The sequence below is a fragment of the Mytilus trossulus genome, chromosome 3 (genome assembly GCF_036588685.1).
Source record: "Mytilus trossulus isolate FHL-02 chromosome 3, PNRI_Mtr1.1.1.hap1, whole genome shotgun sequence".
NCBI lineage: Eukaryota > Metazoa > Mollusca > Bivalvia > Mytilida > Mytilidae > Mytilus > Mytilus trossulus.
In genome coordinates, this window is record NC_086375.1 from 64,520,342 (window position 1) to 64,776,144 (window position 255,803).

General features: G+C 31.7%; 8 protein-coding genes across 13 annotated transcripts; 4 read left to right on the forward strand and 4 right to left on the reverse strand.

Moving 5' to 3' along the window:
• Positions 1-8,809: 8,809 nt before the first annotated feature.
• On the reverse strand, positions 8,810-42,398 carry LOC134712112 (uncharacterized). The gene is made up of 2 exons (XM_063573281.1): positions 42,259-42,398; positions 8,810-13,273 (listed from the first exon to the last, which is right to left on the reverse strand). Exon 2 carries the CDS (start codon positions 13,269-13,271, stop codon positions 12,231-12,233), a length of 1,041 nt encoding a protein of 346 aa, XP_063429351.1. The 5' UTR covers positions 13,272-13,273; positions 42,259-42,398; the 3' UTR covers positions 8,810-12,230.
• LOC134712111 (uncharacterized) lies at positions 42,337-76,452 on the forward strand. Of its 3 annotated transcripts, none has more exons than XM_063573279.1 (14): positions 42,337-42,446; positions 53,849-55,647; positions 56,405-56,535; positions 57,880-57,963; positions 58,469-58,536; positions 59,183-59,251; positions 60,870-60,998; positions 68,940-69,049; positions 69,688-69,811; positions 70,547-70,633; positions 71,216-71,318; positions 72,207-72,319; positions 73,721-73,869; positions 75,655-76,452. In XM_063573279.1, exons 2-14 carry the CDS (start codon positions 53,852-53,854, stop codon positions 75,887-75,889), a joined length of 3,198 nt encoding a protein of 1,065 aa, XP_063429349.1. In that variant the 5' UTR covers positions 42,337-42,446; positions 53,849-53,851; the 3' UTR covers positions 75,890-76,452. The 3 variants fall into 3 exon arrangements, with proteins under 3 accessions (XP_063429349.1, XP_063429347.1, XP_063429348.1); XM_063573277.1 differs by lacking the exon at positions 42,337-42,446 and adding an exon at positions 42,564-42,681; XM_063573278.1 differs by lacking the exon at positions 42,337-42,446 and adding an exon at positions 42,686-42,771.
• Positions 76,453-80,362: 3,910 nt separating this feature from the next.
• On the reverse strand, positions 80,363-96,277 carry LOC134712113 (TAF6-like RNA polymerase II p300/CBP-associated factor-associated factor 65 kDa subunit 6L). Of its 2 annotated transcripts, none has more exons than XM_063573283.1 (12): positions 96,243-96,277; positions 90,912-91,117; positions 90,421-90,507; positions 89,871-90,030; positions 89,101-89,160; positions 88,472-88,566; positions 87,860-87,937; positions 87,280-87,381; positions 86,169-86,293; positions 85,596-85,728; positions 84,765-84,893; positions 80,363-81,800 (listed from the first exon to the last, which is right to left on the reverse strand). In XM_063573283.1, the coding sequence occupies exons 2-12, from the start codon at positions 91,077-91,079 to the stop codon at positions 80,391-80,393; spliced, it is 2,547 nt and encodes an 848-aa protein (XP_063429353.1). In that variant the 5' UTR covers positions 91,080-91,117; positions 96,243-96,277; the 3' UTR covers positions 80,363-80,390. The 2 variants fall into 2 exon arrangements, with proteins under 2 accessions (XP_063429353.1, XP_063429352.1); XM_063573282.1 differs by having other exon boundaries at positions 96,110-96,263.
• A 270-nt stretch (positions 96,278-96,547) lies between these two features.
• LOC134712114 (pyruvate carboxylase, mitochondrial-like) lies at positions 96,548-126,989 on the forward strand. Of its 3 annotated transcripts, none has more exons than XM_063573285.1 (22): positions 96,548-96,639; positions 100,087-100,323; positions 101,136-101,320; positions 101,713-101,878; positions 102,221-102,366; positions 102,700-102,817; positions 106,125-106,395; positions 106,814-106,976; positions 108,440-108,622; positions 109,702-109,936; positions 111,297-111,317; positions 116,168-116,392; positions 116,787-116,943; positions 117,251-117,357; positions 117,699-117,832; positions 118,149-118,398; positions 118,719-118,847; positions 121,028-121,143; positions 121,550-121,729; positions 122,224-122,472; positions 122,831-122,971; positions 123,738-126,989. In XM_063573285.1, the coding sequence occupies exons 2-22, from the start codon at positions 100,143-100,145 to the stop codon at positions 123,996-123,998; spliced, it is 3,618 nt and encodes a 1,205-aa protein (XP_063429355.1). In that variant the 5' UTR covers positions 96,548-96,639; positions 100,087-100,142; the 3' UTR covers positions 123,999-126,989. The 3 variants fall into 3 exon arrangements, with proteins under 3 accessions (XP_063429355.1, XP_063429354.1, XP_063429356.1); XM_063573284.1 differs by lacking the exon at positions 96,548-96,639 and adding an exon at positions 96,774-96,837; XM_063573286.1 differs by lacking the exons at positions 96,548-96,639; positions 111,297-111,317 and adding an exon at positions 96,774-96,837.
• A 9,274-nt stretch (positions 126,990-136,263) lies between these two features.
• Positions 136,264-140,854, reverse strand: LOC134710949 (protein unc-93 homolog A-like). Its single transcript, XM_063571372.1, has 4 exons — positions 139,657-140,854; positions 138,786-138,921; positions 137,735-137,866; positions 136,264-136,502 (listed from the first exon to the last, which is right to left on the reverse strand). The coding sequence occupies exons 1-4, from the start codon at positions 140,575-140,577 to the stop codon at positions 136,264-136,266; spliced, it is 1,428 nt and encodes a 475-aa protein (XP_063427442.1). The 5' UTR covers positions 140,578-140,854.
• Positions 140,855-143,440: 2,586 nt separating this feature from the next.
• Positions 143,441-157,819, forward strand: LOC134712115 (rRNA-processing protein FCF1 homolog). The gene is made up of 8 exons (XM_063573287.1): positions 143,441-143,564; positions 144,745-144,812; positions 145,472-145,540; positions 146,384-146,532; positions 147,196-147,268; positions 153,713-153,800; positions 155,230-155,324; positions 157,746-157,819. The coding sequence occupies exons 1-8, from the start codon at positions 143,562-143,564 to the stop codon at positions 157,792-157,794; spliced, it is 594 nt and encodes a 197-aa protein (XP_063429357.1). The 5' UTR covers positions 143,441-143,561; the 3' UTR covers positions 157,795-157,819.
• Positions 157,820-180,380: 22,561 nt separating this feature from the next.
• LOC134712116 (arginase-1-like) lies at positions 180,381-188,588 on the forward strand. Its single transcript, XM_063573288.1, has 7 exons — positions 180,381-180,557; positions 184,061-184,243; positions 184,763-185,028; positions 185,665-185,721; positions 186,458-186,562; positions 187,159-187,295; positions 187,880-188,588. Exons 1-7 carry the CDS (start codon positions 180,495-180,497, stop codon positions 188,041-188,043), a joined length of 975 nt encoding a protein of 324 aa, XP_063429358.1. The 5' UTR covers positions 180,381-180,494; the 3' UTR covers positions 188,044-188,588.
• Positions 188,589-201,957: 13,369 nt separating this feature from the next.
• LOC134712118 (nuclear pore complex protein Nup133-like) lies at positions 201,958-249,869 on the reverse strand. The gene is made up of 34 exons (XM_063573289.1): positions 249,638-249,869; positions 248,137-248,258; positions 247,299-247,402; positions 246,009-246,233; positions 245,508-245,573; positions 245,112-245,222; positions 243,373-243,486; positions 242,934-242,993; positions 239,897-239,958; positions 239,209-239,276; positions 238,808-238,887; positions 238,446-238,548; positions 237,276-237,329; positions 236,576-236,657; positions 235,413-235,455; positions 234,860-234,964; positions 234,233-234,377; positions 233,492-233,601; positions 231,744-231,850; positions 231,215-231,317; positions 227,527-227,646; positions 227,014-227,151; positions 225,739-225,946; positions 225,207-225,340; positions 224,761-224,800; positions 222,497-222,621; positions 221,532-221,591; positions 220,911-220,992; positions 220,294-220,355; positions 219,951-220,007; positions 219,048-219,128; positions 213,496-213,563; positions 203,850-203,935; positions 201,958-202,314 (listed from the first exon to the last, which is right to left on the reverse strand). Exons 1-34 carry the CDS (start codon positions 249,772-249,774, stop codon positions 202,181-202,183), a joined length of 3,396 nt encoding a protein of 1,131 aa, XP_063429359.1. The 5' UTR covers positions 249,775-249,869; the 3' UTR covers positions 201,958-202,180.
• Positions 249,870-255,803: the final 5,934 nt, after the last annotated feature.

Here is a 255,803-nt window from a genome sequence, read left to right on the forward strand (position 1 = left end):
TTTGCGAATTTTACTTTTAAAAAAGTTTTTCCTCATTTTTGGATATACATCAATTTTCATAAATAAAACCAGATGGTCTCGAAGTAAAGGTCTTTGGTACTGACGTTTACCATTCTTTTATTTGTCTTTTTTAATATAATTACTGTTAAATCTGCTTTTTTTGATATCCATTGAGGTAGCTTGGTACTTGTACATCCCATCATGGTGTTATTGTTCTAGGATAATTCTCCTATACTTGTCTTTCATTTTGGCTATTGTTCTTTGTCTATATGCCTTTTGGTGTTTCTTTGATACATGTGCCGTGGCTCTGTATTTATACATCCCGTTATCGTGCTATTGTAATTCATTTTTGTATTATTTTCTTTCAATTTTACTAATGTGTTATGTCTATATAGCTTTTATGTTTCTTTGATACATATTAGTATATCTCGCGGTTCTGTACTTTTGTATCCCGTCATTGTGTTATTGCAATAACACAATAATTTGTGCATTCTTGTCTTTATTTTTTTTACTAAAATGTTTGGTCTATATGCCAATTTGTCCTTCTTTGTTAAATATTTGTATGCTTTTATAATGTGTAAAATTATAACACAATGTTGAATGTTGTGCTCCTATTTTTGACATTTTATCTATTATGTCTGTTTGTTTTGTACACACATCATTGTCAATATAATGTAATTTGATGCGACTGTCATACAAGTGAGAGGTTTAGCTAGCTTTAAAATCAGGTTCAATCAACAAGTTTCTACATAAGAAAATGTCTGTAGCAAGTCAGGAATGTGGCAGTTGTTATACATTCGTTTGATGTGTTTGAGTTTTTTATTTTGCGTTTTGATTATGGACTTTCCTTTTAGAATTTTCCTCGCAGTTTAGTATTTTTGTGATTTTACTTTTCAATATGGGTTTGAATAGTCTATGTTTAGCAATGTCCATGATTATTGCAACTAATCTATTCAAATCAGAATTAACGGAAGTATTTTGAGCCTCTTGAATTAGAAATAAAATTCATGAAACGGAATGGAGTATAACTTATGTCTGATATGGTGAATTCCTGAATTTTTTGAAAAGACGATGATTACAAACTTTCAATTTTCACGATGTAAACAGCTGATCATAACTACGTTATACAAACCGATACAAACACATAAAAACAAGAAAATGAAATGTAAACAAAACAACAGACACGGGACACGGTTTCATCTCCCCCGCTTCATTTCAAGACTTATATCTCGAATTTGACATAAGCGGTAAATCTCACTACCAGAATCTATGACAATAAATAAACTCATCATAGATATCAGGACTAAATTTAGTATATACGCCAGACGCAAACGAGACAAATTTTATTTTGAAATAATCAATTTCCCCAAATTTAGTACCAATATATCAACGTCACCTGGATATGGAAAAAACATTTTGAAACTCATTCGGTATTCAAAAGCTTGCAACAAACTTTGTAAAACGTTACCAAATTAATAGTTGATGAATCAGGGGTATATTGAAGAACTCCTCGTCATTTTTGCAAACAAAAGTGCATCGGAAAATACCAAGACTTTATTGATAAATATTCCATATCAACTTCACAAATAATACACCATGGGCTTGACGTATATATTCTAGGTACTGCTGTTGTTTATAATCTTATTAACGTGTTATATTATTTTTGTTTTTGTCTTTGTAAATTATTACTTTAACTGTTATAATATGTTGGTAATATCCATGTTGCTGGGTACTTATACATCCCGTCATTTTGTTATTGTTTTATGGGAAATTTTTGTATTCTTGTCTTTCTTATTTGCAAATGCGTTTTGTCTGTATGCCTTTTTGTTTTTCTTTGTTGACATATTGGTTTGTTATAGCGATTAAGATTCAAACACAATGTTGACTGCTGTACCAAATTTTTGACACATTTACCTATCATGTCTGTTTGTTTTACTCACATATTGTTATCAATACATTGTAACTCTATGCGACTATAATATAAGTGAACGACTTAGATAGCTTTCAAACTAGATTTAATCCATCATTTCCTACATATGATAATATATGTACCAAAGTCAAGAATATGACAGTTGTTATCCATTCTTTTTTGCGTTTGATTTTTTCCATTTGATTATGAACTTTCAGTTTTGAATTTTCCTCGGAGCTCGGTATTTTTGTTAGTTTACGTTTTAGCATTCATGAATGCTCACAGTTACGAAAATCCAACTAGACTGCAGTACACAACTAATACTTCAAAGATCATATTCTCAAAATGGTGGCCGTTGTGATCGACAACATATTCGAAGAGTTTGATGGATTGATATTTCTGCAGACAGTCGGTATACCAATGGATCCTAATGCGCATTCCTACTGAATGACTTGTGTTTGTGCGAAGGATTCATACAAAACAAACAGATTAAAACAAAGAAGCAGTTAAATTACATTAAAACTGCTTATACAGAGCTATGAGGAAGAACAGGTGCAATCGATGAGACAAAAGTTTGGCGGTCACCATCATAAATTAGTTGACAGATTACATACACAAATAGTCGTCCTTTTTTGTAATTTTACCAATTCTATCATAATTACTAAGTGTGGTCTCGTTAAGCGATCGATGCAAGCATTAACAGGACACGGTTCCTCTATCGACGCATCCGGTCGCGACTTTAATCTGAAGATCATGCGTTTATCTGATTTTTTTTTGTTATCTATATTTTTCTTTTTATATACTTGATCATTGAACATCGGATAACTACGGTTGCCTTTATTTTATAGTATTTAATGTAGGTTCATGGTATACCGCCTTCTTGGATTGTACAATCACAGTACAAAATCGGTCTAGTTATTTAATTAAATCTGCAAATTTGGAGACAGATTTGCAATTTAAAGGTTAAACTGTTTTTTCTATATAAAGAAAACTTGTTAATTAATTGTATTATACAAAATATTTTAAAGTCATAAGAAACCTCAAATCAAAAAAAATTAATGCATATGTTTTTTATAACTCAATGGATAGTTTTCATTATAAAACTTATGTACATATACTTTTTTCTGAAGAAAATTCTTTAATTTATTCATATTTAGAAGAAGTTTACTTTATTTTAATTGCTTGCTTCCAGCAACCAATTCCCCCGACATATTTTCCGTATGCAAAGTGACCTCAGTGTAACCCATCTCGTAAAACTCCGGTGATCACAATACGCATGGATGTCCTTAAAATAAACTATTATCTGAATACACATGTTAAACACGTGCTCTCTTTCCATGCTTTTTTGTTTATTTTTTGTCGATTGTTGACAAACAGGTGACCATCGTTAAACTTCGGCTTCAAAACACGAACTTTAATTACCTGCCATATTTTCACAACAACACTGACCGATTGAAAAAAAAATTGACGATTATACGAAATTTACACGAAAAAAATGATAAATTCGTGCACAGAAGACTAAGTTTATGATGTATGTATGCATTGGTTCAAAAATTGGAAGAACATAATTTTTCACCGGTCACTCGTTTCTTATGACTTTAACAAATATATTTTTTTTGGGTTTTAAATCATTTCTTTCAAATGAGCCATATAAGGGGAGATAACTCTTTTAGTACAAAATTTATACTGGACTAATAGGGAATTTTTTTATTTTTACTTTTAGCAAGAAAACAAGTTCGGTGACACCATGTTTTTTTTTTATTTTCTTAAAACATATTATGAAACCTATCTTCTCACAATTTATTTAAAAATTCTATCTCATAATTTGTTTTTAATGTGCACTAATGTGTTTTTTCATGAACAAACTAACCAAATTTATACAATTTTCCTCGACTCATAGCTTGAAAAATAGCACGGTGACCCATACTTTTTATTACATTTTGGAAAAAAGATTAGTAAAATCTCCATTTTGGCAAATTATAAGAAAATTCTGTTTAAAAAAATATATATTTAAGCTGTTGATATGAAATCATGTTAATACCGACTGATGAACTGCAGAGCAGATTTCATACATCAACACGAAACAAAGAACATGAAGTTCTAGTGCAAAGTACAGAATAGCTTCTCGACCCAAAACACACATTATGTTCTCAGCTGTAACTCAAAATTTTGACCATGCTGATTGCATTTATCCCTTTGAAGTAAGAGTAAGTAAACCTAATGCACAGGTTCTATATATGTGCTACCCTGACTTCATTTTATGTTGTATCTGCGCATGATATTGAGTCTGTACATATCGAGTTGAAACGATACTTATTATAATAATGTTCTAATATATGCGATTTTTTAACCGACAACTGTCTTTGTCATAAACAAAAGTTGTCTTAATTTGATATTCGGTAAAGTTTCAGGTTCAAAAATAGGTTCAAAAATAGACCTGGCCGATAGTTTATAATTTATAGGACACCAAAGATCACCACCAATTTTCGATTGGTTTCTTTGGATTTCTATTTTGTGTTTTGTGTGCTTTTATATTGCTTTCGGTTGTATTTTTTTGCCATTTCATTGTGGGTTTGTTTTCTACTATGAGTTTGAATTATTGGTATTTCAGCTTTTAACACTGTTATAATCGTGGTACCTCTGTATTTTATATTTAGCCAATGAAAAAAAGTCACATGGTTTACAACCAAAGTTGTCCGAATATACTATAAATCTTTAAATACTTCTATTAATACACTATCTAAAGAACTGGTGCACTGAGGCTAACATGAAAGGAATAACTAACAATAAAAACTGAACATTTTTACTAGGCCTTGAAGTCATAAAACTTTGCCCAGTGCTCGGAGCACAAACATCATGCTTGAATAATGAAATCCAGCATTTTGATTTGTTGATTTTGGAGCATGAGTACAAAAAACTGACTCAAAAGTATTATGACTTTCAGGCCTGGTTATTCTCTAATTGTTTGAAAGATTCCAAAGCCACATCATTTCATATGGACTACTAAACCTTCAATTTAATTTAAACAAGTTAAGTATTTTTCGGAGTATATTTTACCGTTCCGATGTCAGAATGTACGTGAAATATATGCATGTTTCGAATGAATTACCTTTATGAACAGTTAAGAAACAAAAAAATGACTGTATCTATGATATTTCATGTAGGCACAGAAATGCTGACTACTGTGGTCGCAAAACCATCAGGAACGAAGAGTCCATATGGCTTTAAAAACAAACCTAAAGGAGTGCAAATAAGTACACAAATACTAGTAATCATAAGGTATAACTTTATTCAACGATGAAACATGAAGCTACATATGGCAAAATAATTGTTTTACAATTCGCCAAACAAAATATAAAAGTAGCACTCTATATCATGAAAACTATTTCACATTGTTGAGATTGTTTACTCCCTATTAGGCATGCATGCAAACCAAAAAATAAAGACACAACCGTATCAATGTTGTATGATGTGCAAATGCACGACACTCATTAACAAATTGCAAACTTTTCTGGTATTCATAATACAAAAAGTTTACAAGATGTAGAATGCTTGATAAAACTTCACACAAATAACAAAATACACACATGGTGGTACCTGCCTTATATATATCGTTCGAAAACAAAGATATTATTCAATTGCTTTACTTGAATAGACAATGACCCTATCACAAAACTTTCTGATTATACAGTACTTATTTAGAACAATTTCCATCATGTCAATTATTAAAATCTTGCAAATCTAGATGTAGATATCTATCACTTTGGCACAAGTTTATATAAAATCAAATAAACAACAATATGTTAACGATCTTTATATACAATATTTTATAAGATGGAAATTTAATATTTTCATTATATAAAAATCTTTTAAATTCTTATTTGCTATATGTAGTAACGTCTTTTTAATAACATGAAATCTGATATCTTGGTATGAATTTTATTTAAAAGTGCCAGTTTATATAAATTGCACTGTTTTGAATTTTTACTTTTAGGGAGAATTGAAAGATAAATTTTCATGATATTTTCATCAATCAGGTAAATACAAAACAAAACAAAATTTTAAACTTCTTCCAGACAAGTCATATAATATTAGGTATAAATTCTTTTAGAATTTTTCAATCTTATCTATAATAAAAACAGCTTTTTTTCCAGATGGGGCCACCATATGTAGAGGACTAGAGTAATTGCGGTACTTCTAGTAATGTACAGTTTCATATTGCGATCAGAATATAAATAATTTGAACTAAATTCAGGTATCAAATTATCCATTTAAAAAATAAAATAGCAAAACAAACGAACTCCTAGGAGAAATCCAAAACGGATAGTCCATAATTAAATGGCATTAAATCTATTGAGCATGTCAGAAATATACAATATTTCAAATTATAAGATTCACCAAGTTATGAACTAATTATATACTACTGTAGTTATTATTAGGTTATCATCATTCACAAAAGAAATTTCATATTTGTTTTGCATATACAATGTAATTTCCATGGAATAAAAGGTTAACATATTGTTGTCTTATAAATCTTTCTGTATTAAAAATAGATTCAGTTCATGACTGGAATTCATGTTGCACGCATTTCTTCATTAAGACATTTTGATAATGTAATAAAAAAAAAATATCTTTCATTAAACAGTACAACCTTAATATTAGTACCTTATCAGTACTTTTAATTTTCATTAGGTAAATAATTTAATACAATTTGCAATGTTATAACAAAACAAAATGCAGGGTGGGATTATGTTAATCACTTTGATTCGTTGTTTTGGCAAATGTATCCATTTCAAATCAAACAATAGACATGGGAAGGTTACAGAAGTGAATTGAAATGTTCAAATATTTCACAATGTTTGATTTCAAAGTTTATTACAGATTAAAAAATATTGGAATTCTATAAAAGCGATTTAAAATTTACAAAATGGTCAATACATATAGTTCAGTATTTAGAAACTTATATGCAATTTTGAACCCTTATTTATCATTATATTTGTTTTTCTTAAGAAAGCCGAAAATTAAAATAGTATTTTGCATCTTCAGAATGCTGAACTCTGAATTTCAAGCGGTAGCAGATTACTTTTTAGAATATCAGAAATGGGTAACATTGGAATAAGAAATAAAGAGTTTTTCTAGTTATTAAGTCTCACGTTTTCTTCAAAAGATTATGACTCCCACTTCAATAATATTTAAATCATTTAAATATATTTTACAACGTTTTTGATAAATTAATTTCCTTATTTTCATCCGTGAACTATATATTCTTTCCAACTTGAAATAATTTACTGTTATAGACATTATTGATTTATAGATAGGCTGTATACAGGTTTTACAACTTATTTTTTAATGTTTAAATCATTTTAGTACATCTGCACTTTGAAACATTTTTCTTGAATTGCCATATGTCACTATAACTTGTTTATGCATTTGTTATTCAAATATAACTAACAATTACAAATATATTATAAAATATCTTAATCTAAAATGTCTGCAACATGCTTTTTTATATGGAAAAGTTTTATGACATGTTACCTCAGATGAAGCAATATAACAAATCATCAAGACTCATAATGATTGACATATGTATACACATCTTCACATTTACTCATTATAACACAAATATTTAACTTGTAACTTTTTTTTATACAAGTCTAAATGCATAGAAATATTTTTGCTCTGGATTATATCATAAATTTATTATCAATAATGTTTCTTCTAGATCACCAAAGAAATCAAATAATAATTTCGATTATCATTGACCATGCCATGAGTCTAAATAAAGTTGTCATTCAAGTAACGCAATGGATTAAGATTATCTTTTCATGTAAAGTAGATTTTGCATAGTTATGAAAGCTTCATTCATGTTTGGAATCTTTAAACATGCTTTAAGCTATAAAAACAAAATATATATGCATGATTTTTACAACAATCTGAAGGCATTTGGTACTTTCTTATGCCGTCGGAAGATACTGTTCAAATATTCAAAGAAAACTGCATTTGCTATAGTGTTGCTTTGCAACTAAGCTACATATTTACATATTACAAAAGATAAGCACATGAAACAACAAAATCACAATCAAAGACATAACTATTATTAAGAGGCTCTAGTCCCCTTGTTATAACACACATTATTATGTTTTGTCATTAAAAATAAGAAGGATTCAACCATCTTACCAAAATTAAGTCTTCCAGTCAATAATTAACCGAGATGTCTTCAAATCGTGAGCAAATGAAAGACGTTTTATTTTAATTAATAATTAGTGAAAAGTGTTAATATTTGTCTTTTTCATTTTTAGCCATGGCGTTGTCAGTTTGTTTTAGATTTACGAGTTTGACTGTCCCTTTGGTGTCTTTCGTCCCTCTTTTAATAGTGATCTAAAGAATTCATGTCACAGAAAGACCAAGACATTACTAAAGAGTCTTTTGAAACACAATATATCAAATGATGTTAACCTATATTGGATGCAAATATTCTTGAAAATCAATATGCGATTTATTTTTTTTAAATATATTACCATTTGATTTAGTTTGGTACTAGTATTCATATTAGGTCCAAACTAAAATTTGTTAATAATTTTTAAATTTTGTTGTAAGCACTGGGATCTATAATTTGATTTGATGATTTCGCCAAATATTGAAACATACTGAGGATTTGATAGGCTGATTATCTACTACATGTGTTTTTTCATTTAGATTTTCATCTTATTGCTGATTGCTGTAATATCTATAATAATAACAACTTTCATTTGATCTGGATAAACTTAGTTTTGGTAGAGTAGTTATAATCAACAATCATTTCAATGTTTCACCGGGTTAAATAACTTCTAATTACATAAAGATAATTTGTGCAGCTAAAAAAGTATCGCTGACAATGTTAGAAGTTTTATAAAATAAATAAAAACTTCATGCAACATAATATGGCACATTATATCATATATGGAAAATAACTGTAAAGCACCTTTAGCAGCAAAAAAAAAGTAATGTATATCATATTATTTCTAATGGAACTAAATAGCAAATTTCTTGGAAATATATTTAATTATGATAATTATTTGAGTAACATTGTTTTACAATGCTCAAACATTAGTAGTAGGTGGAGGGGACAGCGGTCACCATCACAGAACTGTTGGTAACCCTTCTTTTATCACGGTTCTTTCTAGATACAGTAAATATTCAGAGTTACACCCCTTTGACTGTATATCGATTTTTTTTCAGAAAAAAAATCAAAATAGCACCATAATCTAGGATTATCAACAAATAAAGAAGTTGCATCTAAATAATACGTTTCTTCTTAGCAAATTAATATAAGCGTATCAAACTTTTAATTCCAGTGGAACATAAAACAGAATACATTATAAAAAGATATTCATGCATTTAATGCATTTGATAGACAAAGACAGAGGACAAAACCTGCATTTGATACAATTGAAAAAAATCACAAAATACAAGCATTATTGCACAAATCGAAATTTTTGTAACAATATATGTTTCAATTCAAATATCTAAATACTTTCTATAATATTGCATTACACAACCAAACAAAACAAAACATTCTATAGTCAAATTGATAGTTTACACCGAGAAAATGTATCATGAATACAAATATCTATTTATATTTAGTAGTATGACAATACATGTACAAAGAAAACATTTTACATTTAATTTTGTAAATGGGCGAATTGCTGAACTTTAAAATTGCATTTATATGTGAGCATTGGCACTTTAATTTCAATAAGATATGATGTCCGCCATAATTTAAAAAAAAATAGTAATTAAGAATATTCGAAATTAATTTAAAAGCTTTGACAAATTAAAGCCAGGTTTGACCTACAGAAACATAACAATATGTTTTTATATATATGTATATATATATATGTAGTTCTACAACTGAAAAATATGCAAAGCCATTCGAAAATATGACTATATTTACACATTTACAATTGGTTAACATAGTAATGAACAGTTTCAACAAATCTAAACATCTTTATAATATACTTTAAACAACATCAACATGAATGCCATTTGAGCAAGTCATTAATATATATAGTTTGACTGGTCCGATCAATCCGCTTCTCATATGTTTAAAACACATGTGATTAACATTAACACTGATAATATCGTCAGAAAGTGATACAACTGAATGATGGAACAATAGGGGTGTGATTCAGTGTTAAATGCACTCAGAACCTCATATCAATATGCACTGACTTCCAGTTGATAAGAGATCTCTCCTAAACTCATCATATTGAATGCTAGTTATTGTAAAATGCACTTGATGTGAATTGAGGAACAAAAAAAATCTACTCCGGGGTATATGAACAATACATACTATTTGGTAAGTCATCCATTACGACTGATCAATTATCGAATGAAAATGGTGGGTGTTTGTACTATTTATTTTTCTATTTCTAAAACTATCCTTCCATTCTGAATGGATAACTAAAAGGCAAAACTCTAAACTGTGTGGAAAACTTGGACGTCCCTTTTTATTCCCAGACTAACTTTTGAAGCGAGAACATATTTATGACTGTCAAAACAAAAAGATAAAATATTTTAAGTGATCTTTGGATTTGAAATAAAAACTCTTTGGGAGCCATGCACTACTCAATTAGAAAATGTACACATAAAATATGTGACTTTGAAATGAATAGTGTCGACTTTGCATTACAGCAACTTTTTGCATTTTCAACATGATCAGCTTTCTCGTTGTTTGTAGATACAAAGAGTACCATAAATTTGTGAACTCAGAAATATAATCAAAGATACCAAAGGTTGAATCAAAATCCAAATTTCAGTCAATATATGTTTGTTAGACATTACATTTGTCCCTTATCGATAGTATGGGTCCCATATCCAGCAGGCTAAGGTTTTGATTAAAAGTATCTGTCCATGCAGTTGGGCTTGCATCAACTTGAAACTTAGTTCATTGTGAACTTTTAGAACTGTTAACTAAACTAATGTTTTGAACTAGATATCACAAATTATTTGATCAGTTTAGAGTTTTGGTTTAAGATACTAGTAGTTGATTTCCATTAAACCTACCGAAAGTTGGTGTCATAAGTGTGTCGAGAACATATTAAATGCGAATCATTTTATAGTGCGCTCATGGAGTTTGATAAAAAGAAAAAAAGCCTCTGTAAGAGAAAAGTATATTCTGAAGAGTTTCAATTATATAAAATGTAAGTTTTGGCTTAAGAAAGTTAAGCATGAAGCTGTTAAATAATTATGATAACTTTGAAAAATATTATGCCAAGTAAATGTATTGTCCCAGATTTTGTAGCTTACTTGTCATCGTGTGTCAGATAGACAGTTGATCTTGTATATATGTATATCTAATTTATGAATTTTAAATATCAGTAAAAACTACTGCTGTCTGCAATTGATTTCAAATAAAATATACAGGTATCTAAAAGAAATCGGTTCAGACGGTATATTTTTCAACTTGGTTGTAAATATGTTTGGTCCAAAAGCTGTAGAATCACTCATTGGCGCTTTGGCTTCATGTTTTGAACACAATTTAATTTTTAGAAGTGAGAGAATTTGAAAAATCCCAAACAAATGATGTAAAAAAAACTGATTGAATAACAAGGATAGGCAATTGTTCATTGAATACAATCGAAGTCATACCTTAACCGTTACTTTGCTATATTTTAGTTCGTTCATAACAGCAAAATATGATACACATATAGTTTTATAAAACCCTTAAGCCTCAGGTGTCTTACATAAAAAAAAAACCTCATCAAAGATACCAAGTTCATAAAGTCAAATGACCATTTAAGATTCTTATTATTCACACCAATCACAACTGCTGATTCCAGATTATCGAAATAACCAAGTCATATATGGAAATTTAAAATTAAAAGTTCTCATTTCTTGAATTGATTTTAAGAGGATGCAAGTAAAAAGTCTAAAATAATATTTATATCACTGAAGTTATCAGAAAAAAAGGTGAGCAAAAACGTTCCAACTATATAAAAATTCTTTATGAATATTATCCCTTATAATCAAAATGCACACATACAAAATGTATACTGGCCCAACTAGGAAGAAATACGAATGTATCACATTTTGCTGCTCTTTGAATAAATCTTTGATTTACGGGTCTTTACCCAAAAACCAAATAGGCATTAAATGCTGCTTTTCCTTATCAGTGAGATTGTCTGCATACAATATAAGTAGTTAACATGAATATAAAACCAACCGGATTTCTCGTGCAGGAAGACCAACTGTTACCAATCAGTCCATTCTTGCTGCCAATGGACGGAAAGTTTCCGTTTATTTTAACGCTAATACAACAAGACGACACTGATCTACATCGTCATAGTGATGTAGTTTGACTGTCACCGTTTGATAAATTAGGGTTTTGATGCATTAATGTTTCGATCTTCCCTTCTAAAAATTGAACTCTTTCTTTTAAGTAATGGTTCTCATATTCTAGTTCCAGAGCCCTCTTATAAAAACTACGCTCTTTCTCCTTTTTTGCTTCTCGTGATCGTCGTGCAGAGTCGTTGTTTTTCTTTCTTTTCTCCCAGTATCCATTGTCTTTGTATTCCGATGGTATGTTTGCCTTTTTTCTCTTTGAGATGATTTTTCTTGGTTTATAACCGGCAACTGTTACACCACTATTTACCATTTCGTCAATATTTATATCCAAAGGAACAGTAGGTGGTGAATTACCTGGCGGCCAGTCTTCAAGTCGACTGCCACTCCCACTTCCGCTTGCTTTAGAATCGCTGTCCGATTCTCCGAAATCAAACGGCGGCAGTTTGCTTTTCAAAGGCTCTTCAGGCCGATTAGGAATACCAAGTTGTGTGAGTTTAGATTCATGTTGTTTGAAAGACTTTTGGGAATATGTTTCATCTGATGAACTAGTGACACTTTTACTCAAATTTTCATAGAGTTCTGTGGTTGAATTGAACGAACAAGGCTTCCACTTTCGATCGCAAATTTCTGCTTTTAAAGCAACGTTAAAATCCGGGTATTTTTCATTAGAGTAGTTGCCATATTTTTGTCTGAACTGATCATGCAGTGGCTTTAAGCTATCAAGATCATACGATGGTCCGAATATGTTATGCATTCGTCCATTTGGCACTTGAGCGTGAAAGGTTCCATTATTTTGTGGCAAATATGGGTAGCTGCTATGAGTTGAAAAGTCTGGCACTTGATTCTGAATAGACCAAGGCTCAATGGAAGGTGTCGATTGAAAATGATCCGATCTCTCTGCTTTAACAAAGGCAGATCCATTAGATGTAGTAGCACCGTCTGGCCAATTACATAAGAGATCATTATCACTATCCATTAACAATGCACCTGCCATCAATTTAGAAAAACTTTGCTCTTCTGCATTTGACGATGACATGCCTGAAAGAAAGAAAAAATGATGTAAATTAAGTAATAACAATAATATCACAACTACAGACTTGTACATTGCAAACTACCTACTTCCATGAATAAAAGGAGATATATGGTTAACGTCAATGCTTCAGCAATATAATGACACACATTTCGATAACACAGAAATAGATCAAGATAATATGTATTTACAATACAAATTATGGAAAATTTGTAGGTTCATTTGGTCAGTTTCTTCTGCGAAGAGTAATGGTAACTAAAATTAATTTACATTTGATTATCTTAACCGTTTTGTTTAAGGTCTTTATTGATAAACGAATGATACCAAAATAAGTCACGTGTTTCTGGAGTAACCTTCATTTTGGGTATGGTTGAGACGACCAAAACTGAGAGGCAATATAAAATGTTATTAAACATTAACAATAAAGGTTTATTATCAAGAATTCTCCCATCTGTGTGTTGTTAATAGACGATTGTAATCATTTTAATTTGAATATGTTACGTTTCAACTTTTCCCCCTTTTTTTGCAAGCCGTTATATCAATTTTCGACTATTAATATTTTATTCATGATATTTTCTGCAGTCCGATGTTGTGTAAATATCTAATATCTTGTCTGAAATGAAATAAGCATTATACATTGCTTTTGATACTGGCTTCTCAACACAATGACGTAAAAAAGTTGAACGTTTCCTTGTGATTTATCAATGAATGTATTGATAGTTATTCTAGAAGATGCCAGGAAAGAGGTCAAGCAAAATTATGGGAAACGACTACTTAGGAATAAATATTGATATTCTGCGATGCAATTCTCAGTTCTAGAGGAATGGTCAGCGTAATAAAGACAGTTTTATAGGGATGTGTTTGGCACAGTCTATTATAAGTACTTTGCAAACAAGGAAAGTAATTAGAATTGATTGTTCTATATATGAATATCGATCTAGCACAGGTCGATACGAGAATTTAGTTCGTTACAAGGCTGTCACGGTTTCATTTTCTTCAAATATCTGCATCTTAACGCAGATAGTGCATCTCATCAATGTATTGGATTAATAGTTGTCGCGCTGTTGTAAGGATTTCTGTAGAGTGTATAGTGGTTTTAGGAGAGTTTCATCTTCTAGTTTGATATGAGGATAACATATAAGGAATTACGCTTAACAGAGCGGAATATTTTCTACAATGACTGATTCGAAAGTTTTAAAAAAAATTAGTTTACTTTGAAAGAATCAGCCTCATGAAAATGAATTAACCTAAAAATATGACACGAATAAAATTGAGATATTAAAACTAAAATTTAAAAAAATCCTGGTCTTCATTCAAACATTTTCAAATAATCTTTAATAATACATTAACTTCTTGTCTAATTAGAATAGAAAATAGTAGCTGTTGTACCAACTAAGGACTTGAGTACGTTGAATATTCAATATGCATATGTTTTATATCATGACGAAAAATCAATCTTCTACGAGCTGCATTTTGTTAGATTATACTGGTACTATGCACTTGATTGATTATCTCCTAGATATGTACATCTCCCATTCTGCAATAAGACTAGATAGTTCGTTGTCTTATTTCGTTTGTGTGTAAGAACACAGAATATTTGTTCTCCATGTCTACATCAGAAAACAATCAAGTCATATGTTCTTGTCATTTAAATATTTTCTATTTCTTGACAGTTGTAGAATTATTAAATATCTTACTTTAAATAAGACCTAGAAAAAAAACCCAACATATTTGATTTTCATGATCACCTGAACAAAGCAATTGTCAAGTTTACCAATTTCTCAATGCTGAGATACTGTAATCCTATATAAATACACAAACTAAGAAAGAGAGAAAAAACTATAGGGGAATCCCATGAAATCCAAAACGAGTGAAGCAAGTATATCGATATGATAATCGTATCTTAATACACTGTCTACGTCACCCGCCATGCAAATCCAGATCCAGTCAGGGATATGAAACAACCGTCTAATTTACAGTAATATACCACAGGAAAAGAGTATTGTACTAATGTAAAAAAAACATTTATTACAAAAGAAGAAATGAACAGCAATGATGAGAAGCAATAGGCTCTTACTATAATAAGTACATCATGTGCAATTATCATTTAAGAACAACCAGTGAAATCAGAATTTATATGGCTGAAATCGTTAATCAATGAAAAGTAAAAACTATAGAATCGACTCTCAAAACTAGGCAAAGTCAAATATGAATTACGCTTAAACAGATGGCATGACAAATATGGAAATACCAATTGGACAACAAGCAAATAAATATGTAGAAAATGCTTTAGAACGGATCATTTTATATGGATACTATTTGGTCCTAGACGGAAACGATTAAAGAGGTTATTACATGGCTTTATATTGAATACTCTAACCTAAAGAAGTAGTAGATCTTTCTATGCAGTATACTACTACGAAGACTGGTTATTGTATCACTCTAGATTTTAGGTACAATAATGAATACCGAATGAAGAATAGTCGCTCTATACAGATTCCACAATGTCCAATATAAGATGAAATAATTCTGAAAGTTTCCATGGATACGCAATTGTAAGAAAATTTCCAAAGAAGATCAGGATTATTGAAAATTCAGCATAAGCTTAAATTCAAAATAGACAATATGAAAATAATATTCAATAACTTGTATTTAAAGATATTAACAGACGTTTACTAAAACAGACAAATGATCATGGAATGAGCAGGAAAATAAAAAATATTTCTTGATATTTTTTACAATTATATCGTGTACAATCTTGGAAATGTTCTTCTTTTCCTTATTTATAAACTTGGCGAGAGGTTTCACTATCTATTTATATATTTAGTATTAATTCAATCAAACATATGTATAGCTGGCATGGTCGAACAATAAGATGTCTGATCATTCACCTTTTATAGGAGCATAACTCTACAAATACTTGTAACAAATCACATATGTTGACTTTATGCAGGCCTGTGAGAGGAAGTTCAAATAACCATGACTGAAATAGAGCACATGCTGTGGTTTTTTCATATTTCTACCATGGAAAAAGAATTGTTGATTAGTTTACAAATAACCATTTTTATTCCTTTTCTGCTGCACTAACTAGGCCTGCTAAAGAGTATAAATGTTTCATATTCCTTAAATAGATTTTAAGTCGAATTTAATTGAAATAATCCTAAAATAATTTGTTCAAACATCAAAAATTTCAAATTTCAAACATTTAAATCAATGACAATAGCATCTGATAGTTACAATGCAAAGGAATTACCAAGAGTGTCCGTCATGGTTTTAACATCAGGTACTGAAATTACTAATACAATTATGCAGTAAGCTTATAATATGCGGTCCAAATAAGAATGGAAACAGAGAAAATTTGAAATTTCGATTAGATTCTTCTTTGGAATGAGAAATTAAAAACTACAGATTCGTCCTTGAAATAAGAAATTAAAAACTACAAGTTGGCAGTATTAAAATTACGAAAAGAATATAGAAAGTATTGGAAGTAACGAAAGCATAAAGAGTTTAAACATTTTATTTAGCAACGCGAACCCTAAAAAAGAGGACTGAAACCCATCGTGTTACTTTTGTTACGTTAAAGATCACAAAAGAGCCTTAGATAATAGTTATCAAAGGTACCAGGATTATAATTTAGTACGCCAGACGCGCTTTTCGTCTACATAAGACTCATCAGTGACGCTCATATCAAGATAGTAATAATGCCAAACAAGTACAAATTGGAGAGCATTGAGAATCCAAAATTCCAGTAAGAAAATCCTTAGTTTTTCGAAAAATTCTTAAGTTTTGTAAACAGGAAATTTATAAAAATGACCACATAATTGATATTCATGTCAACACCGAAGTGCTGACTACTGGGTTGGTGATACCCTCCGGCATATAATCGAGATAAGGAATACAAATACAATACGAATCTTGCAAGAAGCGGGCGATAAAACAATATCATACAACAACGTGCAATACATCTCAGGAATTAGAACGTTGTTTTCCATTCGTTCCGTTTGTTAGTATAGTCTAACGTTTGATTTTGTCACGTTTAATGGACTTCTCCTTTTTCAATTATTTAAATAAAAGATTTCGGTATTTTTTTGTTGATAAATTTGTCTCAGAGACATAGACAGCATTCACAAAAAGGAAAATCCGTAATAATAACGGTGCTTAATTCTGAAGATATTGTTCTGTAATCAGCACAAAACTTTGTAATTTTCAGTGATGATTCAAATCCGGTATCTATTCTTAACACTGATTAGAGTAGCTTCCTTCATCGGAAAAACGAAAGCTTGTAGTTAATACATAAAATGTGATATATGCGTCTTATGTGTGTAGAAAACACAGGGTGGGCAATCCCTACCACAGAACAAAGTAAAAGTTTTCCTGACTTCCGGAACGGTTCTCTTCTTCAGAAAACCCTCATAAAATGATAATTTTGATATATTAATTTGATCAGGAAATGAACTTTCTTACCCACTGATATGTAATGATTTTTTTTTATTATTATGTTCAGAAGATGTTTGGACTAGTGCAATTATCTAGTAAATATTATTTAGATTCCGTGACCATGTACGTCAGCACTATACTAATATTACCAGTGGAAACTCTGGTATTAAGCTGCTTAACTATTTAACAGACAATCATTTATCAACAATCATTTTTTTTTAAATAGTGAAAATCTAGATACCAAGAAGGTTGTTAAATTGTTTTTGATCTGCGTCTGAGCCATTCTTGACTAACTTTCTCTAACTTAATTGAAATAAAATGTTTTCCCAGATATTTTTTTAGGTTTAGCTTTGCCATTTATCAAACATGTCCATGATTGCCTATCTGCTGATATACGGTTTGTCCTTGTATGGTTGCCATTCTTGCTTCTGAATATCCGCATGCACATGTTGGTATAGGATGTAAACCTGTTAGTCCCATTCTGATTCGATGTCGTTCGATTGCTATGTATTGACTTATTTGTCTATTTTAGCCTCGGTACTTTAATGGACATCGATAATTTATCTTAACATTCGTCCTTGTGTAAAAGTTATTTAAATATTTTAATGAAACATTTACCCAAAATTAGATTTTTATTGGTTAGTTTGAAAAAAATTGTCTAATAATTAAATTCATTTATAGAACCCAGCCTATGATTCAATGACACTATCGCGTAAATATATCACTTGTTTTAATAGTAGAGGTGATTTTTTGGGTTTTTGTTTTCTTGCTCAACGTCCAGTTGAAAAAGTTCATGCATATTATGAAATGTTTTTTGTCTTTTCAATTGTAAAGTAAATGGTCGATTTATTCATGACAAGGGATCCTATCTTGAATAGAAATTAATTTCAATTGTTTATAATTTTCATGTATTGTCAACATGAATACTCGGAAATAATTTAATTTTGGATGTAACGCGTCTTCTGATTGGCTGACGTTATTTTGTTATGAGTCCATAGACATAATTAAGTCATGTGACCGTGACGTCATCAACGTTTTTTCATGGTTTTCTACGGTTTTAAATGGAATTTAGATTTAAATTATAAGAAATGACTGTAATATTTTTTCTGTCTATGAAGAAATAACATAAAAAATGTGGTGCACACTATTAAATAACCCGCTACGCGCGTTATTCAGTGTGCACCAAATTTTTTATGTTATTTCTTCATAGACAGAAAAAATATTACAGCCATTTCTTAAATAAATTCCGTTTTTTGTTCCTCCTCCTCACTCTGTATTTCCTATCACTTTACAAAGTTTTTAATCTTTCAAATTCAAATTGAGTCTAAAATTTCAGTTAAAATCAAGCAATATGAACACAGCCTTCTAATACTGAACATAAAAATCATAGTTAATATGACACATTTCGATAGTTTTACATCTGTTTCCTATGTCATTAAAAGTTTATTGCAGCCTTATAAAATACAAAATTAAGATCTGTTTATGTTATTTACACATAAACTTTGATATTGAGATTATTTCCATAATTAAGGTTTTAATTAAAGACAAATGACACACAAGCACTATACAAAAATCTATCCAACTTCAACACTCCAATTCGCATCAAACTAGTATTTTGAAGAAACAAAACTAATGGAATAATGGCAAGTACACATCGTGAATGCGTCTCGACGCAACAGTCGTCAGTGATATTTACAGTGACTTTAATCAAAACGTATATCGCATGCAAGTGATGAATAACGATGCATGTTACACAGTACCAAAAGCATTGAAAACCGCCATTAAAATGTGTAACGGAGATATAGTAAATACGTCAAAGAGACGGCTCCTATTTAGTGAAAAGCAGAATCACAAAAATACTGAACTACGAAAACTTAAAACGAAAAGTGCCTAATTAGGAACCACACAAAATTCTAAAACGTCAAGCTACTAAATCGTCTAGAATTTAAGAAGTTATCAAAATCTGTCATCAACACAAGATATTTTATATGTACTAGTATTCTTAAAACCAAACACCAACACAAACAAAATCAAACAAAACAAAACAATGTATTAAGATGCATAATTTAACAAGTACTGACAGATGTGGTATCTAACTTGCAGTGCAGCACGGTTAAAGTAAGTCAGTATAAGACCTCAGACACCTTTTATTTTTTTTAATCAAACGTTAAAAGGTAAATACAAGAAAACACTTGAGTTTTAAGTACCGTTATGATATATATAATTAAAACAAAATTTCAAACAAAGCAATCGTAAACACGTCGTACAAAAGAGTGCTAAAATATTCCTGAAACATACCAGTATATAAGAAAGGAAAAGTCGTAACGCATATGGAAAAAAAACCTTGATGGCCTTGCCTATAGTAAATTTATATGGAGTTTTCGTCAAATAGATTAAGTCATAGAAATGTCGCTTTTATTTAAGCTTATCTTTACGTTTGAGCTTACATTTTAGTTTAAGTGATTCTTTTGTAAGTTTAATATGGGTATAAAAGCAATTTGTGTGAAGCGCAGGAAGCCATTAATGCTATTAATGTGCGCAAGATCAACACCGTTGCAGTCCTATAAAATTACAAAAGACGCATTTCGTTCGTTTTGTTTAAAATATTTCTATGCATTGTTGAAATGTTGTCATGGAAAGCATGTACAGTCACGAATTTTATTGAAAATAAAACATCCCTTTTTTACACCACGTGAATATTGTCTTACAATCAAATTGATGTAATCATCCGAAACATCAACTGGTCCGAGACCACAATTGTCGTCCCTTAATGAATGTAGTCCCTAGTGTGGACAGTGCGTCACTTGCCATTAACGGCCTAATCTAGATATAAATAAATGATCGAAAAACAAATATGTAACACATAAACAAACGACAACCACTGGATTATAGGCTCCTAACTAGGGACATGCACATACATACCGAATGTGGCGGGCTCAAACTTGTAGCGGGGTCTTAACCCTCCCCTAACCTGGGACAGTGATGTAACAGTACAACATAAGAACAAACTATAAAAATCAGTTGAAAAAGACTACACTCATGAGATGGATAAAATACAAATACTACAAATACAAGTGGACGTGGCCGGGTACTTGAACATCCCAACAACAAAAAGACAACAATTACATATTTGAGAGGACTACCAGTTACTGACAGCTATGTGTGCATATATAAAATCTGCTTATGAGCGTATATGCAAACATAATTATGAATAAGGATGAGCAGAACAACTTAAACTTGAAATAATTCCGACTCTAAACAGATGTATGTGCTCATAAAACTAGTTACGTATCAATCTATATTGATTTCATTTATACAGTTCCCTATATTACATTTTATTCAAACTATGTTAAGCAGTAAGCAAAATTAAACTAGATAATGAATATCCATCAAAATGTTCTCCACTCAGCGGAAAAACCATAGAATTGATTTACGGAATTCCCTTTATTATGGACTAACACACAAAGTAACAATGTATATAAGTAAAATGTGCCACCAAGTCAATTTGCATCTCTGTATTCGTGCATTCATGATTAATGAGTTAAAAAATGGAAGGTACGATAAGAATGTAGGAAAAAGGAAAACCAAAAAAGAATACTAGAAACTGCATTATAACTTCATCCTATTGTCACAGTATTAGTCATATGGTATAAGTTTGATCCAAACCGACACTTCAATAGTAACCGATATCTTAGTAAAAACCAATATTAGATTATATCGAATCCTTACAATTTTTTTTTTATTACAATAAGCCAAAATTGAATATTTCAACAATATAGAGAAGTTGTAGAAGTCTGTTGTTTCGGACAGGGATGAAATAGGATAAGTTTAATGTCCTATTCATAATGACCTCTCTGTGATCATGCTTCTTCTGTAGTATTCATTTGTCACAAGGAGATGTTGGTATATATCATCTTTGTGTTAGTGTGAGTAAAACTTTAAACAACTATGTAATGAGAAATCATTCCAAAAGTGACCATTTTGAAAACATTATATAAATATGATTGAGTATATCCAATTTCAACGAAATCAATTATCAGACAAAGTAAAAAATGGGGAAAAATCGCTCTATTTCTAATAATGAAGTAGAGGTTGAAAGTGCTAATACCATGTAGTTTGACGTATCACATGAAGTGATAAATTTCAGAATATATAACCAGTTCAAATGCAATCTATGTATGAACACGCATCTAACACAAGCATATACAACTAAACATGCAAGATCCAAACAAACAAAAATATCGAGAGGCGCGTCACATACATTGTCACACATCAAAAGAAGCATCTACAACCGTACACCTAAGCTTCAAACTAAAGAGACACATATAACATACATATACAAACATCAAAAGAAGCACCTATGTATACAACATAACATGTAAGCTCCAAACTAAAGAGACACATATAACATACATAGACAAACATCAAAAGAAGCATCTACAACCATACATGTAAGCTCCAAACTTAAGAGACACATATAACATACATAGACTAACATCAAAAGAAGCATCTACAACCATACATGTAAGCTACAAACTAAAGAGACACATATAACATACATAGACTAACATAAAAATAAGCATCTACAACCATACATGAAAGCTCCAAACTAAAGAGACACATATAACAAACATAGACTAACATCAAAAGAAGCATCTACAACCAAACATGTAAGCTTCAAACTAAAGAGACACATATAACATACATAGACAAACATCAAAAGAAGCATCTACAACCATACATGTAAGCTCCAAACTTAAGAGACACATATAACATACATAGACTAACATCAAAAGAAGCATCTACAACCATACATGGAAGCTCCAAAGTAAAGAGACACATATAACATACATAGACTAACATCTAACAAGCATCAACAAACATACATGTAACATGGAGCTTACATGTATGGTTGTAGTTCATTATCACTGAACTAATATATATTTGTTTAGGGGCCAGCTGAAGGACGCCTCCGGGTGCTGGAATTTCTCGCTACATTGAAGACCTGTTGGTGACCTTCTGCTGTTGTTTTTTTATTTGGTCGGGTTGTTGTCTCTTTGACACATTCCCCATTTCCATTCTCAATTTTATGTAAGCTCCAAACTAAAGAGACACATATAACATCCACAGACAAACATCAAAGGGAAGCATAAATAATCATACATGTAATTTTCAAACTATAGAGATACATGTAACTATGAGCGATATTTAATAATGTAAGACCTTTGACTCTACTTAAAGGTGTTTTGACAACTATTAACAAGTTATTAATCTTAAAAGAAGCTATTGGTATTACTTTTCATATCCCAACTTATATCATGATCTTTGAATAGAATTATTTGTATTGGAAATGGCAGAGACAAACTTTGATTCCTAAGGAGTAGAGTTTAAAACTAAGCAACATTGATGAAAATAAATAACGTTGTCATGTGAATCTAGAAAGAATTTGGTAGATATAACATGATTTAATTACATTAAATAATTTATTAAACACATATTCGGTATTCTTATTGGTATACAATACCAATATACACAATACCAGTCGCCTTGTCTTTGTTCTTGTAAAAAAGCAGAATGAATATAAGTCCATCTTTAAGAAAAGAATTCTTATTACTCTTTCAAATTACTGCTCATGATTTTATATTCAACAATCCTGTTTTCAGATGTCATTGACATCTTTTGTATCCGAATGGACTTGATTTGAAGAATAATTCAAAGAAAACTGAGGAAAAAAATCTTGATAAAAATGACCCAGATATCAGAAGATATGACTAGGAAATCGCAAGACGATGTATGCATATTAGTGGGTAATCATAAGCTCTGGAACGGTCAGAACTTCTTATTCACTGGTGGCATCAATAAAACTAAAATACGATGTGTAAAAATCGCGAAAAGATGACAATGTTAACAATTAAAAATCCTTTGTTCAAGAACTTCCATATAAGCAGCTATCTTCTATCAATAAAATGAAAATGAAATGTCAACCTGCCCTAAATATAGTATCGACTTGGTTGTTCAATTTAAACATTCTGATAATCAATGAAATTTATAGAGCATGTTTAAACCTAAATACATTCTTAACTAGGTTAAATACTCTATATATAGATGCTGCTGATGGAAAGATCTTTCATAGAAATGGATAGATTTCATAGAGGAAACATTTATATCCTAAGCTTCAGTCAATGTCAGTGGATGACTGACATCGGGCCGATGTCAGTCAAAATATTAATCATACCTATAACTTTAACTGTGCTACCCTTTCTTAATATTCAATTAGATATGCACAATCTACGGGGCGCCGAATGGGACTCTTGTGGTTTTGTACAAAATTCAATTCTGTCATAACAAAATCATTTTTGTCTTACAAAACTATGTGCTACAGACTTGTTTTGTGAGAACTTCAATTTTGTGATGACAAAATTCATTTGTGTAGACAAAATTCATTTTTGTCATGACAAAATTCATTTTTGTAGACAAAATTCATATTTGTCATGACAAAAGTCAATTTTGTCTTAAAGGTATGCAAATATAAACATATTTGCATATAAAATTGACTTTTGTTACCTGATATGGAAATTAAATCACAAAAGTCAATTGTGTACGGTAAGATTCAATTTTGTGAGACAAAATTGACTTTTGTGAAACAAAATTAACTTTTGTGAGACAAAATTGACTTTTGTGAGACAAAATTGACTTTTGTGAGACAAAATTGACTTTTGTGAGACAAAATTGACTTTTGTGAGACAAAATTGACTTTTGTGAGACAAAATTTACTTTTGTGAGACAAAATTCAATTTTGTCATTTTTGTTGAGACAAAATTCAATTTTGTCATTTTTGTTGAGACAAAAGTCAATTTTGTTAATTTTGTTGAGACAAAAGTCAATTTTGTAAATTTTGTTGAGACAAAAGTCAATTTTGTTGAGACAAAAGTCAATTTTGTCAATTTTGTTGAGACAAAAGTCAATTTTGTCAATTTTGTTGAGACAAAAGTCAATTTTGTCAATTTTGTTGAGACAAAAGTCAATTTTGTCAATTTTGTTGAGACAAAAGTCAATTTTGTGACGACAAAATTCATTTTTGTGATGACAAAATTCTATTTTGTAACAACAAAATTGACTTTTATGAGACAAAATTGACTTTCGTGAGACAAAATTGACTTTCGTGAGACAAAAATCAATTTTGTTGAGACAAAATTCAATTTTGTTAATTTTGTTGAGACAAAATTCAATTTTGTTAATTTTGTTGAGACAAAATTCAATTTTGTTAATTTTGTTGAGACAAAATTCAATTTTGTTAATTTTGTTGAGACAAAATTCAATTTTGTCAATTTTGTTGAGACAAAATTCAATTTTGTCAATTTTGTTGAGACAAAATTCAATTTTGTCAATTTTGTTGAGACAAAATTCAATTTTGTTAATTTTGTTGAGACAAAATTCAATTTTGTCAATTTTGTTGAGACAAAAGTCAATTTTGTCAATTTTGTTGAGACAAAAGTCAATTTTGTCAATTTTGTTGAGACAAAAGTCAATTTTGTCAATTTTGTTGAGACAAAAGTCAATTTTGTGTAACAAAACTCAATTTTGTGTAACAAAAGTCAGTTTTGTGTAACAAAAGTAAGTTTTGTGTAACAAAAGTCAATTTTGTGTAACAAAAGTCGATTTTGTATGCAAATTAGTTCACAGAAACCAAACTAAACTAATTTAAATACAAAATTGACTTTTGTGGCTCAATTTTCAAATTAGGTAACAAAAGTCAAGTCTGTGTAACAAAAATGAATTTTGTCATGACAAAAGTGACTTTTGTCCGCTGATAGATAATTTTGTATGACAAAATTTCAAATTTGTAGTATGATACAAATTTTGTTAAACTGAACTCATTTTTGTTGAACAAAAGTCACTTTTGTCCGTACAAAATTGAATTTTGAGTACAAAACCACAAGAGTCCCATTCGGCGCCCCGTACAATCAACATACTCACAAAACTTTGAATCATTTAATGAGAGGACATCTTCTATTAAGGTAACAGAACGCGAAAATAAAGGAATTCGAGGCTTTTTCCATTATTTTTTTTAAAGTCTCTGAATTAACATCACAAAGACAAACATCATCTTTATCTCGGTTTGCCAGTTTATTAGGAAAGAGAAAATTTATGACTTTGTTTTCCAATTCTTTAAATCTTAAGCAGACCTATAGCATCATCATTTTCAATTAGTGTATACTCTTAGTTAATACGATAAAATGCCTGTACCAAGTCAGGAATGTGTGACAGTTGTTGTCCATCCATTCGATTAATGTGTTTGAGCTTTTGATTTTGGCATTTTACGTAAGGGACTTCGGTTTTGAGTTTTCCTTTGAGTTTAGTATTTTTGTGATTTTACTTTTTTCATATGCAATTTTATACTCGGTTTTGTTACAATAACACTGTTAAAACACTGTCGAATGATCTTTTTACAAGGACATATATTTAATTTGTGTGTAGTATTATTATATACCATGTGATCAAGTGGCTATTGTTGTCCTTGTAGTGTATATAAATATATTTCATTCTACGTTATTATCCTTAATTAAACCACAGAGTATGTAAAATGTCAAAACCAAAAGCTCAAACACATCAAACGAATGGATGGACAACAACTGTCACATATTCCTGACTTGGTACAGGCATTTTCTTATGTACAAATTGTTGGATTAAACATGGGTTTAAAGCTAGATAAACCTCTCACTTGTATGACAGTAGCATAGAACTCCATTAAATTGAAAACGAAGTGTGAACAAAACAAATAAACATAATAGGCAACAATGTCATAATATAGGTAAAGCAGTCAACGTGGTGTTATTATTTTAATCATTTTAAAAGGAAATGAATATGTAAAGAAATATTTACCATGGTACAATAACACAATAACGGGATGTAAAGGTACAGATAACAAAGAAACATATAGACAAAGCATATTAGCAAAAATAAAAGACAAGAACGCAAAAAATATAGGACAATAGCATATTACACATGGAACTAACTCATATCCATATACTTAAGACACAAGCATAAAATAAAACAACAAACAAAAACCGAAAACCGAAAACAAACAACAAACAAACTCGGAACGTCAATAGGAAATCAATTTCTATTTAATATTGAAAGCTTTTAATTCAAAACCCGGTTCAACTGAATTTAATCAGTCCTCGGTTAATCATGGTGTTTATGTTACTTTATTCTTAGTTTTCTGTTTATCTGAACCGCGCAAAGAAGACACCTCAACTTTCGCTATATTCTTGTGTTTGATTTGTTGTTTTTGTTTTTTTATGTTTTAACGCCACTTTTAAGAACCACATTTTGAATATCTCGTGGCGGCCAGTTTTTATTGGTAGAGGAAGCCGGAGTGCCCGGAGAAAACCCCCGACCTTCGATAGGAAAACTGACAATCCTAGTCAATTAAGATTGAAGTCGAGAGCAGCGGCACGAGCGAGTCAGTTCGAACATCAGTGTTGACTGGCTAGTTATTACAGTAGTTACTACTTAGACCAATCGGCCAACTAGGCCCCCTACTAGTATTTAAAGTCGGTACATTGCAATATTTGCAACCTTATGAAAGTTATATAAAAAACTGTTTAAAAAGGAAGTAGGATTTATTATAGAGATATTTGAATATAAAGACCAATCTGAGAATTACAATAAACTTGAGGACAAGGTGGTGAGAATTCGTATGAGCAAGGCTGTCAACGGGCTATTTTCGGATTAAGTCAAAATTGCTATTTCTTCCATTGTGATTTTTACACGTGTTAACTTGTTATCATGATCTGTTTTCACGCCATATGGCGTTTATCAGATTTATGAAGAGTTTTATTTCCCTGAAATGGGTTCGATGAAAAGATTTTAAGCTGTTTAAATTGTCATTCTGCCATATTCACAGAATAATATATCATTCTTTTAATTTATAAGTAATTGATATGCAACAAAATAAAATAAGAAATATAACTAATTTTCGAAAGTCAGATTCTATTCATACAATTTAAAAAAATCTCTGTCCATACGTTAACATGTAAAGATTCAAAAAAATATTTCGTGAAAATAACATGAGGAGCTGTGGCAATATTGTCAATGAAATAACTCTCCAACTAAGTCCAAGACAAGAAGATGTAAGCAACTATAGATCGTCAATAAGCCAAAGCTATATCGTATAAAAGGCCTAAACATGACAAAATGTACACCATTTCAAAAGAGAAATCCATTTATGTACAAAATAAATAACAGAAAAAGTTATATTCAAACACATCAAGCTATTTAACATATTTCTATATGTAAATGGCACCTGTTGTATCAGTACATTTTTGTGCTATTTTAATAAGAAACTTTTATATTTTACTTCATTTCCTCATGAAATTAATATATTAATAACAAAAAGAGATTTAACTATAATATTGCAAATTTCAAGCTTCCATGTAAACTATTGAATCGGTGTATATTTCTATCTGAAATGAATGTTCCGAGAACACAACCCATAATCCGACAACTTTCAACAGAATTGTAAACTCGACTTCAAATAGGATAATGGCTTTGATTGAAAATGCTCATGTTATTCAATTTTATCTTTAATACCAAATTTAGCCTCAATTGAAGTTTTAAGTCATTTTCAAATGATTTTCATTTAGTTTCAAGTTAAGAAACAGTTGAATATACAATGCTTAGAAAAGGGGAGACAGAGGGGCCGGGCATTATGTCACAAATGTTTGGGCCATAACGAGGAGTTGGGGCACCATGAATAATACAAAATAGTGTTATTACAGTCTAAAGTTACGCACATGAAGTTGATGGGCTGTTACTAAGTATTAGTCTGACAGATTTTTTGCTAAAATTAAACCTAGTGTGTGATAATTTTGGGGAAATTAGCCAATTAACTTTCCAAAGGTTATATAAGGGTGTTTGAAACATGAAAATGGCCAGAAAATTCATATGTATGATTTTGGTAAAGGTTGTTTAGTAACTATAGTAAAAATTAATGACTGGATTAACATAGAAACTGTCCAAAATATGAATGCAACGAAGTCCTTATAGCATGGTGAATGTATCAAACAGACCAATCTTTAAATATAGAAGGGACGAAAGATATCGAACTACGTGCTTTTATTTGCCGTTGTGAAATATGTCTTGTAATTTCCACAGTTGTAACAATAGAGAAATAATGTACAAAAGATTACAAAACATATACCGTATCTCGACAAACTTAATGTATTTTTTTACATAAATCAGGTCGTTGGGTTTCTCTATTGAATTGTTTTGTGAATTGTCCATGCTTGTTTGTTTAATAATAGTATTTGGAATTCCCTTTTTTTATACGATCATTTGAAATTTAAAAAGGTACTCCCGTGAATGCAGAATTCCGTATGGTATCTTCAAAATACAAAATGTATATATGTATACATGTGTTCATAAGAAGCTTGTTTGGCATTTGCAAAAAAACACATGTTATCCGTTTCTATTAATCTTTGAAAAGAATTTATTGTCGAATTTTGCTAATATGTGTTATAAGTCTGTTTCTTTACTCTAAAATATTATAAGGGCATCGTGAAAAGCTCCTTTATCGTTACATCTACTGAAAAAAATTCTAAGCGTGTTTATGAAATCTTACACTATAACAACTATGTATTATCAAAAACCTTTATTATTACTGAACTAGTACATAGGCAAGCTGTACCACGCCTTCGGGTGCGACATTTTCTCTATGTAATGATACATCCATTGGTGGACGTCGGCTGTTTTCTACTCTTTGGTCGGGTTGTTGTCACATTCCCCATTTCCATTCTCAATTTTATTTATATCAATAATTGTCCATTGTATTTGTGGTTGTTTCCAAAACTTCGTCTTGATGTCAATCTTTCTATTTACAAATCATTATTTTAACTTGAAATAAATAGCATGGCAATATGCTGCAAACGTGTCTAGGTTTTTTATGTTATATAACGATGACATTAAATATTTAAGGCGAATCCTTTACTTGTTTCGTAAATACTTTTGCAATTCAAATTCTTCGGTTTAAAGGAAACTGAAAGTGCAATTTTTACAGGGAAATGTAGCAGTATTAATGCTGGAAATAGGTAAGTATTTTATACATACTCAGTGATAATATAAAGAGAGAGATATAAAAATTGAAGCTTATTTTTAGTTAAACAGTTTATATTTATAGATGCGGACCCAGGATTATATCAAGTTTTTGACACTGGTGTTTGTTTTAATTGAAGCTGCTTAAAAAACTTCGACCAAAGATATGACAACAACGACAACAATCCCTATCATAATGATCATAATGCCATCATCTTCTTATTACTATTATCTTCAAAAAATACATTACCATCTACAAAAAAAATAATTCAAGTAAAAATGTCATGATTTTTTCATTAATTCATCAAGAGTTTAAGTAAGAAAGAAAGATTCCAATAGACTATTTAATAAATTTTACACTTACCGAAACATCTTTTGTTTCCACAAATATTACTATATAAAGAATATGGTTTCCAGGATAATTTTTTTTCAAAAAAATTGCAAGTAAGTAAAAGTTTTTGATTAACAACACCATGTGCTCTCCTGAGTTATTAAAAGACAGTATTTAATATAAAGATATGTATGTAAAAATTCGCGAAAAAAAATCATAAACAAGTGACTTTAAAGGTTTTCTATAAACGTTTGAAGCAACAGATTGTCAAGTTTTGATATGTTCTGTTCCATAAATAAAAATATGTTAAACATTGGAAATTTATCGGGAAAATCAAATTCAGTAATCATATAAATACTCAATAATTACAAGAAGATGTGGTATGATTGCCAATAAGACAACTCTTCACAAGAGACAAAATGACACAGAAATTAACAACCAAATGTCACTTTACGGCCTTCAACAATGAGTAAAGCATATATGCACAGTCAGTTATAATCGCTTTAATATATATGATACCTCCTGCAGATCATAATTTTTCGACTGCTGTTGCATGCAAATACCAGTTGTTCATCATGGTAGTACAACAGATATTATACGGTGCAAACATTTTTCGTAAATATTAATGTTGTTTCCAATGCGTTCAAGATAAAAAAAAATGTCAGGCAATTTTCGTTTTTAGTTTTCCTCAAAAGCCATAATATTATAATGTCAAAAAACTAACACATAGGTCCGACAATTTTCAAAAAAAGATGGCATTACGGAAATTAAGATTGAAAATGCATTTATCAGTTGGTTTGACATACGTTTGTGTGCAGTGCATGGTGCTAAGTATTGCTAAAACTTTAAAACAGGGATAGAAAAATAATGCACTGGTAGAGAGTTTACACAAATTTCATTTTACATAAGGGGTGTGTAATGGAAAAAGACCGGGTTTATAAGATGGTATTCTATAAAGAGGAAACTAGTTTAATTAGGAAATGTCCTTCAAATCTAATTTATGATTCTACTGTTGTTCAATCAACCAACTATTCAACAGAGTTCAACTGAACTTGAATAGGCGTATTCAACTAAACCACACCGTACGCAAAAGTGAGAACAATCCACACCTTATTGTTGGCTATAGAAGACCCCGACATGAACAGTGTATTTAACCATTCAAAAGAGAAAACAAAACAATTGACAAATTACAAATATGGAGGACATGAAAAACCAACGTCAACTACTGGCGATTAAGGTCTCAAGCTTTTATTAATGACTTGAATAAATGTTTAATGCATTCAAATATACTTTAAACACAAGTGGTCCTTTTCATTAAACACTTTCTTGAGTTGTTTGCCAACCAATGTATATCTAAGTAACAATACCAGTTGTATATTTGATGTTTGGTAGATCTTCCGTTGATTTTTAAAGAGATTCTAAGTATATTTCTTAAAAATTGGTCACACTTGTCACATTTGTTCAGAACCCCCTTGAATAATCAGATATTTTTGTAATGGTAACAGCCATATTTGATGTCGGTTTTGTCATCAACCCCATAGTTCAAGATGACAATCATAAATGTATGATATCATAAAATTTGTTAACGTAAATATTACATGTAGATGTACAAGAAATTAATATATATCATATCTTAAAAGTCTCTCATTAATCTTTCTAGATTTGTGCATAAATTGCTTATGGCTTTATTGTTTTTTTTTGTATTCTAATATGTGAATCTTGTTACATGTTTGAATGTGATGACACGGAAATTAAATTTAAATCTGAATCCGTTTTTTTCAGTAAAAAAAAATGATTGCTTAGTATCAATTTTTAATTTTGTTTTTGGTAAGGTTGCTGCCATGTTTGATGATGGTTGGAAAGAAAATATGAAATTATGATATATCCAAAGTACAATTGCAATTTCCTTCACATGACTTACAGAATTGTTTGTAAAATTTGAGAAAAAAATATAATAAACGGTAGCATCCCTTTATGAATGCTGTTTGAGGCATAATATCTGATAAAAAATTAACAATAACAATATAACAAGGTCTAATGATCAACTTTAAGTACAAGTCCCATCAAACAATATATTGTATGTGCCTCTTTTCTCGTTTTTTTTATATAGATAGCTAGGACCGTTGGTTTGCCTGTTTGAATTGTTTTACACTAGTCAATTTGGAAAACCTTTATAGCTTTTTGTTCAGTGTGAGCCAAGGCTCCGTGTTGAAGGCCGTACTTTGAATTATGATTGTTTACTACTAACAGTTAACCATTGTGACATTGAAGGAGAGTTGTCTCGTATAGGCACTCAATCCACATCTTCATATTTCTATATAGGTTGAAAGCTTGTTTTACATTGTTGACTATCATCTTTCTCGCAAAATTGTGACCGTTATGTGTCTTTGGTACTGTTTTGTTATTGTGTAAGAGACTATTGCAAACTTAGTTGTACTATCAAACCTATTAAAAGGTCAATGTAAACGTTATAATGTGTATTTACTCTATGTCCATGTTTGCCAATGTCACAGGCAACAACACATGGAAGCTTTTAACTACCTTGACTGGCTTTACAGCCCTTTCACGGTCAGGGTAATAGACAGGTTAAATATCTTAATTATGGCACCCTAACGGAGTTTGGGTGACATATTGTTATTCTTCGTTTCTTTTTTTCTTATTTTTTTCTTATTTTTTTTAATATTATTTTTCTTCCACTTTTTTGTCCAGGCAATTTCTCGTAACTGTATGGACCAATGCTAATGGAACTTAACAATAATGTTAACCACCATGTGCAGATTTGCAAATAAGGGTTGGCACCACCAAGATGGCTGCCGTTACCATGGAAACTGGTAAAATGCGAAAAATTTCAAAATTTTCAAAATGCTCCAATCTTTCTAAAACTTTACAAAAATGTTAATAGGCATGTGTAAATCTGGTCTTTGACTTTGGAATTTTTAAAATGGCTGCTGTTATCCTGGCAATAGGGGAAGGGTGCCATCCGTTATTACTAGCAATTACAAATCTAGTTATATATACGATTGTGTTGCGTACCGGACATTTTTTATATTAAAAAAATGGATGATGTTCATGGGCAAACATTCTTGTTTTCAGTAACATTGGTGACACTGATTGATGGAGAATAAGTTAAGCCACATTTCAGTACAGTTTTGTCAGGAAAGTGATCATTCTATATCAGTGTTAGAACGCAAAATTTGGAAAAGAAATTATGTTGTATTCTTTCTAGAAGAACGACAGTCATATAAATCGCAATCCTATATTTTCCCTCTACAACTGAGTCGGTGCCGCTGCTAGACCACTAGTCTCCAAAGGTGGTGGTATGGTTTAAATAATAAATATATGAACTGTAAATTCAAATGCATAACTTCTATTTGAATAATGAGCATGTTTTATGTTTTGTGCTTAATATTTTTCGTATTTTTTTTTATTTTTGAGTATAATTGTGGTAAGTCAAACAATCATATTAACCTCAAATCTTTTGCTATCCATGTTACAATGTTTCACTACAATTTTGTCTCCCCTAACCTTTGGTCTCGACTAATCCTAGTGAAGGTTATTACAGAAGCAGGTGCGCGCGTCGTTCGCACTTTAATATATATCTTTGATTTATAAAGAACGATATTTGAGACGTATCTGCACACGAGCACATGAAGCCACCAGTTAGAGTAAATCATTAACATATAATTCAGTCAAACAACAAGCAATAGACTTACGCTTATATTTTACAGACCGTTAATGTGCCTAATCACACAACGTTCTATTGGCAAAGGAATATAAAACATAGAAATTGTCCTGCAACAGATCTTCGAATGCTTCTCCGGCGAAATTTACAGCCATACTTCGTTGAAATGTCACAAATTAAAGGACAATTTTCATCAGAACCTTTATTTTTATTTTGAAATGTGTGGTTGGTTAACTTTTTCGTTTCAATCCAAATTCTCGTAAAGCTTATATATATAGAGTATGATGGCTTCTAGATCTTTAATAGTAGCAACAGGTTTCGAACACTTGTTGTTCAGCTATTAATTATGTGTAAATTTATGGTTGAAATATTTCCTGAATGTGTGACTTGGCGTATCGGTAAACCACCAGATCACAGCCAAATAAAATCCATGATTATAATTATTTCCCTTTGTACATGTAGTCTTTAAAAAGTACATGTAGTCGTAGGTGTATCCATCGATTCGCTATTTAGCATAACATTTTTATACTAGTTTTTTTATGTACAATATCGCATATAGTTTAACAGTTTAGGGATTTCAGAAATATTTTGAAATTTATATATAACAACACACCATTTCAATAAGGACGATGCGGCATTTCCTATCATTATTTTGTGTATATGTTTTGTGTTATGTCAAATGTTGATATGAATCAAACAAAAGAAATGCACAGAAGAAAGAGTTCTGGTCCCCATTACCAGTGTTTGAAAAGCACTTTAAGATATCAGGAATGTGACAGGAATAATTTAACAGCTTTAAAAAAATGTTATCACATCTGAAATGTGAATATAAATTGGTATAGTTTCGAATTATGAGCAATCTTTGTCCTTATGTCCAAAACACAGGACTTTTCTCAGACCCCCTTTACATACCTTAAATATAGGGGGAACTGAGACAGGTGCCTGTGGTCCCAAAATCATACATGTAGTTTTTTCTGTTCATTCATGTGTATTTCTATTGAGGATGTTAGAGTTAGTATCACATATTTGATAGTCTTTGTTGAACTTAAATGTCTAGACTCGGATCTGTTTAGAGATTGTTGTATACGGTCATAAGGTGAGGGTTCTTAGTCATAGTTGAAGACCGCTTTATCACCTATACACTTCTTTTAGGGCTAAATAAATTGTGTTGTTTGATTGCTGCCTATTATGTGTACCTTACTGTTCATTCATATACCAGTAATTCATTGGATACAAATATCAACGAATGCATGAAAGCACCTCTCGTTTGATCTAAAAGACATTTAATGTCTTCCTTGTATATCCTTTTTTAATTGTTAAAGGTCGTATATGTTCAAGCACATTTATGCAGCTGCTGTCATCTCATTGCAACTTAATAAAAAAAAATCTTCGTATGGAAATTACAAATTTCAAATACAATTTTTATCAAAATGCAGATAAGAAATAAATAAATTTATGAGCATTTACGTTGTCCCTAATATATAAGTGTACACATTTATACAACACTCCCTATCAATCAAAAATATATATCATTATATATATATAAATAACTGAATTCAATCCAGTAAATAAGTAATTAGAATAAAAATTCAACATACACTTATTATGTAAAGTATGCGAATTTTCGCGCAAATTTTACTGGGTCGAAAATTTTGGAACGTCTTTAGAAATCCGTTTTATTTGTTCGTTTACATTGATATAACTTATAAGAAAGGGACATTATCAATTTCTCCTACACACAAGTTTCACGCACGAACCAAAATCTTAATTTTGTTAAAACCCACTAGGTTTTGAATAGTAAACGGAGACTTGATCATTCCATTGGCTATTTCTTATAAAGTGTTTTACATTTTGTTATTTTGTCAACCCTAGACCAATTATAGCTTACTACAGCGAAATGAAAATGTTTTGAATTTATCTCAATTTGAAAGAAAAGTTAATTTTGATTTTGTTTAAAATGATCTTTCCTATAATTATTTTTTTGTGTGTGTGGGGGTACTCAAACAATGATGCAGAAATATACAAAAAAGGACAACTTGCAATAAACTTTAAGACATTTTTACTTGGTTAAAAGTTAAAAAAAAATGTTAGAAACTTAAAATTCCACCCATGAAGTTGTGATATTGTGAATGTTAGTAAAAATCAAACAACTTCTTAAACATGGACCTAGAGTAGTGTAAAATAAATTCAAAGTTAATCGGCCCTACAGTTTTATTCCTCTTATTTTATTTTACACCCAAAATTTTTACTTATATTTCATTTAAAGAAAACGTTTAAAAATATTTCCATCCTACACAGAAAAGTGTGGATTTAATAAATTTGGGTTTGAGATCCCATATTTTAACAAAATTATTTTTAAGTGTCCATTTAGCTTTTTCGCTAAATTAATGGGACAAAAGTCTCTTGTTGAACATATATATTTTGTTTGCCAAGCCTCTTTTCAGTGTAAAAGACGAAAAGAAATAGACATGGGAGACATTTATTTTCTACTTTTTGTGTTCTGGTTACATTTCCTGTCTATTTAGAAGTTGTTTGTGGGGATCTACATGGTCTAGAAATACGTCAGTCGTTCTATAACCAGTTTCAGAACATATCGTAATGTTCCCAAGTTGTACAGGAACTTCCAGTGAATAAATAGTAGAATAGGAATACAATAAAAGTATGAACTTAGGTTATTGTCAAAATAGTTTCCTAGAATAACTTTTTGTTTAAAAGCTCTAATATACTTCTTAGAAGTGGGACGGTTTGACAGCGGAATAAACACCCAATATGGACGATTGATGGAGCATGCACGAAAAATATAAACGTTTATTTTTTCAAATCTTGCGATACGTATTTCAGGGTTTAACTACATCTGAATATTCTTATAAATCAAAGTAAATCAATATTTTGTGATATACAAGATTTGATGATCTTTGATTGTACAGGAATAAAAAAAAAAGCAAATTGGTTCTTACTGTATTTATTTCCTATCACTAAATTATTTCTATATGCATAGCCATCTGGTCAATAGAGTTTTCAACATAGTTAATCGTATACTAAGTTGTAATTGATTTTTGTACACAGTCCTATCTCTACTCCTCCCCCTTTTCAGTCTCCCCGTAGCAAAAGCGCAAGGCAGATTAACTCATGCTATATATATAAAGGAAAAGTGTGAGAGTTTTCCTTAACCTCTGTCGCGTTTACTATGCGTCTAAATATATGCATTAATGGGAAACGTAGACGGGGAGTGCTTCATGAAAATGCTATTATCCTCTCATGAATTGTTTTCATGGCTGTTTTCTTCCTCGCATTAAACTTTACGAGGTTCAATGTTAGTCTTCTTCTGTAGTCATAATCAATATCTACTCTTATTTTGTTCTTCTGTTTTCTAAAGGACAATCTTACTGACTTTTGATTTAATGCAATCAACAATATTCCATTTAATTCTTGCGACAATTTCAAAATGCATGATATGGCAGGCAGTATCGTGTGCTCTTGGTTTAATATTTTATATATTTTGCATGATTTTGTATCATTGTTATCTTTTTATATCACAATCTAACATAACTGCATAGACGACATATGGGATTTGTAGTTGTTTAGGAAAATAACGGACGGACAGAAGTGAAATCCAAACTATATCTTTCTTCAAAAAAATATCACCATCCATGTATATACGAGGATTTCTCTAACATAATAAATATATTTATATTAATTAAAGTTAATAGGTAGATAAACAATCTTTAAGATGATCTAAGATGTTTTCAGACAAACAAAATTATTTAGAAACACGTGCAAAAATCGCATTTATTTGGCTGACCTGATATTCTTGGAACATAAAGGGTATCTGTAACTCGAAAACACTTCAAGTTTGTACTAAATACATAAACTGGACCAAAACCTAATTTCGTAGAACGATAATATAAACCTATTTGCAAAAGAATACCTTACCATAAAATTTGCTTTACATGCTATAAATCAGTACGTATTGTATTGATATCTATATTCGTGTATAATACACACGTATGTCAATGACATAAATGTTTTGTAAAACAAAAAGTTTAATCTTAAAACAAAGAAATATGTGCATTGTATCTGCACAATATTAAGTGTATACAACAGCTGATTGAAATTGTTTTTGGTTGTCACACATGCTATATTTAGGTGAAATTCTTAACAATACATTTAAAGTTGCATTGCAAAGACTTGGTCAGTTTATGTTATTTTTGTATTTGTCATGATGCATTATAAAAATAAGAAAAAAAATAGATGTGGGAGTCAACTCTCCACCGGAGACCAAATGACATAGAAGTAAACAATAACCGTCCCCGTTAGGTCTAACACAATGATCACTTGAAACCAATATCGCGGTAAGCTATAAAAGCCACACAAATGTAAAACAATTTAAATGAGAAAAATAACGACCTGATTTGTGTATAATACAAAACAATAAAAGAAAAACAAATCAAAACAAATGTGTTACACAGCAACAAACTTACTAAAACTACTATTTGACATGCTCCTCAACCTTGGACAGGATTTCACTATTCACTATTCATAATAACCGGTGATTCAGCTGATTTTATCATAATGGTTTTTTTCGAAGATGATTTTAAGCAAGTCTACATTTTGTTACATGAAAACTTATCTGAAATTAAAAAAATAACGACAAAAAATGGCTGCGATTTATAAATACTGTCAACCATTTCCTTGAAAGAGATATTTATAAAATTCTACAGAATAAGAACAATTATTTCTGAACAAAGTTTGGCAATTTAAAATGACTGAGAATTATATCCAAAATATCAGTGATTTAAAAAAAAAAAAAAAAACAGTACGTAATTAAAAAATTCCACACCATGTAATGACATAAACAAATAAAGGTTTGTCACTTTCAAATAAATAAAAAAAAAACGCGTCCCATTTTTCATTAATTTTCTGATTTATTACATGTTTTACCTCTAGAGGTTCTGGATATTAAAATATGACTTTAAATTATAATTTTGATATTCATGAAAAAATGTTAAGAATAATTTATATATTATGTATTTGGGATATAATTTTATATTATTGTCATTGAACATCGTGATCGTAATTCAATATGCTGACATTCTTACATATATTCACAGTTCTACTTAAATATTGTGGAACAAATCGAAAACGTTTATATGGGTTTTTTTTGTTTTTTTTCCTTTAAATCTGTCTATCATCATAATCCTGTCTTCCAAGGTTTTTTCAAAACTTTGGGACAAAACGTTTCATTAAAATTGAGAATAAGAATTGTTATTTTAATTTGTGTTCTTCAATCAATTATCAAATATGAGCATGAAGTTTTTTTTTTGCAAATACGTTTTTATTGCACTGCAATTGAAAAATTTATCAGAAGACAATTACATATTTGAATTATGGTTTGTTATTTTCTTTTTAATTTCTGTCCTTCATTTTGCCAACATAAACTATCAGAAAACAATAATATATATTTGAATTATAGTTTGATAATTTCTTATTTTAATTTCTGTCCTACATTTTGCCAACCTAAACTTGCTTGTCGTCCTAGTATCGATTATATATAGATGTGCATTACATCAATATGTTATACTTGTAGGATAATTCGTTATAAGTCACTGAACTTCTTAAACTTATCATAAAAAGTACAAAATCACATTTAAAATAACAATGCATTTCATAATATATCTATATATCAATGATCAGCATTAAAATATATTCAGCTGCTTTTGTTTAAACTTGTACAGGAAATTCATCTCGGTTTTATTCGGTGAATAGATCATGTATAAAGATATAAAAGATCGTAAGTAAAAGAAGAGCATAAAACAACTAAATGGTAGATGGAACGAAATCCGGTCCCTGGATTGGCATAGAATGCTCTTGCAATAGTCCGCAATACTACTCCGGCTAAAGTGTCGCCTTGTCTTTCAGGGACGGAGTGAGAGTTTTTGTTAAGGTGGAAATCCCTGCTTTTGTAAATTTATTATTATTTTAGAATCATTAGGTATTGCTGGACACTTTTTCATATTGGCCTTTATTCTAAATTATTTACTTTTGTTTTATTGTTACACAACATTTCTGCTGAATATGTTTAATCTTCATATAAACCTAAAATACATCATGTATTTCTTTATATATTAATGTGCATAGCTTTTATATAATATAACTATTTAATTATTCAGACAATAGTCCAGAATCGTTTCCTAAAATGTAAACAAATGTGTACATAGAAAATCTCCGTTTGATTGAAAATTGAAAACTGTCTTCCCATGCATGATATCTCGGGACATTTTATACAGACGTAATAATACAACCAATACGATTTCATATATATGCAGTGGCTGATAAAACTCGTAATATCTAACTAACATATCATATTTTTCAACTAAATTATATCTCAATATAATAATTAATTCATTTTGAACGGAAAACTCTTTCTGTACGAGCCATCAATTAACAACACCCACCCATGTACACCCTTGGTAACACGCTAAAAAGAATGCGCCACAACAAATTCCCACAATGCAAATACTACTGCACAACACTTGTACAAATATCAACTGTAAACAAATACACAAACTCTATAAATAAAAAAATCGTTTCGTGTTTACAATCCTTTTCTAAAAACCCAATACACAAATGTCCTTGTACATTTACTCCAATTGACCATAATTGATATATTTTTAACGTTCTATACGTTTTTAATAAATAGATAATGTGTAAATGAATAAAATTTTCACAATGTAGGTAAATAATCTTCCCTGTCTGCGTTTACCATATGAACACTATACATGTATGTATATATGCACATTTGTGCAGTGAAGGTAAACTTTAACCTAGAAAATTGTGCAGCGTCACATGAATAATGTTAGTGACATGCATTGGTGTAGTCTAACATGCAGACATAAGATATCATAGGGCAGACGTTTGAGGCTCAATTGGAGGTGTCTCTTTGGACCTTTTCGCACTAGCGAATATATGATATATCGATAAGCGATGAATAGTCATTTTTAAATATCATCCATATTTATTGAGACAGCTCTATCATTTCTGAAATATGTCTTTGATATCTCTTAAAGGAAAAAATATATACGTGTGTAACAAATGGGGGTCGGGCAAACATTCTATTATATTTCGAAGATTCTATTATGCATTAGAGTTCATACTTCACACGTTTAAGTTATTGATATTTATTAGCTAATTCATCTGAGAGATCAAGAAGGTGTGAACTTAAATATCTACTTTTAAGATCTCAATCTTGCTTCAGATGGAGAATCTGACATAATGAGAAAACTTGAGTTACTACGAAACTTTTGAATGAATCCTGTGTGGATGTAAATATAGTTTTAGATTTTTAGGATTGCACCTAATCCAAGCAAACAAGAAAATACCTCACCATACAATTGCAAGTTTCAGTTTGATATAAATCAGAATATATTGGATTTATTTCAATTGTAAACGTTGTTTAGATTCTAGTCCTCTGGTCTCTTGGGCCAGTGGTGGAAAGTTGTCTCATTGGCCATCATACCACATCTCCCAAGACCTTCTTTTTATAAGAACAGAAACTGTCACAGACGAGTTTAGGTGTCTCAGAATGTCATGACAAAAAGAGACCAATTGGTGAATTATCATATAGCAACTTTTCTGTATAACTAGCATATAATAATAAAGACAGGGGTAGCCAGTCAGGAAAATTTAAGAAAATGGCGTCTTCGAATTTAAGGCTGGTTAAATTCAATCTTTTCTATGACTATATTTAAGTGGGGATGGCAAATATGTGAAGAATTGGTACATTTTGATATTAATTTCACTAAAGGGAGAACATGGCATATAGTAAATTGTCTATATTTGTGATGAGGGTTGGTTTTAATTCAAGTTGCACACAGGCTACTTTCTGTTTTAATATTTCATCTTATGTGGTTTTATCCATATATTTTCTTTACCAATTCATATATACTCCACTCACACATTCATTACACTTATGGTTCGACTGTTAATTACTTTTTTTTATTTATACATTGTAAATCTTTGAAAAAAAACTAACAGTAAGTGAATTTTCATCAGTGAATAACAATGTGATAAATATTGAAATTTGACAGTAATGTTTTAATCTTTTTATAAATAAAACAAAAAAGAACAATTGATTTATATTCCGTAAATTAAATTTTCAGAAAAAAGTTTTCCGTAAAATCCAAAAATTTATATTAATTATTTTGCCTTAAAAAAGATTTGCACATGAGTTCAACGTCCAATAGATCACTCAACGTGTTCTCCTGTAATATCATCATATTTCATTCATATATTATCTAGAAATATCCGATTATATCTTCTCTTTACTTTTTTCTGCTACAATTTTCTATCTGGCTTCACTTAAAAAATAATTTTATATCTCATATAATATTTTAAAAAATATGAATAGAAATATTGTACATTTTGTGCAAATATGGAATAAATCAAACCTGTTTTCACCAGGCCCTAGTCGTTGATTATCATGGTACGATACATCATCATACCACATTCCGTAAAATGGACATCCCACCCGTCATTTGGGTAGCCAGTGTCCCGATTCCGTGACCTTTCTGGCTTGTTGCAAATGGCCAGTCGACAGCAAATAATTATCTCCCTTCGTAACGTAATAAAATAGATTGTATGTAATGTTTGAATTAAAATCCATAAGTTTCCTTTAATAAGTAGATTAGATAAATTCCATTTTATATAGCTTTCTTCTATTTTTTTTGTTTTGAATCTGCAAATTGATATTTATATTATAGACAAAACATGAAGCTGATAACTCTTTTTCGTTGGAGATAAATTTTGAAGCGTCGAAAATGGCTGACGATGGAACCGGCAAAATCGAAAGCGCAGAACAAAGAACTGTTACTGTAAATACAACATACCAACTAGAAAGCTTTTTAGAAGCATTAGGTTTTATATGGAGTTATATGAGACAGTTTGTTTTTATATGATCACAGGTGCCTGAACAACGGATTTTATCTGCGCATACAAAATAATTTTGTCTCAAAACAAAAGTAAAATTTTGATATTTGGGTTCTTTAACTGAAAGATCATCATAGAAGATACCCAAAATAGTTGTTGTGTACAACTATGAGTACAGACAATTTAGCACACATTACTATTCATTAGATATTTAAAAGTTAAATGCATTTTCAAGCTTTAGAAAGATAAAATCGTTTTTGAAATATGATGTATCAGGTCTGTTTGTCCCAATACACTTTGCTAGCCACACTTTCAAGCATTACAAATTTTGCAGACAAGGATCTTGCTGTTATAATGACGATTTTAATTGCCAAGGAATATTTTAAATCATTAAATCTTGCCTGTGGATGGATTTCATACTGACATCAAATCGCTATCAAAATCTGTGTAAGGGAGACAACATGTGATTTACAAGTCGCACGGGTAAAACACAAATGGTGACTGACAAGCAAAATCAAGATTTTTGAAATGACGACTATTTCTGTCGATCAATTGAAATCGATATCACAGCGTCGTTCAAAATCCATGACCATGGATTTAACATTCAAAACTACTCAAACCAGAAACTGAACGTCTGTATGAGTTACATTTTATGATGTTTTGTTTTTTGTAAGAGTCAATTGTACTTTTCAGTAGGTTACATGTAGGGGTGGCAATTTTGTGCAGTGAAGTTTAACTTCAGTTGCAGATCCAGAACTTTCATAAATAAAAGGGGGGGGGCTCCAGTCATGCTTCAGTGATTCCCTATATAATCTACCGAATTTTTTTCCGCAAAAGGGGGACAAGGGCCCTCCCTGGATCTGCCTCTGAACTTTTACCTAGAAATTTTGTAGCTTTACATGAATAATTTACATTTGTAAGTGACATGCCACACATAACCAGCTTGTGTCTAAGTTGTGATTGGCAGTGGAATTTTTTCATGACCAATTCATGGTTATAAGGAAGATATCGTTTATAAAAAAAAAGTTGATAGAAATCACCTTTTTATAGGTTTATTAATATGTGATTGTCAGATATGTTAATTCATAGGCTGACAATCTTTCACCATCAAGTCAATTTACAACTGACATGATGTCCTGGACATTCAATAATGTTTTTCAAAATAGTGACAAGTGGGGAAGGACATAATTCTTTTTAATTAGAATTTTCTATTAAAATATGCTCTTTGTACAATATCATATGAAAAAACTGCAATTATTGCATCTATAAAACAAATTCCTAAGTGATAGCAACTCTCTAACCTAAACATGATTACACTCATGTTTTTCTCAGTGGTTTACAAGCTGGGACAATGCTGGTGTGGAAATCAACATTATTTTGAATCAGTAGTCCACAACTCCCACAATACTGTACAATACTCTTTGATGTTTGATACATATAATTACTAATGTGTTAAAACTATGACAATGTCATTTTATAAATTACATTGTTTAAAGCATCACTGTAGATAGAACAGTTGATTAGATACTAGCAGTACTTCTAATACTAGCTACATGTATATGGTTTCAGTTTGATATGCTAATTGTAATTAGATGAAGACATTTCTTTGCAAAAAAAAATAAAAAATCAAAATATTATTAAGAATCTGTGCACTGTACATGTGAGACAAATGAAGCTGTGTGATATGGGACTAGTAGTTTCACTTCAGCTAAAGGTTTTCTTGCATGTGACTTCATATTCAAGGGGGACAGTATAAATTGATAAACCAAATCCATTACATAATGCAATCCTGATCATTCTAAAGCTCATATATAAACCTTTGGCCTTGTCTGCTCTATGGTCGGGTTGTTGTCGCTTTGACACTTTCCACATTTTCATTCTCAATTTTAAATATATGTTAAATATTATTGTGCAGTGTTTAAAGTGATGAAGGGGGAATTCCATGAGCTGAAAGTCACAAATGATGACCAAATTATATCATGGAACAAGTGCCATATTTAATTTGGCTTCTTGGTCCATGTACCATAATATAGTATATTACAGTTTTGCATTGCATTTAAAAAATCCATTGCACAAACATGACAAATATTGTAAGATTAGAAACCAATGCTCGCTGTTGGAAGTTCAGATTCAACTCTTTCTGTGATTGTCATGAGAAGATATTTTAGGGGTTTGTATTGTTAACCTCATAAAATCAAATAGTGGACATATTTCATTTCAACCTGAGAATGAGTGGCTCTTTTTCTTCTATCAATGTCTATCTTTTGTTAGATGTTGTACTTTCAATGCTTTTTATAAACAAAGAGATAAATTTCAAATGTTTGGTATAAAATGTTATATCATTCATCTTCAAAAAAGAATTACAGATGATAATGGGAAATATCAAAGAATCATGATATAGATTAAAAGGACAGAAGAAAACACAACACATCTTTGATTAAAATTGAAACTGTAAAGGATTAAAAGTCATATTGACCTTTAAAATTCTCTATTCTCAAAACAAATACACCACTGAAACATCTCAGTCTGAATAGAGCCCGTATTTCAATGTTAAGTGGACTCCAATATACTTTTTAGCTCACCTGGCCCAAATATGACCAAAATGGTCAGTTGACCCCTTAAGGAGTTATTGCCCATATAGTCAATTTTTAACAATTTCACTAATACAATGTATGGTAAATTTTTACATCTAAAGGGCAAGGTTTATTATATATAGAGAAAATTGTAAGTACGAAGAATGATCAGTAAACTTAAGTAAGATCTACAAACACATCACCGTCAGCAAAACACAATTTTGTCATGAATCCATCTGTGTCCTTTTTTTAATATGCAAATAGACCAAGGTGAACGACACATAGATATATTCTACTCAGACTTTCAACATTTTATCAACTGTATGTGAACCATTTTTAAAGGTAAAAATGTATATAATAATTAAAAACCAATTGTTCAGAGAACAATTGAATTGAAGGTGTTTCCACCCAAAACAATGTATATTAATATGAAAGTTGTAAAATTAACTTTAAAATGTCATTTCAATCGTCAAATGATATCTTATTGTACGCTGATTACAAAAATATATGGTTTCTATACAAATATTTTTTAAATAGGGAAGATATAATTTGTTACTTCCGGTTTGAAAAATGTTACTCCCAATCATATTTGAATATTTATTTGACACTGATTCCAAAAATATCTGGTTCTATATACTCAACATGCAGACATCTTATACGTTCAGGTATTTCACATCCAAACTCAACATGCAGACATCTTATACGTTCAGGTATTTCACATCCAAAATTTTATGGAAATATTCTTAATAAAGCACAAAAATGTCAGAATTGTCCTCAGAAACTAACAAAACCTTTAAATAGACTTATTAAAAGGGGATATAGTTACGATACTGTTGTCAGGTCATTAAAGATTGCATATTTTGGCTTTAACATTGATTCACTGATAGGGTCTTTGCATCGGAACTAAACACATTTATTTCTAAAAAAAACAGTTGTTGGCATGACACGGGTTATGTTCTTCTCATATATTTTATGATAGTAAGATACTAAACCCCTAACAGGAGGGATTGTACCTGATATTCATATGATGAAGACATAATCTTTCAATCAGTTTAATTGAGGTCTGTAGCTGGCATGTCAGTTAACTGCTAGTAGTCTGTTGTTATTTATGTATTATTGTCATTTTATTTATTTTCTTTTGTTAAATCTTTTGACATCGGACTCAGACTTCTCTTGAACTGAATTTTAATGTGCATATTGTTATTCTTTTACTTTTCTACATTGGCTAGAGGTATAGGGGGAGGGTTGAGATCTCGTAAACATGTTTAACCCTGCAGCAATTTTGCGCCTGTCCCAAGTCAGGAGCCTCTGGCCTTTTTTAGTCTTGTATGATTTTAAATTTTAGTTTCTTGTGTATAATTCGGAGTTTAGTATGACGTCCATTATCACTGTACTATTATGCATATTTTAGGGGCCAGCTGAAGGACACCTACGGGTGCGGGAATTCTCGCTACATTGAAGACCCATTGGTTGCCTTCGGCTGTTGTTAGGGCCTCGCCTAAGGCGGGTCGCCCTATAGTGATCAGTCTGTCTGTCCGTCCGTCTGTCTGTCTGTCTGTCCGCCCGTAACACTTTAGTGTCCGCTCTATATCTTGATAACCGTTATGATTTCAAAGTTTATACTTGACATCCATATTAACCAACACCAGAGGGTGTGTCATGATGTATGTACAACTTCCTAGGTCAAAGGTCAAGGTCAAAAACTTTAGTTTCAGTTGACAACCCTGTGTCCTTTGGTGAAGACCGTGTCCGCTCTATATCTTGATAACCGTTATGGTTTCAAAGTTTATACTTGACATCCATTTTAAGCAACACCAGAGGGTGTGTCATGATGTATGTACAACTTCCTAGGTCAAAGGTCAAGGTCAAAAACTTTGGTTTCAGTTGACAACCCTGTGTCCTTTGGTGAAGATTGTGTCTGCTCCATATCTAGATAACCGTTATGATTTTATACTTAATACCTAACATGATTATTAACCAAAACCAGAGGGTGTGTCATGATGTATGTACAACTTCCTAGGTCAAAGGTCAAGGTAAAAAACTATGGTTTCAGTTGACAACCCTGTGTCCTGTGGTGAAGATCGTGTCCGCTCCATATCTAGATAACTGTTATGATTTCAAAGTTTATACTTGACATCCATTTTAACCACCACCAGAGGGCTTGTCATGATGTATGTACAACTTCCTAGGTCTAAGGTCAAGGTCAAAAACTTTGGTTTCAGTTGACAACCCCGTGTCCTTTTGTGAAGATTGTGTCCGCTCTATATCTTGAGAACTGTTATGATTTTAAATATTATACTTGACATCCATTTTAACCAACGCCAGAGGGTGTGTCATGATGTATGTACCACTTCCTAGGTCAAAGGTCTGTCTGTCTGTTGGTCTGTCCATCACTAACAAATTTGATCCACACTATATTTTGAGAGGACAGCTGTTATTATTTCATACTTTACAGTGATATGCAGTGAAGTTTAGCATTTGATAGTTCATTGATAACATTCTGGCGTATCATAAACAAACAACTTGTAACGTCTCATTTCATTGGCCGAAAGATTTAAATACAACAGCAATGTAGTCAGTCTAGTCAGTGTGCACGTGAATTGACACAGGTGACCGACAATGGAATTTACTATGTTACTACGAACGTAAAAACAATGATTTGTATAGTTTACAAACCTTTGGCCAAAAGATTTAAATAAATGTTTTGCTAACTTCAAATAGTGGGGTCGAAAAAGTATACTGATATTCTAAGTTCTTTATGCATGCAGCAACTCAATTATCTTGTACCCGGCATGATGAGAAATATAAGGATTAAATAAAATACATGTGCCGCTTTTATACGGATGAATAAATGAACCACTTTTAATTTCTTTCATACCTACGACAGGTTATAATCCTTACAATGTTGTAGTCACTTATAAAGTATTTCATAATACTGATCCTGCTTTACAATAATTAATGATGGGTTGCACTGACATTCCTCCTTTATTATTTTAATGCTAAAACATACACACAGTAGCTACCATAAAAGGAGGAAGTTGTTCCCCAAAGATAGAAACAAAATAACTAATCGTATCATTTGTGCACCTGAATGAATTCAGTGAAGATTATTTCTTTCGCATGTTTGGAACTAAATAAATATTAATACTTGTGAGAAATGTCTTAGTTTATAAGGAACAACTCCCGTTTGAATTGTTTTTACATTGTCATTTCGGGGCCTTTTATAGCTGACTATGCGGTATGGGCTTTGCTCATTATTGAAAGCTGTACGGTGACCTTTAGTGGTTAATTTCTGTGTCATTGTGGTCTCTTGTGGAGAGTTGTGGCATTGGCAATCATACCACATCTTCTTTATTACATATAAATGTACTGTTTTCGATTATGAATGGGTGAATATTTATTTTTTAAATTTAAACTGTAACAATAGAGTTGTTTAACATTGTTGAGCAATCCGCTAAAGTATATGTAGTATGTATTCGTATTTGAAATAAAATACAAAATGAAACGTGTATGATAAACTGATAAAAAAAATATGAAGAAATTAAGGATGACTAAATGTATGTACAAGATGAAACTCACCTTTTTATAAATACATTTAAATGATTTAATGAATACAGATATTGTTTGTTTCTACTAGTACTTACATAGATGTAGGAAGATGTGGTGTGAGTGCCAATAAGACAACTCTCCATCCAAATAACAATTTATAAAAGTAAACCATTATAGGTCAATGTAAGGCCTTCAATACGGAGCCTTGGCTCACACTGAACAACAAGCTATAAAGGGCCCCAAAATTACTAGTGTAAAACCATTCAAACGGGAAAACCAACGGTTTTTTCTTAACAAAGCGTGTTACATGTTATGAATTTACTTACAATTTCGGAATTTTTTTTTTTCCTTCAAGTTAATGGAATCAGAAAAAAATCAATATTCTATGAAGAATATCTAAAACTTGGCAAACAATATGAAAAGTGTTTGTAGTAAAGTATACAGTTTCATTTTTCAAGTACAACGTTAATTCATCGAGTCCATTGAGTAAAAGAGAAGGCAGGATAAGCAACTTGGGTGTGTCAATGAAAAAAATTATGTGAATTGAGTTTTTTTTTATCCTACATTAAACTTTTGATGTCGTCCCTTGATTTAGAGGAGATATTTAAATTGAATATTTTAACGTTAAGATTTTAAAGTTTAAACTTTACTACCAATTAATTGCAGAAAATTATAACACAAATGAATTTCACATGCACATTAAGCTAGAATTGTGATTTAATAGAATCATGTATGCGAATACGACGATGGAAGCTTTAGACGACCTTGACCTGTGTCACCAGCTACGTGAATATTAATCAGTCCATTCAACGTTAAAGTACATGTGTTCTATTTTTGCAGGTGTGAGGTCGAAGGTTTGAATTGACCAATGAAAACGATCGTTCCTTAGAGAGTTAATCTAATAAAGTTTGTTTGTCTGATTATGTCGCACGACCTATCGCGAAGCTTGGCCGCAGTTGGGTATATACCTGACAAACATTTTCAACTTAACATATATATTAACCAACACCAGAGAATGTGTCATAATGTATTCATCCTAGGTCAAAGGTCAGTCCGTCGGTCTGTCCATCCGTTCGTTGTTCGTTACAAATTGTGTCGGCTCTACCTCTCGAGAACCCTAAATATTTCATACTTTATACTTGGTGGGTCATAATATATTGAAGGCATAATTCTAAAAATATGTGACAAATATCAATTGGGCAGCACCTTTAAACATTTTGTTCAAATATCAATCCATATATCCAGAAGTCACCTTAGAGTAGTCAACAATGAGTTCACATCATGCAGTCAAATCACTATTATACTATGAAAGTAAGTTGAGAATATTTATCAGTTTTAACTTAAAATCTTAGATTAAAATCACACGTGAGACTATGTAATAACTTCAAATAATGCTTCATATCAGATTATCCATACAACTTATTTCCCCCACGTTATTAACAGCGGGGCCCACAGAGATGGCTCCCATCTCAATGACATCTAGTTTGCTCTATGGTCGGGTGGTTGTTGCTTTCACATAATCACCATTTCCTTTCTCAATTTTATTTTATATTAATAAATTACCAAAAAATAGCTACTTCCGGTTTACACAGGGTCCTTTCTGGTTGTTTTTTTCAAGGTTAAAGGGTTTGATACCTTTTACCAAAAGTTTTATGGCATTATCATGTATATGTTCCGGACCATATGAGTATTTGGACCATACGCGTATGGTCATGACCATATGCGTATACTCATATGGTCCGACCATATGAGTATTATACTCGTTTGGTTATTAATGGGCCGGACCATATGAGTATTTAGACCATATAGGTATTTTTTCAAATATAAAATAGAAATAAAACAATCAACTTTATCTTAAAAACAAATGTGTTTACAAAAAAAATGTATTAGTTTTACATTTCAAAAGCTACATAAACATTAAATATTGATGCCACAGTCAGTTCATCTCAGTTTTCATCGCTAATTGTATTCGTGTATACTTTTGTATATTTCGAATGACCTTCACACGGTACCATACATGTAGCTTTTCTGCGATTGCGTGTTTTGGCTGCAAGCAGTGATATCGATTGGGACAGTTCAGATGTGTCTACGGGGTTTTTAAGAAACTCTAGATCTCCAATATCGTAAAATAAATATTACAGATCAAATTAGATAAAAGCAGTGGCTATTTCATAGCTCTTAAATGCTATTTTACCGGTCTTATGATAAAGATTAAAATAGAAATATAGAAATAAAGAATAGAAGAAAATAATGAAACATACACTTTTAAAAATGTCTTACAAAATGTCATGATCTTTAAATAAATATCATGATCCTTGTCGGTGATGTAACCTACTTTAAACAATAAAATTCCTTTTAAAATATGTTCATTTGATTTTGACATCTTCTTATAATTGTACTTACAAATAGTAAGTAATATTAACTGTGAAACTGTGGTTTTTTTTTTTAATAAGTTGTTTTAATATATAATAACATGACATTTTAGTGATGTTACAACCAGAAGGGTCACACCAAATGAAGAGTTTGAAAGTATACCTGTTGATTACCCCGACCATACGCGTACGGTCCGACCATACCCGTATGGTCGGACCATATGAGTATATACCCATATGGTCATGACCATACGCCTATGGTCCAGATACTCATATGGTCCGGAACATATACATATGAGGTAAAAGCAAAGGTCAAAATCTAGAACATCAAATTAAGCTATGACCTTGAGATTAATTTCAAGGTCATAAACCAAGGACCTCTAATTAAAAGACCATAGGTCTAAATTATATTTGGTTAATGAGTTATATTACCATACGCTTATTTTCAAATACAAAAAGGGAGAAAACTCCTTTTTACTTTCAAAGTACCCTTGCGATTAAAATTTATGTATTATGACATGTCACAACTAACAATTTAGTAAAAATAATTTGTGGATATCTTATACAGTTTTTGGAAATGAGTGAAAATAAGCCAAATTTAAAATTAAGACTATGACCTTGACCTTTGACCTTGACCTAGTTTTCATTTTTTTGGACCAAGGACCTCAAATCAAAACATCCTAGGTCTCTATCACTTATGGTTTTCAAAGATAGAAATGCATATCACTTATATCAAATGCATAAGGGGAAATAACTCTCATATGGAACTTTCATATTGCTTCAGTTGAAATAGGACAAATCATGCGAAGGATATAACGAGCAATTTAATAAAATAAATTTGTCGTAATCTTTTACGGTTGGGAAGGAGTAGTTGACACAAGGAAAACATTGTTTGGGGAGATAACTCCTACAAAGAAAAGTATTCGGTTACGCAGGGTAAATTTGAAAACCGCATAAACTGTTCAATATTATATACTAAATATCTAAGCGACATATTGCGAAACAAATATTTATCGCAAGAACAAAATTAGGCGGAAAAAAAAAAAATAATCAGAAGAAAAACAATAGGTCTTTCCACAGAAAAGTGGAAAGATCTAATTTTATGCAAAATAATTTGAAGTACTGTTTTTGTTTTCGAGCCTTCGACTTAAGTCGAAAAAGCTAGACATAGGGATCCTACATTCCGTCAGTGTCGTCGGCAGCGTCCACAAATTTTCACTCTGGTTAAAGTTTTTGAAATTTTAATAACTTTCTTAAAATATACTGGATTTCTACCAAACTTGGACAAAAGTTTGTTTATGTTCATAAGACAGTATCCAGGAGTAAATTTTGTAAAAATAAAATTCCATTTTTTCCGTATTTACTTATAAGTGGACTTAGTTTTTCTGCCAGGAACCATTACATTCACTCTGTGGTTAAAGTTTTTAAGATTTTAACCACTTTCTTACACTATCCTGGAATTGTATGAAACTGGGCCAGAAGCTTGTTTGTGATCAGAAGATAGTATCCAGAAGTAAATTTTGTAAAAATAAAATTCCATATTTCCGTATTTTACTTATAAATGGATTTTTTTTCTGACAGGAAACATAACATTCACTCTGTGGTTAAAGTTTTTTAAATTTTAATAACTTTCTTAAACTATCCTGGAATTGTACCAAACTTTGCTAGAAGCTTGTTTATGATCAGAAGATAGTATCCAGAAGTAAATTTTGTAAAAAAAAATATCTATTTTTCCCGTAATTTCTTATAAATGGACTTAGTTTTTCTTCCAGTTAACATTACAAACAGTCTGCAGTTAAAGTTTTTTAAACATTTTTAAGATTCTAAAACTAGCCTTGATTTTTACCAAGCTTGGATAGAAGCTTCTGACAATCAAAAGATAGTATCAAGAGGGATAATTTTATTGATTTTTTTCATCATTTTTGTTGAGTGTGTGATTAACAGCAAAAGTAGACGAGACAGTGGGTTCTGCGGAACCCTTACACATTTTTTTGTTTATAAAATACAGTTTCTGGTGTGTGTAACAATTTAAATAAAAGTTTTCTGAAGGTATTTGATAGAACCTCATTCATGAGGGCTTGACAAATTGTCACTATTGTTCAATCAGCTTTTCTGGTGTTCAAGGTTTGATGTAGGCTGCTGCTTGAACAATGTAAATAACATACATGGACTATTTACCATGCTATTGTGACTGTGTCATCCTGATTCCAATCTTAATTGATGAAGAAAAAGTTCTTTGCAACAATTTTCAGTGAAAAAGTTGAGTGTTAAGATCTATAAAACATAAAAAATATTTTCAGAATATCACTTTATTTTGAAACAATGAAACAAAATAAAATACACTAACACAAAACCATTAAATAGGGTGCTAACTTGTTGGGTGCAATTTGCCAAACATGAATGAAAGTAAACCTGTTTTGGGGCAAACAGACCATTTCATAATACACTTTCTACCATATAGCTAATGAGCTAAAAATACATTTAGTTCAATAATGATAAAGGATGCTTTGCCAAAATAAAGCTAAAGCAACTTATCACTAATATATATATATGCATGTACTTTGGGAAGTTAAAGTTAGACTTGTATACATTTTTGAAGTTTTTCTTATCTTTTTAAGGATATGAATACATCAGATAGTGTTGAAAAAGTTGAACAAAAAGTGATGGAACAAGATATCCAGAAGGAAAAAGAAACATCTGTACCAAGTTTGCCTGATGAAATAGAATCTGAAAAGTGTTCAGAAAAAATATCAAAGTCTGAATCAAAAATAGAGGAAGAGCCGACACCTGTTGACATTAGTACTGATAAAACAAAAAGTATAAAGGCTGATGAAATAAAGAACAATGATTGTTCTGAAAAGGAATGTGAACAAGTAATAAAAGAGCAATCAAAATCTCAATTAGGCTTATCTGAAAATACTCAAAAAAGTGAATCCCCTGATCCTATTGCTTTACAAAAAACTCCTCATATAGATCATGGTATGGATATTGAGACTGCAAGTTTGAGTACTGCTGATAAAAGCAATATGAACCCAGTCACAGACAGTGATAAAATATCTTTGGCTGATAAAGTTACTATTGATACTGGTTCAAATCATGATGAATCGGAAAATACTGATAGTAGAGTAAGTAGTGTTACTGTAAAAAAGGACAACCAAGAAAAGATAAACATTCCTGAAATGATTGAATCTACTAATGAGACCAGATCTGAATTAGGGCTTTTAGGGAATGATGACATAATTCAATCTAAAGAAAGTACTGTATGTGTAAATGCAGAACTTACTAAAACCGCAGAAAATGAGGAAAAGGAAAATACTGTTGAAAAAGACAGTTCAAAAGTTGCAGATTCACAAAAGTTGGAAGCTTCAAGTGAGAATGACAGTCCATGTACTACTTTTCAAAAAGATGAAAGTGAGACCGACAGTCCATGTATTATTTCCCAAAAGGAAAAGTCTGATAGTAACTTAAAGGATTTAGAAAAAGGCACACACAATTACCCTGAATCTTACAATATTAGTGAAAATACAAAGGAACAAGCTATTGTAGCAGACAAACCTGAAGATGACATTTCTAGTGTTCAAAATAAAGCCCTAAATATAACTCAATCTGATGTACAAATGTCACCAACTTGTTCTAGTAAAAATGTAGAACAAGATTTATCAAGTACTTCTGGTTCCTTTAATGACCAAACTTCTAATTCTGGTTCCGTTAATGACCAAACTTCTAACTCTGGTTCCGTTAATGACCAAACTTCTAACTCTGGTTCCGTTAATGACCAAACTTCTAATTCTGGTTCCGTTAATGACCAAACGCCTGACAAGATTACTGTAAAAGATGTTCAAAATGAATCCTTGGAAAATAAATCTAATTTGAAAAACCCAGATATGTCTAACAAAGACGGAGAAGAATCTGAAATGGAAATAGATAAAATTGTGTTCAAACCATCTGAAAGTACATCTTCAAATCAAGGTGAAAAAGATGAAGTTGAGTTGAATCAATTAGAAACCCAATCTTCGGATCCTGAAGAAATAGAGAAAATGGAGTTGAAACAATCAGAAACTCAATCGTTAGATCAAGATTCAAATGCTAAAGATCTTCAGTCTGACATATCAGATGATGAAGACAGCAGAAATGAAACAGAAAACAATGGAGAAAAAAATCTGAGTACAAGGACTGAGTATGATTCATTTCTGTTCTCAGAAGATTCGTCATCAACTTTCATGCCAGAAAGAAAAGTTAATGGTATGGAAGTAGATGCTGCACTGATATCAGAGTCTAGTTGTTCAGAATATCCACCAAGCCTTGATACACCAGGGCCACCCACACCAGCTTCTTGTACCGTTGATACTGGATCCACAGGGCCGACTCCCGCTAAAAGATCTAGACAGGGAAGTACAGATACACTGCGCTATAAACAGTAAGAATCATAACTCATCTGGAAAGAGTCCAATATAAATACTGCCAGCATTTTGTAAATAGGCAAAATTGCAAGCATTGTGAGAATAAGTTAAAAAAAAATCAAAAATTTTCCATATGTTTTCAGGTTCAGAATCAGTTTTGGTACAACTAAGAAATAGGCAAGTCTAAAGATTAGTATTTCAAAATTTCAGATAAAAAAAAGATCAATTAAAATTTTTGTAATTTTAAAAGTCCAATGTTGCCTTTTGTGTCAGATAAGTAGCAAGGTTTTTGATGAAAAAAATAAAAAATAAAAGAATGTGTCTGAGGACACAAATGCAAAGCTTTGTAATTTTCTGATGTTAAAAAGGGACATTACTCTAGAATGGTAAATCACTCACAGCCTAAATTTGACCTGTGTACAACTGTACGTGACTCACTGCCCTTTTTTGAAGTCTGTCTGCTAGTTTAGTTTCCTTGCATTGTGTATGAGGTGCATATATTATTTGGATGAGGAAGACTAAAGTAAGAGTGCAGAAACGAAAATGGGACGAACAGAAGGACAGTCAAGGGTAAATTTTAGATTTAAATGCCCCCAATTACTATGGCAGAACATATAAAATCAGCACACCAACATGATAAGATATACCAGTAGTAGATATATTTTGATGTTCATGAACAATTTTTTTTCTATAAATATGCTAGCAATGTCATGAATGTACTAAAGTTTACATAATTTTAAGACACCTGCATTGAATTTGTTCCATGTTTTTTAGTCCAGTTTTTCCTGCCAGTAAACTGTTTGAATACCAGTGGTCACATGATGGTGCAGTAGCTGATTGGTTCTTTTTACAAGAACAACTTAGTGAATTTTTAGATGTCAAATCATTTAGAAGAAAATTTCCAGGTATATATTAGTTTATGAAATATCATTTGTGTTTGTAAAATTCTTTGTTCATGTTGTTAGAATAGATATATTTATAAGGATTCATCATATATATTATTCACTTCAAACTATTTTGACTGGTATTGATTAAAGGAAAACTATAATATCACAGGCATTGTTGATTATTTTCTATTAAATTGACAATGATTCATGACACTAAGGGGTATCTTTTCTGGCTTCAGCAATATCAACTATTGTAAATGTCATTGGTTCGGTAACTCATAGAGAAATAACTAATGATAACTCAAGGATGTTTTGTAGAAACTTGTATTAGCATTGGCAGATCTCATTAACATGAAATTTATTTGACACTTCATTACCATAAGTCATAGTCACTTTGGCGCAGGTTACATGCTAAATTTGGTAATTCAGTCACTTTAAAGGAAACCATCAATTATAAGTTTTTAATTGTTTTAGTTTTGGCTCATCTCATTTCCATAGTGAATATGTGGTCATTTATGTTCTAATTCATAACTTCAAGCGAACATAAATTATTTACAAAATAAATTCAACACCTTTGTAAGAGATCAGCTCGCCTGACAGTGTGCAGCAAAGCTTTAATTTGATTAAAGACAAATGCAATGTATAAATGTTCATCAGTGTTACGGTCTGCCTCGGGTGCCGCAGGTAACAAACACAAAAACCTATCTACAAAAATAAAAACAATTTTCATTATGTAGGCAAATACATATTATGAATCAAATAAAGATTCTGTTCTTACACACATTATTATTCACATTAATAAAAAATAACACATGAAAAATAGTCGGGATGGGAGAGTGGGAAACTTTACTGCACCAAAAGCAAACCTCGAATGACAATATCTTTAATTCACAAAACCGCCAAAAGTATAGCATGAAATATTTGTAATGACCTTATTCAAACATTATGGTCAGTTCTAACTCGACCAATGAAAAACATTTAACCTAGTATATACTTTCAAACACGTGTAAATTTACAAACAAATACACATGGTAATGTTTACATATATACCTGTGAACATAACTTAAATATATTTTATTGTCCACTGACTGACACTTTTGCATAATTTACTAGTCAAAGTGTTGACATTTTAACTTCAACATTTACAATATTCGATTAAAAATAAACACAGAAAAAAACATATCTTTGTGTCAACAGTTAATTGAGTAATGAAATATGAATTGTCATTTCAGTATTGATAGAATTCATTACATACAACATTTGTGTTTAGAGTCCTGCTGTTTCATTTAAAATTATGTATATATTTATTTAATTTTGCTTACCACTTTTGTGTTTATTATAAATGATCTTTAATTTTAAAAGAGCTAACAAGGAGACCAGTGGATATGAAAGAAAGAGAATATCTGAGAGACAGATTGGTTGTCACTGAAACACAATGTGATTTAGGTTTGTAAAAATGAGGGAGAAATTGTCTACCTCTGGTAAAATATATAGTATACCCTTAGGGCATATGATATAAAAAATGATTTTGACCAACAATCAATCAATCAATAATTTCGATGACATTAAAATAACAAGAAGCTTGTTTCCTATATATATAACACCTGCAGTAAAACAATGCCATCATACAGCATTCAAACCATTTGCAAAATGAATTAGAAGATAATGCAAACAAGCAACAATAATCAATTCACTTTACATTGATAATAAAATTTGACTTTCTGTTTTTTAAAACAAATATTTTACTTCCATTTCTTGAAGGTGTCGGTGATCAATGAGTCGATAAACAAACTTCCAGCTTATTACTTAAAAACATTCACCCTTCATTTATCAGGTCAAATCGAGGTACAATATGAAATTATATTTGTTAATTTACATCAAGTCACAGTCTTAAATTCTACCCCATTATGATAAATGGAGATATTATAGATTTATTGAATTTATACAACAGGTTTGACTGCTGTAAGAAGTGAAGAAGTCTTAGATATGATGGCAAGGGACTATCCAGAAAAATATAGAGTAAGTATAGTAATACAGTCAGAAAAAAATTAAGTTAAACATTAATTCTTTAGCAATAATGAAGGATTTAGAATTTGCTTTTAAAAAACAGGAAATAACAATGTTGTAAAAATGTGAAATATTTGTGCTGACCAGTTTTTTTTTGTGTTATACAACTTTTCTTTGTACTTGAATTACAAAAATGTGTGCTTGAAACACCAAATCCAGTATTTTGATCTTTAGGTTTCTGGGTCTTAGTATCATAATCATATTCTAAAGAATTTAACTGCAAGGCCTGCTATTGAGACTCATAGCTTGGACAAGATAATACTTGAGTAATTCTATGATCATACTACCCACAACATAACTTAAAGTCTTACACAAGTCCCATAATGTTGGATACCTAAAACATCAGTTAAATTCCCTGATAGCTAAAATAAAGGTTAGCAGTCTAGTTGTACCGTGAGGAAATGTCCTGTAGGTGAATAGATAACAAAATGTCTAAATTTTTTATGTGTAATTTCAAAACCTTTAAAACATCTGTGTTCAAATTTGAAATTAGGACTTGTCCTGCAGTTTTACCATTTCCAGATCTTCGCATATGATTTTGTAAGTAAAAGGTAAAACATTATATATTATATGGTATCTTTTTTTTTCTCTTTCACAGCAATATAGTGAAGTCATTCATGAGAGAGAAAAACAGAAGAAGATAGATAAACATAAAGAATATGAAGTGGTATGTTCATAAAATGAAACTCTCATTAATGAGAAAACTTCTGGTTCATATAGTGGAAATTGAACTCATCTCAATAACTGAATGTTATGGTTTTACCTCTACAAGATCAGAATAGTCAGCTGATTGTTTTGGGTATCAATTTTTATGCCCCATTTATGGGCATTATGTTTTCTGCTCTGTGCATCTGTTCGTCCCGTCTCAGGTTAAAGTTTTTGGTCAAGGTAGTTTTTAATGAAGTTGGAAGTCCAATCAACTTGAAACTTAGTACACATGTTCCTTATGATATGATCTTTATAATTTTCTAATTTTAATGCCAAATTAGAGATATAAAACCATTTTTACGGTCCACTGAACATAGAAAATAAAAGTGCAGATGGGGCATCCATGTACTTAGGACACATTCTTGTTTTGGCTGTTTCTGGCTACAATTAACTTATACTTGTTTTGTTTTTCCTTTAATCTAAATGATATAGAAATAGTGAGGATCTCTTGGCTTTATTTATCTTATCCTGTTCTTTAAGTGGGAATCTAACCAGGGCTGTTATCTCATTTATTTCTTTGTCTATTTAGAAATTTTCAGACTTTTGGTTATCTGTGCAACTTACCAAGATCTAAAGGGATTTAAAGCATGGTGACTGGTTTGAGTTTATGGCCATTGTTTATGTAGGCCATGCACATAGTGACTTCTAGCTATCTATTTTTGGTAAACTTGTTGGAGGAGGGTTTTCACATTGGCTATAATTACACATCATCTTATTTTTATGCCCCATTTAGGGGCATTATGTTTTTCTGTCTGTCTGTCTGTTTGTTTGTTTATCTGTCTGTTCCGCTTTAGGTAAAAAAATGGTAAAGGTAGTGTTTGATGAATTTGAAGTCCATCCAAAATTTAGTCCATATGTGCCCTATAATATGATCTTTCTTATTTTAATGCCAATTAGAGTGTTGACCCCAATTTCAAGGTCCACTAAACAAAGAAAATGAGTGTAAGTGGGGCCTCCTTGTACTTCGAACATTCTTGTTATATTGTTTTGTTGGGTTGTTTTTAATGAATGTTTACTATTTTTATACCCCGCTTTGAAAAATTATACCCCCACTTTGAACCCCTGCTTTGAAAAAGGGGGGTATACTGTTTAACCTCTGTCCGTCCGTACGTCCATCCATCCGTCCGCCCGTCCGTTCCATATATTTCATCACATTTTTCTCAGGAACTACAATACAAGGATTTCTGAAATTTGGTTTCAGGGTTTATATGAGTCTGCTATACTGTGTGATGAGATTTCAGATTCATCACTCCATAACTTCCTGTTTACCGAACACTTGAATGATTTTAATCATGATAACCACTTAAAAATATTTGTCACATTTTTCTCAGGAACTGCAATACAAGGATTTCTGAAATTTGGCTTCAGGATTTATATAAGTCAGCTATACAGTGTGATGTAATGTGTTTCCAGATTCATCACTCTACAACTTCCTGTTTACCGAACACTTGAATATTTATTCACTATTAAAATTATCCACTTGGGGCAAGGTATCATCAGTGAGCAGTAGCTCGCAGCACTTGTTATTTCTAGCAAAAATGTAGACAACACTTACATATTTTTTTATTTTTTTTTAGCCAAAATTGGAGAAAGACAAAATGAAACTATACATGCAGAAAGCTATGAGGTCAGCCTCAGAATGGAATGCTGGTTTTATTAAAGAAAGGAAGACAGAAAGGAGAGCTTATTTTGATCAACAAACCTTTGTAAGAGTATTGACAATTTATACATTTTTGTCGAGCCTGCAACTTTTGTTGCAGAAAGCTCGACATAGGGATAGTGATCTGGCTGGCGGTGGTGGCGGCGGTGTTAGCTCACTTCTTAAAAGCTTTATATTTTAGAAGGCAGAAGACCTGGATGCTTCATACTTTGTATATAGATGCCTCATGTTACAAACTTTCCGTCAGTCACATGTCCAATGTCCTTGAACTCATTTTCATGGTTCAGTGACTACTTGAAAAAAAAGATAATATTTTCTGAAATGTTAAATTCTCTCTTATTATAAGTAATTTGATAACTATATTTGGTATGTGCTTACCTTGCAAGGTCCTCATGTCTGTCAGACAGTTTTCACTTGACCTCGACCTCATTTCATGGATCAGTGCCCAAGGTTAAGTTTTGGTGGTCAAGTCCATATCTCAGATACTATAAGCAATAGGTCTAGTATATTTGGTGTATGGAAGGACTGTAAGGTGTACATGTCCAACTGGCAGGTGTCATCTGACCTTGACCTCATTTTCATGGTTCAGTGGTTATAGTTAAGTTTTTGTGTTTTGGTCTGTTTTTCTTATACTATATGCAATAGGTCTACTATACTTGGTGTATGGAATGATTGTAAGGTGTACATGTCTAGCCGACAGGTGTCATCTGACCTTGACCTCATTTTCATGGTTCAGTGGTCAAAGTTAAGTTTTTCAGTTTTGGTCTATTTTTCTAATAATTTATGCATTAGGTCAACTATATTTGGTGTATGGAAATATTTTATGATCTATATGTCGGTTACAAAGGTTTTATTTGACCTTGACCTCATTTTCACGGTCCATTGCTAAGTGTTAAGTGTTTGTGTTTTGGTCTGTTTTTCTTTATTTATAAGCAATAAGTCAACTATATTTGTTGTATTGAAGACTTGTTAGCTGTACATGTCTGCCTGGCATGGTTCATCTGACCTTGACCTCATTTTCATGGTTCATTGATCAATGTTTCGTTTACTTGGTTAATGTTGAGTTTATGTAATAAAGCTTTATATTTTGGTCTATCAACATAATATCAATGATCAGTAAAGAAGGCGAGACATTTCAGTGTGTGCACTCTTGTTTTTTTTAAATTCAGTTTTATTTTTAAATAAGAATAATTTAAAAAAAATCACCTCCTCTCTCTCCCCCCTGAAAAAAACCAGATGTTTGGTTAATTTTCTTCTGAGTTCAGTATTTTTGTGATTTTACTTTTTAGATCTCTTTTGACTTATTTGATCGTCAGTCATGGTTTTATGACTCTTTTTTGTTAAAACAAGTTCAAATGTGATTTTTCATGTGTTTTTTTTTTGTTTTGTTTTTGGCACTATGTCTTTTTTAATTTTACCTGTTATCCTATTAATTTTAATAATCATATAGTAGTGCGGTGACAGAAGTGTAAATAGTCGTCTAGATCGCGAGTTTAATCTCCCCAAATAACACACGGCTGAAAATGGTCTTAACTTAAAGACAAATATGTCTTCTTTAGTTTTTGCCCTGTCGTCAGAATTTCGTACGGTCACATTTTTCTAAATAGTCGTTTTAATGACTAGTAGTACATTGGAGAGTTTCAACCCCCCTTTTTCAAAATGAAAAATTGTGTATGTTTGCTTACATTTAACTGAAATAGTTTTTCCTGAAGCTATTTTCATATATCGAAATATTCTATTTAGTATTTCATTTTCTTATAATCTATAAAATTTGCGAAGTTTAGACTGTTAAAAATTGAGGTAATTTTTATTGCAAATTCAGACACAAACTTTAGTTTCTTCTTTATAGTAGTAATAAAAATTATCCCATAATAATTTTAGCATATAGTATTTCATAAAACTAATCAGTGATAAAAATTTCGGAACCAAAATATGAAAAAAACCTTAAGAAATCAATGGAAAAAGAATGGAATAAAAAACTTCAATTTCAACACGGAACTTAATCACTTGCCTTCCGTCACATTTTGTGTTTTAGTCAATCATTTGCTCTCAACTGATATATGATATTACTACCTTTTTCGCTATTATTTACACATATTTGCACTGATATATGCTACATTCTTTGTTTGTATGTGTTTATATTCTATGATTTTTTTTGTTATAAAACATTAAATATACTTTGTCAGAAAAGTCTAATTGTAAAATCAAAATAATTGACGGATAGTTTCAGTAAATATTCCGTGATATGTCAAGTCAGTTGCAACTTGCTCCATTAAGTCCAAAGAAAAGACAAAAGTTGTTAAATTTTATGCAGTGCTTATTATGCAAAGAAAAGAAAAAATTGACTGAAATTTTGAGTCAATTTACCAGTAAAGGATAGTCGATTTTTGTACCTGCATTGAATAAAAGATTAGATGAGGTGAACATCAAGATGTTTCATGCGAAAGCTGTTAATTTACAGGAGTCCGTGCAGGCTGCTTATCATTGATCATGCTACCAAAGTTACACAAGTAAACATATTTGTTCCCCCTTTTAGAGCGAGGAAGCTTCTAATCTGCTATTTAATGACGACATACAATTATCGGACTGTTGTTCCTCAGTTTCGGGTATGTGTACGCGTTCTAGAATGCAGTCGTTCAACTAGAGCGCTTGTATATTTTGTTGCAACAAAACATTTTAGAAAGATCAAAAACTACTCCAGTTTGAATCAGATGAGCGTATTAAGAATGTCTTAACCGTGTCAGTTAAAGTTAAAGTTAAAGTTGAAATAGTTTCCCGTCCATCTTTTAAACTTCAAGCACTCTGTCATTTTGGTTGCATTACAAATTATTTGCTAAAAACGAAAAAAAAGCAGATATCTCAGATCACGATACTGCTTTTACTAATTTTATTTTGGCTATTGACAACGATGTAATGGTCATTCCTCATGACACCGTTACTAGATAAATATCTTACTTAGTTGTAGATCTTTTCATCCAGCTGATTCTAATTTAAAATATTCTACTTGTAAAATGCAGTCTAAACTCATTGATTTCTATAGAAATACAGTTGTCAAACAACTTCAACAAGTTCAAGGCAAATATAACAATATTTTGTAGCAAAATAACTATTTGAGATGCCATATCAGCTGCTAGTCAATTGAAAACTGAATTCAAAATTTTAATGTCAAATGTAAAAGACACAAATAACGGACAGATATATGTCATTCCGCTGCAAGTATACAATAGAAAAGACATCTCTACAAACTCTACAGAAATATACCCAACTTCGGAAGAATTGTCTCCTTCTTCTTGAATTCAGTCAATGCCTTCGTCTTTATTGCAATTAATTTTATGGTAACTCGATGAAACTGCATAGCCAAGACTATTCTCAGGAAATGGCATCACAGAAATTGCGTAGTTGCGTCAACCGTTTGTGTGGCCATTTTATTTTACTCCTTTTCATTTAGGATTGGCTTTACAAATGTACCATGAGTTTGATTCGAAACACCTTGTTGAAATATTGAATGCCAATGGATTTTATGCTTCTTAAAGTAGAGTGCGATGCTATCTAATGTGTTGCCAACCATGAAATTGAGCGAAATCAAGATAGTGTGTACGTCTCATGCACAATGTTTCCCCATCATCTTTGCAGACAAGCATATGGATGTCATCTTAATATAAAAAAGAAGATGTGGTATGATTGCCAATGAGACAACTATCCACAAAAGACCAAAATGGCACAAACATTAACCACTATGGGTCACCGTTCGGTCTTCAACAATGAGCAAAGCCCATACCGCATAGTCAGCTATAAAAGGCCTCGATAAGACAATGTAAAACAATTCAAACGAGAAAACTAACGGCCTCATTTATGTAAAAAATGAACGAAAAACAAATATGTAACACATAAACAAACGACAACCACTGAATTACAGGCTCCTGACTTGGGACAGGCAAATACATAAATAATGTGGCGGGGTTAAACATGTTAGCGGGATCCCAATCTAACCTTGGACAGTGGTATAACATAAGAACGAACTATAAAAAGTCAGTTGAAAAAGGCTTAACTCATCAGATAGACAAACAATACAAGTGGACGTGGCAGGGTACTTATACATCCCGACAAAAAAAGACACACTGAACAGATCTGAGAGTACTCGCAGTTATCTGACAGCTAGTTCAAAGCCACTAACAACTAATTAAAAACCATGCCTCTAAGACTAAGCACTCAATCCGTACACATCCAACATACAATGGATTTAGTGTAAAGACGTCATAAACAGCCAGAGAAGAACATGACCGTGTGCAATGCCAAGTTACAGGTATCGACAGATTGTAGATCCATGAAAATGTATATAACCCCATTTAAGATCTCTGTAAAATCTTGGATGAATTGAAAGGGATGGGTTAAAGCTGGTATTTCTTTGAGAACAAATGTCGTCGGACTTCCAACAATATCTTGTCTGTACTTGAAAAGGAACACTCAAAATAACGTGTTTGCTTTGAGCAGAGCCTTTCATGTGCATACCTGTGGCCATGAGTGAAATGTGTAGAAATATTAAAAACATGTCTTGTGACGGTTGGTGAAAATGAAAATGATGGAGATAACGGTTGATTAGGTATAGAGCTGGTTGAACTGATACACATGGTCCCAGCCCCCGGGTTTGGGGAGTGTTGGCGTGCCCTTAAAAAAGTCAAACCCCCGCCACATTCTGTTTGTGTCTGTTTCAAGTCACGAGACGGTAATGCAGTGTTTGTCGTATGTTTCTATATACTACATTTTTTTGTTTCTTATTCATTTTGTACATTAATCAGGTCGAGAGAATTTTCGTTTGTTTTACAATATTCATTTTGTGAATTGAAGACTATGCAGTATAAATTTTACTCATTGTTGAAGCCCGTACGGGACGTATTGGTAATTTATGTCTCATTTGGAGGGTTGCCACATTTGCAATCATATCACATCTTCTTTTTTTTATATGGAATACTTTTGAAATACGTTGCAAGGAAAAAAAGGGGGGATATAGGTACAAAACTTATAATGTTATAGATATTAACCAGAGTAAAATACGCAACAAAAGATAATATTATATGAAAGCAGTAATAATTGTGAAAAAAACAAAAGCAACGAATAGTCTATGATAAAACTGGAAGTATCCGAAATTCAATTTGAGGTCATATTTGACTGTAGTGTTCTATTGCTTTGATTTGATACCTCACCCAATATGATAGTTTAAAAAATAATTTTAAAGTATTGTCCTGCATGACACTTGATTTTTACCTGAAATTGAAATTTTTCAAAAGGTTCAGGTGCTCTAAACATTTTATAGGTTGAAAACTTAATTTTTGAAGTTTTGTTTATAAAACGTCGTTTTAGGATTTTTTTGATAGAATAAATCTTAATGATTAAGGTTTATGTATAATAACAAACATTAATAAAGCCAAAACAGTATCGTTTGTATTTATGTAGAGTTTAGAAATAGAATAAAATGTCAAAATTGAAACCCTCCCAAATTTTCACAGATTTTCACATATAACCTTTGACCTCAATTAAAAAAAGTTGTGACCATACAAAGTCCTGACGACAGGCATATTATTATAGTACACGATTTCCTCTTTCCAATGATATATTATATAGGTGTGTGTTCGGTGGGGAGATTAAAATCCAAAAAATCTACCTTCAGTCACCGCACTATAGATACTTTCATCAAAAATTGAATTATTGTTTTTGTTTTTATATAAATGCCAAATCTAACAGGGTATTTAGATTCTTAATTTTTATACGCCTGTCGTCTTTTAGACAAGACGTATTATGGTATACCGTTGTCCGTTCGTCTGTCTGTCTGTCTGTCCGTCCGTCCGTCGTCCACACTTCGGACAATAACTCAAAACGCTTTCACCAATTTCCCTGAAACTTAAGTGAATTGTTTAGATCTATTGACGTAAGCTCCCTTTCGTTCTTTTTCAATTTCAGATTTTAAGTTTTGGATTTATTGGGCTTTATTCATAAAAAAGGGGGGATTTTCAACACTTCGGACAATAACTCAAAGAGGCTTTCACCAATGTCCTTGAAACTTTGGTGAATTGTTATATCTATTGATGTAAGCTCCCTTTCAATTTTTATAAATTTCAGATTTTACATTTCCGTGTTATGAATTTTTATGCTTAAAAAGGGGGGATTTTCCAATTTTGGGACAATAACTAACACTTTCACAAAATTTTATGCAACTTTGATAAATTGTTTATATCTATTGACATAAGCTCCCTTTCCATTTTTATAAATGTTAAAAGAGCAACAGGCGTATCATGAGCTAAAGCACAGCCCTTAATTGGTCCTGTTTTCAAATTGGTTTACATCAAGGTCCAAAGGGTCCAAAATTTTAGATTTTAGAAAAATAAATTCTTGGGGTTCTTTGATATGCTGAATCTGGACCATGTACTTAGATTTTTGATTATGGGCCTAGTTTTCAATTTTGTCCAAATACGGGTCCAAAATTAAACTTTCAATTGTTTAATTTCAACGATAATTGAATATAAGGGGTTCTTTGACATGCTGAATCTAACCATATATTTAGATTTTTTATATTCTGCCCTGTTCTCAAATTGGTCCACATTGAGATCAAAAGGGTTCAAAATTGAACTTTATTTGATTTCATCAAAAATAGAATTCTTGGGGTTCTTTGGTATGCTGAATTTAACCATGTATTTAGATTTTGAATATAAAAAAGGTAAATGTCAAATTTGAAATTTCTGAGTTCTTAGACCACATTTATTCTGTGTTGGAAACCTATGCTGTGTCAGCTATTTAATCACAATCCAAATTCAGAGCTGTATCAAGCTTGCATGTTGTGTCCATACTTGCCCCAACTGTTCAGGGTTTGACCTGTGGTTTTATCAAGCTGCACCTGGCGAAGTATTTCATTATTTTTGGAGATTAGTTTTATTGAGCTATTGAAATTTTGGTTGAAATAGAGGAACATTGCATCATAGGCCCATTTCATAGCTGCTTAATTACCAGACTTCTTTGATAATTTATTGAAAACCTTAATTAATCGTCAAATATTGTTTTCACCAGACAGACATAAAGAAATATAAAATGTGACTTATTATTTATGCCTAACACAACTATCATATATTTCCTCAAGAATCAATTGAAATAATATGTTTATATGTTAACTTTAAGTGGTACAACAAATTTTGTAATGGGAAAGACTACTTATGAAAATAATATAATTATAAGTGTGCTAATCGTTTTTGTTTCCTGTTTACTACTTGGTTTCTCTTCTGATTTCCTCAATTGTAGGATGGGGTTAAATTCAATAATAAGACTTTTGACTATTGTTTCTAAGATAATTGTTTATATTGTTTTATGCAGTCTTTTGAAAGTCACATAGTAATTTTTAAGATGCAAACTGCTTCTTTGTGACATAGCAAAAGAACTGACCTGAAGACATTAGCCTAAGGTTTTGAAATGCAATTATTTTGAAAGGACTATGGTTTGGGTTAAAAAACCTCACATCAATAAATTAATCAGTTATTTTGCTAATAGATATTGTAAAAAGTTGACTGTCTCAAAACAATACACCTTATCGCTATTAGCCTAGTCGGACGGCCGACCTGGCCGCTTGACCTTTTGACGCATACAACAATCACTTTTCCATTGTGGCGTCAGATATTTTGTTTTATGACGTCAACATTTTACGGGAACCTGTGCCATATCCAGTAATGGCCGACAAATAGCGATAAGGTGTATAAAGACCTGCTATTGATATTTCTATAATATCTGTTTAAAAAAAAAACTACCTAAAAGTCAATACATATAAATGCATGGTTATAGTTATTTTCTGACACATAACATCATTTTGCTTTAAAAAAAAAAACCCAGCTGTGTAAAAATATTATGTTATCTTTCAGGAGCATATCTAGGCAGTATCCCCCATCTAAAATCTAATAAGTTTTCAATTATTTGATTTGAGTTTTTAGTTATTAATATTTTTTTGTTTTAGAATATCCACTTTCCTCTGAATAGATATAAAAAGTTGTTACCTGAAGATACAAAAGTCAGTACATATCCAGTGGCTTTACTTCCAGGACAGTTCCAAGCAAGTTTCAAACAGTAAGTTACTATACATAAAGGGTTTTAATATGTGAAGTAGAATCTCTTCTACTGTCGACCTGGTAATCTTATATGGACTACTACCTGGCTTTTATATAGAAATAAGGAAATGTGTTATGATGGTCAATGAGACAACTGTCTACCAAAGTTAAAATGAAATGGAAGTAAGCAATTATGGACATGCCATCATACAGCCTTCCACAAAGAGAAAAACCCATACTGCTTGGTTTGCTATAAAAGGCTCTGACATAAAAAAATATGTGAAACTATTCAAATTAGAAAAGTAACAGCCTAATTTATAACAACAATTTACAAAAAAATAATAATATGACAGACATGAACAAAGGGCTGAATTACAGGTTCTTGTCCTAGGACAGGCACATACAGAATGTACAGAGGTTACAAGTAGTTTGCAGGTGCCAAACAAACTTTCCCCATACTTGGGACATTGGTGTAACAGTACGACATAAGAACAGACAATAAAAATCAGTTGAAAAGGGCATAACTAATCAGATCTATACAAACCAAAAAATATCTAACAAAAACACAGACATCCCCCACACTTATTATTAGTCTAGTTATGGCTAACAAAGTCAATTCTAATTGCTATGCATTTGATGAATGTTTATGTTTTGCAGTTACTCTGGAGATGAATTGAAATATTTCCCATTAAACACAGCATTATATGATCCCCCAAAGACTATCAATCACATGTTATCTAGTCCTACATCACAAGAAGCTGCATCAGAAGAAGATGGAGATGTAAGTATCCATGTATAAGATGTACAGTTCATACAGATTCTCTTCTTTTATGACTCCAAGACACCACATGATTCCATAATAGATGTTTCCAAAATGTATTAAGCAACCTTCCGTTAGAATATGAATATTAGTTCTGCCCACCTAATAATCAACATTATTTTTAAGGCAAATGAAGATTGAAATCATGTATGATTATACCAAATTCTGATCACTTTTCAATATACTCAAATCTTAACTTTTAAATGATAAAATAATCATATATTGTGAAAATGATATTATATGCTGGTCTTTCTTCAAAGCAATTAAGATTGTTGGTCCTCTAATTATCTTTTAGTAATATCTGAATTACAAGTATATTTTCTGGTTTTGACTTTTAAGTTTTGAAATAAGCATTTGTTTATTTTCACATTCTTTAATGTTAATAATAGGCCATTAGAGGTGAAGCAAGGAACAAATTACCTGAAATGATAACATTAACAAAAGAAAATGTGCTGAATAAAAAAAACCATTTAGACATGGGTTATCCATACAAATACATTAGACAATCAGATTATAAAATTGTATTACCAAACAATGTTAAAAGTATTCAGATTGGGCACTATTTAGTGTATGCATATCTGAGGTATCCATACAATTTGGTTAATTCTTATGTAGTGTTTGGGAAAATATGAGAGTGACTGAGTAAAGAAGGTAAACATTGACTGTTTTGTCAAGTCTTGGTGTTATATTTTGTAGGGTAAATCAGGTTCCGACTCAGACAGTGACGATGACAGCTCTAGTAGTTCTGAAGGTAGCAGTGAGGCAGAGGGAGAGCAAGAAAAGGTATTAATTCTATCTCACATAGAACCACTATGTGATTAACCTGACAACAGTGACTAAAACATTTTAAGCTAGTCCATAAATTGAAGAATTTGTAATGTGTGCTTTTTGTTCAAATAAGTATGTGTACATAAGTATTTTTTTATGGGTTTGTCTTGTCTGTTTTGATAAGGCTTCAGGTGGGCATTTGATTTATACCAATTTATCAAGTCAAATGTGTCAGAATGCAAAAATAGGTATGCTAATAAGATGGCAGTGACAGTGCTTGGTTCACTATTATTCAGAAGGTGAATAGTTTGACAATCCATATTTTGTTTGGTGATGCCTTATGGCTGTAAGGTTTTATCTTGTGTATGTCAGTTGTCCATGACCTCATCTTCGTGATTTAATCATTTACTTATGTCCTTTTATATTTGCTTAAGTTTAAATTTTAATTACTTTAGATATTTAAGTAGGTCCACCATATTTGTTTCATTAATGAATTGTTACTATAAGTCACATTCTGATATTTAATTAGAAAATGGCTTAATCACTATAATGTTCAATAGATTTGTGACTAAATGATGCATAATTTTATTTTTTTAGAAGGAAGAGCCAGCAGAAACAGGATGTAGAGTTTGTAATTTAGAAGCAGAAGAAGAATCAGGAACAAAAGAACTTGTTCAGTGTTCAGAATGTGCCAGACATGGTTTGTACCTTGGTCTAAATTTTATTAGATTGCCATACAGTATACCTCAATAGAAAATCCCTCCAGTGCAATATTATAGCCTAATTTTGACACCCAGACTTTGTGAATTAGAATTATGACTGAGGCCAAAATCATATCAAAGTCCTGCGAAGAAAAAGTTTGATTTTGATACTCTCAATAGTGTTTCTGATAGATTCTTAATCAGGTTTACTGATGGTCAAACATTGAAATGACTAGCATTGAAGAGTTTGAAATTTTAGTTTCTTGTGTATAATTCGGAGTTTAGTTGGACGTACATTATCACTGTAATAGTATACATATTTTAGGGGCCAGCTGAAGGACACCTACCGGTGCGGGAATTATCGCTACATTGAAGACCCATTGGAGGCCTTCGACTGTTGTCTGCTCTATGGTCGGGTTGTTGTTGCTTTGACACATTCCCCATATCCTTTCTCAATTTTATTTGACTCCTGTTTTATTTCAAAACTTTATGCTTTTAATAATTTTAGTATATCATAAAGAATTATTTTTAAGTTTTGCCTTTGTCATTGTTGACCAAGTATTTCAAAAGTTTTAGAGATTTTAAATTCACTTCAATTTTTCATAAGAATTGTCTGATAATTATACTGTTAATGTAACTGCATTAACATGACTTGAGTTCATAAGTTGTATATGTATGCCAAACTATACAGGGGATTTGTTATAAATAAGTGTTGCATGAGTTTCCATAATAGTACTACAATACCTTTATAGCTATTCTAATCTTGAATCTTGTTGAGGAGTTAACTCTACAACATTGGGTAATATAGATTACTAAACACCTATGTCTGTTCAGCAGCTAAAGGTAAACTTTATACCAGTTAACCAACATTATGATATTTGTTTTAGGTCACCCTGCCTGTTTAGATATTACATATGACATGGTGGCAGTTATAAAAACTTACCCTTGGCAATGTATGGAATGTAAAACATGTGTGGAATGTATGGATCCTTTTGACGAGGTATGTCAGTGTATTGAATGTAAAACTTGTAGTATCAGGTGATTTTTTTCACAGCTTATCTATCGTTCCTGTCTCCATATGTAGGGGGACAATTATGATATTTATAACAGGTTGAGGTATGGGGCATATGAGTTACATGACCATGCTTACTTAGAAGTTGGTAAATATTTTATAAAATTATTCTCTACAGGTATTGTGATCTAAAAACTCTTGAAAAGAAAAGAACAGCTTTGTACTTTATAAAGACAGTCTAAATAAAAATTTATTACAAATTGCGTAACCTTCTCATCATGACCATGACAATTACATGTATGTTTTGTGCTGACACAAAAGTTCTTCATGTAAAGTTAGGGACGACATCAAAAGATCAATGTAAGATCAAAAACTTAATTCAAATATTTTGGGGGTGGGGGGTTGAACTACTGCAAGATTTGGTTATCCGACATTGATTTTTACATATATCCATATGGGTCAATCAATTTCCAAATTAAGTTAAGAGGGGGGTAGGGGGGTAAGTGAAAAAACTATGTGAATTAAGTTTTTTATCCTTCATTGAACTTTTGATGTCGTCCCTTACCCTTTTTGGTGTTGCTTTTTATGCTTATGGCATTTCATCCATACTTTTATTCTAGAGCATACAAAATGAAGGTGACTAAAGATATATATGGTTTACTCTGGTCTGAATCATATGTTTATTTAGATAGATTGCGGTAAATGACAGCTTAAACTATTCAGAATGTTAAGGATTGTAATTTATTGCTATGAGAAGCAGGATTATTTTGTCAATTTATTTTTCAGAAAAAATTTGTTTCAAAGTATCGTAAGAAAGTTAGTGCCTTAATGTGTAAATTTTAGAGCTCTAATGAATGGCTAAAGTTCTCATTATCACAAGCTATCACTGAACTTGCTATGGTCATTAAATATAAAATGTATTATTGAGTTGCATGAATTCTAAATAGTTATGTTGTTGGCATTGTAGACAAACAAAGATAACTTTTCATAAGTTTATAGTAGATTTAGTAGTCATATGTTATTTGTTTAAAATTATACTTAAAACAAGAGAGGTAGTGCTGAAATCTGAGACATAATATTTTCTTTGCTTATTTAAGTTACCATATGGTAGTGTTGTCATTGCTTACCGATACATATAACAAAGGGGATAAGATATAAAATATTGGCATATTAATTAGTCCAACTTCTCACTTGGTAGATCTATGAGAGAAATATAAGCAAAGGGAAATTTTAGTACACATGTGTACAGCATAAATTAATTCTAATTATAAAATACAATAACAGTATTGTGAAAGGAAAGCAATAAAGAGATAAATATTGGTTCTGGGTAGAATTAATAAGGATGCATGTCTAAATAGTTTACCATTACAGTTTCTATTTGGCTTTCAGGATAAGATGATGTTCTGTGACAAATGTGATAGAGGCTATCATACATTCTGTGTTGGACTCAAGTCAATACCAAATGGTCCATGGAAATGTCAAAGTTGTAAAGGACCAGAAACACCCAAAACACCAAAGTCTGCTTCAAAGAGAGGAAGGTTAGTATAGGGTAGAACATACTCTAAATGAAATCATTGTGTACCGACCGATACCTGAAAGTGAACACGTTTGGTCATGAAATGAATGCCACAAAATCTTTTGCCAGACATGGTTGTTATACTTTACCTGCATTATCATCATTTATACGTTATCGTGTCATGATCCAGTCATTTCAGAAATTGAAAAAGATCTTTTGTTTGTGCTTTTGAAAGAGTTAAAGTCTTATGAATCTGTTTGTTCTTCTTGCTCATGCTTTCCTTCTGAACCCTTACTAATGTTCTAAGATTGTAATTATTTATTTAAAGGTAAACTTTTAACTATCTTCTACCTGTCAGTACTTTAATTTTGGCATTTAACAAGTTATGTCTTCTTTGACTGACCATGACGTTAAAACACTTAATCCCTTTGATGTGTTGAATTTGATTTTAGTTTCTGATGCATGATTATTTTTTTATTAATTGTTTTTGACTTTTAACTAGCTTCCAGTAACTGTGAGTACTCTGAAATTGTACTTTCCTGTTTATTTGACCTGTTGATACAATTTGTTCAGTATTTTTGTTATTTACTGTTTACTCTTTTATGGTAATAGGTTAAAAACTATCCCAACCTCTGATGAACTATGAAATTGGAATAATAACACCAGATGATATAAATTCTTAAATATGATAATAATAGCATTTTATTATATACTTAGTAGTAAATACAGATAAATTGTATGTGTAATACAATCAATGACAAGCATGCTGTATCAGCCACCCGTGATGATATCAATATCAGCACGGTTGCAAAAGCTTTATCACACCTTTAATCTGTATGACGTCACATCATCGATTGCAGTCACTGTTACAAAGGCTTTATCAAATCCCTTATCTGTATGACGTCATGTCAAACCTATAATCTGTATGACGTCATTTAAAACCTCCTTATCTGTATGACATGATGTCACATAAAAAAATCTATGCGATGTCTTTGTATATAATAAAGTGTATATGATATGGCTTGTTCAATATCACACACTGTATCAACCCTCAACCAATATAATCCCTCTTGGGATTATATTGGTGTCTCAGGTTGATACGGATGGGATATTGAAAAAGCCATATGATATTCTCTATATAATTAATTTATCTATTGAGGTGTAATACCACCATTGATTTTCCCCTATTAGTCTTTGTTAAATTGGCACTTTTAAAAATATGTACAGTATTGACCTTTATTTCAACCAAAGAAATACTTTGCATGTATAAAGTTTAATCCTTTCCAGTGCTACAATGAAAATTTCACACTACATTTCATTGCAAAGAAGAAAGAAACCATCAGCAGAAGTAAACAACCAATTTTTACACTGTTATTTACTGGTTACCTGCTTTGGTAATGATGTAGCCTTAACTTTCCAAAATATTTCAAATAAAAAAGGAATGATGCTTTCAGACACCCAACATACATGTTTATGACTCAGAAAAAAATTAAGTGCATTGAAATGCAGGGTTAATTTTCTACAACTGTCAAATTCAAGGGAATATTTTTTTAGACCTACTTTCCTATACAACCAGATTCGTACCATGATTTGGTGGTATTACACCTTGATGTTATATTAATATTTTTGTGAATGACTTACAATAAACAGTTTATCTACCTGAAGAAATCCCTTAACTTCTGGTACTAATGAAACAGGGAACTTCACTGAGATAGCTATGTCATTTGAGTAGTTGTTAAGAGTGTGCAATACTGTTCTTGAATAAAAGAAAAAAAAAGAGAAAATTAAATTCTTTTATTTTTTGCAGAGGCAGAGGTAGAGGACGTGGTAGAGGCTCAGGAAGAGGACCTGGTAGACCTCCCAAGAATTTACAGAATTCCCCAAAACCAACAAAATCTCCAAAACGTGCAAATTCTCCCCAGCCAGCAAGTTCTCCTAAACCAGCAAGTTCTCCTAAACCAGCTGATACCAGTGTAAATAGTGAATCTAGTACAGCAGAAAGTTCTCCACCTCCTACAGATTCACAGGAAGAAACAAGCTAATTGACATGTTCTTAAGACTACATAGACTATATTTACAGTAAACAATGTTTATTGTTGTTTCCATAATTTGTCGTCAATATGCCATTGTTGTATGCATTGTTTGAACTTAAAAATTATGATGAAACTTAGATTTAAGATTGCATTGAAATTTACATCTACTGAATTGTTTACTTGTTGATTTAATTGTTTTGATGCTATAATCAATCCAATACAGTTTTTTAAGGTATGGCAAAGATATTGTTAGATAAGGATATAACATTACTTTTTGAAAACGAACTCATAAATTCAAGTCAAATGAATTTTGCATTAAGTAAGGGATTTTGTTAGGATAATTTTTTAATTTTAAAAAGATAGTATTTACTCCAGGAGCTAACAAGTTTTTCTATATATCTTTATATCATGAAATATGTAGGATGTATAGTGTCTGACAAACAGTTAATTTACAGGACAATACAATACTTTTCTCTAATGAAAATTCAGACTGATAAGGATGTGTGTGGAGGGTTCCTTTTGTCTTGTTATTCAATTAATGTTAGGTATTTCACCCCAGTATGTTTGTCAAAAGGAAAAGGGAAAATGATACCAAGTCCTATGGTGCTGCTTGGTGCTATATACCAGTAACATTTATATCATTTATTTGTGTTATGTTTGTTCATAATTTTCTGTGTTCATTTGCATATTTTTACTGTGAAAGTTTTGTATAAATTGAGTTCAATAAAATATTTGTAATTGTTTAAAATGTACATCTGGATATATTGTTCAGTGTATCCAAATTATCTGAAGTAGTAAAGAGTGATTGATAGCTCTTAGGAGCCTAGACATGAAAACTTGTGTTTAAAAGACTTTTCATAAAATTGGTACTTTTAGTAATAAGTATCTGCATTTTTGAAGATTGTTGTATGTAGTAATTTTACTAAATAAAAGTATAAAAACCTTAACTTTTACATTTTGGTTTTTTGTTTAATGCTAAACCAACACATCTACACAAAAACAAAACAGTAAGATTTTGGTCACTTAGAGCAATATCACATGTGTAAATCTAAAACCAAATGAGATTTATCACAGCTATTTCCAACAATTAATTCAGTTTACACATTACAAGTTCTGCTGGAGTTGGATTTAACTGCTGAATTTTGTTTTTGGTTCATTTTCATTATCAGAATGTTTAAGCAACACTCAAATGGGGAATGTGTCCATAGGGACACATATTGTGTATATGCTTCATACATTTGGTTTAGGCAAACTAAAGTTAGAGAACTTAAACCAATTTTGGAATGTTCAGACAGACAAAAGTAAAACTTCATGCCCCCTCTGCTACAGTGTGGCATACATTCAACTGCCTGATTTATATTAAAATGAGAACAGAAAAACAGAAATACTTGGGGGCAGTACCTTTTTAGCCCACCTGGCCTGAAGGGCCAAGTGAGCTTTTCCAATCACTTTGCATCCAGCTTCCGGCGTTGTTAACTTTTACAAAAATCTTCTCCTGAAAATACTGGGCCAAATTTAACCAAACTTGGCCACAATCATCATTGGGGTATCTAGTTTAAAAAATGTGTCCAATGACCCGGTCAACCAACCAAGATGGCCACCATGGCTAAAAATAGAATATAGGGGTAAAATGCAGTCTTTGGCTTATAACTCAAAAACCAAGGAATTTAGAGCAAATCTGACATGAGGTAAAATTGTTCATCAGGTCAAGACCTTTCTGGCTTGAAATTTTCAGATGAATCAGACAACCCATTGTTGGGTTGCTGCCCCTGAATTGGTAATTTTAAGGAAATTTTGGTGTTTTTGGTTATTATCTTGAATATTATAAAAGATAGAGATAAACTAAAAAACAATACCGGTAAATGTCAGCAAAGTAAGATCTACAAATGGGTCAACATGACAAAAATTGTCAGTTGACCCCTTTAGGAGTTATTGCCCTTTATAGTTAATTTTTTACCATTTTTTCATAAATCTTAGTAATCTTTTACAAAAATCTTCTCCTCTGAAACTACTGGGCCAAGTTAATTATAGATAGAGATAATTGTAAGCAGCAAGAATGTTCAGTAAATTGTACAAAATGTACAAACACATCACCAAAACACAATTTTGTCATGAATCCATCTGCGTCCTTTGTTTAATATTCACATAGACCAAGGTGGGCAACACAAGCTCTTTATACCTCTACTTAGTTAACCTGTTTATGGCCCTTTTCAAGGAGTTGTAAACTGTTATCTGAGATAAATTAAAGCTGTTCACTATTTTTAACCCACTGTTATCAGCATTTTTGCATTTTTGTTAACTGTTTTTGCCAAAATCGAGATGCTGTTAACATGTTAAAGGACCCCTTATTACCCCTCCTTATACCTTGGTATGGCAAACAGCAACCAGCTTGGGTAAGACTCATGCAGAGTGTGGCATGGTCAAACATGTTTGTAATTGCTCAACCCCGCCCCATTCAGAAATAATGGTGTAACAGCACAACTTAAGAACAAAGAACACCTGCATCCTTCATATCTTGTATACAGATACCTTATCTCGCAAAGTTTCCGTCTGTCATGTTAATTGTCCTTGACCTAATTTTCAGGGATCAAGGACTGCTTAAATTATAAAGTGAAAAAAATATTTAGTTCCTTGCAATATTTCTAGTCTGTCAGGTAGGGTTCAACTGACCTCAGCCTCATTTCAAGGTTGAAGTCACATGGTCAAGTCCATATTTCATATACTGTATGCATTAGATTACTCTATATAGTGAATACAATAATTGTGAGGTGTACTTGTCCCACTGATGGTTTAATCTGCTCTTGACCTCAATTATATGTTTATTGGACAATGTTAAGTTTTTGTGGTTGGATCTATTTCTGAGATACAATATGACCTATTTATTAAGTGTATGGAATGATTGTACTGTGTACTCATTCATCTGACCTTGATCTCATTTTCATGGTTCACAGGACAATGTTTAGAGTTTTGTGGTTTGGTGTATTCTCAGATAAAATAAGTAATAGGTCAACTACTTTTAGTGCATGGAACGAGTTTGAGTTGTACATGTCTTGCATTTACTAAAAGCTAGTAAAAATCCATGTTAATCAATACACATGTTTATTATATGAACTGCATACAGGCATCAACATTCATTAGATTTACCCAAAAGAACCAAATCCTGGCATCATCATTTTACTCTATTCACCCAATAGAACCAAATCAACGTTTCAACATCTATTTCATGAATTCACAAGAACTAAATCCAGACATAACCATCCATTCCATAAATTAAAAGGACAGACTCCAGACATCATCATCTTTTACTGGTACATTATACATATATGTAAACTGAAATTCAGGCTTCATCATTCATGACCTTCACTCGGAATCCAGACATTTACTAGTATACCATCTTTAACATTACCAGAACAGAATCCAGGCATCACCATCCATTTTATATACCCTAAAAGAACCAAATCAAGGTTTCAACATCCATTACATTTATCCAAAAGAACTGAATTCAAAGTCAGGAGCCTGTAAACCAGTAGTTGTCATTTGTTGGTGTGGTTTATAAGTGTTTCTCCTTTCTCGTTTTTTATATAGATTAGACTTTAGTATTTAAGTTAGAATTGTTTTAAACTAGTCATTTTGGGGCCCTTTATAGCTCTCTCTTTGGTATGAGTAAAAGGCTCAATGTTGAATGCTGTACTTTGACCTACATGTATAATAGTTTATATTTTATACATTGTGAATTGAATGGAGTTTTTTTTTGTTTCTTTGTTTTCGTTTTTATCTTATATTTGTTTTTCAATAGTCAGGATTTACATACACTCTGCACTTACATGGGACAGGTGTATCAAGGCTTTAAATACAGGAAAACAATTCAGTATACAATATGCATCTTTCACAAATTGATTTTTACAATTATAGTATTTGAGGTTACATTTAAATTTTATTTGATTAATCTCTCTATCTCTTACTGGAACATAGAGTTGTCTCATTGGCACTCATACTATATCTTCTAAATATATATAATAAAAAAAATTGTGATCGTTTCATGAGCTCTATGCTTCATGTACATATACCCATTTTCATTTATTTTTGTGGAAATCAAAATAAGTTCTATTAGTGTCAGATATCATATAAATCACACTAGTAGGTAAATGTTCAACATGTCATATCTAGACATTGTATTAGCTAAGATTCATCATAATATCGGTCGATAAATCATAATTTGAAATTGTAGCTAGAAATACTGCCGATTCATTAAATTTTGTGGGTACCAATTTTCATTAATTGAGAAAAACTTGTATTGCGTGGATATATATGATTTCATGGATTTCCCAAAGTCTGCATACAAACTTATTGAATATCTGTAATTGAACATTTGAATTTGTGGTTTACCAAAAAGGCATAAAACTAGTTTTAATTGGTTAATATAGTTTTACTACTGTCACCCGTAAACAATGAATGTTCATTGCCCATTTAACAACAAACAAAAAATGTATAAAAATTTATTATAACTATATTACTCTGGTGATTTAGCCTCTTTCATCTTAATTTTCAAAGTCAAAGGTTTACGATTACCAGCACCGTCTGAACTCTCACCTTCTGACGAATAATAATGAGATTTTTTAAATGGCAATGGTTTAAAATCTTCTGGATCTGATTCAAATTCAAATTCATCATAGACTTTAGCTGCAGATTTAGCAACCTGTTTCTTCTTTTTACTGTGTTTAGAATCTTTAGATTCTTTGGAATCTTTAGATTTTGATGAATGTGAATGTTTTGGAGAATGTTTATAATGGGGAGACAACTCTGATTTATGTGATTTTGGAGAACTTTTGTATAATGGCGATGAACTTTTTGGTGAATGTTTATAAAGAGGTGAATTTGCATGTTTTGGATTCGGAGAATTTCTTTGTGGAGGAGACATAGTCTCCACTGTTTTTACATGCAGATTTTTATTTGGTCCTCTTGTTATCTTTAGCTTTATCCCTTGCGTAGGTTCACTTTTTACAAAAGATTGATCACTAGGTGAATCAAGAAAAGAAGGCACAGTGTCTTCATCCTCACTATTTGAACTATTTAACACGGTCAAATCTTTCCTCTGAGCTTTTTGCTCCTGTTCTTTTATCAATCTTAACCTTTGTTCTTCTTGTTCTTTCATCAATTTTAATCTTTGTTCCTCCTGTACTTTTCTTTTCTCTTCTTCTTTCATTGTTCTTAATTTTTTCTCTTCGTGCTCTTTTATTACTCTTCTTTTTTCTTCTTCTTTCATTGTTCTTAATTTTTTATCCTCTTGTTCTTTCATTACTTTTCTTTTTTCTTCTTGTTCTTTCAATTTTATTAATCTTTGCTCTTCTTGTAATTTTAACATTCTTAGTCTTTCCTCCTCTTCTTTCCGTTTTAATATTAATTCCCTCTCTAAATCGGCTCTTATTCTTTCCTGTCTTCTTTTTTCTTCCTTTTCCCTTAACATTCTATTTCTCTCTTCCTGCTCTTGTTTTTCTCTTGCAATTCTTATTTTTTCTAATTTTTCTCTTTCTAGTTGTGCTTTTCTAATTTCTTCTTGTACACGTACTTGTTCCATGAACTCATCTAATAATTCCTCCCCAGTTTTAGCTGCCTCGGGATCTGCTAGTGAAATTAATTCATCCTTCTTTGAGGGTTTAAAAACACTTTTCTTAAAATCAATAGTTTCTGCCAAATTAGGCAACTGTAATGTCAGACTATCGCCAAAGTAATCATACATTTCTGAATAGAATTTTGTAACTGAGGTACCAAAAGGGTTGGGTAATGTTTGTGAATTCACTTTCTGTTCAGATTTGTTTTCTTCAGGATCAGAAGCTGTTGCTAATGCACTGCTTTCTTTTTCTTTGGATATTTCATCTTCAAATTCTTTAATCTGACTTTTCAGTAAGTACTCCACACAATACTGGAAGAAGAATGGGGAAAAAATATCAAATATACTTTAAAGTAAAAATTAAGGATTAGATGTGGTATGATTGCCAATTGAACAACTATAATATAGTTATCAGAAAGCAGATTCAAACAACTACAGGCCTTTGTAATGTACAACGGCTAATACAAAAGCACCCCATAAATCAATTGCCTTTCATAAAATTGAGAATGGAAATGGGGAATGTGTCAAAGAGACAACAACCCGACCAAATACAATAAACAGCTGCGCCATGAGCGCATGATACGCCCGACGTCTTGTGTGGAAGTTTTATGCAATAATCATAAATAGTTTCTGAGAAAGTTTTAAGCAATTACCATTTATTGCTTTTGAGACATGGGGGGACATGTGAACCCCCCCCCCCCCACCCTATTCTTTTTTTACAAATATCACTAAAATAAAATTTTGAATCAAACCAAAAAGTATACAGATCTTTAGATTAATATTACAAAGAAGTGTGTACAGTTTCAAGCAATAATCATAAATTGTTTTTGAGATACGGCGCAACATGTTAAAAAAAAACTCCCCTCTTTTACAAAATACTCAATAACTCAAAAATGAAGTTTTGAATCATCACCAAAAAGTATACAGATCTTTAGATTAATGTAACAAAGAAGTGTGTAAATTCTTAAGCTATAATCATAAATCGCTTTTGAGATACGGCGCGACTTGTAAAAAACCCTCCCCCTTTTTTACAAAATACTCAATAACTCAAAAATGAAATTTTGAATCATCACCAAAAAGTATACAGATATTAAGATTAATATAACTAAGAAGTGTGTAAAGTTTTAAGCAATAATCAAGAATCGTTTTTGAGATACGGTGCGACATGTGAAAAAAAAACACACCCCTGTTTTAGTTACAAAGTGCCGTAACTCAAAAAGTTTAAATCTTATTTTCACCAAAAAGTATGCAGATCATTTGACCATCATAAATAACAACTATATTAAGTTTCATGAAATTTGGATAAGTCGTTCTCAAGTTACGGTGCGACATGTTTACGCCGGACAGACAGACGGACGGACACCGGACATTTGTATACCATAATATGTCCCGTCAAAGTTTTGACAGGCGTATAAAAACAACAGCAGAAGGTCACCAACAGGTCTTCAATGTAGTGAGAATTTCCCGCACCTGGAGGCGTCCTTCAGCTGGCCCCTAAACAAATATATACTAGTTCAGTGATAATGAACGCCATACTAATTTCCAAATTGTACACAAGAAACTAAAATTAAAATAATACAAGACTAACAAAGGCCAGAGGCTTCTGACTTGGGACAGGCGCAAAAATGAGGCGAGTTAAACATGTTTGTGAGATCTCAACCCTCCCCCTATACCTTTAACCAATGTAGAAAAGTAAACGCATAACAATACGCACATCAAAATTCAGTTCAAGAGAGGTCCGAGTCTGATGTCAGAAGATGTAACCAAAGAAAATAAACAAAATGACAATAATACATAAATAACAACAGACTACTAGCAGTTAACTGACATGCCAGCTCCAGACTTCAATTAAACTGACTGAAAGATTATGATTTCATCATATGAACATCAGGCACAATCCTTCCTGTTAGGGGTTTAGTATCATACCATCATAACATATATGAGAAGAACATAACCCGTGTCATGCCAACAACTGTTTTAGAATAAATGTGTTTAGTTCCGACGCAAAGACCTTATCAGTGACTCAATATTAACGCCAAAATATGCAATCTTTAATGACTTGACAACAGTATGGTAATTATATCCCTCCTTAATAAGTCTATTCAAAGGTTTTGTAAGTTTCTGAGGTGAATACTGACACCTTTGTGCTTTATAAAGAATATTTCCATAAAAAATTGGATGTGAAATACCTGAACGTATAAGATTTCATAACTACCTCATGATTTACACACTTAAGGGGGCTCGCGGGTCTAAATCATTTTTTTTTATTTAATATAAGATTTTCCTAATTTTTCTATAAATGAACTTTATCTTATACCTTATAGAAAAATAAAATAAAAAAGAGGGGTCACCGATCATTTACGCTCACAATCTGCCATCGAAAGAAACATACATTTTTGAAAAGGTACTCTTTTTCTGTTGAACTAATAGGAGAAAAAGAGGTAATATCGAACTAAAAAAAGAACCTAATTACAGAAATCGCTTAAATTTTACAATTATTTAGTTTATGTATAGCTTATTTGAAAACAATAATAAAAAATATAGGTCACCGATGAGTAAAAAAAGATATTTCAATTTTAATGCCAAAAAAGGGCTTTTTTGCACCAAAGGGAGATAATTTCAAGCTTTTTCAATGATATCTACATTTTAAAAGTCAGCTAGGGCCAACACGAATTGATTTTTTGGAATGATTTTTGTGCCATATGATAAGGTAACAACTACTTAAGGTAATTTATCAAATTTGTAATGAAAATTAAATGTTTAATTTTTTTCTGAAAATCTTATACCCGCGAGCCTCCTTCAAAACAATGTAAAGATTTGAAAGACAGAGAAACATGACTAAGACTGCTTCTTTCTCTAAAACTGAAATGCATACTTATGCAAATGTTTATCACAATTCAGTGGCCATTCTTGAATATTTTTTTTTTAAAAACACTTACTCAAAAATGTTAACATTGAACAATGTACAAATCATAATAGTATGGATGAGGGGACAGAGCCTCAAATTCTGCATCACCTAAATAAATAAATGCTTAAGGACCTATCTCATATTGAATTGCATATTGAGAACACATGATGACAAAACAGGTGTTATTATTTATGGACAAGACACTGTATGAAATATAAACCACAAGCTTTTGAGTTTCTGATATCATAAGATTAATAATAACTCACTTCCTAGCAAATTATCTGTACAAAAATTATCAATGTTTCATTGTCAGGGAAACAAAAAGAGTTATATAAAATTATTTGGATGTATAACTAGTCAACACCTACCAAAACTGCACCATAAACCTTGTGAGCATCAGACTTAGTTACAGCATTAGCTCTTGATGTATCATCAATAATACTGTTTAAATATGGCATATAAACTGGTAGGTGGGGAATCAAAATCTCTTGGATATGCTGAAAATATATACAAATTCAACTATCAACAAAACAATCATAAAGTACAACATTTTTTAACACATAACAAAGGTTGTGTTTTTTTTTTAAAGATTTAATGCAAGGGTTGACTAGGTCCAAACCAATGTACATTTATTTATTTAGAAATTTGGAACATTTGAGTCTTGTCCTTTGTAATAGTGTTCAGGACATCTATCGTACAAATCACACATTAAACATGCACATGTTGCTTCTTTATTAAATATGACATAAAAAATCAACAAATTCATTTCAAAATTTTTCAAATATAGTCTTATAAATTCCTCACCTTTTGGTCCAACATCATTATACCAATGACAGCTCCATAATGGCTACACAATGGTTTATTGTTGTCATATAACACTTACCTTTTAATCCAACATCATTATACCAATGACAGCTCCATAATGGCTACACAATGGTTTATTGTTGTCATATAACACTTACCTTTTGGTCCAACATCATTATACCAATGACAGCTCCATAATGGCTACACAATGGTTTATTGTTGTCATATAACACTTACCTTTTGGTCCAACATCATTATACCAATGACAGCTCTAAAATGGCTACACAATGGTTTATTGTTGTCATATAACACTTACCTTTTGGTCCAACATCATTATACCAATGACAGCTCCATAATGGCTACACAATGGTTTATTGTTGTCATATAACACTTACCTTTTGGTCCAACATCATTATACCAATGACAGCTCCATAATGGCTACACAATGGTTTATTGTTGTCATATAACACTTCTTTAAGAGTTTTTACTGTGTTGTACATCAGGTGGTTTATAGGTGTGGACCAAGAACTGAAAATAATATATTTAAGCAAGTCTAATAAAAAATCCAAGTACATTGTACATGTATAAGTAAAGTACAGAAGCTATGAATATTTATAGTATAAATACAAAATGTTGAGAAAAACTACTGTAAATCATTTTCAATTTGTGACTTTTGAGAGTAAAAAAATAATGCCAATATAAATGATTTTGAACTTGGATCTTCCCTGTTATAATAAATACATTTGTATATCAAGATAGTTGAAAAAAACTAAAATAAATTACTGCTAGGTCAGCTAAAAAAGTTAAACATGGAAAAAGTATCTTTGAACAAGTCAGTTTATAATATATACCTTTGAAGACTTAGAGTTCAAATATATTATACAAATCAATCGGGGGTGTACAATAATGAACAAAGTAGTACTGTAGTGTGATTTAATAATGAAGAATGGTAAATATACAGTACTTACAATAAAATCTGAGCTAAAAGCCTAGCTACATAATCTCTTAGAACCCAATGATCATTCTTGAGATCTATAGAGGCTGTCAGGGGCTCCAGTAAACAATACATTAATGACTGTACCAGGAGGTTCAACTGTAAACACAATACAATTTGTAAACAATACATTAAAGACTGTACCAGGAGGTTCAACTGTAAACACAATACAATTTGTAAACAATACATTAAAGACTGTACCAGGAGGTTCAACTATAAACACAATACAATTTGTAAACAATACATTAAAGACTGTACCAGGAGGTTCAACTGTAAACACAATACAATTTGTAAACAATACATTAAAGACTGTACCAGGAGGTTCAACTGTAAACACAATACAATTTGTAAACAATACATTGAAGACTGTACCAGGAGGTTCAACTGTAAACACAATACAAATCATCAATTAATCTACATCTTGTTATTTTCATATTATTATACAAAAAATAAAAAAATCTAATGTCACTTCATTTTCAACAAACTGGTAATTGATATAAAAATAATGTCAGGAGACAGGAAATAAAAACCTATCTGTTTGATAGTAATATTTCCCAATGATTCCAAGGTTGAATAAAAGAAGATGTCACACTTGTAAATACATGAAATCCATCATTTTTACACTGCCCAAATGTATACTTCATCTGTCTCTGATGTAGTAAGCATTGTCGTACATAACATTTGATTCAAACCAACTAGCTTGGAAATATCGAAAACAAACTAATTCTGATGTGTATGTATGTATGTAACTTACGACAGACAAGAGAGTAAATCATATGCTGTGGCAATTCTTTTTTTTTTTATAATTTAAGACTAAAGTTCTTCATGGAAGTTTTATTGACCACTATTGTGGTATGTAATGGCGAATCCTAAATCCAATATGATATATTTCAACTATAAATATTTTTATAACACTCATTCATGCCTATAGTTCTTCACATTCAAATTTTCTATTTATTACTTTACTTTTTATAGACTATTGACTTGACATACCACTTAACCCCTATATAACACAGATAGTGCGCTACTAAATTGAAGAAGCTATAATGAATTATAAATTATTTTCTACAGATGCTATTACATACATAAGGCTGAGGTTCTAGATACAGTGATGTGTTGTTCAGTAATGCTCTAACTGTATGTAACAGTTTTGTAAGCTGTTTCAGGTCATGACTCACTGTTTTTACCTGAAAAAAATAAAAAATCTGTACTAATTATCAACATAACAGTAAATATACATTAATAGTACATCATGGCTGTTTGTTTGACTGATTCTTTAACAAGTTGAACCTATATGATAGTTCTGGATAAAAAGTCGTTCTTTCATACAAGGTGAACAGAGGTATATCTTCCGTTAAAGCTCCAAAACAGTAAAGGCACCTGAGGGTCTTTAAGTTGTTGGGATGTACAAATACCCAGTCAGGTCCACATGTTTTTGTTATATGTATTTCTATTTGTATCTATATAATGAGTTAAGACTTTCCAACTGATGTATCTATATAATGAGTTAAGACTTTTTCAACTGATTTTTATTGTTTGTTATTATGTTGTACTATTACACCGCTGTCCCAGATTAACCCCCTCCAAAAACAAAACACCACACGCTATTCAATTTCAAAAGCATATTCAGAGTAATGAATAGATATCTCATTATAAAATACTTACCCCATTTGATATAAAACTAACAAAATATGGCAGAAGTGGTATAATCTGTGCATTTGTTCTAAGATCAGTAAACGCTAACTGTAATCAGAAAAAAAGTAAATTATTTAAATGACATCTGTAGCATTTAAAGTTATTTTTTTACAAAACTAACACGATCATAAATTTATTGATACTATGTGGTATGTGTTTTTATATACAAATTTTTACAAATCTTATTAAAGATTGAATCTTAAAAAAGATATATGCGTTTATTGTTTTATCTGTAACAATTTATAATAGGTGTCCAAATATGTATCGTAACAAAAGAAAAAAAATTTCATGAACATCAAACAAAATCAAAAATTTCATAAACAATAAACAAAATCAAAAATATGTGTCCAGTGAATCATGTCAGGCACATTTCCATTTAAGCGAACTTCAAAATTGGGCAAAATTTGAGATATGTGTTTACAAATAATTCCTCCTTATTTCAAAGTCAAAGTTTAAGAAATCATCTGGAATCAGAAAAAATTTGTTTGCTTACATTTATTTAAAACACAAGGTCACATAATGTGGTTACAGCAAATTGAACAATTTTAAAATAGAAATCTATTTCTAATAATATAACTTTACCTTCATCAATTCTTCATCCTTGCTGAGTATTGAATTTGTAATTCGATCAAAGTAGGTCTGCATCTCTGCTGATAACTTTTTCTCAACAGGTTTTCCTATCATGGAAGAAATTAGCATATTATGTTTTTTGAAAGTACTCAGTACTGGTACATTATTATTTATGGGTTACCAACTTTCATGGATTTCATGGTTCAAAGTGAACAAAAAATTGAAATGTTCAACTACATACAAATGTCTTATGACTAGAATGCAGATTTTGATAAAGCCATGAAAACAAAAACCCACTTTCCTCAATACCCAAGAAAATCAGTACATATGAAAATAAATAGGTTCATTTTCCCATGAATTAATTATTTATATTTATTTTTGCTTAACACTTTTATTCAATGTTAATATCCTCAATTCATGTTTATTAAACTTAAAGAACCCAAACAATAAGAAAAATCAGGTACACACATAAATTCAGCTAGATATGTGGTATATATGTCATAAAGACAGCAACCTAACAACACCATAAAGATATATTATGGTCATTTTTAAAGGTAACATAAATGTCAATACAATGTGTCAAGTTATAGAGTTTTTTAGTCTTGTAAAATAGATGTATATGTCTTGTTTTCTTTAAATACCTGATGATACCCCTTGTGATGTTTGTGATTTTGACGATCCTTCTACAGCCAACCAGTGAGCTGTAAAATTAGATAAATAACTTTTTATACTGTACAAACAAATAAATGGTGAATGTACTCATGGAACCCTATGATGCCCAAGCTTGCATATAAAGTTATAAAGGGACATAACTTGAGAACAGTAAAAGTGATGCTACACAAATTTGTACTTTAATGAGTTTTTGGTAATAAGCATTGTGTACATGTTTCATAACATTTAGGTAAGGCAAACTTAGAGAACAAAACGAAAAATCAATTTTCTCAATCAACTCTAAATTCAAACTTCATATGTGATTTGTGGTTATGAGCATTTTGTATAAGTTTCATAACATTTGGTTGAAGCGAACTAATCTTTGAGAATGCAACAAAAAAAAAATCTGAAATTTTCCCTTTATAAAGGTGCATCCCTCTAGAATGTTAAAAGTGACTAAAAACTAAATCTGTGTATTTTAGGTAATAAGCATTGTGTATAAGTTTCATAACATTTGGTTGAGGCAAACTAAAGTTAGAGAATGGAAAACAATTTTGAGATGTACAGGCGGACAAAGGTAAAAATTTAATGCCCCCCTCCCCACTACTGTAAGGGCATAAAAACAAAAATGTAGAACAAAACACTAATATGTAACAGAACACATACCATTGTTTCCATAATCAGGATATCTTTTTTTTATTATCAAAACCATAATTTAATTTAAAGTTTCCTATTCAATATATACAGGATAAAGGAGTACCTTTAATTGACACAGTTCCAGGATTACTTGGAATATTATTATCTAATGCAATATCCTCTAGATTTATATCAGCTTCATCTAAAAACATAATCTGTCCATCTTTTGTCTGTTGATATGTCCACACTTGTTCTGGATCCACTGGTCTGTGACCATAAACAGGCTAGAAAAATTATTAAACAATCTGTTATAATGTTATAGTTTATAATTAATTGGTTGTGTTTGAAATGGAAAACCGTGTATATATTTGTGAATGTTTTTATTCAGCATATTTATGAATAAATATAACTTTACCCATTTTAGATAAACTGCCGGTCATAAGTCCAATTATTATAAATTTGGATTTTTATTTTATTTTAATTGAATTGTTTTCATATTTTTTTTTTATGTCAGAGGCTTTTATAGCTGACTATATGGTATGAATTTTTCTCATTGTTGAAAGCTGTACTAGTACTGTTGACTATAATTGCTTAGATCCACTTCATTTAAGCTTTGGTGGATAGTTATCTTACTGGTACTCATACCACATCTCCTTATGTTTCCATACAGTTACCTGAACATCACTTTTCCTCAATGCTTTGTTAAAATCATCTGTCATAAGCTTCTTCCTCTTAGCATGTTTCATATACTGTGAACTATTCTGGTAAAATAAAGGAAAACATTTATGATTTTTTCAGGAATTGTCAGATCTATACAGTACTAAAGCTTTTGATTATTTTTTATATTTATTTATAATATAGGTTGAGTTTTAATTTTCCAACTAATGACAATCTGAAATCAATGTGTCTTAGAAGAAGAACACAACTTTTCTGTTAACATGTAATGAGTGAACTCCAGAGAAAAATTTGGTTCCAAATTATTTCCTCTTCAGTTACCAATTTAGTAATAAATTATGCATGAGAACAACTAACATAACTAATAAATTGTACATTGTACTGTCGTTAAACATATGACACATTGGAAAATGTCTACATAAATACATATATATGCTCATGTTTTATAAACATTTAGAACCTCATGTAATAGTATTCTATTCACACATACCTGTGTTGCTTCCCTAAGCCTGTAGCTTGCATCCTCACCAAGAAGTGTGGCTGCCTGATCTGTTATTTCTGTAATACCAACTGAATCAGCAATTAATCTAATAGTATCTTTACTGAAAATGGCAAATCTTTTTTCATCAACCACTTTCCTTTCTTCCTTGTCAGCCATTTTAAGTGAGGTTGTTATCTACCAGAGAAATTGTCAAGCTGCCAATGAAAAAAGAATGAACAAATATTGTTATAATATCTCAATTTTGACTCACTATAAACATGATAAAACCATAAGCTTAAGATTTGGAAAATTCAATAAAAAAATAAAATTGTATGTATGATTTTAAGTATTGCCTGCCCTGAACTGAATGTGTAATTACTGTGGCAAAACTTAATTTCAAATTAATCCGGGCAGGACTTAAGATCACCACAGGCAATGTAAGGGTGGTGCTTCCCTATCATAAATTTGATGTATGAACCTAGGTCATTCTTATATTATAAGTTATGAAATAACACAACTTTTTTATGTTGTCAGACTTACTGAAAATTTATATGCACAATACACTTTTTAAACAAGACCTGACAAATAGCCTCTCTTGGTAAATGTATGTGAAAAAAGTAACACTATATGAGGCCCACTATGAATTGTGCATAGAAATTTCATAAAGATTGGAGACATTTGTGAACCATCCTAAACGATTCAAAGAAAGCATTTTTATGACTTAAATTTTGGATCATAAATTACATGTATCCAAACCTAAAATTGTTCATCTGGCCAATTTACAACAAATGTATTCAGCTCATTATTTACTAATTATTGGGATCTCCCGTAGTAAGTGATCTTATATTATCAATACTATTAAAGTCATGATATTAGTAAATGTATTGTCAAAAACTAAAGGAATGCAATTTCGTACCAGTATTGTTACAGTATTGTAGTTTTGAATTTGAGAGAAAAATAAATTGCTTTGCTGAGCGCAGCTGGATACCATAGAGGTCAAACCCTAAACAGTTGGAGCAAAAATGGACACAATATTAGACTTGATACAGATCTGAATTAAGATTATAATTAAATTTTTGACACATTATGCATGTAGGTTTCTGACACAAAATATTAATAACTGTTGTCAAAGAACTTAGAATTGGTTATATGATTTGAATTTATAATCATTTTTTTTGCTTTTGCTTTTGTTCAATACGCATATGCAAATTATGCAAATTGACCACCCCCTAAAAAAATTACCTCCCATTTTATTTTTATATACACTATGCTGTTGAAAATTGACCCCCCCCCCCCCCCCCCCCAATAAAAATCTTTAACAAAAAATGTAGAAATATTATTTTAAATTTCTAATATCTAAAATGAGAAAAAATTATACATAATTTACAAGCTGAGGTAATTCATATATACAAAACATTGTACTTTAAATCTGATTGGATAATTACCTCCCTTACACTGCATTAAAATTGTCTTAACTGTTCATTCATTTCCCCCTTCTTTGCCACCAATTCCTAAATGAAAATCCCTGGAGTATAGAAAGTCCCTGGGCCAAGTTAAGAAGATTTCATTAATAACATTTTCAAAAGATTACTAAAATAAAAAAAGTTCCTCATGAAAGCTCTTTATAGGGCCCTTTAATTGGAAATAAAATATTCTTATAGTACATATACAATGTAGGTTGTCCCAAGACCAACCTGTTAAAGTTTGGAAAATTAATATGGCAAAAGTTGTGTGGCAAATAACTTTGCCAATTGGACATGCATGCATTATTATTAGTCCTATAATATAAGACTCTGGAGGTTCATATCATTTACATTCAACGTTTTTTATCGGATTTTTTTTTTACTATCAATGTTGAACCCCAGAGTCTTATAAAATTTGTCATTTTTTCTCGTAGCAAAAATTTAAATTAATAATCCACTGCCAAAACAAATAAAATTATTAGGAACAACCTAAATATGAATGAAAGTAACTTCTTACCGTATTAATTGTTAAAAATAATGTTCCTAATCCATCACTTTTATCCTGAGTTGACAAACAATTTTTTTCACGCCATTTTATTTCAAATATATGTGCCGATTCTTTATTTTAAGGATTTCGTGAACGAAACGAATTTGACGATAATATTTAGAACCAGTATAGAACAACGAACGAAAACACGACCAATTGTAATAGTGTCATGCAATTATTGAGATAACCATAAAAAGTGCTGAGAGATTACGAATGGGGTTAACAGAATAGAGAACAATCGGCAAAAAACATACATAAAGAATAAACAAATATGGCACGGTTCTATTTTTAACACCCCCCAACATATAGCAGGTTTATCTATTATTATTTTTTAACATATCTTTCCCCACTATATAGATTATTACTTTATTTTCCACGATTCACAATTGAGTAAATGTTTTATTATTGTTTAGAAAATATTATGGACTGCGTCATTTTTCATTCGATTGCTAACAATGATTTATAAGACACAAAGTAATACAGAAAAATGAAATCTTTAATATGAGTTTATACAACGGAGTAAGCAAGCCAGTTATCTTTTCCAAGCTGTTAAGAATGAACATAAATCAATTGCGAGTCGTGAGAGCGGGCGAGGCGATGATCCTTTAAAATACGAGTTCATACAACAGTGAGCGAGCCAATTCTCATTCACCAAATGTTCTCTTGTCCAAGTTGTTAAGCATCAGTAGTGTGAGGGCGGATGAGTAGATAAATATCTTTCAAAATACGAGTTCCAACAACGGGGGTGAGCGAGCCAATTCTCATTCATCAAACGTTTTCTTGTATATATCAATAGAAATAAATAATAGACGGCGAGGCAATATTTGTATTGCAAAAATCGAGTTGTTACAAAGAATAATAGCAAGTTGATAGAGAAGAAAGTTCTAGAAAGAATGCAATTTAAATCTCTGGGTGTTTTTAGAAACTCGTCCACTACATTTGCTTCTTTCTCGACAAGTACCGTTTTTTAAACACTCTGCACAACATTTACAAGAAGGACACCGACAGTGCTGAAAATCGCATCCTTCGTCTTTCTTTGTATCTGATTTATCTTCTATGAAGTTGTCTACGGTCAATGCATTTACAATTTAACATCTGATACAAGTGCTGGTGCAGTTTATGATATCGCTTATATATTTGCCGGTGGCTTTAAGCGACAAAGTAAAGCTATCATGATAAAATAAAACTGAATCCATCCCTAGCGCATCTGTCAGCTTATTGCCAATATAATAGGACAACACTGATTTTGGACATTTGATATTTAAACTTTTCATCCATGTATGTTGATCTCGCAATTTTACCTATGTTTTTTTGTGTGATGTCTCATTGAAGGGCTTAAAGTATTATTATTGTTTGAATATGACAAGAAGAAAATAAGTTTTTTGGAAATAGTACATGAAGTCGTTTAAAATTATAAATAAGAAAAAGAAAGGGAAAAGTGGCCGCCAGATTAACAGCACAAGAAACATGAAAGATATTGTAATGCATAAATTCAAATTTATAAAATTATTGGTTTGCGTAATTTGTGTAATATTCATATCATTTGAATCACTTTTTAACATGTTACACAATACTTATAGAATCACATTTTACAGTTTATTTATTTACATTTGACCCAATACTGCTTATTACCGGTGAGCTATCTTGTATTATTTTAATTTTAGTTTCTTGTGTACAATTTGGAAATTAGTATGGCGTTCATTATCACTGAACTAGTATATATTTGTTTAGAGGCCAGCTGAAGGACGCCTCCGGGTGCGGGAATTTCTCGCTACATTGAAGACCTGTTGGTGACCTTCTGCTGTTGTTTTTTTTTTATTTGGTCGGGTTGTTGTCTCTTTGACACATTCCCCATTTCCATTCTCAATTTTATTAAATGTATAACTAGATATACATATATATTGAATTAATATGTGAATCTTTTTACAAAGCTTAGGTAGCAAGTCGACCAAAGCTTTACTCTACAAGCATTATGCAATTAGCCCTAATCAAAATTGCAAGGAGATGTGGTATTGAAGCCGATGAGACAAAATAATGTTACATTAACAAGAGTTTAAAATGAAGTTGATGTAAGCAGTTTATACCACATGGCCTTCCGCGAGAGGAAAAAAAACGCTGTAATGCAAATCTCCAACATGTGAAAAAAAATCTGTAAAGAAAGTAAATTGAGAAAGCCAACTGCCTTATTCGTGTATGTAATAATAGTCACCATTTCCAGCTTTGACCATTATTTTCATTACACAGTTTTTTTTTACCTTCAATAACTCTTTGTAGAAATTATCACCGTGTCCTGTTATCATCGGGACAAAGCATTCATTTATACAACCATCCTTTACCTTTTTATGAATACTAAATGGACGCCTCTTAAGGGTTTGGAAAGATTTGATGGTAAGCTTCCTTATCTATTGATGACGAAATAAAAATTCAACATTCATAATCATCTTAAAGTCAAAACAAAATTCGTTTTCCAATGAATATTCTGGAATATGTACAACTGATTAACATTCGGAAAGACCTGCGGAACTTCTCGTACTTGATCCGCTTGACAATTTGAAATAAGGGGGGACAGTTTGAAAAGTGGTTAAAAAAAGGATATAAATCCAACATATGATAAGGTAAGACATTTTATTTATTATTTGAGATGTTCACTTGAAAGGATAGTGACATAAGTAAACTTAAAACTTCCGTAAACATTGTCAAATTGTCGTTCAAAGTTCCCACAAAAAATCGTTGGGAATCCACTACGAGAAAATGGATACTTGTTATAAGACTCTGGGGTTCAACATTGATAGTAAAAAAAAAATCCGATAAAAAACGTTGAATGTAAATGATATGAACCTCCAGAGTCTTATATTATAGGACTAGCATTATTATTTGGTGTGCTTTTGTTACATTTTGTTTATATCAAAACAATTCAGATATGCAAAAAATGAATTTTCCTGAATAAAACTAGACTAAAATGGTCTTCAATATGTACTTTGGTACAGACTTTAAATAAAACTTTCGATTATCTAATATATCAAAAGACTTGCCAACCATAAATTGTAAACCTAAATGTGTATAGTAATTTCAGATCACTGGTATTGACCAGAATTTGCCAGTATTTCCTGCCAACCAGGCCAGTACTGGTATTGGCCGGTTTTTTTGCCAACCTTTTGTTTACCCCAGAAATACACAGAAACAAGCTTGAAAATTACCTCCTGGAGATTTCATGACAGGTCAGATTCCACAAAGTGTATTGAAATCTTTGATAGGAGAATTTGCAATAAATGCCAAAAGTATTAAGTCCCAAAACTTTAAAGAAGATTTCAATAATGAAAAAACAAGCACCTGTCAGCATCACAAAATGTACCGAATTATCTCCCCAATATCAACTTCCGTGTTTTATAGATATTTTCGTACCTCAATACATGTCGTCACCTCGCGTCTTTGTTCGTATTAAAAAATTTAAATAAAGCTTATTTTATACGTAGCAGAAGTCTAAAATATTGTATATCAATCATAGAACATATTCAATAAAAGATTCAGCTATTATGGCTACCATGTTACCCCTATGTGCACCAAAAATACTATCTCGGCCCAAGGAACAGGACAACTAATAATAATTTTATCAAGCACGGCCCTTACGACTCGCCCTTACCGGAAGCACATCGTCTGCATTGGCCGGTTTTTTGAAAATCCAAAGCATGATAATTATTAGAGTCTTGTCGCTTGCATAGATTAATTGGTATGTATATTGTCAGTTATATTTTTCATTATTGATATTAACATCAGACCCCTTCTTTGCCAAATATATATTCATAGTAAAATATGTTTTTCTAGAACGTAAAAATTATGGGTATTATAAATTACACAGGGCCATGTCAAGGTAAACATTTAGTGTGTAACTGTTCCTTCAAGGCAGCAGCGTTTATTTAATTTTAAGGTATGCAACAATAATTGAAAAGCATGTTGACATTAATTAATTAATTTCTATAAACCTTTAATAATGCAATAATTTTTTTTATGAATTACTGTCATCATCATTCATGCATTCATGGTCATGACTGAATTCATTGTCTGTTAGTGGGAATTCAATTTTCTTGGGTTTAATGGGTATACATGTATGTAGATAAACCACAAAGTGATTATTATAGTACTAATTATTATTCCGTTTTTATCTACATACCTTGGCAAAACCAAAAAATTATATATATCCAATAGGGGGGATAGGACCTTAATTAATAGGGACTCAGCGAATTTGGGTTTCATTTTCACTTACTTGTTCCATTTTCATTTATACTGACACCATTTATTAAATGTATGGATTGATTGATTAGGAAATGATTAGGAAATGTACATGTCTGTCTGTCAGATTTCATCTGACCTTGACATCCTTTTCATGGTTCAATGGTCAATGTTAAGTTTTTGTGGTTTAATTAGTTTCTAAGATGCTATAAGCAAAAGGTAACTGTGAAAGTACTTTTATTCTGATTATCAATTTTGGTGTTTGAGCAAAAGTAACATGTTCATGATTTCTCAAATTCAGGGTATTTTAAAACATGATTAAGCCTTCTAAATAAAAATGGATTTAAGAATTTGAAGACATCAGATACATGTACAAAGATTCTTCACAAAAAGTTCTATATGTTGTTTAATCATGTTAATAATGATTGAAAAATTGTACAACACAATGTAAATTGTGGAGTTTAAATACTTGTTTGTCTTTCATTATTGACAACATTTATCTGAACTTGACCTCATTTTGATTATTCATTGGTAAATGTTGAGTTTTAGTTGTTCTGTCTGCCTCTCAGATACTGTAAACATCAGTCTAACTACATTTGGTGAATTGAATAATTGCAAGTAGATATAGGAAGATGTGGTGTGAGTGCCACTGAGACAACTCTCCATCCAAATGACAATTTATAAAAGTAAACCATTATAGGTCAATGTACAGCCTGACATATATCTTTTTTGCAGATTTCATCTGACCTTGACCTCATTTTCATTGTTCATTGCTTAATTTTGAGGTTTATTTGTTTGGACTGTCTCTAAAATATTAAAGGCAACACTATTTATATGTAAGCCAACATTTATGCAGTCAGGGTACAGTGGAGTTTAACAATAAAACTCATCAATGTCCCTGGACTTTTCTAGCTCTTATTTACTACTACATGGAGAGAAAGACGTTGTAGCTCTCTTTTCCTGAATTTCTTTTGTATAATTTGAAAAATATGTCAGAGGGTTTCACAAATTATTCAAGAGCTGAACGTGCTATTGTCTGCTTGAATAATACAACTAGACGTCTTTATGTTTATACCTAGGTGAATACATGAAGATTTCTTTTTTAAAATCTGGATATTGCAGATAAAGAACTAAACAGCTGAAACAAACTGAAATAAATTCAAATATATAAAGCAAATGTTTAATAAAAAACTTTTTATACATGTACATACTTTCCAAATGTTTTACATTTAAACATTTTAAAATAAATAGCCTAATAAAAGTAATTCCTGGTTATTCTTAAACTTTATGATGATGAGAGGATCTCTATGGCTTTCAATCTCTAAGTCAAATTCATATCGCCAGTAGGAAAAAAAAAGAATAAAAATCATACATTCAAAGTAGGCATGGTAACAAATTAATACTTTAAAGACAAAGTGTAAGATTTATTCCTGGCTTATCTTTGATTCTGCTGAAACACATCATAATTGGTATTGTTATGATTCTGTTTGTTGATGGGTAATTTTTGTGAGATTTTAAGACTAGTATCAAAAAGATTTCTACATGTACATGAATATCTTCATTATGCCGTTTCTGTTTTAAGGACGATTTAAAATCTTGTATTAAACTTTTTAATGATGAGTTGTACGGTAAGAGATTTTCGGATCAGCTGGGTAGTCATTACTTGTTTGATCATGTTGATGATGAGTTCTTTTAATATGCACAGCATCCCATGCATCTTTTTATTTGAATGTTTTTGACGTTTTGAAAAAGGGGAAAAAGTCATTCCTATGTTATATTATTATTATTTACGGTATGTTCTTTTTAATTGCTGAAATATACATGTATGTACAGGACATAGATAACTACAAGTAATTTTCTATAATCCAGGATGTATATTTATATAATACATTTACCAGGAAATACATGTAGTAAACATAAACATGGTGAGGTGAAATACTATTGTTACTTTTATACTTATTTTTCCTATTTGTTTGTCTTTTTGTTGATTTTAAAATATGATAAGAGCTTTTTACATGAAGTTTACAATACATATTTTCATTTAATATGTTTTACTTAAATTTGTTAATTCATGTAAGTGTAAGATGATATATTGAGTCAGTACATGATTGTCAATTTGTGACTTAACGTTAGTAATATACCATACTTCATTAAATTTGTATTTGAAACTACAAATGTTGAGTTTCCTTCAAATATTTACTGGACATGCGCTGTCAAAATATGAAATCTTGGTTATTATTTAACATTTATTAATAGAATCTATTCTTCCTCTTTAATTGTTAATATTTATACTTTTCACCTAATGTTTTTTTGTTTATTTTAAGTAAAGTTGACTTTTTTCTTGAAGGCTAAAGGTAGATAATGATTTACTGATTATAGTTGTAAAGCAGGGCACTGTCCTTGGCATTACACTAATGTTATGCATGATTTTAAAAGTTTAGGCTTAAAGTTCAATGTCATTTGTCCAGGAATGAAAGTTACAGACTCATAAGCTTTATCATATGTTTTTCAGTGCTTGTATGTCATATTTATTATACATGTGGTAGGTGAGGAATATTATAACAAAAATAAATGTATAACAACAAAAAGTTCAAAAAGTGGAATGTAAAAAGTTATATAGAAATACTGTTAAAAGATACTCATTTCAGGACAGATCTGGTTTTTTTAAGATTTGTTAGCAACTTTTAAAAAAGTTCTACAAATTGATTAATTGCTGTAGAGTCAACAAAAAAAAATGCCATTTTTTTTACCTCAAAATTTTAGATTTATTGAAATTAACTTAAAATGTTTGATTCATTTGATTGTTGAATTTCATAATAAAATTATCTATGGAAGACTTCTTTATGAGACTCGATTGAATTTTCCTGTATGTGTTATATTTACTTAAGGAATGATTTAAATGCATTTTACTTTTACTGAAACAATAATAAAGCATTTTATTTTTCAGATTGGAAAGTTACATCAATAAAGACTCAATTATAACAGTGGATTCAAAAACTAGCCATGTTTAGACTGCAGTCCAGGGTGTCCAGTTTGTGTACAACAGCAAGATGTCACTTGGCCGAGTCTATACCAACCAAACAGAGACATGGCTATAAGCTTCCGGTTGGACTTATCCGACAGTATGCCTCTGAACATCCAGCCACTAGACAAAAAATTAAAAAGTTAATGGTGGCCAATAGAGGTGAGAGCTATGAAGGAGTCTAGTAAGAGAGTAGTGTTTTTTTTGCTATTAACTATATTCCCCACCATTTCAGGGATAAAACTTAAGACTTTGGCAATGGTAGCCCACAGCCTAAATTTTGTAGCCCAAATATATAGTTCTATACAAGAAAAGCAGAAATTTAAGTACGCCACACCAAATTTTAGGGGCCATTGTCCTGTGAGCCCCTGCTAATTTCATACCCTGCATTTCCAACATTTTATGAATGCTCTGATTTGAATAACTGTGTCATTATAGTTATTAAATGACAGACATTATTAAATTTCTATTAACTGATTTATAAATTTTTCCCTATCTTTCCAAAATGTTTAATCTTCATATACATGGTAAAGTCTATAACTCATATTGCATGTAATACTTGCCTAGCTATTTACTTTGTGGTTATTTCAATGTATTTGGAAAATCTAAATAATTCATTGCTTGATTAAAATTTGTCCATAACTTCATGAACTTATCAGTTTGTGTTACTAACTCTTAGTTAAAATTATAATCATAGTTGATCCATATGCCTTATTCTCTTTATTTTTTCATTACATGTATTTCATAGAGAATATATACTTTTGACAAACACATGTGAATAGTTCTTTTTAAATAAAATTGAGAATGGAAATGGGGAATGTGTCTAAGAGACAACAACCTGACAAATGCATGTATACGTATCTATTGAAAAATCCGAAAAATAGCAAATGCCTTTAATTAAAAAAAAAATTGGCTTCTAACAAAAATTAAAATGATGAAACAATATTAAATCCGCTGAATTTATTACTTTTCAGGTGAAATAGCCATTAGGGTGTTCAGAGCATGTACTGAAATGGATATTAGGACAGTGGCTATATACTCAGAACAGGATAGAATGCACATGCATAGACAAAAGGCAGATGAAGGTTATTTAATAGGCAAAGGTCTGCCACCTGTAGCTGCATACCTTAATATACCCGAGATCATCCAAATAGCACAGGTATTTTATCAATATATGTGTTTCCATATTAAATGTTATAAAAAAAACATACAGTGGCGGATTAAGATGCCCAGTGTGCCCCCTAAAATTGCCAAATTTAAATGTTTTGGAATAAATCAAATCAAATGTTTTAACATGCTCTGCTTGGCTAATTTGTTCAAATCATTTCATAAACCTCAAATCCTGTAATTTATGAAAGCAAACTTTATGTGCTCTTTCCCTTATTAATAAGAAGTAATTGTTCAACCCTCTGAAATTGGAGATGTGTTTCTGAGAAAAATCTTATATTGTAATTTATTCTTTTAAAACTATTTTTCATTGTTTTTCCTGTTGAGTAATTTTAACACTGCTCCTTCATACACTTTTCTGTAATTCCATAAACTGTTTTATAGGAAAATGAAGTAGATGCTATTCATCCAGGATATGGATTTTTATCAGAGCGATCAGATTTTGCAGATGCTTGTGTGGATGCTGGTATACAGCTGATTGGTCCATCACCTGAAGTCATCAGAAAAATGGGAGATAAAGTGGAGGCCAGACAGGCAGCTATTGATGCTGGTAATAATATATGAATGTTCTGTCTATGTTGATAGTTTACATGTTCACAACTTATCTTGAAAGTAATTTAATGCTGAATGTAAAAAAAAAATATTTAGGGACTTACTTAAATTAATAAAGGCATGTGACTTCAATATCAAACCAAAATAAATGACTCAAATAGGATAAATTTATGTACTATACTTAATTTAACATTTTTGGTGAAACATCAAACATCCTTATTATCCAAACTTTTCAAAGTATTTTTTTATCCATTGAAAGATAATGCATCTGTAAACCTAGCCTTTATACATGGTTCAAGACTTTGTACCATGTTATTTACTAAATACTTTATTCTTTCAGGTGTACAAGTTGTACCCGGAACACCTGGCCCAGTAGAAAATGCTGAAGAAGCTTATCTGTTTTGTGAACAGTATGGTCTACCTGTTATATTCAAAGCAGCATTTGGTGGTGGTGGTAGAGGTATGAGGGTTGTTAGGAAATTAGAGGTAAGAAAAACTGTTTATGAGGAAATATCTGCTGTTTATATATTTGGTCATGAGTCCAATCTTTGAAAGAAAAAAAGAAAAAGAACTGGTGATCTCTGATGTACCTTCTTAACCAGAACAACCTTCACATGCCATTTGAAAACTAAATGATAAGTGATATTTACAGTAAAAAGTACAAAAATATTCATGGTCATCATTAATATTAACTTGATATCCATAAGTGTAAATGAAAAATTATAGTGGGAACCCTGAAGTTGAACATATTTTTAACATATTGAAACATTCAAAAAGGGTTGGATATATAATTCAATTTGAACAAATATACTATTTTAGGAAGTTGAAGAAAATTTTCATCGAGCCTACTCTGAAGCAGAATCAGCCTTTGGTAATGGAGCTTTGTTTCTAGAGAAATTCATAGAGAGACCTAGACATATAGAAGTACAGATCATAGGTTTGTATATTAATCAGATCCACCTAGACATATAGAAGTACAGATCATAGGTTTGTATATTAATCAGATCCACCTAGACATATAGAAGTACAGATCATAGGTTTGTATATTAATCAGATCCACCTAGACATATAGAAGTACAGATTATAGGTTTGTATATTAATCAGATCCACCTAGACATATAGAAGTACAGATCATAGGTTTGTATATTAATCAGATCCACCTAGACATATAGAAGTACAGATCATAGGTTTGTATATTAATCAGATCCACCTAGACATATAGAAGTACAGATCATAGGTTTGTATATTAATCAGATCCACCTAGACATATAGAAGTACAGATCATAGGTTTGTATATTAATCAGATCCACCTAGACATATAGAAGTACAGATCATAGGTTTGTATATTAATCAGATCCACCTAGACATATAGAAGTACAGATCATAGGTTTGTATATTAATCAGATCCACCTAGACATCATCTTCGCTAGCCAAGGGTTACGATCCACTCCCGCTCTCTTCACCCTTGGCTGATTGAGATAATATTTCGGAGACACAAGGTAAGGATTTTTATTGGTTGCAGTAGATACTCGCTGCATCCAATCAAAAAGCGCCTATAACATGATCACGTGTAAATGTTGAAAGTGTTTGTAAACAATTGCCACGTGTTTATTGTGCAACAAGTCTTTACATCACTAAACATAGGACTATATTTAGTGACAACTTGAATGTTTTTAATCAACTTATAGAAGTTTCTGTGTATGTTTCATGCACAAATGCATGCATATTGACATATATTTTCGTTTCCGGCATTACCAAGTGGTTAGAATCTAGACGCTACCGTGTTTTTATCTCCAAATTGAAGAGTTCAAGTGCTACCATTGGTCAAGAATAATTTATTCGGAATGGGCGTGACTGTAAACTTCCGATAGATGGCGCAACATTGATATCACAAATGTTGGCTCAATCTGCCAAGGGTGAGGAGAGCGGGAATGGATCGTAACCCTTGGTTAGCGAAGATGCCTAGACATATAGAAGTACAGATCATAGGTTTGTATATTAATCAGATCCACCTAGACATATAGAAGTACAGATCTTAGGTTTGTATATTATTCAGATCCACCTAGACATATAGAAGTACAGATCATAGGTTTGTATATTAATCAGATCCACCTAGACATATAGAAGTACAGATCATAGGTTTGTATATTAATCAGATCCACCTAGACATATAGAAGTACAGATCATAGGTTTGTATATTAATCAGATCCACCTAGACATATAGAAGTACAGATCATAGGTTTGTATATTAATCAGATCCACCTAGACATATAGAAGTACAGATCATAGGTTTGTATATTAATCAGATCCACCTAGACATATAGAAGTACAGATCATAGGTTTGTATATTAATCAGATCCACCTAGACATATAGAAGTACAGATCATAGGTTTGTATATTAATCAGATCCACCTAGACATATAGAAGTACAGATCATAGGTTTGTATATTAATCAGATCCACCTAGACATATAGAAGTACAGATCATAGGTTTGTATATTAATCAGATCCACCTAGACATATAGAAGTACAGATCATAGGTTTGTATATTAATCAGATCCACCTAGACATATAGAAGTACAGATCAAAGGTTTGTATATTAATCAGATCCACCTAGACATATAGAAGTACAGATCAAAGGTTTGTATATTAATCAGATCCACCTAGACATATAGAAGTACAGATCATAGGTTTGTATATTAATCAGATCCACCTAGACATATAGAAGTACAGATCATAGGTTTGTATATTAATCAGATCCACCTAGACATATAGAAGTACAGATCATAGGTTTGTATATTACTCAGACCCACCTAGACATATAGAAGTACAGATCATAGGTTTGTATATTAATCAGATCCACCTAGACATATAGAAGTACAGATCATAGGTTTGTATATTAATCAGATCCACCTAGACATATAGAAGTACAGATCAAAGGTTTGTATATTAATCAGATCCACCTAGACATATAGAAGTACAGATCAAAGGTTTGTATATTAATCAGATCCACCTAGACATATAGAAGTACAGATCAAAGGTTTGTATATTAATCAGATCCACCTAGACATGTAGAAGTACAGATCATAGGTTTGTATATTAATCAGATCCACCTAGACATATAGAAGTACAGATCATAGGTTTGTATATTAATCAGATCCACCTAGACATATAGAAGTACAGATCATAGGTTTGTATATTAATCAGATCCACCTAGACATATAGAAGAACAGATCATAGGTTTGTATATTAATCAGATCCACCTAGACATATAGAAGTACAGATCATAGGTTTGTATATTAATCAGATCCACCTAGACATATAGAAGTACAGATCATAGGTTTGTATATTAATCAGATCCACCTAGACATATAGAAGTACAGATCATAGGTTTGTATATTAATCAGATCCACCTAGACATATAGAAGTACAGATCATAGGTTTGTATATTAATCAGATCCACCTAGACATATAGAAGTACAGATCATAGGTTTGTATATTAATCAGATCCACCTAGACATATAGAAGTACAGATCATAGGTTTGTATATTAATCAGATCCACCTAGACATATAGAAGTACAGATCATAGGTTTGTATATTAATCAGATCCAATATTTAATATAAAAAAGAAGATGTGGTATGATTGCCAATGAGACAACTATCCACAAAAGACCAGAATGACACAAACATTAACAATTATAGGTCACCGTACAGCCTTCAACAATGAGCAAAGCCCATACCGCATATAGTCAGCTATAAAAGGCCCCGATAAGACAATGTTAAACAATTCAAACGAGAAAACTAGCGGCCTTATTTATGTAAAAAAATGAACGAAAAACAAATATGTAACACATAAACAAACGACAACCACTGAATTACAGGCTCCTGACTTGAGACAGGCACATACATAAATAATGTGGAGGGGTTAAACATGTTAACGGGATCCCAACATTTAAGAATTTTATAGCTCTTTTTGTTTGACAATAGTGTTTAAATATCAGCTTGTTGCAAATGAAATTGTTGTACAGTCAAACCTGCCACAACCATCACCAAATTTCGACAGTCACCTGCCATCACCGGTCCCTTTCAGATCCGCCAAAATGCTTTCTGTATATTATTTAACTCTTTGCAGCGGTCGCCTGTCTAATGCTGTTAGCAGCCACATAATTTTTGGCAAGTACTAACAGTCATTGACAAACCATAAAATGCTGATTTTTAAGGTGCTCATATATTTTGTGTTCTAGGTGATTCCCATGGCAACATTGTTCATCTGTATGAAAGAGATTGTTCTGTACAGAGACGACATCAAAAGGTTGTAGAGATAGCACCAGCCCCACAACTCCCCAGAGAGATACGAGATAGTATGACGGCTGATGCTGTAAAACTGGCCCACTTTGTAGGATATGAGAATGCTGGTACTGTGGAGTTCCTACTCGATACAAATGGACAGTACTTCTTTATTGAAGTTAATGCTCGTCTACAGGTAGAACATACAGTTACAGAAGAAGTCACAGGGTAATTGTATACCTTTGATTCTATAGAATATTTTTTCTTTTTTTAAAGTTAAGAAACATGGGAACAAATTTTTTTTTTATTTCAACTGATAACCTTTTGTTGATAGGTGAAACTTCTCTCTTGCTTTCAATGCCAGAATTAAATCTGTTAAAAGCCTTTTAATTACTGGGTCCTTATTGTTGACTTTTTATATACTAGTAGTATTTTAGTCTAATAATGAAAGGTAAAATTGAGAATGGAAATGGGGAATGTGTCAAAGAGACAACAACCAACAGGTCTTTAATGTAGCGAGAAATTGCCGCACCCAGAGGTGTCCTTCAGCTGGCCCCTAAACAAGCATATACTAGTTCAGTGATAATGAACGCCATACTAAACATATACATTTCAGCCAACAATAAATCTATTAAAAATATTTCAGAGTTGATTTGGTACAATCCCAGATTAAAGTGGCTGAAGGAAGAAGTCTGAAAGAAATTGGATTAGAACAAGACAAGATAGCATTACATGGATGTGCTATACAGTGTAGGATGACAACAGAAGATCCAGCCAGACAATTCCAACCTGATACTGGCAGAATAGAGGTATGTTCTTATATATTAATTTCATTTATTTAAGTTAATTCACCCCTAAACATTTGTCAGATTATGTAAAACATTTGTTACTTTTTAATAATAAATAATATATATAATATGTTTAAGTACTGAAGAGAAGATACTTGAAATTATAAAAGCTATTAATTTCTTCCATTTATCATTGCTTGTTTTAATGCCCTGCTTATGAAAGTAAGAGGCATTATTTTTTCTGTTCTGTTTTTCTCTCCGTCCATCAATCCTGTGTCAGGTTATAGGTTTTGGTTAAGGTAGTTTATCATGACGTTTTGGTCACATGGTCACAACAACTTGAAACTTAGAACATGTGTGTGTGTTATAACTTATAAGAATAAGAAATCAAATTAGGGTTTTAAACCAGATTCCATTGATCACTAAAACTTGAAAATTTGGTAGCACAATCGAGCAAGGAGTCCAATAGACACATATTTTAGTTTATGAATTAGAATAAATTTCAGACTTCATAATTATATAGAACATACATGTATGATCTAGACTAAATTAAAACATCCTAATATTGAAACGATACTACCTTATATCTATAATACTAAAATAACGAGGTGCAATTTGTCAGCAGTCATCACGTAAAAACCATGAATCAAAGAATTCAACTTTATATATAACTAATATAGTATTATGCTGTTGATTAAAAATAACACCACTTCAGACCTCTGTTCCTGATTGTAGTATTTTAATCAGTATGACTTTCATAGAGGACAATACGAATAATGAAAATCTGGACTTAAAATAAGGCGTATAGGTACAGCATGTACAGTTTTCAATTTGTTAACCGGAATGACGTAAAACAGCAAATCAAAGAATTCAACTTTATTTATAACTCATTAAAAACAATGCTGTTGATTAAAAAATACTCCTTTCTTGGTCCTTTTGCCAAATAAAAATAACAATACCAATAATTGATAGGTTCCAGTTCGACAGGTTCAAACAGAAAGATGTTGAAAGCAGAGAAAACTGTGCATCTTATAATCGGCATGACTTTATCAGATGACAATACCAATACTAAAATAAGGCTTAAGCATAGTTATATTCTTTAATTCAGTCACAGACCAGCGATATCGCTGGTGTGTTCTAGTGTATACTTATAGGGATGGCTGGAATATGAATAGTGTAGTTCATAACAATTTAATTTATTTTTGTTATAGTCTCTTCAAGTCTAATGAAAATTAATAGCAGTATGCATGTCTATTGTAACCTTGTTGTAATATAGAGGTCTTTCTTTTTTTGGATTGTACATATAATTGTTTTTTTAATTCCTAGCTTGGTATGCAGTAAGTTACTTTTGATACTCCTATATAATTTTTATCTCAATATCAAAGCATTTCTCAAATAGATATTTTATATATGAATGTTTGCTTTTTAGCAATAAATGGCTGAGATATGATGAAAGAAAATTGACATTATTTTTATTTTTCCAGGTTTTCAGAAGTGGAGAAGGTATGGGTATTAGACTGGACAGTGCTTTAGGTTTTGCTGGTGCCATAATATCTCCATACTATGATTCTCTGCTGGTCAAAGTTATAGCTCATGCCTGGGATCATCCTTCAGCCTGTGCTAAAATGTTAAGAACTCTCAAAGAATTCAGAATTAGAGGTGTGAAGGTATGTAATTTATTACAATGTAATTGGTATTTTGTGTTATACCATAAAAAAAAGTAATAAATAGGCAAAATTTCAATAAGAAAAGCTATTAGGGGCAATACTAGATATCTTAGCACTGAGCCCAGAGTGCAAGACGCTGTATCACCTTCAGAACTGTATTTAAATAGATAAATCTAATATGTTAAAACAAAATCTTATATATAAAATTGTTTTTAAAAATCCATTAATATATTACTGTGACTCTTTGATAATCAAATTCCTGTATGTTTCAACAACTTCTGATTTGATTATGTGAACAAGTCCATACCACTTTAACTTTTTAATATAAATGGTTAGTTATCTACCATTTACAAAGTTAGAACTAGGGACAAAGGGAGATAATTTGTCTTCTCAACATGGCTATTATTTTCTCCAACTGAACAAAGATAAAAGAGAAAATTTATAAAATATTTAAAGAACTATCTAGTAAGGGAAGAAGTTTTTTCTTCCTGATAGAGCAAATTGGTTTATAATCATTTATCATAACCAGATAATAAAGGGAGATAATACACGCTTAATATTTATAGAATAATTAACAGAAGAATTCAAATAGAGAAAAATATTCAACGAGTGACCGAACAACACATTAATTCATGAATGCGAGTAGCGCATGAGTTGATTATCAGTGTTGTTCCGTCACGAGTTGAATATTTTTCTAACACCAGTCAGTTAATATGAAAATAGCACAAAAATTAGAGAATATGTTTTAATTGTTAGTTTGGAAAACTTTGGTTGCAAGGAATAGAATTGAAATAGAAAATAGATAAGGCTGTTGGTTTTTCTTTTGTTTCACATAAAGTCATGCAGGGCCTTTATTGTTAACTCTAAGGTATGGGTTTTTCTAAATTTTTTAAGGAAAACTGTGACTTTTGTTAATCTATATCCTGTGCCACGGTCTCTGGAGATAATTTTCTACTTGGCAATCAAACCACAATTCTTAATTTTATATTTTGAGTAATGGTAATTACAGTTACAAATATAATAAATTACATCCAAAATGTTTTTATTATGATTGAGAAAGATTTCACCTGTATTTTCAGACTAATATTCCATTCCTGTTGAATGTATTAGAACATAAACAGTTCCTGTCGGGTGTTGTGGATACCTATTTTATTGATGAGAATCCACAGCTGTTCCACCTGAATCCATCTCAGAACAGAGCACAGAAATTATTGAATTATTTAGGACAATGCATGGTCAATGGTCCAATGACACCATTTGCTACTGATATTCCACCATCTGAGATACAACCAACAGTACCTGAACTGCCAATTGGTAAGACTTTTCATATCTGGAATAATGTGTATAAGAAAATTTATAATAATACTAGAGACCAGTGAAGAAAAGAAAAATGTTAGATTCTTAGATGTTATATAGCCCGTAATGAAAAGAGTGAAGGCAAAACATAGCAATCATAGCTTGTACAGTTGTCAACATTTAGGTTCAGTCTGAAATATTTTAGACGTCAATAACTTTGTTAATACTTGACTCAATTTTTATGAAACATGGACAGGAGTTTGTTTTGTATCAAAATAGAGCATCTGGAGAAAAAAAATTAAAATAATTCTTTTCAGTTTTCGTATTTAACTGATGAATAGATCATAGGTGGGACATGCCCCCCCCCCCTTTTTACATGGGAAAAATTTGGTTGATTATATAGGTAATCACTTAAATGTGACTGGAGCCCCCTTTACAAAAAGTTCTAGATCCACAACTAGATGCTTCTTTTGAAATTACAATAGTCTGAGAATCTTACATAATTTTCCCTATGAGCTAGGATATCCGTGTTTTTCATATTACACCATGACACCCATCAACTGTATAAGTGGTCTTAATATTATTTCCTATGATTATCTTGGTGAATAGAAGTAACTGTTGAACTAACAAAATATTTTATACAGATATGACACAGCATGCTGTTTCAAGGAAAGCTGTTTTGAAATTAAGATGAGGACATTTATCAAATACTGTGACCTTAATTGTATTTCATTTTTAAAACCTGAGACATTTGCAGTAAAAGAGGTGACAATTTTGTCCATTCCCTTATTTTAACAGAATTTTTCTTACATAGTCCCATTGTGCACCTCCTATTTATCTTTATGTCAAGTTTATTTTGCATTTTTGGGGATTTCATAATAAAAACATAACAGAAAAGGTTTGTAGTGCAAGGACTTTTTCCTATCTAAAAAAGGAATGAACATCTTCTGTACAGCTCACAAACCACTGGCTGCATTTAAAAGAAATGTAAGCAAGAACTTTTTACGCAATGCATTTGTGCAGGTCTTACTTCTATCTTTTCCAAATGATTAACTAAGAATTTGCTTGTACTTTTCACAATTTGTATAGTGTTTTATATACAATTCCATACCCTGGTCATGTATATAGTTATGATGGACTTGTGTATACAGTATATGTTTTAGTATAAAATGTTGGACTGTTTGTACATTACTGAGTTTACTACTTCTTTATGTGCTATATATTTTGTTTTTGGACAATGTTTAAACAAAAATATGGGATAACAAGTTTAAAATCAATATAAGTACTGTTTAAAAAATTTCTATTGTGATTTTTCCCCTGCATTCTATGAAATTAGACTCAACAAAATAACTAAACACTGGTTTTAAATCCTATATAGATGTTGAAACAGGGGTACAGGGTAAGAGAATTACACTAAGACATTTATGTTCTTAATTTAGCTTTACATGTGCATGGATTTATTTATGAATTTCAAAATATAGTATCAAATATTATTTGCTGAATTCTTTGAGAAACAATTTTAGTGATATATTTGGCAACCCCCCTTTTTTAATGATGAGTATTGCCAGCTTTAAGCATGTCAGTTATTGACACATTTTGTTTTGATAGTTTCTGAATCACTGTACATCTCCATGCTTTGTATAGTACTTTGCATAAGCTGAATATGATGCTGAGCTTTATAATCATTATCAAACTGAACAGCCAACTGTTTATTGTTACAAATTCATTACGAAGAACTTTATAATATTAAACTCAACTGATATTTAGGTCTTGGGAACAAATAAAATTCATTTTAGGTTTTTTTTATACATGCTTGATTGCACAAAATGTGGTACACCAGTATAGTTTTTCAATCAAAGGTTTAAACATGTTCAGAACAGGTCTTAACTTTCATAACAAAAAACTAAAATCCACATTCACAATGGCCTGCTTGTTACTTGAAAATATGAAATACTCTGTACTTAACTAATATAATGTAACTAACATAATTTAATCATACAGTACTAGACATGGTCATAAATATTCTACAATGGTGATTGTTTTGCAATTTTAACATTTAAAGCAGTGATGCAGCCAAAGGACATCTGGTTGTTTTGTTTTAAATGAAATATTTTTATAATAAAATTGAATATTAAAATGGGAAATGTGTCAAATAGGAACAACAACCTGACCAAAGAGCAGACAACAGCCGAAGGCCATCAATGTGTCTTCAATGCAGCGAGAAACTCCCGCACCCGAGGTGTGAGTCAGCTGGCCATAGTTGTAATTTTGCAAATTTTATAAATGCTAGTTGAACCCTCTAGGTTGTTTTACACCTGAAACTAGTAAGAGTTATCCATCATTAATCACTTTGTAGTAAGACATTTGATATAGAGGAAGATTATGAGATCAAGGGAAAAACAATTGGTGGTTTATGTTTATTATGATAGATGATTAGTATGCAGCTGTCAATGTTACAGCATGGAATGGTCTTTTTATTCTGCATTTTACAACAAATGTTGGATGAAGTTAAATATATTTTAGTATTACGCATATAAAACACATGTATTATCACAGTTTTACACAGTAAATGATAGTTGAATGCTTATGCAGCTGTTATGTTTATATTAAAAATCAGATGTTTTAAAAATGGTTAATGGATAACTATGACAAATTCAACATGTAAACAACACTGTGTATCATCAGTACAGCAGATATAGGTATTAACCAAGCTGGTGTGATCGATTTTGAACTCGCACGGTAACGAAAATCTTTGTTTTGTTTAAATAATATCAATGTGTACCTCAATCTAAACATAATTGTTGTTTTAAGAAATGATTTAGTCGTAGGTTGATGATTAGAGATGTCTCATTATTTTCCCAAAACAAGAACGATTACTAAAAACATGTGCAAATACTTGTCAAAGAAGTTGGCACTCGTCTCATCCGATATAATTCTATATTCATTGCAACTCTTTTTCTGAAAGAAGGCCACTGTGCGTGTGTAATAAGTATTTAGATTTAATAAATACCGTGTTTATAGTTGTATCAATAATTGGTAATGAAATCTTTCCTGCATGTTTTTTTCAATATTTTATTGCGAAAAGAAGCATTGTGTGTTCAGTGTTTAACTGACCACATAAATCCTTCTGTACGGTGCATAGTTAAGTTGCTGTACACTGTACACAAAAAGGTAGGTTTATGATTGGTAACTATTACTTTTGCCCTTTATTAGCTTTCTTTGAGGTAAAACATGTAAATGTCTCAACAATGGTATCGAAATTGAAAGTTGGTGTTGACTATTTGCGCATTTACAAGTAAATTGTTCTTATTAGAATAAAAGTTGTTTTATAAATGGGAGAAAAAAAACGATGAGAAAATTATTTTGGAGCAGGAATTTCAGATGTTGAGAAATGTACACTGAATGCTGATAAAACAAAACAAAAGATTTTCGTTGCTGTGTCAGTTCATGTCTGCTTGGTTAGTACCTATATCCGCTGTACGATGATACACGGTGACAAAGGACATTTTTTCAAGCTGTATGTGAATCATTAAAACTGAACAAAATCTTGTTTCTCTAACTTTTGTGCTATTTTCTCATTTCTTGACCGGTGTGAGAAAAATATTTCTCCTCACTGGTGAAAAAATCTGTTTTCTGCAACTGTTTGGTCAAAGTTTAATTGTGACATTAAATTTTCTTTCGGAATTTCCTATTGTGATGTCATGGAAAAATGTGACCATGTCTGATTACATCATTTACAAAGTACACAACTTTCTTCAAATCTTTGAAAAGAAGAGATAAAAATCATTAGAAATACAGATTCCACCACTATAACTCTTAATTATGATATTTCTCCACTCTCAACAGTTAAATTTTGATTTTTAAAAAGCTCGGGAAACCTCAAACTTTAAATATTAAAATTTAACTGTCTCAAGAAGAGAAATATCGTAACACTTGTTGTAGTTGTGGAATCTATATAGAATTCATAAAATCATACAAAGAATGTCCATACATCTCAGGCTTTATCCAAATTATGTAAAAAAAAAATAATGAATTTGATTTAGTTGCACAATCAGAAAACAATTTCAAACTTGTTCCTTTTGAGCATTTCTGTTGTAATTCAATATCATTTTAATGACTTTTGTTATGTGAAAATATATTCTTCTTTTCACCTGTATATATCTTCTAATGCAACAGGCTGACAGAACATATTTATAATGCAAGTTTAATATTTACTGTAGTGAGTTGAGTAAGAACTCATCTCTTTAGAGTTTTTGAGTCAAGTCATGTGGTCTTTTAGATCTTCATGTTAACACATGTATCCTGTCTTACAAGCAAGTGTCAGTGCAAAGATGTCAAGAAAGCAATCTTGTTTGCACATTTCTGCATGCAGTAAAAAAATAATGTCCTCACACCTTTGCCATGTAGACCTTGACCCAATGAAAAAATAAAACAGAAAATGTTAAGGGGGCTCGCGGGTCTAAATGAAATTTTTTATTTAATATAGGATTTCTCTATATTTTTCTGTAAATGAACTTTATCTTATCCATAATAGAAAAATGAAATAAAAAAATGGGGTCACCGTTCATTTACGCTCACAATCTGCCGTCGAAAGAAGCATACATTTTTGTTAATGTCCTTTTTTTCTGTTGAACTAATAGGAGAAATAGCGGTAATATCGAAATAAAAAAAGAACTAAATTACAGAAATCGCTTAAATTTTACGATTATTTAGTTTGTGTACAGCTTATTCGAAAAACAACAATAAAAAATATAGGTCACCGATGGATTAAAAAAGATATTTCAATTTTAAAGCCAAAAAATGGCTTTTTTGAACCAAAGGGAGATGATTTAGAGCTTTATCAATGATATCGACATTTTAAAAGTCACCTGGGATGAACACGAATTGATTTTTTGGAATAATTTTTGTACCATATGATAAAGTAACAACTACTGAAGGTATTTAATAGAATTTGTTATGCAATATAAAAGTTCATTTTTTTTCTGAAAATCTTATACCCGTGGGCCTCCTTAAGTGATCGAAAGTACAAGACAGGTGATTTGTCACATGACTACTGTACAGGGGTTAGAATATTGGTCAGTTTTATAACATTTTGGGAAGTTTTTAAGGACCAAAATTTGGAAATCAGTTTGAGTACATTGAAGATTTTGGAATTCTATATGACATATTTAAATTTATTCTATCTCAGATAAGTTCCTTTTGCCAGACCTTGAGGAATGGTATAAAAATCCTTAATTAATACATAGTCCGTTGTGATTGTGTCCATTTATTTTTTCTGGAACAAAAGCCATGTTAATAAATTATAATATGCTTGCCTAATTTATTCCAAATTATATAATTATTAATAGGATTTATTGAATAACAAAAATTTATAATTCTACTTATATGTTAATAGTATTATGATCATCTTTAAAAAAGTGATTTTCTGTCTCCTGTATTGCATTTTTATGTTGTTTAAAGAAAGACATGGGTGTAATTTATAGAAAATCAAATAATAACATTTAGCTAAATGCTTTTTTATCTGAGGTTTGAGTTTTTAGCTGTAAACAGAACAATGAAAACTACTTTAGAAGTTATGTTATAAAATAGTAGCTGACAGGTTAATATTTCATTTGCAGAAAATCTTTTCTTAAAGCCTGAATTTGATTTTACTGTATGATATATTAGAAGGATATTAAGTCTTTACTGTATTTTTGCAAGATTAACTCAGTTTGCTATTGACAGTTTAATTCCTGTTTATAGACCCAACAATCTACAGCTGTTATTCTCAAAGAAAAGTGGTAAAAAAATAGTATTGAACATTTTCTTTATACTTAAAAAACCTTTTAGGATGGAGAATAAATGGATTGGTTCTGTTAATTCCCTTTTAAAATTGTCCCCAAACTGTTGGTATAGATTGACATAGTCACTTTGTACCTGGTACAAAAAGATGAAATTATACATTGTATTTACTTATAATATATATTATATATCAGTGACCAACTGTTCAAAAAATATTTGATAAAAATCTCTAAATTGCATATTTGCTGTATCTCTTTTTTTTGTTCACTATTTTATGCATTTTTTGTAAGAATTACCAACTTTTGATGATCAGTTCAGAAGAAATTGATTACAAATTTTAGCATTTTTTTTTTATTTACTTTATATACTATGAACTACGACTGATTCTTAACACTGAAATTACCTTTATATTTTAGAATAAGAAATCATATAGACAAAAAATGCATTTTGCTTTACATATTATTGTAGCTAAAGCGCCTCCCCCAGGTTGGAGAGATATTCTAAAACAAGATGGTCCTACAGCATTTGCCAAGAAGGTACGAGAACATAATGGACTATTATTGATGGACACAACCTTCCGTGATGCTCACCAGTCTCTCTTAGCTACACGTGTCAGAACATATGATTTGAAGAAAATTGCTCCATATGCATCACACAAGTTCCATAATTTGTACAGTATGGAAAACTGGGGAGGTATGTTATTCTGATATTTTCTAAAAATTCAGTTATATGAACTCTTCATCAATAAAGTTACTTAATGTGTAAAGCAATCAACAATATTTAAAAAAAACAAATCATAGTTTGATTAAAAATAGTTTACATAAAATGTGTCTGGATTATGACATTGAATACTTTTTATAATATAAAACATACAATACAATAATACTTTATTTCAAAAACATATTTGTCACATACACATGTCAAAGAAGAGGTAAAGATATACAAAATACAGTCCCACTTATACCCAGAGATTACTGAAAAAAATAAAACAATTCTAAAATGGAATATATTGATGATAATAGCCATTATAACACTTTTAACTAACTTTAATACGAATAAAGATACAATGTACTATATATATGTACAGGTGCAACCTATGATGTTGCCATGAGATTTTTACATGAATGTCCATGGGAAAGGTTACAGGAGCTAAGGAAGAGAGTCCCAAACGTACCATTCCAGATGTTACTGAGAGGAGCCAATGCTGTAGGATATACTAACTATCCAGATAATGTTGTATACAAGTAATTATCATGTCTAGATAGATAAAACAAAGGGTTTTATTGATATTATTTCTGTGATTAATGCATATTTTTCTATTGTTTATAATGTCACTGTTATTAATTAACAAATAATAAAAAAAAAAAAAAATCTTCAATACCAATTATTTATCTTAAACTGTAGAAAAATGATGTACCAAAGAAAAAAGAACAATTTGTTGGTTCTAATAATGGGAAAGGCACAATATTATGATATTATTTTTTAGTAAAAATGAAATCTCATGCTCCTTGTTCACCATGCGAAATCGATTATTTGAAATATTATTTTCAGATTCTGTGATTTGGCTGTGAAGAATGGTATGGACATCTTCAGGGTATTTGATTCACTGAATTATTTACCCAATATCATTGTTGGAATGGAGGCTGTTGGCAAGGCTGGTAAGTTATCCTTTTTTTTAATTGACACTTTGATGGCTGCCTTCAAATTAAAACACAAGGCATTATCTAGTTTCATAAAACTATGTCCAATTCTGTTGTTTTTGAATTCTTAAATTATATCTGGTTTTCTTATACTGTAAATTCAGAAATTATTGCAAGGTTTTTATTAATGCGAATAATGTGACTGGGTAAGTATTGCAATAATAAAAAATTGCATTCTGATATCTAATACATATAGCATTAAATAATCTTCTTATTAGATTATTCTTAAGACAAAAATGTTTATGGAATTAATTGTTAAGAGTAAGAGATTGTCACCTTTATTTTTTACCAATTAACAGGTGGTGTTATCGAAGCAGCCATATCTTATACTGGTGACGTTTCTAATCCTAGTCTGGAAAAGTACAACCTCAAATACTATACAGATCTAGCTGATGAGCTTGTCAAAGCTGGTACACATGTTCTTTGTATCAAGGTATTTCATTTGTGATGATTATATAAACATTATAGCTTATTATTATTGGAAGATGTCTTCAAATTACAATTATACATTTAAGTTATGAAAATAGTGAACAAATTATTTATCAATATATAAGTCCTTTCCATTTATAGACAAAATGAAAAGTCCATCTTCAATACATTTGGGAGGTACAAGTGGAAAAATTTTAAATGAAAAGTTGTCTTGAAATTCTGTAGGTTTATGTCTGTTTCTTGTCAAAAGCTGGCTTTATTTTTGTGTTATATAAGTATCCTATAAACATGCAATTTAAGCCTTGAAAATATTTTAACAGGATATGGCAGGTGTATTAAAACCAAGAGCTGCTAAATTATTGATCACTGCTCTGAGGGATCGACATCCAGACATCCCTATACATGTGCACACTCACGACACAGCAGGAGCAGGTGTAGCCTCTATGTTAGCCTGTGCTGAGGCTGGGGCAGATATTGTAGATGTGGCTGTAGATTCCATGTCTGGTCTGACATCACAGCCAAGTATGGGAGCTGTAGTATCCAGTGTGGCTAACACAGAGCTAGATACAGGTAACTTTGTCATACTGTAGTCTTAACTTACTTTTTCTGATACTTTACAAGCATTTACCTTTCTAATCAAATTCATGGTAAATTTTTTAGACCTTACTTATATTTTTGTGTGAGCAATTTGTAAGATTTAAAGTACTGATAAACATGATGTAAATTTAGAAAAAAAAGGTTGAAAACTTTAGAAACTGAATGATAAAGAAGACAAATATTAAAGGTAGAACTTTTTGTTCATTAAACATGTTTAAGTTGGATGTCATCATATAATACTGCTTTATGGAGAATTGAAGCCAGTTGAACAAAACAAAATATTTAATTTACAGGGATAGACCTACACGATGTAACAGAATACTCATCATACTGGGAACAAACCAGAAACTTGTATGGTCCATTTGAATGTTGTAAAACTTTAAAGAGTGGTAACTCAGATGTCTATGACAATCAAATTCCAGGTAAGGAGGTTATTCCTTAAGATTTTTATAGAAAACATACATCTTTAGCACTGAAAATATTAGATAAATCAATAAAGTATTAAACACCTGAGAAATATAATATTTTTAGCTCACCTGACCTGAAAGGTCAAGTGAGCTTTTCTCATCACTTGGCGTCCGTCGTCCCTCGTCCGTTGTCTGTAAACTTTTACAAAAATCTTCTCCTCTGAAACTACTGGGCCAAATTTAACCAAACTTGGCCACAATCATCCTTGGGGTATATAGTTTAAAAAATGTGTCCGATGACCTGCCCATCCAACCAAGATGGCCGCCATGGCAAAAAATAGAACACAGGGGTAAAATGTATATTTTGGCTTATATCTTTGAAACCAAAGCATTTAGAGCAAATCTGCCATAGGTTTAATTGTTTTTAATTGTTGATCAGGTCAATATCTATCTGCCCTTAAATTTTCAGACGAATCAGACAACCTGTTGTTGGGTTGCTGCCCCTGAATTGGTAATTTTAAGGAAATGTTGCTGTTTTTGGTTATTATCTTGAATATTATTACAGATAGAGGTCAACATGACCGAAATGGTCAGTTGACCCCTTTAGGAGTTATTGCCCTTAATAGTCAATTTTCAATCTGCTTCCTTTGTTTAATATTCACATAGACCAAGGTGAGCGACACAGGCTCTTTAAAGCCTCTAGTTCTAAATCTTAAGTGTTGGTTTAACTTAAGTTTAACTTACAACTAAGCAGGTAACACCATTCATATTGGCAGACCTGCCAACTATCCCGATTTTCGCGGTATCATCCCGATTTTTGCCCCTCAACCCGAATCCCGATATCGGGATCGTAAAATTAGTTAAAATCCCGATTTTCAACAAATATACCCGAAAAAAATAATGTTTACCGATTTTGAAGTTTTCTGATCAATTTTAAAAAATCAATCATTTTACCTGGGGATATATATTATGACAAGTTAATGACCCTACGCTAATCAACAGTCACAACAGGTGTCATAATTAGTGGTTGAATGTAATCAGATTACCTAATGGGTTGTAACAGTCCTCAAAATTAATTTGTATACACAAATTTGGTCAAACAGCCTTTCAATTTTAATCAATTTATCATACAAGCACAATTTGCAACATTTGCCGTAGTTCCACAGCAAAATTAAATTAATTGAAAGATGAGAACTGTAATGAACTCTCAAAGAAAACATCATTTATCTTGAAATCTGTTTTATTTTGAAACCAGACATCGTGTTTGTTGATTTAAAATCGACGCCATTTTGTACACTTCTACTGTGTTACTGTATAAGCCTCCGCCGGTAAGAGCACCTCTAAATACAAAGAAAGATAACTCAAATTTTATCTTTTTTCTCATTGATACTGATAAGACCATGAGTAAGCCTGACTCAAAATCTGTCTTCATCCTTCTTACTTTAGGAAATGTAGTTTTAGGTGTTTTGAGTCAAGGTTCTGAGATGAGAAGGTCTTTGGAGGGGGGAAAGGGGGGGGTCTATACTTTGAATCCTTAATTTTTAATGCCATTTTCTCAGTTATTTTGTCAATTTTATAATTTAATGAATCAAGGCCTACAAGCTCATCATTAGTATACAAAAAGAAAAAAGAAGAGTACTTAGACTATTTTAGGAGTAAAACACAATGCTCACAGAAAAGTCGCTAAAATTGTAACCCTTAAAATTCTTGTCGCGCACTAAATCCCCCATGGAGATTTTCAAAAGTTGGCAGGTCTGTATTGGCGCTTAAAGATGACAATGTATTTTTAAAACAAAAAAAGTTGACATCTTCAGCAATGGCCATCAATGCTATTTGTAGGATAGTGTAATAAATAATAAAACCAGGCCTGCAGTCAAGATTCATAAAGGTTATTTATAGATTATTGATTTGTTTTCAAACAGTAAGATGTTTGTCAGCTACAATTTCCTGAAAGGGAAACAGCCTTCAGAAAAGATGTGGCAGAGAAACATTCTTGAGGTTGAAAGATCATTAATAATCTGTTTCTAGCTATTTTCCTATGACATCATCAACGTTTATGTTGAAAATGATATTTGTGCCCTTTGAGTTTCTGGTGATAATTTTCTATTTCAAACATGATATTAAAAATTATCACAACAAAAGATCAAAGGAAAAATTCACAAAATAGCTATAAATTGATTATATTTCCATTTTAGGAGGACAGTATACTAACCTACAGTTCCAAGCCTTCAGTCTTGGTTTAGCTGAACAGTTTGAGGAAGTGAAAAAGAGATACTGTGAAGCCAACCTCCTGTTAGGAGATATTCCTAAGGTAAATATCACATTTGGTTTTATGATATATGTTTTATATTTTCCCTGTTTTTATGCCCTATAAGGGGTATATGATGAGTCTAGATAACTTCTCTTCCAGTTTTGTAGCTATAACTTTTACATTATCCAGAATATTTTTACAGTTAAAAGTTTTCATCCAACAATCAACATTTCAATCACACATAACAGATTTAAAAAAAAAAAAAAAAAAAAGCATTCATATGTTTCATAGAGAACTTAGTGTGATATACTTGCATGCATTGATTCTATAGTTTCTCTAAGATCAAATCACCAGAAACTATAAATATATAAATTTAAGATTGCTTTCCTGTTTTCTTGTCAAACAGCCTGTGAAAGAAATGAACTGTCCATTGTAATACATTTGTAATAAGATCTTTTTATTCTAGGTAACTCCATCATCAAAAGTTGTAGGTGACATGGCTCAGTTCATGGTACAGAACAAACTGAACACCGCACAAGTAGAAGACAGAGCAGAAGATTTGTCACTTCCTGTTTCTGTTATAGAATATTTCCAAGGTTTCTTAGGGGAACCACCAGGAGGTTATCCTGAACCTCTTAGGTCAAAGGTTAGAATTATTTAACATTTATCTGATATAAAATATTTTCAAGGTTTATATAGATTACCACAAGGATGATATCATAGTTCCTTTGGACAAGGGTTAGAATGTTTGTTCACACTGCATTTAGAATGCATGTATTTCCTTTGTTATAATATAGGTGAACCACCAGAAGTTTATCTACAAGGCTCTTAGGTCAAAGGCTAGACTATTGGTTCAGTTATTGAGTATTTTTGTTAATCTATGGAAATCCTAAACTTCAAGAACATAAGTTGAAAATTTATTTTCTAAGGTCAATTAGTTGTCTGTCTGTGAGTTTTAGACATTTCAAGTAATTTCAATTAGCTTCTAAGAAGAAAACTTAACTAGAAATTTTCAACATAATTTTGATATGTGAAATACTTTTTGCATAGAGAATGCCTGCTTAATAGAATACATTTGAGCCTTGAAAGCCATTCTGTACTGAATCTGATAGTAAATCATAGTTACCTTTAAACTTACAGATATTAGGAGATAAACCAAGAGTAAATGGAAGACCAGGAGCATCTCTACAACCTGTTGACTTTGATAAAATCAAGGAAGAATTAATAGAGAAACATGGGAAGAAAATCAGGGATGTTGATGTCTTAAGTTCTGCATTGTATCCCAGTGTGACTGATGATTTCCTACAGTTCAGAGAGACGTATGGACCGGTTGATACTCTAGACACCACTTTGTTTTTGGCTGGTCCAAAAATGGCACAGGAAGTGCAGGTATGATTGAGTAAATGAATTCAGTAAAACCATTTTCCAATTGATGTCTTTCGGACTTATCAGACATATGAGGATCTAAATATGATTGACAGAAACAAATACAAAAAAAAAGTCTGACAGAATTATCATCTGAGACTATGGTGCCGGGAAAAAAAAGATGAATATATTATGGAATATTTTGAGTTTCTGATTGCGGGTCAGTACTTATTTGATATATTTTTAATTGTTGAATGTTCCGTTTAAAGTAATTTCACATTAAAATATATAAAATATATTATATAATTGTATAAAGGGAGTGAAACTCTTCTGAATATATAAACACTTTTAAATGATAAAAGTTTTAAATTGGCGTTTTCAGGTCGATATAGAAAAGGGTAAAACGCTATCAATCAAAGCATTAGCTGTTGGAGATTTAAACAAAAATGGTCAGAGAGAAGTTTTCTTTGAATTAAATGGACAGCTAAGATCAGTCATGATTAAAGATGAAGTGGCTTCTAAGGTAAGTTATTGCAACTATAAGCAGTAAAAATTCACGAGATTTAATACTCATAAACATTTCAGTATAACTTACAATTAATTTTAGTCACAAGTACCACTGTATTGTACTTTTTCATTTTAGTTGTCATTTGCAAATAGTACAGATTTCACATCTATCATAAGAATATTTTCAGTTCATTGTAAAACCACTTTGTATGCACCAGCAGTAGCAGAGGGGCATTAAAATTAAGCCTTGTCCTTCTGTATGTCTGGACATTGGTTTCCATTCTATTACTTTAGTTTGCCTGAACCAAATGTATTGAAACTTAAACAGAATGCTAAATACCAGAAACTCGCATCAAGTTTATATTTGGGTGGCGTCACTTGTACCTTTCTAGAGTAATACCCCTTTACCAATGGAAAAGGTGCTTAAATCTTCATTTCCATTCTCTTACTAAAGGTTGCCACAACATAATGCTATGAATCTTACACACACTGCTTTATATTACTACAAAACACAGATCTAAAGTTATGCCACTTTGAAAAAATGCAATATTACTGATTTTTTATTCCCCTTCTATATAAACTTAAGTTTGCCTGAATTAAATGTAATGAAACGTATACACAATGCTTATAACCACAAAACTCAAACCAAGGAAGAATTTGGAATGTGTCACTTTTACTGTTCTTAGTTATACATTTTCAGTTAATATTTATTTTCATACATTTTTAGCAGAAAAAAAGGTTAATATGTTCATTTTTTGATACATTGCTTTTCTTTATTGAAGGAACTTCACTTCCACCCGAAGGCCCTGAAAGGTGTAAAAGGATCAGTTGGATCACCCATGCCAGGAACAGTTATAGATATCAAAGTTAAGGACGGAGAAAAGGTGGAAAAGGGAGCTCCTTTGTTAGTTATAAGTGCAATGAAGATGGAGATGGTTGTCAATGCTCCTTGTTCAGGAATTGTTCAGAAAATCTCGGTCGAAAAAAATATGAAAATAGAAGGAGAAGATTTGTTGTTAGATATTGAAGCTCTTCCTGAATGAAGATTTTTTAGTGTTTGTTTAAATGCTGATAGTATTGTCTTATGAAGACTGACTGTGGGTTTTATCATAGAGGACATCGAGTCCATGTTAGTGCTGCTAAAAAGTGCTGGGTAGTATAAATAATTGTTTTTTGTTGTTGGGTGGAATTTTTTCAAAATCTAGATCTGTATTCAGATATGTGTTAATTTGTTTAAATGCTGGATCATTCATTAATTGTTCTTTTATTTTATTTCCAACATTTTCATGACATTTTTTAAAAACTTTTGATATAAATCTTTAGAATTCCATTGCATATGATAATTTAGAGGAGAGTGAATAATGACAATGTCTGTTACTATATACTGTAGAAACTCTAGGTTTGTGTGGTTTAAAATTTGGTTGTTTTGTCTTTATATAAGATTTCATGGGGATTTAATTTTGTGGGTTCCAATAAATGGAAGTGATATTATATGAAGGTTTAATTTTCCTGATGGTTTTAAATTTCGTGGATAGACTCTTTCCATGTCAGAAATAAACGAAATTAGATCCTCCAAGAAAATTTCTGCTTTTGCTGTAGTACAATGCTTTAAGCTGAATGACTATCCATTTTTGGAACTTGATAGTGCTGGTTATATTTAGAATAGTTTATATAAAATTTTTAAAAAATCACAACTAAAACATTTTGTTATATCATTTTTTACACCTGTGCAATATTTATGCCAGACCAACCTTTTGAAGTAAAGAGCTAAACTTTTTATTTTATTTTAAACATCATGTTAACTGCAATATAAAATTATGTTAAAAAAATGGTTGATAGTGTGACACAATAAATTTGCAGATAGCTATGCATAACTCATTGTCATCTTTAGTTTTGAATTAAAATTACCTAATTTACTTTAAAAATGAAATGAGAGGTATTGTAAGTGATGGCCACTGCCATTCTACATAGATTATTAACATATCATTGAATATTATAAATTTGAAATATTCAGTAGATGTTGCTCTATTACATTCCCATTATAAAATAATGATGAGATATAAATATTAGATACATGGATGTCTAAATTAAACTTTGATTGCTTCTTAAATAATGTTGCTAATATGTGTATCATATGATATTAATATGTGTGCTTGTTAATTTTATTTTCAGGTATTTTACTTCATGCACAAATTTTTTTTTCTAAATATTAGTCAGAGCACATTTACTTTAGAAGTTGGGTTAGCAGTTTGATCAAAGTATTCAATATTATGTTGTAGGCTATCAAAGATAGAAATTATTGCAAAGATGTTGTTCAGATTCAAAGAATTTGCAATAGCATGGTAGATTTTCATTAGCTGCAATTTCAAATTGATGTTGATTAAAATTTTAATTAGAGTCAAGATGAGGACTATGCCAAAATCTTCCTATGTAAATTAAGCTTTAAAATAACAGCTGTTTTAGTTGGCCTATTGGTGCATAACTTTTTTATATTTATCAGATGAATGTTAGAATGATGGTGATCAATTATATCTTTAAAATCTTTATAAGCTATCTTCTCCTATTGTGAGTCATTTACTTTTACTGATGTTGAACTTCATATTGATTATTTATATACATATATTGTATTGCATTTGAAAGATCTCCCTCAATGCATTGATAACTTTATTTCTTATTAAAGTTTGATTTTTATTTTGCATATACATGCACACAAATTATTATTCTTGCCTTAGTTTAATATACTAGGTTCTTATTTAACTTGTAGTTCGTTATTATATTGAAAGAAGTCTTTTGAGGGTGTTGCTGCAAATTCAGTATTTAAGGGTTAAGGAGAAAATTGTATTAAAAAAGTACAATCATATTTCCTGTGTCTATGTGAGGGTGTGGGGTATTTTGACCATGTCTAATTTCGGTTCCATGGCCAAGGGAAGAAGGACCTAAACATTGTGAGGATGTACTATAAAAATCATATTGAAAATAGGTACATAAAATGAAAACAAAATGGCCTATCAAATTGAAATTAATTTGAAAAAAAAATTCCAACCAATATACAAATCAAATAAATAATTGTTTTGGTTAAATGTAAAATATAAATGTTATAGAATGGTGAAAACTAATGTGGACAATCTGAAAACAAAAACGGGTCTTTTACAATCTGACTAAGATACATATCATGTGTTTATGCTTTATAAAGATTGATAAAACTCCATTCTAATTTCTGTTCTGGTTAGTACATGTATTACCTCAGCTAATGAAATGTCTACCTTCAAATATGTAAAAGTTGGTATGAAAAGGACAAATCTAGAGGATCCTAAAACAGAAAGTAGAAAACAGATCCTTGTAAACAGAACATGGACACAGGATTTGTTTTTTATCAGATTGGGTCTTTATCAAAGGAAAAATTAAGTGTCAGTCAGATGCTTACTTAAAGATGGAATTTTAGAGTTATTTTAATATCTGCCTTCCAGCTGCTTGATACACTCACGCTTGTAAAGTGCTGGTCTATTACAGCTTTTTTTTATAAACATTTAAGGATTTGTTATTTAACACATAACTATATGAATTCACTTTTTGAATGAGAATATAGAACAGTATTATCAATAACATGAAATGTAGTATGCTGCAAATACACCTTTTAAGTAAGATTATAAAATGACAGCAATCTTTTTGTGAGAACCTTTATAATCAATTAAGATTTGAAATGTCATTTAATATTGTTATGCAAGTGATTTTTTATTGAATTAGAATTAAAAAAAGGGTACCTTGCACTTACATAGATGAAATTTTAGGTTTGAGTCCTTCAACTGTTGTCACTTTAATATAATTAGGTTTTTCCAGTTTATAGAATCGTTCAGAATTGCATAATATCAACATAGTGATAAAAACCTGATTCACAGATCTGCATAATTACTGGGCATTTATTGTGGCTTTTTGTGTTCAACATTATACAGTTATATGTTAATTTTATCATATCTGTTATTCTTATATATTCATCATATAGAAATAGTTTCATTAATAAATTCAGTGGTATTGTAGCTTCTAGTTTTAAATCATTTGGTATGGAAAGATTGATGTCTTATGTTTGAATGGTAATCTTTAAACAATAATAAAGATGAGAGAAGTTCAAGTTTTTATATGAAAAAGCAAACCTGCTGTCACCTGTATTTAAAAAAAAGAAACCATGTCGTAACCTGTATTTTAATGAGCTAAATTATGTTTGTAATGGTAAACCTTTTAATTTCCATTTTCAAAGAAGTACACTTTTTTCATAAGCTTTTATGTAGATTTAAAAAAAAAAAAAAAAACTGGGATATCCCTGAAAAATCATTTTTCTTCAATAAACAAAAATGGTATCCATGATAATAAATGAATCCACAGAATCATCCTACCTATACCCATCTATTACGAGTTGACCAATTTCCTGAATGCCAAATTAGCTGAAGGGACGCAATACCAGTCTTATGTGTTTGCCTTGAGAAGGAAATCACAAACTACCTTCACCTAGGATAGCATTCTACCAAGGGAGCACTGGTGTCTCTCAAGAAGAGAAAAGGAGATACTCCATACTGACAAGAAATCATTATCAGATACAAGAAAAACATGGATTTCGATATTAAAAAAATATTAGTTTTATAAGTTGTAGACAATTGATATAAATATAAGATTCACTGGGGTAAAGCTGATGACCGTAACTGCATTCACGGTCATCCCAAGATGTCGGATGAAAAATTGGGTCAGTATTTGTATTGTCTGTTTAAGTGTTTCTAAAGCATTTTCTTTACAAAGCATACATTGGTTCGATGTAAATGTATAAAAGAATCACACGGAAATCACATATTACTACAGAGAAATGTGTATGAAACTGGAAATTGGATTTGAAAAAATCGCTAAGATGACCGTAAATCGTAAGTAAAATATTTTCAAGATGACCGTAACATAAAACAAGGATGACCGTGATTGGTAAATAGATGACCGTAATTTGTAAAGGATGACCGTAATTTATAAAGGATGACCATCGATTCTAACAGATATTCGTATTTGTATTACCTTTTTTGTATCAAATAATCAGTAAGTGTGTTGGTATAAAACGTATTTATAAGACTGCATTATCCTATAGGTAGAAGAAAATAAGACTTGCTTCAAATACATAGTTCACCAACTGTATTAAATCGTATCCGAATGAAAGAGGAATCTTGCTAGCTTTAAACATGAGGGTTGGATTGTTCAACAATTTTTACATTTCTAAATCTATCCGATGTACAATGTATATATAGTACTGTAAAAAATCTAAATACAAGTAAAAACCAAATTATAAATTTAGAAGAACTAACCGTAGCATTCAAAAGATGTTCCATCAATTTTAAAGTCAGTGGCGATTATGTTCAAGAAGGGTGTCCAACGGAATTAAAAATGAACTTTATTAGGTCGTTAGTTTTCTCGTTTTAATTTATTTTACATTGTTATTTAGGGGGCATTTTATACTGACTATGCGGTATTTACTTTGCTCATTGTTGAAGACCGTCCGGTGACCTATAGTTGTTGATTTCTGTGTCATTTTGGTCTCCAGTGGAGAATTGTCTTTTGGAGAGTTGTCAAATTGGCAATTATACCACATCTTTTTTATATTTATGAACTATTGCCAAAAATTGAAGCAAAACTAAAAGAGATAGGGCGATACAAAGACTTCATTTCCGTATTGAAATCCTTATCTAATGGAATATTTACTGAACATATTGCTTTTCATTTGTTACGGAATGTTTAATCTCAGGCAAACCAACTGAATGCCGAATACATTTTGCAGTTCCATCGGATCCGGGGTTGTCAATGGACTGTTTGTATATTTCAAGGCACATGTTAAGATTTTAATCTGATTCCGCTGGATAATCTTATGCTTAATCAATGTCTTTTTTCTTTAACTTTTCGTCGCATTGCTGTCAATTTGTATTATATTCTTCCCTACACAGTTTGGAGTTATACAAGGAGATAACATAAGTCCTAACCTGTTTAAGATTTTCATCAATGACCTTCCCAACTATTTGGAAAAATCTCTAGACCATGTAAATATGAATAGGCATATTATCTCTAAATCCTTAAAAACTAGTACTGAATGCATGTTTTTGAGCATGCTATTAAGCTTATTCCACTATATGGAAGTGAAATTTGGAGCTCATTCAATCCCTTGATAGCAAAATTTAGATATGGAAACCAACTAATTTGCATGTATAAAATGTATTCAAATTTAACTTGTGAAAAGCTACACAGTAAATTTTGTAAATTCATTCTGGTCGGCACAAATAAAAACACAAATTGTGCAGCCTTATTTTAACTTGGTCGGTTTCCACTGTACTTTAGTGAGGTCTATTTTGAATTATTGGCTTAGACTAAAAAATAAGAATAATTTCCTTTATTACAAGATGCATACCAGCATTCAAATCTCTATATTCTCAGTATAAATCGTCATGGTTAGCTTTCTCCAACACAATTTAAAAACTCTTTCTGGTTTTGCAAATCTAAATGATGGGGAAAATATTTCAAATAAAACCATCAGGAAAATATTGAAAGAGACGTGTATACAAATTTTGGAAGGATCAACTGACCAAGAAATCAGAAGGAGAGTTCCGCACTTATGTGACAGTTAAGGATAATTATGGTTTCGAAAAGTATCTATATAAATATCATAACAAAATTTTAGCGTAGGAGATCATTAACAAAATTGGGGGTGTCATCTCACCATTTGCAGATTAAAATAGAACGATACCAGGGTACTCCTCCAAACCTTAGACCGTATGTCAGCAATGTTATTCTGGTAATATTGAAAATGAAGTTCATTTTCTCTTTTATTGCACAAAATATAACGAAGACAGACACTATTTTTATCACATCTGAATCATGTTCCAATTTCATTAACTAAAATTCCCAAGAGAAATTGCTACGGCTGCTGTCTTGTGAGAACTCAACTGTATGAAAAGATTTATGTAGATTCTTGGTTAAACACTGCAAATAGCAGATTTATATTCCATGTTTCGCAAAATTAGTTATTGTTGTTATTTTAAAAAAAAAATTGTTAAATGACAGGATTCAGTTTCTCTATTGACGGTCAGCCTTTAAAAGTTACGGTCATCCTTAACAATTTACGGTCATCTTTTAACCAATTACGGTCAGCCTTGTTATGAATCGCTAATCCTGTTACGGTCATCTCGATTACGATATACGGTCATCCTAGCGAATTTTTCAAATCCAAATTCCCGTTTTATACACGTTCCTCGGTAGAGATTTGTGACTTCCGTGTGAATCTTTTATAAATTTACATCGTATCAAAGTATGCTTTGTAAAGAAAATGATGTAGAAACACCTTAACAGACAATAAAAATTCTCACCTAATTTTTCATCCGACATCTTGGGATGACCGTGAATGCAGTTACGGTCATCAGCTTTACCCCAGTGAGATTGGAATAAGGATGAAAAAAACACCCTAAAATAGATTTCACAAGAATCAGTATTATTTATTTCCAAGGATAGAATGTTTGGTGAATTTAACAATCCTGCTAGATTTCTTTTTTAATTGCAGGTTGACTCAAACAATCATGTACAATTGATAAAGAAAAAATGAAACAAGATTGCATTTTTTGGTTTTAACTAAAATTCAGTTAAGACTTTTCTGGTCTTGCTACATTATTTTTACATCAAAGCTCGGTGGTTTTAACAAGTAGATTTTAATGTCATAATAGATAAACCTTATAGGAAGTACTCCAATGAAATGCAATTATATTCCCTAATACAAACAAAACTGACCAAACTCATGTAGAACGCCAATGAAATGCAATCATACTCTCTTATACAAAAAAAACTGACCAAACTCATGTAAAGCGCCAATGAAATGCTATGATATTCCCTTATATTAAGATAAACCGACCAAACTCATTTAGAATGCCAATGAAATGCAATGATATTCCCTTGTATTACCAAAACTGATCAAACTCATTATAGAACGCCAATGAAATGCAATGATATTCCCTTATACAAACAAAACTGATCAAACTCATGTAAAACGCCAATTAAATGCAATGATACATTCTAATACAAAGCAAACTGACCAAACTCATGTAGAACGCCAATGAAATGCAATAATATTCCCTTATACAAAGAAAACTGACCAAACTCATGTAGAATGCCAATGAAATGCAATAATATTCCCTTATACAAAGAAAACTGACCAAACTCATGTAGAACGCCAATGAAATGCAATCAAACTCTCTTATACAAAGAAAACTGCCTAAACTTCTGTAAGCGCCAATGAAATGCAACAATATTCCTTTATACAAACAAAACTGATCACACTCATGTAGAACGCAAATGAAATGCAATGATACCCACTAATAGTACAAAGAAAACGGACCAAACTCATGTAGAACGACTCGGCAATCAAATGCAATGATATTCCCTTATAAAAAGAAAACTGATCAAACTCATAGACTTACTTGAATGAAATGCAATGTGAATCCTTATACAAAGAAAACTGGTTTAACTCGTGGATGAACTTCAAAGAAATGCAATGATACCCTCTAATACAAAGAAAACTGACCAAACTCATGTAGTTCGCCAATTAAATACAATGATATCTTCTAATAAAGAAAAACTGATCAAACTTGTGGAAGTACTTGAATTAAATACAATGATATCCTCTAATACAAATAAAACCTATCTAACTCATGGAAGAACTGTAATGAATGCAATGATATCCTCTAATACAAAGAAAACTTATCATTCTTATCGAAGTACTGCAATGCAATATAATGATACCCTCTAACACAGAGAAAACTAATCACACTTGTTGAAATATTACAACGAAATTCAATGAAACCCTCTGATACAAAGAACACTAATCAAACTCATTAAAAAACTGCAATGGAATGAAACCATACTCTCAAATACTAAGAAAAATTATCAAACTCATAGAAGTACTCTAATAAAATACAATGGTATCCTCTATAGACGAGTGACATTAACCATAAAGTTATACTAAGTATTCTTAAATGCATCCACCTACCATACGACTAAATCATATACCATTCGAAAACACATCCGATCTGTACTATCTTTTTTTCTCGGTCGTCAAAAATTCGTTTGGTGCAGTTTCCGCCAAATCACAGCAAAAGGTCAAAAACAGACAACATCCAATTTTACATTATGTCAGCATATTTGCATATTCTGTTCTGAATAATGATATTTTGCATCGACATATGAAAATCTGTCAGAACAGATGTTGATAGTAACTTGTCAAAAGCATACATACATACATACATATTGATTTCTGATTTTTTTTTTTTTATAAAAATCGTCATTTTCAGAAATGTCCTTTGAAATGACAAAATGCATGAAAACCAAAAATTGTCTGTGTTTCAGTTTTAGTTTGTTTCCTTGACAATCGATTTATGACTTTCGAACAGCGGTAAACTACTGTTGCCTTTATTTCAACTGGTCAAGTACCTTCTAATACAAAGAAAGTCAACCAATTTCGTGTAGGTACTCTACTAAAATGCAACAGACTTCAGTAACCTATAAAACAAAGAAACTCAATCAAACTCATGGAATTACTGTAAAGACATGCCACGGTACCCTCTAATACAACGAAAACTGATCAAAATCACGGAAGCACTCTATTGAAACAGTGACCTCTATTACGATGAAATCCGATAAAACAAATCGAAATATATCAAAGAAATGCATTGTTTCAATCTAATAACAAGAAAACCGACCAAACTCGTTGATAATAAATAAACTCATCATAGAAACCAGGATTATATTTGTTTTGTTTACGCCAGATGCGCGTTTCGTCTACAAAAGACTCATCAGTCACGCTCGATTCTAATAAAGTTAACAGACAATTATTGTACGAAGTTGAAGAGCATTGAGGACCAAAATTCCCAAAAGTTTTGCCATATACAGCTAAGGTAATCTATTACTGAGGGAGAAATGGCTTAGTATTTCAAAAAATCAAAAGTTTTGTAAACCGTGAGTGTTTAAACACATGCAACGGTAACCTCTAATACTAAGAAAACTAATCAAACTCGTGGCAGAACTATAATTAAATGCAATGATACCCTCCAATACAAAGAAAACTTATCAAACGCATGGAATATTTTCAATGAAATACTATAAAACCTACTTATAAAACGTAAACTCATCATATTCATGAAAGTACAAAAATAAAATACAATCTCAATCCCTAGTACAAAGAAAACTGATCAATTTCATGGAAGTAATCTTGTGAAATTCACTGGTTCCGTCATATATAAAAAAAAAAAAAAAACCTGATATGTGTTTTGGAAATATTCCAAAGAAGTGCATTGATAACCTCTTAGACTAGGAAAACTGACCAAACCTAAGGAAGTTCTCTAATGAAATACAAGGATATCTTCTAATCCAAAGAAAAATTATCAAACTCTTGGAAGTACACTACTAAAGTGCAACTATACCCTCTAAGATTAAGAAATCTGATCAAACTCATGGAAGTACCCCAAATGAAATACAATGATATCCTCTCACACAAAAAATACTGACCAAACTCGTGGAAGAACTATAAAGAAATGTAATGATACCAACTAATACAAAGATAGCTAACTATTCTCATGGAAGAATTCAAATGAAATACAATATTGTTCTCTTATACATAGAAAATTGATAAAACTCATGGAAGTACTATAAATAAATACAATTATGTCCTCTAATACAAAGAAAACTAATCAAACTCAGGGAATTATTCCAATGAAATACAATGATACCCTCTAATAGAAAGATAAAATACCAAACTCATGGAAGTATTCCAATGGATGCAATGTCACAAATGAAATGAAATGTAACCCTCTTATACAGAGAAAACTGATTAAAATTAATCCGTTGAAATACAGTGATGTCCTCTTATACAAAACATGTACATCAATAAGAGGCAATGATTCCCTCATAGATAAAGGTATCTGATGAAACTCATGGAAGTACTCAAGTGATATTTATGAAAGGCCACATTATCATACGTAGAACATATCAAAAATTCAAATTCATGGACGTTCTCTCATAAAATGTAATGGTACCCTCTAATGCATAGAAAACTGACCAAATTCATGGACGAACTCTCGTGAAATGCAGCGGTGCCCTCTAATGCATAGAAAACTGACCAAATTCATGGACGTTCACTCGTGAAATGCAATGGTACCCTCTAATGCATAAAAAAACTGACCAATACATGGATGTACTCTCGTGAAATGCAATGGTACCCTCTAATGCATAGACAACTGACCAAATTCATTGACGTACTCTCGTGAAATGCAATGGTACGGCCTCTAATGCATAGAAAACTGACCAAATTCATGGACGTACTCTCGTGAAATGCAGCGGTAAGTGTAGATCAGGTTTTTACGAGTGAATTTACATGCGATCAGATCGATTTACTGCTATTTCGCGAGTAAAGCAGTTATATTCGAGTCTGTTCATCTTATTTTGAACGCTTTGTGGTCATGATGAGTTCCAATGAGACAATAAACTCTCCATCCAAGTCACTAATTATAAAGGTAAACCATTATAGTTAAAATTACGGTCTTCAACATGGAGCCTTGGCTCACATCGAACAGCAAGCTATAAAGGTACCAAAGAAATTACTAGTATCAAACCATTCAAACGGAAAATCAACGGTCTAATCTCTATAAAAAAGAGAAACCCTGTGGAACCACATTAACAACCGACAACTACTGAACATCAGATTCCTGACTTACGACAGATGCCAACAAATGCAGCGGGTTTAAACGTGTTAATGGTGCCAAACCTTCACCCTTATCTGAAACAATAGTGTAACATCACAACATAGAAAGACACACTATGAAATATCAATTGAAATGACTAAACTCAATCACAAGACATACTGATACAAGTGAACATAATACACTGAACAAATAAATTTGATCTATGTATTATACTTGTTATACAGTATTACAACATTGTGAAATGCTAAAAAAAAACAGTTCAGAAAACTACAACATGCTTGAACAAAATCCGCCATTTACAATACTAGTATTCACAGGTAAACGAAAATAATTTTGTTGTTAGGTATAAAAAATGAGAACAAAATAAATATTTTTGATGTTCATAGTACGAAGAAGTGAACATTTATAGTAATACCAAGGTATAACCCTGTTTTGAACACAAAAGATCCATAATTTCCTTTGTAGTTAATAACTGTCAATAGTGTCTGGTGTTTTTTTTTTTCGAGAGCAACATTTAAAACGTCCGAGTTTATAGTAAATGATAAGTTTTTTTGGAGAAAAATGTAAATAAGAGGAAGGCGTTCTTTGACTGAAAACTGCCTTTTTCACTTTTCTTAAAAAAATAATTTTCTTTTGTTGATTTAAACATGGATCATGTTGATAGTTTGATTGTTTGAATTGTTTTATGTAAGCCTGCAATACGGTTTGATTTTTGCTTTTGTTGAAGGCTGTACGATGACCTATAGTTGTCAACTTATATGCCATTTGTTTTCAGGTGAAGGGTTGTCTCATTAGCAATCCTAGTACCGCATCTCTTTGTTTTTGTATCAAGCTATCTAGCTCGCGAGCGAGCAATATGCAAAACCGACGGCTTGCAAAGTCAGATCTAAAGGCCATGGCAAGACATGTGGATGCAGTACTGAAGGTTCTCAATCATGACTCGGGACATTTCAGGACATTAGAAAGGTGGGTTTTTTTTCATAAACATTTCACATTTTATGAACACAAATATTTTGATTTTTAAATACATAGATTTGTCTAAATAATTTTTTTTTTTATAAACATTCATTTGTTTATCTGAACATATTATGTGTTCGTTTTAAACAATTTTTTTAATGAATTTGGTTTTTTGTTTTATTTGAACCATTTTCTCTAGGAACATATATTCATTTTTTATAAAAATGTTTGTTTTGGTTTTTTTAGCGAATATAATTATATGTTTGTATCGCATCAATTCACACTTAGAGCCTTTACCATTTTGAGTAATCTTCCTTCGGATTTTCTTGTTACAGAACTTAGTATCTTTTTTATAAACTTAACGATTTTTGCCCAAAATATGTCTATATATTTTTAATTTTTGTAATACATATATATTATATTATAAACACATATTTTTGAATCTTTGAATATAAATTTTTTTTTATGAACATTTATTTTCTGTGAATAGTTTGATATGCCATACCCAAGCACTGACATTGAAACATGGTAAGTTGTTGGGAAAAATCAAAACCTTTTGATCAACATTTTATTCTAGTCAATATGAAACAAAAAATGTCTATCTCTTTAATTTTGGAAACTCGTTTGAAGTTTTTGTTGATATATATGTATCTATTTTTGACATGATCAGGAAGAAACAAGAACTAACAATACACATCCCTCCTGTTACATATAGCTTCGTCCTCATACATATATAGTTTGAAGAACTGTAACCGGTTATTAAACCAACTGACAAAACTAGATTGAGTGATGAAAAGGCAAACTCAGATTTTAATGGAAACGACTCTCCAATATATCCTGTAATGAAATAAATTTATATATCATCATTGTTAGTTTACAGTATAAGTATGAGGCAGAAGAATAATTGAAGGGAAATAATAGTAGCTGTTAAAATTACATACACGACGGAAATGTTACACAGAAATGAGAAGCAGGATCTGCTTACCCTTCATGAGCACCTGAGATCACCCCTAGTTTTTGGTGGGGCTAGTGTTGTTTATTCTCTAGTTTTCTATGTTATGTCATGTGTACTATTGTTTTTTCTGTTTGTCTTTTTCATTTTTAGCCATGGCGTTGTCAGTTTGTTTTAGATTTATGAGTTTTACTGTCCCTTTGGTATCTTTCGTCCCTCTTCTCTTCTTTTACACGGGTCCAACACATTAGTTGAATCAGTACAGATGACTTGAAGGATGTTGTTGGAAATAAGTCTCATTGGCGCATACCGAAAATGATTAACGTTCAAAAAATAAATATTATTGCATATTAAAGACGAAGAAGCCATAATCCACTCATACTGAATCATGAACTGAGTAGTTATATAGTCGTCATATTCTTTATATGAGAGACAACCTTTTGTCCTTTGACTTTTTATACGTCTGCTATATATAACCAAGTGTCCAAGGATCATAAACTCACTGCCATTTATGATAAGCAGGAGCCAGGAGGCATACTGACACTCCGACGGAAGAAGTAGATGACTAAGAAAATGTATGAACAAGTTTTTGATTATTTAGGAAATAAGAAGATGTGAGTATCAATGAGACAAAGTCACAATGTGTAAAAGTAATCAATTATGTATGTTTTAGTTTGTTCGCTCCTTTTTCCTTCTTTGTTTTAGTTTATCGGTCTGTATTACACTTTTATCAACTGATTTTCCATAATTGATAAATCTGTCATTGTATTTTTTAATTAGTTTACTGTAGTGTTCACATTTTAAAAAGACAAATTTACAACAAATATAAAAAAAGAAGATGTGGTATGATTGCCAATTAGACAACCGTCCACAAGAGACCAAAATGACCCCAAAATTAACAACTCTTTTTTACATCCTGTTAAAAATTTTGCACGTCTTAGATTTTATTTCTACATTACTGTAAAAATATATATATTCTTTGGTTTTAACATGAAAATATAACATAAGTATTGTACTGTTTATATATTGCGAGATTACGGACATTTTGTTCGATCAAATTAGTTATTGTCATATTTTTAATCACATAGATTAAGCATCAACAATATTTAGAACTTACCATTGAGATGTGTTTGCCAGATACCATGAGCTAGTCCCCACAAAGAACACAACGCGATGGTATAGGTCATATAGCTAGAAAAATAGTTCCATATTAACATTCCCGCAACTGCTATAACTTCGGTCAAGCATGCTGAAAGATATATTGGTCACCTTAAAAGTGATTTCCTTTATATATATAAGAAACATTGGTTTGTTGAATATCGTGTTACCGTCGTTTCGGGTTTCAACATTTTTATTGCATGTTGGGTTTTTTTTTTTTAGTTCCACAGCTTCTTTTACATGTTTATAAAAGTGTGGACACATATCAGTATGGATAGGATGTTTGGATGTTTGACAGTTTTTTATGACAAAAGGTTCAATGTTTTTTCACATAGGGTTTTATATTATTAACCGTGTTGCACAATGACAGCTAGCCTGAGCATTGTATGAGTTGAGTGACAATCGATATGACAACTATAACGAGTACACACTAAGTTGATACATATATACGTTCGTGTCAGTCTGTCTTTGACTTATGGCTTATGATTCTCCGGTCCATTGATATCTTCCGATTTTTTTGTTTTTGGGTGGGTTTTTTTTGTTTGCAGATCAAGACATGTATGAGCTTTTGGTGCACTAGATATAACTCCTATTTTGTGAAGATGCCTGTACAGTCGAGGCTTGATATTAAACATATATGCTTCATTGAATTTGTTTGTCTATAATAATTTGTATATTTGTTGGTCGCTCTTTTGTGACCCTGTTCTACCCTGTCGGTACAAATAGTATGTTTAAATAATTTGACTTGCTTAATTTCTCTCAATCAATATGTGAGTTATCAATATCTTGGTAAAATGATAAGACAAAAAGATATCAAGTTTTTAATGAGGCTCAAAGTTTCATAAACATGTGTAATGAAAAGGTCAATTTTATTATATTTTTGCCGAACAATGATTTCTGTGGAAATAATTTTAAAAGTTCCCATGATGAAAATATTTGCAAATTAAGTTCATTTTAGCCTATTTGAGGGGAATACTCTTTTTAGCGGGAAATACTCTTCTTGTACTCACCAAAAATAAACACGTATTCTCGTCCAGTACATGTTTGTATGAAACCGGATAGTGCTGATGAAAATGCAGAACTAAAACCAAATGCCGACAGAAAATATCCAATCTTTTCAACACCATATCTACATCCAACATATTCCTAAATACATGGGATAAATTATTATGAAAAAAACGAACACATGGCTCTTGAATTGCAAAATGCAATATCTGGCAAAATTGAAAATGTTTTTATTTGATTAACAACATTGACTATTTTTTTATAGCCAAAAGGTAATTTACTTTATACACATTTTCCTTTCCTTACATATTTTTTAAAGTTCATTGCCTCTTAAATCTTCTCGTTACACCTTTCTTAGTAATATTTGATTCTGATTTATTTTAGGCTGGGAATGACTAATTGTATGACCATTTTCTACTTTGTTTGTTAATTAGGTTTATACGTGATGGTACATTTTTTGTCATACGAATAAAACCACACAGCTATCTATCGATTCGTATAAATTTTGTTTGCATATACTATATTAAAAGTTATCTGGACTTGTTTACCTAAAATGGACGTGTTTGGCTTTAAGGGAAATATAAATGCGCAGTTCATTTTGAGAGCGTTATGTAAGGTTTATCAGGCAAATAAAAGTTTACGTTCGACAACTGAGTATGGTGTACAGGGTGTGCAATTATACGCGAACACTTTCTTTTGATTGTCTGATTGAAGAAGAAGTTATTTATGATTTCAATAGTAAGCTTAAGTCTCGTCATGCAAGTCAAATTTAGATATGAAGATGTTCTCACAAATAAGTATCGAATGTATTAATTATGTTGACCATAAATGGCTTTGATCATGAAATTTGTACTTGTAGAATGCTGATTTTCCTACCTTGAAAAAGCTGCCAGACATAAAAGCCATTTGAAAACCGTAATAAAATATCAAGGGAAATACTTTCACAAACGTTGTGTTGTACAGTATTTTTATGATATTGGTTACTGAAATACAAATTTTGCATGTTATTTGTTCATCTTTTTCTGGTATGTAACTATCCATCACAAATAGAAACATTGCTGACGCCACAAGCATACATCCTGTGTAAAACCCCAAGATAATGTATATTTTGACACGTGGCACTGCTAAACTAGGTAGATTGTCTTCATAGAAGCAAATGTCTGGTCCACAGACTTCGGAATCTGACAAATCGTCAGAAGATGTATTGTTGAATATCAAAGTTTCTAAAACATCAATTCCAAATGTTTTGTTGATTTGATTGAATTGTTTTTGAAAATGCGGTTGTCGATTTTTTCCATACAGCGAAAACGCCAAAACAGTTGATATCCCGCCAAGAATTGGAGAACAAGATACTACGAGAGAAAATATGCTAAACACTTTGTTTACATTGTTCTTCTTATTTGTAGAAATAGTCTGACTGATCCAAACAAGATATGAACCACTGGCTGTCCATAGAATTGATTGTGTGAATCCTCCTAAAAATGATAACGGTAGCAATACATACAACTTTGGTAAAGCATTTGATATAAGAAACGGTATTTGACACAGAGCGGAACAACTGATGCTGACCTTTGCATCAAATAGTCTGACAGTACTACCAGCAAATATACAAGCCAGCAAGTATCCAAAATAAAAAGTTGCCAATCCGAATAATCCTACTCCATCTTTGTGATTGAAAGTGCTTGATAAATCTTTTATACATGTGAAAGAGGAATACATGAGAATCCATCCACCACTTAATGTCACTAGGTTTTTATAACACTTCAGGTTTGAAATAAGGCTGCATGTTGTAAACATTTTGGTATCTTAACAGTCTTCCCTGTATCTAGAAAAAAAAGTAATGTTAAAAATATCTTAATATAATTCTGATTTTGTTTTTAAAAGTGTCACAATATCTTTCATATTTGAATACAAAAGATAACCAATTCATTAGCCCTTGATACACATAGACCTTAATTTTCCATTTACTTTCGAAGATCGCATTGTTTGTCGAGAGAGTGACTTGTCAATCTGAGCTATCTGTAAATACAGAACACAATAGAAATGTCTTATATAAGACCAATTATTTCTACAGTCTTCGTGTAACAATTTCTATACACCCAGAAAAGTTATTTAAAGCAACAATTTGAGAAAAAGATTTGCCATAGATACGTGCGCCGTTGTTCTTTTAATTGTTTGAAAACGAGATATGCCATGCATTCGTGTGAAGCTGTTTCGTTTTTATATATGAACATGATATATCCCTTCCATAAAAGTGGAACTTTCAGAACGTAATTACAATCTCTAAAAAGAAAACAAGACCTCTATCTTAAGTATCTATTTTATGTTGAATGTCTCAATTTCGACATGTTTATGATATTAAAGATAGTGACATCGCCGTGGAAGGTTCTTCCACAAACCACCTCTTTTATCATACAGAGTTCAAACAACTTGAACAATTTTACTTTGATGCTATTTTTGCAACTTCATATGTCCAAATAATGGCTCTTATCATACCTCCTCTTTCAATATCTTTGATACAAACCTATCTGTATAAGAACCCAGATGATATAAAAGGAATGAAAAATCAACTTACATGTTACTTTTGAACGTGATTGCCTGTCAAATCCAGACGTATAAAAGTAACAGATGACTGAGATGTCATTATCATCACTTCAGGTTAGTTACCTTATATGTAACTATTCAGCATGTTTTATAAGATGTAACTTTTATAACGTCACCTGATGTAACAAATGATGGTGTTTAATATATAGGTAAACTATTAATCAATATGATTAGTGACCTACACAAATCCGGTTACAACATGTCCCTTGAAAAGTAAAACAATTATTTCGTTATGAATACAAGCACTCACTATCTGTATTTCTTTAATTTAGAAGATGGTAGTATGTTAAGAAGAAATAAAGCACCAGTTTTATCAAATTCTTTCAGAGCACATATATGAAAATGGTATTAATTGTTTTGCATTATACCGTTAACACAGTATAAGTCTCTGATAATACGGACATTAAAGATACATAATATGCAATGTGTCACCGAGAAGAAACTGGAATCGATGATTTAAAATAGACATTGAACAGAAAGTAGATAATGGGGTGCCTTAGAAGTTAATTGACAACCCAAAACTGTTACTACATATTTCCAATGTGTTCCGAAAACTTTAAAAATGAAAACCAATCTAATCAAGTACACGAATCAAATCTGTTCTGTTTTGCTATTATGGTTTTGTTGCTGTCCGAGATTACTGTGACGTTCAATGGCTGTTTTGCCAGACGAGCTGGAGCCGTAGGTCAATCAGACGTTGGACATCACAGTAATCTCGGTCTAGATTTTGTGTGGGTGTCGCTTTATGATGCTGTCTCAATGTCGTGACGCAAAAGCAACATTTCATTTATTTTCATTAAAGGTTGATTTAACTGTAAAATTTAACAAAAAAGTAAATCCCAATTCTGATTTCCATCAGAAAATATACTAGAATTATATATCTAAATACTTTTGAAAGGATTAGAGTAGACTCACCTGAATGGCATAATGAATCGGTATCCTGAAATCGACATCAGTGATAGACATGTAAAATAGATAAACTGACAAAAGGTATTATAGATGGTGTTTTCTTTATGCATAGCCCTATACGACATTTAACAAAAAACAAAGGAGAAGAACGTACAGTGCTTTTTGTAGCTTTTCTTTGCATTTACTTTATTTTGTTTTGTAACAAGCTAAACAACTGTCATCCACATTATCTATTTTAATACACTAAAGCACATTATACGAGTGACGGCTTAACTTATTGAAACATTCTATCGTTTAGTTTTCTTAATTTCTATAAACACAACATTGGTTGTTACCAATGCTTCGACCCTTTGCTTGTAAAAAGACCTCACTGACCCATACTTTTTGTTATTTTTTTCAAATAGATATAAAGTACGTTTTGGGAAAGTATCAAAATATTCTAATAATGTTAGTTATTTATATCCCCTCCCCCAAACTCAAATGCACACTGTCGTTACCAATCCAGTACCTAATGATAAACTAAACTCCAATTGACTGGTAGACAGAGATGTATACACATGTCTCTGCTCCATGTCACTAAGAAAAGAGGTCATTAAGATCGAGGGTCATTAATGTCTAAAATGAAAACGATAGAATTTGTTCATACTTTGCCAAAACATAGTATCTATTGATACATGTCGAAAAAAATAATCAAAATGATAGGTCACCGCGCATTTTCTCAAGCTACAGGACAGGACAAAATAACACATTGTGTATGGATTATACAGGAAAAAAACACCATTTTGTGATTAGAAACTAAGCAAAATGATGGAATTGTAAAATAATTCAGGAAAAGATAGCTTTCAGACACTGCTTTGTTAATATCAAAAGAAAAGATAGGGTCACCGTACGTTTTTCCGGCTAAAATATAAAATTCCATACCTGTAGAATACTTCAGAAAATGCACTGTTTTAGAGTTGGTTCTCTGTTTTTTACAATTCAAGATGGAGGAAGACACCCATACCACCTTAAAAAATATCGAATTCGTTTTAAAGCACAGATTAATCTATTTGAGTCAAAACATGAAAGAGTTACACCCCGGCGTCTAAAATAAATCATTCAACCTTAAACATAAAAAAAAATTCGACTTTTCAATATATTTCAGAGACCTTCAGAGATCAGTCCAGAAATTTTGCATTTTTACGGAAAATTACGAAAAATTGACCAAAACCGGTCCAGAGTTTATATTTACAATTATAGTTATCCCCCTTCACAAGAAAAACTTCGAAATGGTAAGCATTTGCAATGTTTATAATATTATGACTTATTAGTAAAATCGACTAAAACAGAATAAAGAAAGTTGATTCAGGTCGACATATCATTCAGTCTTTAGCTACGCTTTAATATGGTTCCTTCGGGATAGAAGGCTACATGTATAACAATAAGTCCATGCGTTTCTGACATGCATGTAATTTCAAAACAACAGACATTTTGTTATGGAATGAACGGAATTGTCGGCCTGTATCGTAAATAAATATAAATAGATAAGTTAATATAAGTTAACAAACAGTGTTTGATCTTGTATCTGAATGTACCAAGGGTGGATCAAACACAGGATAAAAAAGGGGGAGGGGAGAGTTCAATCATGATCTATCCCCTCAACAGGAACCAGAAATTCTATCAATACAATTCTGTATATAATAAAGTCTACTATCAGTACTACCTACCAATAAAGGTTGTTAATATTATTGGTTACAGAATTTTATCGATAGAAACAAGAAGCTCTACATTTTTGCTCTAATGAAAGTTTACTTAATTATTTGCAGAATTTTATTGATAGAATTTCCAATTCCTGTGGTCCAGGACCACAATTACCATAAAGGAGCTGAAAAGAGCATACATACATAAAATTTGGATATTGTTTACAACTGTCAACACTAGGGACAGTGATGCAAATTGATTCTTTAAAAAGATAAGTCTATAATCTTTCTTTGGATTTTTTTCTGGCTCAATTTATGCTATGTATACATGTAGCTATAGAACAAAAATTATCTTCATAGCTTATACTAGGGTGGCATTACCTCAAGTTTAGTGTTAATGTCTGTTGCATTTGTTATGAAGGTAAGATTAAGTATTAAGTATTCCTTCACTTCTTAGTTGTTCTGTCTACTATTTGATCTACATGTAGATATGGTAGAGGGTGTTCATTTGTTATATATCAATAAGCATTTGGTGTTGTTTATAATCCTGTAACAACTGAGCCAGAGGGTAATCGCCAGTCTGCATGACCAGGATTAAATATTCCCCATCAATCGTCAATTATAGTACCTGTCAAATTTTGGTACCATCTGAAATGTATTGTATTACAGAAAATTTAAAATAACTTTATCCTACATGTATTCCAATTAATGTTAGCATGCACATTTTTTGTACATTTATAGCTTAATCATTAAAACATGAATGTTATTGCAGGGAAAGGCAAAGAAAACAAGGAATTTTGCTGTCATGAAAAGGATGATAAGTCTGAAGGATACTAGAATGTAAGTTGTTCATTGTCAATATATAATCATTTTTGAAGTAGAAATGCTATGAAGACACTGAAGTTTAAAGTAAAATGTCATTTACAGCAAATATGTAACCACATGGTTGTTTTGAAATTTTGTTTACAATAAAATGAATTAACAGTTAAAATGTGTCTTTAATCCAAAAGAGTAAGTTTTATGGATTTATATTTCAAGTTATTGGAATGGAATAGAGACCTATAAGGCTACAAATGTATGGCTGGTGCACTTCAACAAGTTAAAATGTGAAATAACTGTTACAGGTCACATAATAACATATTGACTACTGAACAAAAGCCCTTATATCTATCACTTTAATGAAAAAGTCACCAAGGGCTGATTGTCAATATTGTTTTGTCTATTTGTATAAATTATATAATATTCAGGACCGGTAGAAGTTAATAATATTGTTAAATACTATGTTAAACATCTTAAAAACAAAAATAAGATACATGTATGTAAAAACCATTTATTGAAATAATAAATTGAAGCTCTTTATAGCTAGCACAGCAGTAGTCAGTGCAAGTGAAGTTCCAATGCTCCCTGATTTATATAAAATTAATGATAAACTATATCATACATTTAGTACTACCATATACATGTAAGAATACATGTATCAATGTCTATATATGTTACAGAAAAGCTGAAGACAGAGAGAAAAAGAAAAGAAAAAAGCCAGACCCACAGAACATGAAAATCAGAGAACTGTGAGTACATATTATGTTTTTAGTCTGATTACAAATGTATGTATCTGTTTTGCCACTGAAAATTAAACATCAATCATCCCATCAAATACTTCACCTTAAAGTACAAAGGTACATGCATTTTAAAAAAAAGATGTGGTATGATTGCCAATGGCAGAACTATTTTGATGTGGATATAAGCAGCCATGGATCACCATACAGCCTAACAATCTGAAAACTTTTTTTTTAGTTGCAAATCCATTAGTTGAAAGCAATAAAGCTACATATAGTTAAATTAACACAGTACCATGTAACTGCAAATGCATTTCTGAATAACAAAGAGGGAGAATTGAAAAGAAATGGCATCAAACAAACATAAGAAGATTGTTTTTATTACTGTGTATGGTACTATCTTTTTGTTTCCATGATACAAAAAGATCAGGACAAGAAGAGAGCATGCCTAAAACATGCACAAATAAAGTATTACAAATATATTGTAATAATATATTATGTATATACATTAGAACTTTTTGTTAGTGATTGTTGGCATATTAAAAAAAATTGTTTATTGCTGCTGGTTTTATGCTTTACTTTCTTTCACATTGGCTTATTTTTTGGACAATATAACTTTAAATATTATATAAAACAAAATGTATTCAAGTTATAGATTTACATTTTACAAGTGATCACCTTTCTTACTTAGAAAAGTAAGTACAGCAAACCCTTTATTCATTTAGAATAAAAAAATAAGGGAATAAAAAACAATGTGTTCACTTTTTTTTGCCTGCTTGTTATGTTATGTAAATCAATATCACATTTACAACGTAATTTCAAAATAACTTTTATAATATTTTATTTCTTATTTAGACCCCAGGCTTCATCAGCGTTATTTTTCCAGTACAACACACAGCTAGGACCACCATATCATGTGATTATAGATACCAACTTCATCAACTTTTCCATAAAAAACAAACTAGATATCATACAGTCAATGATGGACTGTTTATATGCTAAATGTAAGGAGTAAGAAGCTAATACAAAGAAGAAAATGTGGTATGATTGCTAATGAGACAACTCTTCAAATGAAACAGAAAAAACAACTATAGTTCACTGTACAGCATATAACAATAAGCAAACCTCATATCACATGATAGTCAGCTATAAAAGGCCCAGAAATGACAAATGTAAAACATTTAAACAAGAAAACTAACGACCTAATTTATGTACACAAAACAAACAGAAAATAAGATGTAAAACACTAACATACGACAACCACTGAATTACAGGCTCCTGACTTGGGACAGGACATATAGAATGCAGTGGGGTTAAACTAGTTTGATGGCGCCAAGTTACTTTTTATATGATGATTTTTTTCCAAAACTGAGCGGTTCTGTATGAAGAAAAGGGGAATCACTCTGAGTTACAACCTCAACTAACATAGCTTGCAGAATATACAGATAGAAATTTCAGATAGAAAGCCTTCAGTTACCTGCATTTGCAATATACATTTGCCAATAAGCAATTTTTACTGAACAACTTATGTGTGCTTTAGTTTATCAAGAGGATTCATAATGATACATTATTAATAAATTCACCATTATCCATTGTATTTTACTAATTTCCTAGTACTAGTTTATATAAAATTGTTATCCAAACTACATTTTGTTGTAATATTACAGGTATTCCTTACATAACAGACTGTGTTTTAGGAGAATTGGAAAAACTTGGAAGAAAGTACAGAGTGGCCCTTAGGTAAGATGTCTGATGATGCTTTCAGCTATAGCATGAATATAAAACCAGATGCTCCGCTGGGCGCATCTTTATACGACCCCAGAGGTCAAACCCTGAATGGTTGGGGCTAGTATGGACACAACATTCAAACTGGATACAGCTCTGCATTTGGATTGTAATTAAATGGTTGACACAGCATAGGTTTCTGACACAGCATAAATGTGGTCTTATGAACTTAAAATTTTTTTTTTTGCTTTTGAGCAATTCAGTGTCACTGTATGCTGTTGAATATTAATCCTTTGATTTTTGAAGAAATTTTCTTTTTCATTTCTGAAATTTGAAATAACAAAAATTGAACCCCACCAATTTTTTTTCACATCCGCCTTTCCCTTATTCCAAAAATGATCTCAACTCAAATTTCTTATGGAGTTTTCAACAATAACTACTCATTTATATACATCATAAGATATAAACTGTCATATAGCCATGATTTAAGTTGATTTAACTACTATTCTGGACAAAGAAAGATAACTCCAATGCAAACATTTTATATTGACAAATTTCCAATGAAGTTCATTCTACTAAAGTTTTTTGCAAATTTCCAAAGGAATTAATTAATAATAAAGTGTTTGGCAAATTTCCAATATACATAATTTAAGAGCAGTTTAGGTGAGATATTAAAATAAGTTTCAATTATCAACCTTACACTGCTTTTAAATTATGTTTTGTACTTAAGTAATTGTCCATTAACCTGAAACCCTTTTCCCCCCTTTTTTGCACCTTATTCCTTAACGGTTTGAGCCATAACTCCCAAAGACAATTCTTACCATCCCTTTGTGGTGTTCCAATATCCAAAATCTAAATACATGGTTAGATTCATCATATCAAAGAACCCCAAGAATTAATTTTTTGATGAAATCAAATAAAGTTCAATTTTGGACCCTTTAGACCTAAATGTGAACCAATTTGATAACCCGTCCTAAATATTAAAAATCAATATACATGGTTAGATGCAGCATATTGAAGAACCTCATGTATTGAATTTTTGTTGAAATCAAACAAAGTTTAATTTTGGACCCCGATTTGCAACAACTTGAAAACTGGGCCTATAATCAAAAGACTAAGTAGAGTTGGGTGCTCATTTTCGCCACATCTTTCCATGTTTTCTACAGTTTATGTTCAGGTCTATATGTTTTTGAAGTATACTGATATTTCTATATGAAGATAACTTCAAATGCAAAACATTCCTAAGCTTGAAAACATGTTTGTTTGAAAATATTCATCTGTAAAGTTCGATTAAAGGGTGTTCACCATTTCCTTTCTCAATTTTATTTGAAAATTCCTGATAGTTTGTCAATGGGCCAGGGCCGTAACTACCTATGAGGCAGGGGAGGCAACTGCCTCCCCTAAATTTTCTACACCAAAACTTGTTTTTTAAGTAATAAAATGAAATATTGACAATATGTACACGAAGCACTTGAATTTATATTATAAACAACACAAGTTTACAGTTTTAACAGTTTTATCATGATACGCCATATATCTGTCATTTCCCGGATTTTTGGATCGAAAGTGAACCGTTTCAGTATTTTTTTTATTTTTTTTTCGTGTGTCCGTCCGTCTGTTATTCAGTCAAGCTGGTTCTCGACTGACTACTTCACTTTGTTCATAGTTTGAGTGTAGCGATAATACAAGCGGATTTCCAGTTTATTATTAAGTATTCGTACGAGAACAAATATGAAACTTTGCTTTCGATAATTTTGAATAAAACTTAACTATTCACATTTATTTAGGGCTCAATTAAGCAGAGGAAGTTCCCTTTGTAATGTGAATCTTTTATAAAATCGGAAATTCGTTACCGGCTGAATCAGCTGTTGGGTCATTTTTTTAATAAAATTAACCGTACCAATTTTCTTGCACAAGATGTGCATTTCGACAATACATGTCTCTTCAGTGATGCTCGTGGCCAAAATATTTGAAATCCAAAGCTTATATAAAGATGAAGAGCTATAATCCAAAAGGTTCAAAAAGTATAGACAAATCAGTGAGAGGAATCAGAGCTTTGCATGAGGGAGATATCTATAATACTAAAATTACGAAGTGCAATTTTTCAGCCGTCATCACGTAAAAACGACGAATCAAAGAATTCAACTTTATATATCACTAATATAGTACAAAGGTGTAGATTGAAAATTACACCACTCCAGGCCCTTTTGTTTTCCACGTAATTAATATTGCCAATAATTAAGAAGTTCCGGGTCGAGTCCGATACCGATACCAATAGTATATTCACCTGTTACCTATTACCTAATCTGCACGTTCCGCATCTGACAGGCGCACCACCAAACGGTGTATTCAGGGTTAATATGCTATATACACGGGTCATAATCACAGGGTTGACACTACTAAATTGTCAAATAGCTACCTATTGTAGTGTTTTAATCAGTAAGACTTTCTAAGATAACAAGACTAAAAATGAGGAACAGTTTTCAATTTGTTAGTGGGCATACACGACGTAAAACAGCGAATCAAAGAATTCATCTTTATTTATAACTAGTATAGGACAATGTTGTTGATTAAAATATACTCCATTCCAGGACCTTTTGTTTTCCAAATAATATATATTACCAATAATTGATAAGTTCCAGTACGACGGGTTCAAACAGAAAGATTTGAAAGCAGAGAAAAACTGTGTATCTTATAATCGGCATGACTTTATCAGATGACAATACTAATACTAAAATAAGGCTTGCGCATAGTTATATACCTTAATTCAGACACGGACCCGCGATATCACGGGTGTGTTCTAGTAATACTAAAATAACGAGGTCCAATTTGTCAGCCTTCATCCGTAAAAACGATAAATCAAAGAATTCAACTTTATATATAACTAATATAGTACAATGATGTTGATTAAAAATTACGCCACTCCAGACCCTTTTGTTTTCCACATAATTAATATTACCAATGATTAAGAAGTTCCGGGTCGAATCCGATACCGACACCAATAGTATATTCACCTGTTACCTATAACCTTATCTGTACGTTCCACATCTGACAGGCGCACCACCAAACGCTGAAATTAGGATTTTGCTATATACACGGGTCGTAATCACAGGGTTGACACTACTAAATTCAATCATTGTCAAATTATTCCCGATTGTAGTATTTTAATCAGTATGACTTTCTAAGGTAGCACTCCACAGTTAGAAAATAAAATTAAAAATGAGCCCCAAAATATTTTATCATCTCCTATTCCTGGATTTCTAATACATTAACTTAACTGTTTGTGTTGTACATGTGCATATGTTTGTACTAAGTATCTTCCATAGATTCAATTTTCAAAAGTTAAAATGATGAAAATTAATTTCTTTTATGTGTATCCATGGCAACATTCTGCATTTCTTTACCATAAAATATTGCAAAAAGGGGGGTGAACATGTCATATATCCCTCCAAAATTTGGATCAAACTAGAATTTCAATGCCTTTGAGTGATACCTTTTTAGAAAATGTTTTCTTAAATCTTCCTAATGATCAAATAAAAAATGGGTGTCTTTCGCCTCATTATTTCGTAAAATCCAATCACAAAGTTCGTCCGATAAAAAGTTGGAAAAAACCATTACAATAATTGCCGGACCAATGTATGGTATGGACATGCAAATACAGAATGTCATACAGAAAACACCCTATATTACATACATTACATAACCTTGATGTTCATATAAACCCAATACAAAGGCTATTTTAATACTCAGCTATACAAAAATGAATTTTATTGCACACTAGCTCTCATATTTGAAAAATCCACAGGGGCCAAAATGCGAAACTACACACCTAACTGTGGAGTGCTGCCTAAGATGACAATACGAATAATACAAATCTGGACTTAAAATAAGGCGTATAGGTACAACATGTACAGTTTTCAATTTGTTAGCCGGAATGACGCAAAACAGCGAATCAAAGAATTCAACTTTATTTATAACTCATAAAGGACAATGCTGTTGATTAAAAAATACTCCTTTCCAGGCCCTAAAATTAATAATACCAATAGTTGATAAGTTCCAGGTCGACGGGTTCAATCAGAAAGATGTTGAAAGCAGAGAAAACTGTGCATCTTAAAATCGGCATGACTTTATCAGATGACAATACCATTACTAAAATAAGGCTTATGCATAGTTATATTCTTTAATTCAGTCACAGACCCGCGATATCACGGGTTTGTACTAGTATATGTATTCCTTAATTTATAATGATTTCTAATATTTTTTAACAGAAAATTTTAATAACACAAAAAATCCGTATTTTCCTGCCAGTACCGAAGTACTGGCTACTGGGCTGGTGATACCTTCGGGGACTAATAGTCCACCAGCAGAGGCATCGACCCAGTGGTAGTAATAACATTAACGGTACCAATTTTCTTGCACCAGATGCGTCTCCCGATCGTACGAGAATATTATGATCATTGCCTAAGTAGTTAAACACTCTTATTCGTTGTAGCAGGGACTTTCTATACTAGTAAGTAAAATATTATAATACATTTGTAATACTAGTATTGAAAGTCCCTGTGTGTAGTTATATAATACATGTCTGTTCAGCTTTCAACAATATTGAAATTCAAGGTCCTTGATAAAAAAAATATATCTTGCGTTCTATGATCTTGCTTTATATGTTTTTTAACTTACCACTTTGATTTCTAACAAACATATCTTTAAATACAGATAATAATTGTTTGCATAAAAATCCTTCCACAGCAATACTGATGTTTCTTAAAGTAAGGAAATCGAAGGAAAACAGGTCATTTTGAGCCATATTGAGAAAAAAATCTGTGTTTACAATCTATTTAATGTTAATAATTATTATAGGTCGAAGTACGGCCTTCAAGGCGGAGCCTTGGCTCAACCCGAACAGCAATCTCAGCTTGTTGTTGCATAAAAATTGCTTCAAGGTTCAAGCAGTACTGATATTTTTTAATGTAAGGAAATCGAAGGAAAAAGGGTCATTTTAGCCATTTTACTGAGGGCAAAAAAATCGCCTCAATCGGCGGCCCCAAACCCCTGCCTCCCCTAAATTCGAACCCTAGTTACAGCCCTGATGGGGGACACATATTTGCCGTTTTTACACATCTATTTAAAACCAAATAACTGCGCTTTATATAATATTTATCAAATAAATTTCATTATTGATGAACAGCAGACATTTCAAAGGTTTAAAAAACAGAAATTTAGGCCAATCAGTCAAAAAATTACTAAGAAAAAATTCTTTGAAAATCCTGTTTTCATTCAGGAAATTGACCGAAAATCGTTGTCTGTTTTTTGGCCCTTTTGCAGTAAGTGCTGTTATTTTGTTTAAGTTTAAAAAATAATCATATCTGTTATAAAAAAACATAATTTATCGGCATATTTCTTCCATTTCAGCTATCCTTTGAAGTTTTTACACCACAAAATCATAAAACGGCGAAATTGTGTCCCTGGCGAATATGAGCCCCCCACTCTACATGTTTAGATTCAGCATATCAAAGAACCCCAAGAATTCAATGTTTTTTAAAATCAAACTAAGTTTAATTTTGGACCCTTTGGACCTTAATGTAGACCAATTTGAAAACCGGACCAAAAATTAAGAATCTGAATACACGTTTAGATTTGACATACCAAAGAACACCAATAATTTATTTTTTATGAAATCAAACAAAGTTTAATTTTGGACCCTTTTTGCCCCTAATTCATTGGGACCAAAACTCCCAAAATCAATCCAAACCTTCCTTTTGTGGTCATAAAACTTGTGTTAAAATTTGATAGATTTCTATTAACTTATACTAAAGTTATTGTGCAAAAACCAAGAAAAATACTTATTTTGGGACCTTTTTTTGGCTGCTAATTCCTAATCTGTTGGGTCAAAACTTCCAAAACCAATCCCAACCTTCCTTTTGTGGTTATAAACCTTATCTAAAAGTTTCATTGATTTCTGTTTACCTATACTAAAGTTTTTGTGCGAAAACCAAGAAAAATGCTTATTTGGGCCTTTTTGGCCCCAAATTCCTAAACTGTTGGGACCAAAACTGTAAAAATCAATCCCAATCTTCCTTTAATGGTCATGAAACTTGTGTTTAAAATTTCATAGATTTCTATTTACTTTTGCTTAAGTTAGAGTGGGAAAACCAAATGTCTTCGGACAATGACGACAACACCAACATCATACCAATATACGACCGCAAAAATTGAAGGTCGTATAAAAATGATAATATTTTAAAGTGTATACATTTTTTGTAGGTAGACAATTGAAAAAATTAAAGGATTATATCTTTTGAGTTACACTTAGTTGATATTCATTTTGAAAATTTGATAAAAGACTCACAAGAACCTACTCTTTACTATGCATATAATGGAATTAATTTATATAAGAAGTTCCATTTGCCTGAAATAGAAAGTTATTGTTGTTTAATCATCATTTTCATTATATCTTTACAGAATTGTGAAAGACCCAAGGTTTCAAAGAATACCTTGTTTACATAAAGGAACATATGCTGATGATTGTATAATGCAACGTATTACACAGGTATAGTATACAGCAATATTTATTATTATGTCTCATAATACTAGTTTCACACTCACTCTGTAGCTTCTCAATTAAAGGTTGAAAAAAACATTGATCAAGTATGGGTTAAGTTGGATAATTGTCCAACATATAAACAGAATTATTTTCATGTACTTTTGAAATACTTAGATCAACCTTAAAGATATTAGAATACTAATGCACCTAAATAAAAGATATTAGAATACTAATGCACTTAGATCAACCATAAAGATATTAGAATACTAATGCACTTAGATCAACCATAAAGATATTAGAATACTAATGCACTTAGATCAACCATAAAGATATTAGAATACTAATGCACAACTGAGAATTGCAGATGTTAAAAAGATCAAATATATATTACCCCTGCCCAGGAGACCTAATGGCAGACTAGAGAAGTAAAGGTGAAGCATTGAAATATAGTCAACCTGTATTTCACCTATCTGGCAGAAAGATTCATCTTAAGGGCCTCAATGTGTAAGGTATAAGTACACAGCCATGTCAGAATGGAGATGATAAGTCTGACGGCCCATGTTGTAATAATACCATTGTCTCTTTACACATATACAACTCATTGCAATAACTCTCAGGGGTCTGCAGTTGACAATTCAAAGCATGATTTCTGTCCATACCCTTCATACCCACTTTTCCAGGGTGAATACAAACGTCCCTCCTTAATCTTGGTTGATCCACTTTCTTAAACTACAAAATTGATTTTGTAAAATATATGTCACTGGCAATTACCGGTAGTAAAAAAATATCAATTATCATTTTGAGACACAGTGTTTTGAAGTCTATATTTATAATTTCAATTTGAAATTTACTGATTTAACTGATTTTGTTATATTTTAATATTATTGGTAGATGTCAGGGAAAAAGCATTTTAACAAATCTATACAATAGGTTTTCATTAGGTAAAGATTGCATGAAATGCAATCAAAACTTTATGGGACTGATTTGATATCTAAATTTTCCAAGGCTGATCACTACCTATTTTATACACAATACATTGATCATAACATTCTATACATCCTATCCATGAACATTTCCAGAAATTTATTGATGTAATATATGTTCAGATATTAAAGGCACAAAATGATGTTACACTTGTCAAGAAAATTACACAACTTTTGCAAGGTGTAGTAATCCAGTATCTGTTCCAAAACTATAAATGATGTCATTGTTAGAAATATTTTCCTTTGTCTAGAATTTCTGTCAAATCAGCTACAACCAATGCAATATTTGATTTAACTTCCCACTGATGAATACCCTCAGTTCTTATAAGCACTTTGATTTAGGAATACATTAGTGATAGTTATATTATTGTTTATTATTAATAAACCATATCAATCTGATCTAGCTTATATCTGTGCATAATTGCCATAATTTTCTACTTTACTCTTTATAGCACAAATGTTACATAGTGGCCACATGTGATAAAGAATTAAAGAGAAGAATAAGAAAAATACCTGGTGTACCTATAATGTACCTACAACAACACAGGTGAGTAACACAACATTGCTCCTGATGTGAAAACAAACTCCACAATGAGTATTCTCTGTATGAAAGTAGTAAAGTACATTGCAAAATGGTAAACAATTTTAATGCAGCACCTTGATTGGTGTTTATGCGACAGCAAAAACTGAAAAATGTTTGGTCGTATATTGGTATGACAGTGGCATTGTCGTCGTTGTTGTCGTCGTCATTGTCATCGTTTGAAGACATTTGGTTTTCACACTCTAACTTTAGTATAAGGAATTAGAAATCTAAGAAATTTAAACACAAGGTTTATGACCACAAAAGGAAGGTTGGGATTGATTTTTGGAGTTTTGGTCCTAACAGTTTAGGAATTAGGGGCCAAAAAAGGCCCAAATAATTATTTTTCTTGGTTTTCCCACAAAAACTTTAGTAAAAATTAACAGAAATCTACGAAATTTTGAGGTAAGGTGTATGACCACAAAAGGAAAATTGGGATTGATTTTGGGAGTTTTGATCCCAACAGTTTGGGAATTAGGGGCCAAAAAAAGGTCCAAAATAATCATTTTTCTTGGTTTTTGCACAATAACTTTTGTATAAGTAAATAGAAATCTACGAAATTTGAACACAAGGTTTATGACCACAAAAGGAAGGTTTGGATTGACTTTGGGAGTTTTTGTCCCAACAGTTTAGAAATTAGGGGCCAAAAGGGTCCAAAATTAAACTTTGTTTGATTTCATCAAAAATAAATTATTGGTGTTATTTGATATGCTAAATCTAAACATTTATTCAGGTTCTTAATTTTTGGTCCCGTTTTCAAATTGGTCTTCATTAAGGTCCAAAGGGTCCAAAAATAAACTTAGCTGGATTTTAACGAAAATTGAATTCTTGGGGTTCTTTGAGATGCTAAATCTAAACATGTACTTAGATTTTTAATTATGGGCCCAGTTTTCAAGTTGGTCCAAATCGGGGTCCAAAATTATTATATCAAGTATTGTGCAATAGCAAGAAATTTTCAATTGCACAGTATTGCACAATAGTAAGAAATCTTCAATTGCACAGTATTGTGCAAAAGCAAGAAATTTTCAATTGCACAGTATTGTGCAATAGCAAGAAATCTTTAATTGCACAGTATTGTGCAATAGCAAGAAATATCTAATTTCAAAATATTGCGCAATAGCAAGAAATTTTCAATTGCATAGCTTGCCCAATAGCAAGAAATATTCAATTGCACAGTATTGTCCCGTTTTCGAATTGGTCTACATTAAGGTCCAAAGGTCAAAAACTAAACTGTTTGATTTCAACAAAAATTAAATATATGGGGTTCTTCAATATGCTTAATCTAACCATGTATTTAGATTTTTAATATTTGGGCCCAGTTATCAAATTGGTCCACATTGAGGTCTAAAGGGTCTAAAACTGAACATTCAACAAAAATTAAATATATGGGGTTCTTCAATAACGATTCTAACCATGTATTTTGATTTTTTATATTGGGGCCCGGTTATCAAATTGGTCCACATTGAGGTCTAAAGGATCTAAAATTGAACATTATTTCATTTCATCAAAAATTGAATTCTTGGGGTTCTATGATATGCTGAATTTAACCATGTACTTAGATTTTGGATATTAAACCATGATAGGTAAATGTCCTATTTAAAATTTTTAAGTTTTTAAGTTGAAGTCCTAGACCACATTCATTCTGTGTCAGAAACCTATGTTGTGTCAACTATTTAGTCACAATCCAAATTCAGAGCTGTATCAAGATTAAATGTTGTGTCCATACTTGCCCCAACTCTTCAGGGTTCGACCTCGGCGGTCGTATAAAGCTGCTCCCTGCAGAGCATTTGATTTTTTCTTCATCACTTAGTAGAATCCAATTATCCAACTTTTAAATTGCATACTAAAGGGATTCATTGACATCATTTATAGCATCAGTAGTTCTGTTGTCCTTTGACTTTTAAATTCCTAGTCTGGCTTTATCAGTGAAGTATTTTTTCCTTATTGTTTATATGTTGACCTAAAAATATCCTTCTTAGAAATCAATTGACTGTTTGAATTATTACTTAATATTACACAATAATTTTACGGTTTTAAGTTTAAAATTCTTTTCCAATGTTCATGATGGTAAAAAAAATGGGGTTACAAGAAGAAAATAAAGCAAATAGGGATTTTTTTTGGCATTTCTTATTTATAGACTTCAAGAAGATCTTAAAAGTTTTTTATAATTTTATGGTGTCTTTAATTGAAATATGAAAATATGGTGATAATAATTTTATTCTCAGAAACTAAATGATTATTTATATTATGAATTAAACGTGATTTATTGCTCACATGCTCTTGAGTAATCAGTTCCTGCTTAATATTAAGATAACTGTATACTTAAATCAAATGTAGTCATATATTATTAAACATATAACTCATAATTGTAATATTTTTTATTTTCAGATATTCAATTGAAAGAATGCCTGATGCATTTGGAGCTCCAAGAACTTGATAATGAATTAAATTTTGTAAATTTATGATTGTATTCTGCTTACTGTTATCTTCACTGGTCTCTATGGCTGAGTGGTCAAAGAAGTTTATCTTCTGTATCACAAGGCTGTCAACATCAAGGTTGAGAGTTCCAATTCTTAATTGACTATGATTGTCACTTTTCCTGTCCAAGATTGATGGTTTTCTCCCACTCTTTGGATTCCTCCACCCATTATAACTTACCTCCATAATATAACCAGTTGTGCTGAAAGTGGGATTAAACACCAATCAATCAATCTATCAATTAATCATGTTATGCTTAGTTCTAACATCATAAACAAAAAATTCTGTAAAAAATCTTTTGAACCTAACAATATCTTTACAAATAAAAAAATTAAGCAATGTAGACTGAATGCTTACTACTCCACTGTGTCTAAACCACACCGGCAGAATTTGATCGGACTCGATGGTATCTAACGTCCGGCACAATGACGGAACATCAATAGACAGAAGAAAGATAGGTTTCTCCTTATTTTCTTATTTTTTTAATGATATCGAAGAATATATATACATATACAACTATTTTCTATTGTGAGATGCAATATTTTCTACAACCGTTCTATATTAACAGAGAAATAAGTCAAAATGCATGTCAAAATGACGAATTGAGTGAACCTTGCCTCGAAATTGTTTAATTTCTCTTTAAATTGTTCACATTGTACGGAAAGAAAGGTACGGGAAGTAAGATACTGACACGGAGATTGCAAAACTAGTCATTATGAGCATCTCAATACTTGTATTTATGTGTATGGAACGAAAGAAATGGGTCATGTCAAATAAAAATACACCGGTTTCGTCATTGTTGTTTACTACACAACACCCGGTTTCGTCTATATATATCACCCGGTTTTTTATATTTTTTTAAAACCAACAATTTATGAAAAGCAACGTTAACACGGATCTGAACATTGTCTTTCGAAAGAATTTAAATATATATGTATTATAAAGTAAACGTGGCGTGTTTACATTATTTACAAAGGTAATTATAGTACTACACATTTTCCTAATGAAAGTCGTATCCGTTATTTCACTGATCTTCAAACTAATTTTAAATGGAATATAAATACTCAATAGCAAACACTGATATCTAATTATTTTTTTAACATTAACATTATGATAATTTTTTTATGTAGGTTTTGAGATACATCGCAGTATGTGCCCCCCCTTTTTTTTTTACAAAGAAAACCTAATTAACGCTTAAAACACAAAATTTAAAACATCACCTTAAAGTATGCAGAAGTTAAGATTTATATTACTAAGAAGTGTGTAAAGTTTGATGCAATAATGAATAACCATTTTGAGATATGGCGGGACATGTTAAAAAAAAACACACTCCTGTTTTACTTACAAAGTTCTGTAACTCAAACAGATTTAATTTGATTTTCACTAAAAGGTTTACAAATCGTTTGACCATTTCAAGAAATAACTTTATTAAGTTTCATGAAAACAAGATAAGCTGTTCTCAAGTTACGGTGCGACATGTTTACGCTGGACAGAAAGATAGACGGATAGCTAGACGGACGGACGGACGGACGGACGGACGGACCGAATGACTGATAGATGAAGGAACGGACGGATGGAAGGACGGATGGACAGACGGGTGTATACAATAATACGTCCTGTCAAAATTGGGATGGGCGTGTAAAAACGCAAAGAAATGAAAAAAAAATCGTAATTAAAGGTCAATAAGTTTTATTAGGATATCGGCCAAGTCGATTTATTTGTATATTTGTCTGCCTTATCATTTTCCTATATAACTTTTATATATATTTGAGAAAAATGTATAGAAATCGATAAAAAGAACTTGATATTCGGCATTTATTATAATAAACATAATCCAACTCACATAATCCGATTTCCCGGGTGTCCCTGTTTTCTCATTTCTTACAATATTTTAATTCGTTATACACTTTATAAGATAAGTGGCGAACCTAGATGACGTATAGGTTGCACGCCCCGACCCCACCTTCGGTTGCCAAAATATTGATTCCTGTATTTAACGATTTTGTAAAGCCAAAAATAATCAAAATATTGTTCGACTCGCTACGCTCGGCGGTATGTACAAGTTGTTCGAAATACGCCCACTTTGAAATAAACTGAATCCGTTTGTCCGTATATATTGTCAAAATATATTGACCAACGTCAGTGTACGATCATCATAACACAATGGCGACAGTACAGACTCGTTTTTTTTAATAATGTTAACAAAATAATTACTATTGAATTTTATCGATGACCTGAGACTATAATACTAATTTGTTCATAGCAGTATAGTTACAATTAGTGATAAATAAATTTTATTTTAATGCATGGTAGTTGTAATCCTACATTTTATGTCGATTATGCATGCAGATACATTTGTCTTATCATCAACGTTTATCCTTAAGAAGATTTATTTTTAACGATGGTAGAAAAGATTACATACATGGAATGATTAGATTACTTATAAAGGTGTCCATTCTTTTGTGCGAGAAAATCACAAATCAATTGTGTGTTTCGATTTTTAAGACCGTAAACTTTAATTTCAAGTTTAAACATGTTCAACATATTTTCCTATAACTCATATCGAAAACGCATATTTAAAGGGCTTTAATCTCAATATGCTGTTAAAAAAGTTCGGAATGCAAAGTAAAATTAAAATATTTGAGTTCTATAAGAGTAGGAATTTGCTTAATTTTATTATTTATTTGAATCTGAGACACATAAATACAAGTATTGAGATGCTCATAATGACTAGTTTTGCAATCTCCGTGTCGGTATCTATCTTCCCGTACCTTTCTTTCCGTACAATGTGAACAATTTAAAGAGAAATTAAACAATTTCGAGGCAAGGTTCACTCAATCGTCATTTTGACATGCATTTTGACTTATTTCTCCGTTAATATAGAAAGGTTGTAGAAAATATTGCATCTCACAATAGAAAATAGTTGTATATGTATATATATTCTTCGATATCATTAAAAAAATAAGAAAATAAGGAGAAACCTATCTTTCTTCTGTCTATTGATGTTCCGTCATTGTGCCGGACGTTAGATACCATCGAGTCCGATCAAATTCGGCCGGTGTGGTTTAGACACAGTGTACTCCTTAAAATCAAAAGATGAGCATACCCTTACCCCCCCCCCCCCCTAGAAACAAAATTAGCACTGTTAAAGTCAACGTTAGTAAAAGGCCCTAGCATGACAAAATGTGAAACAATTCAAAAAAGGAAACCAACAACCTGATATTTATGCTAAAAACAAATATAGCAGACAGTTAACAATTAGAGTGAAAATACACAAAGTAATGATCTAATACAATTGATCTAAGAATTCTTGCATTTACTGAAAGGTAGTGAGAATTAAGATAATTTTATAGAGTAGCAAAATCCAAAAATCTAGACATGCCATATCGAAAAAATTGAGAAGATTCTACAAAACATAACCTTTCAAAAAGGAAAACTAACACAAACAATAGAAAGTGAAAGTTTGTCTCTTTAAACTAGGCTTGATCATCCATAATGAAGTGAAGGAATATTCGTTGTTTTGGTGTCACCTGGTTGGAAGCTAGTTAGTTTGTACCATAACAGATTTATAAAACTGCCATTTCATACCCAAACTTATGATTTCATATAAAGAAAAAAAAAGTTCTATACCATACACAGCCATTGTTACAATATGGGCCAAAGTCATATATAGCATTTTGTACCCAATGCAATATTATTTTGTTCCATATTTCTTGCAAATCATTGAACTTTTGTAAAAACATGAATTTATTACAGAATCAACAAATGAGGTTTAGATTTTATTCTAAATTTGAATATGATTTACATTACAATATACACATGTGTTTGTTTACATGAGGATATGATCTATAAGCTGTTGACTTAAGTAGGACAAAGACACTGTTATAGTCTTAATTCAGCTTTATTTTTAGACAGGACTAATCCTTTAATAGGGATTCACTGCTCTCTTTTAAAATAACAGGCTTTAAAAAAATGATGGTATACCAACATTGAAAGAAAAATGCTAAGACAAAAATTCTGGCTTAAATTATGTCATTTAAGACATTTTATAAAATCCTTGCAATTTATGATGTATTCATCCATGTAGTTGTTTGTGTTATCTTTATATAATTTAATTGATTATATTGCTTTGCCAAGAGTTCCCTCTGAAATACCTTCGTGTATGTCTTTTTTATACCATCAATTGAAGGCAGTTTAAAAAGAAGCCTTTCAAATTCTTCTTTATTCTGTGTAGTGATATCAAGAATGTCCATGTGTGTTGTTATCCAGAGAAAAAAGGATAAAAGAATGTAATCTAAACATATAAAACAAACTTAGAAGACACTAATATTTATTTCTCCCGATTACTATAGAAACGTCGCACGCTACTGGTGTTACTTTGGTGAAATCACGGACAAGACACATTCATCTTGTTAATTTTTAAACATAAACAATGCTATTATAAAGTGTTGTATATCATTTTAAAGCTTTTAAACTCTTCTTTCAGATTATTGCAATTTTGTATATGTAACAGACCATTTTCATTAATTAAAACTCAATGAAACCTTTATTTTGCAATATTATTTCCTTGTCCCGCGTTACACTTTTAGTTTTGTGAAATTCTGAATACCGTTAAAAACATATAATTTTTTTTACCAAACGATATAAAAGTTTGTCTAGAACAAGCAATTTATAAGTGGGCGATGACGTAATGTCTATTTTTCTCTCTCGAAAAGACGGAAATATAAGAAAAAGGGATCAAGATGATACAAATTATATGTCCCATGCATGAAAGGTTGCAGTATTTTTTTTTTAAATTGTCCCAAAAAGGGACTTCCAGAGCAATCCCCATGTCGAAAGTAAATAATTCTTATACTAGTATTTTGTACAAAGATCACACTTTCGCCTCATGCAATGATCAGGAAATTTTAAAAACAAATCTTTTTATTCGAGTTGATTAGCAATGTCCGACATTTTGTCCCCTTCCAACCAAATTAAACGTAGGGTTACGTTTTCTGTGTTTTAATGATGTTTATGTAATACAGTGCCATTCGCTACATAAAAAAAAATTATAATGGATAAAAGTACAAAAAATTATCTCTATTTTGATATTTAATTCCCATAAATTAAATCTAATATACAAGATATCAGATAAAACTAAAATGTCCGATACAATGTCCCCACATACGATTTTGACGTTATTTTTAATAAAATATGCTTCTAACGTTCCGTCTAATTGTCATGATTGCGGTTTTCAGAGACGATTTGGAATACGGCTATTTTGTTTTGTTGCTTAATAAGAAAACTTTAAAATTAATGTTTTATTTGAAACTCTGCCGATTCACAAAGAAGGGGTGGGGATAGAGATTTCCTCGCGGAACTGAAGTGTTTTCCGGACTATAATAGTCGGATCCGCTATAATACAAATTAGTAGGGAAAAAACAGCTATAATAATTGTTCCCGCTAATTCCCTTGCATTATTTGTGCAGAACTGCCATGCTAGATATGCAGTAGTCCTTTTGCCTTGACATTCTGGAGTGCAAAAATGAATGCATTTGCGGTGCATAGTTTATTCATAAAAAAGATATCGATTGCCCTTATAATTAAAATGTATATGATTAAATGATTTCAATTCAAGTTACTTTTTTTATTTTTCAATTTGTTGATAAAACTAAAGCTTAACATCTTTTATCTAAGAAAAAAATCCTTTCTTAGGAAAAAAAATCATTCCTTTAAAATTTATTGTAAAAAGCCTTCTGAACAACATGCATTCCAGCGTTTTTATTTTGTCTTACGTCTTTGAGTATGTAACGTTAGGTGACACCAGTATCGTGCGACGTTTCATAGTATAACTTTTGTAATATTATTCAAGTTATTAGTTTTTGCAGGCTTCATTCTGGTTTTCACTCTTCTTCTTATTTTTAATAACATGTCCCCTTAATTTTGTTTACCCCACCTGCCCCGAAGTGCCAAATGCTTTTCTCATCACTTGTCGTCCGTCGTCTTAAAATTTTACAAAAATCTTCTCTGAAACTACTTGGCCAATTAACCAAACTTGGCCACAATCATCATTGGGGTATCTAGTTGAAAAAATGTGTCCGATTACCGGCCAACCAACCAAGATGGCTGCAATGTCTAAAAATAGAACATAGGGGTAAAAATGTAGATGTTGGCTAATATTTTTGAAATAAAAGCATTTAGAGCAAATCAAACAGATGAAGAAAACACTTAAAGCTAACAAATGGTTATTGTTGGTACTTGTTTTTTGTATAGAAAAACGGAAGTAGGTTCTTAATATTGAAGACTTGAACACTTTGATAGGTCACTAGTCTAAATGTCACATGTTACAATAGTCTGTAAGATAAACAAGATTTTTACAGAGTGTGCTATTAACCTAATCCGATATGTATATGGGGTCAGTAAATTTAAATTCAATATGGAGTTCAATAATATTGTCCAAAAACACCTGAAAGTTTAAAAAAAGGACTGCGGCTGATTTACCCTAAGCGGTCGTATATTACTTAATCCTTGAATTGAAATTAATCAAAACCAAAATCAAAATTTTCCATAGGTAATTACAAGTGCATGTCGAGTACAGCTAGGCTGTGCATATATTTCAATTTTGTTCGTAAGTTTATCTCTTTTCTCTTTAAGCTTTGTACACTGTGTGTATGCGCGTTTGCATGTGGTGAACTGTATTAAAATTAACATTAAGATTTAATTCACGTAGAAACATTTTAAATTCATTTACATGCAGAGAGAATCAGAGAGAACGCGTCACTGATCATTGAACAGTTAAATTGCAATGGTATACAGAAAACTTAAGTAATCTTATAATAAACAAACCGAATTAGAAACTATATTTAGGTAAAAATTCACCGAATACTACCATATTTATTATATAATGTAAATGAGATAAACCCCATGCCAACAACATGTCGAATCATTTTAATATGCACTCATTTGATAAAAAGAAAATAATTTAAAAATTATAAAAATTATATCAAAAGGATCAGGGGGTTTATGAGGGTCTTGGTGGGGGTAACAGATTAGAAATCAATGATCAAAAAGTGCAGAATTAACAGGTAAAACATACTGGTGTCAACGTCTCATATCCGCTAGCATGTCTCACTCAGCCAACTAGGTTACGTAAAATATAGCTATCGTTAGTAGTCGAGTTATGTCTTTTCTCGCCCATAACTATATATATATGTCTAGATTCAGTATATAATCCTACAAAAATGCTATTTAAAAAAACAACATACGCAGCATGTGTTAGAAGAATTTAGTTCCAACATTCAACAAATTTTGTTTATAAAATATTTGATTTAATCGGGTAAAAATAGCCTATATGCAACTTGTAAATATGGCATCAAAACTGTATCGTATGTCCTTTATGTCCAAAGAGCGCGGCACTTTCTTTACTCGGATTTAACGTCCTCATTCTGACCGGACGTGGCTGCGTACTTGAACATCCCAGTCGGCATACTTTGCCAATTGGCGAGACAGTCTATTGGAGGAAGACCAATGGAGACCTTTTTTTTATTCCCCAGTCGCCATTGCGGGTTCTAAGGATAGATATTTGTTTCTTGATCTGATATAAAAATACAATAAAATTTTTCAATGACTTCTTTGATATTGTCATTCGTCATTAAACTATCTGGTTACTAAAATGAGTTATTAAACTGTGAGTCCACTTATATCTTTAAACAACTTGGCTATTATAAACAGTTACAATGTAAAACTGTGACACTGTTATAGTGGAATATTTGCAATGTCTTACTTTTGAAGTAAAATGAAATACTTCCATGATCTAATATTTTGTATACACTAGTTTGCTGATTTTCTTGATTGCATGTTTGATTGTAACTTTATTAACATATGAACTTTTATCCTTGATGAAAAATCTTATGCAAACTTATTCAAACAAAAGACATTCTGTTGTGTTCTTTCCTTCTCTTTCCCTTCCTTTCTCTTCCATTCCTTTCCATTCCATGCCATTCCATTCCATTCCATTCCATTCGATTTTATATAATGTGTGACGTAGTGTATATACAAGTTATATTTATAGATTTTATCCTTATGTATAAAAATAGACGAAAACATTTGTTGTTGTTATTTTTATGTACGATACTGATTCAAAGATAACGTACCAAACATCGTTACCGCATACATATTTTCCGTCAGAACACAAGAATACAAGAACACAGAGTGGAGGATTGAATAGTTCCACTTATTTTCAGGTATTTATTTAATTGCTCTCAGTTGGTTTATAGGTCAATAAAGTCAATAACCTTCAAAGATCTTAACAGTTGTAAGCCAGTCTTTAACAATGTAAATGGCTCTCTATCCCAAAAAACGGACAGTGTGCCCTATTGTTATTACTTGGCACTGGTCGATCGTTAACATTTACAAAAAAGACCACCTTCTGATACAACGTTAAGCCAGTTTCAACAAAACATGTCTGATGATGGTCAGTACTATATAAATATCTAGTTTACAAAGTGTGTCCGATGAACCCGATGATCAACACCACATTGTCGCCATTCCTAGAAATAAAACAGGGTAACAATGTAAATATTGTCCGACCATTATCTTAAAACTCTTAGGATAGAGACAACTTTACAAAGCAAAGTTGATAAGAATGCCATTTTGAGCTTGTCAAGAAACATTTTATGTCTTATTATCCTTTAAGGACGGTGTTTGTGATATTCTCGACACATGTTATGTCTTATTATCCTTTAAGGACGGTGTTTGTGATATTCTCGACACATGTTATGTCTTATTGTCCTTTAAGGACGGTGTTTGTGATATTCTCGACACATGTTATGTCTTATTGTCCTTTAAGGACGGTGTTTGTGATATTCTCGACACATGTTATGTCTTATTGTCCTTTAAGGACGGTGTTTGTGATATTCTCGACACATGTTATGTCTTATTGTCCTTTAAGGACGGTGTTTGTGATATTCTCGACACATGTTATGTCTTATTGTCCTTTAAGGACGGTGTTTGTGTTATTCTCGACACATGTTATGTCTTATTGTCCTTTAAGGACGGTGTTTGTGATATTCTCGACACATGTTATGTCTTATTGTCCTTTAAGGACGGTGTTTGTGTTATTCTCGACACATGTTATGTCTTATTGTCCTTTAAGGACGGTGTTTGTCTTATTGTCCTTTAAGGACGGTGTTTGTCTTATTGTCCTTTAAGGACGGTGTTTGTCTTATTGTCCTTTAAGGACGGTGTTTGTCTTATTGTCCTTTAAGGACGGTGTTTGTCTTATTGTCCTTTAAGGACGGTGTTTGTCTTATTGTCCTTTAAGGACGGTGTTTGTCTTATTGTCCTTTAAGGACGGTGTTTGTCTTATTGTCCTTTAAGGACGGTGTTTGTCTTATTGTCCTTTAAGGACGGTGTTTGTCTTATTGTCCTTTAAGGACGGTGTTTGTCTTATTGTCCTTTAAGGACGGTGTTTGTCTTATTGTCCTTTAAGGACGGTGTTTGTCTTATTGTCCTTTAAGGACGGTGTTTGTCTTATTGTCCTTTAAGGACGGTGTTTGTCTTATTGTCCTTTAAGGACGGTGTTTGTCTTATTGTCCTTTAAGGACGGTGTTTGTCTTATTGTCCTTTAAGGACGGTGTTTGTCTTATTGTCCTTTAAGGACGGTGTTTGTTTGTCTTATTGTCCTTTAAGGACGGTGTTTGTGTTATTGTCCTTTAAGGACGGTGTTTGTGTTATTGTCCTTTAAGGACGGTGTTTGTGTTATTGTCCTTTAAGGACGGTGTTTGTCTTATTGTCCTTTAAGGACGGTGTTTGTCTTATTGTCCTTTAAGGACGGTGTTTGTCTTATTGTCCTTTAAGGACGGTGTTTGTCTTATTGTCCTTTAAGGACGGTGTTTGTGTTATTGTCCTTTAAGGACGGTGTTTGTGTTATTGTCCTTTAAGGACGGTGTTTGTGTTATTGTCCTTTAAGGACGGTGTTTGTGTTATTGTCCTTTAAGGACGGTGTTTGTGTTATTGTCCTTTAAGGACGGTGTTTGTGTTATTGTCCTTTAAGGACGGTGTTTGTGTTATTGTCCTTTAAGGACGGTGTTTGTGTTATTGTCCTTTAAGGACGGTGTTTGTGTTATTGTCCTTTAAGGACGGTGTTTGTCTTATTGTCCTTTAAGGACGGTGTTTGTGTTATTGTCCTTTAAGGACGGTGTTTGTGTTATTGTCCTTTAAGGACGGTGTTTGTGTTATTGTCCTTTAAGGACGGTGTTTGTCTTATTGTCCTTTAAGGACGGTGTTTGTCTTATTGACCTTTAAGGACGGTGTTTGTCTTATTGTCCTTTAAGGACGGTGTTTGTGTTATTGTCCTTTAAGGACGGTGTTTGTCTTATTGTCCTTTAAGGACGGTGTTTGTGTTATTGTCCTTTAAGGACGGTGTTTGTCTTATTGTCCTTTAAGGACGGTGTTTGTCTTATTGTCCTTTAAGGACGGTGTTTGTGTTATTGTCCTTTAAGGACGGTGTTTGTGTTATTGTCCTTTAAGGACGGTGTTTGTGTTATTGTCCTTTAAGGACGGTGTTTGTGTTATTGTCCTTTAAGGACGGTGTTTGTGATATTGTCCTTTAAGGACGGTGTTTGTGTTATTGTCCTTTAAGGACGGTGTTTGTCTTATTCTCGAGGTTGTTTTTTGGCTCTTATCTTGAAAACTTTAATGGACAGAGAGAATCTTTAATTGCAAAATTGCTGAACAAAAAGATTTCGTCATGTAAGTTAATAAATAAAATCGTCCCTTGACTCTTTATAGGAGTTATTGTCCTTGATTTTATCCATATTTCGAGGTTTTTTGTTTTGTTGAATTGATGTAGTATATAAAACGAAAGGGTAAACGATACAAATGATCAGCGAGTATAAGATCAACACAAGAGACATTGTTAGCCACTATCAAATATTGGTGTCCTTAAAGACGATTTTTACATTTTTTGATAGTTTTATATTATAAACTTGAAAAGGATCAGTAAAAAGACACTTTAGTTTAAAATAGTTTAAAAAGGGATTTACAAATAAGTCAGTCGGATGGAATAATCAGTAAGTCGACTTCTTACAGTAGTTGTGTTTTACCAGATGATTTTGATCAATTTATTACGTTTTGGGCTATATTCAAAAACAAACAAAACCCAATGTTTGGTTATAGAAAATACGGAGTTAAAACAAAGATAAGAAAAATAGAAAGAGCAAAATTTAAACTCTACAAGTTATCACCATATGGTACGAACTGCAAGTTAGTTAACTTGGGTGTAATGTTTAGTCAATTTTCTTTTGGAGTTTTTGTCCTGAATTAAGATTTATTTGCATTTTTACCTTTTTAGTGGACACTAATAAAGTAAGACCCACAAATAAGTCAACATGATTGAAATCGTCGTTCCACTCCTTGATATGTTGTTGTTGCCCATAACAAACTTCAGTGTTGCTTTTATCCTAAATGTCTCTTATTAAAGCAGAGAGGCAGTATTTAGTTATGTCTTAACCAAGGCGAGAGGCTCCTGACTTGGGACAGGCGCAATAATCACTGTGGCGAGGTTAAACAAGTTTATTATATCTCAACCCTCTACCTATACCTCTAGCTAATGTAGAAAACGTAAACAAATACTTTATGGTGCTATTTGTGAAGACGGTTGGTGAACAGTTTCTTTTTAAAATTGAAATTCCAATAATTTTTAACAAAATTATGGTCTGATTATATTAATGTGATAAAGGATACGATAATTATAGATTTAAGTTTTTTTTCTGTGTTTGTTTTCATTGTATATGAAATCAGAAAGATTTGGTATGTTTGCCAATTCGCTATATATCCACAAGGCAGTGGTGCAGCACCAACTATTATTTAGTTATGACTCCAAACAATTGTTCTAAATTTTAACCCGAAATAAAAAGTCTATATAATTCTGCAATTATCCGATGGTTGATAATTGTGAAACATTGATTAAATTTCGTAAATTATAAAACATAATTCCGCCCTAAATTGGCGTAGAATGACGAAGAAAGGATCAGATAACTTGTCTGAAGTACTCTTCTCTTATCATAATCTTATGCTACACCCCCCCCCCCAAAAAAAAAACCAACCAAAAAATCAACCAAAAACCAAAAACGAAAGAAAAACATATTGATTAGCAAAGAATCTGATATTTTGTTTTAAAATTAAATAAACGTACAAGACATGAATGCATATTAGATTTTTTAATTGACGATGCAGGCCATAATGTTGTTTATTGGCTTTTCTTTACCTTTCATCTGAAAGCTGATCTTACCGTGTTGTATTCATCTCAATGAAGTAAACATCTACTGTTTCCAGGGGACTGACCTTATATCATCATTTCATCGAATAAACCTGAAAGAGAATAATTCGAGCTAAAATAGATTGTAACTAAAAAGATAACCTTTGTCGTTAATATTTGGTTGTTTTCAATGATTTACGATACTTTACGATATGCAAGTTTTATCTCACAGATAACGAAGATTTCAAAAGAGCAATGCATGGTTAAATTCTGAAGGCGAACGCCTGATTGGGATAGTGATAGCATTGTATGCGGTTGTTATTGTTGAACATTTTTTGCAACTTGAAGCGGTTTCATACGGTGACAGTGCATTCAGTCAGTAAACAACGTTTGTGACATTTTTATAAATTATTGGTAAAAAATGTGACAGTCGTACGACAATCGTGAGTTGTTTTGGGCCATTTTTTCAGGTTTTTATGTCATGTGATGCGCGTATTAGTGGCGTGTAACTGTTATGCCATTCTCGTACGACTGACGGCACAACAGTCGTGAGTCACTCGCGCGTTTGACTCCGAACTACTAGTATATAAAAAGTCCGATTTATTGGGTAGGTGACGCGAGGGGCGACTCGTAGCAAACTCTCTTGAAACATGCTAGGCTCCATCCCCATGAATCCAACGAAATACCCGGCAGATTCACGCTTCAACTCTTGCATCAGTGAACTTTGCTACCAAAACATCAGTCGCAGCTCGATCCATTGCCTAACCCACCAACGTCCGGCGTTTCTCTGGTTTCTATATATGCTGTTCACAGGCTCGAATCAACGCTAACAGAACCATATGTTGCTCTTGTTGGATTCCGACAAGGCGCCTATTTAGTAGGGCCAAGCGTAATCGTTCTGGAAAACACAATAATCATCATCTTTAAACTGCAAAACGACTGTATGTTTTTTTTCAAACATTCATCTCGTCGAACTGTATTCTTCTAAATAAAACGAAAATATGTTGGACGACGAACGTACCAGTAGTACTGTCCTACGACAGACAATCAATGTTGTGCGAGCATCGTACGAAATTTGGTCTTCGTGAGACAATCGTGCGACTGTATCACGAGAGTCTTGCGACAGTCATGTGAATGTCCTACGACCGTCGTACAATTATTTTATTATTAAAATGGTTTATGGTGGTACCCGCGTGTATTTATCGCACGACAGTCCCACGACAATGTGTTTATCGCACGACAGTCCCACGACAATGTGTTTATCGCACGACAGTCCCACGACAATGTGTTTATCGCACGACAGTTCCACGACTGTGGTAAGAAACTCTCACGACAGCCACAAGACAGTGACACGGATTTGTCGTGGGTTCGTTGCGACAAGGGCTTTATACAACCAGTAAAATTGAGTTGTATGTGTTTTTAAGGAATTTTGATTGCTTGATTCCAATTATTGCTACAATACATTAACCAGTTATGTTTCTGTTGCTGACTTTTTACTGTCAATATAACAGATTTATAAACAGTTGTTACGCAAGTGGGGTGTGTAGATTGCTACAAAACCGGGTTTATACAAGATAAGTGCATAAAGTTAATAATGACTCATTTTCTCAAGTTAAACATAGCATACAAAGCGTAACAGTCTTAAAAGTAGGTTAAATGATATCTCGTAAACATTTGATAAAGTGCTTTTATGCTAATGATGCTTATTTCATGAATCTTAGATAATCTTACTGTGACAACCCCATAGAGCAAAACATTTGAATTTTAAACACATTAAAAACTTGTTTATCAATTTATAAATATATTTTTCCCCAATCAAACAAAAACGCGTCCGTGCTTATGTACTTTTCAGGAAATATGAAGCCGAAGTAAATAGCAATACATTGTACCCTCATCACAAATAAAATACTTCGAAACAACAATTAAGCATTGTTACACTAAATATATTCACGTCTATCGATAAATTAGAGCTAATTTCATGATGCAAGTAGAGTAAGACTTTGTTTAGCTTGCTTGCTTTGTCAGTTGTAAAAATTGTACGATTGTATTTCAAGTTGTGATGACATCCAATTAGATATAATAATTTATATATACAAGTTTAACTATGCCTATCTATATTGTTTGCGGATGCCAATCTTAATAGCAATGCTAGGAACGTCTGTGCAATCAAAGCAAGCAACCCAACAAAGTCTCACTCTAAAATCGTTAGGAAATTGGCTCCAAGTGACTGTACGTCCTGACATGAACAAATAGATATACAAACTGGTCCTTGTTAAATATTGTATTCTTTTATAGAAACTAAACTAGAAAAATGTCCAAAGACTAAAAATATTACCCTTTATTCTGGTTTCACAGTTAAACATGTGCTCCATTAGAAAATACTATTTATACTGTTTATCTAATTTTACTATATAATGATATAGAAAGTAACTGATACTGTTTTTCACAAAGAAGCATGTATCACTCTTTAACAGTTGTCTAAATTAATCTAAAATTTTATATTTCGTCGTTAGTACTCATATACAGCAATACTGTCATTGAGTTTTAACCAAACTATCGTTTAAAGCTTCCTCAATAAAGAAAAAAGTTATCCGTATATATGAATATAAAACATCTGTGATTTTGTTACTCTTAATGTATTTTAACGGAATAAAAGTCCGGGTTCCCCAGATTCTATATTGAAATTTCGAAGTACATTGACCCATTAATCTTTGTGATCGTCCAACATTTAGATCACCCTAACTTAGTAATACGTTAAATTTTGTAAACATACATTTTTGTTTTGAACTGAACTACCTATTTGAGTACTATGCAAACTCATTAGAGCAGAGAATTTTAATTTTTAATTTTTACTTAGATTCGCGAAGCATATCTCCACCACACAAAGCATGTGAACTGTAATGGTCAGATTACAAGTTACAAAATTGCATCTCAAATAAAAGTCATTAGTTATTGTCCTGAAAATATGATTTCCTCCCTATCTTGGTTTGACTTTTATCTTAAAAACTATAATTAGAATAGAGATAAGCTTTCTAAAAAAATGCAGATCAACAAGATAGAAGGAGTTACAACTAGTTGGAGAAAAAAAAAATGAAAACTATTTTCTTTTATGTGTCACTGCCCCCGATTAATCAGTTGTACTACAGGCACTTGTCTCTGATGAAAAAAATCCTTTAATTTATATTAAGGTGAACTGGAGTTTTTTGTTGAGACAAGTGACTGTGAGTTGTACCACTTTTTTTTGCCGTTCTTGAGAAATCTAATAGTTAAAAGTAGTCAGTGAACAGCTTGCATGACCAACAAGATCTGAACAGCTTGCATGACCAACAAGATCTGAACAGCTTGCATGACCAACAAGATCTGAACAGCTTGCATGACCAACAAGATCTGAACAGCTTGCATGACCAACAAGATCTGAACAGCTTGCATGACCAACAAGATCTGAACAGCTTGCATGACCAACAAGATCTGAACAGCTTGCATGACCAACAAGATCTGAACATTACTGAAATGGTGCATCCACTTTCTTTAGCAGTTATTGTCCGACGGAAAGAGTTTCTACTAAATTTTGTAATTATCAAAAACACAATAATTGTAGAAAGAGAGAACCAGAGTCTCTCAAGAGCCTGTGTCGCTCACCTTGGCCTATGTGCATATTAAACAATGGACACAGATAAATTCATAACAAAATTGTGTTTTGATGATGGTGATGTGTTTGTAGATCTTACTTTACTGAACATTCTTGTTGCTACAATTATTATACGACCGCAAATTTTGAAAAAATTTTCGTCGTATATTGCTATCACGTTGGCGTCGTCGTCGTCGTCGTCGTCGTCGTCGTCGTCGTCGTCGTCGTCCGAATACTTTTAGTTTTCGCACTCTAACTTTAGTAAAAGTAAATAGAAATCTATGAAATTTTAACACAAGGTTTATGACCATAAAAGGAAGGCTGGTATTGATTTTGGGAGTTTTGGTCCCAACATTTTAGGAATTAGGGGCCAAAAAGGGCCCAAATAAGCATTTTCTTGGTTTTCGCACTATAACTTTAGCTTAAGTTAATAGAAATCTATGAAATTTTGACACAAGGTTTATGACCACAAAAGAAAGGTTGGGATTGATTTTGGGAGTTTTGGTTTCAACAGTTTAGGAATTAAGGGCCAAAAAAGGGCCCAAATAAGCATTATTCTTGGTTTTTCGCACAATAACTTTAGTTAAAGTAAATAGAAATCAATGAAATTTAAACATAATGTTTATGACCACAAAAGGAAGGTTGGTATCAATTTTGGGAGTTTCGGTCCAAACAGTTTAGGAATTGGGGGCCAAAAAGGGACCCAAATAAGCATTTTTCTTGGTTTTAGCACCATAGCGTTAGTATAAGTAAATAGAAATCTATGAAATTTAAACACAAGGTTTATGACTATAAAAGGAAGGTTGGTATTGATTTTGGGAGTTTTGGTCCCAACAGTTAAGGAAAAAGGGGCCCAAAGGGTCCAAAATTAAACTTTGTTTGATTTCATCAAAATTGAATAATTGGGGTTCTTTAATATGCCGAATCTAACTGTGTATGTAGATTCTTAATTTTTGGTCCCGTTTTCAAATTGGTCTACATTAAGGTCCAAAGGGTCCAAAATTAAACTTAGTTTGATTTTAACAAAAATTGAAACCTTGGGGTTCTTTGATATGCTGAATCTAAAAATGTACTTAGATTCTTGATTATTGGCCCAGTTTTCAAGTTGGTCCAAATCAGGGTCCAAAATTAAACTTTGATTGATTTCATCAAAAATTGAATAAATGGGGTTCTTTGATATGCCAAATCTAACTGTGTATGTAGATTCTTCATTTTTGGTCCAGTTTTAAAATTGGTCTACATTAAAGTCCAAAGGGTCCAAAATTAAACTTAGTTTGATTTTAACAAAAATTGAAATCTTGGGGTTCTTTGATATGCTGAATCCAAACATGTACTTAGATTTTTGATTAAAGGCCCAGTTTTCAAGTTGGTCCAAATCAGGATCTAAAATATTATATTAAGTATTGTGCAATAGCAAGTCTTTTCAATTGCACAGTATTGCACAATGGCAAGAAATAACTAATTGCACAATATTGTGAAATATTGTGAAATAGCAATATTTTTTTTTAATTAGAGTTATCTTTCTTTGTCCAGAATAGTAAGCAAGAAATATCTAATTGCACAATATTGTGAAATAGCAATATTTTTTTTTAATTAGAGTTATCTTTCTTTGTCAAGAATCAACTAAAATCTTTGTTACATACAATGTATATTCACTTTTTACTACCAACTGATAAATTAAAATAATCTTTACCATTCAGTGATAACAAGCAGTTTTTTTTACATCTTAATATTTTATGATGTATTTAAATGAGTAGTTATTGTTGCAAACTCCATTAGAAATTTAATTGAGAATAGTTTTGGAATAAGGGAAAGGGGGATGTGATTAAAAAAATTGGGTTAAATTTTTCTCATTTGAAATTTCATAAATAAAAAGAAAATTTCTTCAAACATTTTTTTGAGAGGATAAATATTCAACAGCATAGTGAATTGCTCTAAGAGAAAACAAAAAATTTTAAGTTCATTAGAACACATTCATTCTGTGTCAGAAACCTATGCTGTGTCAACTATTTAATCACAATCCAAATTTAGAGCTGAATCCAGCTATAATGTTGTGTCCATACTTGCCCCAACCGTTCAGGGTTCAACCTCTGCGGTCGTATAAAGCTACGCCCTGCGGAGCATCTGGTCTCTATCTATAATGAACTTGGCCCAGTAATTACAGTGGAAAATATTTTCTAAAAATCAACAAAAATTTATGAAAAATGTAAAAAAATGACTATAAAGGGCAATAACTCCTAAAGGGGTCAACTGACCATATCGGTCATGTTGACTTATTTGTAAATCTTACTGTTTATCTCTATCTACAATATTATTCAAGATAATAACCAAAAACAGCAAAATTTCCTTAAAATAACCAATTCAGAGACAGCAACGCAACTTCTAAAATTTTCAGGGCAGATAGATCTTGACCTGATAAACTAAACAACCCCCGTCAGATTTTCTCTAAATGCTTTAATTTTTAAAATATAAGCCTAAAACTGCATTTCCTATGATCTATTTTTAGCCATGGTGGCCATCTTGGTTGGTTGACCGGGTCACCGGACACAATTTTTAAACAAGATACCCCAATGATGGTTGTGGCCAAGTTTGATTTAATTGGCCCAGTAGTTTCAGAGGAGAAGGTTTTTGTAAAAGATTACTAAGATTTACGAAAAAATGGTTAAAAATTGACTATAAAGGGCAATAACTCCTAAAGGGGTCAACTGACCATTTCAGTCGTGTTGACTTACTTGTAAATCTTACTTTGTTGAACATTATTGCTGTTCACTGTTTATCTCTATCTATAATATTATTCAAGATAATAACCAAAAACAGCAAAATTTCCTTAAAACTACCAATTTAGGGGCAGCAACCCAACAACAGGTTGTTCGATTCATCTGAAATTTTCAAGGCAGATAGATCTTGACCTGATGAACAAATTAACTCCGTGTCAGATTTGCTCTTAATGCTTTGGTTTTTGAGTTATAAGCCAAAAACTGCATTTTACCCCTATGTTCTATTTTTAGCCATGGTGGCCATCCTGGCTGGTTGACCGGGTCACTGGACACATGTTTTTAACTAGATATACCAATGATGATTGTGGCCAAGTTTGGTTTAATTTGGCCCAGTAGTTTCAGAGGAGAATATTTTTCTAAAAGTTTACGACGACAGACGACGCCGGACGCCGGACGCAAAGTGATGAGAAAAGCTCACTTGGCCCTTTGGGCCAGGTGAGCTAAAAAATAAAACACCAAGATAAAATCTAAAAGAAAAAAAAATGATATTTGGAAAAAAACCTTTCTATTTTTTTCAACAAGATGAGGGTGATGGGAATGAAATATCCAGGAAAAAATTAGTAAATGTTATTAGCAAACACACATAATTGATAAACTAGACAATGATTGAAATCGGGGTAAACATTATTTTCGTCCACGCCATATCCTCTTGTCCAACCACACACAAGAAATACATTGTTGTCCTCTTACCAATTCTGGTCATTTCCTCTCGAGTTTCAAGATTCAAATGTTTTGTCGTAAAAATAACCTTTAGATTTGCGATGGAGTACAAACTATTGTTTTGTTTTGTTTTTAAATTTTGCAATTGAATTCCAAAAAAAGTTATTCATTTGGAATAATTCAATAACCAAACACATGCTCAGTACAGTGTCTGACCTTTGAAAGGATTCTTAATTTGAAGAAAACCTACATTTTTTATATCATTTTTTTTCAGAACTTGCTCAAGGAAATCGAAAATATATATAATTATTGTTGCTTGGCACTTTCTATAATAAAATAAATGGTTGCTAAGTACTTGTGGGTGAAATTGACCAATGACATTTGTACTTTGTTTAATTTCATCAAAAATTAAATTATTGGGGTTCTTTGATAAGCTGAATCGAATACTGTATTTAAATTTTTGATACTGTACCTTTTAAAATAGGTAACAGTCCATTTTTTTAGTTCTTTAACCACATGCATTCTATGTCAGAATCCTAAGATGTTTCTACTCACTTATTACAATCCAAATTCAGAACTGTATTAATATTGAATGTAGTGTCCATACTTGACCACACCGTTCAGGTTTCAACCTCTGCGGTCTTATCAAGCTACACCCTTTGGAGCATTTTATTACTCTTTAGCGTTACCAATGATTATGATCGATTATGTATTTGAGGCGAGTGCATGGTCCTTGAAAAAAAACGTCAGGGTACGTTATTATGCTTACATGTTTAAAAGGAGTTTTATTGAAATATTTGGTTAATAAAGCCACATGATGCTTGCCAGCGATACAAATATAAACCTACTGGAATGTTCAGATGACAATGAACAAAAGTTGATTTTTGTGTTCCCTACATCAAGCTTTTTCTTGCTATGACGTAATTACCATTCCATCTTAAAGTTGAACCCGGTTAAGAATAAACTAATTTACGCGACTTTTGCAAGTAGAAAAATATCGCGATTATAAATCGTCGCGAAAATGTAAAACTTGGATTTCTCCTTACTTAAAATATTTCAGTAAAACTCCTTTTAAAAAATGTCTATACTTATTATCTACTTTAAATAAGTTTTAACGGTATACCAAAATTCTCAAAATTTTCCTAGACGAACACCAATTTCACAAATGAAAAAGTCAGATAATTCAGTAGCTGAGATTCTGCTTTAAATCTACCACAAAGCTGTATCAAACGCGCTTTTTTAATTAATCCGACGAAATTGCAAAATAATTTCGCCCATACACAAGTAAATTTGATGTAATATCTCGAAATCCAAATATAATTGTTGAATCAACAAAACATATCTTACATAAAATGAGAAAAGTATTCAACTGTTTTTATACGAAAGCATTTGTTTTTGCCTGTCGTCCGAAGACAGATTATGTTTCCGGGACAATAAATTTTGTTTAAGTAAATGGATCTCTATGAAATTTTACAAGAAGATCAATAAATGTACTACAAAAGGAAGGTTTGGGGTTATGGTACCATCAGTTTAGGAATTTCTGGACAGTAACTTGTGTATAAGTGTATGGATCTATCTGACATTGTACCACAAGGTTCATATCTCAAAGGAAAGGCTGTTATTGAGTTTGGGGTAATTGCCCTAAACATGCACGAATCGGGGGCAAAATAAGGGGCCAAAACAAGAATGTGTCTAGGTTCCCGACAATAACTTATCTTTCAGTGCATCAATCCCTCTAAAATTGACTAGAACGTTCCATTCATCAAAGGAAGGCTGGGATTGAGTTTGGGGCGAATTGCTCCAATTTTTTAAAAAGTTTGGGGAGAACTTTTTTCCATTTATTTTAAGGAGCTCATATATTTTTTTCAAAATTTTTTAAAATTCAAATTTTGTAAAGTTTCAAGAAGAGTTTTCAAATGCACAGTATTGTGCAATAGATTTATGAGATATTTAACCACGTTAATGTTGTGTAAGAAACCTTTGTTATGTCAGAAACTTTGATAACAATCCAAATTAAGATGTAGTATTTAGCTTAAATATTGTGTCCACATTTGCCTCAATGTACGTACTTGAGATATATTTAAATTCATGTTTAAAAACGGTTACGAGATTTATGTGTTATCATTTTTTGTCCTTTTTGCAGTGAGGTATGTGTTAAATCTTTTGTCAAAATTACCGTGGTGTGTTTTCGGAGGCTGATATTTTGTTTACTGCCATCAAATGTGATCACCAGACGGCTGTCATCTAAGAGTAGGTCATGGAAGGTAAGCACTTTTAACTGTAGTGTGCACATATTTATCATCACTATACAGTTATTTAACTCCTGGCCAAATACATCCTCTTTTTTGTGTTAGAATTGCTGTGCGTGGTCTATCTATTAACGTTGTCTCGGTGTATGTCAAAATTACACCCTCTGTTCCTTCTGATCAACGGAAATGGCAATCGTAACTTATAGTAGAAGTTATGAGTGAACCAAGCAAAACGTTTTGAAATATAAACAAAACACTGAAAATTATTGTTAGCGGTTTTGGCTGTGCTCATTGCTGAAGGTAATTCGGTGACCTAAGTTGTTAATTTTTGTGTCATTTTGGTCTCTTTTAAAGAGTTGTCTCATTGGCAGCCGGATAACATTTTCGTTTTATAAAATCCTGAAAAAATCATAAACTATATGAAATTCTTGCTCAGTCTTCAGAGTATAAAGGGTGACGAGTATCGTATACTACAGGTCTCTGTTTATCATCATAGACTTGGTTCGATGTACTTTCAAATCAGTAACTCATCTCTCGTCCAAGCTTCAATAGTCTTGTCGTAGCTTCCATTTTATGTAATTTGTATTAGGTATTACTTTCTGTCATTTATTTTTAATTTTCAATATTTATGTGGTTTTTTTTTTAAATGATTCAAGTGCTCTAGTTGTGATACAAGATTTTTTTTTTCCATACAGATACACCGCGTGTGCAGCCATCTATGATTTCACTTATGATCGCACAATACTTTGTGGATCGTGTCACTGTAAAGTAACAACAAAATTGATTATAATTATGATAATGTTGTTGTCATAATTCATTAGATTATCCTATTGAACTTCCGATTTAAATCAACATCCTTTGATATTTGCGCATAACTCTTTACCCAGCAAAAAGTTTTTTAAGTCAAGAAAATCCTTATTAAAATATTATCCGAATTCTATAAATGGCAATTTGTTTATCTATTTATTGAAATGTCATTGGTTAAAAACTCACACACCCCCTCTTCCACGTGGTTCAATACCAAATATAAAATGCAGAAAATAATTCTGTCTGCGCAACACTTACAAAATATTTTGTGAACTTTTACAGACAAAACTAAAATTCAATATGCCTACAGATGAAAAAGTGGCCAAAATAGGACTAGTTGGTGTACCTTTCAGCAAAGGACAGGTGAGCGATTTTCCTTAAGAAAATGAACAATTGTGGGGCTTGAAAATCAAGTAGCATTTTAAGAACAAAGAATTTTTAAAATATTTTTTGCGGTTGAAAATATAAAAATCTGAATATCAAAAAATCTAAATGTTTTTTTTTTGTTAAGCTGGGAAGTTGTACATATTTATAAGAAAGTTACCATTTCATATACCATAATTATTCTTATATTTTTATTAACTGATAATCGAAAATATGGATAATTGATAAATGCATATAAAGTTGCTTTTTAATTTGGCACTAAAATATAAAAAAGAAGATGCCGGACCCCAATCAAGTTGCATTAAAGATTTAATTTGTCGCCAAATTATTTTTCCGCACATAACTGCTGATGTCGTATCACAAACGCTTGAAATATCTTTGAAATTGCGGATTATAAAGATTACTTTTTAAAACTATTGCAGACTGTAGTTTATATATTAAGTTTTTTTTTAATTTAAAATAAATAATCATCGATCATCGAGCTTTTTTATTTTAAATCTGCACGATATGCAAAATGTCAGATTTCGTTAAGATTATACGTGAACAAACTCACCTTTGTGAAACAAGAAAACACCGATAGTCCTTGAAAACAAAATATGAGAAGAAAGATCCTAGGGGAAAATGAAAATAAGTTGCAGTCAATTATAAAATTTATAATTGTCAGAATTATCTCCCCTTACATGGCTGAGTAATTTTGAACAATTGAATCAAAGGAAAACAATTCTGTATATGCACTAACAGTCATAATAATAAGATAAATCACGTCATGCGATTTATTTCGGTGAAAAGTCTTGCAGTTGAACTGCTTTCCTGTCACACATTGTGCGTGTTTCATTAAAGATCTAACCCAACAATGCAATATTGCGTAAGGACCCGTATTACCTTAGCAGTTGACTTTAAACATTTGAAATTTCAACAAACAATAGCAACCACCCGAACTAAAAATGTTTAATCAAATTACTTTAACTTCGATCCTTGTATGTTTACCTGCGTCGTATATGACTTTTGTTGGTCAAGTAACCGCTCGACTCATTTAGTCCGTCCGTCCGTCTGTAAGACTATGGTACAAAACTTTTGAAAAGAATTTCTTGGATCTATGACAAGGAATGATCTATTATTTGGTCTACAGCTTGGAGATGATGAAGACGTTGATTTGTAGCATGCAAACAATTATACATCTCCGTATATCTACTTCCTGTTTACCGATAGTTCGAAATATAACACTCATTGAACAAGGGAAATTTTCGTTCTTTATCATTACATTAATGAAAGAACTTTATTTAAGGCAAATAGCACATGGCTTTTGGAAAAAAGTCTTCATCAGTTAAGATTCAGTACGCATGTTGACTCAATCAGTTACATCACCCGCAAAGTGGGAAGGGATTAATATAAGTTACGAAACTTGTTTCACAATTAACTATAAATAAATATGTTTAAACTAATAAGTTACATGCAACTTTGCAGGTCCAATTCCCTTTTTAGTCTTGTTTCCGTTTATGGGTTTTTAAAAATGAAAATATAGTAGGATGTCAGCACTGCTATTTGTTCCTGGGTTCTGTTCGTTTCAACAATGGTAATAATGATAAATTAAAAGATAACTAAGGATGCTGATACGTACGCATCTAGCAATAACCTGTTCAAAAAGATACTTTTTTCTACAATCGAATCCCCCTTTCACAAAGTAATGATCTATAATTATTTTAGATGGCAATAATGATTTACTTTTCTAAAAATCCGATGACCTGTCAAATAAGTAAATTTTATAACTCTGAAAACTATATCTATATATGTATTTCATATACAGTATTAATGATAATTCCTGGAATGATTATTCGGTCAACACTCTCCTCAAATTTCTAAGGAACTCCTCAGTCTTTTCACCACTTCGTAGTTAATCCTTGTATTGTTGTTTCCGGAGCAAATCTTGTTTGAAGTGACTAATTTGTTCTGGTGTTGTCTTTCTTAATTCACTTAAATTGAGCGACACATTAACATCCTAGTTTTATATCATATCATTATGATAGCGAATATAAACTTCTTTAATCCCAAAAGCTTATAAACCTCTTCTATTGTTTTATATACCCTGGATGCACTATAAAAAATGTTTTGACAAGGGGATTAAAGGCTAAAGATTAGTCAATAAGATAATTGAAAACTTACTGCATAAGTTATGGCTTTAACTATCAGCTTAAAATACTGTAGCTTAAACAGTTCAATAGACAAACAGATAAAGGATAGTGTGTAGATACCCTCCCCGCAACAAACCGTGTAAGGGCTGTATAGCCAGTCAAGGTCATTAACAAATTCCGTCGTCGCCCTCCCCCGACCGAAAGATTAACTTCCAAGTGATAAAGCAATTTTTAAAATTTTACAGGTTTTTAACAAACAAAATCTATATATACAATTTAAAAACTCGGTATACAATTTGTTTTCTGGAACAATTCCAGATACATGAACCATGTTCCGATTATGCAAATTACTATATGTAATCGGAAATGTAAATATATTACCAAAACATTTATCTAGAGGCCTATGGTTTCATATCTTTATTTTTGCTTTGGATATTTAATTGTAAAAATAATCTTCAAATAATTAAATTTTGTTACGTGTCAAACTTTAGCTTTCAAAATTGGAGTTCTTACATTAAAAGTGGATTATGTTGTGCATGCCCCAAGTCAGGAGCCTGTAATTCAGTGGTTGTCGTTTGTTTGTGCGTTCAGTGACTTATTTGTTTTTCATTCATTTTTTTATACATATAAGACCGTTAGTTTTCTCGTTTGAATTGTTTACATTGTCAAATCGGGGCCTTTTATAGCTGACTATGCGGTATGGGCTTTGCTCATTGTTGAAGGCCGTATGGTGACCTATAGTTGTTAATGTCTGTGTCATTTTGGTCTCTTGTGGACAGTTGTCTCATTGGCAATCATATCACATCTCCTTTTTTTCCATTTTCTTACTATTAGACATTTCCTTAGTGCACAATTGCCTCCAGAGTAGGTTTTCTCTTGGAGAAAAGAAATGACAGAACCCTGCAAAAGATCTTTTCACTAACGAAGCTGAAATGAACAAAGTTGTAATTTATTCTTTCGATATTAACTTTCTCTCAAGGTTTGATCTGATTTTCAGAGTTGTATTTCAATTGAATAGATGAATGATTGCACTGAATAGGCTGGCTCCATCATATAATTAATTTTGGGATAAGAAGCCTAATGAATCACTACTTCACTCCGAGTAAATGATTGCCAATGATAAAACTACACAAAAGACTAAATGACCTTGGGTTTGAATACAGATTATCGTACAACCTTCAAAAATGAACAACACACATACCGCTAAGTAAGATGTAAAATGCACCGGACTGACAAGGTAAAACAATTCAAAGTTGAAACGAGAAAACATAGACTGTTATCAATATTTATCTTGTACATAAAGTCTCACGTTAGGTGGTTTTTTTTTTCTTCATTTACAAGTTTTTATTTTAGCAACGAGATGGGACAGAAAAGGGGCCTGGAGCACTTCGAAATGGAGGTTTACTGGAAACTTTAACATCAATCGGTCACGATGTTCATGATTATGGAGATCTGCCGTTAAACTTTAGTGATGATAAAGAGGGACAAATAGGGGTAGCAAAAAATCCCAAAACTGTTGGACATGCATCAAAGATGGTAATTATTAATTATAATTTAAAACTATACAGTACATATTTAAAAATGATTTATTACTGATCTTTTATGTTACATTTTTATGCATACTTTTTTACTGTTTTTACTTTCGTTACAGCGGATTCCATTGATTGTGTAACCAAAGGTATTATGTTTGGTTAGCTTGCTTGTTAGCTGAACCGTGAAGTCATTGTTAGGTGAGGTAAATTACCCTTCTTTAAATAGACTTGTTCAACAGAAAAAACAAACGATCTGTATGTAGGACTATGCTACTTCGAACGAAGGATAGTATACCTGACCTCATAATGACTTCACGGTTCAGCTAACAAACAAGCTAACCAAAGATATAACCTTTAGCTACAAAATCAATGGAATCCTCTGTAATTCATGTGTATGAATACTTTTTGTTTTGTTTTATTGCAAATCAAACATGTTGTCTCATATAAAACGAAAAGTTTAACTAAAATGTGGGTATTTTTTTGCATTTTCTAACTTAAGCATGTGTTTTAAAAAATATTCCAGATTGCAGACAAAGTTTCTGAAGTTGTTAAATCTGGCCGAACGTGTTTGGCATTGGGTGGAGATCACAGTATGGCTATAGGTACTATATATGGACAACACCAGGTTCAGCCTGACCAAGTCGTTCTATGGATTGATGCACATGCTGATATTAATACACCTTTGACATCAGGAAGTGGAAATATGCATGGAATGCCTCTGTCCTTCCTTGTCAAGGAATTAGATCCGTATTTACCCAAGATTCCAGGGTTTGAATTTGTCAAGCCATGGTGAGTAATAACTTAATCGACACTAGTAACAGAATTCTTACTTTCTGCATTTTTGAATACTTGTATAGTATTTCTTGATAAGGATGTCTTTCTTTATTTTATGGACTTCACGATGGTGTTGAAATATTCTGTTTGTTTGTGGTCTATGTTTTAGTGTTTATGTACATTGCAATTTCTGTTTAGATGGTTTTCAGAAATCAGGCATCGTTACGGTACTTCAACAAATCATGTTATCATTGATTTGATCACAGATACTGGACGGGACAGTCTCTACTTGTACATTGGAAACTGTATTAAGTTATACCCTAACGTATCCTTCTTTGGATTCTAAACTATATGATAACAATAAAAAAATCAACAAACTGCTGCAACAAAAATGTGTGTATTGTTTTTTTTTTCATTTCTGTAATATAGAACATAACAATATTACTATCAAATGTTTTTTTATCCACTCAATTTACTGGGCTAATATGATTTCGTTTAATATCAGAGGCAAACTTAATGAGGTTTGGGGGGCCCTATGGAGCTACATACATGGTTTATGCATACCCTTATAACAATTCTGCTCATAACGTTGTCATGTTGACCCCTTTCACAATTCTTTTATGATTTCATTTATTTTCATTCTATTAACAGTCTGACAGCAAAAGATATAGCATACATAGGACTCCGTGATGTAGATCCAGGAGAAAGGTTTGTATTTTAAATATCAACTCCTACAATGCTTGTTCATCACTTTCAATCTCACTAAGATTTAATCATAGCATGGCCAACTCACAATTCATGTTTTGATTGTATTAAATAAGAACTGTTTTATTATGTTTGATGAACCTTTTATCAGGGATGCTCAGAGCTTGTATCAAAAGTACACGAAATAAGATGTTGCATGAGTGCCAATGAGACAAATCTCCATTCAAGTTACAACTTTTAAATTAAACCATAATAGGTCAAAGTACGGTCTTCAATACGGAGCCTAACTTCAAGCTGGCCTATATAGTGCCCCAATAAAACCATCCAAACAGGAAACAAACGGTCTTATCTATATAATAAAACGAGAAACGAGAGACACGCATGAACCACATCAACATCCGAAAACCACTGAACATCATGTTCCTGACTTAAGACAGGTGCAAACGAATTTCACCGGGTTTACGTTCTAATAGGTACCAAACTTCATCCTTTCCTGAAACAATAGTGTGCCATCACAACAGAGAAAGACACACTATAAAAATCAATTGAAATGGCTTAACTAAAACATAGCCTTCCTATTACATTTCCTAACCTTTTCTTTATAACTGAGTTACTTTTTTCCGAAACAAAGTTGCATACATCAGTATAAGTGTTACTGAACTTTATATTATACTTATGAAAGTTCAAAAAGTCGCAGAATGTATTACATGAATTAATTAAAATACAATTTTGTATGTAGATATATTATTGAAAAACTTGGAATCACAGCATTTTCTATGCAAGAAGTAGATAAATATGGTATCAATGAAGTTATGACACGTGCACTGAAAGCTATAGACCCAGAGTAAGTACATTCAATATATGTATTTTAGATATCAAAATAGATTAAAAAATACTTTTCCACACCATATTCTAAATACTCTTTGCAAAGGTGAAGAATATCATTTCAACATTTGCTGTTTTTATTACATGGAGTTTCTTATTGTATGAATTTATACCATAAAAGGCAGTATGCCCATCGTTAAAGGTCTATGATTACATCTAGAAATCAGTTCTATTGCAATGTTAATATTGTCGAGCTGCTTTGTATCTTAGTTCTTAAACTTGCCTGAACATGCAGCTGTTCAGGAAAATCACATGGTAAAAAAAATACAGGTTGTCTTTGAAAAAAAATCGTCAAATAAGAGGTCTAAACTATTCACATCTAATATTGTGGTCTTGGATTGGCAGTAATACAACAGCTTCTTATTTTATATGCATCTGCTTATAAATTTTAGCCTACACTTGCAATGAATTATAAGTTGTTATTTTTGCATTTTAGCATATTAGCCATGTACCATCTTCCATAGCCTTACTTTTCAATTAAGAATGCACATCTCCATCAATTCTACCTCAAATTTTTTTTGTTATCATACATTGTATGCGTCTCTTTTTTTCCAGAGGAAAACGTCCAATTCATTTAAGTTTTGATGTTGATTCATTAGATCCATCTCTTGCACCGAGCACAGGAACACCAGTATTAGGTGGGCTGTCACTCAGAGAAGGTTTATATATTGCAGAGGAAGTAGCAAACACAGGTAACACACCTTGACCTTTAATGGTTCTTCTTTTACAAGTTTTATTTATGATGCGAAATTGTCTCGTTGGCACTCATACCACATCTTCATATATCTGATTAGGACAGTTGTGTGTTCAACATTATAGACATGAGAGAGACAAAAATCGAATATATTGAAAGTGATGAAGGAATAAACATAATAACACTATTGAAGATTCTCCATCCGTAGAGCATCTCCCTCTATCATATTATATAAAAATATAATCGCCCATCAGACAACACAACTCTGTGTCCACACTTCTTTATACCATCAAGATAAAATTATTTCACATTATGGTTATTTCAGTATCAAAGAGAACAGGCGCTACAACAGCAACCAAATAAATGTGTCCCTGAAAAGTTTAAGTTAATGTTTGAAGTGTTCTCGAAATTTAAACTTATTGAGAAAGCAAGTGCAATGCGTCTACTGGTTTTTTTTATTAAATGTTATCTGCATTTCATTGATTTTTATGTAAATTTCTGTGCCTAGAACACTTTATTTTTTAGGTCATTACTATTTATTTGTTAATCAAAGACTGATTGTTTCTTTATAATTATTTTCAGGTCGTTTATCGGTAATTGACGTTGCAGAAGTAAATCCTAGCCTTGGTTCAGAACAAGATGTTGAAACGACAGTGAAAAACACTATTGAATTTATTACAAAATGTTTTGGCAAAAGAAGACAAGGAGCCTATCCTCCAGGATACCATATTCCTTTACCAACATAAACTTATGTCTACCATTGTTGTCACTTCTGTCTCTTGTATATATCATGCTAAAATAGGAGTAAAATATCGCGTTGTTGGACTGAAACATTTGCTTTATGTGAGAATAGGGAAATCCATTTTTATGTCTCTCAAAAGTGTTCATTAAGTCAATATTTTGATACTCTTATTCATTGAATTGTTGTTTTTGTGATATATATATATATATATTATACATATACGTGAATTTGCGTGTTTATATGTATATTTGTTTTTTTATTAATTTAATTAAAACTAATGTATCAAAAGATATTTTGTTCAATTTTGTAACATTTCATACACATAAAATGGTCGGAGATTTTCCATCATATTTTGAGTTTTACATTGTTATTTGATTGATATTTACATTATGTATACATTTTATATAATCATTTGTTTAATTGTCTAACTATATACCACGTCAAACTTTCATATCGTATGCAACCATTTTACCATTTTGACTGAGCATGTGCTGCCAATTATGGTTTATCAGTGGTATATCTATTAAAATTAAAATTAATGCTATTGATTATTTGTAGTTGTTCTTCTTATTTGGTGCTAAGTCAATTTATGTTTTGATTAACTGCTGTAATATAGTTTCTGTGTTATATTATAGTAGTCCGTCAGATTGCTAGCTGATGCACGCCTTCGGTGCGGGGTTTTCTCGCTCCTTCGGCTTTTTTCCACTCTTTGGTCGGATTGTTGTCTCTTTGACACATTCCTCATTTCTAGTCTCAATTTTATTCACTGAAAAGAAAAAAGGTGATGAAGGACTTTTTTCTCAGCAAAAAGCGCTATCACGCTTTGACAAAAGACGGTAGTACATCACTTGTAAGCACTCACATAATATGTGTTGGATTCTTTATCATAAACAAGCAAATAGTAAAATTAAAAAAAATGAACTCCAAGGATAATTCAAAATAAATTTTCCAAAACGGAAGGTTATTTATCAAATGGCAAAATCAAAAGCCCAAACACATCAAACGAATGGAAAACAACTGTCATCTTTCTGACTTCTAGGAGACATTCCCATATTTGTATCTGTCGAGGCCACGTCGGTCATAAAAAAAATCATCTGTTCTGAATCTTTAAACAAACTTTATAAGAATGATGATGATTGGAACTAATATATATTAGAAGATGTGGTATGCGTGCCTAGGACTAGTGTAAAAACCATTCAAACAATAACAGCGGGTTTAAACGTTTAATAGATACCAACCTTCAATCTTATCTGTAACAATAGTAAATGACATCACAACATAGAAAGACACAGTATAAAATATCAATTGAAATGGCTGAACTCAATCAAAAGACATATTACACAACGGAACATAAACTGAACGAAAAATTCGATCTTTGATACAATGTAAATACAAAATCAATAAAATAAGGGATGAATAATTATAGTAACAGTATTATGCCGCTGTTTTACATGTTTTAATTGGACGAAAGATATGGCCAAATTAAAGAAAAAAATCATTACAAACTATAACGAAATGCTTTGACACCCCCACAATATTGGAGATATGGAGAGTATCTACAAATAATCGTCATGTAATGTTGATTGGAATAGCAAATTCGTTTGAATTCTAAAACATGACCACTAGATGCAATCTTTGATTCTGATTGGCCAATTGCAAAAATTATCTTTGAAAGTACAGTAGGTGAAATATTTTGAAACTTGTCAGATGCGGATTGTAAGACCAAATATCCTCAAGACATTTAATGTTGATTAGTGCCACTTTTCCCCCTCGAAACTCGATGTAAAACACAGGTTTATCCCTTTCGATGAAACCACTATTTCTATAAAAAAAAATTAAAAAAATTTCACAAGAAGGTTGTTTGGTAGGTCTTCTGAGACAGTCGACTTGGGCAATCTTTGAATGTAATTAGCCATTTTTTTAACACCTTCTCTGAAACAAGGTGAAACGATTCAATTCTGGTGGAAGACCTTCCACAAACATATCTCATATACATGTATAATTTTGGATGAGATGCAACAGGATGACACTATCATTCCAAATCAAAATGTGTGAAAAAGTAAACAATTAGAATTTAAAGTACGGCCTTCAACCCGGAGCATTGGTGCACACCGAACAGCTTGATTGAACTATACAATACTAGTAGAACCCCAAAATGAATATTGTAAAATAATTCAAATATGATAACCATTGGTCTGATCTAATAAAAAAAACTTTATAAAAACAGCCATCCAAAAACTCTTTAATATGATTGACAATAAACATTAACTTCATTTCAAGGTTAAGTTCCACATTATATGTTACCTTTTATTATCCAATCAAATCCCAGTATATATCAAACTGTAACACGAAGGTACGATTTGAAAGTGCTCTAGTTAAAAGCCAAAACAAATATTATTAAAAAAAAAAACCATGCACCATAGACTTAATAAATATAAATCATGTTATATATTACAGTCGATTTCATTGAGTGTGTAGGGAAAGGTAGAATCCTTGGTTAGCCTGCTTGTTAGCTGAACCGTGAAGTCATTATAAGTTAGGTAAACTACCCACCTTTAAGAGTAGACTAGTCCGACAAATAACAAATCTATTTGTCTGTAAGACTAGACTACTTCGAAAGGAGGGTAGTATTAATTTACCTAATAATGACTTCACGGTTCAGCTAACAATCAAGCTAAACAAGGACTCTACTTTTCCCTACACTCTCAATGAAATCGGCTGTACAGATTAAGCAATCACTACATAGAAATAAAAGTGGACCTGTATTTATACATCCTCATATAAAACACACATTTTCGTCTCCTCACACTAGGTGAATATGAAATCAACTAAGCAGAAAGGAATTGTGATTGGTTCCAATAGAAAGAAAACATTGCCACCTGAGGCACTCTATGTTTTGATTGGCATTTTTTTGTTTAAAGCTACAAGCCGATATGCACCTGCATGTATACATAGTGTTAAGCCCCGGTGATTTGAAAGCTAACATAGTTTTTACCATGTTCTCCGTTCCACACTTGATACACGCAGATGTCCGTTGTTGTTTTCTGATTTGTATTTTACAGTAGAAATAGCATAATTTGACCTTATATTGTATACTGACTTCTTTAAATCTATATATCTACTTTATTTATATGTGTAATTGTTCTTTTTGTATTTGGTTATAATAGATATAAGAAAATGTTGTATAAGTGCCAATGAGACACCTCCCCATCAAATTCAATTTAGTAAAAAGTAAGAAAACCAATATAGGTAAACGTACAGCCTTCAAAACGGAGCTAGCTTTGGCCCTCATCGAACAGGAATAAAGGGTTAACAAATGAATATTGTTAATCTTTTCAAACTGGAAAAAACAACGGTTTAATCTATACAAAACAATAATGTGTTCATAGTACGCGGATGCCCCAGTCGCACTATCATTTTTTATGTTCCGTGGATCGTGAAATTGGGATAAAACTAATTTGGCTTTAAAATTAGAAAGATCATATCATAGGGAACATGTGTAAGTTTAAAGTTGATTGGACTTCAACTTCATAAAAAAATACCTTGATCAAAAACTTTAACCTGAAGACGAACGAACGAACGCAAGCACAGATCAGAAAACATAATGCCCCTCTTCTATCGTTGGTAGGGCAAAACAAAATAAAGGGCTGCGCTTTTTTTAAGCATAAAAATTCATAACACGGAAATGTAAAATCTGAAATTTATAAAAATTGAAAGGGAGCTTACATCAATAGATATAAACAATTCACCAAAGTTTCATGGACATTGGTGAAAGCCTTTTTGAGTTGTTGTCCGAAGTGTTAAAAATCCCCCTTTTTATGAATAAAGCCCCATAAATCCAAAACTTAAAATTTAAAATTTATAAAAATTGAAAGGGAGCTTACATCAATAGATATAAATAATTCACCAAAGTTTCATGGACATATGTTAAAGCCTTTTTGAGTTATTGTCCGAAGTGTTAAAAATCCCCCTTTTTTATGAATAAAGCCCCATAAATCCAAAACTTAAAATCTGAAATTTATAAAAATTAGAAGGGAGCTTACATCAATAGATATAAACAATTCACCAAAGTTTCATGGACATTGGTGAAAGCCTTTTTGAGTTATTGTCCGAAGTGTTGAAAATCCCCCCCTTTTTTTATGAATAAAGCCCCATAAATCCAAAACTTAATTCTGAAATTAAAAAAAAAACGAAATTCACTTAAGTTTCATGGAAATTGGTGAAAGTGTTTTTGAGTTATTGTCCGAAGTGTGGACGACGGTATTCCATAATACGTCCCGTCTAAAAGACGGGCGTATAAAAACGAGAAATGAAAAGCACATAAATAATCGACAACCACAGTGACTCCACAGCAGATTCCTTACTTAGGACAGGCTTGCGTACAATATCGTTCAATATCGTATCGGCTTCATAGGGCTACGTAGATGTATGACTATTGAACGAGTAGCTAGCCTTTCACAAAACGTAAGTGTTGACCAAGGAATCTTGGAAATTAGGGTAAAGTCATGTTACGTCGTATCCTGTTATTGACGGACACATTTTTTTACCATGCATGCAATGATGAGTATAACTTACAGATGATGGTATTCTGCTTTTCTGACGGTTTATCTTCCCTCATCTCTCAGTCTCTTTCGCTCTATTGCGGTACTTTAATGTCTTCAGATAGTACCAACCTTTATCAGATGTTTCGACCTGGAACCATTACATCCTCCGGTTGGTGGGTCAGTAAAGGTGGCAACATCTCTTCTCACCAGCACTCTGCTTCCAGTTCAGATAATGTCGGCGATGCCATAACCAGCAAGATGGTCGTTCTTCCTAAACTGCTTCCCTAGCTGTCTTACTGTTGTATTCTAAGCCTTTCGACTATTACCATTGCCTGTAGCATCCTCCATACTGACTGTGCAGGAAAACCTTAGCAGCCTACTTCTACTGGGAACAGCCACGCTTTTTCAACCTCTCTCTCTACATTTTTGAATCAGCTTTGTGTACTTTCTTCTTCCACTGTTATTCCTCTCTTCACAAGGAACTTTTTTCTTCTTCTGTTACTGTAACTTTATGTTTGACTTCTGTGTGACCAAAATACAATGTATGTGCGTATGTCTGTACACATTCACGAAACACAAGGTTCTTACCTATGTCAGCTCTCATGTTCCATTCACATGTCAGCCCTCATGTTCCATTCACTGCCCCTGTCCAAGATGAAGTGCTGTTGTGATTTTGTTGCATGACTAGTATCTACCTCTTTTGAAGAATCTGATCTGTTTTGCCTCTGTTGTTGGTGGCATGTTCTTCCTTCTATCAATATTAAGGATCTCTGTCAGATGATGTAGGACCTTGTCGTGCCGCCATCGATTTCTTCTTTGTGTCAGAACAATCCTGAGAGTATGCTTCATGGCACATCTTTCTGTACATAACTTGCAGCCTAGTCCTTTCGTCAGTCTTCACTAATATATAAGATTGAAGAGGAAGGAAGTGTATTGTGGACTGACATAGGCATGAATGAAATTCGGAATGGTTCCATCATCCGTAACTCAGCCCTTGATATACTTTTTACTAATACCTTATATAGCTGTCTTACTTCTTATAACAACTTCTTTTTTTTTAAATCACGTGATAAAAGAAAAAAATGGCTTTTCGTCACATAATCAGGCACCTTTTACCATTCTGGGGCAGATATGGTTTATCCACATTTATGAAAAATATAATTCCAAAATATGAATATTTATCTAAAAAGCTAAAGGCGTTGTCACCGCTGGTTAGCATCCCATACAAATATGCACATGTATATAAGCATGCCACGTCGATGGATGAGGATCCATATGACGTGCATTCTGCGATTTTCCGGTGAGATAAAAACTCGGTCAGTTTTGTTTGTACATTTTCACTACCTATTTTATTCAGTACAATCATAGGTAAATTTCTAAAGTTCAATTAATTTTCGTTTTGTCCTCAAATAAGTTGATTGGTTTGCATTCACTTCCTTTGAGAAACCTGAAAACATGAAGGTTTTATTAATATGGATCTTGCCAAACTAAAATAAAGATCATCAAATTAAAAAAAAAAAACGACCTTCCATTTTTTTTCTTGATGTACATTTGTACTAAAAACTTATATCGGCGTCTCATACCAGCTGAAGGTCCATCATAAGAACACTTACCTTAATCACAGAGTCAAGACTATGAGGGCTTTTTCCATTTGTTCCATCCTTTAGTGTTATTTAGCAACGTTTTTTTCAGCCATATTTTTGACTTCAGTTAAAAACTATGTTACAGCTGGTATTGATAGATTTGTTCGTTCTGGCTGTTATTTCCTATTCAATACAAAAACTTTGCAACATGGAAATATGTTTTTTTTTCCGGGAGAATATTTGTTTTGCTTTTGAAATCTCCTTAGTAAGGTCATCATAAACATATTTAGGAACGTAACATGCAACATATCTTTAACAGATATACATTCGTTAAAATTTTGATTCTGTCCTAATTTCTTGAGGAATAGTAAAATTGTTTAGATCTAACTTCAGCTCTTGTTTTACAATATGTAATAGTAAACAAGTTTCATAATAGAAATAAACGTTAAAATATTAAAAACAATTCCAATGCTTGCTTATTATGAAAAATACCATACCGTACTCCCTTTTAATAACAAGAAAGTTAAAAAATATTCGGAGAATAGTTTTATTCGAACGATAAATGTACAGAAAAATTTTGACCGGATTTCTCTGTCAATTTTCGGTTAATCGAACAAAACAATGCATATATGTAATCGGTGATCTGTACTTATTAAACAGGAAATATTTTCTTGTTAAAATAATTAATAGCGTTAAAACTGTGCTGCTTTTAAGACAAATTACATAAGCCAATAAAAAAATATTATTTTACAATATATGATATTTCTTTAATCAAGTGTCGAATTATTTTTACAGGTGAACTTCAATATTATTTAAAGGTGAGTATATGTCTTCAAAACATAGGCTAGATATGATTAAGCACATTGAAACATTTCTGGAATAATTTGTGAAACTATGAGTAAATAAAAAATATGGAGTTGTAAATAGCTCCGCAAATTGCTTCGTCTTTTAACTTGAACCGATTAAAACATAAAAAAAACCACAGATTAAATATATCATTTCTCTGCAATTTGAAGAACTCTAATAGAGAGTTTAATAATTAAAATATCACAAATACTAGAAACTAATGGTCGGTATAACATTTCCAAACTAATGCACTAAAAGGCATGTGCACCAAACAATTGTAATTCCAAAGCGACTTTTAAAACAACAGTCATTTATGGCTAAAATCGAGTATAAACAAACTTAAGTTTTGTAAATATCTCAACAACGAATGACAAGCTATGATGAGTAATGCAAGAAAGCGCTTAGAATGCAGCAAATTCTTTTTTTTTATGATTGCAAACTAACATATCGTAGGCTCTGATTATACACCACTACACCAGAGGTGTTGTCTCTTCGGATATGATCCAACTAGTCAGTGGTAAGTGCTTCGGTATGTATGTCAAATTGCTCGCCCCTCCTTTTGTGATAATGGAAGTGTTTAACGACTTTGACTAGATTTACAACATCCCTCGCACGGTCGGCTCGGTCCCCGTTTTAGAGTATGTACTTCACAAGGGCTGCTTTCAGGGACATGCAGATTGGTAGCTAACCATGATGACGGAGTACTGGTCGATGAGTCTAGGACGTAATAATAATAATAATTCTTCATTTGCAAAAACAGACAAAACAATGTTGGTTATGACAAATACATGATGACAGGAAGCATTATCAGGACCGAAGTCGTGAGACAGTATAAATGAAGGTCCATTATTCAACACCTACAGCCCTTGGACGTCAGTCGGCATAACACTCCCCCGTCCAAAATGGGTTTTGTATGCTGACGCGGGTATTTACGTAGAAAACAAACGTTTACTGTACAGTGATGGATTGTTTTCTGTCATCAAAAGAAGTAGGTCGTAGATCCCGGTAAACCCTCATCGTATATAGCGGGTGAATGAGAGCTGACCAGCACATCCGCTCAGCTGTAAGGACTAAGACGTGTCTGGATTGTAATGCAGTGAATAGAGAATCACCGGAGCATGACAGGAGCGGCCTCCCTTAGATCAGACATTGCCCCCTTTATAAACTTTAAAAAAAAATCTGGACCGGAACCACCACTCATAAGGATATCAAATGATAACAAACACACAATATTACTGAACTATAGTTTACTTAATATTGAAATTATACTAGTTATAGTAAAGAACCATCAGGATTGTTTAAAAATTAGCATGGAATCATGCTTGTTTAAAATTAGCAAAAGCAGAGAAACTAGTCGACATATATGTCATATATTGCCGAGTCTCAATTAAAAAATAAATATGAGTTGGATGATATATTGGCTGTTTATATTCGAACTCTGAAAATCCTTTGGAAATAAAGATCGTTGCAAAACTGTATCATTGAATAGAAAAAAAAGATAAAAGCTCACACAACAGCTCAATCAAATTGGGATTTGGCAATGAAACTGTAACTATAGTGAATCTCTTGGTTATATAATACTAGAAGATGGCTATTTTTTAAAGTTGGTTGAGCAATTCTGAGAACAAAATCTGATCCAATGTAATCCTCCTATAAAAATGACAATGAAGTTTGGTGGCAAATTGTATCACTCGTCTGTATTCCAATATACCAAAATACCAATAAATCAATATCGGAAGTTTACCGGAACATTTGATTTCAACTGCTCAATTTATGATTTTTTTTCATATTTCAATCACTGCGTGACTGTCTGGTATATTTTTAATTCTCTCATTCATTTCAGTTTGCCGCATTATCTTATGATTTCTTATATTGAAATTTTGTTGTTAGGTTAGGCCTGAGGGTTTAGCATTGCACGAGATCTCTTAAAAAAGAGGACGGTTAATTGAGATATAAAATAAATATTTTAACCCTGTAACATGTTCTTGTGCCAATTTCTAGTCACGTAGTTTTTTTTTAAATGTTCCTAATTTGGAATGACAGATCTGAGGTAGTTTCTGTTTAATTCATTTACAACGTTTATTTTTAGACCCTACTTGATTTAAGTTTGACACAATGTATTCCTATCCATTGTTGAAGATTGGATTTTTTTCCTCTACATGTGTTTTGGTCGTATCGTAGGATTGCGATATATAAAAAAAATAGTTTAACCCTGCAACATATCCTGTGCCGGTCTTTTTTGCCTTTACACCATATCTTTTTTTTCATATTCCTGTATGCTACAGAAACTTTTCCGTAACACACAGAAGTATTTGCCGCTGGTTAATTACAAACATTAAAAAAAATCTCAAAAATTTAATTACATTGTGTCACATGATAGTTCAACTTGTTCTCAATTTATGACAATTCGTTGAAAAGCCGCGCGATCTTTTTGAGCAGCTGACTTCAATGAAATAATTTTCTTCTCTTTTGAAGTGCATTACACCAGAACATCTTAAATATCTTCACAACTTTTGAATAACCGTGAAAAAAACCCAGATTTTATCATCTGGAGTTGAAACCTGATGTTTATATTTTGTAACTTTGGATATTTTTCAATAATTTCAAAGTTCATTAACCAAGGGTCATATATTTATCTTTAATGTTTAATCACCCGAACAGTCTATTTTCGATGAATCATTTCCTGTAATTCAAATGAGATAACCTTGTAAAAAACTATTTTTATAGAAAAAAAACATATTTTTTTCAACTTTTACCATCTTCAGATAATTTAAACCCTTTTAACGAATTCGCAGCAAAACATCCGTCTTCGGTGGTGATTTTTTTGTGTGTTTTCTTATATTTTTAAAGCAAAAGTTTGTGTTAACTGAACGTCTTATTACAAGCAGACAAAAACTAACATATATATTCCAACAAATTATTAGAATTTATCACAGCTGTATTTGGCAAAACTTTTCGGAGTTCTGGTCGTTACTGCTCTTCTACTTTGTATTTTATTTGGCCTTTTGACTTGTCTGATTTGTGCATAATGGCGTGTAAAATTATAACCTTGGTATATCTTTGATGAGTTATTTTACCGAGAAGCTTAATTGTCAATCACATTTTGCATCTATATATTACATAAATAAATCCTTGTTCAGTAGTCGGGTTATACCTGTGCCTACATGGTCCAAAGAACACAGTCTTATTTATAAACACCATACTGGTACTTTTGGATAGCCTTGGCCCACTGCTAGAAACATTCAATTGGATCAGGATGATGCCATATTCAGAATAGGTCCTTGACTAAAGAAGCCGTCTTGCATTTTATTCGGACAAGTGATCGTTTTGACATTAAGAAAGACTGTTTGCTTTCTTTTTCGAACTTATATATATGTAGCTTATTTTGTCAATGAAAAGCTTTTTGACGTAGAACTTGTTTATTTTATTTGGGAAATGGTGAACTTTCGTTTTTCTATAAATATTGGTACAAATCTATTATCATTTTATGTTGTTGTTGCACGTCTTTATACTTGTATAGAATAAAGGAGACATATATATGTCTATGGTATTGGTATAACATATTATACTAAGGGGTGACCATCTAAGTACAACAACTTGTGTCTGATCCTTTTTGTAATTACAAATAAAAACGGTGGAAATGTAAAAACTATTGGAAAGGACTTTGTTAATACAGTTTATCTTTGTTGTAGAATTAAATATCCACATGCTTGCACTTGTCCTAAATTAAAGACAACCTTAGCATCGGAAATTTATAACCTCGATCTCGTTTTCTAAGATCGAATGACATCTTGAACTCAATGTACTAATTTCCAGACAACATTTAAGAAATTTACACATATTCAAATATTTTTTTCTAGGGTTGAATTACATCTTTTATTTGCACTAAATTTAAGACCCGACCTTCAGGAAATGTACAAACATTCAAACAATTTCGATGAATGGTGTTATTTTCTTATCAATACCAGAGACATATAATACAATTATATGTCTCTGTCAATACATTCTTCATACTGTTAGCATTCAAATTTTCAGAAACAAAAAGATTTGAAATGTTTGCCCATTGTGTGGCGCTCAACTAATTGACAAAATTGATGTACTCATAGACACATTCAATTGCCAGGTAATAACCCTCTTCGACAAGTGGAAGATTTTGAGTAAAAAATCGTTTCGTATAAGTTACAATCTTATTCAAATACCAGGCAATTTGGTTCGTGAAAAGAGCGGTTGTGCCAGCCGGAATAATTCTTTCATATGAGGTCAATCGTAAAAAATAAGTTTTGGCAAAATCATTGAAGATTGTCAAAGACCTTATCATGAACTTCATCTGGTGCATGTAAAATAAGGTCAACTCGCTTTACCCGTTTCGCTCCTTGCAAGGATTTGTATAGTAAGATACTTGCTCTTTGTAAAAGTCCACATACAAATGGCAATGTCGATATATACGATATCTTGGACCTATTATATATACTTAACGAGTAAAATACCATATTTCACCTTTCAACCTTAAAAATCAATTCTTGAAATGATGTTATTGCAGTTCGATAGCATAAGGATAGACATTTATAATACCCAATTAACAGGCCAAATAATGTCGGTCGAAGATAGTTTGATCTCATCCTGCAAACTTAACATGAAAATGAGGTCAAGGTTAAGTGACAATGAATGGTTTAAAATTGTTTGTCAATAAGAACAGTCTATCATTCTAGTTAAAAATAGTGATGAAATGATAAAAAATATCGTTGTCATAGTGATGAATGACTGACCATTGAGTTAGTGAACAGATGACACGAAGGAAAGAATATCCAAATTAAATAGATTTGAATACAAAATTTCTTATATCGAAAGCATAGATCATTTTTGATCACTTTGTTAACAGGAATTGTTGAGTTTGATTAAGATACTAGTAATTATTTTACTTTAATTGATTGTTGGTGTTTAAAACCCCTTTCAGCCCTCTTGGCTTTATCATGATGGCCAGTTTTTATTGTTAAGAGCAAGTAGAAGTACATGGAAAGAATCATAGATATTCGAAAAGAAAACTGGCAATCCTATTCAACTGAGCAGGGTACAACTCACAATCTTAGTGTTGACATGCTAGCATTGGTAAATAACTTCGTTATTTAAGGGCCACAATTCCTATAAAGAGTCGACTAATTGCTTAAGTCATATTGACATTTAGTAGATCTTATGATATTAACTTTTGTAAAAATCATCCTTTCATTGCAACAACTGCTATGCAGAGTGAATTAGAGGATAGTAATGCAACAATTTTTAAGCTCCAAACTTCAAGGGGTTTTAAAGATAGATAACTGGAACAGTTTTTTGGGGCATAAACACAGGTATGGCCAAGTTGAACTATATTTTTATGCCCAACCTACGATAGTAGAGGGGCATTATGTTTTCTGGTCTGTGCCTCTGTTCGTCCGTCCGTTCTTCCGTGCGTTCGTTCGCTTCAGGTTAAAGTTTTTGGTCAAGGTAGTTTTTGAAGAAGTTGAAGTCTAATCAACTTGAAACTTAGTACACATGTTCCCCATGATATGATCTTTCTAATTTTAATGCCAAATTATAGTTTTGACCCCAATTTCAGGTTCCACTGAACATAGAAAATGATAGTGCGAGTGGGGCATCCGTGTACTATGGACACATTCTTGTTTTAAACCATAACTTTCACTGTACTGTTTTATTTCTTGTACAGGTCACATCTGTTAGTAGTGGTGAATAATCATGCCAAATTTAGAACTCCCAGTATTTTGAAAATAAAGAGAAAGGCCACTTTGTACATTTGCCTAGGATGACTTATTTTAAATAAGTTTACTGACCAAACTCCATGTGGTTTGAATGTTAGAGATTGGAGACAGTTTGTGATGAATAGAGACAGTCAGGCTGATACCTATGGACTTCTCTGATTGATGGGTTTAGCCATTTATTTACTAAGCTTTACTCTTTATTGTGAGAATAACGAGACAGTCAGGGTGATGCCTATGAACTTCTGCTGATTGATGGTTTCAGTCATCATGTAACTACTAAACTTTACAGATGTTTTTGGTGAAATAAAGAGTACTAGTTGTTCGAGTTGGGCATTTTAAACTTGTTTACCTGTTACTTTTTCTCTTTCTATGATATCACTTTAAATAATAACATGTATTTAACGTAATGTTCTCTTTTAAGCAATGATGACCATTTTGGAGAAAAATGTAAACTTAATACAAAGATAGTACTACTTAGATTGATTGTTGTTTGCTTAAAAGTCTAGTGATATATATCATAAGAATCATTTAGTATACCTTTGGTTAAAGTTGGTCATATGGGTTCAGAGAAAGAAGATTTTAAAGCAACTTGTTTCCCAGAGAGAACTTGTCTAGTTTATTTATGTATTTTTAAATTGGCCAGAAGTCCTAAATGCAATAATCTTTTTTGTTAATTTTAATTGTTGAAATTGTCTCCACATTATAAATTAAAGAAACCATGTTGTAAATGCAATTTCAACACAACATTAAAGTTGTCAGCTCCACACATCTCATGTACATAATGTCAAAATATCAGGATTCTGTAAACTTCATTCATGTTATCATGTTAGCGAACCTTATGAATGCAAGAGGTAATTTTATGTATACAGGTTCATAAAATGTATGTGTAAATGTTAGCAGAAAAAATAAATTTGCAACATAAAAAGATAATGTGGTCAGCAACCATCAAATAGAATAGTTATTAAATGATAACAGTGAAAGAGGTTGAATTCAGAGGGTATTATATCATTAGCTTACAGAAATGTTGTATGAACATCACCCTTTATTTCTGAGTCTCTATGCCACTCTCTAGTATGATTTTCTGAGTCTCTAGTATGATTTTCTGAGTCTCCAGTATGATTTCAATGACCTTTCTCGTCCATCCTTGATTTCCAAAAAATATTTTTGCGGTTGTATAAAAATAACAACTTATATTTCCATTCTTTATTCATTGATACAGACTGCTGCTGTAATATTCATTTCAAATATCTTTCTATCAAACAGTTGCACCAATGTTGGCTTTGGTTTTCTTACATTGTTTGTCATAATGTAAATACATGTTAATTCTAAGTTCCTTTACATTTAATTCTCATTTTCAACAACATATAACATTATATAGAGACAAAAACAAAAGCACCACGACTTTCATAAAAGTTTTATCATAACATCTGTTGTATATGTTCATAACCTGCACTCATAAGATACTGAAATGTATCATCATCTTTAAGTAATCCTAGGTCATCTGATTGTAGCAATGAATCAAGCTCTGGTAAAAATGATGACAAATTTTGTCCTGAAAAAAGTAAAATGTAAATAAACACTGTGTTTTCCCATGTCAATCACATACATGTAGTATCAATGGCTGACATAAATAGATAGTTAATTGTAAAAATGTTTTGACTATCTAATTAAAACATTATTATTCTGTCAGAAAACATAAATTTTAATGCATGCTTTAAGTCCCAGATACTTTTGTTTACTAGTTTTCACATTTCTTAAGTGTTTCATTTTATTATTTTTTAATAGGCTGATTTGGTCATTTTATTATGTTGTAATAGGTTGTTTAGACATTTTCATATAATAAATATTGGTAACAATTAGACTGCAATATGATAAACATTGTTCCCACATCATCAGCACATGGTTGGGTCATTGAACTAATGGGTATATGAACATTTAAAGTGATTTGATCTTTAGCAAGCTTACCCTGTGCCCCTTGATAAAGAATGAAGGTGCCAACCAGTCAACAAGGATTAATTTGAGCTTTGGTTTGTAGTTCCTTTTTTTTTTTTTAATTAATCAAAGTTTTATTGCATTTTTGCCGTTTACAATTTACTCAATCTACAGCTTCAATTAAGTATCCCTTAAATTAGTCATTAAATATTTAGGGGAAAATATTCAATAATTATATCTATAAAGTTAGTTGTATTTATTACATACATAATTCCTGAGATAATTTTGATACAAATTTCTTAGGACAGACAGACAGGCATAAATCAGTATAGAGGTCTCTTTTTCAGAGAAGGGACATAAAAAGCATATGATGATGTGATTTTCCAAAGAATTTAAATTGGAATTATGTGCCTAAATATATGATGCAGTATGTTCACCCATGACTGAGACAACTCTACCACAGAACAAATGACCCAGAAGTTACCAGCAATTGGCAACAACAATCAACAAAACCCATACCCCATAGCAATGCTCTATCATTTGCCATCATGGCCCATCACTCAACATAAAAACAAGAAAAAGACAATCACTGGTCCGAGACCACAATTATTTCGTAGCGCATTTCTTTTAGAACATAAATGAAAATAAAAAAAATCCCACCTGCACTTTCTCCATAATATTTTTACAGTGTGTTGTACTACATTTGGGACAAATTATACCAAAATTATAGAAAACTTCATCAGCTCTAACTTAAAATATGGACAATTTTATGTTTAGAACGTCTTGAAATCTTTTGACTGCTTCAGAAGTGCTAATTTTAACCTTTTTCAGCTGGACCAAATCACTATTTTCCTTTAAAATTCTGGACCCAAATTTTTTACAGTGTAATTTCTCCCCCCTACTTGCAATTTGAGGCATTAAACATGGAGAAATAAATATGGAAGGGGTATAAAAATTAATGGCAAGTAAACCACTGTCAACACTAGGGACTACATTCGGGTACAATGGAAATCAAGGGGCGACAATTAGTCTTGGACCCACTGTCAGACGATTTTCCTGAGGACATTACATATTCAAACATGTTGTTGTGGTTTAATTTACCTTTACATTGCACTTACTGCACACCAACTGCTTGTCTTTATAAGGTAAACTTACCCTCTCTGTAAGCTAAATCTATTACTTTGAAGAAAATTGTATCCTTTAAGACATCTTGTGGATCTAGAGCCTGGTCATATACCCAACTGGAAAAAATAATCAAAGCTATACTAGTTATATTAAACTTAGTATTTGAAATTAAATTAACAGTTGGCACTATTTCAGCCACATACTCTGGGTTAATTATTATTTGTTGGATATAAATTTTCATGGATTTTGTTGTGAATTTAAATGTTCAATGAGGTAAAAAAAAATTATAGATGTATATGTAGACTTTGGAAAACATCTAGATGTATATGTAGACTTTGGAAAACATCCACAGTGACAAAAATACAGCTTTTCCTCAAATAATGTAAATAGATGAATCCACAGTACAAGACTTATAACTACTGTAAACCCACTTATCTTTTAGCATTCTTTATTTTGCTTTTAGCCCTTACTGGTCACCTTGCAATTTTCTAATTTGCTTGACATATCACATAGATAAATTAAGGAATGACACAAGTTTAATATATAAGCGATTTCTATATTTACTTTATTTTTTCTACTCCCAAAAGATGCGAAAAATAAATCACTCACGAAAATTAATTGGTTTACAGTATGCCTTCTTAAGTAAACAATTGATACATAAAGAGGGGCTTGAACTAATTGAATATAGAATGATATTTTTTTTATTGAAAGTATAAGTGGTTCCCTTTGTATAAAACTTGAATGTTATATGATAAAATTCCTTGCCATTTGAATTAAGATTGGCCGGACAGTTTAAGACTAAGCAGATGAGTTTAATTTTTTTAGGAGGAATTAAAACTGGGTCCCTAGTGATAGTAACAGTGCAATTGATGGTAAAAACATAGGTAAATTAGCCAAAAATTAGAGATTTCAAAATGCTACTGTTTTTGTTTGTATTGATACATATTACAAAATAACTTCTTAAGGAATGAAAAGAAAAGAAAAGGTCAACCATAAACAACAATTTTAAGGTCTGTCACATGTAGAAACAAATCTATGAAACAAAAGACTGACCGAGAAAACTTTTTTACTGTCATATCTGATTATTCTTCCAGCATAATGAAATGTATTTATAGTTTCAATCCTTGAAAATATGTTAATGAATACAAAAAGTTCATTCAAAAGATGGTTAGATTTCATATTTTTTTTCTTTTCATTACTTTTTTTTAAAACTATTGTTTTTGTGCACAAAAATTTAAAATAAAATGTAAAGTATTTGTCCTATAATGGTGTCAAACTAAAAACTATTGACCTTCCTCTTAAACAACATGTATTAATCTATCATTCAATTCTAATTTTTGATATGATGCAAAGCTAAGAGTAACAAAACCAATACAAGTCTGGACCTTCATTCCATGGTGCTGGAACAAAGCCTTCATCACCATAAAGATTATTGCAAAAGTGTACAAATACATAGTAAATCTTAGGATTTGTTAAAGTGTCATTACATATCATTTCACTTCCATAGCAGAGTAAGCATGCCATTGTCTGTGACATAGAAGGATATAAGAACAGATTTCCAATGTCCCCTGCATTGCACATACTTAATCTATTCAAGGGAAATCACTAAATAAATGTATTTTTTTTTCTTAAAAATATTTTACAAATATCATAGAGAATTGCAGGCTTGAGAGCAAATACAATGCAATTTCACAAATAATTAATATTTCCAGAGGACATAACTCTTTAAAAAATATTTGATAGGGCCTGATTTTCTATCTTGTTAAAGACATTGCTGATATAAACCTATGATACAAGGTTCATAAAAATCTGGCAAAAATTGTACACATGAGAACTCAAACAATGAATTTTCTCATATATTTCCAAGTGATAAAAAAATTGATTGCCACTAGTTTATGAAATTATATGAACATTGCTGATACCTTGTATAAACCTATATGAGTTTTATAAAAAATCTGGCGAGAATTGTACATTAAAGCACTAACAAAATGGACAGATACCCAGTATTTCTTTGTTGCCTGCAACACTTTTCTTGCAGGGGACAAAAATTTACAATTTAATCTATTTGAAAAAGAAAATATCCCGACTCACTTCCTCTTTAAACCAAATTATTTTTTCATAAATTAAAATCTTTTCTATCCAAAAGAAAATTTATATTAAATAAAGATTTTTACTGAAAGTTGCAAATATTAATATGAAATTTCAAATATACAAAATGTTTTGACACAAGTTCCAAATCCTTAACCAGATGCTCCACAGGGCGCAGCTTTATACGACCGCAGAGGTTGAACCCTGAACGGTTGGGACAAATATGGACACAACATTCAAGCTGAATCCAGCTCTAAATTTGGATTGTGATTAAATAGTTGACACAGCATAGGTTTCTGACACAGAATAAATGTGTTCTAATCCCTTAAAAATTTTGTTTTCTCTTAGAGCAATTCACTATGTTGTTGAATATTAATCCTCTCAAAAAAATGTTTGAAGAAATTTTCTTTTTATTTATGAAATTTCAAATGAGAAAAATTGAACCCCCTCCCCCACCCAATTTTTTTTCTTCACATCCCCCTTTCCCTTATTCCAAAACTGATCTTAATTAAAATTTCTAATGGAGTTTGCAACAATAACTACTCCTTTAAATACTTTATAGAATATTAAGATGTAAAAAAACTGCTTGTTATCACTGAATGGTAAAGATTGTTTTAATTTATCAGTTGGTAGTAAAAAGTGAATATACATTGTATAATAACAAAGATTTAAGTTGATTCTGGACAAAGAAAAAATTGCTATTGCACAATATTGCACAATAAGTTATTTCTTGCTATTGCGCAATAAGTTATTTCTTGCTATTGCGCAATACTGTGCAATTGAAAAGACTTGCTATTGCACAATACTGAGAAATTGAAGATTTCTTGCTATTGTGCAATACCATGCAATGGAAAATTTCTTGCTATAATATTTTTAGATTCTGATTTGGACCAACTTGAAAACTGGGCTCATAATCAAAAATCTAAGTACATGTTTGGATTCAGAATATCAAAGAACCCCAAGGATTCAATTTTTGTCAATATCAAACTAAGTTTAATTTTGGACCCTTTGGACCTTAATGTAGACCAATTTGAAAATGGGACCAAAAATTAAGAATCTACATACACAGTTAGATTCAGCATATCAAAGAACCCCAATTATTCAATATTTGATGAAATCAAACAAAGTTTAATTTTGGACCCTTTGGGCCCCTTATTCCTAAACTGTAAGAACCCAAACTCCCAAAATCAATACCAACCTTCCTTTTATGGTCATAAATCTTGTGTTTAAATTTCATAGATTTCTATTTACTTATACTAAAGTTATGGTGCAAAAACCAAGAAAAATGCTTATTTGGACCCTTTTTGGCCCCTAATTCCTAAACTGTTAGGACCAAAACTCCCAAAATCAATACCAACCTTCCTTATGTGGTCATAAACCTTGTGTCAAAATTTCATAGATTTCTATTTACTAATACTAAAGTGATGGTGCAAAAAACAAGAAAAATGCTTTTTTGGACCCCTTTTTGGCCCCTGATTCCTAAACAATTAGAACCAAAACCCCCAAAATCAATCCCAACCTTTCTTTTGTGGTCATAAACCTTGTGTCAAAATTTCATAGATTTCTATGGACTTTTACTAAAGTTACTGTGCAAAAACAAGAAAATGCTTATTTGGGCCCTTTTTGGCCCCTAATTCCTAAAATGCTGGGATCAAAACTCTCAAAATCAATCCCAACCTTCTTTTTGTGGTCATAAACCTTGTGCTAAAATTTCATAGATTTCTATTCACTTTTACATAAGTTAGAGTGTGAAAACTAAAAGTATTCGGACGACAACGACGCCAACGTGATAGCAATATACGACGAAAATTTGCAGTCCTATAAAAAGGTGGACAATATACAGTTTGATTGTTAAAAAGCACTCTTATATCCTATTGACTGGTAGTTAACCTTACAAACACAAATAATTGTTTTTCTCCATAAAACATGCAGTTTGAGAGAATTATTGTTCAAAAGCACTCATATACCCTACTGACTGGAAGTTAACCTTTCAAACATCACAATATGATATTCTTTGTGTGGAAAATGCAGTTGAGTAAAATAATGGGGCTGAACTATAAAAAAAAAGACTTGCTTATTTTGAAAACATTTATCTATAATTGCGTATTTAGAACTGAAAACTGGAACATAAGCCTTTTATTATCCTATTTGTTAAGTATTTTTAACACTTTATAATTCATGCTAATAAGCCACTTTAAAATTATTACTGAGTCCTGTAACAATATGTGGTAGGAGACACAAAAGTCATATTCCTTGTATTTACTGTAAATTATATTTGACCAACAAAAGTAAATATTTAATTTATATGACAATGACCTGACATCTATTTATATTAACTATTGTCAGTAGCTTCTAAACAACCATAGTGGTATTAAAATATTTGAACATTTTCATTTATATGAAACAAATACAAGGTCAAAATATTAACATCCTTGATTTTTTAATATTCAATTCTTTGTTACTTTCCAAATGACTTTTTTCAAAAACTCTTTAATTTTTAAATGTATAATATACATTATTTTAACAGGGCTATTGTAAAATAAAATTTATATGGGTGTCACTAAAACTTAACCATAAAAAGCTAAGGTTGTTTATTACCAGTAAATATACTGACTGGAATGATTAAAATGCTTGAACAGTTATTACAAAATTAAATTACATACTTACTTAAGAATTATATTTTTTCTGCATTGAAATTCCTTAAGTCTTCAAGAGGAGTTATGATTTCAAGATACAATTTATAGTTCATATAACAAATATGCTACTAGCAAAATCCAAAGCTCAAATGAATGGACAACAATTGTCATATTTCTGACTTGGTACAGGGATTTTTTAAAGCAGAAAATGGTGGATTTTATAGATAACTAACCCTCTCACTTGGATGACAGTCACATACAATTACATTATATTGACAAAGATGTGTGAACACAATAGGTAATTAGAGTGCTTGTAAGCAAACAAGGGTAAAGATTATTTAATTTATCAGTAGGAAGTCAAACTAAATATTGCATGGTCAATAAAGCGTTGATTGAAGTTGATTCAACTACAATTCTTGACAATGGGAGACAACTTCAAATTTTAAATATGACTTTACAATAACATCATTTATATTTTTAAAACAGATATTTGATTCCTGCACCTTGCAAAAGTTGCATAATTTTCTTGACAGGTGTAATATTATTTGTGACTTGAATATCTGAGCATCTATAACTTTGATAAATTTCTGGATATCATAGGATGTATAGAAGGTTATGATCAATGCTCTATATTTTGTGTATCAAAAAGGTAGTGATAAGACTTGGTAGATTTAGATATCAAGTCAGTAACATTAGGTTTTGAATGTATATCATGTAATCTTAACCCAAAAATGTAAAAAAAAAATAGGGGCATGCCATATAGACAAAGCAGAGAAGCAAAAATGAAAGACCAAATTAAGGTCTGGAGCTGGTATGTCAGTAACTGCTAGTAGACCTTTGTTAATTCATGTATCTTTGTCATTTTGATTAGTATCTTTTGTGACCTAAACTGACATGGGACTCAGACTTCTTTCAAACTCAGTTTTACTGTGCGTATTGCTATGTGTCTCTTTATTATACATTGGCTAGAAATATAGGGAGAGGTTTAAGATCTCACAAAACATGTTTAACCCTGCCACAGTTTTGTGGCTGTCCTAATGTCAGGAGCCTCTGGCCTTTGTTAGTCTTGTATGTTTTTTAATTTCAAGTTCATTTATATGCTTTGAGTTATGTGTGACGAACTAGTACACAATTTTATTTACGGGCTGGCTGAGAACCACCTCTAGGTACGAGATTTTCACCTTGCGTTGAAGACCCATTGGTGGCCTTCGGCTGTTGAGGTGCTTTGAGATTGGGTTGTCTCTTTGACATATTCCCAATTTCTATTCTCAATTTTAAGAATACAAAATTTATCACAGAACAATAACACAATGACAGGATGTATAAATATAGAGCCAATTCAAATAGATACCACCAGGAACGTACTAAACAGTAAAGCTAGTATTCATTTATTTAACACATTATTAAGATGATAAACAATGTCAATACCCAAAATCTATACTTCAAGACCATAGTGTATTATTTGTGAAGTATATACAGAATATGTATAAACAAGGTGTTGGTACCTTCGGGTGATTTTTTTTAGAAAAAGGAATAAGCATTATTAGCTTTGACATACCCTGGTTCATCAACTTTCTGCTCAGACACTGGTGACGTTTTATAAAGTCTAAGTTGGTGCTGTATCATATCATCATAGCTCAAATGGCAGGGGACAAAAAACAGCTTTTAGGGGGGAAAATCTAACAATTGTAACTGAATACTGTGACACATAAGCACAACCATTTCAAAACTAGTGATTTGTTTTCAGATAAATGGCAAAATTTTGACATGACATACATAACAAATTGTCAGTACAATTACCCTGTAAAAATCATTAGTTCACAGAACCAGGTTCTGCACAGTTTGTTTATGTTTTAATGATTATCAAACTTCAAATGTAGTACATAACATTGATTCATGAATAATACTTCCTGATTGGCTGTAAAACATCCTGAACACAACCCTATTTTACTTGGAAAGAAAAATATTGGAATGTCCCCCCCCCTCCCTTCTATTAACATAATACAAGAATAGATGTGGCAAGCTCTTGGTTAAATTTAAATTTGAAAGATATTTTAGAAAGTTCAGATAATTAAATTTGCAGCAAATGTTCAATTCATATACAATAACTGATTTTTTTATTGACTGAAAGAATATTATACGATTTGATCACCTGTTTAGATTTTGCATGAAAACAAACCATAAATGATACCCAAGGTTAAAGACTTATGAGCTCTACCCACCTAATACATTCATACTATTTAGGTTAATTCCTGCATATAATTATCTGCTGAAAAGGGTAGAAAATGTTATCAATTTGAAAAAGCATATTGTAACTAAAATGAATATTGATGAGTATGAGGAAATATCCAATTAAAAATTTATACATTGTGGGGTCAAATTAAAAGTGCCTTCTCCACCCCCTCCCTACCCCACTCAAACATTTTTTTATAAGTCCTCATATCATCCCTTATTTACCTGAGGTCTGAGGTGAGATGAAATGATGAAATATTATCCCATGATGCATGTATGAAAATTATTTTTTGATAAATTTCTTCCAATGCTTTCAGATTTGAAATTGACATCTTCAAATTGACACAAGAAACAAAATAGCATTTTTTTTCTATTCTTACAGAACATTTTATCTGTTAATGTTCTGCACAATCACTTATGACCAGTACATGTACATTCTATTCAAACATATGGACAGCAGAATAAAAGGTAAATACAAATGGACAACTGGGTCATGGGAAAAGTATGCAACATTATGTAACATACTGTAAAGTTTATAGTTTGGAAACAATTATGACCTAAAAACTTCCAACAATCAAAGTTATGATGTACCTAATAAATAATAACAAAATGTGTGCACAATCCATGATGCAATCAAATGTATTCCCAACACTTGATTTTAACGTATTCATGAAGTCAAATTAGAACAAATGCAAGTGGCAACCAGCTAATATGATGCAGAATCATAAATAAAGAACTAGAGGCTCCAAAGAGCCTGTGTTGCTCACCTTGGTCTATGTGAATATTAAACAAAGGATGCATTTGAATTCATGACAAAATTGTGTTTTGGTGATGGTGATGTGTTTGTACATCTTACTTTACTGAACATTCTTGCTGCTTACAATTATTTCTATCTATATTGAACTTGGCCTAAAAGTTTTAGTCGAAAATGTTAGTTAAAATTTACAAATTTTATGAAAATTGTTAAAAATGCACTATAAAGGACAATAACTCCTTAAGGGGTCAATTGACCATTTTGGTCATGTTAACTTATTTTTGGGTCTTACTTTGCTGTACATTGTTGCTGTTTAAAGTTTATCTCTATCTATAATAATATTCAAGATAATAACAAAAAACGGCAAAATTTCCTTAAAATGACTAATTCAGGGGCAGCAACCTAACAGCAGGTTGTCCGATCCATCTGCAAATTTCATGGCAGATTGATCTTGACCTGATAAACAATTTTACTCCCTGTCAAATTTGCTCTAAATGCTTTGGTTTTTGAGTTTTAGCCAAAAACTGCATTTTACCCCTATGTTCTATTTTTAGCCATGGCGGCCATGTTGGTTGGTTGGCCAGGTCATGCCACACATTTTTTAAACTAGGTACCCCAATAATGATTGTGGCCAAGTTTGTTTTAATTTATCCTGGTAGTTTTAGAGGAGAAGATTTTTGTAAAAGATTACTAAGATTTACGTAAAATGGTTAAAAATTGACTGTAAAGAGCAATAACTCATAAAGGGGTCAACTGACCATTTTGATCATGTTGACTTATTTGTAGATCTTACTTTGATGAACATTACTTCTGTTTACAGTTTATCTCTATCTATAATAATATTCAAGATAATAACGAAAAACAGCAAAATTTCCCTAAAATTACCAATTCAGGGGCAGCAACCCAATAACATGTTGTCCAATTCATCTGAAAATTTCAGGGCAGATAGATCTTGAACTGATAAACAATTTTACTCCCTGTCAGATTTGCTCTAAATGCTTTGGTTTTTGAGTTATAAGCCAAAAACTGCATTTTACCCCTATGTTCTATTTTTAGCCATGGCGGCCATCTTGGTTAATTGGCTGGGTCACGCCACACATTTTTTAAACTATATACCCCAATGATGATTGTGGCCAAGTTTGTTTTAATTTGGCTTGGTAGTTTCAGAGGAGAAGATTTTTGTAAAAGATTACTAAGATTTACAAAAAATGGTTAAAAATTGACTATAAAGGGCAATAACTCCTAAAGGGGTCAATTGACCATTTTGATTATGTTGACTTATTTGTAGATCTTACTTTGCTGAACATTATTGCTGTTTACAGTTTATCTCTATCGATAATAATATTCAAGAAAATAACCAAAAACAGCAAAATTTCCCTAAAATTACCAATTCAGGGGCAGCAACCCAACAACGGGTTGTCCGATTCATCTGAAAATTTTAGGGCAGATAGATCTTGACCTGATAAACAATTTTACCCCATGTCAGATTTGCTCTAAATGCTTTGGTTTTTGAGTTATAAGCCAAAAACTGCATTTTACCCCTATGTTCTATTTTTAGCCATGGCGGCCATCTTGGTTGGTTTGGCGGGTCACGCCACACATTTTTTAAACTAGATACCCCAATGATGATTGTGGCCAAGTTTGGTTTAATTTGGCCCAGTAGTTTCAGAGGAGAAGATTTTTGTAAAAGTTACTTCGGGCCAGGTGAGCTAAAAAGGTCTTAAGAACAAAGACTGTAAATTGAGAAATAATCACATGCATTTATAAATGCGATTTTGTCATTTAAGACTAAAATGCAATTTTAATTTTTGCGAAATTGAGAAAAATCTTGTTTAATTCATATAGAGAATTTCAAAATGCGAGTTTAAATTAATCACGAATAACCCTGTCACATTTTTTGCAATAATAAAAACATCGCAATCATTTCTGATTTTACAGTAATGCCTTAATTACAACAATAACTTACCTATTTCTTAAAACTGCTCTAGTCCAGATATACAATCTCAAAGCTTCAAAGTCAATATTTTCATCATCCTGTTGATAAAGTAATATAAAAGGTTTAGGAAATGTCATGGCATCACATTTCTGAACATTTTAAAAGATTGATTTGATTAATATCAATTACAGGTATTTTTCAATGGAAACCTAACTGGTAAACTTTGACAGACAAATATTGCTATTCAATTAGCCATCTTTTACTTTAGGAATTACTATGCTTTAGGGTAAGGGTTCAATGCTTATGGTAAGGTTAATGGCTGTTAAAGGTTAGAACTTGGGTAAAGCTGTAGGGCTAGGTCAAGTTATGGTAAGTTTTATGGTTAAGGGTAGTTATGTGAACTTTCTAAATATTTGCAAACAAAAGACTGAAGACTAGTCTCCAAACAGGGTGGTTGAATCTCCCTTTTATGAAAAATAATAATCTTTCAATATCTCAATTTTTCACTATTACATACCTGTCAACTGACCTGAAATTTTTCGCAATTCTGAGGGATCACCCAGGACACCAGCCGGGTCATCTAATAACACAGGGATTCCGAAAATGACCCCTTTTGACCTGGATTTCTTAGCCTTGAGATTGATTTTATAAGTGAATATACCGGCAAATTCGTAATTCTTTTATAACATGAGGTTCAGCTAGCTGTGTAAACTGTCAAATTTAGTGACCCATTAATTGCATGGCTTCTCTTGACAGCTTTGGTGTCAAACACACTTTTAATTAACACCAATTACCTTAGCTTTAGGTTGTAAAATATTTGTATACAACTTGGAATTCCCTGGAGTTACTTCCCCTTTTTTGGTTAACATTCAAAATTATCCCTTTATTTACATTTTTGGGGGTAAAAAAAGATTTAATCTTGTACAAGAAGAATTCAAATATATATTGAAATATTAATTTTCTTTATTTTCATAACTTAATACAATTATAAAATAAATAGTTGTTTTCATATAAACCTCCTTTAAATGTTAACTTTATTAAAATATAATGTAATTTCAAATGATTTTTTATTAGAAAAGATTTAGGTGATAGTATTATAGTAATAGTGATATAAAATTAGTATTGACGTTTAAGGATGGAGTTGATATTATGCATGAAATGATACTCTGATTTAGTGCATTGTATGAAGATTAATAAGAAAAGGAATTGAAGCAATGTTACAGAAATTTATAAAAAGCTTTTAAAAGTGCAATGAACTAATAATGTTTTGTGCTGGTGGTTGTTCCACAGGGCAGTAGTACGCGTCTAGTGTGGCTGTTTTTTTATAAAAAGCAGCTGCCGCTGTCTAGCCTACATATGTAAGCGAAGAGAGAGCCGAGTGAGTAAGCCTCTCCTGCCAGTACATAGCCCCTACACTGTCAAGACTTCTACAGTGCCTCCCGCGACAGGGTAACTGGGGTCTAGCATCTCAGGCTCTACTGTAGAGTATCTTGGAGCAGCAAGGGCCCTAAAGATGCAGAGTGTAGGCCCACCGACGTGTGGACACGCCCTTACTCTCATTAACCTTGCCCCAACTATGGGTAAATAGCCGGTTAGATGAAAATCGTTAACCCAGGAAGGTAATTTATCTAGGAGAAAGAAACTCCAAAATAAAAAAGGGCAGATAATGGTTCGTCAGCCTTGGTAGGCAATTTATCTAAAGGAAGGAAACCTGGACGAAAAATCCCTGGCCCTCCAAGCAGGGGGTTTGGCATAGGGCCAACAACCCTATCCTATAAAAAGATTAAAGTTACCGAAACAGCAACAAAGGAATCAAACACAACCGCTTTACGAATAGGCCTTCAAGTAAATAGTATGATTGCCAGTGGTGAAAGCCGCAAGGAAGCTACTGGCAGGAATGAAGTGCTGAGCGCTAAAGCAAAAACCAGAATAGGATTCTGGAATGTACGTACTATGTATGAAACTGGAAAACTCGCACAGGTCACATCAGAAATGAGGCGGTATAACTTGCACATTTTGGGAGTTAGTGAATGCAGATGGACAGGTTCTGGTAAAATGAAAACTGACACAGGTGAAACAGTTCTTTACTCAGGCAGAGAAGACAACCATCATTTTGAAGGAGTAGCCATCATCCTCAAGAAAGGCACTGAGAAGGTACTTATTGAATGGAAACCTGTTAATAGTAGATTGATAACAGCAAAATTGAAAGGAGTACACACCAACATGACCCTTATACAATGCTATGCACCAACAAATGACAGTGATGACGCTGGAAAAGACACCTTTTACGAGCAACTGCAAGCAGAAGTGAGATTAGTACCATGTCATGATCTTCTAGTGGTGATGGGTGATTTGAATGCCAAAGTGGGAAACAACAACACTGATATGGACAGAATAATAGGTGAACATGGATGTGGTACTATAAATGATAATGGAGAAAGATTAGTAGAATTGTGTGCAGCGTACAACCTGGTTGTAGGAGGAACACTCTTTCCACATCAAGATATTCATAAGTTAACATGGTGTTCTCCAAATGGAAGGGATAAGAACCAGATCGACCACCTTATGATAAATGGTACTTGGAGACGTTCATTACTAGATGTCAAAGTTAAGAGGGGAGCAGATGTTGGCAGTGACCATCACCTTGTTACTGCAAATATTAAAATGAAATTGAGAAGTACAGGACGTAAAACACTTGTTCCTACACGTTATGATATTGAAAAACTACAAGATCACAAAGTAAAGAATGCATTCATCCTTCAATTGAAGAATAAGTTTCAAGCTTTGACAAATAATCCTGACATGGTTCCATCAGAAACATCAGAAGTCAACACAAAATGGGATCAAATAAGAACAATATATGAAACAACTAGCCAGGACTGTCTTGGTTTTAAGCAGGGCAAAAAGATGAAGAAATGGATAACACCAGGTACTTGGAAGGTTATAGAAGAAAGACGCCATATGAATAAAAAAATACTGGACACAAAATCAGAAAGGCTACAAGAAAGACACAAAGCAGCCTATAGAGTTTTAGACAAAAATGTTAAGCGAATGGCTAGAGCAGACAAAAGAGCTTACATGGAAGACCTTGCTAAACAAGCAGAAGAAGCAGCTGAAAAGGGTGAACAGGGAAAAATTTACAAGATAACAAGAGAAATCTGTGGTAAATTTCGAAGCAATAATGATGTCCATATAAAAGACAAAAATGGAAGGCTATTGACAACAGCCAGATGGGCAGAACACTTTCAAGAAGTACTCAACAGACTAGCTCCAGATGAAGAAGCAATTATAATTGAGGCACTTCCAAGATTTGGAAATAAATACCAACTTACCAGAAAGACAGGAAATAATAACAGCAATAAAAGCATTAAAAAATGGGAAATCACCAGGGCAGGACAATCTAAATGCAGAACTTTTCAAAGTCGACCCAGAACTTGCAGCTGAAATTCTTCAATCTCTATTTACTTCAATATGGAAAGGAAAAGTTATACCTGACGATTGGACAAAAGGCATAATAATAAAGTTAGTAAAGAAAGGAGCTCTAAGTGATTGCAACAACTGGCGAGGTATAACTTTATTGTCAATCCCAAGTAAGATCATGGCCAAAATTATTATCCAAAGAATAATAGATGCAGTTGATGAACAGCTAAGAGAGGAACAAGCAGGATTCCGTAAAGGTAGAGGATGCATAGATCAAATCTTTGCTTTACGCAACATCATTGAACAATGTACAGAATGGCAAAGGCAGCTTTACATCAACTTTGTGGATTTTCAGAAGGCTTTTGACAGTATCAACAGAAAGACCTTGTGGCGAATACTCAGATCATATGGAATTCCAAAAGAAATAATTGAGCTCATTAAAAGTTTCTACTACAATTCCACTTGCAGTGTAGGGCAAAGCAACATCTGGTTTGAGGTAAACACAGGAGTTAGACAAGGCTGTGTGATGTCTTCCCTTCTTTTCAATGTCGTCATTGACTGGGTAATGAGAAAAACAACGGAAGATGCTCCAAGAGGAATAAGATGGAACCTTTCAGCAACATTAGAAGATCTTGATTTTGCTGATGATCTTGCTCTTTTATCTCATACCCACCACCATTTACAAGAGAAGACATACAGACTTAACACTTTTGCTAGTCAAGTTGGACTAAAAATCAGCCAAACCAAAACTGAAGTCATGACGCTTAACATCAATAACCCAACTCCTATCCTAGTAGATGGAAAAGATCTCCCCATCACAGAAACTTTTACATACCTAGGAAGTACAATAAGAAACTATGGAGGTGCAGGAAATGACATAATGAATAGATTGAACAAAGCCAGGAATATATTTAGATCACTTAACAATGTATGGAAATCATCCCAGTATAGTAAGAAGACCAAACTTAAACTGTACCAGAGTTGTGTACTATCTACTCTGTTATATGGATCAGAATGCTGGAGGATGACAGAGGTTGATCTAAACAAACTGTCGGTTTTCCATACCAAAAGCTTAAAAAGAATCCTGCGCATTTTCTGGCCAAACAAAATATCTAATGAAGATCTTCTAAACCAGTGTCAGCAAGATAGCATGGGTACAATATTAGTGAGAAGGCGTTGGAAATGGATTGGACATGTCATCAGAAGAGATAGTAATTCCATCACTAGAACAGCATTACATTGGACCCCAGAAGGAAGGTGTAAGCGAGGAAGACCAAAAAACACATGGAGGCGTACTGTAGAAGGAGAACTGAAGACCATGAACAAAACATGGGGAACAGTAGAAAAGATGGCCAAAGACAGACAGAAATGGAGAACCTTTGTTGCTGCCCTACATGCCGATGGCATACCGGGCAGTAAGTAAGTAAGAACTAATAATTGATAAAATTTTAGATTACTTAACCAAGAGAACATGTTTTGGAAACTTTGAATTATAAGAATAATGTCCCCTAAACACTGAAATTTAGCTCAAAAAAGTTTGTACGCGTTATGACTTGAGATTTGATTCTTCAATGCAGGTCATAACCAGCATTTTCATTGTCACAGGTTGACAGTTATGCTATAATAATAAGTACTTTGTCATGTTCAAATTTACAAATAATCATCAACATTTGTATGTTTGCAAATATTGAGAGCCCAAGTAACATTGTTTGAATTATTAATTCATTTGAATCATTTGCATCTTGAATGTAAGAACCTGAGGCACAGTAGTCCAAAAAATATTCTATTAGAAAAATAGAATTCAATGTGTTAGGAACATATTTTTCATATGACCAGTAGTTTTTCTCTACGTCTGGTATAAAAAATTCCATGTGGTGAAGGGGAAATTACTCTATAATAAAATAGTTATACTGATGATCCATATCGCAAATCAAACCATTTCTAATGAACAAATGTATCTTCCTAAGTAAAAAGAGTAGAGAAAAAACAGTTCATTTATGTTTAGATTATCAAGAAATTTGCACTATGAACAGAATTTTTTTGTTTTCCTGAATTACCTGGTCATGATGTTAGGATTGTACAGAACATTGAGCAATTTAAATAATCATAAAGTAAATGTTGGTCTAGATACTTTAAACTCCTATTAACAATTTAATAACTACCTTGTCAATATACTGTAGTAAATCTAAGGCTTTCTTGAAATCAAACTCATTGGCATCAATATTGAAATCACTGATATATTGCTGCAAGAAAGGAAAAATCATTAAATAAAATTTGTGTACATAGCAAATGAGATAAAGTCAATTCTGCTGCATTTTCATAATAGCACAATATTTAAGAGAGTTTAATACTGCTTTACATTATATTGTCATTTTATTTGAAATTTTAAATATTTTGTAGTGTGAAGTGTAAGATCTTTGAGAAATAAATCAAACAGATTATCTGGCTTGTTTTAGATAAGAAATAGTCTAAAATTTTGCTTAATTTATTTATATTAAGTTTTCTAAAACTGTTTTTTTGGGACAGGAAATCTCTTGTTTTAAAGATCTGATGAATGTACATTTGGGAAAAAAATAAAATAACATCTCATCAAGGTTTCTTTATGTCAAACCTTGATTGAAAGATAATGACTTCATGCCCAAAATAATAATTTGGCAGCTATAATGAGGACTTTTTTCATGTTTGTTGTTTTGCAATTTTATTAATAAATTCCAATATGTTGGCTATCATTGAGCATTTTTCAAAAATGTGTGTTTAGATTTACATCTTGAAAATGAGTTGCTCTAATATTGGCTTTATATTTTGTTGGAATTTCACTTTTATCATTCATACTAGTTTATTTATGAATCTTCCCGAATTGACAAATATTCACATCTCAAATGAAAATAACAGAACTCCTACAATGAGTAATTTTGCAGGTTTACAAATGCTTTAACAGTTATCTCCCCTGGCAATAGTAAAGAAAATTCACTGTTATAAAAATAATGCATGCATTTACTTATATAACATGTAGTATTGACTTGAAGTTGATTCATTATCAATAAGACATATAACAAATATCTTACTTGAATTATTTCTACTGGTGCTAATACTCTCATATTATCTTCTTCCATCCCTAAATGCTGCAAATATACAAAATCATATACATTGCCCAAATATGGTTCTAGTAATACATTACTTCACCATATCAACCACATGTAATTGTTGATTTTTTGTGTATTCTTAAAATTATTTTTACATTCATTGAAAAAAAAAAAAATTTAGTAGAATGACCGAATGATTCAGATACTTCTGATAAAAAAAATCAAATACCATATTCATGGTGCATAATAAAAGTTAAAATTCTAAAAATGACAGAAGAAGTTTATACAGTAACCTATAGAATTAACAATAATTAAAATTCATTACCTGTATGACCCTCGGCGGTAGTTGTTCCTGATGGGTGATTAAATCTTGTTCTCTATTTATATCTGCAATATAAAAAGTATCAAATATAAAAATAACATCTGAATCATCATACAGTTGTTTGGTGATTCTCATATCAAACATAAAAAAAATCAATCTGATTTCTATATTTTTTATATTTGTTTCTTGGTGTAGGTAAACATTGTATGTTTTCTTTAATTCTTTACATCTTCTGTACTGTAAGACTGTTGTCTAACACAATCTGCGCATTACAGAACAACATCAAAGAGTTTAATATAAACCATAATAGGAGATAACTCATATGCTATCAGTAAAACTTGTGCAGTACAGTGGATTCATTATTAGAGGGATGCAAATTTTCGTTGGTTTCATGGGTACAAGTGAACCACAAATACAAATGTACGAAAAATAACAAATTTCATAGAGGCTTGTATATGGACTTTGGTAAAACTAGGAAATCAATATACAAGAAAATTTTTTTTCTCAATCCATGAATATTAGTTCCCACAAAAATAGATGAATGCAGAGTTATGGTTTCTTATATATGCAGGGAAAATTTCTTCTAACAAGCTTTACTTGTAGTCACAATTAGAGATTACCTTCAATATGGTCTTCTGTTATAACTTCCTCTCTGGGATCATCAGCAGCTAAACCTGCCAGTTTACTAAGACTCAACAAGGTCTGCAAATTAGAAATTAAGAATATGACTGTTTTTTCGTTATGCTTTTATTATACATGTAGAATGAAAACCAAATTTTGTTTAAAAGGCTATTATAACGTGTTAACTTGATTGATTAACCCAAATACTAAATAAAAGTCTAAAAGGTCTTCTATTGGTATAACTATGTCATTGATCATAAAACATTATTGAAACCACCACCAATTGTATCTGATTGAAAAAATAATATGGCTTCACAATGGCATTATGTAAGTAAGATTTCATGAAAATTTCACTTAAATATTGTAATTGTCTACTACAAGATGTTAAAAGGGTAAGCAAGTACATTATATACATAAAACACTGAAAGTTTCTTCCAAATCCAGTATTTTTTTAAGGGGGAGTTCTGAGAAAAAGTTTCAACTGAAAGGACACAAATGAACACTATGTACTATTGTTTAAGTAAGATGGGTTATAAATACAAGCAAAGTACAGAATTATCAGTATCCTTTTGAGAATTGTGTCAAATTGTAAACTGATCTTTATCATAGCTGTACTTTACCTTTTTCTTTGCTAAGCAGCCAACTTCTAACCTGGCAAGGTCAAGTAATGTGCTGTGAGCCTAATAAAAGGAAAACCATATGAATGTAATGTCTATCCTTGTTATTGCAGTAAAATACGGATTTTACTACTCACGACATATAAATTTTCAAATTTATAATGCAAGCTTACAGAGCAATATTTGGTGGAAGAATCTGTATCTCTTATGATTTTTTAGATCTGCAGACAAACTATATCCTTGTTATTCAATGATCTACAAAAAGATGTGTTCTGTCTATGTCACATCTTTAGACATAGTTCTCTTTTTTCTTCACAATAGGAAATTTGTAGGAAAGCAAGAAAACCTGATAATTGAATTTTGAATAATGAAGAACTGAGATCAAATGAACGCACACAACAGGCCAGGCAAAAGATAAATAAGATCAGAATTATGAAATTTGATCTGCTTCCATAATAGACCCTAACCAATACATGTATAGCATCAAACTTGCATAATATGAAATGCCTTATCATCATTATTAGAGCATATGATATACTTGTTTAACACAGCATCATTTTTGCACTTGGCCCAAGCCAGGGGACTCTGGCCTTTGTTAGTTGTGCATATTTTTATAAGTTCATTTATGATTCAGAGTTAAATTTGACAACCATTTTCACTAAGTCACCTTTGGAACCAAAGCAGGATTTTCTAGCTGTAAAGAAGACCCATGTCTTTTGTTAGGTTGTTTTCTCTTTGACACATTCCCATTTTACTTCTTAAAAGCAAAGGGATAACTACAAGTTTACTTACATTATCTTTGAAAAGGGATGTCTACAAGGGTTAAATCACCTGTTTGTAACCAATGATAATTACAGGTTTAAATCACATCTTAAATAGTGTGCACTAACTACAGGTTTAAATTATTCATTCACATATAGACAGTAACTTTAAATCATTTTTATTCCATCTACCAGATATAAACTGACCTCAATATAGTTATTTGTATGAATATCATGTAACCAGCTGAGGTATTTGTTATCATCTGTTTGTAGGAATGATCTCAACTCTGCATGCTGAGAAACAGGTAATGACATCAATTTCCCTCTTTTACCTGAAAATACATATCAGGATATTTAAAATCAAATTTCTGTAAGAAACATATGTTTCAAGTAATTGAGTACCTAAATTCTACTACTATAACTTAAGCTTTACAACAGATTAGACCATACTTTGCATTGTTGGCTACTTTCTTCTGCAAGTGTTTTTTTTTTAAATAATCAAATTTATCATATTTAAACACTTAACCACAGTTTCAACAAAATTTTAATACTTTTCTCATAAGGTATCAGAAACTGGGGAAAATTCAATCATTCATTATAACAATTTATTATTATTTGTAGAACACCAATTTTCATGGCTGCATGTGAACCATTAATTTAATATTCATCAAGTAACCACATTTTTCTTCAGGCTGGTTTCCAGACCATGGCAAAACGGCTCAAGTAGGATATAGGGACAAATAGTTCTGGTTAAAAATTATATATTTATACGCTAAAAAAAATAGAAAATCATACGCACAAAGATACGTAATGTATTGAAATAACGTTGAAGTTGTTCCTATTAGTGAGGTCGGCAGTCGGCACTTATTAGAGAGTAAATGTTCCCTAAAAATTACGGTAGGCAGATCAGCAGTAGGCACTTATTAGTAAAAGTTTACTAAAATACTAAGGTCGGCAGTCCGCACTTAATAGTAAATGTCTACCAAAATACTAAGGTCGGCAGTCGGCACTTATTAGTAAATGTCTACTATAATACTAAGGTTGGCAGTCCGCACTTAATAGTAAATGTCTATCAAAATACTAAGGTCGGCAGTCGGCACTTAATAGTAAATGTCTACCAAAATACTAAGGTTGGCAGTCCGCACTTAATAGTAAATGTCTATCAAAATACTAAGGTCGGCAGTTGGCACTTATTAGTAAATGTCTACTAAAATACTAAGGTTGGCAGTCGGCACTTACATTGTATTAGTAAATGTTGGCAGTCGGCACTTACATTGTATTAGTAAATGTTAACTAAAATACTAAGGTCGGCAATCGGCACTTATTAGTGAGAAAATGTTCCCTAAAAAGTAAGGTTGGCAGGTCGGCAGTTGGCACTTATTTATCTATGTATGCTTAAAAGTAAGGTCGGCAGGTCAGCACTCATTCGTCTATGTATGCTTAAAAGTAAGGTCGGCAGGTCGGCACTTATTCATCTATGTTTTCTTAAAAGTAAGGTCGGCACTTATTAATCTATGTTTGCTAACAAGTAAGGTCGGCAGTCGTCACTTATTCATCTATGTATGCTTAAAAGTGCAGACCTGCCGACCATTAAATATAAATATTGTATACTTAATTTTGATAAGTGCCGACCTGCCGACCATTAAATATAAATATTGTATACTAAATTTTAATAAGTGCCGACCTGCCGACCATTAAACATAAATATTGTATACTAAATTTAAATAAGTGCCGACCAGCCAACCAATATATATAACACTAAGTTTTTCACAGTCATAATAAAAAAGATCCAAAATGTCCTACCTTAATGAACTATTTAATCATCATTCATTCCGATTTACTCAGTAATACAGATTAACTCATTAAATATTCCATCCGCTGGAACTATGTAACCTTATACACTACTTGAACCGGCAAAACCATGAATTAAATACACCAGAGAATACAACTTTTGTTTATCCATAAAAATTGGTAACCATGAAAAAAATCATTTCACATTAGATGTTTATCAGTATCCAATTATTTAAGTTAGCACACACAACAGTTGCATGCTCTTTTGAAGTGATGTATTATTCCCCACATGTGAATATGATGAACATTCAAAATGCACTTATATTATGATAAACTCAAATGTGATAGTAGCCATTCAGGAAGATTATGAGATAATAATAAAGAAAAGAATTTTATCTTCCTCACAACCTTTTTTCTGCTAAAAAAAATTGTATACTATGTTCATTTACAATAAGAGACTTATGATGAATTTCAGTATCCAAAATTTTTAAATTTTTTCATGGACAAAGTTTGGCATAGAAATTGTGCTAAATGCTTTATGATATAATACCTATTTTTAAGTGATACATCATAAAATACTTTTAAATACATAGATGGATAGACAATTGTATGCCATAAAATGTCCACATTTATGAAAATTAAACGTAAAAAGAACCACTACAGGTATCTGGTTATATTACCTTTCTTTAAATACCAAGCATACAGGAAATCAGCAAAGCCCTACAAACAAATTTAAAATAGGTATTCTTGTGAAATATACATTATATAAACTTGAATATGCACAGCATGTCATCTGTTGTATATTATGTTGCTAAGTATTTCTTCTTTTGGACTCATTGGACATAATTACAATGGAAGTGTGATTGGAATTGTGAAGAAATTTAACATTGTTTTATATTTGAGGCTTTTTAGTTGGATTTTTTCGGCTAAGCAGAGATGATTGTTATGTTTAAAATAAGTCCTTGTATTTCTATATGTATATCTGCTTTTGATTAAGGCACAACCATTCATAAACAAACCTTGTTTTATTCTGGATTTTTTGGAAATTTAATCCGTAGCAGGTATGTCTAATAAAATCTGGGGAAAATATGAACAATCCAGCTTTAATGTTAACCAATCAGATTACCTTGTCAGCAAACTGTACCAGGTATCGTTCTATTCTATCTGAATTATTTGTATCATCACAAAGTTGTATGAGAATTTCAAAATCACAGTATTTCTCTGCTAATGATGCTGCCATTTCATGTTTTCCATATTCTACTGTAAAATAAAGCAAATGTAGATGGTAAATTGTGAAAAATAGCAAAAAGTCCTTCTAAAATTTAAACATTTTTCATTGAACAGAATTATAAATTATAACAGGGTACCACTGTATGTCTATTTAATCAACAATTGGTCTCAATAGTTAATATCAATGAGGAAACATAAATCAAGCTGTAGACCGTAACTTTTGACGAACATTTTCCTTGTACATGTGCAATGAATGTTGATTAATTTAACTATGGTCAAACAGGTAGTGGCTGGACAGCAGACATGAAAATTGCTTACATGCTAAAACTCAACATTATCAAGCTGCAGATGAATGGTAGGTGGAATGAAGCGGTAACTGAACTGGCTTAGCAGTTAAAAAAAAGAAAACAAATGTAAAGAATACTTACATAAAGGTGCTATCATTTTATTTCTGTCCTGTTCATATCTCTTGAGGAACTGATCATGGTGTGCTGAGTTACACTGTCTCAGTGATTCCAGTTGACATCGGTAGCCATCAAGGACAATGTCTGTTAGATGAACTAGCTGTTCGAACAACACATCTCTGATCTCTGCATCTCCTGTCTCAGGCAATGCTTCTTCATAGGTTTTAGTGTACTGTAAATGAACAAAATTTAAATATAAAACATGCATAGTATTCAAATCTTGTCAGTTTTTAAGGTATACTGACCGTAATTGACCAAAGGATTTTTTTAAAACTATCAGCTATTGTTTTTACAGAAAAACTTAATTTAATGAAAATTCAAACACATTTTTGTAGCTTTTCTCATACTCCAAACTTAACATTTGTCCAAAATTAGGATAATCAATTACCATTAGATTTATATGATCAAAAACTGAAACATTTCAGTCATTCAAATCATTGCCAGAAAACAAAAACAAATTTATAAGTTTGTTTATAAATCCTTTTATTTTTATTTCACTCTCTGTGTAAACAATACTTCAATTTAAACAATATCACCGTTACTGTTTCTAAATTATACCAAAAATGAAAAGATAATAGAAATGGAATTCAACATTTAAATTTTCCGGAAATGCACTGTAGAACATATATATTTCTGATCAATATAGATATAAACTTACAGATTTTGGATAATTGTTATGATAGTAAAATATTCCATGGCTAATATTTGTTTAAAAAATAAATCATACATTAGATGTGAATATCATAACTTAATATCTTAAAACTTCAGATATATTTCACATGACAATACAATATTATACAGTGATATATATAGATTCTTACATAGTTACTCTTGGATTATCGGATTTATCCAATTGAGATAGTTAAATTATCATATTTAAAGTCCAAGCCGCCTCGGCGAGGACTTTAAAATTTATAATTTAACTATCGAGATTGGATAAATCCGATAATCCACGAGTAACTATGTAAGAATCTATTTTTCTAATGATTAAAACGACATATTCTCTTTTTTTGTTTACCAAAAATCCCCTTTAAGTTCCTTTCACATTGCACGAAGTTGTCAATTTCATTAACACCTGTTATCATATTTTGATTCATCCAGTTAGCTAAAAAGGGTATGACCCTTAAAATCCTCCAATGATCTTTTGAGATCACTAACAACCACACGTTGATTAAATATTTTTATACAATAGGTTCGGAAAAGGGATAAATTTCCATAGAAATAGAAAAAAAAATGTACCTGTTTAATGAGTATAGTTCTGATTCCTCTTTCACCAGAAGTAGATGTCCATGGGGTATATTCTAATGTCTCTGGTCCATAAGACTGGTATACAGCAACTTTGTTTTGTCTGTATTGTAAAGCTTGGTCAAACATTGACTAGAAGAAAAATTAAAACAAAAATGAATCACCATTTCTTTTAAAATATAAAGGTGCTTTGCATAAATTTTTCAAATTTTGAAATTTCCCCAAACTTGTCTCCAGAACTCAAATTTGACTGTAAACTATGAATTTAAGTTACTGCATTGTACAAATTCAAGAATGAACTTACTTTCAACTGTTAATACATATCAATAAAGTAATATCATTTCAAATTTTTGTTGAAAAAACAGATAAGGAAGACAATATACTCAAAGTTAGGGCAATAGAATGCAATGATATTTCGTCTATGTGAACTAAAAACAATATTTCCAGACAACCACTTTTCATTAATATCGGTAGTTGATATGTGATGGTTAGTCATTTCGTACAAACCTGTAAAACAGCATTTACAGATGACACTACTGTTAATACATCCTGTGTGGTGACGTCTGCTGCCAAGAATTCTTCTTCATATTCCATCAATGCTTCAGCAATCTCATGAACTTTTGACACCTTGAAATAAAATTCAAGTTAAGTATGGGGACAAAGTCACCAATTACGGGAGAAAAATCAATATGAAAACAAAATTTGAAAAAATTTGGGAAAATTTCCCGAAATTTTCATTCTACTAATGAACTCAAAATTGTTCACCTTTTTTTTCGCCCAGACTTTTTAATAATTGTTTGATATGAAAAAAATATTACCTGATGACAGCATATCTTGTGTTTTTTCAAGGGGGCTTGAATATATCGTGATTTTACCACGGGTTGGCCCTTTATGACAAATATGTTACCTTGAGCGATAGCGATAGGACAAATACGGCAATTCTTTTGGATCAAAGCGCTCTAGGTGGAGGCTATTATTTGCCGTTCCCATAAATAAACGCACCATTCAATTCGCGTAAAAGAATGGAACAAACTAAATAAGTGTCATGCTTAAACTGTTTACAATAATGTATTTAGATAGTTTTGGATGAATTTAATGATAATTTACTCAAATGTCTTATATGTTTAAAAAACAAATTTGGCTTATATCACATTTTAGCATCGTTTGTTTATGTTTTCTTGTTGTGATGATTTTCGGTTTCACAAGCGTGTATTTTCCCATAAAATGCTTATATTCTGACGTCGTTGTTCTATGAGGTCGGGTAGCTCATTCATTAAAATACATATGATGTGGGGGTACAATAGGAACAGCCCTAGCAAAATATTCATATTTTACCATGGGTGTGTACTCATAGCGTTTGAAGGGCGCCATGTTAGAATGATAAGTATAATATGAGGCAGGCATTACCGTAATGCCTGCCTCATATTATACTTATCATCACACAGCATTAAAAACTTTTACAACATCAATCAAAAGCTTACGCACATGCATATGCATGTGTGCCTTCCATATGCATGTGTGCCTTCCATTTCCTTAAACCAGATGCTCCGCAGGGCGTAGCTTTATACGACCGCAGAGGTTGAACCCTGAACGGTTGGGGCAAGTATGGACACAACATTCAAGCTGGATTCAGCTCTATATTTGGATTGTGATTAAATAGTTGACACAGCATAGGTTTCTGACACAGAATGAATGTGTTCTAATGAACTTAAAATTTTTGTTTTCTCTAAGAGCAATTCACTATGCTGTTGAATATTAATCCTCTCAAAAAAATGTTTGAAGAAATTTTCTTTTTATTTATGAAATTTCAAACGACAAAAATTGAACCCAATTTTTTAATCACATCCCCCTTTCCCTTATTCCAAAACTAATCTCAATTAAAATATTCTAATGGAGTTTGCAACAATAACTACTCATTTAAATACATCATAAAATATTAAGATGTAAATAAACTGCTTGTTATCACTGAATGGTAAAGATTATTTAAATTTATCAGTTGGTAGTAAAAAGTGAATATACATTGTATATTGTATATAACAAAGATTTAAGTTGATTCTGGACAAAGAAAGATAACTCCAATTAAAAAAAAAATCTTGCAATAAGATATTTCTTGCTTACTATTCTGGACAAAGAAAGATAACTCTAATTAAAAAAAAAAATTGCTATTTCACAATATTGTGAAATTAGATATTTCTTGCCATTGCACAATACTGTGCAATTGAAAAGACTTGCTATTGCACAATACTTAATATAATAATTTAAGATCCTGATTTGGACTTACTTGAAAACTGGGCCCATAATCAAAAATCTAAGTACATGTTTAGATTCAGCATATCAAAGAGGCCCAAGAATTAAATTTTTGTTAAAATCAAACTTAGTTTAATTTTGGACCCTTTGGACCTTAATGTAGGCCAATTTGAAAACGGGACCAAAAATGAAGAATCTACATACACAGTTAGATTTGGCATATCAAAGAACCCCATTTATTCAATTTTTGATGAAATCAAATAAAGTTTAATTTTGGACCCAGATTTGGACCAACTTGAAAACTGGGCCAATAATCAAGAATCTAAGTACATTTTTAGATTCCACATATCAAAGAACCCAACCGATTCATTTTTTGTCAAAATCAAACTAAGTTTAATTTTGGACCCTTTGGACCTTAATGTAGACCAATTTGAAAACATGACCAATCTACATACACAGTTAGATTCGGCATATCAAAGAACCCCAATTATTCAATTTTGATGAAATCAAACAAAGTTTAATTTTGGACCCTTTGGGCCCCTAATTCCTAAACTGTTGGGACCAAAACTCCAAAAATCAATACCAACCTTCCTTTTATGGTCATAAACCTTGTGTTTAAATTTCATAGATTTCTATTTACTTATACTAACGTTATGGTGCGAAAACCAAGAAAAATGCTTATTTGGGTCCCTTTTTGGCCCCTAATTCCTAAACTATTGGGACCCAAACTCCCAAAATCAATACCAATCTTCCTTTTGTGGTCATAAACATTGTGTTTAAATTTCATTGATTCTATTTACTTAAACTAAAGTTATTGTGCAAAAACCAAGAATAATGCTTATTTGGGCCCTTTTTTGGCCCCTAATTCCTAAACTGTTGAAACCAAAACTCCCAAAATCAATCCCAAACTTTCTTTTGTGGTCATAAACCTTGTGTCAAAATTTCATAGATTTCTATTAACTTAAACTAAAGTTATAGTGCGAAAACCAAGAAAATGCTTATTTGGGCCCTTTTTGGCCCCTAATTCCTAAAATGATGGGACCAAAACTCCCAAAATCAATACCAACCTTCCTTTTATGGTCATAAACCTTGTGTTAAAATTTCATAGATTTCTATTCACTTTTACTAAAGTTAGAGTGCGAAAACTAAAAGTATTCGGACGACGACGGCGACAACGACGACGAGGACGCAGACGACGACGCCAACGTGATAGCAATATACGACGAAATTTTTTTCAAAATTTGCGGTCGTATAAAAAGTATCAGCTGATTTCATAAAACATGTACCTATTGGTAATGGGTCAATTACTTCAATGACCCCCTAGGATCAAGTAAAAACAAGAATGTGTCCAAAGTACACGGATGCCCCACTCCCACTATCCTTTTGCATGTTCCATGGACCGTGAAATTGGGTAAAAATCTAATTTGGCATTACAATTAGAAAGATTATACTATAGGGAACATATGTACTAAGTTTCAAGTTGATAGGACTTCAATTTCATAAAATCTACCTTGACCAAAACTTTAACCTGAACCTCCCACTTTCATTTTCTATGTTCAGTGGACCGTGAAATTGAAGTCTAATTTGGCTTTAAAATTAGAAAGATCATATCATAAGCTACAAGTGTACTTAGTTTCAAATTGATTGGACTTCAGCTTCATCAAAAACTACCTTGACCAAAAACTTTAACCTGAACGGACGCACAGACGGACGAACGAAGCCACAGACCAGAAAACATAATGCCCCTCTACAATCGTAGGTGGGGCATAAAAATGTATTTCATTTACACTTATATATAAAACTTGCATTGAAAGTGATTATCAAATCAATACTTTGTGCAATCTAAAGGAATCTATAAACATTACTAAATTGTGAATCTAATTTCATAACATTTGCAACTGAAAAGAAATTGTCAAAATCAATCAGTTATAACTTTAATGATATATACCTCTCTGTAGAAGATATCTTGTGGTGTTAAACTCTGCATCGAGTCAAAGTCTCCTCGTTTCTCCAGAACTTTTTTAATAGCTGCATCTACTAATGCTGGGTATCTGTATATAAGAAAAATTCACAGATAAATTGATGCATAAAAACAGTTTCATTTGAAAAATGATTTACTTCCATGTTTGTACCTGTTTATATCTAGAAAGGAGGATTTAACTAACTTAGATATACTATTTACATTTCAATCTAAGAGATGAAAAAAGCCTCAAATAATGAAATAATTTATTGTATACCTTATTTGAAAGATTGTTTTAAGTGATATTGAATGAAATGTTTTGATTTTCATAAAGGCTTAATATATTGGTTCTATCTTATTTTTTATGTTTTATTCATGCTTTAATGACTTCAAAAAATACACTTTAATAATTTACATACCTTCCTATCAACCCAAATGGATAACAACAAATGTCTTAAAGTATTACCTTATAATTCTACCTAGATATATTTATTAACAATTCTAAATTTGGACATACGTTGAATGTTGAGTTCTAAGTGCTATGGCTGCTTGTATCTTCTCCGCATGTTCACATAATGCATTTCTGGTTAACATGTTAGTATCTCTACTTTGCACTTCTTTTAACTGGAAAAATAAAACAAAATAAAAAATATCACACAATAGGTTAAGCCAATGAAGGTTTAATGACTGTTTATAAACACAACATACTATAAAATTATAAAGGAGTAGGTTCAGTAAGACCCCTTTTTGGCCAAAAAATATAGCAGTTTTACAAAATTGTGAAAATGTAATCTTTTAGCTATTTATTGGATAGTGGAATGCTTCTGCTACACAAATATGGGCTGTTTTTGACAATACAATGCACAGATATCGGGTACTAACATCATTAAGTCATGCTTAATTACTGAAATCGTCACAATTTTAGCATTTAGTTAAATTTAAGACGGTTTCCGGCTTAAATGAAAGTGGCCTCATTCGTGTTCATTCATAATATTGAAATGCAAGTTGTATTTGATGATAATACATAACATATATAAAGGTTGAGGATGAACACAGATGCGGCCACTTTCATTTTTGACAAAAACCATCTGAAAAGTGACGATTTGTAGCATGTTTGGTAGATTTTTCATATTTAAACTGAAATCAGAGCGTTTCTAATGACTTAATCAGTTAAAATCTGTCACCTAAACTAATTGAATCAATTAAAATAGACACTTAAGTGTTTAAAAAGTGTCCAAAGTATTTCGTTAGATGAACCTGAAATTTGAGGCCAAAATCTGCCCTTACCGGACCTACTCCTTTCTTCCCATTCTCCAAAAAATTTAGATACTAAGAGGTTCTCATATCGTAGTGTTATTGATAATAGTTATTAATCAAATTTAGCTAAAAAAAATCAGAAAAAAACAACTTGCATACAGTGTTGAGAAATTAACAATTAGGTACAGTGTGCTTATACACAGATACTAAAGTAAGAGTCCGATTTATTGAGCATCAACTACTCTGAATCCATACAAAGTCAGGAATGTTTGTGATATGATATATAAATGTAGTGTTTTGGACTTCTAAAATTTGTCTTTGAAATAATCTTTTTTCTACAGAAAATGTAAATGTTTGTGAAAATATAGAAATTCAAAGACCTTTATCAATCAGTGTCTTATATGTTTTGGGTATGCTCAGTTGACCTACTTCTAAATATAAAGAAGGTACTATGTATCAATATATCTATCCTACTAAAGAAACAACTGATTTCATAGAGCCATAACTCCTATGGAACCATACAAAGTTGGAAATATTTGTGATATGACATATAAATGTAGTGTTTTGTACTTCCTAATTTGTCTTTGAAACAATCTTTTTTCCACAGAAAATGCCAAGTTTTGAGAAAATACCCAAATTTGAAATGTTATTGAATCTTGTCTTATATGTTTCGCACATGCTTAGTCGCTGTAATGTACTCAAAATCCAATTGAAAGTAGAAAGAAAGTATAGAATATAGCACAATAAGGCCTATAAGAATCCTGTATAGTATTGCAAGTGGATCATTTTGCTAAATTGAATGACATCCAATCATTTAAGACAGATGCAGAACTGTCCAAAAATAAAATAGGTGTTGAATGAGTCAAATTAATCCTCCCCCTTTTTATGTGTAAACACAGGCACTCTTCTTTTCAATACTTGCCCAATTGTACCACAATTTTGCAGGCATCTTCTAGTATAATTGGTTTGAATAGAAGGGAAAACTTTCTGACATTACTAACAACTTACTTTATCCCATAATCCAACTTTTTTGAGAAAGTTAATAATATAATCATGTGCCTTCACTTTATCATTGAGCTGATTTAGAATGATGAGAGAGGTTGTCCTACTGCTGGGATCTGGAATATATTAGATATGAACATTATAAGAAACCAAAATCTGGTAATACTTATATAATCGTTGATCATCTCAACCAGATTGATTTTCTCACTTGAGCTGGTAGGTCGAAATTGAAAAAAGCAATCGAGTTGAGATGACCAAGGATAATCTGTTTATCACTATTTTACCTAAGAAGACGATGTAAATTTTATGTCAATTTCCTTAGCAACGCCACTTGCCTCCTTAGTTTCTAGCGATAATTTTTCAAATCAAGCGAGTAGCATAACATGAAAAATTATCACAAAAAAGATCAGAAAGAAAAATGCACAAAATAGCAATAAATATATATATAATAGTCTTCAATATTTTGCATGTGATCACGAATTAGTATTCTACATGAGAAATACCCATTAATTTCCCCCCCAAAAAAAATCCTAAACAAACACTTCCCTTGAAACTATAGCTATTTATCATTACTTCAACATGAAAATTACTATCATCAGTAAACACAAAAATCTATCTATAATTACTTCACTACTGCAAGCTGCACTAGGGTGCTTATGCTAGGATATGATTATCATTTTTAAATGGACATTGCCTATTTCAAGTCCAGAAGTAATAATCAGAAATTGTAACAAATGTACCACCAACCTTGCCTTGATTCTGCCCAGCGTGGATCTGAAGCTGGATAATCATCTATTAAATCCTTACTGAGAGAAGTGACAACCTGGTCTATGTCAGAATTGACATGATCTCCTACAGGAAATAATTTGTCTACTTCAGCTTGAGCTTGTTTCTGGAATGCATAACATAAATAATTACCTTTGTGCAAAAGCTTATCAATCTGAAACACGGTGGCTTAACAAGTTACATTCTTAATATCAGTAATTAAATCATCCTAAATTAATATTATGCTTGATTCATTACTTTGAATTGTACACTAATTTTTCATATTTTTTTTAATTCATGTGAACCAAAAAAAGAAGTGTTCTGACAACAAAACTACAAATTTCTCATAGTCTTGAATGCAGGCTTTTGAAGGCAGTTGTTAAATCAAACAACTGAATTAGCAATACCTGAAAATACCACTCAATTAAAGTCCTCAGTAGTTAGTCAAAATCATTGAAAAACAACTTGTAAATTATGATATATTCTTTCTTTCTTTATCAAAATAAGACATATACTGTGTACATGTACACCTTATTAAAGAAGTCTTAAAATATAAAATTTATCTATACAGATATTTCAATAAGAATTCACTTCAGCCAATCATCTTACCATGTTTCCTTTCATTGCTGCTAAGAATGCACCCTTTAGTCTAGAAATTTTATCATCACTCATGCTTAGTTCTTGTATCTGTGATGAACTGGCTGCTAGTACAGACTACAATATAGAGCTTAGTATTATTGGTCTAATCTTTGTATTCTTCAACAATTGTGTAGGTATAACAGACATGACTTGCCCCACTAAAATCATAAAATTTACGAGGTTTTCATTATTTTCCAAATGCATTTTATTAATGGAAAACAATATCATTTGGCCACAACAGAGTAAAACAAAAATAGTATGGTGCCATGGAACATGTCACATTTTGACCATGCAAGCTGTTCAAGTCTATCACACAGGCTTACAGTCAACTGACAATCTAAACAGACAGAGAAATGACCATACAGTTAACATTATTTGAAAGACCTTCCAGTTGATAAGCTACATGCATACATAAAGTCTAACCAGAACATTCAGAAATAATGTACACTCCATATATTTTATTCCTACTCAAAAGGGATTTACCTATTGCATTCTTTTTAAATTTAATTATCTAAGTACTTGCCATATCTGCTCTAGAAACATCATAATTTGACTCTTCTACAAGCCTGAAAATTATGAATATTCATATTTAATCGCATATACAAACAGATGCTCTGCAGGGCGCAGCTTTATACGACCACAGAGTTTAAACCCTGAACAGTTGGGGCAAGTATGGACACAACATTCAAGCTTGATACAGCTCTGAATTTGGATTGGGATTAAACAGTTGACACAACAAAGATTTCTGACACAGAATGAATATGGTCTAAGAACTGAAACTTAAAAACTTAATCAAAGAGCTGAACAGCTCTGAGGGGAAATAGGGCCATTGTTTCATCTTTTTTTTTATTCATCATGGAGTCAATTTGGACAAATGGAAGGGAATTGTACCTCTCAACTTCACAATCAAAACATTTGATTAAAGATAAAAGTTTATCATCTAAAATTAAACTGAATCCTATCATTTAACAACTACTTGCTTATTTGGGCCCTATTTTGGACAACTGTTGGGACCAAAACTACCAAAATCAATTTCAACCTTTCTTTTGTGGTCATAAACCTTGTGTTAAAATTTCATAGATTTCTATTTACTTAAACTAAAGTTATAGTGGGAAAACCAATTTGTCTTCAGATAACGATGCAGACGCCAACGTCATACCAATATATGACTGCAAAATATTTTTTGCAGTCATATAAAAAGTTCACCCTTTAATACATCAATTTCTTTTACTATTATTTGAAAACTAAATTTTCTTTTTTTATCAAATGTTTTCTTTTTTATACAGCTAATTTTCTTACAGAAGGGTTTGACATGTCAGAGAAGAACTACTGTGTATAGAATACCAGATTCTTAATCATTTTTTAAAACCTGAATACATCTGTAACAGATTTGTAACTTTGAAAAGTCTTTTATTTGAATTCAAATTAATTACTGATTATTTTTTTATATATTCATAGTTAAAGTTTACTTTTAATGTTTTTATTTTACTCTCAAACACATCAGCTGTTAATTAAAGAATAACCATATTTGGAAATAATACTGTAACATTGAAAACTAGTCCTCTTGCAATGTATAAAAAAATACAAATTCTTACCAGATCTATTTACCATCTGGTTTTTTCGTTGTTGAATGCAAGTGTTTTAAATTGATAATTAATAAGTATCATAGCTATAATTTTATGTTACCCCACATCCTGTTGTTGTGTCATAGATATTGTAAATAAACCAACACTGCTGGAGAAAAATATTGCATTCTTGTCACAACAACCTACAAAATAATCAACAATACCGGTAAAACCTGAATTATTCAAAACTGAGCATATAAATACATACATTTTAAAGAGATAAGAATTATCAAGATGTTGTTCTTCACTTCAAACTTTCATTTAACAAAACTCTTATCAAGATACAAGTTACTGTCTGTTCACAAAATCAATATCAAAAGTTTGTAGTAAAAAATAATATGTGCTGTGACCAAATTCTTTGTCTTTGAGCCATCATCTCTCCCTTACATCTTCTAAGATTGTAAATTGCTAGTTCTAAGCTTTTTTCGGAAACCCTGATGATACATTGCACTAAGTTTTAAGGTTACTGAAATTTCTTGGAATATTTTTGCTTTGTTTCAAAATCGTATCAAATATCTAGCTTGTAAAAGTCGTATTAATAGATTATCGTTGATTAGTTCTCTTGAGCCAGGACGGAGAAAGCTAGAAATGCAATCGAGTTGAGATGACCAATGATAATCTGTATATCGCTTTTTTTTCTATGATGACAGTTGATTTTCCATCTCAAGCTAGTAGCATGATATGAAAATTATCACAAAAAAAGATCAAAGGAAAAATGCACAAAATAGCGATAAATTGATATTATTTGTTATTGTACTAACCTGCTCCTAGTACATGTCCACCTGGAGCCTGGATATCAACTATTTCTGTTTCACCTACAATATAAACATATCTGTTTTTGACCTGAACTTTGAGCTTGTAATAGATGAAATTCTGTATTTAGGAAGATAACAGTTATTGTTATCAAATCTCAAAATTATGAGCTGTTTGTATTAGTAGAAGTAACAATCAGTAATGAGCATCACTATATACTATATTGTTTGATCTATGTATTTTGGATATCCCAAACAACTTAACAAAAAATATCCTACATAAAATGCATTTTTTTTCAATTTTAACAATAATAAACAAATTTGTATGTTTTTCATGTACAGTTCTTTTTTCTCACACAATACATGTGAAAAATTATAAAATGAAGAGAAAAAACAAAGACATTCTTTCTTGGCAAACTTAAATCATCACAAAATATGTGCATAAAGTGAATTTTTCATAGACAGAACTGTGAGCATACTGCTGATGAGTGAGAGCTGTCATATAAAGCTTTAATTGGTATTCTATGGTCAGTAGTAAATCCTCTAAGCAGAATTGCTTCTATGAAAGAAAAATGTTAGTATCAAAAGACAAGGTGTTTAATATGGAAGACAAAGTTGCCCTGTTCAAAATACCTATGTGATTAGCTACCATTTGAACTTAAATGTAGAACTTAAAATTGACAAGCCAAGTGTAAAATATTGGTTATGATCAAGAAATGTCCTAAATCTGTGTTTCACAATATATCAATAATGTCATTCATATTTTTAACTATGGATGCCTGCAACCTAGATCTGAATCATAATAAAAAATCCTCTTAAAATAAACAAGAATGTGTCCAAAGTTCACAGATGCCCCACTGGCACAATCATTTTCCATGTTTAATGGACTGTGAAATTGGGTAAAAAATCTAATTTGGCATTATAATTAGAAAGATCATACCATAGGGAACATGTGTACTCAGTTTAAAGTTGATTGGACTTCAACTTCATCAAAAACTACCTTGACCAAAAACTTTAACCTGAAGCGGGACAAACGGACGGACGAACGAACAAACAAACAGACGGATGGACGCACAGACCAGAAAACATAATGCCCCTCTACTATCGTAGGTGGGGCATAAAAATGAAATTTTAGCATTTTTAAAAGTTACTTGAAATAATGATATTTCAAGACCATACCTGGTACATATAAAACTCTTTCTTTGTTGTAAACATATCCAGAATAAGTCTTTGTATCTGGTACAACCAATTTAAAATTCTGAAGCTGATATTCCAATTCATCCTGGAAATACAAATTTTATGGCGTTGATGAATCATCTTATTTATACAAAGTTTCAATTAAACAAAAATCAGTGTTATATCTCTTTGTATTTGTGCAACATTATAACATGTTTGAGCAAATGACCTGCATACTAGCTAGTTATGATTACATATAAATTCTCATGAAAACTCTTTTCACATAGATAAATCCTTATATTTCACTTAGTATCTAAGAATAGAATAACACTTAGCTAAAGAAAAATAACTCTCTGTCAACTTACATCGTAACTATCTTGGTAGTCCAAGAGAACTAACTTCTCTAGAGCAGATGGTGTTCCTCCTATATCAGTGTCAATGAAAGCTGAAATCATACAAAAAAGCTTGTAAGTTGCTGGTTTCTTTTTGAATTAGATATGAAATGAGAAGAGCAGTGTGATAAATTCTGTAAATTTGTATGGATTTGTGGATTTAAAATTTTAAACTGGAGGTTGAACATGATCATGTTCTTGATTTGCATAAATTGGTTGTTTTTTTTAATTCTTAACATGCGTTGTAGTTATAAAATATAGGAAAATACCGATTTTCATAAATATTTTGCCATTTGTATTGATCATTCTCCTGAATTACGCCAAACCCAATGTTTTAATCTAACTAACATAGTTTCAAAAATCATAATTCTTACCTAAAGCATAACTAACAGTAAGTGAAACATCCATATTCACAGCAGCACCAAATATAACAACTCCATTACTACAAAGAAATGTTTATAGAAGCTGAAACAATTATAATTGCTGGCTGCTTATTGTCCAGTGGCAAAAATAGGATACACAGAGGCAGATTTAGGGGTCCCAGCCCCCCCCCCCCCTTTTGTGGAAAAAGTTATGTTGGCTACATAGAGAATCACTGAAGTGTGAAGGGAGCAGGCCCCCTCTTAGGCAATCAGTGGGCCCCCACTTATGAAAATTTCTGGATCAGCCACTGATACATATTCAGTGTATGCTTTTGTTTGATATTAAACAGTCACTCAGTTGGTTTATAGTATGTAAAGGACACATATATATCACTTATTACTCTTAATGGAAGTAATTTTTTTTATGTAGATAAAAAATAATCAAAATTTAACATATTGTTCAGAACAACGGAAAACATCAATTTTAAACTTTCTAATGTTACTACAAGATTTAAATATGATTTTTTTTTTATCAAAATCAAACATATTGTTAATAACATCATAAAAGAACATACAGTTAAAAGAAAATCATTCTTTTTTAACTTACTAATGTTACTTCAAGATCTATTCTTTCATTGAAGTAAACTTGTAAAAATTCAAATTGAAATACAAGTTTAAGTTTCTAAGACAATAAATATACCTGGTGGACTGCATGTCTATCAACCAAGATTTAAACTGGGTTAGATGCTTGGAATCTTGATCCTAAAAAATGAGATCACAAACTAAACTGAAATAAGTGAAACTTTTCAAAGAAACTATTCTTTTCATGTTTTACTGAAATCAAACAGATCGATCAATTTGACGACGTTTTATCCATTTTTTCCATGAAAAGATCAAAATATAAATTGCTGTCCAGTCTAAAGCAAATCAGAGATTGACATTAGGATTGAAACCTGTTGGTGGTTGAAGGTCACTTGTTTAGAAGTGTTTTGTTTGTTAGTTACTGTTTCTTACATCTATATGGTTCTATTTATATTATGTTTGGACTGAAACATTTTGGTGACTTATGTGTTTTGGTTTTATTATGTTGCTTAACTGCTATCTTACTGAGGTTCACTAAACTGTTTCTTTAGGTGGCACTTCAATTATTAAATAATGACTTTCTTAACACTACTTTTTCTTTATTTTTGATTAAAACTACTTTAAATATAAAATCTGTTACTCGATCTATCCAATCTTACCCAAAGTTTCCTAGCAATACTCTCCCTAAACATTCTGTCCAATCTTACCCAAAGTTTCCTAGCAATACTCTCCCTAAACATTCTATCCAATCTTACCCAAAGTTTCCTAGCAATACTCTCCCTAAACATTCTGTCCAATCTTACCCAAAGTTTCCTAGCAATACTCTCCCTAAACATTCTGTCCAATCTTACCCAAAGTTTCCTAGCAATACTCTCCCTAAACATTCTATCCAATCTTACCCAAAGTTTCCTAGCAATACTCTCCCTAAACATTCTATCCTATCTTACCCAAAGTTTCCTAGCAATACTCTCCCTAAACATTCTGTCCAATCTTACCCAAAGTTTCCTAGCAATACTCTCCCTAAACATTCTATCCAATCTTACCCAAAGTTTCCTAGCAATACTCTCCCTAAACATTCTGTCCAATCTTACCCAAAGTTTCCTAGCAATACTCTCCCTAAACATTCTATCCAATCTTACCCAAAGTTTCCTAGCAATACTCTCCCTAAACATTCTGTCCAATCTTACCCAAAGTTTCCTAGCAATACTCTCCCTAAATATTCTATCCAATCTTACCCAAAGTTTCCTAGCAATACTCTCCCTAAACATTCTGTCCAATCTTACCCAAAGTTTCCTAGCAATACTCTCCCTAAACATTCTATCCAATCTTACCCAAAGTTTCCTAGCAATACTCTCCCTAAACATTCTATCCAATCTTACCCAAAGTTTCCTAGCAATACTCTCCCTAAACATTCTGTCCAATCTTACCCAAAGTTTCCTAGCAATACTCTCCCTAAACATTCTGTCCAATCTTACCCAAAGTTTCCTAGCAATACTCTCCCTAAACATTCTATCCAATCTTACCCAAAGTTTCCTAGCAATACTCTCCCTAAACATTCTGTCCAATCTTACCCAAAGTTTCCTAGCAATACTCTCCCTAAACATTCTGTCCAATCTTACCCAAAGTTTCCTAGCAATACTCTCCCTAAACATTCTATCCAATCTTACCCAAAGTTTCCTAGCAATACTCTCCCTAAACATTCTGTCCAATCTTACCCAAAGTTTCCTAGCAATACTCTCCCTAAACATTCTATCCAATCTTACCCAAAGTTTCCTAGCAATACTCTCCCTAAACATTCTGTCCAATCTTACCCAAAGTTTCCTAGTGATACTCTCCCTAAACATTCTGTCCAATCTTACCCAAAGTTTCCTAGCAATACTCTCCCTAAACATTCTATCCAATCTTACCCAAAGTTTCCTAGCAATACTCTCCCTAAACATTCTGTCCAATCTTACCCAAAGTTTCCTAGCAATACTCTCCCTAAACATTCTATCCAATCTTACCCAAAGTTTCCTAGCAATACTCTCCCTAAACATTCTGTCCAATCTTACCCAAAGTTTCCTAGCAATACTCTCCCTAAACATTCTATCCTATCTTACCCAAAGTTTCCTAGCAATACTCTCCCTAAACATTCTGTCCAATCTTACCCAAAGTTTCCTAGCAATACTCTCCCTAAACATTCTGTCCAATCTTACCCAAAGTTTCCTAGCAATACTCTCCCTAAACATTCTGTCCAATCTTACCCAAAGTTTCCTAGCAATACTCTCCCTAAACATTCTGTCCAATCTTACCCAAAGTTTCCTAGCAATACTCTCCCTAAACATTCTATCCAATCTTACCCAAAGTTTCCTAGCAATACTCTCCCTAAACATTCTGTCCAATCTTACCCAAAGTTTCCTAGCAATACTCTCCCTAAACATTCTATCCTATCTTACCCAAAGTTTCCTAGCAATACTCTCCCTAAACATTCTGTCCAATCTTACCCAAAGTTTCCTAGCAATACTCTCCCTAAACATTCTGTCCAATCTTACCCAAAGTTTCCTAGCAATACTCTCCCTAAACATTCTGTCCAATCTTACCCAAAGTTTCCTAGCAATACTCTCCCTAAACATTCTGTCCAATCTTTCCCAAAGTTTCCCAGCAATACTCTCCCTAAACATTCTGTCCAATCTTACCCAAAGTTTCCTAGCAATACTCTCCCTAAACATTCTACCCAATCTTACCCAAAGTTTCCTAGCAATACTCTCCCTAAACATTCTATCCAATCTTACCCAAAGTTTCCTAGCAATACTCTCCCTAAACATTCTGTCCAATCTTACCCAAAGTTTCCTAGCAATACTCTCCCTAAACATTCTATCCAATCTTACCCAAAGTTTCCTAGCAATACTCTCCCTAAACATTCTATCCAATCTTACCCAAAGTTTCCTAGCAATACTCTCCCTAAACATTCTGTCCAATCTTACCCAAAGTTTCCTAGCAATACTCTCCCTAAACATTCTGTCCAATCTTACCCAAAGTTTCCTAGCAATACTCTCCCTAAACATTCTATCCAATCTTACCCAAAGTTTCCTAGCAATACTCTCCCTAAACATTCTATCCAATCTTACCCAAAGTTTCCTAGCAATACTCTCCCTAAACATTCTATCCAATCTTACCCAAAGTTTCCTAGCAATACTCTCCCTAAACATTCTATCCACATCCACTTGATAAAACAGCTGAAAAAAAAATTTAAACTATAAATGATAAAATATCAATCTTTCAAAATTATCTATTAACAATGAAACATTAAACAACTTAAATAGCTTGTTACTCTAATTCAACTTATAGAAACTTATGTTACCTAGGCTGTATGGTTACCCATAATTGCTTACGACGACTTCATTTGAACTTTGGTGGATAGTAATCTCATTGGCAATCATACCACATCTCCCTATTTTTAAATAGATGTCATAACTTTGACTAGGAGAGAGATTTCACTTGTTCATAAGGAGGCAAAAACCAAAAGAGATGGTCTGAATTTAGAAAGAAAAAATCTAAATAGCACTATATTAACATAGCAATGGAGCAGAAAATATGATCAGTAAGTGTGTTTACCCTTTCTGTAATCCCTTCACCTACAGTCCACTTTTGTAATTGGGTACCAGATAATACATAGAATGAAAAATCATCATCATCTTCTGTCAGACCAACAGTAATGGCTTGTAATGGCTATAACATAAGATATAGAAATGAGAAATCATCATCATCTTCTGTTAGACCGACAGTAATGGTTTGTAATGGCTATAACATAAGATATAGAAATGAGAAATCATCATCATCTTCTGTTAGACCGACAGTAATGGTTTGTAATGGCTATAACATAAGATATAGAAATGAGAAATCATCATCATCTTCTGTTAGACCGACAGTAATGGTTTGTAATGGCTATAACATAAGATATAGAAATGAGAAATCATCATCATCTTCTGTTAGACCGACAGTAATGGTTTGTAATGGCTATAACATAAGATATAGAAATGAGAAATCATCATCATCTTCTGTTAGACCGACAGTAATGGTTTGTAATGGCTACAACATAAGATATAGAAATGAGAAATCATCATCATCTTCTGTTAGACCGACAGTAATGGTTTGTAATGGCTACAACATAAGATATAGAAATGAGAAATCATCATCATCTTCTGTTAGACCGACAGTAATGGTTTGTAATGGCTACAACATAAGATATAGAAATGAGAAATCATCATCATCTTCTGTTAGACCGACAGTAATGGTTTGTAATGGCTACAACATAAGATATAGAAATGAGAAATCATCATCATCTTCTGTGAGACCAACAGTAATGGCTTGTAATGGCTACAACATAAGATATAGAAATGATAAATCCTGCATTCATTGTTATAGGCAGTTATTTCACAAATGGTTCATTCTAATATGACATGCTTTTTTCGCTTTGAATAAACCCATGCTCTAAATCTAAATTGCACATGAGTATATTGATTACTGCAGAATAATGAATTTTATCAAATTGGCATGCATTTAATATATATTTCATGAACTTAAAACATTCCAAACTCTTAAATGATGCACATGTTGTTACTTATTCATTTATTATGACTGTAATGTGTTGCATTCTGGAATTGACATATTTGACCTAGCTACGACAACTGTTCATGCTGTTTCAGCTATTTGCTTCTTAACAAACAAAGGAAGTTTATGGAAGCGCCTACACAATTGCTTTACCTTTATACACATCGTACATAGAAATGACCTTAATTGTCCTAATCAGAATCAAAATAATTGATGCACCCTATCACGAATATAATGTCTACCCATGTTAAAACTACAATAAAGTATAGCTTGCATCAAATTTTTTAAAATCAAATATGGGCTCCATAGAACCTCTTCCCTCACATAGCACCCAATAATAAACCAATGGCTCAAATCTAACTATAAGTAACAATTTCTTTAAATGAGAATAATAAAGAGGCAAAACAAAAATATTATTTCATTATAATTATAAAAGACAATTACATAAATATACCATACATAATAAATCATTTTAAACTTACTAAGCAAAGCGAGAGTTGTATCCCTCTGTCAAACTTCTGGTCTTCGTTTGTGTCAACTGTGAGTTTCTAGAAATATTTCTCTGGTACGAAACAGTCAACTGTACTAATATCTGACGCTTATCATGTCTTATAAACATCTGACAGGTTCTTATTTGATAGATTTAGAATTTTTATTATTGAATTCAAGGGTCCAACTTATTGAAACCTCTGTCTCCTAACACCTCAGTTTGAATATAAAGATAAAAAGCTTTTAAAACTTACAGCTCCTGTTGGCTGGAGTGGTGAAGCACCAAAAATGAAAGATGACATTTTTCTTCCTATACCAGAAAACATTCCTTGTGCTGACTTCAGTAGATGACATGTTAATGTGTTCTGTTGAAATACAATTGTACTTTTAATAAACAGATGTAAAGGAGAATAATTCTAAAGACAAAATTCAAACATAAACTAAAAATATTTACTTTTAAAACATGTTTAAACACAATAGAGCAAAAGTTTCTGTATCACTGTCATTTTTTTTCCTTTCCATGAAACCAGTTGGGTGAATAAAACTACAAATCATGCATGTGTACATGAATCTGTTTGCCTTTGCTCAATTGAAGGAGTTTTTTTTTATAAGAACACAAATATTAAAGTTATACGATAAATAAGGCATACCTTGTTTGTTGCTATATTAAGTAATACAAGAGAACTTGTGGTTGTTGCTAACAAGCATCCAAAAGGCTGAAACAATAAAAAAAAGTATATTTACAACAAACATTAATTCTTATCATCATATTTACCTGATTACTTGGTATGTCTCACATCAATCTATATGTATGCAAAAGAACACAACTTTAGGTCAATTATTCAACAATTTTTTTTTACATTTTGCTGGCGTTCTTGTAGAAAACAACTTATGTTATTGAAAATTTAATCATTTTTTAAAATCAAAAGATTTCTTAAGGAAATCTCACTTATAAGCCCTACAACAGAACTAGAATGAATTTTGTTAGTTGTAACAGAGAAAAGTGATAAACAAACCGACATAGGGACAGACAAACAAGGTGATTCACCACTCTGATATACTATTTCAATCACATGCTGAAGTCTAATCACCAAATTCAGAATCATTCCTTACAACAGATACACGATTAATCTTTTATTCAGGTTACTTACAGGTAAACAGACAACGCACTGACATTCTTCTCCTCTAAGTTCAGCACTTATTTCCACAGAAGATCCTTCGTTTGCAATGTTAGGCCAGTACCTGACTATACCTTCTGGTGAAACAGCTATACAGGAAGCAGATTGGTGGTCTGAATTGTTGGGAATAACACAGACTCTGTCAGAATTGTGGGCTAAATCGCTTGGTGGTAATGTTAACTCTTTACAAAATACACTCTGAAAATAACAATCATACCATAATAATCTTTTGAATTTTCCAAATTGTCATGTGTTACTAAATTTCTCATTAGACAATATACGTATAGTGTCTTGAAATATGAAATTTATTTGTATGAGGCTTAGAAACGGGAAAATGCGAGGTTCTACCGAGCATTTTCCCGTTTCGTGCCAAATACAAATAAATTTCATATGTCAAGACACTATACGTATATTGTTTTTATACTGAAATCGGGGGGAAAAAATGAAAAATGAAAAAAACATGTAACAGAAATTGTTAAAAAAGAATTTCCCTCTTGAGGTACCATTTTGGGGTATTTCCCTATGAGTGTAGTCCAGGTGGTAAGACATTGGCGTATTAAGGAATTAGAAAGGGAAAATGAACTAAATTAATAACATTTGATAAACATGATATATAAATAACCAATTTGAAGACATAAAAGTTTACATTGAATAAAGTTTGACCATCGTTACTTTACGTTGTCATGGTCGTGACGTGATGTTGTTGATGAAATACAATAAGGAGGCGGGGCTTATAGGTCAGTTGGGGTCATTGACGTATAAAGCTAACGTTTATACGTATAGCTTTATCTGTACAGTAAACTAGCTGATTGCAGTATAAAAACTGATATACTGTGGATTCATTTATGTTCCTGGGTACAAATTTTCTTGGATTGAACAAAACTTAGACTTTCGTGGATATTTAATTTCGTGGTTCTGCTAGTGTCTGCCGGCAAGTCTGTTGAAAATTTGTAATTTGTTGATCATTTAAATTCGTGGTTCATATGTACCCACGAAATCCACAAAAATTGGTATCCAACGAAAAATAATGAATCCACAGTATTCACTTTTTCCAGATTTTTTTTTACCAATTCTCAGATTCAATCATCATGATTGCCAAGTCATATTTACTGTTGTCAGTGGTACATGTAAATTCTGGAATACTTTTATATTTATTTTATTGCATTACTCAAATTTTGATTCAACTTGTCTTTCATTGTTTTTGTCATTATGACAAATATGTAACCTATATTTGTAAGCTTAAAAGTAATGTTAACTAGTTACCCTTGCATGTTGTACTTGTTTATATCTCCATATAAATAGCTTTCTACCTCCAACTAACCATGCCCATCCTGATGAATTGATACTAACACTGATTTCTGTATTCCCTGAAAACATCACAAAAGATACTCCATGATAGATGTTTCAATAGATTGTATTAAATTTAAATAGTCATTCATTTCAATTCAATGATCGATATTTAAAATATTTAGTTTTCATGACTTGTAAAGGTCATTGGTTACTTCTGCTTTATTGCAATAAGATTCCTTATCAACTGTGCATGTGTATCAATCTCTTTATTCATTTATAGCACTGTTGTGAAGCGGACTTTTCATTAACTGTAGAATCAGTGCTTATTAATTATATGAATGAACATACATGTAATAGTTTTAAATATGAACTTTGTTCTATACAGTTTAAATCAGCTAGTTTATACATATATCTCTCCTGTTTTCATTGTGCAATCAAAACTTATTTCAATAAAATAAAAATGTTAAGATTTTCAAAATGGATCATTATGAGACCACAGTGTGTATCTTTAAAAGATTGTTGTGTTGTTAATTAACCAAGACAGATGTTTGAAAATCCCTCTATTGCATACATATAAGGAGATGTGGTATACATTGTAATTGCCAATAAAACAACTAGATATTCACCATTGTCCACGTTTATCAATAACAACTACAGGGCACCTTACAGACTAACAGTATATGCTTTGTTTATTCAAATACACAAAACACAGTTAGGGTCAGTGTATACATCATAAAGGAACAACATACAATAGTGAAGCAAATTTTCTGTAAAACTAATACAACGAAAGAATACTACTATTTACACATACTGTCGCTTGTAGTTAATACTTCTGTAATCAAGACTGGCAAAGGTAATCCATAGGTCTCTACTTTATGTCCAGCTGTCTCCTCTAACAGCTGTGAAGTCTGTAATGACCTGTTGCCTTGGCTTCTGAAATTTTACATTAAATAAAAAGTACATTGTATGAAGAACTAATCAGTGAATTTACACATACATGACATATCTTCTTCCTTCCTTCTTTCCAAAATGTTGGTTTTTAACTGTAAATGCAAATAAGTGTACTGCTTACACAACAATGGCTATTTAGATACAGCTTATTTTTAATTGGCAAATTCAAAATGGCTAAGAAAAATAGGTGCAGACATATACAAATGGAAATAATTATACATATATTATAGTTTGTAAGAAATATCGCTATTTGTCCGACATTACTGGATATCACATATAGGTTCCCATAAAATTTTGACGACATATAATAAAATATCACAATGGAAAAGTGATTTGTTGTTAACATCAAAAGTTCAGGCGGCCGGGTCAGCCAGGATAAGCGATAAGGTGTATACTAAACTAGGAATGTTTGACATGTTTTCATAGCATAAATATGGTTTTAAGAAAAAAATGCTCCATTTAGGTTGAAAAATTTGCTTTGAAAAACAAAGAATTGTCTGTCAATTGGTCTATACCATTATGAGGGTTTCTTATCATAGAGTTGCAAGTTGCTAGTTAAGAAAGTCGAGTTGCGAGTTACAAAAGTCTAGTTGCGAGTTGAGAAAGTGAGTTATGAGTTAAGAAAGTGAGTTGAGAGTTAAGAATGTTGAGTTCTTTTTCTTCTTCTTCTTCCTTGCTTAGGACTGGATTCTTTAAAAGAATGTTATAAGTCCACTAGACGGAGAATGAGACAGCAATTCTCCTGTAACTATTTACAAATAAAACGTTGAATTGCGAGTTACGAGTTTAGTAAGTCGAGTTGCGGTGTCGAAAGTCAAGTTGCGAGTTACAAAAATATTTTTGACACCCAATTTACAGTTTTGATTCACATTTGATAAACAAAGCATGAATGTACCCGAACTAAGTTATTCCCGTATTGGCAGAATTTTAATAATTAGATACTTATAAAACAATTTATCAGTCTAGTAAAATATAAAATTGGAACTCAGTAGAAATTAATTTTTAATAATTTTTTGATATGGAAAAAAACGTTACCTGATGAAAGCGTTTCATTTGTTTACATTGAATATGACGTCATAACTAAAAGAACGCCACAGCTAAATCCCTAACAACAGAACCAAAATCGGGAACGTTACGTATAGTATTTCGGTTTCTTTTTCAACGTGTTTGATAAGAATAATAATACATACAGACTTCGTCCCCATTCACAGGTTATGCCCATTGCCTCATATTATATATGCCTTATATGTCTTTGAGTCAGGTATAAAAGGAGATGTTGGTTAAACATTTAATGCAGATATATACTTGCTTATCAACTGGTAATTGTTTGATTTAGTTAATTATATACTACAAATTCGTACTTTGAAAATGATGATGAACCTTTTCCTTTTGGCGTAAACAAGTTTGAAACTCTCTTATTTTGAGCACGTCCACTCTGTTTTGTCTGTGAAAATGGAGATTCTCTTGACCTTGTTGTCATTCCTCTTGGTGTGAACATTTTTATGGTTTTCTATATATATACAACCATGTGAACTGTTTATTTTTTTGCGGCAAACGGATTTATGTCGCTTACGTTCTTTCCCAAACAAAGTAAGGTCTACATTAACAGTTTTCCAGTTTTCCATTTATCCTTAATATATTTTAATCAACAAAAAGCGAAATTATTATAAAATTTCTTCGACTTTTTTTCATTTCTTACAGTTAATTAAATGTTTATAACAATGATTTAAGCGGTTTGACAAAAAATGTAATGTAAAGTGTTCATCTTAGGATTTATTTGGACTGCGTCTATAATATCGTCGAATTAAAATAATATAGATTTGTTATATTATCGACGAGTTTACTTCCTCACAGGCGATGGGGATAAACGTTCCCCCCTTTTGTCTTAATATTTTGTGTTTGTGTTTTATTAATTTTTTAGGCAATTTTCTGTAATATTTTAACTTTTTTCACTTTTATATTAAATGTAATATTTTCAAACATAATTTTAAAAATTCTGAGCCTCTATTATTTTTTCCACTTGTCAGAAAAAGACACTGACTGGTTTTAAATTAATTTATCATAGATACCAGTATATATCAAGCAGTTTTACTAATTATTTGAATTTCCAGATATCTCATATATAATGTATTAGACATTTCATATCATGAATATACAAGATATCTCATATGATATGGAAGATTAGCTTATATAATGATACTATATAACATACTATATAAGATATCTTTTATAGTATATAAGAAATAGTATATAGTATATAAGATATCTTATTGACTTACTATAAGATATATTATTTACTATAAGATACCTAATTTACTATAAGATATCTCATATACTATGCAAGACATCTCATATAATATATGAGAAATCTTAGATTATGATACTATATATTAAGATTTCTCATATTATGTTTAAGATATCTTATATATTTATCTTAAACACTGACTGGTAATAAATTAATTTATTATAGATACCACTATGGCAAGCTGTTTTACTATTTATTCGAATTTCCAGATATCTCATATCATGTATAAGAAATTTCATATAATATACAAGATATCTCATATAATATGTAGGAATCTTACACACTATTTAAGATATCTTGTATACTGTAAGATATCATATTTACTTATAAGATATCGATATCTTATATACTGTAAGATATCTTATTTACTATACGATATCTTATATACTATGCAAGACATCTCATATAATATATGAGAAATCTTACATTATGATACTCGATAAGATTTCTCATATTATATTTAAGATATCTTATATATTTATCTAAGAAACTGACTGGTAATAAATTAATTTATTATAGATACCAGTATGGCAAGCTGTTTTACTATTTGTTCGAATTTCCAGATATCCCATAATGTATAAGATATATCATATAATATACAAGATATATCATATAATATGTGGGATTATCTTATATAATGAGACTTTATAAAATATCTTATAGACTACAATATCATATAATATTTAATTATCTTGTATATATTTATCTTATATAATATTATAAACTGTATAAGATATCTTATTTACTTTATCAGATATCTTATTTACTTTATCAGATATCTTATTTACTTTATCAGATATCTTATAAACTATATCAGATATATTATACATCATAAAAATATGTAATAAAATCTATTTTTAAGGTATCTTATATAGTTTATAAGATATCTTGTATGTATTAATTTATCTTCTAAAGATTATAATTATATATTTTAAATATTTTTATATACGATATATTCTAAATATTTTTATATACGATATATTCTAAATATTTTTATATACGATATATTATAAATATTTGTATATGAAATATCTAAAATACTTGTCGAGTTGCGAGTTTCGTAAGTCGAGTTGCGTTTTTCGAAAGTTGAGTTGCGAGTTACAAAAATATTTTTGACACCGAAAATATAAACTATATAAGATTTCTCATAAACTGTATTAGATATTTTATAAACTACATAAGAAATCTTATAAGTTTATGAGATATCTTGAAGTAAGAATAAATATCAAAACGGCTTGCCATACCAGGTCTAAAATTGTGTACGGAAGACGCGCGTTGGAACTTTAAAAAGACACTAATGACGCTCGAATCAAGACTAAAATAGCAATCAGTCCTCATCCACCATTTGACGGATTTAGTGTGAATACGTCAAATATAAACGTGACACTGCACAATGCCAAAATATGCCTTATGGTGTCGCCATTTATAAAAATTATAGGAATGTGAATGTACATATGTTTATAACGATCAGCTTTAGGTTTTGTTTTTCTTTTTGGAAGACAAAATCAATATTCATACAGATGGAAAAAAAATATTCAAAGATCATTATATATATATTACAGTGTCGAACTGGTTGTTTAACCATTGGTAATTGAATGTTTCGAAATCCAATTTCTGTTGCAAATAAGGAAAATAGCACTTTATTACTTCCATGCGTTCGAAGCGCTTTCCTGTGTTTACCTTAAAAGTAGAGACACAAAGGAAGAGTCAAGTGGAAAAAACAGGCCAAACATTTGGCACAAATTTTGGAATATTGTGTCTTTAATGCTCTTCAACTTTGTCATTGTTTAATTTTATAACTATTTTGATCTGAGCGTCACAGATGAGTCTTATGTAGACCAAATGCACGTCTGGCGTATTAAATTATAATCCTGGTACCTTTGGTAACTATTTACACCACTGGGTCAATACCACTGCTGGTGGACGTTTCGTCCCTGCGGGTATCACCAGCCCAATAGTCAGCACTTGGTGTTGACATGACTATCAATTATATAGTCATTTTAGATATTTCCTAATTACAATACTGTGAATTTTTCGAAAACTAAAGATTTTCTTATACCAAGCATAGATAACCTTAGCCGTATTTGGCATGACCTTTTAAAATTTTGGGTCCTCAATGCTCTTCAACTTTGTCATTGTGTAGTTTTATAACAATTTTGATCTGAGCGTCACAGATGAGTCTTGTGTAGATGAAATGCGCGTCTGGCGTTTTAAATTATAATCCTGGTACCTTTGGTAACTATTTACACCACTGGGTCGATGCCACTGTTGGTGGACATTGCGTCCCCGAGGGCATCACCAGCCCAGTAGTCAGCACTTCGGTGTTGACATGAATATCAATTATTTGGTAATTATTTTTTTTTATATATATTTCCTGTTTACAAAACTATGAATTTTTCGAACTCTAAGGATTTTCTTATCACAGGCACAGTTTGATAAACTTAGCCGTATTTTGCACAACCTTTTAGAATTTTGGGTTCTCAATGCTCTTCAACTTTGTACTTGTTTGACTTTATAACTGTTTTGATCTGAGCGTCACAGATGAGCCTTACGAAACACGCGGCTGGAGTATTTCATTATAATCCTGTTACCTTTGATACCTATTGTTAGAATTTCATTACTTCCAGATTAATTTATAGATCACTCGTTCCTTTGGGATTTCATTCAATTCCCTCCGTTTCTCCGGAGTGTTACTGTATAATTTGTCTCTTCCTCATCTTTTCACCGGTGATCTATTAACGAGATATTTTAAAACAAACACAAAATTAAGGGAGGGTATAACTCCCAGCTTCAACTGGCCATATTTCTATTCTAGCGGCAGTCAATAGACAAAACGCATACACAATTATATAAGCCTGTTATCTAAGGTGACTTTTTACCGTTACAGCTTTACTTTTACTTATGGACTCGTTTGAAAATGCTTTCAGTCCAAGTCAATGTAATTTATATAACGATTTGTACTCTTTAGCTAAACTTTATTGTAATTTCATCATTACTTTAAACACAGACTTGGTTGATATTTTTGTCAATCAAGAGTTATGCCAGTATAAATATTTATATCCACTTTTTATTCGAAATTTATCATGTCTGGACTAGTATTACTGTAGAAAGTTACAATTCATTTTGGCTGACAACAAAACTTTCATATTTCTTAATGACCTAACCCTTTATATGAAACAGTCATACATATTCGCCATTAAATTAAATATAGATATACTAGCTAGTACATCAATCTACAAAACAGAAAATAATGTTCATAGTAAGCATAATAAAAATAGCCTTTGGTTTTCACACAAGAACAAAATGAAAATAATTATTTTGTTCTATAGATGAGAATGGTAGGTGCTTTAGTTCGAGCTAAACACAAGCAAGGCAGCTGAACGTAGTTTGATACTCAGCATAAGGTAGAATGATTGCATTTTACAATATATTTAATTAACATCAAACAGCAAACACAAAAAGAACGAGCGGAAAACACGAGCAAATCTTTCAATATTTAGAGTACATGTGTAATGCGACGAACAGCATCAAATGAAAACCATAATAATAAATTCCAGCTGGGTTTTCAAAATGTTGTGTTGATGTAAACAAACACATTGCTTAACTAAAACAAAAACATGTGTTTCCGTATACATATATTATATATATTTGACCTAATTTACTAGCTATCATGTTTGGTTTTAGAAAAGAAATACATGAACTGTTTTTTTTTTATAATACTCGGTAAAATTGAAATTAGATAATTTAATGCCGAGTGCACTCAAGTGTTTTACACAGCGGGAACAAGATTGAAATATAATTATGTAAATGTTATACTTTAAATTAAAAATTAAAATACATTATCATACTGCATCTTTGTTTCTATTTCTAAGAAACTATAGTCCCCGTGAACTTAAGTTACTGGAATTCAACTTGTATTTATATCAATGGCAAATTAGATGCAGTACTCGGATGCAGTATCATATATCATTTAATAATTATTATCGCAGCTATTGGAATGAGTAACAACATTATTTAGAATATAACAAGTATAATGATGGTCTTTTTTTAAAGGCAGACTGGTTATAAAACTTACTAATTATTTCGGATACAATTGAATTAAAAAAAAAATGTAACACGATTGAACATTTTTATGAGGTAACATGATTTAAATATATCGCGCAATACTCTAGCTACTATTTCTAAGAAATATATTCTAAGGAATCTTAAATGGAATTTTAATTCGCAACGGTACCAAAAAAGGGCATTTTCTAATGCATATTTCGGCTAACAGAATAATGATGAAACGTGAAGGATATTGGACAGATTTAAAAAGAAACAAAAACACATTTTTGGATTCAGGTTTGTGATTACAATTTTATTTGACTGATGTGCCCTTACAATTATTTTTAACTCATGTGCTCTACTGTATTTTGCCAATAGAGAGGCGAAAGAAACCAAAGGGACATTCAAACAACACCGTATCCTTAGCGTTTCAAAGATTAAGTTATTCCAAAATTTTAATTAATAAATCAAGTTCGAGCTTTGAAAATGTTTTGGCAACTTTAAGTACTTTATCTTTAATTTCATTTATTAAAACAGATGATGGGGACTCGTCCAATGTCTGTCTTCACAAATTAGAAAAAGGTGAAACTTTTGGTGAATTGCATATTTCAATTGTTTATAAAACATGGTCTGGCGTTGAAAAGCATAATCCTGGTATCCTTGATGAGGTTTTTTTTACAACAGGTGGGTCCATTCCAATAATGGAAAAGAAGGTATCTCCACCCCATTAGTCAGTACCGCTGTGTTGATATGACATAACATTGGTCATATTCATACAGATTGCAACACTTTGAGTTGCTAAATAAAACGCAGAATTTCTACTTCATTAATAGACTATTTAAGCTGTATATGATAAAACCTTTCGGAATGTTTAATCATTTAGTGCTCTGTCACTTTGTACTTGATAAGACTTTCATATTTATTTATTCGAGCGTCATCAGTTGAAGTCTTGTTGATGAAACGCGTTGACGTTTTGGCGGATATAATCATAAACCTGGTATCTTTGACTGCATGTTTTTTGTGTAATGTTTTAATAAATGCATTGGTTAACTATCCTTTTTCATATTTACCAACATATTACAAACAAATCAAGCTTTGGCGCTCTACTAGAGTATGTTTACATGAACTAATGGTATTTCACTGAAGATCTACGAGATGTTCAACTCGTATTCGCAAGG

Excerpts from the sequence above, each read along its gene's own strand:
- LOC134710949 (XM_063571372.1), bottom strand. The coding sequence starts at position 140,577 with ATGTTTACAACATGCAGCCTTATTTCAAACCTGAAGTGTTATAAAAAC. Across the intron at positions 138,922-139,656 it reads TGTCTGGCAGCTTTTTCAAG|GAATATGTTGGATGTAGATA; the intron begins GTAGGAAAATCA and ends CCATGTATTTAG. Across the intron at positions 136,503-137,734 it reads CTGGCAAACACATCTCAATG|GATATATTGGAGAGTCGTTT; the intron begins GTAAGTTCTAAA and ends ATTTCATTACAG.
- LOC134712113 (XM_063573283.1), bottom strand. The coding sequence starts at position 91,079 with ATGGCTGACAAGGAAGAAAGGAAAGTGGTTGATGAAAAAAGATTTGCC. Across the intron at positions 90,508-90,911 it reads GGCTTAGGGAAGCAACACAG|AATAGTTCACAGTATATGAA; the intron begins GTATGTGTGAAT and ends TTATTTTACCAG. Across the intron at positions 87,382-87,859 it reads TTAGTTTTATATCAAATGGG|GTAAAAACAGTGAGTCATGA; the intron begins GTAAGTATTTTA and ends TATTTTTTTCAG.
- LOC134712116 (XM_063573288.1), top strand. The coding sequence starts at position 180,495 with ATGCCTACAGATGAAAAAGTGGCCAAAATAGGACTAGTTGGTGTACCT. Across the intron at positions 184,244-184,762 it reads TTGGACATGCATCAAAGATG|ATTGCAGACAAAGTTTCTGA; the intron begins GTAATTATTAAT and ends AAAATATTCCAG. Across the intron at positions 186,563-187,158 it reads CTGAAAGCTATAGACCCAGA|AGGAAAACGTCCAATTCATT; the intron begins GTAAGTACATTC and ends CTTTTTTTCCAG.
- LOC134712112 (XM_063573281.1), bottom strand. The coding sequence starts at position 13,271 with ATGTCATCGTCAAATGCAGAAGAGCAAAGTTTTTCTAAATTGATGGCA.
- LOC134712114 (XM_063573285.1), top strand. The coding sequence starts at position 100,143 with ATGTTTAGACTGCAGTCCAGGGTGTCCAGTTTGTGTACAACAGCAAGA. Across the intron at positions 100,324-101,135 it reads GTTAATGGTGGCCAATAGAG|GTGAAATAGCCATTAGGGTG; the intron begins GTGAGAGCTATG and ends ATTACTTTTCAG. Across the intron at positions 121,730-122,223 it reads CTGAACCTCTTAGGTCAAAG|ATATTAGGAGATAAACCAAG; the intron begins GTTAGAATTATT and ends TTAAACTTACAG.
- LOC134712118 (XM_063573289.1), bottom strand. The coding sequence starts at position 249,774 with ATGTTCACACCAAGAGGAATGACAACAAGGTCAAGAGAATCTCCATTT. Across the intron at positions 239,959-242,933 it reads GTATTGCTAGGAAACTTTGG|GATCAAGATTCCAAGCATCT; the intron begins GTAAGATTGGAT and ends CTCATTTTTTAG. Across the intron at positions 220,356-220,910 it reads AACAGAAGACCATATTGAAG|ATATAAATAGAGAACAAGAT; the intron begins GTAATCTCTAAT and ends TTTATATTGCAG.
- LOC134712115 (XM_063573287.1), top strand. Across the intron at positions 147,269-153,712 it reads AAGTACAGAGTGGCCCTTAG|AATTGTGAAAGACCCAAGGT; the intron begins GTAAGATGTCTG and ends ATATCTTTACAG. Across the intron at positions 155,325-157,745 it reads ATGTACCTACAACAACACAG|ATATTCAATTGAAAGAATGC; the intron begins GTGAGTAACACA and ends TTTTATTTTCAG.
- LOC134712111 (XM_063573277.1), top strand. The coding sequence starts at position 42,628 with ATGGCTGACGATGGAACCGGCAAAATCGAAAGCGCAGAACAAAGAACT. Across the intron at positions 56,536-57,879 it reads ATTTAGAAGAAAATTTCCAG|AGCTAACAAGGAGACCAGTG; the intron begins GTATATATTAGT and ends TAATTTTAAAAG. Across the intron at positions 71,319-72,206 it reads TTCAGAATGTGCCAGACATG|GTCACCCTGCCTGTTTAGAT; the intron begins GTTTGTACCTTG and ends TATTTGTTTTAG.